The sequence below is a fragment of the Oryctolagus cuniculus genome, chromosome 1, assembly GCF_964237555.1.
Source record: "Oryctolagus cuniculus chromosome 1, mOryCun1.1, whole genome shotgun sequence".
Lineage (NCBI taxonomy): Eukaryota > Metazoa > Chordata > Mammalia > Lagomorpha > Leporidae > Oryctolagus > Oryctolagus cuniculus.
This window is the reverse complement of record NC_091432.1, coordinates 54,211,738-54,500,095: the sequence shown is the minus strand read 5'-3', so window position 1 is coordinate 54,500,095 and position 288,358 is coordinate 54,211,738. Positions and strand designations below refer to the sequence as shown.

Here is a 288,358-nt window from a genome sequence, read left to right as displayed (position 1 = left end):
CCAAACACTGATATTGGAATATGTTCAAGAATCAGGCTATCTTGGAATTCTGATGAGAAACCCAGAGGTTGCTTGGTGCACTGCTAGAGAGAGGCTCCATGTTCTGTCTAGCATCCGCACCTCCCCCAACCCAATTGATAAGGGTCTTAGGAAAGCTACTGAGTTCATTCCTTTGCTCCACTTCTGTTTGTTATTTATTTATTTTCATTCTATTTAAAAGAGAGACAGACATTTTCCATCCCCTAGTTCACCCCTTAATGCCCACAATAGCCAGGATTGGCCAAACTGAAGCCAGGAGCCAGGAACTCAATCCAGGTTTCCCATATGGGTGGCAGAGACCCAAGTACTTAAGTCATCATTGCAGGTGGATCAGAAGCAGAACTGGAATTAGAACCCAGGGATCACTATGTGGAATGTCGGGTCTCCCAAGTTGTGGTTTTCTTTCTTTTTTTTTTTTTTTAAGATTTATATAGTTATTTGAAAGGTAGAGTTGAGAGACAGAGAGAGAGAGAGAGAGCACACAAATTCCATCCACTGATTCACTCCCCAAAATGACTGCAATGGCCAGAATTGGGCCAATCTGAAGCCAGGAGCCAGGAGCTTCTTCCAGATCTCCCACATGGATGCAGAGGCCCACGTATTTGGGCCATCTTCTTCTGCTTTTCCAGGCACATTAGCAGAGAGCTGGATCAGAAGTGGAGCATCTGGGGCTCAGACCAGTGCCCATATGAGATGTCAGAGCTTCAGGTGGTAGCTTTACCTACTATGCCACAGCACCAGCCCCGTTTTTTTTGGTTTTGGTTTTTTTGTTTGTTTGTTTGTTTCTAAGATTTCCTCATCTATTTGAAAGGTACAGTTACAGAGAGAAGGAGAGAGAGAACAAGAGCTAAGTTGTGTCTTACCCACTGCACTAGACTCCTGCCCTGCCCTCCCTTCCAGACACTGTTGATGAGTCATTAGTGGCCACCTGACCCAAACAGGCTGCTAAGTCTGCTCCCCCAATGCTTGCTCTCCAACTGGAGAAAGGAGAGTGCTTCTCCAGTGGCAGGCGTTAGAAGCTGTAAACCTCTGCCTTCTCTACCATCTGGACAAAGTGTGTAGGAAGAGAAATGGGAGCCAGCACGTGGGGAAAGGTTAAGCCACATGCAAGTCCTGTTCCCCTAGTGTCCTGAGTCCAGCCTCATCTCTGGCTCCCTATCAGTGTGTGGTGTTCACCCTATCCTTGCGTTCCAGCATTTGACTGCAGAGTTTTCTTTTTCTTTAAAGTTTATACTTTTACGAGTTCAAGCTGGGTAATGTATATGCACAATAAGCCCATAGAGAAACAGGGAAAAGAGGGCTCTTTTGCACAGAGCCCATAGTCTTTGGCAGTTCCAGCAGGTGAGGTGGGCAGGAGGGCAGCTGGGTGAGGTGCTGACCTCACAGGATTTAGGCATCCTCCTGTCGTCTCAGTGGCCACTCCCTCCCCACTTGTCACAATCCCACACTTCCTGTCACAAGCTCCTGCCAAGTAAGAGATGTCCACACTCCCACAGTCACCCACACACAAGTACTAGGCTCTGGGCCCTGGGAAAGCCTCATTCTTGCACGCTCCTCAAACCCCATGTCTTAGAATCCCAGACCGGTGTGGCGCCCCTTGCTCCACGGTCCACTTCACCCGGGGCAACCGCCAACACCTGTTCTGTGGCTCCGTGCAGTCCTGGACAGGCAACAGGACACCGACTCTACTTTGCCAGGTAGCCTGGATGGCTGGGAACCACTCGCTTGACCTCAGATTTTTCAATTGCAACAAAAGGGACTTCTGATGAACACAGTTGCCCTCAGATAGGTGCCAAACGCCATAGTACAGCATAAAGGCTCTACCTGGCCTAGGATCTGTCTTCTGACCAGCTTCATCTCCTGTCATGCTCCTCCTGTGCCTGCAGCACCCCCTTCTCTCCTTCCTTGTATAAGTCCCTGTATTTTCTGCTCAGCTAAAAGCTCAGGGAGATGGTCAACACTATGGCAAAGCAGGTAAAGCCACCAACTGTGATGTCAGCATGCCATATGGATGCTGGCCTCTGATCCGACTGCTCCACTTCTGACCCAGTTCCCTGCTAATGCAGCTGGGAAGGCAGTGGAAGATGGTCTAGGTGACTTGGCCCCCGCCAACTACATGGGAGACCTGGAAGAACCTTCTGGCTCCTGGCTTCAGCTTGGCTCAGCACTGGTAGTTGTGACCACTGGGGGAGTGAACCAACAGATGGAAGATTCTCCTCTCTCTCTCTCTCTCTCTGTCTCTCTCTCTCCCTATCTCCCTCCCTCCTTTCCCCCATTTCTCTCTCTTTGCAATTCTTTCAAATAAATAAACAAATCTTTAAAAAATAATGATAACAAAATCCAAACTCAAAGAGGATCCAGAAACCAAGATGGCAGCCGAGGCAGAGGCTCCGGCAACCCCGACCCCACAGAGACGCCAATGTGAACAGCTGCAGGCACGCACTGAGTCACCTTTGCCAGAGCCACGGGAGCCAGGGGAGAGACCTCAGTGCCTGTCTTGGTCTAATCACAGGAAAAGTCTGAGGAAACCAACAAGGGAAGAGTCGCCCCCGTCACCCCGCCCCCAGCTCCCAGGAGCCCGGGGTGGAGCGGCTGAATCCCAGAGCCAGGCTCGCACGATTATTTGGAGCCTCCAGAATCAAGTGGCCTCTGCCACCCCTCCCCAGCCGCCGGCAGAAAGAGAAACCCCAGCAGCATGGAAGGCTGAAGAGGGAGCTAAGAGCCAGGCCTACACACCAGATAAAGCCCAAGCACCTTTAGCCCCAGGCCAGTGCTCAGCCAGCCTCCAGCTTGCTCAGCAGCAGACAACAGAGCTCTGAGCTCCGGGGGTTGGACTCACCTGGACACAGGTAATTGCCAGCCTCTAGTGGGCCTTGTGGACACCCAGGGACTCTATGGAATCTGTGACTGTGAGAACCAGGGGTGAGCAGCCTGAGGCTAACAAAGCAGCACTGAGCATATCCTAACAGTCCCTTTCCCGGGGCCATGACCAGCATCCCGAGGGCTGTCTTTGTCACTCTGCCCTAACCTTGGGCAGACAGTCAGGGCCACAGGACGGTGTCTTGGTGTGATGAGGAGCTGGATCCCAAGCTGGGTGTGTTCCAGGTTCTTCCCTTCACTCAAGGAAAGAATTCAAGGAGGAAGCATAAGGGATCCCGGAAGTAAGATTCATTTAAAGGTGTAGTGCACACAGACATGAGTGCAGGTGGCTGCTATTCATGAGGGACGAAGGCTGCTGTCCCCAGCAAGGTTGGGTTTGTCCTTTTATAGGGTAGGGGTGGGGCCCAGGGCAGGGCCTAACTGAAAATCCAAAGGAGGCAGAGTATGGGTGAGGCTTGAGTGCCCCTCACTTCCATATCCCTTTTGCAGGACTCTTGGAAGTGCCACAGCATCTCCACGTGGGGCTGCAACACACATGTGGTCAGCTCTAGGAAAGTATCATGGTGTCTCCCACATAATGGGACATGAGGCTCAAGTGCATGATGGGAAACGGGTGTGCTGAGCCTGCAGTCACATTGGATATTTCCTGCTAGGATAGATGCAGAAGGGGTACACAGGTACTACTGGCAGTCCTCAGATTCTCCTCATTCACTAGCTACCTACCTGTCCACGTCACTGGGACTCAGGGCTGGGCTGGTAAAGGCCAACACTAGGCAGATCTTGGTGGTCTCCATCCAGAGGCAAGTTCCTGTGGACAGTCTCTGGGCTTGCCCCAGTATCAGGCAGGGAGACCTGCTCCTGATGAGATAGAACAGTTTTCATGTGTATCACGACCAGCCCCTTGCACGCATGGTGTGCACCCCCAAGATTAAACAGGGCCTAGTGACTGTCAGACCCAGGTGAGACCCATTTACAGCTTACCTGAGTAGCTGAGAAGGGGTCTCTACCACCCCTACCTACAACCTTGAGAAGATAGCAAGAAATCACAGGAATGTTTTGGAACCCAGTGCTAAGCTGACAAAACACCAGCATTGAGCAGATCCTAACAGTCCCTTTCCCCAGGCCAGTGCCTGCAGCCAGAGCTTCTGGACCTGTCTCAGGGCCCAGTGGAGTTCTGCCATCCCAGAAGGGCAGCCTCATGCCCCAGCCAGCACCAGCAGGGGCTGATAATTATGGATGGGGCAGTGCATCCACCTCAGCAGCAGAGAGACCACAGTAGGGTGAGCTTTGGTCCGACCCCAGGCTGCACCGGTCTTGGTGGGCTGAAGGCTCGGGATATAATCTAGCAATGTGGCATTTATGGACACAGGTCAGGGAGTCTGAGCCTATCACGGGCCCAGGAAGAGGTTTGCAGGGATGGACTACCCCTTGATAGGCACTTCCTCAGTGCATTCTGAACAACATATCAACTGCAGATTTGGGACAAATTTGTATCTGGAGAGAATTTTAAGACCAAATCCATAAAAATTTGTCAACAGCAGATGTGGGGCAGACTGAAACTTAGGGTGCTATCTATTGCTGAAATAGCATTAAATATCCAATAGGCTCAGGAAAAAAATAAACAGACTGCTTAGAATTTCTAGAAAGACACTCACAGATGAAGCCAGATTATTGTAACTAATCCTTAAATAAGCAGGTGACATTGTACTCCAGCAAGCACCATGAATTTACAGGGAGCCATAATCTCACCTAAAAGGCAAAATAAGGTGCCAGAAACCAGCCATCCAGGAATTGAGATTTCAAATGCTTAAGTGAAGATTTCAAAATAACTGTTTTACGGAAACTCAATGAAATTCAAGAGAACACAAAGAAATGATTCAATATTTTAAAAGATTTGCTAGAGAGAGATAAGTAATTACACAAAATCAAGGAGAAATTCTTCAACTGAAACATACACTAAGTGAAATTTAAAACATAAGACACAAGTAGACTAGATCAAACAGGAAAAAAAATCAGTGAACTTGAAGACAGACTATTTGAAAATATACAATTTAAGGAGAAAAGGGAAAAAGGAAAGGAATGAAGAACACTTATGGGGGGCCGGTGCGTTGGCTCACTAGGCTAATCCTCCGCCTGCGGCACCAGCACCCCAGGGTTCTAGTCCCAGTTGAGGCACCAGGTACTAGTCCCAGTTGCTCCTCTTCCAGTCCAGCTCTCTGCTGTGGCCCGGGAGGGCAGCGGAGGATGGCCCAAGTGCTTGGGTCCCTGCACCCGCATGGGAGATCAGGAGGAAGTACCCAGCTCCTGGCTTCAGATTGGTGCAGTGCCGGCTGTAGCAGCCATTAGGGGAGTGAATCAACAGAAGGAAGACCTATCTCTCCGTCTCTCTCTCACTGTCTATAACTCTCTCTCTCTCTCTGTCTCTCTCTCTCACTGTCTAATTCTGCCTGGCAAAAAATAAAAAAAAAAGAACACTTATGGGAAATATGAGACATCATGCAAAGAGCAAATATTTGAGTTATTGGGATTTAAGAGGGACTTGACAATGCCAAAGGGGTAGAATGCATATTCAAAGAGATAATGGCAGAAAACTCTCCAAATCTAGAGAAATATGCAACATATCCTGTATCTGGATACAGATACAGGAAGGCAAGGGTCACCAGTCAGATTCAACCCACAAAGTGTACTCCAAGTTATGTTACAGTCACTATCTCCATGTTAAAAAATAAACAGAATACTCTCCAACCTACAAAGGAAAAGAAGCAAGTAAGACACAACAGGGACCCAGTTCACCTGACTGCAGACTTCTCAGAAGAAATCTTACCAGCCAGGAGGGAGTAGAATGAGACTTCTGTTGTACTGAATGAAAAAAAAAAAAATTGCCAGTTAGTATTAGCAGACACTAGTCTTGTTTATGTGATCCCTTTGACTCTTAAACCTATCATTATGATCAATTGTGAACTGAAACTTATCACTTTGACTAGTGAGATGGCATTGGTACATGCCACCTTGATGAGATTGAATTGGAATCCCCTGGCACGTTTCTAACTCTACCGTTTGGGGCAAGTCCAATTGAGCATGTCCCAAACTGTACATCTCCTCCCTCTCTTATTCCCACTCTTATATTTAACAGGGATCACTTTTCAGTTAAATTAAAACACCTAAGAATAATTGTGTGATAATTAAAGAGTTCAACCAATAGTATTAAGCAGATAAAAAAAATACTAAAAGGGATAAAGTATTAAGTTGTTCAAGATAGAATTAAAAACGAGAGAACAATCCAACATGGGAAGTGGGATACACAGCAGACTTACAGAATGGCAGATGTCCTAAACAGCACTCTGGCCTCAGAATCACCCCTTAAGGCATTCAGATCTGGATGAAGAGCCCATGAGAGTATTTTAGGCATGGAAAGCCAAGACACTCTGGGAAAAAAAAAAAAAAAAACCTAAATGAAAGATCTCTGCAAGTGAGATCCCAGTGGAAAGAACAGGCCATCAAAGAAGGAGATTTCTTTCTCTGAAGGGAGGAGAGAACTTCCACTTTGACTATGACCTTGTCTAAATAAGATCAAAGTCGGCGAACTCAAAAGGCTTCCATACCCTTGGCAACTCAGGACTAGAGCCTAGGGTGATTACTGATGCCATAAACAAGAGTGTCAAATTGTTAAGTTAACAACAGGAGTCACTGTACACTTGCTCCTCATGTAGGATCTTTGTCCTTAATATGCTGTACAATGTGAATTAATGCTATAACTAGTACTCAAACAGTACTTTACACTTTGTGTTTCTGTGTGGGTGTAAACTGTTGAAATCTTTACTTAATATATACTAAATTGATCTTCTGTATAGAAAGAGAATTGAAAATGAATCTTGATGTGAATGGAATGGGAGAGGGGGTGGGAGATGGGAGGGTTGTTATGGGGCGGGGGAGGAAGCCACTGTAATCCAAAAGCTATACTTTGGAAATTTATATTTATTAAATAAAAGTTAAAAAAAGAACAACGGAAAAAAAAAGAAAAAAATTGCCAGCAAAGATATCCTTCAGATATCAGAGAAGATAAAGACATTCCCAGACAAGAAAAACTAAATTTATCACCACAGATACGTGTTAGAAGAATTGCTAAAGGGAGTTCTTCATACTGAAAGAGATGCTGACCTATCAGAAAGTAGAAAACTTACTGCTAAGAATAACTTCACAAACAAATTCAGAGTGCTCTAGTAAATGAAAAAGGTGCATATATCATTTATATCTTTAATGTGTAGATTAAAAAAAGATTATAATCCCTACATTAAAATGTTGGGTAAGAAAACATGGTGTTGTCGCACAAAAGAGCAAGCCACCACCTGCAATGCTGGCATCCTCTATGGGCTCTGGTTTTAATCCTGGCTGCTCCACTTCCAATCCAGCTCCCCACTAATGCACCTGGGAAATCAGCAGAAGACCCACAGCCTTGGGCCCTTGCATGCATGTGGGAAACACAGATGAACCTCCTGGTTCCTGGCTTCGGCCTGGCCCAGGCCCTGCTGTGGCAGCTATTTGGAGGAATGAACCAGCATATGACAGATCTTTCTCTCTGTGTCTACCTCACTCTGTAACTCTGCCTTTCAAATAAATAAATAAATCTCAAAAAAAGAAGCATTTTTTAAAATTTATTTGACAGAGTTAGACAGTGAGAGAGACAGAGAGAAATGTCTTCCTTTTCCATTGGTTCACCCCCAAAATGGCTGCCACGGCCGGAGCTACATCAATCCAAAGCCAGGAGCCAGGTGCCTCTTCCTGGTCTCCCATGTGGGTGCAGAGGCCAAAGCACTTGGGCCATCCTCCACTGCCTTCCCAGGACACAGCAGAGAGCTGGACTTGAAGAGGAGCAACCAGGACTAGAACCCACCGCCCATATGGGATGCCGGCACCGCAGGCAGAGGATTAACCTGGTGAGCCATGGCGCCGGCCCCCAAGAAGCAATATTTAAAAAGCTCATATGTAAACTCAAAAATTCAAAATGTAGGGAGGAATGGAGTACAAACATAGAGTCCTTCATTGAGATTTTTATATGTGTTTTTTGTTTGTCTCTTTCCCTGTCTTTATAACAAACCTTAAGTTATTATCATTTTGAGATAGCTTTGTATAGCCAAAGGAAGTTTTTTTAAGGTTTATGGTACCACAAAGCAAGGACATATAACAGGCTTACCAAAAATACTAATTAAGAAATAAGACTACACCACTAGAAAAAAATAATTTATCCACTAATGAATATTATGAGAAAGAGAAAGAAAGGAGCTATTATAAAAATAAAAAACAAATATCAAAATGGCAATAGTAAGATCTTGCTTATCAATAATTACCTTAAATGTTGATGGACTAAAGTCTCTAATTAAAAGACATAGATTAAAAAGCAGAACTCAATTATATGTTGTGTATGAGAAACTCACTTCACCTCTAGGGATACACATAGACTGAAAGTAAAAGCATGAAATGAGATATTTAATGCAAATGGAAGCCAAAAGAAAGCAAGATTAGCCACATTTCTATCAGGTAAAATATATTTTAAATCAGAAGCAGTAAAAAGAGATCAGGAAAGTCATTATATAATGATAAAGAGCTCAATCCAGCAAGAGGAAATAAGACTTATAAATATATATGCATTTGATACTGGCACACCCAAATACATAGAGCAAATATTAATAGACCTAAAGGGAGAGATAGACTCTAATATAACCATAGTAGGGGACTTTAACACCCTACTTTCAGAAATGAACAGATCATCTAGACAGAAAATCAACAAAGAAGCAGAATCAAATTACACCCTCGATCAATTGGACCCAATAGACATCTATAGAACCTTCTATCTAACAAATGTAGAATGTACATTCTACTTAACAACACATGATATATGTTTCAGAATATATCATATGGTAGGTAACAAAATAAATCTTAACAAATATTAAAAGATAGAAATCATATAGAATATCTTCTCTGACCACAAGGCAATAAAACTAGAAATCAATAATAAGAAAAACTTTGGAAACCACACAAATGAAATTAAGCAACTTACTCCTGAACAATCAATGAATCTAGGAAGCAATCAAGGAGGAAATTTTAAAATTTCTTGAAATGAATAAAAAATAGAAAAAACATACCTTTGGGATACAGAAAAGCAGCAGAAACCAGATCTATGGGATACAGAAAAAGCAGCTCTAAGAGGGAAGTTTAAAGAAGTCAATGCCTCCATTAAAACAAAACAAAACAAAAAAACACTAAGTCAGCACTGTGGCATAGTGGGTAAAGTCACCACCTGCAGTGCTGAATCCCATATAGTCCCCGGTTCGAGTCCCGGCTGCTCCACCTCCAATACAGCTCTCTGCTATGGCTGAGAAAGCAGTAGAAGATGGCCCAAGTGCTTGGGCCCCTGCACCTGCATGGGAGACCTGGAAGAAGCTCCTGACTCCTAGCTTCGGATGGGCCCAGTCCGGCCATTGTGGCCATTTGGAGAGTGAACCAGAGGATGGAAGACCTCTCTCTCTCTGTCTCCATGTCTCTGCTTCTGCCTCTCTATAACTCTTTCTTTCAAATAAATCAATTAATTAAAAAAAACTCAAATAAACAACTTATCACTCTACCTCAAGGAACTAGAAAACAAGAAAAAATCAAATCTGAAATTGGTAAAAAGAAAGAAATAATAAAACTAAGAGAATAATAAATGATATCAAAACCAAAAGACAAAAATAAATCAATGAATTAATGACTTGGTTCTTTGAAAGGTAAGCAAAATTGGTAAATCTTTAGCTAGACTAACAAAGAAGAAAAGAGAGAAGATTCAACAATGTAGAATCAGAGATGAAAGTGGAGACATTACAACTATCATACAATTTAATAACCTAGAAGAAATGGACAAATTCTTGGACACAAACACTTTACCAAGCCTGAATCATGAGAAAGTGGAATACCTAAACAGACCAATAATGAATAATGAGATTAGATTAGTAACACAAAATCTTCCATCAAAGAAAAATCCTTGAGGGAGCCCCGTGGTACAGTGGGTTAATACTCTGCCTGTGGTGCCGGCATCTCATGTGGGCCCAGGTTCTAGTCCTGGCTGCTCCTTTTCTGATCCAGCTCTCTGCTATGGCCTGGGAAAGCAGTGGAGAATGGCCCAAGTCCTCTGGCCCCTGCACCTGCTTGGGAGACCGGGGAGAGGCACCTGGCTCCTGGCTTCAGATCAGCGTTGCTCCAACCTTTGCAGCCATCTGGGGAGTGAATCAATGGAAGGAAGACCTTTCTCTGTCTCTCCCTCTCACTGTCTGTAACTTTACCTCTCAAATAAATAAATAAAATCTTTTTAAAAAGAAGATGAAAAGAAAAACCCAAGACCAGATGGCTTTACTGCTGAATTCAACCAAACTTTCTAGAGAATTAACACCAAAAATTTTTGAAATAATTCAAATGTAGAAGAGGATGGAATTCTTCCAAATTCATTCTTTTAACCTAGCATTAGTTTATAGAAAAACCAGCCAAGGAGAGAAAGAGAGAGAGAGAGAGAGAGAGAGAGAGAGAGAGAGAGAGAGAGAAAGTAAAGCTTAGAGGCCAATATCCTTGATGAAGATGAATACAAAAATCCTCAAAAAAAATACTTAACAAATTGAATCCAACACCACATTAAAAATAGCATTCACCATGATCAGGTGGGATTCATCACAGAGACACAAAGATGGTTCAACACATTCAAATCAATAAATGTGGTACACCACAAAACTGAATTAAAAAACAAAATTCATATGGTCATCTCAATAGATGCAGAAAAGGAATTTGATAAAAGTCAACATCCCTTCATGCAAAAACTCTGACCAAATCAGGTATAGGAGGAATATACCTCAACATAATAAAGGGCATATATAACAAGCCAACAAGTAACATCATTTTGGATGGGGGAAAGCTGAAAATCTCTCCAAGATCTGATACAGAGTAAAACAGCTTCAACATAGTGCTGGAGGCCCCAGCTAGAGCAATTAGCAAAGAGAAAGAAATAAAGGATAATCAAATTGGAAAGGAGGAAGTCAGTTTGCCACTGTTTGCATGTGACATGATCTTATTTATAGAAAATCCCCAAGACTCCACAAAAATAATGCTGGAACTAATAAACAAATTCAGAAAGCTTCTGGATAAAAACTCAACATAGAAAAATCAGTAGCATTATTATACAATAGTGAATCATCTGAAAATGAAGTAAAAAAAAAATCCCATTTCCAATAGCTATAAAAAATACCTGGAAATAAATTTAACCAAAAGGCAAAATATCTCCACAATGAAAACTTATAAATCATTGATAAAAGAAATTGAAGAGAACACAAAGAAATAGAAAGATATCCCAATGTTCTTAGATTGAAAGAATCAATATCATTAAAATGTGCATAATACCCAAAGCAGTGTACAAATTCTATGCAATCTCTATCTCAAAATATCAATTATATTTCTAACGGAACTAAAAAAAATCTACTAACTTTTGTGTAGAACCATAAAAGACCCCCCAAATAGCCAAAGTAGCTTGAACAAAAAGTATAAAGTAGGAGGCATTACACTACATGACTTCAAAATATATAAAGCTATAGCAATTCAAATAACAAAGTATTGGCATAAAAACAGATCTATAGACCGATGGAATAGAAGTAAGCCCATTCATCTACAGTCCAACTAAGCTTTGATAAAGATGCTAAGAACATTACTAAATGATCTTCTGTAAAAATAAAAAAGAAAGAAAAGAAATTATCAGTTCCCAACTTGACTCTCACTGGGATTAAACATGACAATAGGTCTGATCTGATTTCATCATCATTTAAAAAAATCATCTATTATTTTTCACTTTATGTTTCTGTGTGGGAGCAAACTGTTGAAATCCTTACTTAATGTATACTAAGCTGATCTTCTGTATATTAAGATAATTGAAAATGAATCTTGATGTGAATGGAAGGGGAGAGGGAGTGGGAAAGGGGAGGGTTGTGGGTGGAGGGATGGTATGGGGGGAAGCCATTGTAATCCATAAGTCGTACTTTGGAAATTTATATTCAATAAATAAAAGTTAAAAAAAAAAGATGCTAAGAACATGCATTGGAAAAATGATAATTGTTAATAAATGGCTTTTGACAACTGGAAGTTTACATGCAGAAGAACAAAACTAACCCCCATCTCTCACTATGTACAAAAATTAGTTCATATGGATTGAAGAACTAAATGTCAGGCACGAAACTTTGAAACTATTAGAAGGAAATACAGGAAAAACACTTCAGGACACTGGAATGGGCCAGGCTTTTCTAGATTTGACCCCCAAAGTACAGAAAATAATAGCAAAAATAAACAAATGGGGCTTTATCAAATCAAAGAGCTTTTGGACAGTTAAAAAAATGATCAACAAGGTGAATTTACAACCTACATAATGGTATACATATTTTCAAGTATATATCTGATAAGGGGGGTTAATATGTAGAGTATGTGAGAAACTCAAACAACTCAATATCAAAAAATCACAAATAATCCAAACAAAATGAATAGCAATTCTAAACAAACAGTTCTCAAAGGAAGACATACAAAAGGCCAACAAGTATTTGAAAATATGTTCAATATCACTAATCATCAAAGACATGCAAGTCCAAACCACAGTGAGATATCATCTGCCTCCAGAAACATTGGCTATTATCAAACAGACAGAAAATAACAAGTGTTGGCAAGGCTGTGGAGAAAAGGGAACCCTTGCACACTGCTGGGGGAAGGTAAATTAGTACAGCCATCGTGGAAAACAGTATGGAGGTGCCTCAAAATATTTAAAAGTAGAACTACCATATGACCCAGCAGATCCACTCCTGGTTATATACCCAAGGGAAATGAAATACATCTGTGGAAGACATGTCTGCACTCCCATGCTTATTGCAGCACTATTCACAATGACCAAGACACTGGAAACAACCTAAGTGACTGTCCTTTGCTGAGTAAAGACAGTGTGGTACAAACACACAATGGGGTATTATTCAGCAATCAAAGGATGAAACTTTGTCACAACTGGAAATCATTATATAAAGTGAAGCAACGCAAGCACAAATGGAGTCTAAGAAAAGAGGTGATCTCGTAGAAGTTAACAAATTGGCAGTTACCAGAGGCTAGGGAGGGGGTATGGAGGGAAGCATGGGGAAAGGTTGATTAATGGGCACTAGATTATAGCTAGACAGGAGTATGAAGTTCTAGGTTTCTACTGAGTAGTAGGGTGACTATAGATAATATTGACGTACTGCATATTTCTCTATTAAAGAGATAAAGAAGATAAGATTTTGGAATGCTTTCACTATAAAGAAATGTTAAATGATTAAAAACATAATATATTTATCCTGAGATATAATAAATATAATATACTGATAGGATATTACACGATATACACACATGATGAAACACTACCTAGTTTCCTGTAAATATACATAATTTCTGTTTGTTACAACGAAACCTGGTCATTTGCAACAAGATGGAGGAATTTGGAAAACATCAAGCTGAGTGAATTGAGCCAGTCCCAAAGGGACAAATATCATATGTTCTCCCTGATCAGCGACTACTAACTGAGCCCCAAGGGGGAAACTTGTTGAAATGAAATGGACACTATGAGAAACAGTGACTTGATCAGCTCTTGTCCTGACTGTTGATATACAATGTAATATTTTATCCATTTTAGTATTTTTTTTTGTTCTAGTACCATTGGTTGAACTCTGTAATTAACACACAATTATTCTGAGGTGTTTAAATTTTAACTGAAAAGTGATCCCTGTTAAGAATTTGGAAAACATTATGCTGAGTGTAATAAGCCAATCCCAAAGGGACAAATACCACTTGTTCTCCTTGATAGGTGACAACGAACTGAGCACCAAAAAGGAAACCTGTTAAAGTGAAATGAACACTAGGAGAAATGGTGACTTGATCAGCCCTCACCCTGACTGTTGATGAGCAACTTGATATGTTATCCCTCTTAGTATTTTTTTTGTTTGTTCTACTTAATACTTTTGGTTGAATACTGTAATCAATAGACAATTCTTCTTAAGTGCTGAAACTTAACTGAAAAGTGATCACTGTTAAATGTAAGAGTGGGAATAAGAGAGGGAAGAGATGTGCAATTCGGGACATGCTCAAGCTGACTTACCTCAAACGGTAGAGTTAGAAACATACCAGGGGATTCCAATTCAATCCCATCAAGGTGGCATGTACCAATGCCATCTCACTAGTCCCAGTGATCAATTTCTTTTCACAATTGATCATAATGATAGGACTAAGAACCAAAGGGATCACATAAACAAGAATAGTGTCTGCAAATACTAGCTGATAGAATCAAAAAGGGAGAGAATGATCCAACATGGGAAGTGAGATACACAGCAGACCCATAGAATGGCAGATGTCCTAAACAGCACTCTGGCCTCATAATCAGCCCTTAAGGCATGTGGATCCGGCTGAAAAGCCCGTGAGAGTATTTCAGGCATGGAAAGCCAAGACACTCTGGGGGGAAAAAAAACCTAAATGAAAGATCTCTGCGAGTGAGATCCCAGTGGAAAGAAAGGGTCATCAAAGAAGGAGGTACCTTTCTCTGAAGGGAGGAGAGAACTTCTACTTTGACCATGGCCTTGTCTAAATATGATCAGAGTCAGTGAACTCAGGGGGCTTCCATAGCCTTGGCAGCTCATGACAAGAGCCTAGGGTGATTACTGATGCCATAAACAAGAGTGTCAAATTGTTAAGTCAACAACAGGAGTCACTGTGCACTTACTCCTCATGTAGGATCTTTGTCCTTAGTGTGCTGTACATTGAGATTTAATGCTATAACTAGTACTCAAACAGTATTTTTCACTTTATGTTTCTGTGTGGGAGCAAACTGTTGAAATCTTTACTTAATGTATGCTAAACTGATCTTCTGTATATAAAGAGAAATGAAAATGAATCTTGAAGTGAATGGAAGGGGAAAGGGAGTGGGAAAGGGGAGGGTTGCGGGTGGGAGGGACATTATGGGGGGGAAGCCATTGTAATCCATAAGCTGTACTTTGGAAATTTATATTCATTAAATAAAAGTTTGAAAGCAAAAAAAAATTTTTAAACAATAATAACATAAAGTTCAAAATGTTTCACAAAATTTTTTTTTAAAAAGATCAAGGAGGGGGGCTGGCACCGTGGCATAGTAGGTTAATCCTCCACCTGCGGTGCGGCATTCCATATGGGTTCCAGTTCTAGTCCTGGCTTTTCCTTTTCCTATCCAGCTCTCTGCTATGGCCTGGGAAAGCAGTAGAAGATGGCCCAAGTCCTTGGGCCCCTGCACGCACGTGGGAGACCCAGTAGACACTCCTGGCTCCTGGCTTTGGATCAGCACAGCTCCGGCCATTGCAGCCATTTGGGGAGTGAACCAACAGAAGGAAGACCTTTCTGTCTCTCTCTCATTGTCTGTAAGTCTACCTCTTAAATAAAAATTAAAAAAAAAAAGTTCAAGGAGGATAGTGCTGTGTGCATTTTTTTTTTAAGATTTATTTATTTATTTGAAAGGCAAAGTTACAGACAGGAAGAGGCAGAGAGAGAGAGATCTTCCATCCACTGGTTCACTCCCCAAATGGCCGTAATGGCCAGTGCTGGGCCCATCCAAAGCCAGGAGCCAGGAGCTTCTTCCAGGTCTCCCATTTGGGTGCAGAGGCCCAAGCACTTGGACCATCTTCTGCTTTCCAGGCCATAGCAGAGAGCTGGATCGGAAGAGGAACAGCCGGATCTCAAACTGGCACCCATAGGGGATGCCAGCACTGCAGGCGGAAGCTTGACTTACTATGCCACAGAGCCAGCCCTGGCTGTGTGCATTTTGTTCACTGCTATATTCCCAGTAACTACCAAGTGCCTAGCTTATTCTTGATGCCCAATAAATAGCTGTGGAATGAATTAATGAGTTGGTGCCACAGAGGAAGTTGCAGAGACCTGAAGACATCTCATCCAACCATTGGAGCCCGTGAGGTATCCTGGCCTTCAACAGAATCTTTGCTCTAGCTCAAGAAGGCTCTGCCTGATTTTCAGGCCCTGTTCCATGGACACCCAGACAAATCTGGCCCTGCTGATTGCCCTGTAAGTTCATTGCAGAGTATCCCTCTCCACTGGCAAGTCTCCCTTAGGCACAGTTCCATGGTTTAGGTTCAAGGCCAGCCAAGTAAATGCAAATAAAGATGTGAAAATCTCCAGGTCGACTGAGGCTTGATAGACTTGGGACTCCTAAACTCCGTTTTACTGACTGCCTTTTACTAACTGCCAATTTTATTAACTCTTGGACATTTCCAAAGAAAGCTGATCTCATTCTACAACATTCTCATTCTTCTTCATTTTGTTCATAGAAGGGAGTCTTGGCTTAAAGCTGTAGGGTTTCCGTGTCTCTTGTCATCATCAGAGTCTTCATCATTGGAAAGATGCGGATAGCAGCAACTGCAGCCTCGCGGTGGGGTGGGGGGGGGGGGCAGCACCAATAGCTTCCTTCCTCCACACCTGTGGCAGCAATTGTTAAGATGCCCACATCTAATGTCAGAGTGCCTGGCTTCAATTCCTGGCTCTTACTCCTAACTAATGCAGACCTTGGGAGGCAGCGGTAATGACTCAAATAATTGGGTTCCTGCCACCTGCTTGGGAGATCTGGATTGCTCCCAACTCCTCACTCTTGGCCCAGCCCAGCCCAGGCAGTTGGGGGTATTTAGGGAGGGAACCAGCTGATGGGAGCTCCCTCTCTCTGTCTCTCAAAGTAAATTTAAAACAAAATTTTTAACGATATGGAGAATAAAACTTCACGGTCATATTTTTCTCTTCATCACTTAAATCCATGCAGAACCCTTACATCAACTCCCTTCCTCTGTGTCCCATTCCCTGGCCTGTCTTCACTTTTCTGTGCTCTGGAGATCACCACTGGGATGGCTAATTGCATGTGTCAACTTGACTGGATGCCCAGATAGCTGGTTAAACATTATTTCTGGGTGTTTCTGCAAGGATAGTTCCTGAAGAGATTGACATTTGAGTTGATGGACTGAGTAAAGCAGATGGCTCTTCCCATGAGGGGGTGGGGGTGGGGGCCCATCCAGTCCGCTGAAGGCCTGGACAGAACACGAAGGCAAGAGGGAGGCTGAATCCACCCTCTGCCTGACTGCTTGGGTTGGGATGTTGCTCTCTTGCCCGCAGTGCTCCTGGCTCTCAGTCCTTTGAAGCGCACCACCAGCTTTCCTGGGTGTCCAGTTTACAGGCTGCGAGATGTGGGATGTGTCAGTCAATACTCTCTACAGATAGATGATGTGTGGGTGGGTAGATATGTAGGTAGGTAGGATGAAAAATAGATTTACTTGTGTGTATGTACACACTCTCCTATTGGCTCCCTCTGTACAGAAGCCTGATTAATGTAACTACTAACAGGCTATTGGAGGCTGCTGGGCATCAGAAGAGAGGAGGCAACCATCTAGAAGAGAAAAATCCAGAGGCCACAAAGGGAAAGTGCTTGAATCTCCCCTCCACCCCCTCACTCAAGTGCTATCTTTCCCAGTGGCCATCCCCCTCCCGAGCCCCCACAGCCTTCCTGAAGCAGCCCGAGGCCATCTCCAGGGCCAGCCTTAGTGGCAGATTGCTGGGCTTTGCAGTTCACAGTTTGCAGTCCTTGGCTGGCTGCCAGAGCACTTCATTTCTCATGACTTTTCTTGCTGCAATTCATTTCCCTGTGATTGGAGACAATTAGGATGCCAGCAAATGGCAGGCCCAGCCCTGCTTGGCAGTTACATCACCACAAACATGTGTATACTGCCCACTGGGAGCAAGTGCACTGCTAACGAGGAAGGTTAATTACAAAGTGAGGGTCACCCCAGCAGGGCCCCTCACCACATTCACCACATTTCAGCCACTCTTGGAGACAGGCCAGGCACTAAAGCCTTGGCTGGAAAGACCAAAATGATTTGTAGCAGCCCTTTTGGAGAGAGGGTCACTGAGCCCTGCTTAGGGGTGCAAAAGAGGTGGGATCCCAGCTCTCAAAAATATCCTGTCAGCAAGAATCTCAGAACTTCCTTCCCCAAAGGTAGCCTAGAAGAATCACGAGCTTTGGACTCCCTGGCATGCTTGCTGTACTCCTCATTCTCTGTCCCCCTGGTGACTCATGCCATTGAGTCCCTACTCTGCTTTTCTGCTTCAAGACACTTAAATACATCCTAAGCGAGTCTCAGCTCTCCCACACCAGAAAGGATCATGCCCTAAAAAACTATCAACCAGTCTTCCTTAATGTCCTGGGGAAAATGACATATGGGAAGTTCTGTCTAAACATGACCTATTGACTCAACAAGCAGTGCCTGTGCTAACCGACGATCCCCGCCTTTCACATGTTTCAGTAAAACCTAGTCAGGAGCAGCTTCTGTGATACCTTACGTTCTACCTCTTCAAGCTACCGCAGTTAGGTCAAGCATCACCTTTGACATCTTAACTGGAAGACAAGCCCCAGCATCACAGAAGTGGAAAGAATTGGAAGGAAACCTGTGTTCTGAGCACAAAATGAAATGGGCACTCGGCTCAGAGAGGGCTGTAAGGATGAGCCTATTGGAATCCACTTCATTATGGCAGAGAATTCTGATTGCTTGCAATAATCCCTCTGGCTTGCCCTTGAGGATTTTCTTGTGTCTTCAAAAGGTCTTTTTCTGCACTTTTTTAAGTCCATTTTCCCCTCATACATGGACAAAATGAAACTGATTCCTAGAAAACAATTTATATATTTCAGCTGTATTTGACCCAAACCCTTTTCTTGGTGAGGAGTTAAACCAATACGAAACATCTGTAAGGGATGAGGACCAGCAAGTGCACAGTGCAAGGAGGGAGTGGCAGAGCATCAGGCTCATGGGACAAACAGAAGCCAAATAACAAAAGCAAAAGAGTTCGTATCGTGTCTTGTGGATGAGTAACAATATTTAACAGTTTTTTTTCCAGAAGAATGTTATCATTCACATATACACTGCCAAAGGCATGTGCAGATTTACACACAATTCCTTCACTGCAAGCTATAAATCCCTCTTCCATCTCCCATCAAGAAGCACCTCACCATGCATGTGATTTAGGATAATGTTATTACAGGAACCAAGTGTATCCATCATTGTAGTCAAACGAATTATTCACAGTATGTAGGGCTTTAACTCTTGTGAATAACAAGTTTCTGACAACATGCTGAGAGTGTTGTCTGTTTTGCTTACTGACATGCCGCCAACCCCCGCAATGGTCATTGACACAGGGCAGGTGCTCAGTATCTATCTGTGGGATGGACGGATGGATGGATGGATGGATGTATCTGCCTTAGAATTGATGTGACAAACCAGCGTGTCATGACTCCAGCAGCTGGGAACCAGTGTGGCTGGAAAGCACATTGCCACTGAAAGCTTTTAAGCAAAGGCTTGACAGGGTCATGTTCATGTTTTTGAAAGATCACTCTGCCTGCTGCGTGAAGGATGGATAGGAGAAGAGCCCAGCAGCAGGGAGACCTGCTAGGAGGCTGGTGCAGTGATGCATGCAGGAAATGATAAGTTTCTGAACCATGACGTGGAGAGGATGGGGTAGATTCAAGAAATATTTAATAGAACTGAGCAGATCTTAATCAAAGAATCTCTTTCCCATCAAGTCACTAAATATGATCAATTACCAATATAGGCCAGAGCAAGGACCAGGAATGCTCATCAGCCTGAAATCACAGGGGCAAAGCCCATCTGACTTGAATATAAGCAGAACAGGAAGCCACCTTTATATTACAGTGTCAAGAGCACATGCAGGAGCCCAAATTCAAACAAACCTGTACCACTCACTGCTGAAATGATGCCACTGAGGCAGTGTTTCCTGGTTTTGAGCCTTGCCTCTCCAGGTGATTTACTTGAGAAGTGGGGAGAGTAATATTTGTTAAGTATAAAAGCCATTCTACACACATTTACTGAACGCTCACATTGACCTTGCAATTTTAATATTGCTAAGAGGAAACGGAAGCTTAGAGAAGATATACAAATAACAAGTGAGAAAGCTGTGATTTGAATTTAGGTCTCTGTGATTTCTTTTTCCTGGGTGAATCCTAACCAATGCCATCATCATTACAGTTACTATTGCTTTCTCTCTATTTTGTTCCTTTGACAAATACAAGAGTAGTGGGCCTGAGGAAGGAGGAATTGGTGGGGGTTCTTAGAGTTGTGCATGTTGCAGACAAGATAGGAAAAGTTTATATGTAATACACATGTTCAATTTTATACCTTGACAGTGAAGGCCTGCGCTAGGAAGTGGACAGCAACAATCGGGGCCAGACAGGCCAGTGAAACTGAGGCTTCTGAGCCCCTCATTGTCATGAGCCATGAGTTATTAGATACCTGCAGAAGCTCCCAGGTGAGGGACACTACGGTTTGAAATAATGGCTAAACCCAAACCAAGGATATGAAAGTGGAAACAAGGAAGAGAAGCTTTCTCCATATTTTCCCAGAATAATGGGAGGAACCCCACCCGCCCTGACCCTACGAGGAAAAGTTGCTGTTTCTTAGAAGTTTACTTTTAGTTTGAGGGGAGAGTGATCCAACATGGGAAGTGAGATACTCAGCAGACTCATAGAATGGCAGATGTCCTAAATAGCACTCTGGCCTCAGAATCAGCCCTGAAGGCATTCGGATCTGGCTGAAAAGCCCATGAGAGTATTTCAGGCATGGAAAGCCAAGACACTCTGGCAAAAGATCTCTGCGAGGGAGATCCCAGTGGAAAGAACAGGTCTTCAAAGAAGGAGGTACCTTTCTCTGAAGGGAGGAGAGAACCTCCACTTTGACTATGACCTTGTCTAAACAAGATAAGAATCGGAGAACTCAGAGGGCTTCCATAGCCTTGGCAACTCATGACTGGAGCATAGGGAGACTACTGATGCCATAGACAGGAGTGTCAATTGGTAAAGTCAACAACAGGAGTCACTGTGCACTTACTCCTCATGTGGGATCTCTGTCCTTAATGTGCTGTGCATTGAGATTTAATGCTATAACGAGTACTCAAACAATATATTTCACTTTGTGTTTCTATGGGGGTGCAAACTGTTGAAATCTTTACTTAATGTATACTAAACTGATCCTCTGTAAAAAAAAAAAAAAAAAGAAGAAAGAAAGAAATTAGCAACTCCCAACTTGACTCTCACTGGGATTAAACATGACAATAGGTCTGATCTGATTTCATCATCATTTAAAAAAATAATCTATTATTTTTCACTTTATGTTTCTGTGTGGGAGCAAACTGTTGAAATCCTTACTTAATGTATACTAAGCTGATCTTCTGTATATTAAGATAATCGAAAATGAATCTTGATGTGAATGGAAGGGGAGAGGGAGTGGGAAAGGGGAGGGTAGTGGGTGGGAGGGATGGTATGTGGGGGAAGCCATTGTAATCCATAAGTCGTACTTTGGAAATTTATATTCATTAAATAAAAGTTAAAAAAAAAAGAAGTTTACTTTTAGTTTGAAGATTTCTCATTTTATTAATTATATCTTGTTCCTCTCTTCCAGAACTTAGTACTTGTCCACACCTGAGGCATCGTTATGTCCTACTTTGCAGGTCCTGGAATTTTCTTTCCTTCTTGTTTTATTTCCTGGATATTTTATCACCTAATAGAATGGGGTTGTAATATCATCCTTCATGGAGATATCTTTCTCTGAAGGGAGGAGAGAACTTCCACTTTGACTATGACCTTGTCTAAATAAGATCAAAGTCGGCGAACTCAAAAGGCTTCCATAGCCTTGGCAACTCATGACTAGAGCCTAGGGTGCTTACTGACGCCATAAACAAGAGTGTCAAATTGTTAAGTCAACAACAGGAGTCACTGTGTACTTACTCCTCATGTAGGATCTCTGTCCTTAATGTGTTGTTCAATGTGAATTAATGCTATGACTAGTACTGAAACAGTATTTTACACTTTATGTTCTGTGTGGGTGCAAACTGATGAAATCTTTACTTAATATATACTAAATTGATCTTCTTTATATAAAGATAATTGAAAATGAATTTTTTTTTGACAGGCAGAGTGGATAGTGAGTGAGAGAAGACAGAGAGAAAGGTCTTCCTTTTGCCGTTGGTTCACCCTCCAGTGGCCGCCATGGCTGGTGCGCTGTGGCCTGTGCACTGCGTTAATCCGAAGCCAGGAGCCAGGTGCTTCTCCTGGTCTCCCATGGGGTGCAGGGCCCAAGCACTTGGGCCATCCTCCACTGCCTTCCCGGGCCATAGCAGAGAGCTGGCCTGGAAGAGGGGCAACCGGGACAGAATCCGGCGCCCCGACCAGGACTAGAACCCGGTGTGCCGGCACCGCTAGGTGGAGGATTAGCCTATTGAGCAGCGGCGCCGGCCGAAAATGAATCTTGATGTGAATGTAATGGGAGAGGGAGCGGGAGATGGGAGGGGTGTGGGTGGGAGGGAAGTTATGGGTGGGGGGAAGCCATTGTAATCCATAAACTGTACTTTGGAAATTTAAATTTACTAAATAAAAGTTTAAAAAAAAATCATCCTTCATGAGCAGGGTGTGTCAGCCAGATCTTAATAGTGCCAGAGCTAAAAATAAATTAATTTCAGTCTATTGGTATAAAGATGTGCCCTGGCTTAGTGATTCTAATTTTTTGTTGTTGTTACGTAAATTAACCCATTTATTATAGGCTACTGATGTCTCAAAATGGCACCTCTCCCGCTCTTTCATTTCTGTCTTCTGGTGGCAGACTTTACTGTGAAGGCAGAAGTGGTGTTGTACATCCAGGCACTACCAGCTACTGCTTATTTTCATGTGGGAACCGCATGCCAGATCCCCACAGCTCCTCTTCATCTTGCTTTTGCCACAGAAGGAGTAAATGTACTTGCATGCTGGCTGATTTTCCAGAGGAAGGCACCATCGCTGGTCCTGTATTACCCATGATCTCAATGTTCTTGGTGAGTTGAGCCATATTACAGCCACCTAGCGACAAGCCCAGAAAGGCTTACTGATTTTGAAAGTTTGAGACTTGTGCATTGAGTTTATTACATCAGGACAAACAATAAGGAAAAGGGAGATGGTAGAAGTTAAGCAAAACAAGCAACAAAGCAGATAGAGGGGCAGAAGTTTGATGTCATAATTAAGACACTGGTTATGATGCCCATAATCTATATCTGAGTGCCTGGGTTTGAGTCCTGGTTCCACTGCCATTTCTAACTTCCTGCTAATGTGCACCTTGGAAAGCAGCACTGTTGTGGGAGACCTAGATTGACTTCCTGGCTCTTGGCTCTGGCCCTAGATGCAGCTCCAGCCATTGTAGGCATTTAGAGAGTGAACCGGTAGATAGGAGATTCTCTCTCTCCCTCTCTGTCTCTCTCTCTTTGTGTGTGTGTGTGTGTGTGTGTGTGTGTGTGTTTCTCTCTCTCCTTTTTACCCCTCCTTCCCTCTCAAATACATAATTTTTAAAAATTAGATAGGACAAGAGTTGTACTCTACATGAGGGAGAGTACAGGGGCAGCTGGGTCAAAGCCAAACAATGGGTTGGTCACTAGCTAAGCACCAGTGAGGGCAAAGTACATCAGACCCTCTGATAATTAGCTTTGTTAGCTCTCTCAGAACTGAGTGGGGGGCAGGCCTCTAGTCTCATAGTTAAGCCACAGCTTGGAATGCCCTTCCCATATTGAAGTGCCTGCCTTAAGTCCCGGCTGTTCTACTTCCAGTCCAGCTTCCTGCTAATGTGCACTTTGTACGGTAGCAGATGATGACTCAGGAAGTTGGGTGTCTGTCACATACATGGAAGATCCAGACTGAGTTCCCAGCTCCCAGCCATTGTAGGCATTTGGGGAGTGAACCATGTATAGGAGCTCTTTGTCTTCATCTATGTGTCTCTCTGCCTTTCAAATAAAAAAAAATGAATTAAAAAAAGAGAATTTGTCAGGTTCAAGAGCTCTAATGAATGGTAGCCAAAGTCGAAAGGCACAGACTGATAAGCTAAATGCCAAGCCATTGACTGCTAGAAAAAAAGCGTTGAGTGCTAATTGGTCTGAAGCTCACACCCTCCCCCTGGATAACACTAAGAAATAAACTGACAGTATCCTGGCCTTTGGCTCTCAGTTTTCCTAGACCTTTTGAAATACTTCCCTCTGTGAGCAGTCAGTCAGTATAGGTGATGACATTAAAGCTCTTTCGAGCCTTCACATTCTAGGAAAACTTCCTGAAATTACCCTGAATTCCCTCGCAGTGGTTACATCCATCCATTTATCCCCTTCATTTAGTAAATACTTATTGATGCCTACTGTATTCCCAGCAATGTTCCAGCAGCTTGGGCTATAACTGGTAGGAGAGATGGGATCTCAATTTTTGTGAAACTTACATTAAAACAGGGAGACATCCTGCCTACAGGGAAGCAAACACAATTAACACAGGCAGAGCAGACCTTTAGCTTAGCACTTCAGACACCTGGATTCCACACAGAAGTATCTGGGTTCAACACCCAGCTCTGGCTCCTGACTCCAGCTGCCTGCCAATGCAGACCCTGGGAGGCAGCAGTAATGGCTCAAGAGGTTGGGTTCCTGCCACCCATGTGGGAGACCTGGCACCCAGATTCAGCCAGTCCAACTCTAGCCATTGTAAGAATTTGGGGAGTGAGCCAGGAGATGGGAGCCTCTCCGACCCTATTATTCTCTCAGTGTCTCTCTGCCTCTCAAATATATTTTTAAAAACTTTTTGGAAAATCACTACAGAGTGTGTGAAGGGTACGTGTGAGCACAGGACACTGTAAAACAGAATAGAGGGCCTCCTTAGATAGGGTGCGACTGTGTCATTTAACCAGCGAGCTGAAGAAACCAAGCTTTCACACAAAGGTGGGCCAGAGATCCAAGCAGAGGTAAGGCATCTGCCACCCCTTTGGGCTGGGAAAGAATTTGGCATGAAAGATGATCTGTGTTGCTGGCATACAATGAGCCGGGGGAGCACTGTGTGTGGTGAAGTTGGAGAAGAGTTGGAACAGGTCATGCAGAGCCTCGTGTACTATGATAAGGTGTTTGGATTTCATGTGATGAAGTGGAATGAGAGTTGTGGATGAATTGCAAGAACCCAAGTGATGGGATATGAGTTGTGTTTGTTAGAGGCCACCTGGCTGCTGTGTGGAGAGTGTATGTGGCTTGGGTGGCAGTAGTGTGGATTCTAGGAAGGAAGTAAATTGAGTAGAGAGACATTCAGAAAGAATTGAGACAAGCATTTGGCTCAGCAGTTAAGATGCCATGTGGGATGCCTGCATTGCACGTTGAGGGTGCTTAATGGAGTCCCAGCTACTCTGCTTCCAATCCAGTTTCCTGCTAACGCACATGCTGCAGGCAGCAGGTGATGGATCAAGCAGCTGGGTCCCTAACAACCACATGGCAGCCCTGCAGTGGGTTCCAGGCTTCTGGCTTTGGCCTGGACTAGCCCTGGCTGCTGCTGGCATTTGGAGAGTGAACCAGCAGATGGAAGATTTTGCTTTGCTTCTCTTCTCTTTTCTTCTTCTTCCTCTTCCTTTTCCTCCTCTTTCTCCTCTTTCTTCTCTTCTCTCTCTCTCTCTCTGTCTCCCCATTATAAGTAAAGTGAAAATAAGTAAGTCAAATTGAAAAATAAGAAGAATTTACAGACTACCTGAAAAAGGATTTCCAGTAGGATCATGTAGTAAGAGATTAAACAAAGCATCTTCTAGGAAATGTTCTTCTACCAAGGTCAATACTCTAGGTTTTCAAAATACTGGGTGCCAGCCTGTCTGTATTGTGTGAGGTGTTCTCCAAAAAGCCTCTGGACCTGTTCACAACCACTGAAAAAGTCAACCAAGCAGCTGGAGATCATGGTCCTCCTAAAGAAACATCAGTTCAAGTAAGAGTGTTAAGGGCCAACTCTCTCCCATCTTAACCTCCTTAGTATGAGTGAGCAACGCAGCACATTTTAATTTACAGTCTCAATTAAATCACAGTATTAAGGTCACACTTTAGACACTCAGACACAACATTATTAAATCCTATCCACTTATGATTATTACTGTTGCTGTTATTAAAACTTTATAGGTATCTCTAGAGATCTTTTGAATGAACAGCAAATTCAGAGGCAATTAAATCTGATTTTTTTAAAATAAATGTTGCTGTCCAAGAGTTAGAATTAGATAAATGAACCATCAAGAACAATTTTCTATCGATTTTTTAATTTAGCCATCATCTATTGATTATCCATTGTGTGCTAAGCCAAGCACTGCTAAATCTTTGCAATTGCTCCATGCAATGGGTGTTCTTGCTTGAAAACCAAAAATCTAGGCTCACAGAAGATGTAGCCAGGTCAGAGTCACGAGCAGTGATTGCCACTAGGGTCTGGGACACAAGTGTCAAGGTCTTTTTCACCATGCTCTTGTGAATGTGCTTTTGTTTTTTAATGACTTTCCTGGGTTTATTAGCACCCTCATGCACAAAGGACCTCTGAAATAGGCATCAAGAAAAAAACAGTGAAAACAATGGCAAACTCAGTGCCTCCTAGAGGCCAGCAGATGCCAGATATTGGTGAGCGGTCCTTACAGAAGGAATCTGGGGCAAAGAAACTGTGGGAAACCAAGGTGCACACTCCCCTTCTAAGGAGGGCAGCCTCTGCTCAGCCCCATCTGCTGCTGGCAACACGGTCATGTGACCAGATCCTCTGCTTTATCAAGAAAGCAAGAAATCCAGACACAGCCACATAAGCTCTCCAGAGTTTTAAAGTTTGCAACAAAACTCAAGTGCTCTTCTAAAAAGCATGTATGCCAACACCAAGCAAGTCTAGCAAAATGAGTGTGCAGGCAGAATGCAGCCTGCAGGATACTGAGCTCTGACTTCCCCTGTACAGATATTTAAAGCATTATTTATGATTTGGAAGAATTTATAAACAACTTTTAATGCGCAATGATGTGGCTTGGCTCAGATACCTGTCATGTAGCCATCTGACTGAATTTGCCAAGCCTTTAATAAGGGCAATATGAAGACCATGGAGCACACTAAAAAATTCTTAGGATACACAGCAGGGTGATGCGCTTCTGATAACACATTAAATTTAAAAAGCAAACTACAAAATGATACCCAAGCAAATGTTTTATGTCTTAGGCTGGAAGGTGGTTATGAGAGTGAAAACACGTGAGAAGTTACCAAACTGCACAGATTTGGCCACTGAACAGCATGGACGTCATACCTCATGCAAAAACATCAATGAGGCCTGCGTTATGATTACCATTCTTGACAGTTTTGAATGCATATCTACGAGAACTTCAAGGAAGTACAGGCAAAAAAAAAACCAATTTGATTGTGTTGGCTGTGGCATAATGGAAGATTCTCTTTTTCCCTTTCTTCATGTTGATTTCTATTACCGTTCTTGCAACATTTTGCGGGGATAGAAATTCCTCAGAACATATTATCTTCAAAAAGAGCAAGAATAGAATTTAAGCTCATTTTTTAAAGATTTATTTATTTATTTGAAAGTCAGAGTTACACAGAGAAAGAGAAGCAGAGAAGGAGAGAGGTCTTCCATCTGATGGTCACTCCCCAATTGGCAGCAATGGACAGAGCTGCGCCAATCTGAAGCCAAGAGCCAGGAGCTTATGTGGGTGCAGGGGCCCAAGGAATTGGGTCATCTTCCACAGCTTTCCAAGGCCATTAGCATTGCTGGATTGGAAGAGGAACAGCTGGGACATGTACCAGTGCCTATATGAGATACTGGCGCCACAGGCGGAGGCTTAACCTACTATGCCACAGCACCAGGCCCCCGCCTTTCAAATAAAATGAAAATAAATTAAAAATAGGACAGGAATGAGTAATATGACCATTTTGCAAATAATCCTCAGCAAATAGGATGATAAAATTACCATTGAAATAGGCAAGGAGGTAGCTAGCAAGGAGGAGCTTAGATCTTCAGTCCCTCGTTGCAGCCCTGCCTGCACCACCCAGCTTCCTTCCTTTCTCTGCAGTGGAAAACCATAGCTTCCTTGAAACCACTGCTTAGAACTGGCATTGACCTTGGGGTCAGTGTTGTGGCTTAGTGGGTAAAGCCATCATCCGTGATGCCAGCATCCCATATGGATGCCAGTTTGTGTCCCAGCTGCTCCACTTTTGATCCAGCTCCCTGCTAATGGCCTGGGAAAAGTAGCAGAAGATGGTCCAAGTGCCTGGGCTCCTGCACCATGTGGGATACCCAGAAGAAGCTTCTAGCTCCTGGCTTCAGCCTGGTGCAGCCCTGGCCATTGTGGCCATCTGGAGAATGAATCAGCAGAGGGAAGATTTCTCTCTCTTTCTCCCTCTCTCTCTATAGCTCTGCTTTCAAATATATAAATATGTCTTTAAAAGAAGAAGAACTGGAACTTGCACTAGCCAAAAATAACCAATGAAGCTGCTGGTTTTGTCCCTGTGATAACCTTTAGTTCATTATAATCTCATAATACAATTACCATGGCTGACACTTCTACTTCCATCATGCATCTGACACCATGATACTTCCAAGATTTCCAAAGAAGGGCAAGGAAATGGGTAATATTCAAGGCATGGCCCAAATTCAACCCTTTATAAATATTCAATAAATCCTGTCCCAGGTACCACGGCCTATGCCTCCAAATCATATAGAGAGGGCCCCAAACCTCAGTGAGTGTAACTCACTTTTGAGCATGCTCACACTCCCTCTTGAGTGTGTGCATAATCTTTGTATGCAAACAAATCTTGCTTCTCTGCTAACACTTACCTACATCTCATCCTCAATTTCTCTCTTGCATTAGAGGCAGGAACCCAAACCTAGCCATCAGAAGACTTAGCGACTGGGCCTCCATAAACAACTGAGACTAGTCATCTGGGTTGAGGCTAATGCGGGGTATCAACCCTAATATCCTTGACACCCCTTATCAATTTTAACTCCTAAAAATATCTTTTTTAAAAAGTATTTGCTTATTTGATTGTTTGTTTGAAAGGCAGAGTTACAGAGAGAGAGAGAGATAGAGACAGAAAAAGAGAGATCTTCCATCTGCCTGGTTCACTCCCCAGATGGCTTTAAAAGCTGGAGCTGACCCAGTCCAAAGCCAGGAGCCAGGAGCTTCTTCCAGGTCTCTCACTTGGGTGCAGGGCCCAAGCACTTGAGCCATCTTCTGCTGCCTTCCCAGGCACATTAGCAAGGAACTGGATTGGAAGTGGAGCAGCCAGCACTGCAACTGGCACCCATATGGGATGCCAGCACTGCAGGTACATTACCCCCTATGCTATGCACTGGCCCCCTAAAAAAAAATCTTAAAATGCACCCACCTCACTGGTTTCCAAGTTATCATAATGTCTTCCTGGACCACAGCAAGAGCCTCCTCACCAACCTACCTATAAGTTCCTGGTAGTTAGGGGCTGCCATTGTGCCACCAAGGAGCCAAAGAGGTTAGTCAATCTACCAAGTCAAAGTTGGGAAGAAGGGAGTCAGAGTAAAGAGGGAAAATGACTAGAAATGAAGAATGGAAGGGACCATTTCTTTTGCTTGTTGAACTCCTTTTTCGCATGTGTCACCACACCCAGACTACACCATGTGAGACCTGGGCTTACATACAGATTATAATGGTATTCCCAGAACTAATGTACTTAGTACCAAGTTTATCTTGGAAATGCAAATTTAAAATCTCAGACAGAATCACCTGCCGAGAATGAGACTCATTCAGCCAGTACACTTGGTAAGGACTTATTATATCCCTGGCAATGTGCTTGACACTGGGAAAGCAAAGGTAAATAAGGCTACATAGTGTCTGATCTCTCTGAGTCAACCATATAGCAGGAAACGTAGTTATTAAGCAACTAATTACAGACTAATTATTTAATTACAATTTGTGATAAATGCTGTTGATGGGGAAATAAAGGAGACTGAGACTAGATACTGGGGCAAGGTGAGAGGTGTGAAATCAGAAAATGCTTCCCCAAGGTAGTGACTTGTGAACTGAGTGGAGCTTCATCCAGAAAGAAAGCAAAGGGAAGTGTATTTCAGACATAAGATGACTCTGGAAGCACTAAGAGGAAGGCAGTGTGCCGCCCAGCATACAGGGACTAAGAGCAGAGCAGTACAAGGTGAACTGCAGGTGGGAACTGGAAACAGCAGCGGATCCATCAGGATCTTTTGCACTAAAGGGATTTAAGCAAGTGATATTGATCAGAAGCCAGAAGATGATACCACAAGCTACTGGGTAGAGATGGTCAGAAAGAGGATAAGTAAGCTGCTTCCAGAACTATCTGAGAAAGGGAGCACCCTTTCCAGTGAATGGAGCTCTGATTAATCTGGCTTGCTTGTGTTTCATTTATCCTTCTACCCCGTGTCACACTGCAGCCACCATAAAGCCACAGATCTCAGTGAACTATCTTTCCAGAGCCCATCGGGTGCTGTGTCCCTCCTGCAGGCTGGAGATGTACCTGAAACAAGGACCTGCCCCTTGCTCTGCCCCCACAGTCAGCTTCCTTGCTTTGCTTCCAGCAGGAGCCGTGCCTGTTCCTCCAGTCTGGGCTGTGCAGAGGGTGAATTTGTCTGTTAATTTTCCACATGAGCTCATATGCACAATGAAGCACAAATGAGGAGCAGGACGTCGACACTGTCCCCAGCCGAGATATCAATTCATGCTTTAAATTGCTCCGAGTGACCCTGCTCACTGCTGAGTTCCGATTGCCATCCATCCTGATTTGTACCGAGTGGTCCTCCTGGAGCAGACAGCCCCCCGGCCTTCCCTGGGAGGTTTCACGGCTGCACCCCAGTGGCACACTAATGGCCCAGCAAGGAGGAGCCCAGGACTGAAGGAGAGCTTCCCCAGGGTGCACAGCCAGCTCGCACCACACAGCACAGCACAGGGCCCTGTCCTGCTCCTTGTCAGCCTGCAGACGCAGACTCACACCTCCTGCTCTGAGGCCACTCCCCTCCACCCTCCACTTGATGGCTCAGCTGATTCACCGCCTGGATCATTCATCTATTTCACAGCACATATGTGAGTGAGTGTCAAACACTCTGCTCAGTTCAGAGGAGAGAAGGTGAAAAACGTACCATGTACCAGAACACTAGAGTGTTAAGAAAAATAAATAAATAAAGCCTGTGTTCAGTGGGTATATGAATGATCTCAGGCCACCTCTGTAACTCTCTGTGCTTTAAGTTCCTTGGTTGTGAAATGGGTACAATATCTGTTTCCCAAAGTAAACAAAAGAGTACCATGTGCATAAATAAAATTAAGTTTCATGTTTGTGCTTGTCACTGTACCACATAAAACAGGCTGGATAGGTCATCACCAGAAGTGGAGATCACTTTTGGGGTGGCCTCATAAAACACCAGACGTGTGAAAAGGCCACACATCACAGGATTCCACTCACAGGAAATGTCCAGAATTGGCAAATCCATAGAGGCAGAAACCAGATCAGTGGTTGCCAGGGATTGGGGGAGGGCAGAATGGGAAGAGACTGGAATACAGGGTTTCTTTTAGGGGGTGATGAAAATGTTCGGAACTAGTGATGATGGTTGCACAACTTTCTGAAGATACTAAAAAGCACTGGATTGTATGCTTCAGAGGGATGGCATTTAAGGTGTGTGAATGACATCTCAATAAAACAATTACTTTATGTGTATGTGTGTTTATATATATGCACAACAAAGTAAATATAAGATTCACTTTGGGGGTATCTCAGGAGAAGAGCCTTGCAATATGAATCAAGATGACTGAGTTGGACACAATGGAGTTCAGAGCAAGAACTTCAAGAACATGTGGTGAGACTTGCAGGTGTCACAAGGCAATCGTGACACCTGTCACATCATGATAACAGCCACGCGCGGCCAAGGGCTATCATCTCAAGCAACACAATTCTGGAAGACTGAAGACCAAAAAGGAATCAAGGAAGGAAAGGCACACCCACTCGTCACAAACCTCCTAGTAGCTGGCCTTGCCCTTCAATCTACCTACCACCCCTCCCCAAACTCAGCGAGGCAGAGGACGCTATCCCTGTTTTGACATTTGAGCAAACTGAGGCAATAAAGAGGTGAAACAAGGTCAAGGAAAAAAGGAGTGTTGTTCATGGGTTGAGGACGAAGACACCTGGGCAAGAAGAGCTTGGATATAAAAGAGGGAACAGATGCCAGGCAGACGAGGGTTCCAGAGGATGTATGTGCAAGGTCATTTAAGAAGGACAAAACCTCACAGGGTAAAAGACGTCTTTTGCACACCACAGCAGAAAGCATGGAGTTAGGTTTGCCCTATAGTATTGGATGCCACAACCATTAGGGTGTACAGGTTATGCTATTTTTCAGCTGGGTCACTTGAACATGAACATCAACAGGAAGGTGTCTCCATTCAGCAAAAGCTGAGGTTGCAGCGACAGGGGTTGGTGACAGTGACACAGAACAGCCTGTGCTGCTCACTCAGCACCTCCCAGGCTGCCTTCTCCCCCTGGCCTTACCCACGCAGCCTCGCCACTAATCCCAGAATATTTTCACCAGTCCAGAAGAATCCCTGTAACCCATTTCCTATACCCCAACATCCACAACAGCCCCAACAGCCCTGGCTTCTTTCTCTTCTCCCTCTTCCTCTCCAGTCTCTCTCTCTCTCTCTCTCTCCTTTCCTTGGCGTCACTGGGTTCCATTTCTCTACAGGTCTTTATTTGGAAGCTCTTTCCTCTCCACCTTTATAAATAATCCAGGAGAGGCTTGCTCGGTCGCTCCTCTTTCATGCTAGCAATTAAAGTGGGTCTCTCTGAGGTGAGTCTGCTCCCTAAATCATTCATCAGGTAAGGAAACAGAAGAGGTACAAACTGCTTTTTCTGTGGTGTTTTCCTACAGACCCAGAGCAAGCTGGGTGTCCCACCAATGTCAGAGCATGCCACTCAGGCACAGCTGAGTGTCCCAATGCCCAACGCAGCCAGGCTCCCTGGGTGCAGGGAGGAGCTGCCCTCCCAACTCCTCAAGGTGGATTTTGACAACCTGAGGATTAAGGATGGAATAAAACCCAGTGCAGGTTTAGCTTCCTGGTCATAATAAGTCCCAAATGGAGATGTCTGGCTGTTTGGTAAGGTAACAATTCCCCGGGCCCTTAGGTATTCAGACTTGGGATGAAGTCCTGGCTCTGCCATTTCCTAGCTGTGTGGCCTTGAGCGAGTTACTTAACACCTTATGGCCCCCAGCTCAGCAAAGCCCAGTTGCACCATGTTAGAAACTGAAAATGTTTTAAAGAATGAAGAGATAAAGAAAACCACCATGTCTGCTGCACAGAGGATCAAAAGGCACAGGTGCATAGAAGACTCAGCTCTTCCACGCCTCAGGCCTGAGCCTTTCCTTCATCCCACTCTGTAGCTATGGAACGTGTCAGGCCAACCCTGCAGGGCTGGCCATGTAGGCAGCAGTGTCAGGTTTGCAGGACTCAAGCACCCCATGCAACAGCCCATGCATGACCCATGGATGGAAATCTCACCAGCCTGTCCATGGGAATGGCCCAGATTAGCCAGGTGGTGCCAGCCTTCTCCCTGATCTTGCTTCTTCCCACCATGGGAACCAAAATAACATCAAAAGACCCAATCCTGATTGTACAAACAAGGTGGGCTCTGTGATTTCCTCTTTTAATGAAACCGAGGTTCATTTTGCAGCCTCAGCATTAAAATCTTGATTAGTCACACATGAGAATCCTCCCTGGTCACAGCTGTCAGGAAGGGGTCAGGGAACAGGAGATGGGGATGCATTGATTTTGTGGATCGGCTGACTCAGGAACTCAGTTCTTTCTAAGCTCAGTACCCGAAACTATGGACAGAACATAGCTGCCTCTCAAACAAAACAAAACAAAACAAAAATGAATAAATACATGGATAGCATTCCAGGCAAAAGAAATGGGATAGTCAAAAAAGAAGAGAGCAGGCGTTTATTTAGCCTATTAAGATACCCAGATCTTGCACCAGAGAACAACCAGGGTTCAATTCCTTGCTCCAGCTCTGGGAGGCAGTGGTGATGGCTCAAGTAATTGGGTTCCTGTTACCCACGTGGGAGACCTGAATTGGGTTCCTAGTTCCTGGCTCTGGCCCCAGTCCCAGCCCTGCTCTGGTTGTTGCAGGTATTTGGGGAGTAAATCAGCAAATGGGAAGTTGTGTGCATGCTCTGTGTGTCTGTGCCTCTCAAAATAAATAAATAACAGGAAGATGTGAAAGAATATAGATGCTCGGGGAATGAACTCCATACAACTTGGTTTTGCAGAAATGTAGCATGTAAGAGTGGGGAATGAGACAGCCAGCTCTGGTTATGAAGGGCCTTGAGTGCAAGAGAAATGCAGCAGGTTGAACCAGTACAGGGAGCGTGAGGCGACGGGGAGGGGCACATCCAGGATAACTCTCAGGCTAGTGGTAGTGAACATTGTGCACATGGTACCAAGAAATGGGTTTTAGAAGAGAATTTTTTTAGGCCCCAGAAAAGAATAAGACTATCATTGGCACCAAGAGAAGGAACAGGTTCAGAGAGCACATCTGCATATCCAATACCAAGAACATGTGAAAGCTTGACCACCAAGTGCCCTGATTTTCATAGTCTCCAAGGAATTCTTTATCTCTTGGTAATCCACTCTTTTTAGCAACAAAATTACATATGAAAATTAAATTTGATAGGCAAAAAATTTAAACAGCAACTTTGCAAAAAATAAAAAAGATACATAAGTGACCAATAGGCATATAAGAAATATATTTGATATGATTAGTCATCAGGAAGTACAAAAATTCAAACCATAATGAGATATACCTTATACCATCAGGAGAACTATGTTTTTAAAAGATACATAACACATCAGGGCTGTGGAGCAGCGGGTTAAGCCATTGGCTATGGTGCCAGCATTCTATACGGGCTCTGGTTCAAGTCCCAGATGCTCTACTTCTGATTCCTGCTAATAAGCCTGGGAAAGCAGAAGAAGATTCCTAGAGTCCCTGGGCCCTGCTACCCACATGGGAGACCCAGATGAAGCTCCTGGCTCTTGGTTTCAGCCTGGCCCAGCCCTGGCCATTGCAGCCATTTGGGGAGTGAACCAGTGGATGGAAGATCCCTCTGTCTCTCCTTCTCTATCTCTGTAACTCATCAGGCCCAACAAATAAATAAATCTGTTATAAAGTAAAAAAAAAAAAAAAAAAGAAAGAAAGAAAGAATAGGTAATAATGAGATAATAATAATAGAATGTGGAGAAATTACAATCTAAATACTGATGATGGGAAGGTGATGCCTAATTACATTTGAACGTATTATAATGAACAGAATTTAAAAGATTGACAAAGCAAGGGATAAAACTAAGTGTTGACAAGGGTGTGGACCAACTGGAACCCACATGTGGGCTAGCAGGAATGCAAAATGCTACAACCACTTGGAACACAGTTAGACATATCTAACAAAGTTAAACAAAGTCATACCAGGTTGAGTTCCTAGGAATTTACACGGGAGAAATGAAGATGTCGTCACAAGGTTTGTGCAGCTCTAGTAGTAATATGCACAGCCACAAGAATAAACAACAGGGGCCGGCGCCGTGGTGTACTAGGTTAATCCTCCACCTGTGGTGCCGGCATCCCATATGGGCACCAGGTTCTAGTCCTGGTTGCTCCTCTTCCAGTCCAGCTCTCTGCTGGGGCCTGGGAAGGCAGTGGAGGATGGCCCAAGTGCTTTGGCCCTGCACCCGCATGGGAGACCAGGAAGAGGCACCTGGCTCCTGGCTTCGGATCAGAGCAGTTCCAGCCATTGGGGCCATTTGGGGTATGAACCATCGGATGGAAGACTTTTCTCTCTGTTTCTCTCTCTCACTGTCTGTAACTCTACCTGTCAAATAAATAAATTAAAAATCTTAAAAAAAAAAAAAAAAAGAAGAAACAACAGGGATACTCCAAAAAGCCAACTGAAGCTCAGAAACATTAGTCTGAGCAACAGAAGCTAGAGGAAGATGAAATAATTCTTCAAAGTGCTGAAATAAAATAACTGCTGGCCTAGATTCTATAAACAACAGCTATCTTCTAAAGCTACAAGCAAAGTTATCGTAAGCTAAAAAAATGGATTGTCAGAAATCATAATGGAAAGTTTAAATACTTTGAACTGAATGATAATGAATCTTAGTTAACAAAACCAGTGGGATGAAATAAAACTATGGTTAGAGAACAATGACAGCCTTTGAATTGATATGTTAGAAAAGAAGAAATTTGAATAATCTAGGCACCTATTTCAGGATTTGGAAAAAAGAATTTAACATACCCAGGAAAGGGAGAGGAAAAGAATCATAAAGATGGCAAATGAATAGTTAAATAAGCAAACAAGCAGTAGAGATATCAACAAAACTGTTTCTTTCAAAAGACTAATAAAATCGATAACCCCCATCAAACTTATCAAAAAACGTAAGAAAGAAAACAGAAATCACCGCGAGTAGAAATAAGGAGGGGAACATGCCTATAGACCCTGTAGACATTAAAAACACACTCCCACAATACACACAATAGGGTATAGAGAACTTCAGGAGCCCCATAACTGACAAAGAAAATAAGGTTGTGACTTTAAGATGTCCTAAAAAGAAATCTCTAGGCCCAAGTAGTTTCCCTGGGGAATTCTACTGAACATTTTAAGAAAATTTAACACAATCTTTCTGAAAAACAGAAGAGGGAATACCTCTGAACTCTTTAAAAGACAGGTTTCTCTGGCCGGCGCCATGGCTCAATAGGCTAATCCTCTGCCTGCGGCGCCGGCACACAGGGTTCTAGTCCCAGTCGGGGTGCCGGATTCTGTCCTGGTTGCCCCTCTTCCAGGCCAGCTCTCTGCTATGGCCCGGGAAGGCAGTAGAGGATGGCCCAAGTGCTTGGGCCCTGCACCCCATGGGAGATCAGGAGAAGTACCTGGCTCCTGGCTTCAGATCAGTGCGATGCCCCAGCCACAGCGCGCCGGCCGCAGCAGCCATTGGAGGGTGAACCAACGGCAAAAGGAAGACCTTTCTCTCTCCCTCTCTCTCTCACTGTCCACTCTGCCTGTCAAAAAATAAATAAATAAATAAAAAATAAAAAGACAGGTTTCTCTGATACCAAAACTAGACAAAAACTACAGACAGGAAAAGTACAGACCCATATCCCTCATAAAACATAGATGAAAAACATTAACAAAATGTTAGTAGATAAATTCAATGATATAAGAAAAAAATTATATATCATAACTAAGTCCATTCTTACCATGTTTATTAGTGATGGAAGCCCTATCCCGCACAATAAGGCAAGAAAAAGATATTACATGAAAAAATAAATACAAGTATACAAATTAGAAAGGAGGAAATAAAAGTCTTCCTATTTTCAGATAACATGATAGAAAATCTGAAGGAATCCACAAAGAAAATCTTACAGTGGACAAGTGAGTTCAGCAAGGTCACTGGATACAATAACAATATATAAAAGTCAATTGTATATCTAAGTGTTAACTAAAATGTGGAAAACGAAATTTTAAATAAGGTGCTATTTACAATTACAAAACAAATTTTTAAATAATGTATAAAGCATACATAGAACTTATATGCTGAAGGCTACAAAATTCTGAAAAGAAAATCTAAATAAATATATACACTGTACTCATGAATTGGAAAACTCAACATAGAAAGGTGTCAGTTCTCTCCAGAACAAACATATCATGTGAATGTAGCTCCTATCAAAATTCTAGCAAGATTTTTTGAGACCACAAAGAAGTACATTGTAAAACTTAAAAGGAGGGGCCAGTGCCGTGGTTCACTTGGTTAATCCTCTACCTGTGGCGCTGCCATCCCATATGGGCACCAGGTTCTAGTCCCAGCTGCTCCTCTTCTAGTCCAGCTCTCTGCTGTGGCCCGGGAGGGCAGTAGAGGATGGCCCAAGTGCACCCACATGGAAGATCAGGAGGAAGCACCTGGCTCCTGGCTTGGGATCAGTGCAGCACCGGCCGTTGTGGCCATTAGGGGAGTGAACCAACGGAAAGAAGACCTTTCTCTCTGTCTCTCTCACTGTCTATAACTCTACCTGTCAAATTAAAAAAAAAAAAAAACTTATAAGGAAAGGCAAAGAAACTAAAATAGCAAAATGAATTTTATGTGGAAGACCAGGATGGAGTTCCTGTCTCCTGACTTTGGCCTGGCCCAGACTTGGCTGTTGTGGCCATTCGGAGTATGAATCAACAGATCCCTCTCTCTCTCTGTCTCTCTATGTCCCTCTCTCTGTGTCACTATGCCTTTCAAACAAATCATAACAAGTAGAAGGACAAATAAAGGAAAAGAAGGGCTCTACTCAATTTTAATACTTACTGCACATGTGACAATAATCAAAATTGTGAGATACTGCCAGCGCTGCTGCTCACTAGGCTAATCCTCCACCTGCAGCACCAGCACTCCAGGTTCTAGTACCGGTTGGGGCTCCGGATTCTGTCACGGTTGCTCCTCTTCCAGTCCAGCTCTCTGCTGTGGCCCTGGAAGGCAGTGGAGGATGGCCCAAGTGCTTGGGCCCTGCACCTGGTTCCTGGCTTCATATCAGCGCAGTGTGCCGGCCGTGGCGGCCATTTCAGGGGTGAACCAATGGAAAAGGAAGACCTTTCTCTCTGTCTCTCTGTCTCTCTCTCACTAACTCTGCCTGTCCAAAAAAAAAAAAAAATTTGTGATATTAACAAATCAATAGATACATAGATCAATGGAACAGAATCCAGAACTAGACCCACAAATATCCCAATTGATTTTTACAAAGAGTTGAACTCACCTCAATGAAGGAAGGTTGATATTTTTAACAAATCATGTTGGAACAACTGGATATCTATGGGAGTAGGGGGACCTCTCCATCGAAATCTTACATAAAATTTAACCCAAAATGAATCACAAACTTAAACATAAAATGTAAAACTAAAACTTTGGGAAATAAACAAAAGGGAAAATCTTCAGGGCCATGTTTTCCATGTTCTTCCTAAAACTTTAGAATTTTACATTTGATAGAATAACTGGGAAAATTGAACTTGAAGAAAACAGTCACTGCCTCCTATTTGGACTCAAGCATTTGTGAGTAACTATCCATTGTACTCCACCTCAACTGGAAGCAAACCAGCAAAGGCAATTCTGCGGAACTCGAGCTCAGCCTGGCCGAGTTAGCACATGACAGACAAACGTATTTGGACAAATTTATGCTGACCACTACCTCACACCATGCCCCTTAAAATCAATTCTGGATGGATTGTACATCTCACTGTAAAAGGTAAAACAGTATATCTTCCAGGAGAGAACAGAGAAATAACTTCACAATCTTAAGGTTGCCATAATTCCTACACACACACATACACACACACACACAATTTCCCACATTAATATCAGGAAATTCTCCACATGAAAATGACAAGACATGGGCTGATGCTGTGGCATAGCCATCTGCAGTGCCGGCATCCCATATGGGCACTGACTTGAATCCTGGCTGCTCCACTTCTGATCCAGCTCCCTGCTAATGTGCCTGGGAAAGAAGTGGAAGATAGCCCAAGTCTTTGGGCCCCTGCACCCACATGGGAGACCTGGAAGAAGCTCCAGGCTCCTGGCTTTAGATTGGCTTAGGTCCAGACGTTGCAGCAATTTGGGGAGTGAACCGGCATATGGAAGACCTCTCTCTCTCTCTCCTCTCTCTGCCTCTCTGTAACTCTGCCTTTCAAATAAATAAATAAATCTTTTTTAAAAAAAAAAAGAAAAAGATAAGACACAGACCAAGACACTTAAGGTATGAAGGCAAGTCCTAGGCTAATGGAATGTTCACATCATGTATATACAACCCACAGAGAACTGTAGAAAGAATATATAGAGAATGTCTAAAAAACACTAAGAAAGGGCAGAAAATCAGGTTTTCTCAATCACTAATAAACATACAAAAAGATGTTTTTCAAGGAAATGTCAACTCAACCACAATTAAATACCACCAGAAATGGCTAGGATGGAAAAGAAGAACAGTCTCAAATGTTGGCAAGGAGGGAAACAGCTGGAACTCTGAGATCCTGTTGCAGGGAGTATAAATCTGTTCAACCCCTGGTAAAGCCTATTTGATAATGTCTACTAAAGGTCACTGCACCTGTAACCCAGGAAACCCATGATCTCATCAGAAGATAAATATAATCTAAATGCCCATCAACAATAAAATGGATTTTTAAAATTACAGTCATTGCACAATAGGATATTACAATGAAAATGGGTTAACTATCGTTATATGCAGCATCATGGTTGACTATCACAACATAATATTGAATGAAAGAAGCAAGACACCAAAAAAAAAAAAAAACAACTTTGGGTTATTCTATTTATGCTTGTATTTATGCTTAAAACAGGTTAAAAATCTATGGTGTTGAATGCAAAGTTGTATTGACCTTTGAAAGGAGACTTGGGATAATGAGAGGGGGCTTGGCAGAATTCAGAGGTGTTGCTAATGTTCCATTTCTTGACCTGGTTAGTGGTGTGTTGGATGCATTCCCTTGATGAAAACAGATTGGATTCACTTATGACTGATGTTCTTTTCTATGTGAACGTTACTTTTCAATAAAAATCCCATTAAAAAGTTAAATTTGAGGGGTCAGTGCTGTGGCACAGAGGGTTAACACCCTGGCTTGAAGCACTGGTATCTCATATGGGTACTGGTTTGAGACCCGGCTGCTCCACTTCCGATCCAGCTCTCTGCTATGGCCTGGGAAAGCAGTGGAAGATCTCTGCACCTACATGAGAGATGGGAAGAAGCTCCTGGCTTCAGTTGGGCGCAGCTCTGGCCATTGCGGCCAATTGGGGAATGAACCATCGAATGGAAGACCTCCCTCTCTTTCTCTCTCTCTGCCTCTCTCCCTGTGTAACTCTGACTTTCAAATAAATAAATAAATCTTTAAAAAAAAGTTAGATTTGAAATGGAGATGATCAAAAAATACTATACACAAAAAGGACTGGTGTTTTTAGATTGCCTAAGAGAGGATATTGGGGAACCCAAGGGGGACCAGATGCCTGAACCTGAGGAACTTATGAGGATTGAGTGCCAGGAGACAAAGAGCAGGTGGAGCCAGGAAAGTAAGCTGAGATACCAGACACAGAAGATGAACTCAAAAGATCCATGAACACAGAGGCAGAAATATAATCTCAGATACCGAAATGCATTTTAAAATGGAGATAGTGGTACCCAGGTGTTCGAGGACAAGGGCGTCCAAGACAAGCACTGCAGAGCAAGTAGATGATCTTACGCAGCAGCTTGTTTTAACCATTTATCCCAGTTGTTTTTAGTCTTGCTGTGCAATACTTCTTGGTCCCCAACTGACACAGAGTCACCTTGTAATCTTAGACTTAGAAGATAACTCCAACAGTTCCCAAAGAGTTTCAGTGGAGAAGGTGGATGGGAGTTGTACTATGCTGTATTTTAAATATTTAAAACCTCTCTCCCGCCCCTTTGAGGAAAAACAAGAATGTTTATAATACTATAATGAAATAAAAATAAAGCCATTCATCAAGAACCCTGTATTTATTTTCTTTATGTCTGAAGGTTGTTAAATCCTAATTATCCTGAACTATTTTCATACTGCTGAGCAGCCTCCACTTATGAAGTCAGTAATTAATATTCAATTTGCCTAGGGCTTTCAGATTTGCATGTTAATTATTGATTTCTTAATCACCAGGATGGGTATTTGAGAGCTTTAGAGAACACTGACATTTTGGTGAATGTTACAACAGAGTGATCATCTTTGTAGATTGGGCTTTTTAAGAAAATATTTCTGCAATCTTTTATTTTCAGATTTCCTCTCCACCTGCAGCTCTGTGATTTTCTTGAGGCATCTCCCCAGGCTTTGCACTGCTGTTTCATGATGGGATACGGAGTTTGGATCTGGAAGGGGCAACATCACCCTTTACACTTGCTGGATATTCCTTTATCAGTGTCGTTCCTCTGGCAGGGGGAGTGGAGACAGCAGGAAGAACACTGGCTGCCCAAGCAGAGCGCAGGCAGAGGAACCTGGGCCTAGTGTGGCTGAGACACTGGCGCAGTGACCTGGCCGTGGTGATTGTCTAGTGGAGCTACCCGGATTTTCCAAAGCAGAGGGCTCAAAGGGATTCTTGGTTGGTAACTGAGGAAACTGACCGGAGACAATTCTGATGGTGGATGACACTTGCAATCCAGGCAGACAACAACATCAAAGTTGTGGCCAATCAGTTTATTCACAACCACACTCCAGCCAGTCACAGGAGGACACAGACTAGGGTCTGGCTGGTTCCCAGGGGAGAGAACAGACACAAATTGGACATGCTGCTATGAATTTAGGTGACTGGACGGATGCTTCATCAGGAGCCACAGATTGAGTTGGGAGCCTGAGTATCTTCTAATCATGACCCTTCCATGATTAGAGTCAGAGAAGTAGTACGCACATAAATGACCCCTACACACACACACACACACACACACACACACCTTGCCAAGGACTCATCCTCATGAGTCAGCTCACAGAGTATTTTATGTGGAACAGTTCTGGAATTAAAAAAAAAAAAAGTACAAGATGTCTGGTGCTTCCATCAGTCGAGAAGAAAGCAGCTGAGATCAGGAGTAGATGTGCTTGGCCGGCTATGGAAGAAATGGGGTGGAGAAAAGACACAGCAGTGAAGAACAGGACAGGCAGAGGTACAAGAGGTTTGGATATGGAGTGGAGCCTCTGAAAAATAATTTTGAAATTACAGCTGCTAAACCCTGTTATTTGCTGTTTGACACCATATGGCCCAGACCATGAACCAGGTCTCAAAGAGAAAGGCTCCCACTAGACATGTGTTGAAAGGGTTGGGGTGGGAAAGGCAGCAGCTGTGTTTGCCCCCAGAAACCCACTGTCCTGGAACAGCAGTTCTGCTGCAACAGGTTATCAGTGACCTCCATTCAGAGTGGGGCCAGTACAGCTAGGACACTTGCCTCCATCAGGACTGGCTGGGAAAGGAAGCGGCCTGTGCCCAGGAGTAGCAGCTAGAAAGAGATGCTCGGACCAGGTGAGAAGAGTGAGGCTTCGCAGAAGGCTGCTGTGGAATTCCAGGACTGTAATTTACGCTCACCATCTTATTGATTCTGCTTAATGAATTAGTCCAGAGAGGGGATTTCCCAGCAAGAAACAAAACCAACTGAATAGCGTCTAAATACCAATGACCTCCGTAACTTTAAGTACCTTAATGTGGCGTTCAGTAGATTGGCTAGATTGAGTAAACTTAATTATAGTTGAAATCTTTAGAATTACCCAGGATGGTAAACATGAATTCATTATTTAAACAATTTCATGTAACTGTTTCAAACTCGGGGCATCACACCCGTGGATGTCCCAAGATGTTAAGAAACTCAAGAGGAAGCCAGACATTTGGCCACTTCCTGTCCATCTCCTTCAGATTCTGACCCACCCTGTTTCTGAAACATTTCTGCTCTGTGCTGAGCTCTCAACCTGGTATCCACATGGTCCAGCGCCATCTTAATGTGGCTCACCCAATACCCAATCACAACCCTTTCCTCATTATTAATAACTCCAATTCCTCACCTTCTCTGGATCCATTCCCTTCCACTGTCACTGGGCTCTTCCTCTTATTAAAAAGGAAAAAAAAATTCCTGCACCAAACCCCACTCTGCCCACCTTGATTTTAGTCATGTGATTTGCTTTGGCAAAACGGATGTGAGTGGGCATGAGTGAATAAAGGTCTGAAAAGTGCTTTTTCTGGCAGTGTCTAAGAAGTACCTTCCAGATCTCTGACACCTTCTTAGCTAATTTCCACCTCCACCTTGGAACAAGAAAATTCAAGTGTTGTCCCATATTTCTCATGGCAGGATACTCAGTAGGATTGTTGAAGGTCCTTTCATGAATTGTTGTATTCATTCTTCTTACACCAATGCAATAAAAAAGATGGAAGCTGTAGTTGGCACTGTGGCATAGCGAGCTGAGCTGCCACCAGCAGTGCTGGCATACCATATTGGTACTGGTTTGATCCCTGGCTACTCCACTTCCAATATAGCTCCCTGCTGGCAGCTTGGGAAAGCAGTGGAGGATGGCCCAAGTCCTTGGGCCCCTGCACCTATGTGGGAAGCCCATTGTGCTTCCATTGTGGCCATTTGGGGAGTGAGAGAGCAGATGGGAGATTGCTCTCTCTCCCTCTCTCTATCTTTCTCTCTCTCTAACTCTGTCTTTCAAATAAACAAATCTTGAAAAATAAAGGGATGGAGGTAAGCCACAGCCAAATGCACAAAGTCCAGCATATTAAAGGATAAAATAAAATCTCCTTCTCTTTCCAAGTCGCCCTCCAATCAGTAGTTATAGTTGTTTCTTTTCTCTTCCCCCCAGTTTTATTCCTATATCCTTGTCTACTATTCCTAGCCTGGACCTGATGGCCACTCATCATACCCAGCCTGGGTCAGCTGCCCCTTCCCTATGCCCCATGATGCACCACACATTTTTTCTCTGACTGTAATTCCGATTATAATAAAGTTCCCTGTTTAGGAGCCATACTGGATTGGGAACTCCTACAAGGAACAACTACATCAGTTAGTTCCTTCCTTATCTCTTTCGTGTCTGTGTCACCAGGATCCACCTAGTACAGGACCTGGCATAGATTATATTTCAGTAAAGCTATCAGGGACCTTCAAAAAGTTCATGGAAAATGTGTATTATGAAAAAAGATGCATGGATTTGAAAAATATTGCATTACAACAAACTTAATTATCAGTTCCATTTCCCATGAACTTTTCTAAGCTCCCCTGCTTAGTGGTGGCCAAAGCACACTTGAAAGTAACTGAAACATCCCCAATCCAAGCCCAGGAGTCTAGAGCACGACTTTGGGGAGCTCCTTGGTACAGCCGCTAGAATCCTAGCAGGTTCCTGCTGTTGGCCTTTCACCATTGGTCTAACCCTGAAGTAAGCCCCCCGCACTCACTTGATTCTGGTATCTGTCTTGTCTCTGCTCAGCCTGGGATCTTAGAACCCTTGAAGAAATAGCTGGAGAAAAGAAAAAGGTACTTATCTGAGAAAGCACTGTCTGAACACCAGTCAGACAAGGTCTTTGGAAGTACAAACATTTTCCATCTTAAACATGATGTGCAAACATTGTGTGCTGCCTCAGCTGTGAGGCAGGTGCAGGGTGCCACCAGGTCAAGGCTGATCATTATTTCTGCCATCCGGACTGCTGGAGACAGGATCCATGACCCTGATGCCTCTTCTCTATCTTTGACATCTATTATTCTACGAATTTTTGATGTTTCAATCCATAGACTTGGGGGCGGGGGAAGGATAGCAGTGATTGTGAGAAAGCACTTTCTGTTCTCTCTGGGGCGTGTGATGAGTGCTGGTTCCTGAGCATGGCTGCAGTGGGGAGAAGCCAGCGAGGCATCATGCAAGCTGTGAGCGATCCTTCCATACACAGCCTGTGAAAGGCAGACTAAAGCCTTTCAAGATAGAAAGTGGTGGGTTTGCCACGTTCCCATTTCGGCAATTATCCTCAGGCTGCTCTGTTCTGTACAGTTATGGAGTGGTTATTTGGGATTAAAGGAGCAATTGAATCTGAATCAAAAATAAGTTTGAGATTCCTTGCCGCTTTGACAAACGTGTTATTACTGCCTTCGCAAAGGGGCATTTACCTGTCTGTCAGAAATAGACTTTGCTGTCCTATTGTGTGAAATCCATGGAACAGAATGAATGCTTGTGATAGGCATTTCCCAAGGGAGGCACGAGCCTTGCCACAGGGTGGGTCCCAGCCTCTCGGCAGCACCTGCAGCAATGAGCAGCGCCCTCGGACCTGCGTGCTGTAACAGCAGAATCCCACCCATCTCCTTCATTTCCAAGGCCTCTGCTGCTGCCTTCCTCATGTACAATTCGAGACCTTCCAAGTGTTCCAAACATTCTCTATTTTTTCCAGGGAAAAAATACTTCGCATTTAAAGAAGGGAAGTGTTTTCGTCCTGTGACTGCACAGTCCCTACCTAATTAGTCCACACAACTTGGGTTCCCTTCAGTTTCTGAAACGTGTTCAGTTCAGAGTTAGCATCCACCATCCTCTGAGGTGTTCAGGGCTCACACTGTCAACTTTTACACTGCATACAAAGCTTGCAAGTGTGTGGCCCAGAGCCAGCTCTGCTATGAGTGCTAATCCCTGAGTAAGTGCCTACTTGATTGATTCGTCAATGGGCCAGCAACCATAAACAGGAGGCTGTGGGGGGAGCAGGGCTCTGCAAAGGCAACAACAGCAGCACCACAGGCCACCTGGGGTCCATGGGAATGGAAAAGCAGCTGCTTTCTCCAGACAGTGCTGAGTTCTGCCAAGAGGCAGAGGCAGAACCAGCCACGGGGAGAGAAGGAATTGGGTGGTACAACAGGATGTGCAATGATCAAACCTGAAGCAGTATAACAAGAGCCCAGTCCTACGGGATTCTGATTCAAGCCACTGAGGCTTTCCAAGCCAGGCCAGCCGAGGGTGACAGGCCTCCCACTGACCTGCAGAGACTCCAATTAGTCACGCAGCTACGGCTACGGCCGCCCCTAGATCACCTCGAGGGTGCTCTCAAGTCTCAGTCACCTGCAGCAGAACGCAGTCTTCTCAGAACATGGCGGCTGGGAGCTTGTGTGAGGGGAACGCCGGCATCGCAGCACTGCAGAAGCTGAGCGGGAGCTGGCGGGGCAAGGTCATCCATTTCCTGTTGACGCTGTCCTGCTTGCCTGAGAGGTGCCCTGGGATGCCTGTGACTGTGGGTCTGCAGCAGACTGGTATCCCAGGGAACTTCTGGCTCTGCCCTGGGCACACCGGGATGCAGTGCGTTCTGAAAGGCAAAGGGGCACGTAGCACAGGGACAAGCTGGGGGCCCCATGCGGGGGCCGAGTAAGCAGCACCACCTGCGTGCAGCTGGTCCGTGGCTCTGTATAGACAAGCAGGTGAATCTGTGTGAACAGATTCCTGTTGTGGCTGGGAAGGCTCTGTATGGTGAAGAAACAGTGGCTGCCGATGTGGTGTCACACTAAGTGAAATTGGAACCACAATGGCCAGGAGGGGCCCCAGCGTGCCTAGGCTAGAGAAAGCAGGGGACCGATGTGTGTTCACAGAGCAGAGAGCTCTTCACTCATGGCTTGCAGCTTCAGGAAAACCAGCAATAGCTCAGAGTCTCAGACAAGCATCCTCTCTGCCTGAGCCGTCTCTCTGGGATAATCATTCCCTGTAAACCCTCTGAGATGTTGCATAGCTTCTCTCCATGTCCATTCTTGGTGATCTGCTGTGCCATCTGGAACTGTCTAGGGAAGCCAGGTCACAGACATAACTCAAAGAGGAGGCATAAACCTCTCTGACGGCATGTGGGGCTGTCTCTGGCACCAGAAGGCTGTCAGGGCTGGGCTTAGAGAGCACAGCGCAGATAGGGGAGGGAATGCTGACACTCTTGGTGCTGGAGGCAGTGGAGACACAGGGTGATGAGGCTGATGATGCCATGGCTATATGTTGGGAAGATAGACTTGAATCAGGAAAGCAACTTTTGGTGGCTTGAAGAAGTTCTGTAGGGGACCAGCAGCACTGGCATCCCGTATGGGCAGCAGTTCAAGTCTCAGCTGCTCCACTTCCAATCCAGCTCCCTGCTGATGGCCTGGGAAAGTAGTGGAAAATGGCCCGAGTCCTCGGGCTCCTGCAGCTGCGTGGGAGACCTGGAAGACTCTCTTGGATCCTGGCTTCATTCCAGCTCCAGCCATTACAGCCAACTGGGGAATGAACAAGTGGATGGAAGATGTCTTTTTCTGTCTCTCCCTCTCTCTGTAACTCTGCCTCTCAAACAAATAAACGTCTTTAAAAAAAAGAAAAGAAAGAAAAAAAAAAGAACAAGAAGTAACCTGTAGGCAACTGGGTAGTCGGGGGGAAAGGTCTGCTTGGCAAGGACCTCGTTCAGACCCTGGATGGAGGCAGCAAGGGGTGTCAATCATCACCAGCAGGAGTGTCCTTCTGCCAGTTCTTCTTCAGCCTTCCTGGGTCACCACCAAAGCAAGCTCCTCCCCTTTTGCTTCCAAATGCCCTCCTAGTCCCATCCGGCTCGCTCCTCAGGGGCCCTCCCAGAGGGCAGGGAAAGTGAACGCAAGCTCCACGCAGGTTTGCTGCAGGAACCGTGATGGTTGCAAGTCCTGACAGCAAGGGACCACCCCTCTCAGCTACCACAAAGGGGCCTACTGTAGTCAGCCCCAGAGGAAGCTTGAGGGCCTGTGGTGCCATTTTTAAAGACGAATTTCTAGTATGGCCAGTGATCTGTAAGATGTGGCATCTCCAATCCCAGCTGTCACACCTAGGGAATCAACCATCAAACTGTGCACGGCACAGAAAGAAAAAACTGCCACAAGAATTTTTCTTTCAAGATTTCTTCCTTCGTTCGGTAACCCAGTCTATAACATGAACAGAGAAAGTCTGTGGCAGACATTGTGCAAGATGCTGGGAACCGAGAGCAGAAAGGTAGAGATCATCACTCTTGCATTCAGCATGGTTAGTGGAGGATCTTCCTCCATCAGCACCCAGGCTGAACATGGATTGAGTGCAGTACACCAATGTCCAACATCACTACAGGGGGCTCACAACTCTCCTCCATGTCTCTGATGCAACAGAGCCCTAACACCATGCTCCTTTGTTAAGAAATCCATAGCATGGCCGGCACTGCAGCTCACTTGGCTAATCCTCCGGCTCACTTGGCTAATCCTCTGCCTCGGTGCTGGCACCCCAGGTTCTAGTCCCAGTCGGGGCACCGGATTCTGTCCTGGTTGCTCCTTTTCCAGTCCAGCTCTCTGCTGTGGCCCGGGAATGCAGTGGAAGATGGCCCAGGTCCTTGGGCTCTGCACCCACATGGGAGACCAGGAGGAGGCACCTGGCTCCTGGCTTCGGATTGGTGCAGCGCACTGGGTGCAATGCGCCCGCCGTAGCGGCCACTTGGGGGGTGAACCAACGGAAGGAAGGCCTTTCTCGCTGTCTTTCTCTCTCTCACTGTCTAACTCTGCCCTGTCAAAAAAGAAAAAAAAAAAAAAAAGAGCCATAGCAGGCCCATGCTCTACGCATCTAGGATTCTTGGTGATAAAAACATAAAGATCCTCTGCCCAAGAGTCTGTCTTTCCAGTATGGCATCCTAGCAGCCTGCCCTGAGCCAAACAGTTGAGTGTCACATCTAATGACAACCACAGTACAACCACATGTCACATTGACTCAAAGCAGTGACAGGCAGAGTCAGATACCTTCATGCCACCAGTTACTGACTCTGTGAACGTGGCCCTCACTCTGCCTTTGTCTCCCCTGATGAAAAATGGGGATAATAATCTCAGCCTCGGCCTCCCTGAGCGTCTAAGTACACCGAAAGGAGTCCTACAGAAAACCCTCACATGGGCTGGCACATGAGGCTCGCAGCAGGCTTCCGTGCCTCCTCCTCTCCCTTCTCCTAGCCCTATCCTAGCCCTCAGAGGGTCCTCCATGCCACACAGACCTCCTTCCTCTACCAGGACAGAACTTGTCTTATCAAAACTCTCATTTCTCCAGTTTCTGTCCTTAAATAACAATGAGGACCGAAAGTCTGCTTTGGACCACAGGTCTGTGAGTCCCCATCGCTCACCCTGTAGATCCCCCCCACACAGGGGGGAATCCCCCAGGGGAGGATTCTTGGAGGGGTAGAACTCTGACAAGAGAACGTTAAAAGACAAGAAGACACCAAAGGCCCCCTCAGAACTCTTCCCGCCACCCCTAGCCCACCAGAGTCACCTCTCCAACAAGCCCAACAAGACAGCCTTTACACTCGGATCTGGCTGAAAAGCCCATGAGAGTATTTCAGGCATGGAAAGCCAAGACACTCTGGCAAAAAGATCTCTGTGAGTGAGATCCCAGTGGAAAGAACAGGTCTTCAAAGAGGGAGGTGCCTTTCTCTGAAGGGAGGAGAGAACCTCCACTTTGACTATGACCTTGTCTAAACAAGATAAGAGTCGGAGAACTCAAGGGGCTTCCATAGCCTTGGAAACTCATGACTGGTGCATAGGGAGATTACTGATACCATAAACAGGAGTGTCAATTTGTAAAGTCAACAACAGGAGTCACTGTGCACTTACTCCTCATGTAGGATCTCTGTCCTTAATGTGCTGTACACTGAGGCTTAATGCTATAACGAGTACTCAAACAGTATATTTCACTTTGTGTTTCTATGGGGGTGCAAACTGTTGAAATCTTTACTTAATGTACACTAAACTGATCTTCTGTTAAAAAAAAAAAAAAAAAGAAAAGAAACTATCAATTCCCAACTTGACTCTCACTGGGATTAAACATGACAATAGGTCTGATCTGATTTCATCATCATTTAAAAAAAAATAATCTATTATTTTTCACTTTATGTTTCTGTGTGGGAACAAACTGTTGAAATCCTTACTTAAGGTATACTAAGCTGATCTTCTGTATACTAAGATAATCGAAAATGAATCTTGATGTGAATGGAAGGGGAGAGGGAGTGGGAAAGGGGAGGGTGGTGGGTGGGAGGGACGGTATGGGGGGGAAAGCCATTGTAACCCATGAGACGTACTTTGGAAATTTATATTCATTAAATAAAAGATAAAAAAAAAAAAAAAAAAAAAAAAAAAAAAAAAGACAGCCTTTAGCAGTGAAGCAACAACTCCAAATTCCTCCACTCACAGGGCAAAGTGATAAATTCTCCGTGAATTCCCTTCTCCCATCCTCCCCCTTCCAAGACAGCACTCGAGGGTGGATGAGTTGCTTGTTTGTATAGTACTGCCTCCTGATTTTATAGCAAATTAAACATGCACACATTATAAACAAACAATAGATGTCTCGAGAGCAAATATACAGCTTTCAGACCCCTCATAAATTCTTCAAGAGGAGCTCTTTGCAGTTTATAGCCTCAGTGCAATTTTGAGTGAGTTACAGCCCCGTGCGGGGTGTCTGGAAGAGCTTTCTCGTTTCAGGGGCTTCATAGCAAGACTCCATTCTCCCATTCTGCAGCAGGTTCACTTAGGATTGGGGTTTGGTGATGTTCTCGTCTCACGCTGGCTCACCTTCTCCTTCTCTCCAGGCTTTTGGATTTCTTATAACATTCTCTTTTTTTAAACAAACTCAATACTCAGGCCTCACCAAGTCACAGAATGCTGGGACAAGGGAGACTGTGCCCGCCCACTCACACTTTCTTCACTAATGTTGGATGTGCAGAGGTCAAGGCCCAGAGGTTGACTATAAGGTATGGGAAACTCAGACTGCTCTTCCTACTCCCACACACTGCTGAACCCCCAGCATAACAAAACATGTCTGTGGCCAGAAGGTGGATTATCCTCCCTACACACTGAACAGTTCTGCATCACACATCAGCCAGGTGTCCTCAAAGTCAACTCCATTCTGACGCTGTCTACCTGGAAACCGTGCCAGGCCCTACAGAGGCTCACTCCCTGAGACTTCCTCCACTGCGGACGCCACTCGCAAGTTCTGGACCATCATCTGTACTTCTGACCCACTGGCCCTACAGTGGGAGCTCCCGTGACCCCTTCCTAGGTTTGATTAATTGTCTCAGAGGGTTCCCAGAACTCAGGGAAACACATCGACTTACTGAATTGTGATGTTAACAAATAATCTGATAAAGGAGATGGATTAGCAATCAGATGAGGCAATGCATAGGGCTGGTAAGAGGAAGTGAGGAAAGGGCTCAGAAATCCTGCCTACTCCAGGTGCCAGACCAGTAAGTAGTTCAGGGGCCCTCAGAGAGGCTCCATCACATAGACAGCACCGATCATTATGTAAGTGGCCCAAAGTTCTAGCTTCTAATTGTGGTTGGTCTGTCTGGTGACCAGTGCCAGCCAGTAGCCCACCAAGAGTCATTGCGATAGAAAATGAGACAGCTCCCATCACCTGGGACAGTCCAAGGGATTAGGCACTTTGTGAAAGACACTGGAGTCAAAGACCAAACATTAGAACAAAAAGATACACTTAGTATCCCTCCTACTCAAGAAATCACAAGGGTTTCAAGAGCACTGTGGCATTAGCCAGGAACAGAGTCAAAAAGACATTCACTATATCACAGTTACCACATTGGGTACTTTGTCAGTGAATGCCGCAGCCGAGACTAGAACCCAGGTCTCCCGATGCCCAGCTCAGGGCTCTTCCTAGCATGTGGTGGGCCTCAGGAATCTGACTTACATGAAGGAGTTTGTCAGTGCTTGGAATGATCAACACTCTGGATATTCATGCACTCTAAAGGCCAGGAAAGCAGATAAGGAAGCTAACTGGAAGTTGTGGGACATGGAGTCAGAACACATCAGGACTCAGTGGAAGCAGAGGGAAGGGAGCAGTGTGTGGCCAGATTCCCATTCCTGAAGGACAGAGGAGACACACGGACAGGCAGGACAGGTCACAGCATGCAGATGGATGGGAAGCACGGGTATTTCCAGGCTGGATCTGGGAACTAGTTAGCCCTAAAACATTCCTCCCTTCTGGGGGCAGGTTAATCACCTCTTTAAAACATGCCCTTCACATCATTCTTTGTTCTGTGTTTTGGAGCAGGTCAGCAGGGCACTGTTCAGGCAGGCCCTGGGCTGGATAGTTTCTGTCTCAGGAGACACCAAGAGAACGTCCCACCACACACAGTAAATGTCAGCTTGGAGTTTCCCAGCAGGTTCCTGGTGGCCTTGGCGGGGCAGTCACTAACCTAAGTAGGTGCTTGGATTGTCACTCTAGCCCTGCAGTAGTTGCATGAGAAACTGAGGCTCAGGAAGGCTGGCTGACCCAAAATGGCACAGCTGTAGCCAGGGGACTCTAACTTCTTCAGCTCTGCCCTTCACACTGCCCCCTTTCAGTGCTGCTGAACCTACCAAGCTTTGCCCTAAACCACCTCCATGGCATTCCTGCCTTCCTAAACAACAGTACAACACGTGAGGATCTTTTAAAATTAAATTTTATTATTTGAGAATGTTGTCCTGATGATGTCATGATACCTCTTGAAATCTTTGTCGAAACTTGAAGAGCTTGTCAAACTTGGGGTTGAGAATCACTGTGACTTCAGATGGTTTGGCTTATGAAGCTTGATTAAATCCTTTCCAGAAAAAGGGGGGGGGGGACAAAATAGCAAATTTGTTTTTTCTGGATATTCACATGCAGAAGAATGAAACTGGACCTCTATCTGTCACCACTTATAAAAATCAACTCAAAATGGATTAAAGACTTAAATGTAATACCCAAAACTATGAAACACTTGGAACAAAACATAGGATAAATTGGTCTGGGCAAGGATTTTTTTGGATAAGACCTCAAAATCACAGGCAGCAAAGGCAAGAAATGGATAAATGGAGTTGTATGAAACTAAAATGCTTCTATAAATCTTTATTTTTATTTTATTTGGAAAGAAAAGAGACACATAGAGAGAAAAAGAGACAGAGACAAAGAGAGATCGTCCATCTGCTAGTTCAGTCCTCAAATGCCTGCAACTACCAGGGCAAAGCCAGGAGCCTGGACCTCAATCTGGGTCTCCCAGGTAGGTGAGAAAAACCCAAGCACTTGAGCCACCACCTACTGCCTCCTAGGGTTCCTGTTAGCAGGAGGCTGGAATCAGAAGTGGAGACTGGACTTGAATCAGGCACTCTAATATGGTGTTTTAGCTGCTGCACCAAATAGCCTGCTCCTCAGACTAAAAAGCATCTGCATAGCAAAAAAAATCAACAGAGGGAAGAAACAACGTAGGGGTTAGGAGAAACTGTTTACAAACCATGCATTTCTTACAAGGGATCTAACAACCAGACTATATAAGGGACTCAACTCAATATTAAAAACAACAACAACAAATAATCCAATTAAAAATGGACAAAAGATTCAGACATTTATTAAAAGATGACATACATGAAAAATTGTCCAACATCACTGATCATCAGAGAAATGCAAATCAAAACCACAGAGGTATCATCTCACCCCAGTAAGAACAACTTTTATAAAAAAACACAAAAATTAACAAAGGCTAGCAAGAATGTGGAGAAAGGAGACACCTCACACACTGTTGGTGGGAAAGTAAATTAGTAACCCATTTCTGGAAAACAGTGTGGAGGGTCCTCAAAAACTAAAAACAGAACCGCCATACGATCTCACCATCCCACTGCTGAGTACATAGCCAAGGGAAATGAAATCACCGTCAGAGCCATCTGCACTCTTGTGTACATTGTAACACTGTTCATCATAGCCAGAATAGACACCAACCTCTGTGCTCATCAATGAATGCATGGGTAAAGAAATTGCAGTATACTCCACAGGAATATGATTCGGCCTCTTAAAAAGAAGGAAACCCTGTAATTTGCAAAAGCATGGATCCACCTGGAGGACATAATATTAAGTGAAATAAGCCAGGTACAGAAAGACAAATACCATGTGACCTCACTCATCTGTGGAGTCTAAACACTTGAACTCAGCAGAGCACAGAGTAGCCTAGCTGTCACCAGGGACTGGAGAGTGGGGAGACTTGGATGTGGGTCAAAGGGTCCAAGTTTCAGCTAGGTGGAAGGAATAAGTTCTGGAGACCTATTGCGCAAGATGGTGACTAAAGTAAATAATAGCATCTTGTCTACTTGAAAATTGCTAAGAGAGTAGGCTTTAAGTGTCTCCTCACAACACATAATGTGAGGGGCCGGCACTGTGGCAGAGCGGGTGGAGCCACCATCTGCAGTGCCAGCATCCCATATGGGCGCAGTTTCAAGTCCTGGCTGCTCCACTTCTGATCCAGCTCTCTGCTGTGGCTGGGGAAAGCAGTAGAGGATGGTCCAAGTGCTTGGGCCCCTGCAGACATGCAGGAGACCCAGAGGAGGCTCTTGGCTCCTGGCTTTGGATTGGCGCAGCTCTGGCCATTTTGCAGCCAGTTGGGGAGTGAAGCAATGGATAGAAGTCCTCTCTCCCTCTCTCTCCCTCTCTCCCTCTCTCCCTCTCTCCCTCTCTCCCTCTCTCCCTCTCTCCCTCTCTCCCTCTCTCCCTCTCTCTCCCTCTCTCTCTCTCTCCCTCTCTCTCCCTCTCTCCCTCTCTCCCTCTCTCCCTCTCTCCCTCTCTCCCTCTCTCTCTCCTTCTCTCTCTGTGTAACTCTGACTTTCAAATAAATATATAAATCTTTTAAAAAAATATAATGTGAGGGCTGGCACTAAGCCACTGCCTACAGTGCTGGCATCCCATATGGGCACCTGTTCAAGTCCCGGCTGCTCCACTTCCTATCCAGCTCTCTGCAATGGTCTGGGAAAGCAATAGAAGATGGCCCAAGTCCTTGGGCCCGTGCACCCATGTGGGAGACCTGGAAGAAGCCCCTAGCTCCTGACTTCAGATCGGCACAGCTCTGGCCGTTGTGGCCATCAGGGGAGTGAACCAGCAGATGGAAGACCTCTCTCTCTCTCTCTGTCTCTGCCTCTCTAACTCTGACTTTCTGATAAATAAATACATCGTTAAAAAAATAATAATGTGAGGTGATGGATATGTTAATCACTTTGATTTAACTATTTCATAGAACACACATATCAAAATCACATTGTAATCATAAATACATATGATTGTTCACTTGTCAATTTTAAAAACTGTTTAACCTTTATGTAGATGGAATCATGCTGTTATTTAAACAAAAAAAAAAGTTGCAGGAAAGTACCCTTGGGATCAAGAACAGGCTGGGCTCTGCCTTGGGATGGATGGGACTCCAAGGACACTAAATGAAGATGGCAGCGCTAAAGGGAGCATCGGTCCTTCTGGTTCCTCAAGAGCTACTGGCTGGTCTGCATTAAGAAGCTGCTCTTATGAGAAGATGCCATGGGGCAGTTAGTTATCCACACCGTGCTCCTGCTGCCCTGTGAGAGCTTCCTGGCTCCAGGCCCTCCCAAGACAGAGCTGCACTTTCTTGGGGGATTCACTGTGTATAAATCCTCTGGAGGAGAAAGACTCCCAAGTTGTTTTCCAGACTCAAACACGTTCTCTTGATTAGAACCTAAATTCTTACATTACAAGGCATGTTCCTGCTGCCAAAAGCATTTGTTAATAAATGATGATGTCGCTCCCCGTCTTCGTGGAGGAACGACACAGGACCCTGCGCTGTTCTTTGGTCTGCTCGGCCCTTCCCGGGTTTGCTGCTGGTTCTTCCCAGGTTGGCTACTGTCCCTTCCACCTCCGTGGAAGGGCAGTTCCCCCTGGCCACATTCCCCACTTCCGCAGGGGAGCGGCACACCACCGGCCGGCTCTTCTCGGGGGCTGCACAGGTGTTCCCTTAGATGTTCCCCTTAGATGTTCCTGGTGAATGCCGTCTCTCTCCTCCTTTATAGTCCTCCTCAGCCAATCCCAACTCGGCTGCCCACACGCTGAGCACGCTGCTCTCCAATCAGGAGCAAGTCCTACAGTTTATTGGTTGAACTGGAGGCAGCTGCGTAGAAGCTGTTTTCTCCTCTCCCAGCGCCATATTGTGGGAGAGCAGATGCATAGAATAAGTCTTAATTCCAGTAACTCAGTCCAGTCCAGATTGCTCCCCACAGATGAGAGATCAGGCAGAATAACAATAGAACCCCAAGTGGAATCGAGTTGCTGTGAAATAACAGTATGCCCAAGACATTCTCTTAGCTCCTTAGCACTGATGCAGTTTACAAAATATCAGTCATTCTCCCAAAGTGATAGATCCCCTTGGACTAAGTAAATGGATTCCCTTTACCCAGGCCCTTAGCATCTGATCTGAGCAGACTCCAGCCCTTCAGCGTCTGGCCTGAGAATTGTATTGCTCATGGACACACAGTCCTGGGTCATCAGATAAATAGTGGTCCATGGGGAAGCCCCTCCCTGGGGCCTACAGTCCTTCAATATGAAAATGGTATTCAGAAGGAAGATGAAATCTGGGGATTTCTACCAACGAAGCACCTTGGCAACGCCTGTGGGGACCTAGGGAACCCAAAGTTACTGTTTGCAGGATATGTTGATGACATACTCTTAGTCTAAAATAACCATGAGTCCACGGAGCCTGGTCTTTTCTGGCATTGTTTAAGCTTGATGGTGACTTCACTTGTCCAAATTAGGATGCCTTCCTTCAGAGGTATCCAGGATACAAGTGCTGGCCATAGCAACACCTTGTCTTACGCTCATGTGGTAGCCCCTCCCGATGCATACTCCCCTACACGTTCACCCACTTCCAGGCCTGGTGGAGCAAACGTTTATCAAGAGTAGAATCTGTTTTATGGAGGGCTGGTTTTAATGAATACAGGGATATGTTAACCTCCAATTTATCCTTTGCCTTTCAGCAGCAAAATTTGGCTGCATGAGAAGATTTCATAGTTCTATAAAAAAAAGGCAGATTATAGCATGAAAAGCTTACAGCTATTCGGACTAAAAAGAAAAATTTAAGCCAGAGGTGGTTTAAAAAAATCTTTCCCACATACTTTACGAGAACAAACCATCCTATCCATACCCAGGATCTTTGAGATTTGTAGCAGAAAATCCTCCTAGTATTTGATGATTTCATTCCCACAGGGAATGGCGTGTTTCAGAAGCATTATAATTTTTTCTGAATTTCTTTTCAGTGTTGTCCTTATTATTTTCATCATTGTTAAGTTAGGTACTGGCTTTTGCAACAAATGATCAAAAACTCCTAACCCTTAAGGCTCTCCCTAAGTAATCAGCACATCTAGAATGGATCTTATATTACCATTGTTGCATTTTTGTTTCTATCAGACTATGACTCTCCTGATACTGGCAAACTCCCTCCACGTTTGTGAGCAGAAAAGCATTCCAAGTCTCTATGGATCCCACCACCCGCTACACACACACACACAGACACATACACACATGCACACACACACACACACACATGCACAGACTATCAGAAATATCATTTCCTGGAGATTTCCAACTCCAGTGTTGCTTTTGCTTGAACTAACAGGATCTCAGCCTTTCCTACCTTCAATTTTCTCTTGAGATAGCAGAAATTCTGCCAAGCTGGAATGAGGACTTCCGATGTGATGCATGGTGGTTTCTCAGTAATATGCACCAGCCCAGAGAAGCAGCATCATTCTGGGAATTACTGTGGGCTCCTAAAAGTAGGAACCAAGATTTACTTGACTTGTCATCCTCCAGCACACAGAAGAAGGTCATTGGCTGCTTGCTGAGTTTCAGCTGAGTCAACTGAAGAGGATGCTTCTAGCAAAAGCAACCAGATAGCCCAAGACTTGGGGTCTGGAAGGTATGGTTTGTTCTGCCCTGACTTAAGCAAAGCAAGGCCATTATTGGGATGTGGTGGGTTGGGGGAAAAGGGAAGGAGGTGATGGAGTACTGAAAACGGAAGACTGTGGGTGTTAGGGAAGACACACACCGGCAGGTGCTGGCCATTCTAGTGATCCCTCCAGTTGTAGCAGGACCTCGGCCAGTAACCCGGAAGGAGGGAGTCCAGATGGGAGATTTCAGCACTTCTCCACCATCATCCCCAACAGGAAAAGAAGAAACTGAGCTGAGTGTATGTCGCCAAAGACAAGATAGAGTTTAAGGTAGATCGCAGTCATGGAGAGAGATTATGATAACCAGGCAACTATCAGACAGAGATAGAGGCAAGTTCCCAGTCTACAAAAAAGCCTGCGACAGGAGGCAGCAGGAGTAGGAGGCCGCAAAGCAGAGATCATTCTTACTATTGCGAACATCAAGTCTGGAAGTGCAACTTTACTTCTATCCTTCCAGATCATGGGCGTCGGGCTACTATCATAAGCTGTGCCCTGGTCCGAAATGGCTGGGATGGGTATGAGATTCTGGATTTCAGGTCAAAGAGGCTGAGTTAGGCCAAGACAGGTGGTGAGGAGCCTCCTGTCTCTGCCTGACACGCTTCTCCAAAGGGTTCAGAAACATGGTCATTTAGGCACCAAATGAACTAAAACTATCTGGCAGAAGCATTATTAAAACAAGATCTTAGCTTGATTTCTTTTCTTTGTTATTATTTGCAGGAAAACAGAAGGTTGTAGCATGTCTTTTTGTAGGCAGCAAATTCAAGTTCTTGGCTCCTTAGCATCTGGCACAGGTTTGGGAAGGTAGGTGAGTGGTTGGTTTGGAGAATCTTGCCAGGCATCAGCCATGCTCCTTTGGTGTAACCTGGCAACTGGATGATTTTATCAAGACTGTAAAAGCAAGAAAGCTGGCTGAATTGCGTAAATCAGTGCTCTGGGAAAAGGTAAACTGGGGATTTCTGGAAGCTGGTGAGGAGAGGAAAAAGGAAATAAACTGCTCACAATGACCATGGCACAGGAAAAAAGAGAAAGAGGTAACAGGTGTCATAATTGGAAGAGGAAAAAAGACTCAGGGTGCCGGGGATTAATAAAGGTTGTTCCTCTCAAAATCTAAAGTAAAGGACACGTAAAATCTCTGCCCTTCCCTCCCCTTGCCATCACCCAGCTCTGAGTTTTTAGAAATTAAACTCTGTACCCCTGGCGTCATTCACTTTTCATCCCCCTCCATAAAGCCCTTCATATCCACTTACAGCTAAACCCAGTTCCCACTCCCAGCCCCGCCTACCACTAATCTCCTTTCTGCCTCTGAAAAATTTTCTTTTCTGGATGTTTCATAGAAATGGAATCATTCCAGTAATTTCAATTTAAGATAAACAGTATGATTTAAGTGAATCAGAGAGATGTGACAGAGCTAATGGGGGGAGGAGAAGGACCCAATTTTATTGAGACTGTGGGAGAAGAGCTTCCTGGGGAAAGCTGACAGTGGAGCTGAGATATATCTCTGCAGACACATGGGGGCATATATTGTGAAGAGCATGAGGTGGAGTTTGTTACGCAATATAAAATGCACTAAATGACACCAGTACACGAACTTGTGGCTCAGAGATGGTGTGAGGGTTACTTTCCTTTGCACCAATAATCACCTCATGGCAGCAGTCATGCCTCATGGACTTCTGGAAGAGCACAGTCTTGCGGAGAGAACTTGAGAAGAGAGTGGGAGACAGTGGAAAGGGATAAAGAGGTTTGTTTTCCCCCTAAAGGACACGGTCCTTAGGTTCTGAAGACAAACTAAGCCCAGTGCCTTCCAGGAATACTCAGACACAAGGAAAGATGGAGCCAAAGAGAGTGTCCACCTCAACTCCTCCCCCGCCCCAGAAGCTAAGCCAGGGTAGAGCAAACTTTCAGCCATCAAACAGAACTGGGCACACAAGGATTAAGACTTTGGTATCAGACTGGTTTTCAAATCCCAGTTCCTTCCCTGTCGCTCCCCCTCTTCGTGGAGGAACGACACAGGACCCTGCGCTGTTCTTTTGTCTGCTCGGCCCTCCCCGGGTTTGCTGCTGGTTCTTCCGGGGTTGGCTGCCGTCCCTTCCACCTCCGTGGAAGGGCGGTTCCCCCTGGCCACTTTCCCCACTTCCGCAGGGGAGCGGCACACCGCCAGCCGGCTCTCTCGGGGGCTGCACAGGTGTTCCCTCAGATAGATGTTCCCCTTAGATGTTCCTGGTGCATTGTTGTCTCTCTCCTCCTTTATAGTCCTCTTCCACCAATCCCAACTCTGCTACCCACACGCCGAGTACGCTGCTCTCCTCCAATCAGGAGCAGGTCCTACAGTTTATTGGTTGAACTGGAGGCAGCTGTGTAGAAGCTGTTTCTCCCTTCTCAGCGCCATATTGTGGGAGAGCAGATGCATAGAATAAGTCTTAATTCCAGTAACTTAGTCTAGTCTGGGTTGCTCCCCACACTTCCCTTCTTTGCTTCTTTGCTATGGGATCTGAGTAGCCATTTTCTCATTTGTAAAATGCAAATTAAGACTCTCAACTGGTAGAACTGATTTAAGGATTAAATGTGGAAATATATGGAAGCAATTGGTCTAGTGCCTAACAACAACAGAAGCCCTCAATAAATGATTCTATTTGTGACTTTGAAGTGATGAGCTGCTGGCTCAAGGTCCAGATAGATAAAAGGAAAGAGGTGGTTATATACTATCTGGTATAAATTTGAACTACTCCAATTTCCACATTTATGTAAAGATGATATCAGGGCTACCACCAGACAGAATTAAGTAAAATGGCCTGTCTTTAGGAAGAATCCAGGGGTAAAGGAGACGATGAAGAGATTATGCAAGTGCAGGAGCTTAGAGTATAAGGTGGCTATGAGATTGGAACCCCCTATCCAGGGAATGCACTAAACTACTGGGGGCCTCTTGGATATCTACTGAGATGGAATCGGATATGGAACCATGGTATCCAAACAGGCAAGAACCACAACAGATATCAGAATCAGGGGATTATCAGTATAAGTACTACTCCCCACTCCATCCCAATTTGACAGATGAGAAAAGTACTCATTAAGAGTTAGGCAGACAGGGGCTGGTGCTGTGGTGTAGTAGGTAAAACTACCACCTGCAGTGCCGCCATCCCATATGTTCGAATCCTGGCTGCTCCACTTTGGATCCAGCTCTCTGCTATGGCCTGGGAAAGCAGTAGAAGATGGCCCAAGTTCTTGGGCTCCTGCACCTGCGTGGGAGACCCAGAAGCTGCTCCTGGCTCCTGGCTTCAGATCAGACCAGCTCCTGCCATTGTAGCCATCTGGGGCATGAACCAGCAGATGGAAGACCTCCCTCCTCTCTCTCTCTGCCTCTCTCTCTCTCTCTGTAACTCTGCCTTTCATATAAATAAATAAATAAATCTTTAAAAAAAGAGTTAGCCAGACAAAGAGATTGAAGGTTCAAGAAACCATGTGCCTTTAAAAACTAAAAACATAAAATGGGGGATGGGGCAAAAACTTGGTGGTTCCATGACTAGGGGAGTCTGGGGCGAATTCACCACCAAATTCTTTCTAGGATTTTTTTTTAAATCACAGAGATAAAAACCCTAAGAGGATTGTCCTTAGCTAGTAAAGCCCATTAGCTGGATGAAAATAGTGCTGGCAGGATCTGTATATTCATTGCTTGCACAGAGTCTCATCTCAGAATTATGCCCAGTAAACCATTAAAATGAAATACAAGGACCCATCCATCACTTAGCCCTGGGATTTTTATAAGCTGGTATTAATTAGTACTGGCCCAAGAAAAGCCAGCAATCAACTATCTTCCCTTCCTATCTTCCAGGGGGAATGTTCACTTCTTCTCAAAATCTGGAATTTTTTTCAGAGGGCTGCCCTGTAAAGCCTACCCAACCGAGCCCAGCCCTAGAAGACAGCCCTGGCTTCTCTGAGCAGGAGACTGTCAGCAGAGTTTCCATCATCAGTAGACTCAGATGGGCAGTTAGCAACTTTCAAAAGCCAAGTCTCAGCAGTCCTCAGAAATGGGTTTAAATCTTGGCTCTGCCACTCCAGCAAGCGACTTAATCTCTCTGTGCCTCACTTTCCTTCCTTGTAAAATGGGACAAACCATAGCTCCTACATCATTGGGTTGTTATGAGCACTAAAAAAAGACCATTCATGCAAGGTACTTGGTAGAGCACCTATCATATTGTAAATACAATAAAAATTGGTTAAAATATTTTATTATTTTATTTATTATAAATAAAAGATTTTATTTACTTGAGAGGGAGAGTTACAGAGAGAGGGAGAGACAGAAAGGTCTTCCATCCACTGGTTCACTCCCTAAATGGCCACAATAGCCAGTGCTGGACCCATCCAAAGCCAGGAGCCAGAAGCTTCTTCCGCATCTCCCACGTGGGTGCAGGGGCCCTAGCACTTGGGCCATCCTCCACTGCTTTCCCAGGCCATAGCAGAGAGCTGGATAGGAAGTGAAGCAGCTGGGGCCAGCGCTGTGGCTCACTTGGTTAATCCTCCACCTGTGGCGCCAGCATCCCACATGGGTGCTGGGTTCTAGACCTGGTTGCTCCTCTTCCAGTCCAGCTCTCTGCTGTGGCCCAGGAGGGCAGTAGAGGATGGCCCAAGTGCTTGGGCTCCTGCACCCGCATGGGAGACCAGGAAGAAGCACCTGGCTCCTGGCTTTGGATGGGCACAGGGCCGGCCATAGTGGCCATTTGGGGAGTGAACCAACGGAAGGCAGAACTTTCTCTCTATCTCTCTCTCTCACTGTCTATAACTCTACCTGTCAAATAAAATAAAATACATATATGTATATATGTATGTATATATGTGTGTGTGTGTGTATATATATATATGTATATATATATATATAAAGGAAGTAGAGCAGCTGGGTCTCAAACCAGCACCCATATGGATGCAGGTACCACAGGCAGAGGCTTAGCCTATGGTGCCACAGTGCCAGCCCCAGGTTGCTCTTTTTAATATTTGAATATTCAAGCCTAATTGGTTGCCATGTACTATGCTGGAAGCTGGGGCATGGGCATACCTAGTGTGATGGAATGGAACTGGCTTTGGGGGAATGTACATCTGAATTTCAGTCCTGCTCTACTATTTATTAGTTGTTCAAACTTATTAAGTCCTGTAACCTCCTCAAGCTCCAGTCTCCTTACCTAAGAATAGTCTACAGTCTCCTTACCTAACAATAGTGTTGCCAGAAAAATATGAAAGTATTTTTTGAAAAGTGCTTTGACAACACAATTATGGAGTACTTGGGCATTTTGCTTCTCTCCTTTTCTTCATTTCTGCTGCTCTTTGGGGCCTCTTTTCTTAGTGGCACCAACCAGAAGTGACTGAATGGAAATCCCTCTGTCCATTTTATCAGTTTTTCTTTTAAGATTTATTTATTTATTTGAAAGGCAGAGTTAGAGAGAGAGAGAGAAGCAGAGAAAGAAATCTTCCATTACTGGTTCACTCCCCAGAGGGCCACAACAGCTGGAACTAGGCGAGTCCAAAGCCAGGAGCCAGGAGCTTCTTCCAGGTCTCCCACACGGGTCCAGGGACTGAAGCACTTTGGGCAATCTTCCACTGTTTTCCCAGGCCATAAGCAGAGAGCTGGTCAGATGTGGAGTAGCCAGGACTCAAATATGTGCCCGTATGGGATGCCGGTGCTGCAGGTGGTGGCTTAACCCACTACACCATAATGCCAGCCCCTATCGGGTTTTATTAACCCTATAATATTCTTGATGAGCAAAATATGTGAAGATTGATGAGTTTCCAGCACAGATCCTGGAGAGGAGGTATACTGTTTATATTTCTACTACCTGGGATAAATTTAGGCTACTATGAAGAGATCATATTTTCGAGTCAAATCTGTTTCAACTTTTATAAACTCCTACTTCCACCACCCCCTTTATACTTATGTGGGCATGGGTGACTTACATAAGCCTTACTTCTCTGAGTCTCAATGCCTTTATCTAAACAATGGGCATAAATATACCTGACACACAGGTAAAATATAGTATCTAGACCTATTTGCCATTTCATACGCACTACTTATTCTAAATGAAAATATTTGCTTCAAGTCTTTCAAGTGCTAAGATGATAATGAGTTTTTAGCACTACCAAGGTCTTTTTATGAAATTCAGTAAACTCCCAACCAGCAGACTCAAATGCGATTTCTTCATTATCCTCCTCTTCCCCTGAGACCCCACCTTGTAACTAATCCAATCACTAAATCACACAAAGCTCCGTGGGATCTCTCCCAAGCTCCTTTTTGAGAGCCAAGTACCGGGAGAGTAAATCACTCTCTAGAACCTATGTTCTACCAGTAGAAGTGTGCTGAGTGCGACCATGTGCAAATACTCTGTGAGGCCCCAGGGATAAAAGATAAATAAATATGAGTAAGTAAATTTCAGTCCCTGCCCCTCACAGTAGCAGTGCTGTGGGACCAGAGCTCTGATGGCACAGTGGCCCCAGCTCAGTGAGCATGCATACTGCTGCTGGGCCTTGCATGACAGATGAGAGCTCAACAGGTGGTCAACGGAGAGAAAAAGACTCTGAGCAGAAGGAAACATATGTGCAAAGGCACAGAGACCTGGGAACGATGAGAAATTTTGGCTGTAACATGGTAGTATGGAAAAATTTTGAAAGAATTTAGGAAAGCAGTATAGGAAGAGACGATAAATCTCAGAACCAGGGCAGAGGCGCTGGGGGTAACGATAAAAAAGAGGCTCTGAAAGGCAGCTCTGAGCTGCATCACCAGGTCTCAGCAGTCAAAAGACACTGGCGATGGGACAAAGAGGAGCATCAAAGGTGACTCTTCGGTGTGTAGCTAGGAGGCATGGGTGGTCGGTGGTCCCAGGGTGGACTCTATGTAGTTCTAGCAAGAAGAAGAGGTGTGGGTATAGATTTTGAGCTCTATCTGGCACGTGTTGCATGTGAGAAGCATGTGAGGACCTTCTCGATCATGTGGGTTCCCAGACAAGGCCATGTCCAGTGTGTTGGAGCTCTGGGGGCTGTGCTGACTGAAACAGCCTTCTCCCTGATAAGTGGTCGCGTCCACCTTGCTGGGCAGACATGCAGACGCATCTGGACTGGATATAGGTTTTAGTAGTCATCCTTACTAACAGGATTGCTAGAGTCATAGAGCTACAAGTTGTTCTTTTTGTATCCCATGGCTCCCAGAATGGGGTGGAGGTGTGGTAGAAGAATGAATCACAGCTAGGGACTTGATTCTCTTGATACAGCTCTCCCCTCTCTCTACCTCATCTTTTCTTTAGTGTTCCCATCTTTCTTCCTTTCATCTCCTCCTGCTTCTCCTTTGCAGCTCCTGGTGAATGCTTGAAGAATCCTGGCTTAGCAAACAGGCTAAACCCTCCACTTAGAAAGCAAGCCCTAGCTTTTATCTTCCTCTGTGGGTTTGGGTTCGCTAGAATCAAAGTAACATTAGCACAATTTGTTTGGATTAGCATGAAGACTTCTAATCCGCTCCTTTGCAATATTCCATATTTTAATAACTTGAATAATTACTGCTTCCCTTTTCTAATTAAGAGCTTAGAGACAGAGCCTTGGAGAGGGACCAAACAGTGGCATTTGGTATTGTGGCAATGTGAAGAAACCTTCGCAGAGCAGAATCAGTATTCAGAGCTGACTGCGAAGCTCTTGGATTTCAATTCTGCGAGCATTTATTGTGCCTGCTCTGTGAACAAGGCCCTGAATGCTAGCGATTATGCATGTGTAGGAGCTTCCTCCATTGTGCTTGGAATCCAACTAGGATGCTCCACGTTGCATTCCAACCATAGCAAAAATTCTCTAACAGTGTCTCCCTGGTTACGTGGCTGAAGTCCCTAGAGTTCAGGGCAAATTCCAGACCACCTTGACTCTACCTCACCATGCCAACCTCAGGGAGGGGCATTGGTGGTTGAGCAGAAGCTCCCATTGGGGAGTTGCCTTCAAACACAGAGCTGGGCCAAATTCCCAGATCCAGGAACAACTTTTCTGATCAGTAAGCTAAATGACGCTGTCAAGCCTTCCAGACCTTCTGTTTAACCTTTCGCCACTGCCCTGCACTGCCTGGGTGGGGGCCATAACAGAAGCAATCACTGGTCTCTGGGCAAGGTGAGCCCAGGGTGGCTGGTGCTGTAGCATGGAAGGTTAAGCCTCTGCCTGCAGTGCTGGCTTCCTGTACTGGCATGGGTTTTCAAGTCCTGGCTGCTCCACATCCAATCCAGCTCCCTGCTAATGCGCCTGGGAAAGCAGTGAAAGGTGGCCCAAGTGCTTGGGCCCCTGTATCAATGAGGGCAGGGGTGGAGAGTTTCTGAAGAGAGGAGAGGAGTTATCAGTTCTTCTTCAGGTAAATGAACTTTAAAACAGATCACTGCTTATCACGTGAAGGATGAGAAATTAACAACAAAAGAGCAAACAAACAAAACCCACCAGCTTCCAATGATTGCTGGCAGCCAGGAGGTTAGAGACAAAACCAGGGAAAGGGCAGTAGGGAGCAAAGGAAGAGATGGCACAGAGACCAACTGAAGGTTTCGGCGACTGAAACCAGTTGAGACGTCACTGTCTGACATGGGTTTGAGCCCTCTCACCCAAGGACAAGGCCCTTGAAAGCAGGGAAGCAGGGACTGTGTCTTACTCATCTTTGTGCCTCTGATGCTTTGCAGACCACCTGGCACACTGGTGGCTCTCATCATGGTAGAAAGCTTAGCATAGTGACTTTGGGTGGGCTTCAAGGAGAGCTAAAAATCCCCCAGTTATTTGCAGATTCTCATGTGCCTGGGAATATTGTGCATGTGCATCTTTGTGTTGGAGAGGGCCTATGACTTTATCAGACCCTCAAAGGGCTCTGGGATCCATAAAACCAGTTAAGAACAACTGCTCTAGGAATTTGTTGTCTTCATAAATGCTTCTAACTCTTGGTTTCTGTTTTTATTCCTTCTCTAAGCACAAACTTCCTATATAAATAAGAAAACTACAGGGTCAACAACATTAAATGGATACTTTGGGTGCTAATGCATTTTATTTGCCATAAAACCCCAACATGTAGCTTCAGCCATGAGTCTAAGTTATGCTGAAACACCGAGAGACATTTTCCCTGCCCTTGCCTGACCTTCTCTGGTAGCACCCCCAGTTCAGAACCCACTCAGTCACCGCTGATGTTTCTATGAGAAGGTGAATCACTTTGCATTTGGACTTGAGCTTCTGCAGCAAGTGCCTTTGAAAAAACACCTTCCTGAGAACAGCAACCTGCACCGTTCAATTAAGAGCAGGTAACTGGGACTGGAGGTCTATGTCTGTGAGGATGGGGGAAGGAGGGAGAGAGATGGCCCTTCTGACCACCGGCACCTTCACCAAACACTGTTATGGCCAGGCAGGAGAAGAAGCACTCCTGCGTGCCAGAGTAGTCAGGGTGATGTGGCTTAGTGGCCAAATGATGGATTTTCTGTGCTATTCCAATGGTTTGGGAGACTTTATAACACAGTATTTAAAAGCGGGACTGTCCTGGAAAATCTAGAACATACATTCCTTGGAAGAAAATAGCACCTGACCTCAGGAAAATATACAGTCTAATTGGGAAGATAAAGAACATATGCAGGAAAAATCGGCCTATTTGACAAAGGGACCCTGTGGCGTGTGCTCTGGGCAAGAGGGACCGTGTAGATAAGAGGAATTCAGAGAAAAGATATGCCACTGTGCAATTAGGTATTCATAGGAAAAGATGTATAAAAGAGAAAGCAAAGGCAAGGAATTAGCATACTCTGCACCTCATGCTCTCACATCTATTTTAATTCCTTTTCCTCTAACCTTAAGGGAGAACTGACTATGAGCCAGATACAAGATGCGGTGATTTCACATATATTATCTTTCATCCTCACAATACAAGTGTATGAGGTAGGGGATGCTCTCAGTTCATGAATGAGGGCTGAAGTTCAGAAAGAGTGAGTAACCTCCCCAGGACACTCAGCTGGTAACTGGCTGGGCCAGAACTGAAGCCGGGCTCTGTCTGACTCCAAAGATGACATTCTTTCCACAACACACAGTGTCCCTGAAGGGCTACTTAAAACATTAAGCTAAGAGAAAGGAGCCAAGCACAAAAGGTCACATATTGCATGATTCTATTTATATGAAATATCAGAATAGGTATATCCATGGAGACAGAAAGCAGACCAGTGGTTGCCAGAGGGGGAATTACTGTTTAAAGGGTACAGGAATTCCTTATGGGGTGATGAAAATGTGTTGGAACTAGATGGAGACGATGGTTGCACAACTAGTGAATGTACTACATATCACTTAATTGTTTGGTTTAAATGGTTAATCAGCAACTTTACGTGATGTAAATTTTACCTCCATTTCAAAAAAAAAAAAACTCTCAGGAAAGAAAACACAAGGAGACAAAAATCAAGAAGTGAAGCACCTCCAACACATTGGGGAGAAAATGAGGAGACTGAGCACAGCAGAGCAGCTTGATAAATCAACATTTTCTTCTAGAGCAAGTGAAGAATTTGGGAGTTGGAGTGAGAATTCCCAAGCATGGACACCTGCCTTCTTAATCACGGTCGAAGCAGCTGTCCTGGCTGGAGTAATGAGAGGTGAGTGCCACTGTGGGTTCCCCAGCTCAGAAGACGCCATGCTCTATTGGAGCATTCGCAAGTGACTCCACTGCTTCACCAACTGTGGCCACTTCTTGGTTGCTGAGTGGCAAATCTGAATCTCTGACTCTGATGATAACCTCTTAACCAGTGAGGGGGCCCCCTCAGCCATCCATCTTCCCACCTCAAAAGGGCTTCCTTCTTGGCATTGAGGGTACAGTGCCTCAAGAAAGTGTCAGGGTTCCCTTGAGAGAGTCAGTTTCCCTTTACTGCCTCTTATGTTGGATGTGACGGACACTAAGGCAACCCATGGAAATGCGGCGTTCGCAGGGCTGGGGTGCACCCCTGGGCAAGGATCTGCCCCCCAGGCAGTAGTGAACCCAGCCATGGACTTCTCTCAAGGCTTCATCCCTCTTCCAGCCTCACTGGAATGTTTGCTTTCACTTCATGCTACCTACTCTCAGAAGCATGCGAACTATTAACCGAGGCTTCTATTCATTTGGAGTTTCACGCAGCAAATGGATGCTTTCAAACCCTTGTGGCCTTTCTGGCCACATAAAAAGGTGGCAGATGCAAGCAGCAGATGTTCCTCTCCCTTTTCTTGGATTCTGGGGCCTGGCTGTCCTGGTGAGCCTGTAGCCCAGTTTTCTCCATCACACAGCCTCTGTTCCTGGAAGGTGTCCACTGAGTGGATCAGGGATGCAAGAACCACGTTCTTCAGATGGCTCTTCATGCATGGGATCATGGAAGTGCTCAGGAAGTCTGCTTTCTGGGGACCAGCTCGGAGTCTCACATGGTTGTCACATTCTATGTAGGAGACCAATAAGAGTTCTATCAGTGCCCAGAGCAGCAGCACACAGAGGATCCATCCAGGTCCCAATGCATTTCCCATTCACGTGCTGTAAGCCCAGTGAATTAAAATGTGCAGCAGCCTTGGGAATAGTCAGTGACATGACCTCAGCCGTCCCAAATGTCATACCAGGTCAAGAATTCTGTGCCATGCCCAGTAAGAAGCCCAACTCATTGTTCTTTTTTTTTTTTTAATTTTATTTCCTCTTTTACAAAATTTATTCATTTACTTGAAAGTCAAAGTTACACAAAAAGAGAAAGAGAGGCAGAGAGAGAGAGAAAGAGAGGTCTTCCATGCACTGGTTCACTCCCCAATTCGCCGCAACAGCCGGAGCTGTGCCAATCCAAAGCCAGGTGCCAGTAGCTTCCTCTGGGCCTCCCAGGCAAGTATAGGGGCCCAAGCACCTGAGCCATCCTCCACTGCCCTCCCAGGCCACAGCAGAGAGCTGGATGGGAAGTGGAGCAGCCAGGACTCGATCCAGTGCCCATACAGGATGCTGGCACTGCAGGCGATGGCCCTATCTGCTATGCCATAGAGCCAGCCCCCCATCTCAGAGTTAAGTGTAATTCCTACCACTCAGCATGTGCCCACTGAATGACCTTTAGACTTAGCAAGTGACACACCTAGGAGACTCTCTCCTCCACATAACCTGCTTTTTAGAGAGAACCAGAACTTCCCCTATGACCTCCTGATGAGCTTTAGCCCCACTTCCAGCCTCACCACAGGCTCCGGGAATCTTTAAAAACCTTTATAATATCATTTTATCAAAACCAGTAACTTGGTGCAAACTTGAAGACAGCCAGAAAATACAAAACTCCAATACCAATATAAACAAAGTTTATTTTATTTTGAAATTTCTTCTTTGTATTTCTGAAAATAGGATTCAATAAATATTCATTATGAAACAAAAAATACTAATAGTACAGACAGACATCTACTAAGCATAAAGCAAAATTCCCTATTCCTCTTCCTCTCCTTCTCATCTCCCATCAATTTCTCTTATAAGAATTAGCCACTGTTCAGCCTTTCAGGTATGTTCCATGCATTGCTCACACACTGGATTACATGCACATAATTCTTACTTTTTACACATGGCGAATAACACGGATGCAGTCTTCTAAAACATACCTTTCCATTTAATATAATCACATGTCCATGTGCATACATATGTTCTTCTTTCGTTTTATTATTCAACAGTACAGGGGGACTATTATTTATTAAGACATACTCTAGTGATAATAATTAAGTCATTTCTGCTTTTTTCTTCAGGATAAACACAGTAGAAATCTTTCCATTGCTTTGGGAAAAGCACCAATTGACTTCACTGTAAAAGATCCAGGAGACAGGAGGTTGCCAAAGTAAGTTATAGGTCTCTCCTATCTGTTCAGGATAGGAGTGCCTCCTCTCATTTGGTTCCTCTGTCTCGCAGCAGGTAAGCCTGGAATCCAGTCATTGGCATGTTCTCTAATTCTAGGTGTTGCCAACTACTCCCAGGCTGCCAGATGTGAAGACCTGCCCTCAGTGCCCATGGGATCAGGCTCCACCCACACAGAATCAAGCTTCACTCACATGTGAACATGCTTGGCTCACACGGGACCAGGCTTCACCCACATGGGACCAGGCTTCCCTCACATGTGAACATGCTTGGCTCACATGGGGCCAGGCTTCACCCACATGTGAACATGCTTGGCTCACACTGGACCAGGCTTCACTCACATGTGAACATGCTTGGCTCACACGGGATCAGGCTTCACTCACAAGTGAACATGCTTGGCTCACATGGGATCAGGCTTCACTCACAAGTGAACATGCTTGGCTCACATGGGATCAGGCTTCACTCACATGTGAACAAGCTTGGCTCACATGGATCAGGTTTCACCCACATGGGATCAGGCTTCACTCACATGTGAACATGCTTGGCTCACATGGGATCAGGTTTCACCCACATGGGACCAGGCTTCACTCACATGTGAACCTCCTTGGTTCACATGACAATCAGGCTCTGCAGTATTTCTGCTTCCACTGCCTCCATGCCTGACTCCAGGGATCCCTGGGTTTGGGGCTCCCTAAGTGAGCACAAAGTCACCAGTCAAACCCAGTTCCTAGAGACTATTCTTTCTGTCTGTCCCATAGGCTTCTGTGTTGGTCCTTGGATCTTCTGTTAGTTCCCCACTTGGAATGGATCCCAACTGGCCAGGCCTCTTCCCTCATCTTCCTGCTCCCTCCAGCCCTTCCTCCCCAGCCTACTTCTCTCTAGCTCGCCCACTTCAGGGCCAGCATCACCACTGATGGTGGTGGTGAGATTCTCATCACAGCTCCCTCACTTCCCTGTGTTCTGTGCTGACCTATGTCAGATTCACCTCGTGCTGACTACTCTTGCTTTTCTCAAAGTCACCCAGGAATCCCTCTGCCAGCTGGCACTCTCTTCTCTCTGGCTATCTCATGATCAGCCTCATCCCGCGTTTCATTCATCTATTCAACAAATATTGATCATCTGCCACTAGACGCCATCACATTTCCTTCCAAACTGCAGACTTCCTAGAATAGCTTACACGTCGGGCTCTGTATTTCTATTGTACTATGCGTGGCAAGTTACTGAAATTTCATAAATGTATGCTATAGAATGGATAGCATTCAGTGCTTTTTCTGGAAGTTACCATCATAGTGCCCTATTCCCATCCCATTGACACTGCATAACAACAGACAGCATTTACTAAGGACTTGACAGGGTTGGCCTAAGAAGCATGTATGTATTGATAATCCTCACCTCAGCAACCCTGGGAGACAAGTACTGCCATCTTCCACAGTTGAGAACTGGTGGTTCCCTAAGTCACACGAGTTCACCCAGTCTAGAATTAACACAGCCAGGAACCATATCCAGGCATCTGACACCCAGGCCCGCACCATTAATAACCATGGTATTCTGTCTCTCCTTGGCAGCTTTCCACATCAGTTCCTTGAGCAGAGGCCAAAAAAATTGATCAGTGATAGCTTTAGGGTAGTCTGACAGATGAAGGGGCCAGGACCTACAGTGAGAGAAACAACCCCAGGCTGTGGCCAAAGGGACATCTTAGCAGGTTCAGTGATCACCAGGCAGTGGATACCACTGTGCCCACTATGTGAGGCGGGAGGTACTCAGAGGCCAGTGTAGAGGGCATGGAGCCTCTGAGACAGCTCCATGCCGTCTGCCCCATCCTGTTGATAAGGGGTGGCCAGCCAGACTTCTTCAACCAACCCCGGTCATCTCCACACTTCTCTGCATTGGTGGTGAAGAGCTCATCATGAGAATTCAGGATACAGACTCTGGGGTCAGAATGGGGCCCATCCAAACCCTGGTTAACACACTTCCTAGATGTGCGACCTTGGGATAAGTTAGTAAAAGCAGCTGCTATGCCTCGATTTCCTCGTGTATAAAAAGGTGGAGATGATAGTATCAGACAGTTGTTGTGAACGCCTACACCATGGAATTTGTATAAAACACTTAAAGGATGGGATCGGTGCTGTGGCGTATTGGGTAAAGCTGCCCCTTACAGTGTCTGTACCCTATATGGGCGCTGGTTCAAGTCCTGGCTGTTCCACTTCTGATCTAGCTCTCTGCTGTGGCCTGGGAAAGCAGAAGATGGTCCAAGTCATTGAGCCCCTGCACCCACGTGGGAGACCTGGAGGAAGCTCCAGGCTCCTGGCTTCAGATTAGTCCAGCTCTGACCACTAAAGCCATTTGGGGAGTTAACCAGCAGATGGAAGACCATTCCTGGGAAGGTGTGCACCTCTAGGGCTCCCATGCACGGGTGAGGAGTTAGTACTGTGCTAGCCTGTCCCCCCTTCTGTCACAGGTGAGCAAGCAGATGCCTTGGCACACTGTGTTACTTGTTTCAGGTCACAGAAAAGTGGAGAAGAGCTCTGAATCTGCTTTCTACCCAACACTGCTCTGGCTGGGAGAAATTCTGAATGTTGCCAGTTGAGCTAATTCATTTGGCAAATTGTTTCAGACACTTTAGCCATTTATACAAAACTAAAGATGAATGACTTCTAATCAAATGCAAGATGACATGGTATGAAATCGCCAAGGGGCACGTCTGCTGCAGCCTTGAGTGCTCAATGGCTGGGACGACGGACGGACGGCTCCTCACTTTGACCACAAGAAGCATGACATTTGTTAGGTAACTTATTTTATATGCCAACGCTTCGAACAGTAAGAAATAAGTAGAAAGGCAATCTGTTCTTCTCTCAGGAATTGTTACATAAAAAAGGAGAAACACATCCCAACTGCACGTCCACTCTCCAGATGGCAAACACGGTGCTCCTGAGTAATGGCATCCATCTTCTTTCAATTACCAGACTGGGGCACAGCCACCTCATGAGCATCTGGGGCAAGTGTCCCTGCCATGCTGCTTTCTTGCCCCTGGAGTCCCTCAAGGACTCAGGCAAAATGCTAACAGATTTGACCAGCAGCAGGAGCACAGTGTGTATAGTAACGAGTGTGGTTCCTGGGAAGAGACCCAACGGCCTACTTACGGATGGAGCTCTGCCTCTCAGCAACTGCGCAGCCTCGACGCCCTGTCCTTCAGAGGGGGAGAACAGTTGCCCACGTTACAACCTGCGAGGATTAAACAAGACGAGGCTTGAGACAGTGTTGCTGTGGCTGACACATAACAGGGGCTTATATTTTTTTTTAATTGAAAAGCGTACAGCAAATTATTTTATTTTCTCTAAAGGTAATCTAAGGCAAGCTGTTCCTTTTCATATTCATATGCAAATAAGGACAGAGAGAAGGAAGAAATTGTGATTATGGGGCGCAATGTGGCCAATCACTGTTCTGATGCTGCCACCTGCTGGAGAGCCAGCATCCCACGCTGCTATTGAAAGGAATGCGCTGAAATAACACGGGGCAAAGCCCTTCCTGCCCGGTCCCATCCCCTCCCCTCCGTCCTTCAGATCTGGACCTAAAGCTTCCCTGACTCTTCTGATGCCGGGGTTGCTGGGATCAGCATATCTTCTTTAGAAAGACATTTCTCCAAGGCGGGGTAGGACATTTACCTAGTGAGTCACACTGCCCCGCATTGGGATCAAGAGGGCAGCTATGGGCTGTGCTGTACAAGAAGTCAAAATCTAGTATGTAGCCCATATACACCACATCATGTTGGCCCACATTGTTTTCTGATAAAGTTCAAATTATTCACCAGTGCTTCAAATGCCAGAGTTCACCTAAAACTGCTGGAGAATCTAAGGATATGGCAACACACAACTACACCCCTCTAGGACAGCAATGCGCCCTCCTGAGCAGCAAGCGTCCCAGAGCCTGAGGAGGCCCTCCTTAGTCCAACACAGCCCTGCTGCTCCCTCTCCCTCTCTCACTTGGCCCTTGACCCCAGCTCTACGAACGTTGTCATCCCCTGATTCCCTACAGCAAAATCTTACATAGAGCAGGATGGCTGAATAGAGCTAACTAGAGCTGGGTGCGTGAATACAGAAATGCTTTATGCCTTCAAGTAATAATAGTAATTAGTCATCTCCAAGCACTTAGCTTGTGCCAAGTGCAAGGAAAAACATTCTGACCCCAATTTTTTGACCTCGAAGACATTTTCACCCCATTGTCCATTCAGGTCTCACATCTTTGTTCTATTCATTAGCTTTGTTCTCTGCCATGAAATATGAAATCATTGACTCATCTAAATCATCATAAATATTACTTGCAGAAATATCTATACAACTGCTGTTGCTGTGGCTCACTAGGTTAATCCTCCGCCTGTGGCACCGGCACCCCATATGGGCGCCGGGTTCTAGTCCCAGCAGCCCCTTTTCCAGTTCAGCTCTCTGCTGTGGCCCGGGAGGGCAGTAGAGGATGGCCCAAGTACTTGGGCCCCTGAACCCGCATGGGAGACCAGGAAGAAGCACCTGGCTCCTGGCTTTGTATCAGCACAGCTCCGGCTGTGGCAGCCATTTGGGGAGTGAACCATCGGAAGGAAGACCTTTCTCTCTGTCTCTCTCTCTCACACTGTCTATAACTCTACCTGTCAAATAAAAAAAAAAATACCTATACAAACAAAATTAGCAGTGGCAAAAGCTTCAGGTTGGTAAAATCTGTTACTGACCAAAAAAAAAAAAAAAAAAAGAATAGCATCTTTTAGTTACTATTTGAATTTAAAAGAGAGTCTTGATCTAACAATTCAACTCAGATGAATTGTATTCACTAAAATTAATGATCAAAGGAAAACTGACAATAACAACAGTTATAATCAGTTAAGATTGGTTTAGGAGTACTTCAAAGTGTTCATTGAAAAAATGGAATTAAAAGATATACACTGAACCAACGGCAAAGGAAGACCTTTCTCTCTGTCTCTCTCTCTCACTGTCCACTCTGCCTGTCAAAAAAAAAAAAAAGATATACACGTCTTCATGAGCATTCTGAAATACTTTCATATGTTTAAAATGCTAATTAGGGGCCAGTGTTGTGGTGTAGTGGACTAAGCCTCCACCTGCACTGCCGGCATCCCACATGAGCATCAGTTCATGTCCCACACGCTCCTCTTCAGATCCAGCTCTCTGCTATGGCCTTGGAAAGCAGTAGAGGCGCAAGTACTTGATATATATACTTACTAAAATATATTTGCTAACATTTTATTTAGAAATTTTGTATTCATATTCACACACAATCATTGTCTATGACTTCGACAGGTTCATAAAACACTTAAATTACTTATTCTTCACAAATGCAATAAAACTCAATGTGGATCTGTCTAGCCCTATTGTCTTCCTCAATCATAGTACATAATCAGCTTTCTAACTTCTTATATGATAACTGGTACTCACATTTTTCACTTCGGCTTTTCCTTTTGATGATTTATAACTTTACTACAAAATGAACCATTTCATCTATTTTCAAATGCAATGCCAGAGAGGTGCATGTAATACTCCTTTCAATTGTTTAATCCCTCTCCTTTCTAATCCTACACAGTTTGCTCTCTTTCTCTTCTCTAACCATAGAATCAGAGTTTGAATTCTAGTCTCTGTTTCCAGCCCCAGTCCTCAGGCTGCTGCTACCTACCATACTCCGAGAGGACAATGGAAACTGCATCTATGAATGTGAATCAGGTTGACTGATTTGATGGAAAAATGTAGTCAATTGCCAAATTTTGACAAAGTTTACATTATTCCCATTTTTACTTAAAAATAACTATCCTAGCATTAATAGAGTGAGTGGTAATACTTGGCAAAATCTTGGGGAATTTCAGTTTTCTTCATTTAATAAACAGACTCATTTCCTTCACCCTCAACCCATATTTTGACCAGCACCAATCATTTCCATGGACGAAAGGAAAAATACTCTTTATCTGAGACTCTGGCTGTTATTTAATTCCTGAAAATGGTATTCAAACTAACATGAGATTTCATTCAGTTTAATAAAAAACTACTTAATTAGAAAGAAGCTTTACTACTATCTCTGGAGATATATTAATATCATTAAAAAGAACATATGCTTGAAAGTTGTATGTACATTTATAATTTTGTTCCCTTCTGAATATGAAAGTCTATTTAATTAAGGTTATTACCATCTTTACAGCTTTTTCTCAAAGGAAATGTTCTTCATTCTAAGCTACATAACTTCTTGGAAAAAATATTTTTAAAGAAATCGAAATTCTACAGGAACACATGCTTTAGTTATATTCCAAATACACCCCTCCTTGCTCCCTTATTATATTTCTATAGTGTACTATAGGCCCAGATGGCTCCCCTGTGCTTGCTTGATTTTTCTCGCTGTGACAATTATTTAACCTTTTTTTAATGAGAAACCTAGAAAAAAGAACCAATTCTCCATATAAGTCAAGCGAAAAGAAGGGAGGGAGGGAGGGGGGAGGGAAGGAGGGAGGGAGGGAGGGAGGGAGGGAGGAAGGAAGGAAGGAAGGAAGGAAGGAAGGAAGGAAGGAAGGAAGGAAGGAAGGAAGGAAGGAAGAAGGAAAATGGGGAGGAGGGAGGGAGAGAGAAGGGTGTAGGGCCTGGCAGGAGGGTTGGTGAAAAGTGCACCTGCAACACACTGGACAAGGATGTAGCTTACTGCTCATCTGTTCATTTCACTTTGTAAACATTTTTTTCTGTCCCCATGGTCAACATCCTTCTATTTGTCTTCTGTTCTATTTCCCTTGCAATTCAGAGTTCCATTCTCTCACTTCTCTTATCCTAAATATAATCTGACCTCTGCTAACACTGTTCTCCCAGAGACCACCTCCCCTGTTAGGGGCTGAATTGTGTCCCCACAATATCCACACATTGAAGTACTGATCCCCATTACTTAAGAATGTGACCTTGTTTGCAAATAGGGTGGTTGCAGGTGTAATTATTCAAGATGAGGTCATCTTGACTAATTAGGGTGTAGGGAGAGCCTCTAATCCAATATGACCTTATAAAAAGAGGCAATCTGAACACACAAGACACATGGGGAAAATGCCATGTGAGCCTGAAGGCCAAAATGGTGGTGATGCATCTATAATCCAAGAAACAGTAAAGATGCCAACAAACCACCAGAAGCTAGGTTGGGACATGGAACAGATCCATCCCTCACAGTCTTCAGAAGGAACTGACCTTGGTGACACCTTGATCTTGCACTATCAGCCTCCCAAACTGTGAGACGATAAATTTCTGCTGTTGTAGTGATAATGATTTTTTAAAAGACTCAGCTTTTATCAGGCATTTGTGTGCCAAGCAGCCTTCTAAATATGTAGGAACTTCAAAAAATTTGTGTGAAGAGCAGGCATTTGGTCTAGAGGTTAAGATGCTGCTTGGAACACCCACATCCCCTATTCAGTGTGACTGGGTTCAAGTTTCAGCTCCACGTCCAATTCCAGCTCCACTTCTGATTCCACCTTTCTGCTAATGCACACTCTGGGAGAAGGCAGATGATGGCTTAAATGGTTGGGTCTCTGCCATCCACCTCGGAGACCTGGGTTGAGTTCCAAGCTCCCAACTTCAACCTATCCCAGCCCCAGCTGTTGTGGGCATTTGGAGGGTCAATCATTAGATGGAAGCATACCCTCTCTGTCTCTCAAATAAATATTTTTAATTACTCCCTTTTTATTATAATAGGTTGCCAAGGTGTGCTAATTCTACTTACAATATCTATTTAGGTTGCCCTATCCTGCCTGGTGCACCTACCTGAACTATCCCAGTAAATGCCTTTCTCCACATTCCATCCTTCTCCTCCTCCCATCCACCCTACATCCCATCTCCAGCTCCTCCTAAAACACTCATATCTTCAGTCCATGCTCATTGCCTAAAGAATGATATCCAAAATTCTTACAGATGAGGATGCACCAGGATTTAGTCCCAGTCTACCCAATCTCCATGCACCAAACACACTCAGGTTTTCCTGACATGGTTCCACCTGGCATATCCTCTGCAGCTCTAATCCTTTAATCAGAATGCTTCTTGCTATAAAAATATATTCCAGACATTTCACCAGCTGTTGGATACCTCTCCCTCCTTTGAACCCACTTTATGCTCTTATCTACCTGTCTTGACTCATTATCATTCCATGCTCTGTACTTTTTGTTATTTGGCCATGTGTCTAATAATCCTGACCAGACTGAGTTCAGGCCAGGGGGCAGGAGCCATGATTCATCTTAGAATTTACCACAGCATGGCTGGCGCCGCGGCTCAATAGGCTAATCCTCCACCTTGCGGCACCGGCACACCGGGTTCTAGTCCCACTCGGGGCGCCGGATTCTGTCCCGGTTGCCCCTCTTCCAGGCCAGCTCTCTGCTGTGGCCAGGGAGTGCAGTGGAGGATGGCCCAAGTGCTTGGGCCCTGCACCCGCGTGGGAGACCAGGAGAAGCACCTGGCTCCCGGCTTCGGATCAGCGTGGTATGCTGGCCGCAGTGGCCATTGGAGGGTGAAACAACGGTAAAGGAAGACCTTTCTCCCTGTCTCTCTCACTGTCCACTCTGCCTGTCAAAAAAAAAAAAAAAAAAAAGAATTTACCACAGCACATAACATATAATCTAGCATGTGGAAGGCTTTACTGGCTTAATTTTTAAAGTCTCTGAGTAAAGTGTTGTATTAGCCAAACAGACTAATAGACTTCTTGACATTCACAGAGTTCAGAGCAACTGAACCTGGAAAATAGATTGAAAATCCCCAAACTCACTGGCGACCTGGCTCACCTGAGTGAGTACCATTCTGATCTGATCCAGGGTTGTCATTATGGACAGCAATCCTGCTTTTTGTTCCTGGAGAGCACTCCAGGCTAACAAGTCCCACTGGCACCAAAGTCCTTTTCTCATTCCCACCACACCCTGGATGGGAACAACATGTCATTATCCTCCTTCATAACAGTGTACAAGATGCTAGATGGAGGCCCAGCTCCCTTTGCAGTAATAATAAGATAACCCGTGCCAAGGGACTTTGAACTTGGCAAGTTCCATTCTCCCTGTTGCTGCTATGGTTATTCCTGTGCCCAGAGGCCATATCAGGAAACTCCAGCATTTACCTGAAGCTTGATTATTCAGAGTCCATGGGAAAAACTGGTGGAAACTCCAGTGTCTTGGTTTCCAATCCCAAGACATGGACTATTGGGCAATCTCAGCTGATCTTTCACTGGAAAGCACATGAAGGGAGGGTTCTGGAGCCCAGTGAGGAACAAGTACTTGTCTTTCTTCTACAGATTAGAGAGCCCAGGGATGAGAATTCCGTGAAGCACAAAGTTTCTAGGCAGGACAAGGAAGAAGCTAAATCAGAAGATCAAAGAATCAGAGCTGGTAGTTAGAATTTCTAACAAGATCTGGTTATTTTCCTCCCAAGGCAAGAAAGTCAAGAAACTATCAGAGGGGGCCAATGCTTTGGCACAGCAGGTTAAGCCACAGCCTGCAATGCCAGTATCCCATATTGGAGCTGGTTCTAGTCCAATCCAGCTCCCTGCTAGTGCACCTAGGAAAGCAGTAGAAAAAGACCTGAGTGCTTGGGGCCCTGCACTCACGTGGGCAACCTGGAAGAAGGTCCTGGCTCCTGGCTTTGGCCTAGCCCAGCCCTCGCTGTTGAAGCCATCTGAAGAATGAACCAGCAGATAGAAAATCTCTCTTTCTTCTGTCTCTTTCTCCTGTCATTCCTTCTTTCTATATATATATATATAACTCTGCCTTTTAAATAAATAAACAAATCTTTAAAAAAAATTACCAGAAATCCTTCACTGGTTCTGCTATATTATTTAGTGGTATTGTTGTTAACATCAACATAAAGCAGGAGGAAGAGTGTGGACAGAGAGGTTGTCCATCTGAGTCATCACCTTAGGCAAGCAACTTTATCTTGTAGATGACTGGGAGCCTTTGAAGAGTTTTAAACATGGGTGTGACACATTAGACTCCTGATTTAGAAACCATGGTAGCAAATGGATTGGAAGGGACAATACCAGAGGAGAGGAACTGTGGAAGCCGTCATGGAAGAAGGGGATGACAATTTCTGCCTTCTCCGTCTCCTTGATAATGGGAGGAAAGAGTTTGAATTGAGAAATACTGACAAATAAAATCAGCAAGTGCTGGTAAATACTGCATAAAATCCCAGCCAATGATGACTTTAACCTCTTTTGTGCCTCAGACTCAAATATACAATTGTCTTGTGGTAGCCCACAGGTTTATACTAAATTGCACAGAGAATACAGGAATGATTAAAAAAAAAAAAAAAAACAAAGCTTCTGATGACTTTATACTTGAGACAGACAATACCAACAAGAAAACTATCCAACAAAGACAAGTGTTATGCAGACAATTAAAATAAGGTTGGGGTGGGCATTTGGCACAAGGGTTAAGTTGCTGCTTGCAATGCCTGCATCTCCCATTAGAGTGCCTGGGTTTGGGTCTCAGTTCTGCTTCCAATCCCATCTTCCTGCTAACGTGCACCCTGGCAGGCAGCAAGTAACGGATCCTGTACTTAAGTAAGCCATTCTCGAGAAAGACCTGAATTGAGTTCTGAGCTCCTGGCTTCAACCTGGTCCAGCCCTGGCTGTTGCCAGCATTTGTGGAGTAAACCAATAGACAGAAGATCTGTGTGTGTGTGTATGCCTTTCAAATAAAAATAAATAATGAAATAAGGTAATGGGATAGGGCTTGGGCTCCTTTAGAATGAGTAGCCAGGGCAACTTCTCTGAGGAGGTGCTACTTAGGACTGCTAAGGCTATGTGAAAATCAGGGGAAAGTGGCTGATTGAATTGGAAGACACCAAAGCAGATCAGTGCAAATGGACTGGAATGGGCAAAGGAGAAAAAGGGAACAAAGAGACCATAGAGATAGGCAGGGCAGATCACGTACAACTTTGTAAGGTGGAGGAATCTAGATTTTATTTGAAGTATCAAGGGGAGCTGGTAGAAGATTTTAGTTAAGGGAGTGACTTTATCTCATTTAAATCGCTAAGTGATCACTCTTCCTTCTATATGGAAAATGTAACAAGGGAGGGAGACTCATAGTTGTAGCTAAGCAAGGAGACTTTTACAGTTGTCCCTTTGAGAAATGGTGGTGGCTTGAAAGAAAGGCAAGTGAATTCAGGATCTGTTTTGATGAAAGAAACAGAGAGGAAGAAAGAGAAGCATCAAGGATAGGGATGACTGAAAAAGAGCAGTTTGACACAGAAAAATTTTGTATGTTGAGTTTGAGATGCATATTAGAGATTCCAGGGAATGTGCCAACTAGGCAGGTGAAAATCCAAGTGCAGAATTCAGTTGAGAGGTTGAATGATTAGCCTATAGATGGTGTTTAAAGCCAGAGGATCACATGGATTTCTTAGAGAATAACAAAGAGCATGGACAAAGCCAAGACCTGAACTCTGAGATACTCAAACATTTAGAAGTCAGATAAAAGGGGAGGAACTGAGGAAGGAGCAGCCAGTAGAGGGAAAGTAGTCAAAGACAGTGTGGTGTCCCCACAACCAAGTAATAAGAAAAAAACTGCTCCTGAAAAGGCAAGGAACTATCTGTGTCAAATCTCAGTCCGAGGTAGAGGAGGACTGAGAACAGGATTTTACAAGACAGAAGCTCTTGATGCATTGAAGAGAGATCGCAGGAGAATGGTGGGGGAAAGACTTAATTAGAGTGAGAGAGAGCAAGGTAATGCAGAGTTCTGACAAGGAAGTGGTTCAGTCAACCGTGTGGATGCACAAGTGATGAGGTAAGAGAATGGCCTCAGTGCTCTTGGGAAGTAAAATTCTATGCCAAGGATAAGCGGTAGAGGAGAGTAGTGACAGCTAATGCTAGTAAAGAGCTCTTGAGGGCGAAGCTAACCAGGTCAAGGGCAGGAGAACACAAGCACAGACCCTGCTGAGCCTGGACACCAGGAGCTGGCGTGGCACATTTTGTGGAGTGCTGTGCAGAAGCAGTAGCCCAGAAGCAGGAGCTGAGAAAACAAAGTTCTCCTAGACCTAGAGTTAATGTTCTGAGGAATGAGTGCAGAAAAGGAGAAAGAGCAAGGTAATAGAGAGTTCTGACAAGGAAGTGGTTCAGTCAACCATGTGGATGCACAAGGAAAAGTGTCCTGGGCTGTGTTTATGAGCTGGGACAAGAAAAGAGGAACTGAGGAATGAAGGACCCTGGGTGGGAGAACAGGCAGGGAAGAGAGGTGATCAAAAGAGAGCTGGATAAGAAGCTGGTGAGAAGGTGGGAGTTAAGGAACTGTTGGTGAGAAGATCCTTAGCTAACCAGGACCTCAGTTGTTGACAGTGGCTCCATCTTTGGCAAAGATGAACTGGTACAAAGACCTATTCCCAGAGAAGTCCTATCCCAACCTTGGCACACTCGGATCCAGACAGTGCCAGGTGAGCTGAGTTAACTGAGCCTTGCACAGCGAGCCAGCCCTGGGCTAGTTCTGCAACAGCAAGTGGTCCCCATATGGGTGAGACCTACCCACTGAGCTGGAGGTGTTGTCTCCTGGCTTTTAGGAAAGCACCTTGTGGCATTCTTTCGAAGCAGTGCTATCTTGGTGTTTCCAGTGTTCCCAGAGACTCAAATTTGGGGTCTGCAAAAAATCCAAGAAAATCCTGGGTTCAGAATGTACCTTCCTTCCAATAGGTGATGGCCTGGTTCTGACCCAACTCTTCTTTGTTAGGTCCATTAGAACGCCTTCCCTCAGACCTTAGTGCAAATAGACAACCCCAGGCAGCCCCACCTCTGCACATGCCCAGACACACTTGGCCCCTAAGTGGGAGGAAGCTTCCTCTCAAGATGGGTCCCTGTTAATTGATATTTTCTTCCACTGTGTTGTAGGATTTGAGGAAAATGGGGATAATAGTAGAACATTAGTTCCTTGGCACAAATAAGCACTGAGTAAATATACTGGGGTAAGAGAATGAATGTACTTAAGAAAAAAAGGCAACGAGAAAGAGAAGGGAGTAAAGAGAGGCCTCAAAATTTTGGGGAAAAATTAAAACACAGTCGTCATTTGTATGTTCGCTGAAACTCCCTTTTTTGCAATCCATCAATGAACATTTTTTTTACTACTCACTGAATTATCTCCTACAAATAAATAGTCACACTGACGATTATTCTTAAAAATTTCTATAAAGGTGAAAAACTAATATTCTATTTTCTACTCTTACTAAAATAGACAACAGCTGACATTACCTTATCTATATTTGCTACTAACCCAAAGTCAACAACCCAAGAAATTGCTGCTACATATTATTCATAATAACTAAACTTGGAAACAAATTAAATGTATACCAACAGACAAATAAATAAAGAAAATATAGTAAAGAGATACACTGGAATAAAGAGATAGAAACCCTACTACTGACAGCAACACAGATGGACCTACAGGACTACGCTAAGTGAAATAAGCCAAACACAGAAAGACGAACACCATATGACTCTACTTACATGTGTAATCTAAAATAGTCAAACTCGCAGAAACTCAGACAAGATTGATGATTGCCAGGGTTAAAGGAAAAGGAGAAATGGAGAGCTGATGGTCAAATGGCACAAAGTATCAGGTACGCAAGATAAGTAAGTTCTAGACATCTTCCACACAGCATAGTGTTTACAGCTAACAACACTATTGTGTATCCTGAAATTTTCCGAATAGGTAGCTCTTGTTTTAATTCTTATTACCACATGAAGCAAAAATAAAATACAATAATAATAATAAAGGGGTGAGAGGAAACTGGGAGGTGATGATGGTGATACTTTCGCAGTTATATACTTACCCCAAACTCATCAAGTTGCATACGTTAAATGTGTACAGCTCGTTATAAGTCTATTATAACTCAATCAAGTGGTTTTTTAAAAAAAGAATTGCTCTTCTCCAATTTCCTCATCTATTTTATTTCATTTACTGCAAAAACTGTTAAGATTCATAATAGCATATGTATAAATATATGTGTATGCATGTGCATATAATTTTAAGATGTTTTGTTTTCTTAATTGCAAAATAACAGAAACATAAAAGCTGAAAACTGTTTTGAAATTTGGATTAGCTCATATCTCTGGGTAATTTCTATGACTAAGCACTTTCCTATCTTGGTTTTTATTTTCATTAAACACTCTAGGAATATTAGTATCACAGCCACTTCTTAAGAGAAAGAATGAAGTCAGTTTTGTGTGAATATATTTTATCTCATCTGGTTTCTTTGCAGTTTGATACAAACACATTTTCCCTCTAACTGTCACCACTAAAAACAGTAGTCAGGATACCGGAGTCTTCATTATTATCTTCCATAAGGCTCACACTCTCCAAAACATGCTTAGGAGTCATATTACCAGCAACCAGCATTACAAAATATGCTCTCAGCCCCTTTTAGCCTTGACCTACTTCATCCAGGCAAACCCTGAGGCTGTTCTTCCAAATCGGCTTTCTCTCTGAAGAACAAGGAAGTGCCACGGCTGAAGAAGGAAAGAAATCCTGTGTTTCTGGCCTCTTGGGTGCTAGCATGGCTTCTGATCCTCTGGGAGAAAAGTTGCTCTGAGGGAAACGGTTGTACTCCTGAATTCCTTCTCCACTGAAAGATCTCTGCCCCGCTTCCACAGAATCACTGAGATGGGGACTCCCTGCTCCACCTCCAAGCCCTGACGTTTTTCGGAGTTGCTAAGAACAAATAACTACAGTGACTGCTATGACTCGTGGGACAAGTCCTGACTTTCTTTTCGTTTTTGTTTTTTTCTGAACAAGGCTTTTGAATTAGAAAAAGCTCTTGAGTGTGACCAAACAGCTGCCTGTTTTTTCAGGGCTTACCGTTCCTGTTTGAGAACCCTCTTATCTTTCAGACTCTCCTCCCAAGATTTATCCTCTGAGTTACATGTTTTCAACTCAAGTACAGAAGGAGTGGATGACAACAGAGGCTCTGTGTTGTGAGGACAGCTGTTTATTTCAGGAATGGCAACTCCTAACCCAAGACTAACAATGATTTCCTTGTGTAAGTTTTCCTTTCTGCCTTTGGGATCTGCTGGGATCACCTCCTCAAAAAAGTATGCAATAGTTTTAAGATCTTCATGGTTATTATCTCTGGAAATACTGGCTATCTGGTGGTCATTGTTGTCAACTCCACAGACACACACATATAAACACACCGTTGTTCTGGCTTTATTTGGTCTTACTTTTCTTGCAAGAAATAGGGTTTCTCTTTTTTTAATATTTATTTTATTTATTTGAAATACAGAGTTAGATAGATAGATAGAGAGAGAGAGAGAGAGAAAAAGATTGATCTTTCCTCTGCCAGTTCACTCCCCTAATGGCCACAGTGGAGCTGGGCTGATTGGAAGCCAGGAGCTTCTTTAGGTCTCCCATGTGGGTGCAGGGGCCCAAGCACTTGGGCCCTTTCCTATTGTCTTCCCAGGCACATTAGCAGAAAGCTGGATTGGAAGCAGAGCAACCAGGACTTGAACTGGCACCCACTGGGGATACTGGCGCTGCAGGCGGTGGTTATACCCAGTATGCCACAGCGCTGGCCCCTGAGAGATGGGGTTTCTACAAAACCTTTTAGAAGTATGACAATGAGTTTTAACTAAGACTTTGTAAATGTGCTGTTTCTCCACTTATCAATAACAGACAAGAATGAAAATGAAATAGGAAACATTTGATTTTGATAAATGTCATCTTTGGTGGCTTTGGTCTTGCCTACATACTTTTGGTCATGTTTAAGGTATTTGTTTTTAAGAGTTTTAAGAGTTTTAAGAGTATTAGAAATGTTTGAGACATTTTTCAAATATTTGAAAATGTCAAATTCTGAATACAGTTATCATGTCTTCAATTTCCTTATACAAAATATGAGGCTTATTTTGGCAATCTGTGCAATTTTCCAGCTTTATCTGTTCATTAATAATTATTTGTTCTCAATATTCTCTTATAGACATCAGAATTTTCAAATTGGTTCTCATCTAGTTGCAACTGATACTTAAAATAAGACAGACAATAATGGGCCCAATTTATTTATATAATAAACATTTAGATGGTCACTGTATGCATAATCCTACACTAGATTGTATATACTGTCATATCTTAACAATATGGGGAGGGGTTCTTGAACAAATTAAGCAAGTATGTAATAGGTGGTCAGATGGAGATAGCTCCTCTAAAAGTAAATCTGTCATATTCTTTTAGTAATATTACATAGAGTACAATAATCTAATTGCAATTCAAGTGAGGTTGGATATGTCCAGCAACTTTGCATGTAAGATGATTCAGCTGTAACTTGATGTATTTTGGGTAGAAATGGTTACTTCTTAAGCATGTGCTCCCTAAAGAAGGTGCAGATGGTGATTTGATTTTTTTTATTTGACAGGTAGAGTTATAGACAGTGAGAGACAGAGAGAAAGGTCTTCCTTCCGATGGTTTACTCCCCAAATGGCCGCCACAGCCGGCGCTGCACCGATCCGAAGCCAGAAGCCAGATGCTTCTTCCTGCTCTCCCATGTGGGTGCAGGGGCCAAAGCACTTGGGCCATCCTCCACTGCCCTCCCAGGCCAAAGCAGAGAGCTGGACTGGAAGAGGAGCAACCAGGACTAGAACCCAGCGCCCATATGGGATGCCAGCGCAGCAGGTGGAGGATTAACCAAGTGAGCCATGGCGCCGGCCCCTGATTTTTTTTTTTTAAGCAGGAAAAAAAGTACTTTGGTTGCCAACTTAGTGAAGTTTACATGAGAGAATGTTTCCATTTGATGAAGCGTATCAAAGAGGCCATGTTTAGAGTAGGAAAGCCCATGAGGGAACTTCATCTGGGGACCATGTGTATGGGAGAAAAACCATCCCAACACACAGACACATCAAATCACCAAAATCTGAAGGTTCAGTTTACAGAAATAACTGTATCCATCTAATAATGTATTCTAAATCCAACAGAAACATGTCCTACTGGCAACTTACTAGCAAATCCCTCCCTACACTTCTAGGGACCCATGTTATCCATCATACAATTCACTTTTGTACAGTGCGTTTCTGCTCGCAAGATGCTCTCACATGCCATACCATGAAATGGAAAAGGATGCTACGCATGTGCCCGATGAGGTAAACTGGAAGGACAATATCCGCACCATTAGACAGGGGTTGCAGTTAGGAGAGCTGTGTCTTGGGCCCACTGCATTATGTGAAGCTAAATCTAACCAAATAAAGCTGACAAAACCAACAAAAGCACAAGGCCGAAGAAGTATACTGAGTACTTGAAACAATCCAACTTCTAACCATTGGACTATACCACAAAGGGAAGAAATTAAAAGAGAACACAAGTCTGGATTCCACTGGTTGATTTAAATTTGTTATCACTTGGTCTTTAAATCTGCCACTGAGACCCATCAGAGCTATTGCAGGCATTTGAGGAGTGAACCAGCAGATGGTAGATCTCTCTCTCTCTCTTACTCTGCCTTTCAAATAAATATAAGTAAATCAATCAATAAATAAAGGTTGGTAATAGAAGAGTGTTATTTACAGAAAGAACTAGTAGGAAGGAGAGATGCTATGTAGCAATATATTCACTACACCACACAGAACCACTCCAAGGTGAACAGAACCAATCCAGGGAAGCCATGGAGTGAAGTGGGTGAGGACAGTTTTCCCTAGCAGTCCCTCCTTTCATGGGCTCTTCTCATCTGTCTCTTTCCCTCCTATTTGCTCTAGACTTCCTCCCCAAGACCCAACGTTCATACTCTCCAATCCCGGTGACTTTGGAAAGACTGACTGTACCCTCCAGGGATCTGAGTTTAGTGACACCAACATTTCATCTCAGAGTCCAGCTTCCAGCTAGTGTGCCTTGAAAGGCAGCAGAGGATGGCCCAAGTGCTTGGGCCCCTGCCACTCATGTGGGAGACCTGGATGGGGTTCCTGGCTCTTGGCTCCTGGCTTTGGCCTGGCCTTGCCCTGAATGCTGCAGACTTTTGAGAAGTGAATCAGAGGGTGGAAGCACTCTCTGCCACACACCCCACTCTGCTTTCGTGTGTGTGTGTGTGTGTGTGTGAGAGAGAGAGAGAGAGAGAGAGAGAGAGAGAGAGAGAGAGAGAGACTCTGCCTTTCAAATAAATAACTCTTTAAAACAAAACAAAAAAAATAAAAAAGAAGAGGTCTTCAGTGTGAATTAGAAGAAGTCAGATACTCTTAACCAGAATTTAACGCCTAAAATTAGATGTCTGAATGTGACCTTTAGAAGTCTTCTTGTGGCTGGTATTGTAGCTTAGCGAGTGAGGCTGCTGCCTGCGACACTGGCACACCATATGGGCTGATTCGTGTTCCGGTTATTCCACTTCCCATTCAGCTCTCTGCTAATGGCCTGGGAAAAGTAGCAAAAGATGTCCTGGAGTGATTGGGCCCCTGCACCCATGTGGGAGACCTGGAAGAAGCTCCTGGCTTCTGTCTGGCCCTGCCCAGCCCAACCATTGTGGCCATTTGGGGAGTGAACAAGTGGATGTCCCTCTTTCTGTCTGTCTCTCCCTCTCTCTCTCTCTGTAACTCTGGATCTCAAATAAATAGATAAAGCTTAAAAAATTAGAAAAAGAACAAGAAGAAGAAGTCTTCTTGCCTATTATTCCACTCTTTGCCTCAATTCTCCCCAAATAATCCCCACACATGGAGTGCAGACTCTGGATAAACATCTCCCCTGATTGTAAATCAAGCCCCTTGGGGCAGACCCCTCCCACTGCTGGATTGTTCTCATCATTAAGAAGTTCTCAGTCACGCCAGCCAAAATTAGTCCCCTGCAGCTTCTCCTCACTTGAGAAATACAAAGCAAGCCCTTCTCCTGGCAGCCTCTCCCTTTGAAGCCAGCTGTCACATCCTCCCGAGGCCAGGCCCTGCAGTCTAAATGCACACAGCTACTCCTCTGGTGACATGGTTGATAGGCTACTGGCCGTCTTGGTCACCCTCTCTTGAACATGCTGCAGTTCAATAAAGTCCCTCTTCAAAAGCATCTCCATAAGGGAACATGGCATTCCAGGAATGGCCTACATATGGGAGGAAAGCTTTGTCCACTGAGAAGAACCGATGCTCCAGGGGCCACATGGGCGGGACAACGGGTTTCATTGTTATCAGAGGGCTCTGGGGAGGAGGCGGGTGGGAGAGATGTTCCATTCTGTTTTTCGTGCTGTGATTCTGGAATTAAATTTTTAAAACTACAGAAGAGAATCAGCTGTATGCAAGGCACTCTGCTAGGGCTTTGACGGATGAGTGAGGGAAGCCCAGAAGCCGGCGCCAGGGACCCTGGTGCCAGGGGTGGATGCCTGGGCCTCATGGCTCAGCACTCCCCTGCCACCTCCAGGACAGGAAAAAGAGTTTAAATCTGGGTATTGGCTGTGTATTTCAAGCCTCGTGGGACTGGATTGGGCTCTCTTTTCCACTTTGCATTTTAATAGACTGCCCACCACACTTAGTATAGAAGATACGCCCCGCCCCCCCCCCCCCCGCCCCCCTACACACACCTAGGCTGTGGCCCAGCAGGTTAAGTTACCACCTACCACACATCCCATATGGTCACCAGTTCAAGTCCGGGCTGCTCTACTCCAATCCAGCTCCCTGATAATGAGCCTGGGAAAGCAGTGGAAGATGGCTCAAGTGCTCGGGCCCCTGCACCCACAGGGGAAACCCAGTTGAAGCTTGTGGCTCCTGGTTTCCAACTGGCCCAGCCCTGGCCATTGTGGCCATCTGAGGAGTAAACTGGCAGATGGAAAATCTGTCTCCCTCCCTCTCTCTGTAACTCTTTCAAATAAATAAATAAATAAGAAGATATGTCTCTTATCTAAAACCAGGGAACAGAACACAGTCTCCTGCCTCATATTCTTCTGGCAGGGGGTGAGGACTCACAGGACAGAACTTGGTTTCTTGATCACCTGCTCATGGGGCCATGGAGGAACCAGCCCGCCAACTTTGGAACTGGAGAAGGGGCCAGAGGGCCAAGTCTGCCAGGAAACTGGTACCCTGGCAATAGGTGGCTCCTAGCTAAACACCCCACACCAGCCATGCCACACTCTCCACCAAAGCTCCGCCCCAGGCCCCACTCTCTCCCCCCTCCCCCGCCATGTCCACCCCCTGGCCAGCGCTCCCAGTGCCACACCCTTGTGACCTGCCCCTCCTCTGTCCTGCTCTTCCATTCTCTGACTCAACTCCTGCCCCTTCCCCTTCCTCCCAGGCTGCAGAACCCACCTCACTGTGCCGCCCTGCCCCCTCAGCCACGCTCCCTGTCCCAGCAGATGTCCAGTACCGCTGCACCCCTGCTCCAGCCGCCAGGTCCAGTGCACAAGCACAGAGAGCATCCTCATCGGTGTCTTGGGGAGACAAACTGGCAGACAAGAAGTCAAATTCTGCCCTAACGGTGCTTGAGTCGGGTTCTTATGGTCAGGCTTACACCTCCTAAGGGTGGGCAGTAAAACACCATGAGCTGACAGGGAGTGCCTACTAGTACCTCAGCCTTCAGAACTCTCACGTCAGTGTCGCCTCCACTATTGCACCGAGTTTACAAACTGAGAGATTAATGCACAGAGTGGTTAAAAAGTTTGAGACTATTGGGCAAAACAAATGTGGCATGTTGGTACAATGCAGTAATATTCAATAATAAAAAGGAACAAATTACAGACGCACGCACAGCACAGATGAAATCTCAAATCATGCTAAGTGACAGAAGCCAGACACAGATGAGAACATACTATGTAAGTCCGTTTCGGCCACGTTCTAGAAAAAGCCACGCAGTGTGGATGGGAAAACAGATCACATGTTGTCTGGGGCCAAGGAGGGGGCAGTGGGGAGTTCTGCAGCTGCCAGAAGCATTCCAAAGCTTGAGGGCAACAGTGACCGTACCGCACGTGCACATCCCCAGCTGCTTAAAGCTGTGCACTTAGAATGAGGTGAATTTTGAGGTATGGTAAGTAGCCCTCAGTGTTCTGCAAAAAATAAGAAAGAAGAGAGGGACAAAAGAGAATTTGGGTCGCACCAAGGATGGACACACAGGAAACGGGCTAGGAGGAGAGTGGTTTCAGAGACGTGAGTATGGAGGAAGGCGGCACAGAAGCGACTGAAGAGACTGGTGCCTGCCACACTTGTAGGTGCCAGGGAAAGTCTGGTTGAGAGAAAGGATGAGCAGGGCCCAGAGAGAGAACGGGGTCTACATGCCTCAGGGAAGACCCAGAGGAGAAGCGCTCTTTTTCCTGAGAAGATGCTCTAGTTTCTTAGCTTTGGGATCCTGAGACCTTCCAGGAAGAGGGATGGAGGAACATGGCGTGCAATCAACAGATAACCTGCCCCAGAGTTCCGATCATTGCAACAATTGTTAACAAGACAAACACAACAGAAAATGAAATATTGGGTTCATTAGTGATTTTCCTGTTTACAAAATCCACCGTGGCTTTCTGGCTATTAGAAAAGCTCACTTACTGGGGTTCATTTCTCTAAAAACACATTGAACTACCTTAATACTAACAGCTTCAAAGGGCAGTGGATGACCCTTCTGAAGCTTTGAGATCCAGGCTCCAGGCCCTAGAAGAAAGACAATCAGAGAAGCTATGTGCTCTGCAGTGTGGAGTCTCACACGCTGATTTACAACAGGGTGATTAACAGTGTGCTGCGGCATTCAGTGAAGCTGGCCTGCAGTATAGACATTCCAGACTGTGTGTTCTGGCCTGGAGGACCTGAGTCATGATGACTGATGGCAGAGGGTGTTGCCCATAAGTTAAAGGCCACGGGCTGATTAATGATCTCAGCATGAAGCTGTGGGTCGCTAACCCTGACAGATCATTAGTTCCCAGCAAATGTCCAGCCTCTGGAGGTCATGTCTTTTATTACAAACCAACACACACAGAGAAAACACAGAGCAGAGCAAGTGGCCTTCTCATGTGCTGGGGATATTTAAAAGCTGAACTGTGAATTTCCATGAATACAGAATATGTTTGTAGCATGAATCTTTCTTAGCTTTGACAAAACAAGAGCAAGGACTGTTAGCAGAACCATACTGCACCGTCAACGTTCCATTAAACTTTAACCACCGCAGTTATGGTTAAAGAGATATTTTCATTATAATCCTGTATTTCAGGAACTTGCAACTTAACTTATTCAACATTCTCTTTTGCATATTGGTCTCTTACTTAAGGAATATTAATGTTTTAAACTTGATAGAGTTTAATCTGTCTTTAAGATCATTTGTTTAAAAAGGTAAAATCCTCATGCACAGAATAATATTGGGAAAATATTAAGCCCCTAGGAAGGAAACATTAAGCCACTGTTTCTTGGTTATTAAATACAATAATTCCAGGAATTATATAAAATATCTGTAAAACTAGAGTGTGTTGAGTTTAAGGAAACCAGAAACTGCAGACTACTGGAATCATTGTCTTTTTCTTTGTGTTTTTAATCTCTACTTTATCTATAGGGAGAGGGTGACAAAAGAGATAAATGCAGTAATGGAGAAAGCAATTGAGGAAATGAATTTTCTAAACCTGTTAAAGTTTAATCACATACCATTCTTTGTGGCCGTTGGACTCTGTGGAATGCTAGTGACACTTTGTATGGACTGAATTTGCCCCAGCAAAACTCACTTAGTAAAGCCTTAACCCCCAGCATGATTACATCTAGAGATCGGACCTATAAGGTGGAAATCAGCTAAATGCAGGTGGGGCCCTAACCTTAAAGCACTGTGGTCTCCCTCTTTTTCTACCATGTACACACACAGCTAGAGGAAGCCATCTGCAATCCAGAAAGAGAATCCTCACTAGAATCCAGCCATCCTGGCAACCTGACCTCACACTTTCAGCCTCCAGAATTATGAGAAAATAAATTTCTACTGTTTAAGCCACTTGGTTTATGATATTTTGTTATGGCAAAACAATTCAATTTGTATAGAAAAATGAATACACACTTTCACCTATGTCATATATTCATGTCACCCTCGGGACACGGCAACACAGTGTACAATCACAGTGTACAGGAACAGCGTCTCTCTATTTCCTTCCATGGCTTATGGATGTTAAAGACAGCAGGATATAATTAGGTATTTTTACCTGTCCTACTAACTGAAAAATAATCAATAAGTAATAATAAGTAAATCTCCTCCTCAGGGCCGGCGCTGTAGCGTAGTGGGTAAAGCCGCCGCCTGCAGAGCCAGCATCCCATATGGGTGCTGGTTCAAGTCCTGGCTGCTCCACTTCCGATCCAGCTCTCTGCTATGGCCTGAGAAAGCAGTAGAAGATGGCCCAAGTCCTTGGGCCACTGCACCCACATGGGAGACCCGAAGGAAGCTCCTGGCTCCTGGCTTCGGATCGGCACAGCACCAGCCATTGCGGCCAATTAAGGAGTGAACCATCAGATGGGAGACCTCTCTCTCTCCCTGTTTCTCCTCTGTCTATGTAACTCTGACTTTCAAATAAATAAAAAAAAAAATCTTAAAAAAAAATCCTCCTCCTCAATGTCATCCAGTAACATCACAGATTTTGTTTAACAAATTATAATAGTAAATCTATTCATTTTACCTTGTTTTTAATAAGAACTAAAAAGGTAAGGCATCTACAGAAATGCACATGAATAGAAGGCAGAAAAATCATGGTGCTTTGACTACATAATTATAGATTTTTGCTTTAGAAAATTTTGAAAAATATGTGTGGTATAATATTATGTAGCAAATTAAAATTAAAAATATATACCCCTATTGTAATAATATAAACATTATAATATGGGCTGGCACTGTGGCACAGCAGGTTAAGCTGCCTCTTGCAATGCCATATAGTAGTTCCCTGTTCAAGTCCCAGATGTTCTGCTTCCGATTCAGCTTCCTGCTAATGTGCCTGGGAGGACAGCAAAAGATGATTCATATGGGAGACCCAGAAGGAGTTTCTGGCTTCTGGCTTCAGTCTGGCTCAGCCTTGGCAGTTGCAGGCATTTGGGAAGTGAACCAACAGATGGAAGATCTTACTCTCTCTCTCTCCCTCCCTGTCACTCTAGCTTTTAAATAAATTAAATAAATCTTTAAAAATTATAATAATGTAAAGTAACTGTAAAAGGTGATTGAAGTATGAATCACTGTTCCTACATTTTTATTTTCTGAACATTGTGAGATGTTCCTTTTTTACTCTTTACAATTTTTTAAACAAATCCAAAAGCACGTATGGGTAACTTCTATGGAGAACACTCTGCTATTATCAAATTGTGCCTTTTACTAGAAAAGATTTTAATTTTGACTAAGATTTCATTTGATTGATAGTACTGTCATTTTAAATACATAGAGTCAAAAATGACTAACTCAAGCCAGCCAAATGCTTCAATTTTGATGAGCTCTGAAGGCTCTAATTTAGCCAAATACCTTTTAAAAAGCTGTCGTGCAAGATGAACATGGTAATTAGATATATTCATTTCACTATAAATATCAATATTGTCTAGTGCTTCAAGACGAAAATGAGATGGTATTCCTGGAAAAAGGAAAGCATTCGCTCTGCACCAAAGCTGGATTCTGATCACAAGTCTAACTGGGTAACAAAGTCCTCTTACCACTTATTCATTCAGTTAGTCAATCGACATTCACTAATCAAGTACAGGGCAATGATTTAAGGCACAGGCTTCAGATCCAGATCGCCTGGTTTAAATCGCTACTCCATCACTCATTACAGTTCTGATCCTGTGTGTTGGTCAAGATGAGTTAGGTTTGCTATGGTAACACATTACACCCAAAATTCTACATTTCTATGGTGGAGGAAAGGGAGTGGTACACTCCATGATCACTCAGAGAGCCAAGGGGATAACGATGATGGCTAGCATCTTGTAGCTGTAGATGTACTCTTTTGAGCCTGGAGAGTCTTACAGCAGCAATTACATGCTCCAGTAGAGAAGTCACCCATGACACAGCAGCAACACTACTCATGGCTTACTGACCATTACTAGTCTACAAGGCCACCTCACTGCAAAGAGTCAAAAAGGGGTCTTCCCACGTGCCTGGAAAGAAAGGAGACCCAGGAAAAAACAAGCACCAAAAGCCTCCACGAGACCTCAGGTGAATTATCAGATCTCTTTGTGGCTCCATTTCTTCACTGTAGAATGAAGATAACAGTGATGTCTAGATGATGAGGTTTTGTGAGCATTGAGTTATCATGCACACAGCATTTGGTACTTTGCTAGCAGTGGGGACAAGAGGAGGAATTAGTTCTCTTCACTTTGGAAGCCTACACTTTCACAGAGGATATAAATATACAAGTAATGATATAAGCATGCATATAATAACTCGGTAGGAAATTTGAGTAATTTCACTTGGGAAAATGGTCTTAGCTCTGATTCCTCAGTAATGCAGAAAGGTGGAGCAGCATGGGAGTGTGGAAAACAGGCTGAGGACTTGTCAGTTCTTGATTTGGCTCTTGGCTCTGCCCCTTACTGACTGTGGCTTGAGCCTCAGTATCATTCTCTGTAAAACAGTGAAACCCAAAACTCTCACCTGCAGTTAGTTATAAGAACACAATGTGGGGCAGGCACTGTGGCACAGTGGGTTAAAGCCATGGCCTGAAGCTCTGGCATCCCATATGGGCGCCGGTTCTAGTCCCAGCTGCTCCTCTTCTGATCCAGCTCTTTACTATGGCCTGGGAAAGTAGTAGAGGATGGCCCAAGTCCTTGGGCTCTTGCACCCTTGTGGGAGACCCAGAAGAAGTCCTGGCTCCTGGCTTCAGATCTGCGCATCTCCGGCCTTTGTGGCTATTTGGGAGTGAACCAATGGATGGAAGACCTCTCTCTGTCTCCACCTCTCTCTGTAACTCTGTATTGCAAATAAATAAAAATAAATCTCTAAAAAAAAGAACACAGTATGAAGCAGGTAGCAATAATATGCAATATCTGGTTCAATTAATAGGGGCTATTATTTCAAATATATTCTTAAGAAGTATTCTACACAGAAACTCTTCCTGCTGCCCTATTGAAGTCAATGAACACCCACGGAGCACCTATGTGCCTACTCATATTTACTGAAGAATGTGAATGTACCTGTCCTATCTTTTTGAAGTCACACAATTTAAAACAGAATTAAAAACACACACACACACACACACACACACAACAAACAAAACCTCACACAGTCCAAGCAATACATTTCTTGATCTATCCCTCCCTCTCTTGCTGCTCCTCTCCAAAATGCAGCCCACCAAGATTCTCTCAGATGTTTTCCAAATTCCCAAAGGCATCTCATGGTTTCTCCAGAAACTAGTCCTCTTTTAGGATCCTTATATCATCCTGCTCTAAACCACTAGAAAGTTCTCTCAGATCCTAGTAGCTCTAAATTCCTGGAAGATACTGCTGCTGCCACTCACAGAAACCCGTAAGATGAGTCAGCTGATACAGACATCCTTTAATTAACTTTTAATTTGCAAGCAAGTTTGCCAGCCCTATAGAACATTCCTGTGAATACCTCTCTTGGTCAAGAATCTTGCTGTCATCACTCTTTTTATTTTATGTAGTAATGAGACGTTAGCGTAATCAGGGTGACTATTCCTATTCACCAAAAGTTGATTTATAAATCTACCCAACCAGTAGACCCTAACTCTGTTACAGGTTTGAAAAGAGTGATTTCAAGCATGATAAAAGCAGGCAATTGGAATTTTCCTTTAATGTAAATTCTTAATAAATAATTATTTAATATATTTTTGTACTGTGTAATCCCTAATATTTTGTAGGCAATCAGTAAATATATAGTGATAGCTTACAACATACCATAAATCAATGATTCATCCACCACACTAGGAGTAATACTATAGGTATCAGGAAGCCAAGAGCATAGGAGAAGCTTGTACCTACATTTCTCTTTCTCTAGTCTTTTTAGAGAAATACTAGGAGATCCTAAAGAGTGTTCGTACTTTCCTCTTGCTCTGTCCCTGGCACTGACAACCACCAGAAACTCCACAAGCCTGTGGACACGCCCTCCACAGTAGAACGCTGCTATGGGGAAGCATCTAAACCTTTGATTGAGATTCAGCAGCTTAAGACACACCCAGGGCCTGTGCAGGAACTTAGCCTCACACTTTCCACCTGGCCCAGCTCCAGGAGCCTAGGGTCCCTCCCTGCTTCTCTTGCCTCCAGCAAGTCTGTAGTCTCTTCCTCCTCTCTCCCTGGTGGGTGGCACGGAGGACTCCCCAGAGCAGACGACCCCCAGTGTCCCTGGCTGCACGAGGCTGCTTCACTTCGGCTGGCAGCCAGGTGCCTCAGTTGCCCTGGTCAGCTGACCTAAACATCCCCTGCTTCCTTCCTGCTGTAGCAACATTTCTCTCATGGCAGTTGCACCTTCTCCCTCCCCTCTATTTTTTTCTTTTTTTTGAGAGATACAGAATAAGACAAAGAGAGATATTTATTTTAGAGCAATGTCTGGTTTTGTTTCTCAGCATATGTTTATATTATGTTGAATTACTTTCATAATTGGATTTTCCCTTTTGTAACCTTTGTTTTAAAAATTAATTTTTTATTCAAATAGATAATTTGTTCCTGCCAATGCTGTGACAGTGAGGAATGAGGTGTTTCACCTACATGCTATTCGGGAAGACAAACATTGAACAACGAATAGCATAAATATTTAATTACTACTATATTAAGTGCAAAAAGGGAGGAGAATCAGTGGCTAAGAGGATGTGACAAGGCATCTGACTTCATCTAAAGAGGGAGACAGGTTTCCTTAAAGATGTGCTGATTGAGCTGAACTCTGAGACTAAGTAGAAAATAAGTGGGCCAACAAGGTGTGTGGGCTGGTAGAAAGGGCTGTAGTAGAGAGAGCAATCCAGGACGCTGACACAACATGTGCAAAAGTCCTGGGGAAGGGGAAAGCTGACTCTTCTCAGATATTGAAAGAGGACAGCTGAAATACAGATGTCAAGGAGGAGTGTAGCCAAGAGGAAGTTGGCAAGTAGGCAGGGGCCAGATCATGAGATTTGTTAAGCACATTGAAGACTGTGGCCTTTACATTATGAGCTCTAGAAACTCTTGAAAATTTTTAAGCCAAAAAGTTACATGATTCTTTTTGAAACAAGATGATTCTAACTACTCTATGGGAAAGTTATTGGAGGAAGGGAGTAGAGGTAAGAAGCTATTTTATTATCTTTTTTTAATTCATCTTAATAAGGGATGACAGTGGTCCGCCTCAATTGTGGCAGTGAAGATAGAAAGTAGGCAGTCTGGGGGCCGGCCGGTGCTGTGGCATATCAGGTAAAGCCGCCACCTGCAGTTCTGGCATTCCATATGGGCACCGAATCGAGTCCCGGCTGTTCCACTTCTGATCCAGCTCTCTGCTATGGCCTGGGACAGCAGTAGACGATGGCCCAAGTCCTTGGGCCCCTGCACCCGCATGGGAGACCTGGAGGAAGCTCCTGGATCCTGGCTTCACATTAGCCCAGCCCCGGCTACTGCGGCCATTTGGGGAGTTAACCAGCGGATGGAAGACCTCTCTCTCCCTCTCTCTCTCTCTCTCTCTCTCTCTTTCTCTCTCTATCTCTATCTCTATCTCTCTGCTTCTGCCTCTCTGTAATTCTCTAAATAAATAAATCTTTTTTAAAAAGTTAGAAAGTAGGGAGTTTTGAGATATATTTAGGAGGTAGAATTGCCAAACAACAAAGGCCTGAAAATGCAGATTATTAGATATAAATTTTAAGTTAAGAAGGGGAAACAAAGGTGGGCATTTAGCCTAACAGTTAAGATGCCACATCAGGGTCTGTGGATTCAAATCCTGGTTCTGGCTCCTGCTAATGTAGACTCTGAGAGGCAACATGTGATGACTCAAGTGATTGGGTCCCTGCAACCTATATGGGACACATGGATTGAACTACCAGCTCCTGCCTCCAGCCCAGCCCAGCCTCTGCAATTGTTGGCATTTGGAAAGTGACCAGCAGGTGGGAGTGCTCTGTCTGCCTCTCTCTCTCTTTCTCTCTCTCTCTCTGTCTCTCAAATTAAAAAAGGGAGGGGTTGTAGAGCAGCATAGTAAGATTCAGGGTGTTTCCTGTTAGAAGGGTGACAGAGATGTTTTCTTCAGAACAGTGACATTTATTCAAGAATGAAAGGGTAATATGGCAAGGTCAGATTTGTGTCTAAAATCTAAATCTAAAATTCTGGTTTGTTGGAGATATATACACACACACATTTATAAAATGTAATTCTATATAAAATAAGTTAATAGATTCACTTCAGATAAATTTATATAAAATGTGAATACATGTTCATAATATATTTATGAATATATGGATATTTAAATTGTGTCCTTAAGAACAATGTAGAGTCTGGTGTGGTGGCCAGCAAGTTAAGTCAGCCCCTGCAGTGCTGACATCCCATAATGGAGTGCCCATTTAAATCCCAACTGCTCTGCTCTTCTGATCCAGGTCCCTGCTAATGTGCCTGGGAATGCAGGGTGAGAATCCAAGTATTTGGGCTCCGGTCACCCACATGGAGTTCTGGATAGAGTTCCTGGCTCCTGGCTTCAGCCTATCTGTTGTAGCCATTTGAGGAGTGCACCAGCCAATGAAAGATCCATTCATTCTCTCTCTATCTCTCCCCCCCCCCACCTTCAAATAAATAAATCTTAGGGGAAAAAAAGAACAATGAAGAACTCTGAAGTATTTAATCTTATTCCTGTTGACCACTGAGCTACACAGATTGTACTACTCAGCCTGGTTGGTTTGCTTGGGAAATAATGGAAATAGAGAATGTGTATTTCATAGCCTAAATTGCACCTTTACATATACCACTATTTTCATTGTTATTCGTCATTTCTGAGACAAGGTTGCATGACATCTGAAACCATTGGTTCCAAGCAAAGCCAAACTGAACACAGCAGCTGGACGGGGAAATTACAGGCTGTCATCCTTTCCTTCAGCCTTCTGGAGTCAGATTCATTTCTGGCTCCTGAGGAGATCTGAATAGCACAGGACGAGTTGTGGCCATCTGGTACTGCTGGGGCGGTGCCACTGGATCACGAAGAAAGCCCTGGGCTAGCAGTTGGGAAACAGGACTTCAACGCCTGTTCTAGACCTGATTTCCTGCATTGCCTTGAGTTGAACACTTGGCCTTTGTGGGCCTTGGTTTTCCAGCTGTGGAATCTGGGCTAAATGACCTACAGTGTCCCCACAATGCTCTTTCTGGGATTCAAAGAGAAAATATAAAGCCTGTTACCTAACATTTCACATACATATCTCCTTAACATGTTAATTCTTTCACAACTGCACACAGAGCAGTGAACAAAAACAAATGTCTTCATGGATTTCCTGTGTTATTGTCTGGTGACTCCAGACAGATCTGATGTCATGAAGAATACATCTTTCATAAAAAGGATATATCTTTTTTAAGATTTATTTATTAATTTGAGAGGCAGAGTTACAGAGAGAGGGAGAGACACAGAAGAGGTCTTCCATCTGCAGGTTCACCCCCTAGACAGGCTGCAACAGCTGGAGCTGGGTTGATCTGAAGCCAGGAGCCTCCTCCAGGTCTTCAGCGTGGGTACAGGGGCCCAAGCCTCTGGACCATCTTTCATTGCTTTCCCAGGCCATAAGCAGGGAGCTGGACTGGAAGTGGAGCAGCCGGGACTTGAACTGGCATCCATATGGGTATCCTGCCGGCACTGCAGGTGGAGGCTCAACCCACTACACCACGGTGCCAGCCACAAGACATATAAGGAAAACTTATTTTGTGTTTTAATATTTAATGAAGGAATCAGTTGGATGTTGCAGTATTTCACTTCATTTTGTGTCTTTAAAATTTTTTGTTTATTTGAAAGGCAGAGAGAAAAAGAGAGATCTTTCAATACATCCACCGGTTCACAGCCCAGATCCCTGCAACAGCCAGGGCTGGGCTTCGAATACTTCTCCAGGCACCACTTCCTTCCTCCAGGAAACATTCTCTCTGAAGATTTCTGCATGTGACAGCACTTTCAGCTGTACTATTTATTCATAAGTTGTAAGTGCATTTACACGTTAGCCGATATAAAACAGCCATTCCCACTGAGATTATATGTTTCTGTGAGTCATCTCTATAATAAACTCTCTAAAAAAAAGTGACCACTTACCTTCAGTACTCTTAGCGCAGTACATATTTGCCAAATGGATCTGATCTGCTGGAATGTGCTGTCTCTGGAACCCTTAGGCCCGCTGGCTCGTGTAGGGAGAGCTCTGACACAGGGCTATGCGGACAGCTAATCTGCCGGCTGGGCCCTTGCCAGCATCCTCGGCTCTCCCTGCTCTTTCCTGCCCCTACATTTTCTCCCACTCAAGGCTCAGCCTTGCTCAGGTCCTGCTTCTACAGCCATGGCTCTCTGTGGCAAGCTGCAGATTCACTCTCAGTGGGTCCTCCAGCACGAGGACTTCCAGTGGAGGGCATGGGGTGTACATCACAGAGTATACTCCCAAAATCCACTGACGTATGAAAACATTAGAGGAAATACATTCTAAAATATGTACACATGCATGTGTATGTGCACACACATCTACCCTGTATATACTTACATGCATGCCTATGTCTGTATACATATATGCATGTGTGTATCGCACACATGAGGGGTCTTCAAAAAGTTTACAGGAAAAGTGAATTATGAAAAAGCTATGCAAGGATTTCAAAATTCTTTTTTTTTTTTTTTGACAGGCAGAGTGGAGAGAGAGAGAAAAAGAGAGAAAGGTCTTCCTTTTGCCGTTGGTTCCCCCTCCAATGGCCGCCGCGGCCGGCGCGCTGCGGCCGGCGCACCGCGCTGATCCGATGGCAGGAGCCAGGAGCCAGGTACTTCTCCTGGTCTCCCATGGGGTGCAGGGCCCAAGCACTTGAGCCATCCTCCACTGCCTTCCCGGGCCACAGCAGAGAGCTGGCCTGGAAGAGGGGCAACCGGGACAGAATCCAGCGCCCCGACCGGGACTAGAACCCGGTGTGCCAGCGCCACAGGCAGAGGATTAGCCTAGTGAGCCGTGGTGCCGGCAAGATTTCAAAATTCTTTATGCCAAAATAAGCTTACCTTTTAACTTCACTTTTTGCTTGTGTGTATATACACATTACACACATGGATGCACATGCATGTATGTATATACACATTCATATATTTGCATGTACACATGCACACGCATATATACAAACATATGGGGATGTGTGCGTACACATACATACACACACATGCATATACACTCATGCATACATACACATATACAAGCCTATGTAAAAATGTAGCTTCATTAACATTTCCTGCGTGGGGAGACACCAGCACCCCACTTGGCATGCATGTCTGCCAGCCTCTCGGTGTACTCCAGCCACCTGCCTGGAAGGGGGTAGGGAGCCTCCATGGCAAAGAGTTGGGCCCGTGGGAGTTCCGTGGGGTAAACTGACAGATTGCATTTCCTAGTTGCAGCTAATTGGCCCTCACAACGTGGAAAAGTGACTTTAAAAGACTCCTCCTGGAAACGCTCCAGTTGGAATGCAATGTCATCCCTATCACACCTTGGCATGGTGCTGCTTGCATGCCAGGCACTGTCCTAAGTGCTTTTTCTCTTACCTCAGTTATTCCCCAAAGCCCTGGGAGTGAGGCGTGAAGAAGCTGGGCGTAGCTGGTTGAAGCTGCTGGTCACAGGCAGAGCAGCACTCCTACCAGGCAGGTTCTCCACAGTCAGTGCCCTTAGCGAGCAAGCCACCCTGTGTGCAAGCACAGGGACACGGTTCTCCTCCTCTTGGCACAACTCCTCGGTCAGACATCTTAGAAAGGTCAGAGGCACGATGATGTTCTCTAGTCTGACAAATGCAACAGTGAAGCAAATTGCCAGGAGGCAATCCGTGTGGAAACAGAGGTTGGCATTCTCAATCTTGACTGATGAACTTCACCCTCAGTTGCTCTCTAAGTCTTGGGATGTTAGCCAATAATCACACGACAAGTATTAACTACAAAAATAAAGTAACCTGGGGCTGGCATTGTGGCACAGCGAGTAAAGCCACCACCTGCAATGCCCATATCCCATTTGAGTGCAGGTTCATGTCTCACCTGCTCCACTTCCACTTCTTTAGCTTCCTGCTAAAGGCCTGGGAAAGCAGCAGCTAATGGCTCAAGCGCTTGCGCCATTGCTATCAACATCATTGCAGCCATCTGGGGAGTGAACCAGCAGATGGAAGATCTCCCTCCCTCTCTCTCTGTAATTCTTTCAAAATAAGTAAATAAATCTTTTATATATATATTTTATTTAAGTTATACCAGTTTCCTATATTTCCTGTATACCATTTTAGGAACACAGTGGCACTTTTCCCCCCACCCTCACTCCCACCCACGATCCAACCCTTCCTCCCCCTCCATCTTGGATTCTCACTGTTAATATTTACACTCTCGGGTTCTCACTCTTAATTTTTACAGTGATCTATTTGCAGTACACTTAATGATCGTACAGTCAACCCTATCCTAAGTAAAAGAGTTCAACAAATAGTGTGAAGAGAAAACAAAACACTGTTCCTCAATGAAGGAGACAAGGGCTATAAAGCATCATTGATTTCACTCCAGTCATTAGAAAATAAGTAAATAAATCTTTAAAAAAGTAAATTAACCAGCATGTATTGATGCTTCATGCAATTAGCATTGGGTCAAAACAATTTGGAGACCACTGGCCTAGAAATTCAGAGATAACTACACAACATTCTATGCGGCTCCAGAATGTCGCTTACACTTAAAACGTTTGTGGCCATTACCTTCTAGGGAATAAGGTTGTTTGTGAGAAATCATTTTAACATAACCTTTTACTTATTTACTTATTTCTACTTATTACTTATTCTTATTTCTACTTAACACTTCTACTAATTTTTTTACTTATTTCTACTTATTATAGACTTAAATAATGTTGACATTTCTTAAGCTACTATGAAATATTTTGTAAGGAAAATGTACTTATTAAAGATTTATTTATTTATTTGAAGGGGAGAGTGACACAGACCAGGCCAATTTAAAGTAAAGGGGCCTGTGCTCTTCACTGTAAGACGTTCTGACAATCACCTGAAATCAAATGCTGCATCCAGACAGAAATCTGCTTCCCTATACTCAGAATCTTATCGACACATCTACTACATGTGTCCATCACAGGTGTTTAAGTATGGCTAGGGCTGCCACGTATGATTGTGCCGGTTGTGCACTGCTCACAGATACCTGGCTAACCTGGGATGCCTTGACAAATTTACACATTGTCCAGAGCTGCTCTAACCAGACTACACACTCCCTGAGAGTGGAGAGCATTCTCAGTGATCTACTTGACACTGTCCCCGGCGACTTGTTTGTCTCTCTAACTATCTGTTGAATTTCAGAGTACATTTTCAGACATAAAATTCCGGCATGCCCCATCATGTTTAATATTCTTCACTCAACTGTGCGGGAAGTCAGTCAGTGCACATTCTCTTAAGCACCCATCACAATGTCAAGCACCTTAGAGTATTTAATGGAGATTAATTTGTTACCATAAATGACCCTTTCTCATTTTCTCTTGTTTCCATCACATTTTCAGATCTATTTTTTATTATCTATCTTCTAAGTTTTATTCATTATATTCTATCTTCCAGGGAGCTTTGTAAGATTGCAGTGCTCACATGCATAGTAAATTTTGAAGTTTTTGTAGTTGAATCAAATGAGATATTGAGTATGGCTAGGAATTTATGATTTCCCATAAACACTAGTGCCATATAAACAGCAAGAATCCAACAAATGTTGATAATTGACAAAAATTATGTTGATAATTGGGATTAAAAGTGCACATTCTGCCTACAGATTAGAAGATGAAATAATATAGTTTCTGAAATATTTTTAAATTTTAAAAATGGAGGCCAGTGCTGTGGCTTAATGGGTAAAGCCACTGCCTGCAATGCCAACATCCCATACAGGCTCTGGCTCATGCCCCCGCTGCTCCACTTCTGATCCAGCTCCCTGCTTATGACCTGAAAAAAGCAATGGAAGATGGCCCTAGTGCTCAGACCCCTGAACTCACTTGGGAGAACAGGAAGAAGCTCCTGGTTCAGTGTTGGTCAATGCAGCCATCTGGAGAATGAACCAGCAGATGGAAGATCTCTTTCTCTCTCTCTGTCTCTCCCTCTTTCTGTAACTTTGACTTCCAAACAAATAAATAAACCTTTAAAAGTAAATTTTAAAAATGACCTGGTGGGGCCAGTGCTGTGGCTTAATGGGTAAAGCTGCCACCTGCAATGCTGGCATTCCACATGAGCCACCAGTTCGAGTTTCGGCTGCTCCACTTCTGATCCAGCTCCCTGTTAATAAGCCTGGGAAAGCAGTGGAAGATAGCCCCAGTGCTTGGGCCCCTGCACCCATGTGGGAGACCCAGAGGAAGCTCCTGGATCCTGGCTTTGGCCTGGCCCAGCCCCAGGCCACTGACGCAATGGGGAGTGAACCAGCAGATGGAAGATCTCTCTTTTCTCTTTCTGTAACTCTTTCAAATAAATAAATAAATAAATATTTTTTAAAAAATGACTTAGTTTTCTGTGCATGTAGAAAATTTTATTAATGTTTAGCATCTAAATGTTGGTTTTTGTCGCTCCCCCTCTTCGCGGAGGAACGACACAGGACCCTGCGCTGTTCTTTTGTCTGCTCGGCCCTCCCCAGGTTTGCTGCTGGTTCTTCCCGGGTTGGCTACCGTCCCTTCCACCTCCGTGGAAGGGCGGTTCCAACCCCTGCCACTTTCCCCACTTCCGCGGGGGAGCGGCACACCGCCGGCCGGCTCTCTCGGGGGCTGCTCAGGTGTTCCTTCAGATAGATGTTCCTGGTGCATGCCGTCTCTCTCCTCCTTTATAGTCCTCTTCCACCAATCCCAACTCTGCTACCCACACGCCGAGTACGCTGCTCTCCTCCAATCAGGAGCAGGATCAGCTCCTGCAGGTCATCACTCAAGTTGGCGAGAGGCAGCTGCGTAGAAGCTGTTTACTCCTCTCCCAGCGCCATATTGTGGGAGAGCAGATGTATAGAATAAGTCTTAATTCCAGTAACAGTCTAGTCCGAGTTGCTCCCCACAGGTTTTAATTTTTTTCTACCACAGAAGCCATGTAAACTGGGGAGAAGATACTCCTTTACTCACTCATATTGGTTTATGAGAGTTCTTAACCGACAAGTTTAGATGATGTTATGCAAAAAAAACTACCTGCTCTACAAGACCAGGAGGGAAAAAGAGAAAGAAGAGGAAAGGGATAACAAATGCTAGTTATCTTTTTTTTTTTAAGAAAAATGCTCCATTTTAGGGAGGGATTTTAATAGTATTCCCAAAAATTCAACTTCAAGAATCAAATAACTGTCTCTCAAAAGTGATCCAGATATGGGACTAATTAAAACCAGTAAATAATTCAAAGACAAGTCAGAACATTTAAAATGTAAAGAATCAAGGTGCAAAGCCCATTTGCTAAAATTGAAAAAGATTCAGAGACAGAATCATTCAACTCAAAGAGTAAAAGTGATTAATTGTTGCTTTCTTCCACTTGTCGCTAGACTACACTTAACCACATAACCATTCCGAAAGTTAAAAAAGAAATAGTATCTGTAGAAGCAACCATGGCTTTACTTTGGAAACAAGCTGCTTGAGTTTGGATACTGGTTCTACCATTTATTCACTGTGTGATGTGACCTTGAAAATTTTTACTTCTCTATCCCTTTTCCTTGTCTATAAAATGGAAGATAATAATGATACATAGTTCAGAATGTTGCTGCAGGGAGTAATGAGACAATGTGTAAAATACTTAGTCCAGAGTCTAGACCACAATAAATACTGACTAAAACTTTGTGACTGTTATTAGAGGTAAAGAACTTACAGACCAAAGCAGATATTAAAAGGCCATAGACGTTTTCAAATAGTGAGTATCTTCAATGTCAGTAAGCATGCTAGCCAATTTTTTTTAAAGATTTATTTATTTTACTTGAAAATCAGAGTTACACAGAGAGAGAGGAGAGGCAGAGAGAGAGAGAGAGAGAGAGAGAGAGGTCTTCCATCCGATGGTTCACTCCCCAATTGGCCGCAACAGCCAGAGCTGCGCCAATCTGAAGCCAGGAGCCAGGAGCCTCCTCCGGGTCTCCCACGTGGGTGCAGGAGCCCAAGGACTTGGGCTATCTTCTACTGCTTCCCCAGGCCACAGCAGAGAGCTGGACAGGAAGTGGAGCAGCTGAGTCTTGAACTGGCGCCCATATGGGGTGCCGGTACTTCAGGCCAGGGTGTTAACCCACTGCGCCACAGCGCCGGCCCGGATGCTAGCCAATTTTCATACTTTATTTTGTTGAATTAGTTGCTTTTAAATTATATAACAAACACATGTCCCCTAGTAAAAGAATTGAAAGAATACAGGATGACTTATTGTGAAAATGAAAAAGAGAATATCTCAACTAATCGCTTATTTCCAATGACAATGAAAACGTTCATTCCAGTAACTCAGAGATAACCTATAAAAGCTACTTAGGGGGAGGAACATACGCTGCTGGTTTCTATACCTACACCTCTCTACCTCTCTCTCTGTATATGTGTATATATATAGACCTCATCTGTTACTACACAAATGCTATATATACTACCTTGAATTTGGTTTTGACTTATCATAGCTTGGTCCTTTCCTATGTGACTACTTTTAAATGAACTTTTCATTTGGCATAATTTTTGATTTATGCAAAAGGTACTTATTAACATTTTATATAATAAAGGTACTTGTTAAAAACAAGAAGTTAACATTGGTACATTCATATTAACTAAACTCTGGACTTCATGTGGGTTTCACTACTTTTTCCACTAATGTCCTTTTTAGATATTGTTCCAGGATCCAAGCCAGCACATCATGCTGAATTTAATCCACATCAGTTTTCGTTTTTTCTATATCATTTTATTTTAATAACTGCCTAGCATTTTACAGGATGGATGTACCATAATTTTTATGATCCACTGATACATTTTCCTTCATTTCTAGTTTTTGATTATTACAAACAATGTTGTCATGAACATCTTAGTGCAATGTGCTGTGGCATAATCCTAGAAACAGAATTACAGTGTCAAAATATGTACTCTTGGAATTTGGATGTATATCACCATATTGCCTCCAAAATGGTTACACTAATTCATATTCCACAAGTTCAAATAAGAGTTTTTGTTTCTCTATAAGTCTTGCTCATTTGAGAGTGGTAATGGCATTTTGTTGTTTTTGTTTGCAGCTATTTAATGATGAGTAAAGCTGAGCATCTTTTCAGATGTTTGTTGGCAATTCATATTTCATTTCCTATAAAGTGCCAATTTGTCTTCTTTAAGTATTCTTCTGTTGGGTTGTTCATCTTTTCCTTATTGATTTATAAGAGGTCTTTTATATGTATGAAATCGCCATTTGTCATGTTTGTTGCAAATAGTTTTCCAGATGATATTTTTTCTTCTGATTGATGTTAATATTTTACTACATACAAGTTAACATTTTATTAAATTATATGTTTTCTTTATACTTTTGGGTTTTGTTTTTATTCCACACTAACATTTTTATAACATATTCACCTTTGTATACGTTATTTCTAATATCCATAATACCAAAAGTAATTATTATAAGTCATCCATGACATTCTAAGGAATACTGAGAATTTTTTCAATGCCAAATTCATAAATATGATTTTTTTGCAAAGATCTTATGAAATAATTTCACAAAGATTAACAGTACCAAGCCTCCAACTTTATTTTATTGATTTCCCCCTGTTCTTGCTCCTTGAAATTTGAGTGCTTACATAACCCTGGAGAAAGCTTGGCTGAACTGATTAATTTGTCTTTGGTTGCCTTATGCTCTAGTGTTAACTTCTCTTATTTGGATATGTTTCCCAAGGCATTTTCTACTGAAGCAGGGACCAAGCACTTGGAGCCATCACCAGGTGCCTTCAGGGTTGCACATTAGCAGGAAGATGAACTGGAAGCAGATCCAGGACTAAGCCCAGGCACTGTGATATGGGATGCAGGCATCTCAAGTGGCATCTTAACCACTGCACTAAATGCCCAACCATGATGACTTCTCAAAATGGAGTCACTCCCTGAAGTAATTTCTCAACTTGCTTTTCTGTTTCCTTATTGATGGTATCATTCCCATCATAAATACAAACCCTTGACTGATTTTGCATTTCATTTTTCAACTTAACCATAGGATCTATTTGGTGGCTAAGATCCAGTACCCTATTAATTTCTATCTCATTACTAATAATTGAATTTCTTTTCCATAAAGAGAATTTTAACCACGTCCATGGAAGCACTACCCAAGTGGAGAACAGAGGCAACAATGAAACTACCAGCACAGCTACTGAACAATTAACAAGACTGATTCATCAGCTAAGTGAGTGGTTTATCGACTCCACAAGTATTAAAAAGCACCAACTATATTCCAGGAGCTGGTAAGGTTGCGAATTCCCTCATGTAGTTCAGTCTAGGGCTGGGATAATTTTAACCAGCATATATTGATTGCTTAGTGTATACCAAGCAATGTACTGAGTGCTCTAAACATTTTATATTAATTTCCTCACTTGTAAGATGAAGATAATATTAGTACTTATACATAAAGTTGTTGAGAGAATTGAATAGAAAAATATGTGTTCGACCCCTAGAATAGAATCCAATATGCATATGCAACCAATATTAACAGTTGTAGTTATTATTTTCTTTACTACTTAATACAACATAATTATAAAGTGTGACCATTATTATCCCATTTTGCAGATAAAATGGAAGCTTAGTAAATTTAAGAGATCTAAGAAAGGCCACACGGCTTATAATAGCACAGGTAGAATTCAAATTCAAGAAATATTTTTTAGTTTGTTCTTTCTTTTTTTTTTTTTTTTTTTTTTAGTTTGTTCTTTCAACCACTTCTCTATATGGTGTTATACTTCAGCTAACATAAAAAATTCAAGTTGCCTCATTAGTACAATTATAGAGGGCTACATGACATGGACTTTTCTGATCAAAACTGCAAATGCTCATTTGTAGATATGAAAAGTCTACTTTATCACTCTCATTTTCTAGTTGAGAAACAGGGGCTGAGAGAGGTCTTATATGGGGAAAGTGATTCAGCTTGGACCTCAGAATAGGTCAGTTTGGCTGCAAAGCCAATCACACTGATGAGGAAGCTTTTCTTTCTAAAACATAACCATGGTGAAAGTTTATTTTCACTTTCATAAGATACATTTAACATCTTTATTAACATTAAAGTGGTGAATATTGTTGCTAGTTCATAAATGTAATATGACCTTGACTATATGCCTTTAAAAAGTTTAAAACATAGAAATATGCAATGAAGAAAATAAAAAAAAAGAAAGGAAAGAAATATCTTAAATATTTCAATGAACATTTTCAAATATACTTTCTATTTTGGAGTAATTTTAGATTTGCAGAAAAGTTTCAAAGATAGAACAATGAGTCTGGATATACCACTCCCAATTTTCTTCATTATTAATATCTTACGTTACTATGACACACTAGTAAAAAGTATAAAACACTAGCAATTAACAAGTGGAATTTAAAATTAGAAACATGTTACCATTTACATTAGTTCCCCAAAAAATGAAATATTTAGGTACAAATCTAACAAGACATGTACAAGATCTATCATGAGGGAAACTACAAAAAACTGATGAAAAACAAAGAAGAACTAATTGGAGTGATATTCAATATTTCTGGATGGGAAGACTCAGTATTGTCAATATGTCAGTTCTTTCCAATGTGATCTCTATATTCAATGCAATCCCAACCTAAGTCCCAGCAGATTATTTGTGGATGTTGACAAACTGATTCTAAAGTTTTGTCTTTCCAAGACCCAGAATATCAATTCAGTATTGAAGGACTGATATAACCTGACTTCAGACTCACTATAAAGTCACAGTATTCAAAACACTGTGATACTAGCAAATGAACAAATACAAGGAGACTTCAAAAAGTTCATAGAAAATGAAACTGATAGATAACTATTTTGATGCAAAAAAAATCTTGAAATTCATGCATTTTTTTCATAGTATGCATTTTCCAAGACCTTTTTGGAACCCTCATATGTTTGGATTTCAAATTTTTTTGCAACTAAAATAAACATTATTGAATTATGTTTTCCACAAACTTTTTAAAAAATCTATTTATTTTATTTGAAAGTCAGAGTTAGAGAGAGATCAGAGAGACTGAGATCTTCCATCAGCTGGTTCACTCCTGAGATGGCTGCAACAACCGGGGCTAGACAGGTGGAAGCCAGGAGCCAGGAGCTTTGTCTGGGTCTCTCACATGGGTGGCAAGGGCCCAAGCACTTGTGCCATCTTCCACTGCTATTTCCAGGCCATTAACAGGGAGCTGGATAAGAAGCGGAGCAACCAGCATATGAACCAGCGCCCATATGGGATGCCAGCATTGCAGGTGGCGGCTTTACCTGCTACGCCACAATGCAGGGCCCTCTACAGAATTTGAGTACGCTGTGGACCCACATATAGTCAACTGACCTTTGATAAACAAGCAAAGACAACACAATGGAGAAAAGACACTCTTCAACAAACTGATTATCCACATGCAAAGAAATTAAACAGACTATACACCCTTCACAAAAATGAACTTAAAATGGATCACAGACCTATATATCAAATATAAAATCATAAAATTCCTAGAGGAGGGGCCAGTGCTGTGGCACAGTGGGTTAAACCTCCGGCCTGCAGCCCCGGCATCCCCTATGGGCACCGGTTTGAGTCCCAGCTGCTCCACTTCTGATTCAGCTCTCTGCTATGGCCTGGGAACTCAGTAGAAAGTGGCCCAAGTCCTTGGACCTCTGCACCTACATGGGAGACCCAGAGGAAGCTCCTGGCTCCTGGCTTCAGATTGGCCCAGACCCAGCTGTTGTGGCCATTTGGGGAATGAACCAGCGGATAGAAGACCACCCCCCTCTGCCTCTTCTTCTCTGCAACTCTGCCTTTCAAACAAGAAAAGAAAGAAAGAATGAAAAAAAAAAAACCTGGAAGATAACAGGAGAATATTTAGATGGTCTTGTGTATGGTGATAACTATTTGGAAACAATACCCAGGGCATTCATGATCCATTAAATAAACAATTAAGATGCCGGACTTCATTAAAATTTAAAAAAATTTGATCTGTGAAAGATAATGTCAAGAGAATAAGATGATAAGACAAAAACTGGGGGAAAATATTTGCAAATGACACATTTGATAAAGGATTGCTATCCAAAATATACAAAGAATTCTCAAAACTCACCATAGAACATGAACAAGATTAAGAAATGAACAAAAGACCCAAATAGACACTTATCAAAGAAGATAAACTGATGGAAAGTAAGTATATTAAAAGGTCTTCAACATCATATGCCATTAGGGAACTTCAATTTAAAACAAGAATGACATATTATCACATACCCACTAGAATAGCTCAAAGTTAAAACATTGACAATACCAAAAGCTGGTGAGGATGGGGAGTAACAGGAACACTTATTCATTGAGGTAGGAGAAGAAATTGTATAGCTACTTTGGAAGACAGTTTTGCAGTTCATTATAAAACTACACATACCCAGAGCCGGTGCCGCGGCTCAACAGGGTAATCCTCCGCCTTGCGGCGCCAGCACACCGGGTTCTAGTCCCGGTTGGGGTGCTGGATTGTGTCCCGGTTGCCCCTCTTCCAGGCCAGCTCTTTGCTATGGCCTGGGAGTGCAGTGGAGGATGGCCCAAGTCCTTGGGCCCTGCACCCCATGGGAGACCAGGAGAAGCACCTGGCTTCTGGCTTCGGATCAGCGCGGTGCGCCGGCCACTGTGCGCCGGCCACTGTGCGCCGGCCGTGGCGGCCATTGGAGGGTGAACCAATGGCAAAAGGAAGACCTTTCTCTCTGTCTCTCTCTCTCACTGTCCACTCTGCCTGTCAAAAAACAAAAACAAAAACAAAAACAAACTACACATACCCTTACCGTATAATTCAGAAATCATAGTCCTTGGTGTTTACTGAAATGAATTAAAAAACTATGCCAATTACACAAGATGTTTATGGCAGCTTTATTCATAATTGCCAAAACTTAGAAGCCACCAGGATGTCTTCTGGAAGGTTAGTGAATAAATGAACCGTAGTATCAGTCCAGATGATGGACTATTCTTGTGTGCTAAGGAGAAATGAATTATTAAGCCATGAAACTATGTGGCAGAAACTTAGATGCATATTACTAAATGAAGGAAGCCAATCTGAAAAGGACACATATGTATTATTCCAATTATATAACATTTTGGAAGAGGCAAAATTATAGATCAGTGATAGGTGATCAGTGATCACAAGGAGTTAGGAGGGAGAGAGGGATAAACAGTCAAAACACAGAGAGCTTTTAGGGCAGAGAAACTATGCATTTGTCAACACATATAGGGTAGAAAATACCAAGAATAAATCCTAATGTGAATTATGGACTTTGGACGATAATGATGTTCCAGAGTAGGTTTATTCCTGAAACAAATGTACCACTATGGTGGGGGCTGTCAGTACTAGGGGAGGGTGTGTGTGGAGAGTGGACATAAAGAACCTACATATTTTCTGCTCAATTTTGCTGTGAACTTAAAGCTGCTCTTTTTTTTTTTTATTTGACAGGTAGAGTTATAGACAGTGAGAGATAGAGAGAAAGGTCTTCCTTCCAGTGGTTCACTCCCCTAATGGCTCCTATGGCCGGCGCTGCGCTGATACGAAGCCAGGAGCCAGATGCTTCCTCCCAGTCTCCCATGGGGTACAGGGCCCAAGCACTTGGGCCATCCTCCGCTGCCCTCCTGGGCCACAGCAGAGAGCTGGACTGGAAGAGGAGCAAATGGGACTAGTACCTGGTGCCCTAACTGGGACTAGAACCGGGGATGCCGGCGCCACAGGTGGAGGATTAGCCAAGTAAGCCACAGCTTCAGCCAAAACTGCTCTTAAAAAAAAGTTATTTTTTCCAAATTCAGTGTGACTATCATTTGTTGTTTATTTTTAAAGCTTTATTTATTTACTTGAAGGCAATTACAGAGAGTGAGAGTGACAGCAAGAGAGATTCTCTATCTGCTGGTTCACTCCCCAAATGGCCACAATGGCCATGTATGGGCCAGGCAGAAGCCAGGAGCCAGGAACTTCATCTGGGTCTCCCATGTGGGTGACAGGGGCCCAACCACTTGGGCCATCCTCTGCTGCTTTCCCAGACGCATTAGCAGGGAGCAGGATCAGAAGTGGAGCAGCTAGGACCTAAACTGGTGCCCATATGGGATGCTGGCATTGCAGGCTGCAGCTTTACCTGCTATGTCACAACACTGGCCCCCTCTTTTCCTTTTCTTTCTTTCTTTTTAAACAAGAGATATTTTGTTTATTTGAAAAGCAGAATTATGAAAGAGAACAAGAGAGACAGAGAGAGAGATCTTCCATCCATTGGTTCACTCCCCAAAGAGCCACAACAGCCAGAGCTGGGCTGGTCTGAAGCCAGGAGCCAGGAGCTTCTTCCGGGTTTCCTACATAGATAGCAGGGGTCCAAGCACTTGGGTCATCCTCTGCTGCTTTCCCAGGTACATTAGCAGGGAGCTGGATCGGAAATGGAGCAGCCAGGGCTTGAACTGGTACCCTCGTGGGATGCTGGCATTGCAGGTGTCAGTTTAACCCACTTTACCACAGCACCAGCCCAGTCTCAACAGTCTTGAAGAACACTGACCAAGTATCCTGTAGAATGTCCTCCAGTCTGGGTTCACGGGATTTTTTTTTTTTTTTACATTTTAATTGGGTTTATACTATAACATTTTAAAATGAAGATGAAAAGGAAGATATTCCCAGAGAATATAAGGAAAAGAAGGAGCCTTTGAATTATACCAGTCCTGGCATTTTTTTTTTTAGGTGACTCTGATTGGAAAAAAAAAAAAAAAACATTAATTCAACAAAAATTGAGCACCTACTATGTGTCATGCTCTGTTCTAGGCACTGAGACTCCATTAACAACAAAGTTTAGATTGAATAGTCATGAAAGGCCTCTTTGAGGAGGTAACCTTTGGGACCCCAAATAACAAGATGGGACTAGGCTAAGAGCAAGGACTTCAAGGGATAATGCCAGGCAAAGGGGGTCATTGATGCAAAGGCTTTGGAGGGCCAGACAAACTTTGTGTATTTAAAAAGCTCAGAACTGGCAGATTGGCTGGGTTGTTGGGGTCTAGGAGGAACGTGATAGCTATGTAGGGACAAAGCAGATGGGCTAGATTATATTGGGTTTTACAGGCCACGGCAAATAATGATGTGGATTTTATTTGGAGTGGGATGGGAAATCTTTGAAGGATTTAAGGATGAGATCTCTTATATTTTCAAAAGGTCACTCTAGATGGATTGTTGAGGGTAAGAGTAGAAACCAAGAGTCCAGTTAGGAGGCAAGTGGTCCATGCAAGAGAATGGAGGGATTGAAGTAGTGGTTAAAGAGAGAAGTGGATGGACTAGGAATATATTTCAGAGGTGGAAGCAACAGGGTATATGATACTAATGAACTGAATGTAAAATCAGTATTCTCAGGTATTTGGCTTGATAAACTGAATTGACGATGGTGTATGATTTATCACAGTGGGGGAGAACTGATGAAGGGTACATCATAGAAGGAAAGTAGAGGAGGGAAGTAGAGGGGGCTTGGAAATCAAATGCTCTGTTTAGGTCAAGTTTTAAGTTTCAGATATATTAAGCCTTCATAAAGGCAAATGGGTGAAGTGAATTCAGAGCCCATGGAGGGGTCAGGACTAGAGAGGGAAAATTCATATGCAAAATAAACACATGTACATGTACTCTCAGTAATAATCTACTAAGAATATTCAGTTATTTGTATTTGTCCATTTATTAGTCAATTCATACATTCATATACTTGCTCCATGAATATTTACCTAATACCAACCAACATACCAGGCTCTAGTATGATTGGGTCAATGGCCTCTAAAGAGAAGAGTATCCAACCAGAGAAGAAGGATTGTAAGGAGAAAATATGAGAACTCCCTTTCATATTTATTTTTATGTAAAAACATAACAAATTAAGCCTCAGTAGTATTTAACATTTAGATCAATAATGGCATCTCACTCCTCCTAAGTGAAAAGTGTGAGTTCTGTAATGTAGAGTCATTCAGAAAGTCTTTCATTTTATTGCCTCTTAGTATAATGTGATTTATTCTAGTTTTATGTGTGCCAAGTTACATAAACTTACTGATGACATGATTGCTTCATTAAATCAACTCTTATTAAAATTAAAGTAGCTAAAAAAGATTTCCATGAAGAAAACATGAATTGGAGACAATAATGCAAGCATAAGCCATGATAATGGAGGTGACACCTCTAACATGAGCTCTGCAGAAGCTACGTCCGAGTAATGAGGACGACATTTTGAAAACAGATATTTGGAACTATTTCCATTATGTGATTTTGATGCAAAAATATGTCTGTGTGCTACTCTAGGCTGGAACTCTGGACAGGCAAATGAGTCATTCACATCAGGTGTGAAATTTAAGTGAGTGCCCAAAAATTCAGTCATCAAAATAAATAATCTTTTTTTTTTTTTTTGACAGGCAGAGTGGACAGTGAGAGAGAGAGAGAGAGACAGAGAGAAAGGTCTTCCTTTTGCCGTTGGTTCACCCTCCAATCGCCGCCGTGGCCGGCGCACCGAGCTGATCCGATGGCAGGAGCCAGGCACTTATCCTGGTCTCCCATGGGGTGCAGGGCCCAAGGACTTGGGCCATCCTCCACTGCACTCCCTGGCCACAGCAGAGAGCTGGCCTGGAAGAGGGGCAACCAGGACAGAATCCAGCGCCCCGCCCGGGACTAGAACCCGGTGTGCCGGCGCCGCAAGGCGGAGGATTAGCCTAGTGAGCCACGGAGCCGGCCAAAATAAATAATCTTAAGATAATGTTTTGACAGGGCTGGCATGGTGTAGTGGGTAAAGCTAGGATCCCATATGGGCACCGGTTTGAATACTGGCTGCTCTACTTCCAATCCAACTCTCTGCTAATGTGCCTGGGAAAGCAGCAGAGGATGGCCCAAGTGCTTGGGCCTCTCCACCCACGTGGGAGACCGGGAAGAAGCTCTGGGCTCCTGGCTTCGGCTTGGCCCAGTCTTGGCCACTGCAGCCATCTGGGGAGTGGATTAGCAGATGAAAGATATCTCTCTCTCTCTCTCCCTCTCTCTCTGTAACTCTGTGTTTCAAATAAGTAAATAAATCTTTTATTTATTTTTAAATGTCACAACATGATATTTTATTTAAGATTTATTTTATTTATTTGAAAGTCAGAGTTACAGAGAGAGGGAGAGACAGAAAGAATTTTCCATCTGCTGGTTCACTTTCCAGATGGCCGCCAACTGTCAGGGTTGGGCCAGGCCAAAGCCAGGAGCCAGGAAGTTTTTCCAGGTCTCCCACATGTGTGCAGGGGCCCAAGCCCTTGGGCCAGCTTCCCCTGCTTTCCCAGGCACATCAGCAGGGAGCTGGATTGGAAGTGGAACAGCCAGGATTCAAACAGGATCTCACATGGAATGCCCTCCCTGCAGGTGGAAGTTTAACCTTCTATGTCACAGCATCAGCCCCTGATAAACCTTTTAAAAAGATAATATTTTGAAAAGTCAAAGTTACTTTTAAAAATCCTTAAGTAATATCACAATTTTAAATAAAGACTAGTGCTCCCAAAGAAACTTCAACATGGTACATGTACACTCAAACTTGAAGTCAGAATTATTCAACCTATTAAAAAAATCTTCCAAGAAATTTACTCTACAGCATTTTGAACCCACTTGCTAAAGGAATAAAAATGCCACATCTTCTGATTGTTATCAGGGAAGATGGAAACTTACTGGAATTTCAACAAAAACCTTTGCAGGGTTTGTGGCTGGAACTGATTTTTAAAAATGGGTGTTGGGTTGCTAAGAGCAGCTAAAGATGTACTTCTTCCATCAGTATCTACATCTTCGACAGTTACTTTTCTCAGCTAATGGCAGCCTGTGAACACCAAGTCCAGAAATAACCTGAACCGTGTGTGGAATCGAGTATTTTAATAACTGCTTTACAAAGTATTAAAAATTTTAAAAAACTAATCCAAACCAATCATACTTGGCTAAATATTCTTTAGCGGGAGCAACAGAAATGTTTATGCCCTTAATATAATAAACTCAGTTTTTTAAATGTTTGTTTCATCTTTACCTTACCCGTTTACATTTTACAAAGTGCTGCACACAGCAGGAGTGCACAGCTGAGGTCAACAGGTGGATACCTTTTTCTGCCTTTGTAACAGAGGCGAAGGTCTAAAAGAAGTCTGGAGATCCCAGGTGCAGGTGGCTGACGCTGTGGGTGTTGGGAATCCGGCAGGATTGCGTTCGCCCAGCGCGCTCTGACAATCCTGCATCCATCATTGCCTTCGTAATGGAAGCACTAACGTTTGGAAAAACGACTGTTGCGAAATCTGCTTAACCTAACACGTAGCACAACGCTCTCTGTAGCTACAGGAGATTAAAGTTCGCTCATTTTCAAAGCAGAACGTCCGTCCATCGCAGGAACCTGGCCCCGTTGGAGAAGGACGCTCCCTGGAAGGGGGCGGGGATGGAGCTGGGGGACGCGGCCGGGGATGCCGCCACTTCACTGGGGCGAGGAGTGTTGCCTCTCCCAGTGGAAGATGGGCCCCGAGGTCCCTCCCGGCGGGATCGTGAGGAAGGTGGGGAGGAGGGTAAATACTACGCTGGCCCTTCTGACTGGACGGGCCACAGCCCTGCCCGAGGGCGGAGGCCGGGCGGGATCCCACGGTGCTCTCTCCTCCAGCAAGAGGCTGGGGTGTTTGAAGAGGACAGGACGTTCGGAAGCTGGACTGACTGGAAAGAAGCGTATGGACGGCGGGGCCAGCCAAGGGCCTTTCTGCTGGCGCCGCTTCCTGATGCGCAGGCACTCGGGAGAGCGGGGCATGGAGACGCTGGGGCCTGGCCTTTTCCCTGCCGACAGAGGGAGCCTTGAGATGCAAGGTCCTTCTTTTCTCTAACGAAAGGCGTTTGCAGGGCTCCTCGACCATTCTGTACATCCCGGGGCAGAGTAGACACCCAGGTGATTAAAAGTGTGCGAGCGACAACCACCCGGACGCCCTAAGCGCCGGGCTCGGCGCTCGCAGCCCCACGGGCCGAATTCTCGCGAGAGCGGTCGCCGCCATTTTTCCATTGATTGCAGCGGGCTGGGGGAGGGGCCGACGACGAAGGCGGCGGCGGCGGCGGCGGCGGAGCCCTGGGTAGGTGTCTGCGCGCTGGTGTCTGAGGCCCAGGCTGAGGCCTCCGCGATCGCCGGAGCGCAGGCGGCGGAGACGATGACCGCCGCTGCCGTTCTCTCCTGAGACAGAGCCGCCGCCATCCTCCCCCCTCCCCCGGCAGGGCGGAGAGGAGCGGCCCGGAGTCTGAGCGATGGTGCCCGGCGAGGAGAACCAGTTGGTCCCGAAAGAGGTGAGGGGCCAGCGGAGGAGGCTAGGCCCGAGGCCTGCGGCCGCTCGAAGCAGCGCAGGCCCGGGCGCGGGGCCGGCTGGATGCGGGCCGGGCTGTGGGGAAGGAGGCGGTGTGCGGCGGCGGCGGTCGGGGGCGTGGGGTGGGGGCGGCGAGCAGTTGGGAGACCCGCGGGATGCAGGGGCCGGCAGCGGAGACCTCCCCCCACCACCACCCCGCCTCGGGTTTGCTGGGCTGAACAAATAAAGGAGCGAACGGGCAGGGGCCAGGTCCTGGTTTGGGGGGCCAGCGGGGCTTTAGCCCTTATCTAATGCGTGGAGCCGAGACGGAGAGGGATCATGTCAAAGAAACCCTGGAACAGTTGCGGGTGGCACTACAGGGTGACGGTGCTGCTTCTGGTTTTGACAGTGGCCGGGGATGGCTTTCAAGGCTGGTGAAAGCTACACCCTAGTTGAGATCTGTGGGAGGGCAGAGTTAACTGTTACGACTTTTCTCAACTCCTGTTACTTCGTAGTACTATGGGCCTGCCTAACCGGGGCCTACCAAAGGTCGGGGCAAAGTAGTCAGTGGCACTTTCCTTTGCTGGTAGGGGACAGCCGAGCGCTGCCATATGGGGAGCTGCACTGTGTGTTGGTGGCTGGGTTGTGTGTGCCGATTGGGGTGGCTTCTTAAATTCTTAAAAGCAAGCGACATGAGAAGCCTTGACTTCTTGGCTTGTCTTGAATAGTAGTAGGAGATTAAGAGTAGACTCCATCCAGCACTGGCCAGTGAGTTTCAATATATTAATAGTATCTCTCTTGGCTTTATAAATATCTTAAGCGCATTCAAATGTGTATTTTTAACAGGCTGATCATCAGGCTAATGCTTTGGATTTTTATTTCTCATATACCTTAAATAGGCAAGTGTTGGGTTGAAATTAGCTCTGGAGGGTCTTGATATATTTATGAGTGATCGTTACAATTCTTAAATGTTTTTGCCTTGTAAAAGTTGTTTTCTAACAACTTGTTGATACTTCAGCAAGCTCTGACACTCTGTAAAAGTGGTATCATTGGAGTTACCTACTCGAATGAAACAAATATGTTCCCAGCCTGACCAGGTGGACAGTGATAGCTGTTTTGCAAGGATGTCAGTATTTTTTTCTCCCAGCATCACCAACTCTGCAAAGCAGCTAAACAGATGAATTGATCAGAATTCTTGCCTTGGTAGTTTGCTGAGCTCAGAGAGGGAACACTGGAATTCTTTGCACTCTGATTAGGAGCTTGGTACATTATACTGCATAAGTAATTCTTATGCAAGGAAGTGATAGTTGTATAAGAAAAGTATAAACATTTTCCTCTTGGAGCTGTATATTGGTGTTTTTCATTCTTTAAAAACAGAGTTTAATACTTATTTTTTTTCCATTAGAAACTACAGTATAGGTGGGACTTCACTATAAGAAAACACACCATTAGATTTGTTTTCCTAATAATTTATTTTATTTATAATTTATAATTTATTCCCCTAGTAATTCATAGAAAATGTGATATAGATAAATAGCGTCCAGGAATATATCTGTTGTGCAAAACTGATATTTCAATGCTGCCATTATCTCTTGGAAGTTTAAAGATTGAATGTTTCTCTTTCATTTCCCTTCTTTGATGCTTCAAGCTCATCACAACTTTTTGTTTTCCTTTCTACTTTTGGTAGACCATATGCCTTTATTTTCTATTCCTTAGTCTCCGTTTCTTTCATAATTTCTAGACGCGTACACAGTACTGTCAAATCTTGAGGCCATTGCCTTTTTTAGCTGACTGGTTTTTCTTTCTTTTAATGGCCCTACTCATTCTTTGTCCAGCTGATTGCCTCCACTTCCATATTTGCTTCTGGAATCCTGAAAATATGTTCCTGAAGGTCACCAGTGATCTCTTAAATGACCAAATTCATTGTTTTTTTTTTTTCCTTCTCTTTCTTCAATTATTTTTGTAGAATATGATACTTAAAAAAAATCCTAGAGGTGTACATTTAGCCTGGTGGTTAAGATGCTCACATCCCATGTTGAAGTACTTGGTTTCCATAGGCATCTCTAGCTCCTGACTCTAGTTTCTTCTTAAGTCCAACTTCTCCAGACCCTGGGAGGCAGCAGTAATGGGATTAAGTAATTGGGTTCCTTACTCTCACAGGGGAAACCCAGTTTTGGCATGGCCAAATCCCATTCGTCCCAGGCATTGTGGGGTGAACCAGCTGATAGGAGCTCACGCTCTCTCCTCTCTCTCTTTCTCCCCCCCCCAAAAAAAAATAAATAAGCAAGCCGTTCCTGGATTTTGATAATACTGCATGTTTCTGCCCATTTTCCTACCTGCTTGGAGTGTATGCCTACCCTTGTTTAGTCAGAGCCTTTCTTTTCTGTGTGTATGTATTCTTAATTATCACTTTTGGTTGATCTTTGATGTTCCCTGACTGGTGCTTTTACGTAGTAGTGGAATCTTCCAGCGCTAAAGCTAATAGAGAGCATAGTGATCCGCTAGTAATTAAGCCTCTTAACTCTACATTTGAGGGGCTTTTGCTAGAGGATTGAAAGTGACTTGTTAGGGAACACATGAGGAGAAAAGGGCAGGGCTAAGACTAGAACTCCCATCCCTTGATCCTGTTCCTCAGTTCTACTGTGTTTTACAGATGCTTCCATGTAATGTAGAGGCGCTATAAGAATAGTTTTTAACTTCCTGGGTACATACAGTGTGTGAAATAAATTGCAGAATTAAAAATTTAAATTTAAAAATTTATTGCATCTGATTTAATTGCTTTTCATCAACAGTATTGAGGGGTGTTTTTTGCAGGGGGAGGTTCTTACGTCAATAACCTCTGACAGCTTACTACATTTAAATCTTGTTTAGGGGTGTGTATGTATGGATATGTATAGTTGTTGACTGAATAATACTGTGGTCCCTGAAGCTTAATGACAAATGTACCTTAAATGACTACTAAAGAAGGAAGCTTAGTATAGTTAGGTGGTTGACAGACCACAGCCCATGGTACACATCTAACATGCATCCTGTTTTGGTGTGGACCATTAAGTGTGATCCTTACATTTTCAAATTGTTGAAGAAAAAAAATCAAAAGAATAATATTGTGTCACACATGAAAATGCATGAAATTCAGAAGTCAGTATTGGAACCTTGCCATGCTATTTATTCACCATTTTCTGTGGTTACAGACACTTTCAGCGGAGTTGAGAGTTGCTCCAGAGACTTGTATGCAAGATAACTTTGAAACTACTTAGGTTGGTATTCAAGGCCCCAGTATAGTTGATTCTGGCCACAACCTGCCTTTCCAGCTTATCTCTTTCCCCATGAAACAAGTTTTTAATGTAGCCAAACAGGTTTCTCTCTCACTTGCTTTTCACTTTTATTTGTGCTGTACCCTCTTTCCTACTTCTCTGACCTACGTGTTCAGAACCTTCATACACATTGTTCAAATCGTACCTCATATCTTGCCTATTCTGAGAAGCCTTTTCTGAGTATTTTAACCGTAAGGATTTCTCAGTCAGCAGATCTTTATATGTGCATGGAATTCATTTGACAATTAATAACTAGTGCTTTGCAGCATCTATTGTGTTCTCAAACTGTAATGTACATTTTATATATTACTAGTGACGAATTCCTTGATTGAAGAAATCTTTGTGTCTCTCTTCTTTGTTTTATATTTTTGTGCATATTACAGGTCTAGGACAGCATCTTTCCTGAGCAGATGTTGAGAAAATACTTGTTGATGTGGTTATAGAGTTGTAAGGAAACTTAGATTTTACCCAAATTGTCTTCTGCTGGGAGGTTTTTCTCTCATCCCTGGCACGCTGCTTTCTGTGTTTGCTTGGAGGCCTTCGTAAATAATCTGTGATCCTATTTGTCTTAGAAGAGACCTGTTCGCTGCTTTGAGTTGCGAGAAGTCTAGCTCTCCATTCCTTCATCTTGATACTTGCCTCTGGAGGACACAGAAGCCTTTCAAGCGTTTTCCCTCGCAGAGGTTTTCTCATCACTGAAGATGGAGCAGGACTGCAAGAGGGCTAAAAACTTTCTCTGGTTTTTATTCTGAGCATTCTTAGTTCCTTAGTTGATCCTCAACTTCTCTCTTTTGGGCATAATGCAGCACTGTTAGTATTCCCCCTAAATTGTACTCAGAAAAGAGCAAAGAGGCCAGCGCCGTGGCTCACTTGGCTAATCCTCCACCTGTGGCGCCGGCACCCCAGGTTATATTCTCAGTTGGGGCGCCAGGTTCTAGTCCCGGTTGCTCCTCTTCCAGTCCAGCTCTCTGCTGTGGTCTGGGAAAGCAGTGGAGGATGGCCCAAATGCTTGGGTCCCTGCACCCGCATGGGAGAGCGGGAGGAAGTACCTGGCTCCTGGCTTCGGATTGTTGTAGCACCAGCTGTGGTGGCCATTAGGGAAGTGAACCAACAGAAGGAAGACCTTTCTCTCTGTCTCTCTCTCACTGTCTATAACTCTCTCTCTGTCTCTCTCTCACTAACTCTGCCCGGCAAAAAAAAAAAGAAAAGAGCAAAGAGAATGTGATCTGTTCATTGTGGTAGGCAACAAAGCACATCCCCTCAGTGTTTCACTCTGCTGTGTGTCTTTTTCCTTTTTTTTAAGATTTATTTATTTATTTGAAAGTCAGAGTTACACAGAGAGAGGAGAGGCAGAGAGAGAGGTCTTCCATCTGCTGGTTCACCACTCCAAATGGCTGCAATGGCCAGAGCTGCGCCAATTCGAAGCCAGGAGCCAGGAGTCTCCACGTGGATGCAGGGCCCCAAGGACTTGGGCCATCTTCTGCTGCTTTCCCAGGCCATAACAGAGAGCTGGATTGGAAGTGAAGCAGCTGGGTCTCAAACCTGCGCCCATATGGGATGCAGGTGCTTCAGGCCAGGGCCTTCACCCTCTGTGCCACAGTGCCCACCCCTGATCTGGGTCTTTAAACTGGTATGTTGATCATGGCTTTGAGAGCTTATCCTTTTATTGTTATCCCAATTGTAATTATTTTATTCTTTAGTTGTCTTATTCTTTTGTTTCCTTACAAGAATTTGTGACATTAACGTTTATTGAGGATCACTGTACATATTACTGTACTCCGTCATATTGGAAAAACAGAATAGAAAAAAATTCATTCTTGTCACAATTATCTTTTATAACTAAAGGTAAAGTAATATTGATTGATGGTTTAAAAATAATACTTTGCAATACTAACAATGGTGCCCATGGAGTATATAAATATAGAGTAGATGGGAAAAATGCGAGAAAAAGAATAGAGATGTAAACTCCATATCTCAGCAGATTTTCTCGTCCTTCTCCATGCAGTGACTACCTTTTCCATCTGGAACTGGTTTTTGGCATCTAAAGATGATAATTATAATCAGCATTTATTGAGCATTTATTTATATGCCAGATACTGTTGTGTGTGTTTTGTGTGTATTGACTCAATTCAGCTACACAGCAGCCTCATAGCTATATAAGGCGCATTGATACTAAGAGATTCCCAGACAATCAACAACTTGTTTTTTTATCTTCTAATTTCTCCTAAAATGTCTTCATCAGTGTCTGTTATAGAACACATCAAATGAGTTGTCTTTTGCTTTTGTTTCTTCGAATTAAATCACTTGAGGAAATGTGCTGAAATGGTCATTCTTGTTTTTGGTGATTCTTAAAAACAGAGCCTTTTTCTTAAATTTAGAATAGGATTCTTCTTTTCCAGTGAAAGGCAAGTATGCCATGTTATATACCTATCGGTGTTTTAAATAAATCAGAGTGTTTAATGAAAGTCAGTATTCAAGAAAACGTTCATTTATAAAACTGAAAAACTTAATGCAGAGTTGTAGGTGATCCCTGTTTTGTCATGGAAGGAACGGACAGTTTAGGGGTTTATGTATGGAAATAAGGAATACACTAAAGTATTAATAGTTGCTATTTCTAGATGTCTGGATTATTGGGCTGATTATAGTTTTTGTAGATCTGTAGCTTTCTTGGTAGTTATTTACACAATCATATCATTTTTTATGATCATGATTCTTATTTTTCCCATTTTCTTGCTCTGTACATTTGTTTTGTGTAATCTGATCCATTTGTGTAGTGTCAACCTCTGACTGTATTTAGACGTTTATATTTCTAGCCCTGACCTCTCTTCTAAGTTCAGATTTTTCCACCTGCATGTTGAATCTCTATATGATTGTACTCTGGAACCTACAAATTAAATATTGGAAATATACAGCTCATTTTTCTTCTCACCTTTTCACTTCTTCCTCCTACCTAATTCTTTGAGGTCTCCTTGTTTTAGTTAGTGTCATCACCATCTCTTTGTTTGTTAGGATTTTTTAAAACAAAGATTTATTTATTTGTTTGTTTACTTGTTTGACAGGCAGAATGACAGGGGAGAGAGGAGAGACAGATTTTTAAATCCATTGGTTCATTCCCCAAATGGTTGCCAGGACTGTTACAGGCTGAAGCCAGGAGCCAGGAACTTCAGGATCTCCTACATGGGTGGCAGAGGCTCAACATTTGGGCCATCTTCCACTGCTTTTCCAGACCATAAGAGGGAAACTGGATTGGAAACGGAGTAGCCAGTACTTGAACCAGTGCTACATTATGGGATGCTGGCATCACAAGTGGCAGCTTACCCTACTGCCAGGGATTGTTTTTTTTATTCCCTTTTTCTAACATGTAGTTCGTCACATAGAAAATGCCTCTTATAACCTTAACTTTACTCTCTGTGTTGCAAAAGTGGGACTGGGCTGGGCCAAAGCCAGACGCTTCTTCCAGGTCTCCCACGTGGGTGCAGGGGCCCAAGCACTTGGTCCATTTTTAGCTGTTTTCCCCAGGCCAGCAACAGGAAACTGGATTGCAAGTGCAGCATCCAGGACATGAACCAGCACCCATGTGACATGCCAGCGTTGCAGGTGGCGGCTTAACCTGATATGCCACAAGCGTGGCCCCTGAAATTACTTACTTTCTTATTTATTTGTTAGTAGCCCTTCTAAAATGGTTACTCTGCTTCCAACAACTCCTCACAACTGCTAGAGTTACTATCTAAACAGATGACTTACCTTCATTAATGTTTGTAACTATTCTGTGATTGCTAATTGAGTACCAGGTACTATTTTTTTTTTAAAGATTTATTTATTTATTTGAAAGTCAGAGTTACACAGAGAGGAGAGGTAGAGAGAGAGAGATGTCTTCCATCCGCTGGTTCACTCCCCAGATGGCTGCCACGGCCAGAGTTGCACTGATCTGGAGCCAGAAGCCAGGAGTTTCTTCCGAGTCTCCCATGCAAGTGCAGAGGCCCAAGGACTTGGTCCATCTTCCACTGCTTTCCCAGGCCACAGCAGAGAGCTGGATCAGAAGTGAAGCAGCCGGGTCTTGAACTGGCGCCCACATGGGATGCAGGTGCTTCAGGCCAGGGCTTTAACCCGATGCACCACAGCACGGGCCCCCCAGGTACTATTTGTAAACTATGTGCCACTCAGCCACGCTAAGCAGTTGACATGTATTATCTGAATGACTGTAGCAGTCCTTTAAGGCGGCTAATATTCTTCATTGTCCATTTTACAGATGAAGAAGCTAAGACTTAAGGAGGTTAAGTACCTGGCTCATGGCCTGGCGCTGTGATGTATTGGGTAAAGGCCACCAACTGCAGTGCCATCCCCATCTGTTCTGAGCATTTGAAGAGTGAACCAGTTGATGGGAGATCTCAGTCTCTTTTTGCCTTTCAAATAAAATAAAAATAAATTTAAGGGCCGACGCTGTTGCGCAGTAGGCTAGGCCTCTGCCTGCAGTGCTGGCATCCCATATGGGTGCAAGTTCTAGTCTCAGCTGCTCTACTTCAGATCCAGCTCTCTGCAATGCCCTGGGAAAGCTGTAGAAGGTGTCCCAAATCCTTGGGCCCCTGTATCTGTGTGGGAGACCTGGAAGAAACCCCTGGTTCCTGGCTTTGGTTCTGCTCAGGTCCAGCCATTGCGGCCATTTGGGGAGTGAACCAGCAGATGGAAGACACCTTTTCCTCCATCTATCTCTGTATCTCTCTGCCTCTGCCTCTCTGTAACTCTGCCTTTCAAATGAATCTTTAAAAAAAAAAGTACCCGGCTCAAAGTGAAAGGTGTTTGATTCTAAATCAAAGTGGTTTTAACCAGTAGGAAAGTCCATGATAGTCAGGCTACAAAAGATTTTTTGTCAGTTAACACATGTACATATTTATAAATGTTAAGTAGCTCTGTAGAACTTTTCACAAAAATAATAGTCCTCTGAAAATTCTCTCTGCTCCTCCTTTCAGGATCCCCAGAGGCAACCACTTTGAACATTTGTTTTGATACTTGTCTCCATACTTCAGACTTGGATTTTTATAGTACTCCTTTTTGACTTCAGTTTAAGCTGTTATCTGCTGTCTTACAGTTGTAGAAGAGGCTTTACCACTGTCCGTAGCCATACATGGATCACTTCTCAACTCTGCCCAGTGTTCCCAATATTGTCATAAGTTGTTGGATATATCAGTATTTCATAGTTTATACTACTGTGACTATAAACTGTTCACAGCTGAACTGTGTAGTTTATTATGATTATTTTCCTTTCCTGTACAACATTTTGTTTTCTCCAAGAAAACTTTTTTTTTTAACTTGCTTCTTTTTTTGTGTACATATTGCTTTAGCCAGATGGTTCTCAACTGGGGGCCATTTTTCCTTAGAGGAAGTGGTGGCAGAGTTGGAGGTGGGAGCAAAGGGTGTGCTGCTGACATCTGGTAGGTGGAAGTCAGGTATACTACCAAACATCCTACACTGCATAGGACAGCCTCCTACAACAAAGAATGCCAGTAGTGCCACTGTTGAGTAACAGTGATTTAGCTCAAACTGTCAAGTGTGTAAATATCCTTCTATGTTTAAACCTACAGTCTAATCATTGTAAGGAACTCTGGGCCGTCTGACCTGCTCCCGTCTGAACTTGTTAATAAAATTTGCACACAGCTCTTGTGTTAGATTTGCTTTACTAGCATCTCAGTGATTTCCCTCAGCTCTTGTATTGGAGCCCCTGTTTCTGTATACGATGTCATTGTCTTTGCTTTGCTGTCTTATTTTGTAGGACTGCTCTCAGTAGCTTTCTGCAGGGGATATAATCTTTTGAAGACCTTATATATCTGAAATTGTCTCACCTCTCGTTTAATTGATAGTTTAGCTGGACAGAGAATTCTTGGTTGGAAATAATTTTTTTCTCAGAATTTCAAAGGCTTTCCTCTGTTGTTTACAGTGTTATTCAGACATTGTATGCCTACAAGATTCTTTACTACTATTTTTTTTTTAAAGATTTATTTATTTATTTGAGAGACAGAGATCTTCCATCTGCTGGTTCACTCCCCAAATTACTGCAACAGCCAGGGCTGGGTCATGCCAAAGCCAGGAGCTAGGTGCCAGAAGCTTCTTCCAGATCTCCCACATAGGTTGCAGGGGCCAAACACTTGAGCCATCTTCTGCTGCATTTCTCAGGCTATAAGTGGGGAGCTAGAGTGGAAAGTGGAAGAGCCAGGACATGAACTGGTACCCATGTGGGAAGCCAGCATTGCAGTCAGCAGCTTTACCCCTACACCAAATAGCTGGCCCCCTTTTTTACTATTTGAGACTATTTTTGCCCTCTCTGGAATCTTGGAGAATCCTTGTCTCCAGAGTTCTGAAATTCTTATATTATGTAACTTGGTTATGATTCTGCTTTGATCCTTTCTGCTAGATTCAGAGTTGTCCTGTTCAGTTGGGATTTATCTCAGCAGTTCTGGAACATTTCCTTGAATAATTCCTTTGATTCTTTGTTTTCTCTGTTTTTTCACTCTAGTTGTTTAGATGTTGGGCTACTACCTAGTTTCTCTAATTTTCCTTTTGCTCTTTCTGTTTTCATTTATTTATTTCCTTTTTTTTCTTTTTTATGCTTTCTGGTAGATTTGTCCACTAATTCTTGTACTAAGATTTTTTTTTCTGCTGTAGCATATATAATTTTCTAGCATTCTTTTCTTCTGAAAAACATTTTAAATAATATATTGTATTTGTATTATGGAGGTAGTCTTATCTTTCTTGGGAAATACTGATATCTGATCCTTGGAAATCTGTGCTAATTACAATTTTAACTTTTTTTTTTTTTAAGATTTATTTTATTCATTTGAAAGAATTACAGAGAGAGGTAGAGACAGAGAGATTTTCAATTTGCTGGTTCACTCCCCAGATGGCTGCAACGGCTGGAGCTGTGCCAATCCGAAGCCAGGAGCTTCTTCCAGGTCTCCCACGTGGGTGCAGGGGCCCAAGGACTTGGGCCATCTTCTACTGCTATCCCAGGCCACAGCAGAGAGCTGGATCAGAAGAGTAGTGGGGACTAGAACTGGCGCCCATATGGGATGCCGATGCCTCAGGCCAGGGTGTTAACCCGCTGCGCCACAGCGCTGGCCCCTACTTTTTTTTTTTTTTTTTTAATATTTATTCATTTATTTGAGAGGTAGAGTTACAGAAAGAGGGAGAAACAGAGAGAAAAGTCTTCTATCCGCTGGTTCACTCCCCAAATGGCTCAGTGGCCAGAGCTGAGCCGATCTGAAGCCAGGCGCCAGGAGCTTCTTCCTGGTCTCCCACACGGGTGCAGGGGCCCAAGCACTTAGGCCATTTTCCACTGCTTTCCCAGGCCATAGCAGAGAGCTGGATTGGAAGAGAAGCAGCTAGGACTAGAATTGGTGCCCATATGGGATGCCGGCACCACAGGCAGAGGCCTTGCCAACTGCACCACATGCCAGCCCCTCAATTTATTTTTATTTTATTTGAAAAGCAGAAAGAGACTGAGATCTCCCATCAACTGGTTCACTCTTCAAATGCTCAGAACAGATGGGGATGATACAGACTGAAGCTGGGGGCCAAAGAATGGTGGTTGGCATTTGGCATAGTGGTTAGGACACCACTTGGAACATCTACATCCCATATTGGAGTTCCTGGGCTGAATCTTAGCTTCACTCCTGATTATGGCTTCCTGGTAGTACACATTGTGGGAGACAGCAGATAATGGCTCAGGTACGTGGGTCTCTGCCACTCACATGAGAGACCCGGAGTGAATTTCTGGCTTCTGGCTTCAACCTGGCCTAGTCCCAGGTGTTACAGACATTTGAAGAGTGAACATGAAATGGGAAATCTGGGTCTCTGCCTTTCAAATAAATTTTAAAATTGAGGGTTGGTGGCCGGCACCGCGGCTCACTAGGCTAATCCTCCGCCTGCGGCACCAGAACCCCAGGTTGCAGTCCCGGTCGGGGTGCCTGATTCTGTCCCGGTGGCTCCTGTTCCAATCCAGCTCTCTGCTGTGGCCCGGGAGTGCAGTGGAGGATGGCCCAGGTCCTTGGGCCCTGCACCCATATGTGAGGCCAGGAGAGGCACCTGGCTCCTGGCTTTGGACCGGTGCAGCGCGGCACTATAACGCACCGGCCATAGCAGCCACTTAGGGGGTGAACCAACTGAAAAAGAAAGACCTTTCTTTCTCTCTCTCTCATTGTCCACTCTGCCTGTCAAAAAAAAAAAAAAAAAGTTGAGGGTTGGCATTGTGGTGTAGTGGTCTAGGCTGCCGCCTGAGCACTGGTTTGAGTCCTGGCTGCTCCGCTTCCCATTCAGCTCTTCTGCTAATACACCTGGGAAAATGGCATAAGATGGCCCAAGTGCTTGGGCCCCTGGCACCTGAGTGGGAGACCCAGATGTGGTCATTTGGGGAATAAACCAGTGGGTGGAAGATCTCTGTCTCTCCCTCTGTCTCTCTAACTCTGCTGTTCAAATAAATAAGTAAATATTCTTAAAAAAAAAAAAAAAAAAAACATGCTGGATGGAACTCTGCCAATGGGTGATTATTATCTTCCCTGTCAGTTGATACGTCTGGTTAATTTCCTTGCAGACTTTCAGTGTCATAGTGGTTTGGGCTGTTTGCAGAGTATCCTGAACTAGGTAGCATATAAACCACATTTTTACTGATAGTTCTGGATGCTGGAAAGTCTAAGATCAAGGTTTGGTCAGATTTGGTATCTTCTGAGAGCTTGCTTTGTGATTCAAAGAGCAGTGCCTTCACACAGTGACCTCACCTGGTAGAAGCAAAGGACAGGGCAGCTCTTTAGGACCTGTTGCATAAGGGCACTAATCTGGTTTATGAGGGTTTACCCCTATGATCTAATCACCTTCAAAGGCCCCCCCCACTTCCTATCATCATATTGATTAGGCTTCAATGTGGGAATTTTGGGAGGGTCACAGACATTCAGACCATAACACCTAGTGACACATTTTCTCTGGTGCTGTGTTGATTTCCTGGAAAAGACTTCTGATCTTTTTGAGAGGAGAGCATGAACTTGGGTGTTGAGTAGAAGAGGATATTATGGGTCTCATCACTAAGAATATGGAAGTTTTCCACTTAATTCCCCAGTTTCAAATAGGGTACCCTTCAAAGTTAAGTGATCCTGATGCCCTCTAGTCCAGATATTCCGTTTTATGCTCTCTAGAAATTGCTTCGTGTTTTATCAGGAAGGGACTAAGAATAGAAGAGGAGATCAGGGGCTTCTAACTGCTGCTTAGACTTCAGTCCACTCTAGGTTGTTTTTTTTTTTTTTTTTTTTAAATAGGCAGAGTTAGACAGAGAGAGAGAAAGGTCTTTCCTTTCCGTTGGTTCACCCCCCAAATGGCCTCTACAGCTGGTATGCCGCAGCTGATCTGAAGCCAGGAGCCAGGTACTTCCTCCTGGTCTCCCGTGCGGGTACAGGGCCCAAGCATTTGGGCCATCCTCCACTGCCTTCCAGGGCCACAGCAGAGAGCTGGACTGGAAGAGGAGCAACTGGGACAGACTCCAGTGCCCTAACCAGGACTAGAACCCGGGGTACTGGTGCCGCAGGTGGAGGATTAGCCAAGTGAGCCGCGGCACCGGCCTTAGGGTTTTTTTTTTTTTTTTTTTTTTTTGAGATTTATTTATTTACTTGAAAGAGTTACACAGAAAGAGAAGGAGAGGCAGAGAGAGAGAGAGAGAGAGAGGTCTTCCATCTGCTAGCCCACTCCCCAGATGGCCACAGTGGCTGGAGCTACGCAGATCCGAAGCCAGGAGCCAGGATCTTCCGCCAGGTCTCCCACGCAGGTGCAGGGGCTTAAGGACGTGCACCATCTTCTACTGCTTTCCCAGACCACAGCAGAGAGCTGGATCAGAAGTGGAGCAGCGGGGACTAGAACCGTTAACCATATGGGATGCCGGTACTGTATGCGGCAGCTTTACTCGATACACCACAGTGTCAGCCCCAGTCCACTCTAGTTTCAAATCTACTCTTGTGCTCAGAGTATCTGAAACTTTCAGTTTGTGAAGTTCTTAGGTTTTCAAAATTTCTTCTTTTAAGATTTTTTTTTATTTGAAAGAATTACAGTGAACCATCTGTTGGTTCACTTCCCAAATGGCCGCAATGACCAGGACTGGACCAGGCCCAAGGCCAGGAGCCCACTCTGCCACAGTGCTAGCCCCTCAAAATTTCTTTATAGAAGAGTTTCAGAGTTCCCCTTTACCATTTACTTAGCTCTTCCTTATTTTAACATACTGTATGAGTATGGAGCAATGATCAGAAGTAAGAAATTAACCTCAGTTATCCCCAGTACAAACCTGTTAACTATATTACAGAATTTATTCAGGTTTTACCCATTTTTCCACTGATGTCTTTTTTTCCTCCCAGGATTCAAATTCAGAATCCCACATTGCATTTAGTTATCATGTCTCCTTAGACTTTTTATCTGTGATAATTTTTCAGTTTTTTTATGAGGTTAACACTTGAAGATGACCCATCAGGTACTCTGTGGAATGGCCCTCAGTTGGAATTTGTCTAATGCTTTCTCATGAATAAGGAGCCTGCCCTAGTCCTAGATGCTAGTCTAGTTTAATGGAAGAGATAGGTTTGTAACAAGACAAATGTATAGAATGAAAATAAAGTGGGGTGGTGGAAAAGGAGTGGCTGGCTTTGGGGGATTCTGTGAGGATGTAACATCTGTACTGGAGCACAAAGGAGGACTGCACTGCTGGAGAAGAAGGGAAGAGTTTTGAGTTAGAAGGAAACCATTTAAAACACGTAAGTATGTAAAGCATCTTAGAAGTGGCAAAAAAAAATTTAGTAAAGATGCATGAGTTGCCTGGCGTTCAGTAAGAGAAGATAGTTCTGGCAAGTTATGTCTGAAAGTTCCAAAGGCTTTATATGCCTCAAGAGTTAGATTTCTATTGTGTAGATATTAGGGGGCCAAATATATTTTTTCCCAGAAAAAAGTTAACAGATTTGTTTATAATTACTTTGAAGTTTAATTGCTAAGACTTGTGTCTCACATTAATATTAAAAATTGGCTCACAAGTGAAATTGTGAGGAAAACTTGGTGATACCTTACTCTCTCATCTGTTTTTTGCATTTTCAGTTGCTTAATTGGATACTGTATTGTTTTTTAAAACGGAAATGTTTTCCATCACAGTGTATCTTAGTGCATCTTCTACATATTCATTATTTTGGCTGGATTTCCTTTGGCATAACTGTTAAATATTTAAAATGAATAAACACACAGATTGTTGTCTGCAAGTAGCCTAACCAGAGAGGACTCATTTGCCTCCAGAATAGGGCCAGTAGCTGATTGTTGCTAGTGCACTCTGGGAGTGCAGGTCTGTTTTGAAGTCCTGAGCAATTTCTCACACCTTATGCTGTAAGGGAAGTTTGCAGGTCAGAAGTTGGGTGTACTTTGAAGTTTCGCTGAAAACCACAATTCAGGGGTTAGTAATGATGTGGTTTTTAACCTTTCACATACACGGCACATTTTTTTGAGTGACTTCTAGCCAGTTGCTTCCTGAGTTCTTTACCACTGGTCTGTGGGCATTTGACTTGGTAGGAGCCCTATTGATAGAGGACTCCCAATTTCCCCTGTTCTTTGTGGCTGAAGCTCTGCAGGTTGCTGAGGTGGCACCGTGCTGGAGAATAAGGACTGGTGGTGATAGTGGCAACCCAATGCCTGAGACACCAGGAGGGATGGTTTTAATTAGGACATTAATGCAATCTTCCCAAGGATATTCCCAATGCTTCAAATAAAGTTAAGTCTTACAATATTTAATCAAGAAGTGCTCTTGATTATAAGCCCAGTTTCGAGGCCCATTAAAAAGTATGTTTTTCTGGTATGACTCATCTCCTAAAAGATAAAGCATATTGCTTTAGTTTAAAAAAAAAAATCCATGCACAAACATAAATACATTTCATCCATTTTATTTATTTATTTTTTTTGAGATGTATTTATTTATTTGAAAGTCAGTTACACAGAGGCAGAGAGAGAGAGAGTCTTCCATATGCTGGTTCACTCCCTAATTGACTGCAGTGGCTGGAGCTGCACTGATCTGAAGCCAGGAGCCAGGAGCTTCTTCCAGGTTTCCCACACGGGGTCAGGGGCCCAAGGACTTGGGCCATCTTCCACTGCTTTCCTAGGCCACAGCAGAGAGCTAGAGCGGAAGTGGAGCACCAGGACTCAAACTGGCACTCATATGGGATGCTGGCATTGCAGATGGCGGCTTTACCTGCTACGCTGCAGTGCCGGCCCCCACTTCATCCATTTTCTAAATACAAATTCTACCCTTTATATGTGTAGGCAATTTAATTTTATTTGTTTTAAGTTTTCATAGGTTGTTTAAGTTATTACTTTATGTCTGTATCATATTTTGTGATAATAAAAGGGAATTCATAAAAAATTAGATAATAACTGAGCTTCTTATTAAAAGACTTAGAAATATTTTTGCTTTCATCTTGAAATATTAATTTACCATCATTATAACACAGATATAATTTTGAGAGTTCTAAGAATAGGCATTATAGAAGGTGCTTCTAGGAGCTGGTGCTGTGGTGTAGCAAGTAAAGCCGCCTCCTGCAGCACCAGCATCCCAAGAGGGTGCCGGTTTGAGTCCTGGCTGCTCCACTTCCAATCCGGCTCTCTGCTATAGCCTGGGAAAGCAGTTGAAGATGGCCCAACTGCTTGGGCCCCTGCACCTGCATGGGAGACCCAGAGGAAGCTCCTGGCTCCTGGCTTTAGATCAGCCCAGCTCTGGGCGTTGCAGCTGTTTGGATAGTGAACCAATGAATGGAAAACTTCTCTCTCTGCTTCTGCCTCTCTATAACTCTGCCTTCCAAATAAATAAATCTTTGTAAAACAATAAATAAATTAAAAAAAGGTGTTTCTATAACTGACTATGATTTTAACACTGGAAGGGAGGAAGTATCTAGGTATTTCAGTCCATTCATTTTCCAGGTGAGAAAAACTGTGATGGCCATAGAAGCTCAATAAGTTACTCAGGGTGGGGACCAGAATTGTGGCACAGTGGGTAAAGCTGCCAGCTGTGACCACATGCTGGTTACTGTCCCAGCTACTCCCCTTCTAATCCAGCTTCTCGCTTATGGCCTGGGAATGCAGTAGAAGATGGCCCAAGTCCTTGGGCCCCTGCCACCCATATGGGAGACCTATAAGAAGCTTCTGGCTTCAGCCTGGCCTAGCACTGTCTGTTGCAGCCATCTGGGGAGTGAACCAGCAGATGGCAGATTCTTTCTTCCTTTCTCCCTTTTTCCCTGTCTCCCCTTCTCTCTCTAACTCTGACTTTAAACATAAATAAATCTTAAAAAAAAAGTTTTTCAGAGTCTTGAGTAGTTGGGGAAAATGAATGAAATCTTTTTTTTTTTTGGTCAGATTTACTGAGATGTAATTTATATACAGTAAAATTTACCCTTTTAAGATACACAGAATTACATAATTGTGTATCCACTCTCACATTCAAGATATAATAGTTCCATCACCTTAAAAAGTTCCCTGATATCTCTTACCTCTTCTCCTACTGCCAGGCCCAGGCAACCATTCATTCATCATTTTGTCCTCCTATTTTATCTTTTCCAGAATGATGTATACGTGAAACCCTCCTCATATACAATGTAAAGTTTGAACCTGGTTTCTTTCTTCTACAAGAAAGTGTTTGAGATTCATCTGTGTTGTTGCAAATATCAGTAGTCTGGTTCCTTTTCATTGATGAATGCTACTTTTGTTTATCTATTCACTGGCTGGTGGACTTTGGGTTGTTTCCAATTTTTAATGATTCTAAATAAAGCTGTCATAAATATCTGTGTACATGTTTTGGTGGACGTGTGTCTTCGTATGGTAAGTGTATATTGACTTTCTAAGGCGCTGCCAAACTCTTATCTCAAAAGACTGTACCATTGTGTTCTTAGTAGAAATATATGCTGAGAATTCCATTTGCTCTGCATCCTTATTGGTGCTTGATAATGTCAATTTTTTTCAGTTTAGTTTTTTTGTTTGTTTGTTGTTTAACCATTTTAGTAAATTTGAAGTGGTACCTCTTTGTGGTTTTAATTTGCGTTTCCCTGGTGACTAATGGTGAATGTGCTTCAGACTTGGTTTCTTAGTAAGGCTACTCTAACATACTTTCTGCAAATGTGATGTTAAAGTTTTGCTAGTTGATAGGAGAGAGAGAAGTAAAATGAGTATCTACTCAAGGGGCTAATGATTTACATAGGGAAAAGAGGTTATTAGATTACTGGTTATGATTTTGGTAGGCTCTTTGAGAAAGAATTTGGCATTGAACCTGGTCTGGTGAAAAGAACAAGGGTTTGAGAATCAGAAAATTCAGTAGGTTGACTTTGCCTTAATTCCTTGATCTCTTGGTCTTTTGGTTTGTTTCTTTTATCTGTGAAGTGAGGGAGTATGACTACGTAAGTTTCCAAGTTTGTCTTTAATTATGTATCACCATAAGATATTTTTTCCCAATGCAGGTTTTTTATTTTTAATTTTTTAAAAAAGATTTATTTATTCTTTTGAAAGGCAGAGTTATAGAAAGGCAGAGGCAGAGAGAGGGGTCCTCCATCCATTGGTTTGCTCCCCAAATGTCCACAACAGCTGGAGCTGGGCCGATTTGAGGCCAGGAGCCAGGAGTTTCCTCTAGGTCTCCCACACAGGTTCAGGGGCCTAAGGACTTGGGCCATCTGCTGCTGCTTTCCTAGGCCTTAGCAGAGAGCTGGATTGGAAGTAGAGCAGCTTGGTCTCAAACCTGTGCCCATATGGGATGCCGGCACTGCAGGCAATGGCTTTACCTGCTATGCCACAGTACCAGCCCCCCCCTTTTATTATTATTATTTTTAAAAGACTTATTTTATTTATTTGAAATTCAAAGTTACAGAGAGACACAGAGACAGGGAGCAAGATCTCCTGTCTGCTGGTTCACTCCCCAAATGGCCACAGTAGCTGAGGCTGGGCCAGGCTGAAGCCAGCAACCAGGAGATTCATCCAGGTCTCCCATGTGGGTGCATGTGCCCAAGCATTTGAACCATCTTCCACTGCTTCCCCAGGGGCATTAGCTGGGAACTGGATCAGAACTGGAACAGCCAAGGCTTAAACTGGCACCCTTATGAGATGTCAGTATTTGCAGGTGGTGGCTTAACCTACTTCGCCACAGTGCTGTTTGCTGTTCCCTCACCACCAAGTAGGTTTTGTGAGAAAGCCATAAAGTCAGAAAACAAAATATATTCGCGAATTTTCCTCATCTGTGAAATTTCTCTTACTTGTTCCCACAAGATAATCTTTTTAAATTCTAAATGTTATAAATTTTATTATAAGCAAAGGTTTTTCAAATCTATTTTAAGGCTAGTAACTGCTAGTTCTATAATACTGTACTTTGGTATGGGATTATATTAAAATTTATAGAGTATTTTCAAGAAATTTTCTCTGGATATTCAGAGAAGCTAGGTATAGGATGTATTCACTTTGAGGACTTAAGAATCAGAGATAAATTAAGTGGTTTATACAGGATTTTATAGCTAAAAGAAAAGTAGTCACCTTAAACTGAGGATTTTAGCTTAAGAGTTTTCCAATCTGTAGAACATTGCTTTTGCACCAGAGACCACTCCAGTAGAAAATAAACAGTTGTTAAGTGGTTTTCTCAGTTGTGTAATTTCACGTTCAGAGTATTGGAAGAATATAATATTCTCACTTCTAGTCTCCATGCTTGTAAATGCATGGTAACAGATAATGTAAACACACTTCTTTGATTTAGTAATAATGTGGTAGAACATTTAAAGCCTGTAAACAAGTCCTATCAGAAGCTGAGCCACTGCTTGTCAGTAACAGCCTACCCCTCACAGAGGAAATCTTAGCTGTAATCCAAAATAAAGGTAACAGGAATGTAAAGGACTTACTATTTTGCCTCCTGAGAATCGGTCTAGTTTCTAAGTTTAGATACCTACACTGTATTATTAGTGGGTTACAAGTGACCAACACTAGAACTCTTACTAAAAGAGGTAAGGCAGAAGTGAGATGAGTATTAGAAGTTTGAGGAAAAACAATGCCGTTACAGTGTTAATGTGACAAACACATCAGCATTATAAACTCATGAGACAGCCTGTGTTACTTAGGAAACCTGTGTTCAAATGTGGCGTTGAGCAAGTCACTTCAGGTTTTTGAATTTTCTTTGTCAATATAATAAGGAATTTAATCTGATGTCCAGGGGTTCATCCAGCTTTAAATACAGTTTTGTGTCATGTGTGACAAGCTTGATTGGTTTTAGCTGAGGATGTGTGATCTGTTTGATTTGTTTCAGCTGTCAAATAAAAATGTTGATAACAAGCAAACTATATATATATATTCCAGATTTGACCAGTATGAGCCCTTTGAACTAGTTCATGTTTCTGTTTCTCTTCACACATGTTTACATATATAAATATGTGTGTGTATACTCAAGTTGTGTCAAATCCCTTCATAGTAAAGTTTAAAATGGCATGCTTCTACATGTATATATATGCATATCCATAATATAATGCAGAGCCATTGGAAACCCAGTTTGTGTATAGCCATGTTATTTTTGCAAATTTTATGGCAATGCTATGTAACTGTGATAAAATATAGAAAATATAAAATTTATTATCTTGACCATTTTTAAGTATAGAATTCAGTAGTATTTAGTACATTCACTTTTTTTTTAAAGATTTATTTATTTATTTGAAAGGCAGAGTTACACAGAGAGAGAAGGAGAAGCAGAGAGAGGTCTTTTATCCACTGGTTCACTTTCCAGTTGGCTGTAACAGCCAGAGCTGTGCCAATCTGAAGCCAGGAGCCAGGATTTTCTTCTGGGTCCCCTACATGGGTGCAGGGGCCCAAGGACTTGGGCCATTTTCTACTGCTTTCCCAGGCCATAGCAGAGAGCTGGATTGGAAGTGGAGCAGCCGGGACTCGAACCGGTGCCTATATGGGATGCCAGCACTGCAGGCGGTGGCCTAACTCATTATACCACAGCACCAGCCCCTCACAATTGTTGTATTACCACTACCATCATCCATACACAGAACTTTTCAGCTTGTAAAACAAACTGTAGCCATTTCTGTAACCAATTCTGCATTCCTTCTCCTGCATAGCCCCTGGCAACCATAGAGACTTTTCTGTCTCTATGAATTTGACTACTATAGATACCTCATATAGGTAGAGTCATGTAGTACCAATATTTATCTTTTTGTGATCGACTTTTTTTCATTTAGCATTATGTTCTGAAGGTTCATGAATGTTCTGTTGTGCAATAGGATTTCATCCCTTTTTGAGACTGAATGATATTCTGTTGTACATATAGAGACCACATTTTGTTTATCCATATGTTAGATAATGGACACTTGGGTTGCTTTCATCTTTTTTTGGCTATTTTGAATAAAGTTACTGTTAACATGGTGTAAATGCTTTCTGTTCTTATTGTACCAGATCTGTAGACAATTTAAAACTTATAGCAAGTTATACTTTTGGAAAACTTACTACTGTAGCCAGTAATGACAAATTGAATTTGACTTTCCAGCATAGGTGGTGGTCTAACAAGAGTTGATAGACTTGACAGAGAGCTCATGATTATTCTGGCTTTTTTTGGAAAAACCCACACTACATTGAGTTTGCTCTAAATTATTTTATATTATGGAGTTTTGCATAGTGTGTTAATCAGCAATACTCTAATCATATGCATAAAATTTATTTCTGTACTATTCTAGAATATAATCTTGTTTCATTTTCAATACAAAATGATTTCTTAGTGTTCTCTGTCTCTCAAGATTTATTTATTTATTTGAAAGTCAGAGAGAGAGGAAGAGACACAGAGAGAGAGATCTTTGATTTGCAGGCTCACTCTCCAGATGGCCGTAATGGCCAGAGCTGGGCCAGGCCAAAAGCCAGGATTCAGGACTTTCATCTGGGTCTTCCACATGGGTGGAAGTGTTTTAGAGTAGAATATTATGTGTGGCCATAAGGCTGTTAAATAACCATAATTATTTGATCATTTTCTAAGAGAATGCTGTTTTCTCTTAACAGTCTTCTACTTTTCTTTCTACTATTATATACTGTTTGAAATAAAGCAATCTTAGAAGTTGAAGTTTATTATCCTATGCCTTCTCTATTTTAGATATTTTAAGTTCTGTGAATTTTCTTATGTATATCCTACAAATTACCTGTAACCTATATATTAATGTCTGTCGATTTTACCTGGTCTTGAATTATGCTGGTTTTGTTTTGTTTTCTGCAGATACATCCTTTCTGTATGGACGCATATGGTGTAGTCCTGCAGATCTTCCTATATATTTTTGTCATGTCCTGCTCCTAGGCAAATTTTTTTTAAATATAACTAAAGAATATTTATTTTCCGCTAAGAGTGTGCCTTGGGGATGTAACTAAACTGAGCCACTCCCCCACCCCATCTCCAAGGGTTAGTACAGTGACTGTTATAAAGCAGATCTCAACAGTCTGAAGCTCTGGAACCAACATTAACTGACCAAAAAACTTCCGTCTAAATCCTCATAAAAATGTTTAAGTAAAAGAAAAAAAAGGGAGAAGAAGAAGAAAAAAGGGGCAGTGGGGCTTCAGATTGAACAAGATTCTCACACTCCATCTAATACATTCAGTCTGGCTAGAGTATAACAAATGGAAACAGGATTGCTATAATACAAAACTCCCACTACAGCATGCTGTACACACCTGTGTTCCGAGCCCACTTCCATCCCCCTAATACTTCCAACTCCATTATTTTCCTGCCTATTGGGCCTGCTGTGGAGGAGCACGTAGATCTCTTTGATCTGGTCTTTCTTATAAGGCTGGAGTGTCTGGGTATCAGCCTGGTGAACAAGGCAGCTGAGGTCTGCCAGATCATCGATAAAATCAGACAACTGACTGATCTCATATGTGGTAGATGGGCTATTGGTATTCATTCTTTTCAGATGTTCCTCATACATTTTACAAACACCTTCCATGCATTCATTCAGATTCTGCCTTCTGGCCTCTTGGTCGGCTACTTGCAGCCACTGCCGACACCCACCATAGCCACACAGGAGCTTAGCTGCAGGCCACCAACAGCCAGTCCCCCCAAGGCAAATTTATTTTATTTTCTCACTGTGCAGTTGTTTTATTTTGAGTCAGAGGATAGAAGTTGCGCTAATACTTTAAAAATTTTACTTAATATATGTTAATTTTGCTAAGTTCTTTCTTGTGATACACATTGTATCACAATATTGAAATTGTAGGAACAAATATGCAGTACCAAACAGTTGGACATCTCAGGAAAGCATTAATTAGTGGGTAAAAAAAAAGATCACTTCTAATTTTGTTCCATTCGTCAGACACTACTGTGAATATTTTCATGTAATTCTTTTTTTCTGTACGTTTTTCTCCCTCATCTCCATATAGACCTTTTTTTTTTATCTTATTTTTTTGACAGGCAGAGTGGACAGTGAGAGAGAGAGACAGAGAGAAAGGTCTTCCTTTTTCCATTGGTTCACCCCCCAAGTGGCCGCTACAGCCGGTGCATTGCGGTCCAATGTGCAGTCCAAAGCCAGGAGCGCACTGTGCCAATCCAAAGCCAGGAGCCAGGTGCTTCCTCCTGGTCTCTCATGCAGGTGCAGGGCCGAAGCACATGGGCCATCCTCCACTGCACTCCCGGGCCACAGCAGAGAGCTGGATTGGAAGAGGAGCAACCGGGACAGAATCCGGCGCCCCGACCGGGACTAGAACCTGGGTGCCGGCACCGCAGGCGGAGGATTAGTCAAGTGAGCCGCAGCGCCAGCCCTCCATATAGACTTTTTAAAAATGCTATTGTAGGCCGGCGCCGCAGCTCACTAGGCTAATCCTCCGCCTTGCGGCGCCGGCACACCGGGTTCTAGTCCCGATCGGGGCACCGGATTCTGTCCCGGTTGCCCCTCTTCCAGGCCAGCTCTCTGCTGTGACCCGGGAAGGCAGTGGAGGATGGCCCAAGTCCTTGGGCCCTGCACCCCATGGGAGACCAGGATAAGTACCTGGCTCCTGCCATCGGATCAGTGCAGGGCGCCAGGCGCAGCGTCCCAGCCGCGGCGGCCATTGGAGGGTGAACCAATGGCAAAGGAAGACCTTTCTCTCTGTTTCTCTCACTGTCCACTCTGCCTGTCAAAAAATAAAAAATAAAAAAAATAAAAAATTTAAAATGCTATTGTAGACATGTTTTAAAGCTAGTATTCTTTCTTTTTAAAGATTTATTTATTTATTTATTTATTTTGGAGGTAGAGTTACACACACAGAGAGGGAGAGACAGAGAGAAAGGTCTTCCACCTGCTGGTTCACTTCCCAAATGGCCACAACAGCTGGAGCTGGGCTGATCTAAAGCTAGGAGCCTCCTCCGGGTCACTCATGTGGATGCAGGGACCCAGGAACTTGGGCCCTCTTCACTGCCCTTCATAGCAGAGAGCTGGCTCAAAAATGGAGCAGCTGGGACACAAACTGGTGCCCTTATGGGATGCTAGTGCCAAGGCAGAGGCCCAGCCCACTATGCCACAGTGCCAGCCTTGAGCTAGCATTATTTCTTAGCACTATATATTGAACGTTTTCCCTTGTCAGAACATGTCCTAATATCATTGTGGGTTTTTTTGTTTTTGTTTTTGTTTTCTAAGATAATGATATCATTTTGATTACACATGATGGTGGTTCTTCCCATCAGTAGTTTTATCTAGTACCATTATTCAATTTAGATATATTGCAAAGGATGTATCAACAGTCATTTTTACAACCAAATAATCCTGTGATGTTGCTTGGGTGGCTGTTTTAATGGTGAACTTCAGAACCATCACAACAGTAACTGTCAGTACCTGAGGAGAGTGGCTTCTCCACCCAAACAATTTGTAAATAAATTCCTGGCATCACCTGATGAATTCTGATTGTATACTTTTGGGTAAGTTTGCCAAGATAGCTTCAGAATAAACTAACTACACAGCACATAAAGAAAGACACATTTATTCAGCATCATGATCAGACTTATGTACATTTAGCAATCTACAGCATGGGTATAAAAAAAGAAACTACATTAAAACCCTTTTTTGAAATGCTACACTTTCCACAGAGTAGAAGTTAAAATAATCTGTTATACGATTAGTCACAGATACAATCTTTGAGTGTTTTTGCCCATACACGTGAGTATTGTCTAAAACATGTCTTCTTTATAGCAGTTAAGCCCAGCCACCACTGTTTGAGTTCACAAATGTGTTGTAACTTGTAGCTCCCCTGTCACTTCTCTGGCTCTCCAGAGTCTCCTTATAAGCTTTGTTTCCTACCACTACCATAGCCACGGCTGTTGCTGCTAGAACCACCATAGCCATCTTGATTTCATGGTTTGGCAAATATTGGCCACCACCACCATTGGTACTAGAGATTTTGCCTCCAAAGTTTCCTCCATTCAAGGGTCACACATTAGAGGATTGATTGGTGTGATGATTGCCAAAATCATTGTAGCTTCCACTGCCTCCAAAATTGCTTCTACCATTACCAAATCCATGTAAACCATCCCTACTGCCACTGTAACTACCACCACCTCGACGGCCACCAAAGCCACCATGACCACTTAAGTTTCTTCCATGGCCAGAGTTCTTATTGCCACCAAAACCACCTCCAGTACCACCACCAACGTTTCCAGAACCACTTATGTGGGGAGCAAACCGGACTAGACTGAGTTACTGGAATTAAGACTTATTCTATGCATCTGCTCTCCCACAATATGGCGTTGGGAGAGAAGTAAACAGCTTCCGCACAGCTGCCTCCAGTTCAGCTAATAAACTGTAGGACTTGCTCCTGATTGGAGGAGAGCAGCGTACTCGGCGTGTGGGCAGCCGAGTTAGGATTGGCGGAGGAGGACTATAAAGGAGGAGAGAGACGGCATGCACCAGGAACATCTAAGGGGAACATCTAGCTGAAGGAACACCTGTGCAGCCCCCGAGACGAGCCGGCCGGCGGTGTGCCGCTCCCCTGCGGAAGTGGGGAATGTGGCCAGGGGGAACTGCCCTTCCACGGAGGTGGAAGGGATAGTAGCCAACCCGGGAAGAACCAGCAGCAAACCCGGGGAGGGCCGAGCAGACGAAAGAACAGCGCAGGGTCCTGTGTCGTTCCTCCACGAAGAGGGGGAGCGACATAATGGTGCCGTGACTCGGATATGAAGCCTAGGCAGCGTTTAGTGTCGTTCCTCCACGAAGAGGGGGAGCGACAACTTAGACCTCTTGGCGTGGATGAAGCACTGGCCATCTCCTGCCTCAGCAGGGTCTTCCTTACTTCACAGTTGTGACCATTCACAGTATGGTATTTCTGAATGATGATCTTACCCACAGAGTCATGGTCGTGAAAGGTCACAAAAGCAACGCCCCTCTTCTTGCCACTGCCTCCATCAGTCACTGTCAATCACTTTGATTTTCCCATACTGTTCAAAATCATCTTTGAGATAATGCTCTTCAGTGTCTTCTTTAAGGCCACCAACAGAGATCTTTTTCACAGTTAGATGGGTACCTAGTCTTTGAGAATCTTCTCTTGAGATTCTACAACTCTACCATCCACCTTGTGTGGCCTTGCCTTCATGGCTGCATCCACCACCTCCATGGTGGCATAGGTGACAAACCCAAAGCCCCTGGAGCACTTGGTGTCTGTGTCTCTCATTAGTGACACAGCCCATGAGCGTTCCCTGCTGCCCAGAATGGCTCTTGAGACTCTCCTTGGTGGTTTCAAAGCTCAGCCCTCCCAGTGAGGAGCGTCCTCAGCTGTTCAGGCTCTTTAGGAGACTCTGACTTCGACTTGACAGCTGTGAGAAGAGAGATTGTAACGATGCTTCCTTGGCGGTTTCTACGGGCAGAAAGCACAGCGTTATTTTTAAAGACTATCTGAATGTATTTATAAAATTTTGTATCAGAATTATTCTCTATTTTTGGAAATTAGACAGTTTCTGCTATGTTCTTATTACATATAATGTTCTGCTGAATCTATATATATTTAAAGATTTTATTTATTTATTTATTTGACAGGTAGAGTTACAGACAGCGAGAGAGACAGAGAGAAAGGTCTTCCTTCCGTTGGTTCACCCCGCAAATGGCCGCTATGGCCGGCGCTGCGCCAATCTGAAGCCAGGAGCCAGGTGCTTTTTCCCGGTCTCCCATGCGGGTGCAGGGCCCAAGCACTTGGGCCATCCTCCACTGCCCTCCCGGGCCACAGCAGAGAGCTGGACTGGAAGAGGAGCAGCCAGGACTAGAACCTGACGCCCATATGGGATGCTGGCGCCACAGGCAGAGGATTAACCAAATGAGCCACGGCGCCAGGCCCCGAATATATATTTTTTTAAGATTTATTTATTTGAAAGGTAGAGTTACAGAGAGGCAGAGAGAGAGGTCTTCATCCGCTGGTTCACTCCCCAGCTGGCCACAGTGGCTGGAACAGTGCCAATCCAAAGCCAGGAGCCTGGAGCTTCCTTCAGATCTCCCATGTGAGTGCCAAAGCCCAAGGACTTAGGCCATCTTCTGCTGCTTTCCCAGGCCATAGCAGAGAGCTGGATCGGAAGTGGAGCAGCCGGGACTCAAACCGGCACTGCAGGTGGTAGCTTTTACCTGTTACGCCACAGCATCAGCCCCCTGCTGAATATCTTTTTAACATCGTATTTTCCTAATTTTTTTTTTTTTTTTTTTGACAGGCAGAGTTAGGAAGAGAGAGAGAGAGAAAGAGAGAGAGAAAGGTCTTCCTTCCGTTGGTTCACCCCCCAACAGCCGCCACTGCCTGCGCAATGCACCGATCCAAAGCCAGGAGCCAGGTGCTTCCTCTGGTCTCCCATGCCAGTGCAGGGCTCAACCACTTGGACCATCCTCCATTGCCTTCCTGGGCCACAGCAGGGAGCTGGACTGGAAGAGGAGCAACCGGGACAGAACCTAGCGCCCTAACTGGGACTAGGCAGAGGATTAGCCAAGTGAGCTGCAGTGCTGGCCAACACCGTATTTTCACATTAAATTGACTGTCTGTTTGGTTAAATTTTTTGAAGATTTATTTATTGAAAGGCAAAGTTACAGAGAAAGAGAGATTGATCTTGTATCCACTGGTATGCTCCCCAAATGACTGCAATGGCCAGGGTTGAGACAGGCCAAAGCCAGGAGCTGGGATCTCCATCCACATCTCCTGTGTGGGTGGCAGGGACCCAAGAACTTGGGCTGTCTTTGGCTGCTTTCCCAGGCACATTACCAGGGAGCTGGATGGAAAGTGGATCAACTGGGACTCAAACTGGTGCTCATATGGGATGCAAACATTGCAGGCAATGGCTTAGCCCACTGTGTCACAACATCATACCCTTTGGATACTTTTTTTTTTTTAAAGATTTATTTCTTTGAAAGGCAGAGTAAGAGAGAGACAGAGAAAGAGACAGAAATAGATACCTTCCATTTGCTGGTTTACTCCCCAAAGGACCACAACAGCCAGGACTGGGCCAGGCCAAAGCCAGGAGCCTCATCTGGGTCTCCCATGTGGGTGCAGGGGCCCAAATATTTGGGCCACCCTCCACTGCTGTCCCAGGCACATTAGCACAGAACTGGGTGGGAAGTGAAGCAGCCAGGACTCAAAGCAGTGCCTACATGGGATGCCTGTGATGCAAGTGACAGCGTAATCCTCTGCACCACAGGTACACTTTTAAGGGTAGAATTGGATGGATTATCATTTCCAGTCTGTTTTTTTAACAAAATAATAGATTTTGTACCTGTTATTTTTAATACTGCTTGGCCTTGTCTATTGAGATAGGTTTGAAATTGATAGTTTATTGTATTAACTGTTCCTTAGATTGCCCATTAAATTTTATAATTCTTTTTCATGACTCCATGTAACTACTTAAAATGTTGACTAAATAAGGCCAAGGATCAATAAATTCTCTTACCCTAATTTTTCAGTTGTGATTTCAATCAAAAGTTAAAATTCTGTGGACACAATTGTGTTGTTCTATGCTTATCATTGTTACTGGTGATTTTTATCAGACCTGCTTTTCTAAAATCAGGATATTTTGTGTTTTTCATATTTGCCAATTCACTGCTCATAAATGTATGTGATATATACATTGTTGTTAATGAATTAAGATTGACTCAGCTATATCCCCATTTTTGCCATTATTCTAAATTTGTGTCCATCTTATCTTATTTCTACTACTTGCTATATCAGTAGATAAAATGTTATTTTTTAAAAAATGTTTTTGAGCTTTGTGTAAGTGAAATCAATAAAACTATTAATAGGCAAAAAAGACATTAAAAACCACACTTCAGAGGCAGGTGTTTAAACTAGCAGGTTTAAAGGTTTAAGACACAGGTGTTCGACATTAGACTTCCTGGTTTGGATTCCTGGCTCTGGCTCCTGACTCTAGTTTCCTGCTACTGCATGCTGGGAGGCAGTGGTGATAGCTCAAGTTAAATGAGTTACTGGGGCCAGCGCCATGGCTCACTTGGTTAATCCTCTGCCTGCGGGTTCTAGTCCCGGCTGCTCGTCTTCCAGTCCAGCTCTCTGCTGTGGCCCAGGAAGGCAGTGGAGGATGGCCCAAGTGCTTGGGTCCTGCACCCGCATGGGAGACCAGGAGGAAGCACCTGGCTTCTGGCTTCGGATCGGCACAGCGCGCCAGCCGTAGTGACCACTTGGGGGGTGAACCAACAGAAGACCTTTCTCTCTCTCTCACTAACTCTACCTGTATAATTAAAAAAAAAAGTGAGTTACTGCCAGCCACTTGAGAGACCTAGATTGAATTCCTAATTTCTGTCTTGCATCATTGGACGAGCCCTTGTGGACAGTTGGGAAAAACAGCACGTGGAAGCTGTCTGTCTGCTTACCTCCCATATAAATACATTTTAAAAATTGAGAAACAACAGCAACCATACTTCAGACTGATACAGCCCTTAAAGAGAAGTGTCTCTGCATCCTTGCCAGCATTTGGTGAAGTCATTTTTTATTTTAGAAATTCTGATGTGGTCACATCTCACTGTGGTGTTAATTTTCATTTCTCTAACAGTTTGTGATTCTATACCTCTTTTTGGGTGCTTATTTGCCATTTTTTTCTTTCACTGAAAATTCACTTCATGATTTTTGTTTATGTGCTAATTACATTGTGTGCCTTTTTAAAAAATTAGGTTTTCATGGGTTCTTTATATATTCTAGATAAAATTCTTTATTGAGGCTGTGGGCTGAATATTTTTTCCCAATCCACAACTTGTCTTTTACTCCTTAACAGAATCTTTACAAACTAGATATTTTTAATGTTACTGAAGTCCAGATTATCAGTTTTTCCTTTGAGGATCATGATTTTGATGTCAATTTTGAGAATTCTACTAGCCTTAGCTCTGAGATTTTTTTCCTGAGGTTTTTTCTAAGATTTTTATAATTTTGTTTTCCATTGATATTCTTGATTCACATTTAGTAAAATTTTCTGTGAGGTGAGGTACTTAGATTGCAGATTATTTATTTGCTTTTGGTTATCTCAGTGCTCCAGTACCATTTGTTGAAAAGACTTTTTTTCTCCAGTGAGTTGCTTTTATACTTAGTCAGAAATCAGTTATACATATTTGTGTATTTTTCTTTTGTGACTTTGTTCTGTGTTTTTGTCTGCCAATACTACACAATCTGGATTACTGTAGCTATATAATAAGCCTGAATTAGGGTAGATTGAGTGCTCCCACTTTCTTCTTCAAAATTCTTCCATATATTCTAGTTTCTTTGCTTTTCCATATAAATTTTAGAATAATCTTGTCTATGTCTTCAAAAAACTCTTGCTGGGATTTTGATAGGATTTATGTTAAAGGTCTCTATGTATTGGATGTTCCTTAGCTCCAAAACTCCTGTTGAAATTTAGTTGCCATTGTAACTTTTATGTCCCTATACCCTCTTTTTATGATATAATTGTGTTAAATATTTTTTCTGTATACATTTATAACCACATCAGATAGTGTTTTAAGTTTTAATTCAACTGTGAAAGATTTAACAAAAACTCAGGAGAAGGAAAGTATATTGTATTTAGTCATATTTTTGCTTGCTATGTTCTTCTTGATAGTCTAAGGTTCCTTTGATCATTTCTGTTTTGTTTAAAGAACTTCCTTTAGTCATTTCTTTAGGGTGTTCTGGAGAAAAATTCTTTTAGGTTTCTTTCAGCTGAGAATGTCTTAAATTTTGCTCAATTACTAAAGCAGTTTCTGGGTCATTCCTGAAGGACGTTTTTCCTGGTTATTGGGTCCTGGGTTAAGAGTTATTTTTTGTGTGTACCTGAAAAATACTCTGTCACCTTCTAGTCCCCATGATTTCTGGTAAGAAAGTTTTCCTGCTTTTTGTCTGTGTCCCCTCCATCCCCCAGTTTTTTCTTCCCTTTGTTTCAATTTTCTAGTGCTATGTCTTCAAGTTCATTAATCTTTTCTTCAGTGGTGTTTAAGCATTAATCCCATCCATTCTGTGTTTTACTTGAGATATTACACTTTTAATCTCTAGAAATTTGAATTTAATATTTTTATATTTTCCAAGTTTTACCACAACATATTCTCTTCTACCTTCTTGAAATATAGACTATATTTATAAGCTTTTTAATATGTCTGTATTCTACTTGATCTTTTGTATCAGTTCTGCATTAGGGTTCATTGCTTGATTTTTCTCCTCATCATGTATCATAGTTTAATATTTCTTTTCATGCCTTTTTTGACATGAATTTGATCTTTGTTCTTACATGCAATTAACTTATTTGTAAGCTGCTACCTTTTGAAGTTTTTTAAAGATTTGTAAGGTGGGACCATGCAGTTTTTAGATTAGGCTTAATTTGGTCCCACTACTGAGACAGTGTACTTTTGAGTTCTCTTACCTGATGCCTGTGTATGATGAGATCTGCCCCGCCCCACGCATGCACACTGACTGCTGGGAATCTAACTGAACCCCAAGGGTTCTTTTTTGTGTTTTTTTTCTCTCTTTCCTCAGGTAGTTTCCTCACACACTCTGGTGGTGGGTATTCCCTCAGCTGACTCCTTCAGGGGAGCAGCTCTGTAGATGAAGCATGTGTTCATGCTGCTGTCTTCTCCCATCAGTACACCTTACCTGTATTCACCCTCCCTGAATTACAGCCTGTAAGGTGGCTCAGCTCACTTTGTTTTGGCTTTCACAGGCATCATTGTTCTGTGTTGTCTGTAGCTCAGTGTCTGAATATCTGTTTCATCTAATTTTTTAGTTGTTTAAGGTAGGCAGAATAAATTCTGTTGGCTCAGAATAAAAGTTTTTTGGAGACCATAAACAGCAGATAGGTGGCTGTAAATACAAAGGAAGCGCAAGGAAGAGAGATGAAGAGTACCAAGAGGATTGTAATTTTAAATAAGATGTTGAGAGAAAGACATGAAATTGACTATTCCAGTTTAGATATTTATAACATTATTCACAGGTCATACAAAATTATCAACTTAAATATTAGCCTTCTATAGGTTTGTTGAATTTCTGTCCCAACCACTGTTGCCTTAGCAGGGCCAGAACAAAAGAATTTTGCTGGCCTTATGTAGCCTGTGGATCAGGCATTCACCACCTCTCCCTGTCTTCTGTCCTCCCTGGGTGTGAAATGGCTATTCCAGTTGTCTTTTGCTGTGTAACAATCTGCCCCCAAATCTAGTGACTTTTGTGTACAATCTGGACAAGGCTGTACTGGGATAGCTTGTTTCTGCTAGGCTGAGAATCAGCTAGGGCTGCTGAAAGGCTGGGGTAGGAACCATCTGAAGCTTTTCTTACTCGGTTATAATGGAGGTTGATGCTTTTGTCAGTTGGGATCTCATTTCGGCTGAATCTAGAACATCTACATATGGCCTCTCCATTTGGCTGTTTGGCTTCCGCACAGCCTGGGGGCTAAGGTCCAAGGGCAAGTCATCTGAGAGGAAGCCAGGAGCTCCATTGCCCTGTCTCACCCAGCCTTGGAAGTCATGTTGTATAGCACAGGGATACACCAAGGCTGGCCCATATTAAAGGAGACTGCAGTTAGTTAGCCTTGTACTTCTGCTGGGGGCATATCAGAGAATCTGTGGATATGTTTTAAAGCCATCACAGTGATATTTGAACATAGAAGGTAAGGATATCTGGGAGAAATGCATTCAAGTACACTGAAAGAAATGCAAAGACCCTGAGGATGGTAGATGCCTGATTTGTTTAGGTTTAGTTCCCTCTCTATAATGTCACTTCCTTGAGAATAAGAACTTTGCTCGAAGCTGTATTCTAGGCACCTACAACAGTTTTGACAAGTTGACTAGCACCACCTGTCAGAAATCTGAAAATTAGAACATAACCTTTGGTCTAACAATCTTTGTAAATTATCTTAAGAAAATTGCACAAGCAAGCAATGCTGTAGTGAACATTTGAAGGTGTTAACATGCTTACCACTAGCAAATTAAAGTATGGTTTGTCTATATAATGGAGTATTGCTGTTTTTAAGTGTTTTGGAACAGAATGATGAATTGTATTAAGAGAGCAGAAATCACGTGATAATTACTTAATGATCCTATTTAATTGAAAATAATCTATAATTTATATGCAGAGGATGGCAAAGGTTCTGGAAATACGTATATCAAATAGTTAAGTACAATAGGGATTATTTTAGAGTTGCATTTCTAAAAACTGTATTGCATAAAAGGTACACAAGTATGTGAAACCTAAGTAAAAATTGCCAGTTTAATTTGTGAATAAAATTTCTAGGGTATACTAATAATTTCATACATATTTTATTGCAAAAACATTTTTAGATGAATTGTTCTCATTTTACTGTCTTTCTCCCTTTGTTTTATAGAAATAATTCGCAATTCATTCTGTTCTTATATATCATAGGATGTGTTTTGGAGATGCAGACAAAATATCTTTGATGAAATGAAGAAGAAATTTTCACAGGTAGTCTGCTGATATAATTGCATTAGTGTGATAGTCAGCAGAGCAAGTAACAGCATGTTAGTATTTTTATTTAATAACAAGGCATGTCTTATATGCTTGCTTGGCTATTTTATTTCTACCTAGTATTAATAATTTTATTAAAAGTCACCTCAAATGAATTTATGTTTGCTTGTTCTTGTTTTTACCAAGTGTATGAGATGGGGTTAGGGTATTGATATAAAAACCATAGAACTGTTTGTTGTGACTTTAGGTATGGTAGTTGCCTTTTGTTTGGTTTTTGTTTTTGCTGATACATTTGTTTTTTCAATTATTAATAGTGTTGGGAATGAAATCATTCAGTAATTTACAAAATCAAAACCCCAAAATTGTATTTGAAGAATTACTTGCATCTTATCTTCCTGAGAGCCTGTGTGCAGTAAAATTCCCTGGAATGTAGCATTCCATTCTTTTTTTTTTTTTTTTTTTTTTTTTTTTTGACAGGCAGAGTGGACAGTGAGAGAGAGAGAGACAGAGAGAAAGGTCTTCCTTTGCCATTGGTTCACCCTCCAATGGCCGCCGAGGCCAGTGCGTTGAGGCCGGTGCGCCGCGGCCAGCACGCCAAGCTGATCCGATGGCAGGAGCCAGGTACTTAATCCTGGTCTGCCATGGGATGCAGGGCCCAAGTACTTGGGCCATCCTCCACTGCACTCCCTGGCCACAGCAGAGAGCTGGCCTGGAAGAGGGGCAACCAGGACAGAATCCTGTGTGCCGGTGCTGCAAGGCGGAGGATTAACCTAGTGAGCCAGGGCGCCGACCATAGCAATCCATTCTAATGTTAATAGAGTACTTCATTTTCTTTAGGTTCCTTTAGCTCTAAGTTTTTTGCTGCAAGGTTTTTCCAGTCAAGAGTGCGGAACCTTTTTTCTGCCAAGGGGCATTTGGATATTTATAACATGATTCATGGGTCACAGAAAATTTTCACCTTAAAAATTAGCCTCCTATAGATTCATTGAATTTCTATTACTTCCGCAGCTGCCTTGGCAGGGCCAGAACAAAAGATTTTGCTGTCCTTCTGTAGCCTGTTGATCAGGCATTCACCAACCCCCTTGTCTTCTATCCTCCCTAAGTGTGACAAGAAACCGCTTACAAAAAGATCATATTGGGAACATCAGGATTGGCTGGTGCTTTGGTACGGAGTGGAATCAGGATAATCTTTTTCTTTTCCGTGTAAGTTAGGACCTCCATCAGCAGCCCAAGAATTATAACTTGTTAAAATAAAAATCCATAGATCTGATCATGATTCATAGATCAGCTTCAAAGCTTATCAGTTTTATAAGTTTCAGAAAGTAAAAATATTAATCGATTCCCTTTTGTCTCTCTATGACAGTGTAGTCATTATTACCTGTGGGCATCCTGAAAGTGTAGGCCCAATTTCTTAGCTCATAGCAGCTCCAGTACCAAGTATAGAAAGTGACCTTACTGTGTGTGTTCTAAGTTTGCAACTATACTAATTTCTGTGATATAATTGAAAAAAAGAAAAGGTCTTGAGAGAGAATAGGTTGACCATTAAATTCAGAGGTAAAGAAGTCTCTTCATGTTTTAATTCCTTATTTAAATTTTTTCTCAGAGAAATCTGAATCTTCATAATTTTGAATTTTGTTTTATATTAACTTATTTTCTACATGTTAATGCCACTCTGAATATATTCCATAAGTTCTACACCTTAATTTGTGAAATTTTAAAAAATTATTTATTTTAAGGATGAAACCCAGACAGAGACAGAGAGAGGGAAAGAAACCTCTCTCCCATCCATTGGTTCATTCCCTGAATATGCGTAACAGTCGGGGCTGGGCCAGGTAGAAGCCAGAAGCTAGGCATTAAATCCAGATTTCTTGTAGGGAGTGGCACTGACCCAACAATCCAACAAGAAGCCAGAATTGGGAACATAGCTGGAACTCAGACCCAGGCAGTCTGATGTGGGTATCCCATGAGGTGTCTTAGCCACTAGGCCAAATACCTGCTGCAGTTGGTGTTTGCTTTTAAGAAACATCTAGGGGCCGGTGCCATGGCTCACTAGGCTAATCCTCCACCAGTGGCGCCAGCACCCCTGGGTTCTAGTCCCAGTAGGGGTGCCGGATTCTGTCCCTGTTGCTCCTCTTCCAGTCCAGCTCTTTGCTGTGGCCCAGGAGTGCAGTGGAGAATGGCCCAGGTCCTTGGGCCCTGCACCTGCATGGGAGACCAGGAGGAAGCAGCTGGCTCCTGGCTTCGGATTGGTGCAGCGCGCCGTACCACAACGCACTGGCCATAGCGGCCTCTTGGGGGGTGAACCAACGGAAAAAGGAAGACCTTTCTCTCTGTCTGTCTCTCTCTCACTGTCTAACTCTGCCTGTCAAAAAATTTAAAAAAAGAAACATCTAGGAAGGTTTTTTTTTTTCTTTTGGCAACAAAAATTATGTTATCAGAGAATTTAGATTTAAACTTAGAACCATTGTGATTATCAAGGAGATAAGATAACTTAAATATACCTTCAGGAGGCTCTGAGAAGAATTTTTTGTGTCAGCTGCTTCTAGATGTTCCTAGCAATGAGTCCATCTTTGTAAGAAAACTGTTTTCAGTGTCTTGTTCCAATACGTTTTACCTTTTGTAAACTATGCTATGTGTTTTAGTATTTAAGTTTTCTTTGTTCATTTTTAGCTAGCAAATCCAGCTTTATTTCTGCCATGAGCTTGGAAACAGAGCTTATTCAGTATATGTAATGTTAAATATAACTGCTGTTGACTTCCCCTTTTTGCTTACAAATGTAGTAGTACTGTGAATTATTCTTAAATAGTTTTAATTTTATGATTTATACCCTTTTTGTTCTTGGCTAGATTTTCTGTGTAGAAAACTTTGTACATTTCTGATTACTCATAAGTTATATTAAATATTTCCCAAATGGAACATGCTTTAGACTTTTCTAAAATTTTGCACCTATTTTTTTACTTTGAATGAATTGTAGAACTCCTTTGGCTAAAACTTCTTCTCATTTTCCTAAATCATGTGAATCCTCAGATGTCCTTCCTTAATGCTGAATGTATACTTAAGTGGACAACCCCCCAGTACCAATACCTATCACCATTGTCACATCCTTCCCAACTATAATTGTATGTGCTTACATGTATGTAGGGTATTTTCATCTACTGATATGTAACAGCATACTCAAAGGTAGTGGCTTAAATGAATACTTGTTTATTTGCCTCAGATCTGTGGGATGGTATTTGGGCAAGGACTCTGCTATTGTGTTCTGCTCCATGCAGCTTCATCTGGGCTTACTTAGCTCCTTTCAGCTGGTGGTTGGCTTTCCAAGGAATGTCTGAGAAGGCCTTTCCCATCTATCAAGGCACTTCAGTGCTCCGACTAAGTGCCTTCTCTCTCCATGTGTGGATAGTGAGGGTGACCTCATGCATGTTGATCCCAGGTTAATTGGATTTCTCACAAAGTGGCTGGTTTATAAGAGGGAACTTTCCAAGAGCTGCAAAAGCAGATGATGTTGGTTTCTTAAGGCCCTGCCTTCAGTTGGAAAGTATCACTTTTGTCACACTCTCTTGGTCCTAAATGGTCACATGATTCACAGATTCATAGAAAGAGGAAAAAGAGGCAAAAGTGTGGCAGAAAATTTTTAGTCATGTTTAACCCACTTTAAGATGATGCTTTATTTTTCCTTGGGCATAAGTATGATCAATCTGGGGTAACGCCCCAAAGAAGTGAAGAAGATATTTGCCTTATTTTCCCAACTCCTAGAAATACCTTTTAACATTTGAATGTTTTAGAAATATGCATGCTTATTTTGTATTGTAAATTTTTTTTTCTCTTGAAAAGCTGTTATAAAATTATTGGATGACGCTGGTGTTTTAGAGTAGCAGATTAAGCCACAATCTGCAACAGAGGCATCCCATATGGGTGCCACATTGAGTCCCAGCTGCTACACTTCCAATACAGCTCCCTACTAATGTGCCTGGGAAAGCAGTTGGAAGATGGCCCAGGACTTGTGCCCCTGCACCCATGTGGAAGACCTGAATGAATCTTCTGGCTCCTGGCTTCTTCTGCCTGGCCCAGCCCATTTGGAGAATATAAATCAGCAGATGAAAGATCCGTCTCTCTCCCTGTGTCTCTCCCTCCTCTCTCTCTCCAACTCTGGATTTCAAATAAATAATAAGTCTTTAAAAAAATTACTGGTTTACTTCAGTATGCTATCTTAAAATTAAGATGCTATCTTAAAATTAAAAAAAAAAAAACAGAATTGCCTTACTCTCAGATCCCAAATTGGAAGGGAATAAAGAGGTGAGAAATTTTACTTTAGTATGATTAGTGTTGGCAATAGTGGTTCCAAAATTTAAATAAAATCTTTGGATGATGGCCATGTATTAGATTAAATTGTAGGTGTGATGAAGAGTGGGCCAGAAAGTAAGGTATTAAGTACTGGAATTCTAAGTGGCTAGGTTATATATATATATATATTTTTTTTTTTTTTTAATGTATTAATTTGAAAGAGTTACGGAGAGAGAGAGGCAGAGAGAAAGAGCGAGAGAGAGAGAGAGAGGTCTTCCATCCAATGGTTCACTCCCCAATTGGCCACAATGGCCAGAGCTGCGCTGATCCAAGAGCCAAGAGCTTCTTCCAGGTCTCCCACATGGGTGCAGGAGCCCAAGGACTTGGGCCATCTTCCACTGCTTTCCCAGGCCATAGCAGAGAGCTGGATTGGAAGTGGAGCAGCTGGAACTCGAACTGCTGCCCATATGGGAAGCTGGCACTGCAGCCGGCAGCCTTACCAGCTACACCACAGTGCTGGCCCCAAGGTTAAATCTTTAAAGAAGTCAGAGCTTTTAGTTTGTTCAAATTATCCTATAATTGAATTCACTGGTAAAATGTGATTGACCCAGAAATTCTAGGTATAGGAATTTAAAGGAAACAAAAAGTGTATAAAGTTTATGTCATTGTCTTAATTCTGTATTCAGCAGAGTTATTTTTAAAGCTGTAATAAAATCTAGCTTAAGTAATAGTCTATAAAGTAGAATTGATTCAATAAATTATTATGAATTCTTATACTAAAAAAAACCTACTCACCTTTTAAAATAATAAGTTAGAGAACACTTGATGAGGGGGTTGGAATTGTGGTATATTTATTGGGCATCCTTATGGGCACTGGTTCAGGTCCCAGCTGCTCCACTTCCAATCCAGCTCACTGTTAATAGCCTGGGAACCCAGCAGAGGATGGCTCAAGTGCTTGGGCCCCTGTCCCCCATGTAGGAGACTGGAATGGAGCTCCTGGCTTTTGGCTGGCTTTTGACTTCTGCTATTGAGGCCATCTGGGGAGTTAGCCAGTAGATTGAAGATCTCTCTCTCTCTCTCTCTGTCTTTCCCCTCTCTTTCTTTAACTCTGACTTTCAGATAAATAATAAATCTTTACAAAGAAAAAGCTTGCCTGGGAAAGATTACATGATATAACTAAAGAAGTTACAAAACAGCATGTGTATTCTAATGTAGTGTTTATGTATAAGAAGTATGGATGTTTGTGTGTGTGTGTAAGAAAAATTTTTGGTAGGATATGCACCAAAATTTTAATAGTTGTCTCTGAGGTATAGGATTACAAATAATTTTTATTTTTTTCTTTTGATTCTTACAGTTTTTAAAACTGAGCAAAATTATATGTACAGAAAATAAAGTTATTGAAAAGTGTAAAAGGTGTACATGAGATTAACTTTGTTTACTATAGCACATTAATTTTCAAATGGGATTCCATTGGAGGATGGTTTTTCCATGTGTTTAAGTAGAAGGAGTGGGGTCTAGAGTGTTTTTGCTTGCATATTTAGAGAAAGAAGCAGGAACTCCTAATGTCAGAACATATGATGTTGCCACATCACCATTCCTATGTATATGTGCATGACACTTCCTTTTTGAATTCTTAGGTAGAGTCAACTTCCTTGGATCTTCAACTCCATTCTATCTGAAGTTTTAATTTGTCTCCTGTGGTATTTTATATCAGGAACATTTGAGTCATTTAGACCACCTGACTTCTGAAACTATTCAAGTTGTTTGAAAGGTGTTTTGTCATCTACTCTTGTATTGTTAATCAGATTTTTTTACACTCCATTCTATTTTATTTTAGGATTAAAATGTACAAAATAATTTATATGTGTTAATATAGCACCTTTACTTTTTTAAAAATATTAATCAAACATCTTCACTCACTTTTTTTAAAAAAATTATTTATTATTTGAAAGGCAGAGTTACAGAGAGGAAGAAGCAGAGAGAGAAGTCTTCCATCCAATGGTTCACTCCCTAAATGGCCTCTCTCTCTTTTTCTGCCTCTCGGTAGCTCCATCTTTCAAATAAATAATCTTCAAAAAAAAAAAAAAAAAAAAAGAAGAAGAAGAGATAGAGAGAGACAGAGATCTTCTATCCCCTGGTTTACTCCCTAAATAGCCACAATAACCCGGGCTAGGCCCGGCCAAAGCTAGGGTCGAGGAGCTTTATCCAGGTCTCCCATGTGGGTGCAGGAGCCCAAGGACTTGGGCCAATTTCTGCTCTTCTTCCCAGGTGCATTAGCAGAGAGATGGATTGAAAGTAGAGCAGCCAGGACATGAACCAGTGCCCATATGTGATGCTGGTGTCACAGACAGTGGCTTAACCTGTTATGCCACAGTGCCAGCCCCTTGATTAACTTTTTTTTAAAGATTTATTTATTTATTTGAAAGAGTTACACAGAGAGAGGAGAGACAGGGAGAGAGAGAGGTCTTCCATCGGCTCATTCACTCCCCAGTTGGCCGCAACGGCCAGAACTGTGGCGATCCGGAGCCAGGAGCTTCTTCCTGGTCTCCCATGTGGGTGCAGGGGCCCAAGGACTTGGGCCATCTTCTACTGCTTTCCCAGGCCACAGTAGAGAGCTGGATCCGAAGAGGAGCAGCTGGGACTAGAACAGGCACCCATATGGGATGCCGCGCTTCAGGCCAGTTGCGTTAATCTGCTGCGCCACAGCGCCGATTAACTTTTAAGTAACGTTTAGAAACCCAAAATTGTAAATCATAGAAACAAATTATAATTATTTCATCAAACAAAAATTTTGTAATTTTGTAATGCTGTTCTGTATTGAAGGGATGTAAGATTGGAAGAAGTTAAACTTGCTAGGAAGTATTGCAATAATTTTGATGTAATCTGATTATTGCAGGTAGGAATAAAGATGTATACATAAAATAGATAAATAAAGATAAAGATAGATAAATAAAGATAGAGAGTTAAGAGATATCCAGAAGGTCAACGTGATAGGAGTCAGTGATGGTGTGAAGTGATGAAGGTGGTAGAGACAAGGAGGTTGTGCAGCTCAGCTGTCTGATTTCAGCAGCTAGATGGAAGGTGGTGCTGTTTATTGAGGTGACTGTTATAGGAGAAGGAGGGCTAGAAATTTTTCCCACGAGGTTTCCTGATGCAGTCTGCTACCCTGTGGAAAGTGAAAAGAACAGCAATGTCTTTCAACAGCTTGAAAGAGAGCAGAGATTCTTTGAGAGTCTTCTTTTTAAAATGTTTGTCTTAATAATTGCTGAGTTATGGGACATTGTGGCATTGCTGGTTAAGCTGTCAGCTGTAACACCAGCATCCGATATGAGTGCCAGTTTGAGTCCCAGCTGCTCTATAGCCAATCTGGCTCCCTGCTGGTGACCTAGGAAAAGCATCAGAGGATGGCCCAAGTCCTTGGGCCCTGAACCCACATTGGAGACTAGAAGAAGCTGTTGTAGCCATTTAGGGAGTAAACCAGTAGACAGAAATCTCTCCTCTCTCTGTAACTCTGGCTTTCAAATAAATTAATTAATTTAAAAAAAATAATAATAATTACTGAATTATACAGTAACTGAAAAAGAAGGAAAGAGAATTTGTGACCCTGATTCCTCTGCATTTGGCAATTCAAAAAGTTTTTTTTCCTTGCCCCCCCCCCCCCTTTCCCACTTGGTTTTATATTTGGATGAGCTTGTCAGCTCCCAACACATTAATAAATGGGAATTTTTGAGCATCAGGCTGTGGGCATAGCAGCATAAAGGTCAGCAAACATGGTTGCCTAAATCCATTAGTCAATAGGTTTTGTGATTTTTAGATAATTCTTACTGCATTTCTGCACAGTTCCCTTTCTGTTTCTTCAGGAGATCCAGAAAATACTTCATTTGACTATTTTAAACTTAAAATTGCTTGGATACACTCTCTTCATGGCTGGCTTGATTTACAACCTTAAAAGTTGAAAGCAGTTGTCTACAAGAATGATGATTGATTCTGAAATATGGCCCAGCTTTCCCAAAATAAACATGTATGGTGCTTGTGTGCTTGATATAGCCTTAAGAGTATATTTCAGGCATAATAAGGTAATAACAGTAGCACAGAGAAGATAATGTGTTATGGCTTCTTTTACATTTAATCATAAAATTTTATGACTATAGTTGTTTTTGTTTTCTTATATAGATAAGTAATATTTAAAAATATATTTTTTTAAAATTTCAGATAGAAAATGCTGCTGAAGAACCTAGAGTCTTATGTATAATACAAGATACTACTAATTCAAAGACAGTGAATGAACGGATCACTTTAAATTTGCCAGCTTCTACTCCAGTCAGAAAGCTCTTCGAAGATGTGGCCAACAAAGTAGGCTACATAAATGGAACCTTTGATTTGGTGTGGGGAAATGGAATCAATACTGCTGATATGGTAAAAGCCTAGACTTAAAGCATCTTCTCTTAAGCTGCCAATGTCATTAAAGCCGTTGTTGTTGTTACTAATGATTGTGTAAATCCTGGAACTCTTTAGTATAGAAGCAAATTTAGGAAAACTGCAGTTAGAGGCTGTGTCCAGCTCAGTGATTAGGTCTCCTGTTTCCCTTTGCCTCCATCTGGATCCAGCATTCTTTGTTCCAAAGTTCGCATAATGTGGTTTCATCTGTTTTTCCTTCATCAAAGTTGACTACTGTGTAAAGAAAATTTTCAATATTATTGAATGAAATGATGTTCATCATATATTTTTCAATGAAAAAAGAATATTAAATCATGTATTTATGATCTGATTTTTACAAAAAAGGAAAAAATAAATTTAGAAATAGAAAGGAGTAGAAGGTGATACAGTCCAGTGTTAACAGAGATTAGGTGACTTTTTATTTGTGTTTCAATGTGTATTTCTGGGTAACTTTTTAATAGATATTTGTTTTTCTGTGTATAAACATGTGTGACTTTTGACTTAGCTCTCAAGCTTTAACACATTTTTAATGGCTACAGTCTTCTCAGATCTCTTTGAGGATATATTTTCTTATTTAAGCCTTCTATTAACTATTTTCTTTATTATTACATTTAGATTATCTCATAATTCCCTTAAATAGTGATTCTTATATTTTATTCTTCTTCATATTTGAGAACCTGTTAACTTCTCTGTATACTAACTAAATTTCCCATATTCAATCTTCAGTTGTTGTGGTAGTCATGAGACATGCTACTGCTCTTGGTGGTGTTTATAATTTGTCCTGGGAACAGCTAGTTTCTGATGGGGCAAGAGGCCCAGTGGCTGTACTTTACTCTGGCAGGGAATAGGAACTGTTGTCTGCCACTTAGCAGAAAGATGAAAAGGAGAGAGGCCAAACCAGTTAGAATGCCTTTTCCCACATGCTCACTGGAATGGTTCCCTGGCCTCTTACCTTTTGACCTTAGTCTAGAGCTCCTTACCACCCTCTCCTCAGCAGTCTTCCATTGGTGCTTTGAGCTGTGGTTTTCTCTAATTTTGTTTTTCCACAGATCTGATCTCATTGGCTTTCTGTTTTCTTAAATTCTTAAACTTTCTTGTTTGCAAATGATACTCTTTTTCTGGATTGTTGCATAGTTCATCTTAAAAATACCTTTTCTGGATATTTCATGGAATTTGGGAGGAGGATTATTGGAAAGCTTGTGCTTTAAGCTACGGTTTGTCCTAACCTTGCATTAGTTTTTGTTATGAAAAATAATTGCACTTAACTAAAGTGTTCTAGGAACCTTTGATAGAAACCTCCTCTGGGGGCCTCTTTTATAAAGGGAAATAATCCCATTCATATGGGCTTTAATCACCTCCTAAATACCCCATCTTTTAATATTGTTGCATTTGGGATTATGTTTCAGCAGATGAATTTGGGCTCCACGGCCACTTAAATCATAGCAGAGACATTGTATTTGCATGGTAGAATGGCAGAGGAGCCAGTTAAGTTGGATCTCATCTGCACTATCAGATTTGTATTTCTTTTTTTTTTTTTTTTTTTTTTTTTTGACAAGCAGAGTGGACAGTGAGAGAGACTGAGAGAAAGGTCTTCCTTTTGCTGTTGGTTCACCCTCCAATGGCTGCCACGGCCGGCGCGCTGCAGCCGGCGCACTGCGCTAATCCGATGGCAGGAGCCAGGTACTTATCCTGGTCTCCAACGGGGTGCAGGGCCCAAGCACTTGGGCCATCCTCCACTGCACTCCCTGGCCACAGCAGAGAGCTGGCCTGGAAGGGGGGCAACCAGGAAAGAATCTGGCGCCCCGACCGGGACTAGAACCTGGTGTGCCGGTGCCGCTAGGTGGAGGATTAGCCTATTGAGCTGCGGCGCTGGCCAGATTTGTATTCTAAATAGGCTTTTTAAAAGTTTCCCGCCTCTCAATCCGAAGTCACTATGCTTACTCTTGGGAGAATTCTGGTGTTTTAAATCACAGCATTCACATAACCTTCCAGTTCACGAACCTTCAATCACCGCTCAGTGCTCACTCACTAAAGACCAGATTCTCTAGGTTAGCCTTCAAGACAAGCTACAGATAATCCTTTCAGTCATTGTAATCTTAACTCTCAGATATTGGACTAATTTATTTTCTTAACATAAATTCCCTCTCCACTTTTGCTTGTATTATCACTGTCTGTCTGAGGCAGTTGCTACTCTAAGCTTTCCAGAAAAATAACTCCAGTGACAAATAAAATTGAATGCATTTATCCCTATGGCATTTGGAGGGCACAGTTTTAATTGGCTCCACAGAAGAATCAGAGATGTTTGATGTTTCCTGATTTGCCTTTTTTTTTTTTTTTAATTTTATTTATTTTATTTGACAGGTAGAGTTACAGACAGTGAGAGAGAGAGACAGACAGAAAGGTCTTCCTTCCGTTGGTTCACTCCCCAAATGGCACTGCACTGATCCGAAGCCAGGAGCCAGGTGCTTTTTCCTGGTCTTCCATGTGGATGCAGGCGCCCAAGCACTTGGGCCATCCTCTACTGCCCTCCTGGGCCACAGCAGAGAGCTGGACTGGAAGAGGAGCAGCCAGGACTAGAACCCGGCGCCCATATGGGATGCCGGCACCGAAGGCAGAGGATTAACCAAGTGAGCCACGGCACCGGGTCCCTGATTTGCCTTTAAAATCACAAAATTTGCTGCCTCATATATTTTTGTATTTTTAAGAAATACAATGTTTGGGGCTGGTGTTGTGGCATAGTTTGTGTAAACTGCCGCCTGTGGTACTGGCATGCCATATGACCACCTGTTCACGTCCTGGCTGCTCCACTTCAATCCAGCTCCCTGAAAATGGCCTAGGAAAACTAGCAGAGGCTGGCCCAAGGCTCCTGCCTCCCACATAGGAGATCCAGCAGCAACTCCAGGTTCTTGGCTTTGGCCTGGCCCAGTCCTGGCCATTGCGGCCATCTGCTGAGATAGAAGATCTCTGTCTCTGAGTTTCAAATGAATAAATATATCTTTAAAAATATAAAAAATACAGTGTTTTAAATAAATTACCCTTTTCCTTTGAAATTGACCAGTAAAGTTGATAGCCCTACAAGACATTGAAAAATAAGTAATATTTAATCTTTGACTTTTATTTTGTGATACATCACCATATAACTTCTACTGTTGCTTCTTTTTCCCTTTGTAGGATAGTTCTACATTGTCAAATGTGTCCTCTCAGGCCCTGTTTATCTTTTAGCTTTCAGAAGCCTTCATGTTTTCTCAAGCCTCCTTAAGTGGATTTCATCCTCTTTACCTCCTAGGTCCTCTAATTTCTTGCCATGCCACTTATATTCCCTTTTTTTATAGTCATTCATTTGTGTCTTTCTAGTTGGTAGAATATAATTACTTTGATGGCAAGTACCTCATAGTATTAGTTTCTGTCCTCCATGGAAACTCCTTCTAGGCCCTCAGAAGGCTTTGTTAAATTATCTTCTGCTGTAGCTTCTAGTAGCTCTTCAGGATTACCCTGTTTGCCTCTCCTCAGCTATGACTGTTCTCAAGTGCTTCGTTTCTGTTCTGTGCGTATGCCAGCTTTCACCTGCTGTTACCATACAATGGTAAACCAAGCCCACTTAGCCAACCACCACCTCATAACACACAGCTATATTTATTGTCTGTATGTTCCAGCTATATCAGCTGATCTTTTATGTCCTACCAGAGAATTTAAGAGGCCCAGGAATATCTTCCCTCCTCCTGTGTGGATTCTCTTAACTTCAGGCATCCTGTCCTGTTTTTCTCGTGTGTTTCTAGGTGTGAGCCATTTAAGAAGCAGATCACACATGTTTTCTGCTTTGCTTGCCTAACGCTTATTTTCCACTTCTGTCGTCTTAATATTGTTCTAAGCTCTATACAAATGCTTGTGTAACTTCATTCTTTAACTATCCTATGAGGTAGGTGCTATTATAGCCTCAGGCTGTAAGTAGGAAAACTAAGTCATGGGGCAGAGAAGTACCTTGCCCAAAGTCACACAGATAGTAAGTAGTAAAATCTCTTCAGCTAGTGTTGTTATCACTAATACCTGTACTTTTGTATAATTTTAATTTCCTAAGAAATAAAGACCTTTCTCTAAGCTGAGTCTTTGTAAGGAGGTATCAAACATGTTTTTGAAATGCTAAAAACATTTCTTAGTGTAACAAAATATCATATATATCCCTGCTCTCTCATTTGCTCAGCAGTGGTTGGGGTGGGGCTCGGCACATACGGAGTTGTATCTGTCACTCCCCAAGTAGAGTGTATCAGAATGATGACTAAGGTTGAAATTGCTCTACCCTATTAAAGAGTTAGGTGAAGACTATTGAATTTTATGTTTTACTTTCAAAGAAGTGATCAGTTACAGCCCCCTCTAGGATCTTTGGATCCTACCAATATAGTTGGAATACGTATCGTTTGCAAGGACAGGTTTTCCTTGAGGGATCTTTCTGAAGGTTATGTTAGTTATACATATATTACATAATCATTATGTAATTATTTTGATCGACTTGTTTAGTGTGTTGCTTATTTGGGGATTTTCATTATATTCATAATCAAAACATAATTTTATAGTTTTTAATTATACAAAATTACCTTTAAGTTTCATAAAAATATACTAGTTTTTATATTGCATACATTTTAGAGAATATCAAAAATATGTTTACAGAGTCTTGTATAGTGCTTAAGATTTCTTCTTAACCTTTTTCTTTTCCCTCATCAGTTTTTTAGGTGTTGAGGGATGTAGGCTTCTGGGACACCAGTCAGTATGTGTATTGTCATTGGGCTTAGCTGTCCCAATGTTTGAGTAGATGAGTTAATTCCAATCCTGCATGAATAGAGTTTTACCAGAGTCATTAATGAAAAATACTGTTTCAGTGTATAAATCTGTCGTTTATATATTCCTTGTTAGTTTTATTATTACAGCTAATGTTTCAGTTTTATTATTATAGCTAATGTTTCTCAATCTGAGATATTACATTTTATTCTCATAGGCTTCACTGGATCATACCAGTGACAAGTCTCTTCTTGATGCTAATTTTGAGCCAGGAAAGAAGAACTTTCTGCACTTGACAGATAAAGATGGTGAACAGCCTCAAATACTGCTGGTAAGCTATTTAGACAGCTCTATATCCATAATTTTTATGCATTGTCACTTAGTACTTAGAAATGCGATTTTCCAAAAGAAGGAGATCGAAGTTTTGTAATTTGTGTAACAAATTATTATTTTTCCATTTTTGTTATAAGTGTGTGATAACAATTAGGCTGGACATTGGTAGCACCGTTGTTTGTGTATATAGATTGTCAAGACTACTAGCACACTGTGGATAGGGCTGGGTTTAGAATAAAGTAAGATGCCACAGAGATCTCCTGTGTTTCAATGGCCTTTCCTTCAGTTAAACACTCGGTTGTTTGCTTTAAATCTTTAGCAGTTTTTGTCAGTTTTTCAGTATTTCTGTTCCCACTGCCTCTCACCAAACTCCACCCACTCCCCACCAGCCTTATTTGCAATGATTAGTTTGAAAATTAAATGCTTTTCTTTTTCTTTTAGTGTCTACCCAAGTCAATATGCTTTCCTATCTAGTCTGATGGCCTTAGAGATGATCTAATGTAGTAACTTTTGATTTAAGGGATATTCTCCAAGAAGATTTCTGACTTTTAAAAAGTTAGGCATTTATAAATTTTAAAAACTATGTTTTCAGATTTATTTTTTGTCTTCAAGTTGAAAACTATGGAAAGAAAACTTTCTGTCTGAAGGCTACAAATACGGTATCAAGATACATTGTATAGTGTGTGGGAGAAAACATGGTCTGATTTACCTCACCTTTTTATAGCTGGAGGAAACAGGCTCAGAGTTTGGATTCTTTTTTTCAAACCCTTCTCTTCAATGAAATTTTGCTTAGGAAAAATTGTTCTAGTTGATGCTTTTCAGTTATAATTTTGTTGTGATTAAGAATGCCTTCTGGACAGGAAACAATAATTAAACAGTACATTCCTCCTTAAGCAATTCCAGAACATACTTTATAACTTTACTTAATCCCATCATTTACTTTTATGACATCATGGGAATATTTTGATTAGTCTGGCATTGAAATTTAAATTTTCTATTAATTTGGGGAACTCTGAATGGACAATGTGGAGTTTCATGTTTTAAAATGTATCATAATTGTTCTTCAGCTCTGTTTTAATTACTGTGCTGTATTTAATGTCCCTACTCCTTTCCAATATGTTCTCATCATAAGAAGTTTACTGTTGAAGACAGTGAGAAACTGTCCATCTCATCTAGCAATTATTGAGTATATCTTCCCTGGCAGGCCTACTTGACAAGGGTGATACAGAAATGAATGACAGATTCTGTCATCAAGGAGTTCCAATGTACTTTTGATGTAGTAGTATCCCAAATTTCCTTTCCTCTTGGAAACATACATTTGAAAGAGAATTAAAGAAATTTTGGGAAGTAAGCACTTTGGAAGGGGACATGAGTACTTTAAAGTGTTTTCAATCAGCATCTTTTAAACCTTCCTACATATAGGATTGAGGGCACACAGTCCTTTGTATGTGTCCAATAGTAGTAATGCTACTACTTTTTTCATTGCCTCAGCAATTAGTATGTGTTTTTTTCATTGTTTTCACATCGTTTACTATTCAGTAAATATTGGTTCTGCTGCATTTTAGGAGGATTCTAATGCCGTGGATGACAGTGTTCATGACAGGTTTATAGGTCCTCTTCCAAGAGAAGGTTCTGTGGGCTCCACCAGTGATTATGTCAGCCAAAGCTACTCCTACTCATCTATTTTGAATAAATCAGAAACTGGTAAGATTTATTTTTGTTTTGTATTTTTACAAAATTGTAGTCATATAGACCCAGGGTAATCTTATTGATTTTAAGCCCAATTTATAGTTAAGAAAACTGAAACCCAGAGCAAAATCACTAGCTAGCAGCAACAACGTTAGAAACAGAATGTGGCTTCTCTTTTCCTCAACCCATTTTTTTTTTCTATGTTTGCACTTGTCATTGTTTAATAACATACAAATATTTGGATATGGTATGTTGAAAGAAGATTTCTTTTTGATAATTTTCTAGTTTGGCTATCATCTTACATTTTTTAAGTTGACTTGCTCTAGAAAGTAACCTGTTACCTTCTTTTGGGTAAGAATAGACTGTGGAGAATTCCATTCTGAAGCAGATAGTCATGCATATTTTATTGGGTTTGCTGTGTCACTCTCTTTGTTGGTTTTAAGCTTAATTTAATCATATGTTTGAAATGAGGGTGTTATTTCAGAATTTTTTTATAAATATTAAACTTAGATTTTGAATTTTTTGATTTATTGAGCTAGTGAAGTTACTTTATGCAGACTTAATTTGTGATTGATTTATTGACTAATTAACATTAGATCTTTTATGTATCATTTCATCATACAACACATCTTTGCACTACATAGTACTTTCCATCTTGGAAGCAGTGGAAATGAGGGTTCAGAGAAGCTAGGTAATGGTATAGTGGTAGGTGGGGCTTCAGGACCTTTACTCTTAGAACTTCATTTTGTTACAAATATTCAGTATGAAAAAAGCTATAGAGCTACAGATTTTGTTTTACTGTGATCTGTAATCTTGCACTTACTAGCTTTTGCCATTAGAACTTAGAATAATTTCCTCATAACTAATCATCGAGGCTTAATGATTTGTTTGCTCTGGAAATGACAGTAAAAGCTGGTCAGGTTTGGTAATAGAACTTTTTACAGCAAACCAATAAGAATAAAAGTCAGTGCAAAATTATCTTCCATTTCAGATAATAAGACATAATAAAGCTGCTTTCTAATAGACTGCTAGAGTAGAGATTCTCAAATTTTTATTTCTTTTAAAATCATTTGGGGATACTTGTTAAAAATACAGGTTCTAAGGTATTACTTCCCAAAATGCTGATTTGGCTGCTCTGCGGTAGGCTGGATGAAATGGCATCTCATTTTAAATAAGCACCCTAAATTATTCTGAGTTAGTTAACATTTTGAGAAAGGTCCAGATTAGGCATATCATGATTCTCGAAATATTTGCTGTGTATTCTGACAGATGATTGGGTTTTTTATGCAACAAGTATTTATAGAAGTCCTACTTTGTGCTGTGGCCTGTGTTCAACTTCCTATGGCTCTCAGATCTATAAATTACTTCAGACTAAGACATTTTTTAAAAATGTTCTTTCTTTAATTATACAAAGTGCTGTTTACATACTGTAACATGAAAAAGTGAAAATCACTGACAGTGCTCCTAGCAGAAGCCACTTTCAGTGATTTTGCTTATTTTAATCTTTTCTCCTTATGTTTAGTTTATCTGTAAGAAAATGAGAAATCGTGTTATGAGCACATTTTAAAAATAAATTTTCACTTACTACTGTATGAGGAGCATTTTCCAGTGGATTAAATAGTATTTTAATATTGTACATGGTTTTAAGTGACTAAAAATAGTATGTTGTATAGATTTAGATAAACTATCACAAATTGACTATATTATGGAAAGTTTTGTACCTAAGTTTTTATTTTTATCTCTGATTATTTCCTTAGGGTAAGTTTCTAGAAATTGAGTTACTAAGTTGAGGTTTATTTTAAAAAAAATTTAGAAGCCTTTGATATACATTGCTTTATAATTATAGTCTTCATTCCCAATTACTCTTCCTCACATGCCTCCACTCCCTTCCCTATCTGTACATTTTACTCAAGTTTTCTGGGGTCCTATCTTTTTAATTAAAATAGTCTATAAAAATCCAAAAGGGTTGTGGCTCAAAAATTATTTTATTAGTTGCTATAGATTTTGTGTTTTCCTTAATAAGTTATTGTAAATCATGGTACCACATATGAAATATTTTTATTGGAAAATGCTCTATAATTTCAATGTAAGGCTCTAAGAACACATTTCTCAATAACACAATGAGTTTAGAGACAACATATTCTCCCTGACTTTCTTGCCTACCAATTCCCTCTGGTAGTCAGCCACTGCTGATAGGAGACTGGGTTGTTGAATGCAGGAAGTTTTATCTACTCCGTGAATTGGCCTGTTTTGATTGTACTTCATTTAACCTTTTTGATTTTTTTCTTTCTTTACCTGTTGGTTCTGTTGAGGATTTCTTTATACATGGGCTATCTTCAGGATAGCATATGTTCTCATATTCTCCCTTACTGACTATACTAGATATATTGATTCATAACTATTTCAGATACAGAATGCACTTGATGATAGTGGTCATTTGAAGTTTATTATTTTGATCAATACATATTGACAAAAGACTTTATTAATTCATTAACACTTTCATCTTAGTTTCATTAAAATCTTTTTTTTTTTTTTTTTTTTTTTTTGACAGTCAGAGTTAGACAGTGAGAAAGGTCTTCCTTCCATTGGTTCACTCCCCAAATGGCTGCTGCAGTTGGCGCACTGCGTGGATCTGAAGCCAGGAACCAGGTGCCTCCCTTTGGTCTCCCATGCGGGTGCAGAGCCCAAGCACTTGGGCCATCCTCTACTGCCTTCCCGGGCAACAGCAAAGAGCTGGACTGGAAGAGGAGCAACCGGGACAGAATCCGGCACCCCAACCGGGACTAGAACCCGGGGTGTTGGTGCCGCAGGCGGAAGATTAGCCAAGTGAGCCACGGCGCCGGGCTAAAATCTTAATACCTTTGTAAAATAGTAGTACTTTTATATGAAAAATTGCTTGTTCTGTTTAAATATGATGCTAGGTCCAGTACAAAAGACCATTAGGTTCTATAGGATTATTTTTTTATTTCTAATGGCAAAATAAAGAGCAATGACAAAAATTTTTATTTTTTTTTCCTTCCCTCAAGCCCTTCCTTTGTCCACCCTGCTCCTCTTTTAAGCCAGGACAAGGAAACAAGGTCACAATAAATAATACGTGATTGATGTTTAGGCTCACAAAGGACAGTAGTAATATATACTTTTTAAGGCTCTTTATTAGCTGATTGTCCCTGATTGTTGAGGAATTGGGTAAGGAAGATGGAGAAATGTAGAAATCCCAGGCATAGTAGAGAAAAAGGTGCAGAACATCCTGATTTCTTGGGCATAGCACCTTTGTTTGTGGGGAAGAGTCTTCCATTTATATGAATTAAGAGTGAAAAATGCTTTTCACTGTTGGTAATCAGATCAGCTGCCACACAGACTGGTAAATCATATGTGCCGTCCCCTCAAGTACATCTGCTGGTGTGCTAAGTAGTAGGAGAGAGAAGGAAATCAGAATCAACAACTGTTTTCTCAGTGTAGTGGAGAAGACACATACATGAATAGGTAATTTCAGAATGGTGAGACAAAAGACACTAATTTGGATTAAGGACAGGATGCTTTGAGAACAACCCAAGTAGGAGTGGTCAAGAATAATTGAAGCAGTTTATAGTTCTGTAACCATGTAGAGTTAAATATTTAAACATATGCACTCTATGTTTTAAAATGAAGATGAAGGGTAAGAAATCAAACCTTGAACTTGAGTACAAAATACAAGTTAAGATGATTGGCTGGCGCCGTGGCTCACTTGGTTAATCCTCCACCTGCAGCACTGGCATCCCATATGGGTGCCGGGTTCTAGTCCTGGTTGCTCCTCTTCCAGTCCAGCTCTCTGCTGTGGCCTGGGAAGGCAGTGGAGGATGGCCCAAGTGTTTGGGCCCTGCACCCGCATGGGAGACCAGGAAGAAGCACCCGGCTCCTGGCTTCGGATCAGCGCAGTGCCAACTGTAGCGGCCGTTTGGGGAGTGAACCAATGGAAGGAAGACCTTTCTCTCTGTCTTTCTCATTGTCTATATGTCTATAATTCTACCTGTCAAATAAAGAAGAAGAAAAAAAAAGATGATGGGGAATCTATTTCACACTCTGCATAGCATGATGATCTATAGAATTTTGTACTTGATGGGTTTGTTGAAATAGAGGGAATCGCTCTTTGTTGAAGAGTCTCAGCTTTAGTGAATTTTCATATAATGAATTTATCTCATGTTATTAATTTTTGGTAGAAATTGGTTTATAGGGCTTGATGACAGATAATTCCTTTAGCACTTCTCACATCGGGTATATATATTTAAAGTTAGTGTGTTTATAACTTCCATTTTAATCTGTAACTTTTAGATGGGGGAGATGATTATAATAGTAGAAGTATACTAGTAAAATATTAAACATATTACTCTTTCAGTGTTATATAATATTCGTGTGTATTTCTGGACATATATTTAATAAAATAAGCTGGACTGAGAAACAAGGTTTATATGGTTTACACATTAGTAAAGGAATCTTTCTTAGGTGATGTTGAAAACATTGAAAGAATTCTCAACTGAGTAACTTTGATCTTTGAATCATTCCAGGGTATCAAATTCATATTTTTTTTATCTAAATGTTGATTTATGTCTGTCTGTTTTTTCTCTTTAAAGGATATGTAGGATTAGTAAACCAAGCAATGACATGCTATTTGAATAGCCTTTTGCAGACACTTTTTATGACTCCTGAATTTAGGAATGCACTATATAAGTGAGTATTGAAAAAAAAAATTCTGTAAATAAAATTGATTTAATAATTAAAATATAGTTCTTAAACATTAAAGTTTGATTTCACTTCATTAGCCACAACTTCTTGTGTTCTCTTGTGAGAACAGAGTTCTTGTGAGAGACTGGAATATGGAATGTTGGGAGAGAATCAGAGGTGCATGCACAGCCAAAGGATCAAATTGATAAGAGTTACACGAAGGATAAATTTACACTTGTCTAACTTGCAGCTTTAACATCTTAAAGAACAAGTACATATGCTACCTGCCTTTTAAAAAAGATTTATTTATTCAAAAGACTCAGAGTGTGAGCTTTCCACCTGCTGGTTTACTCCCCAAATGCTTACAGCAGCCAGGGCTGGGCCAGACCAAAACCAGGAGCCTGGAACTTCAGCTGGGTCTCCACTTGGGTGGCAGGGAACACTTGGGCTATCATCTGTTACCTTCTTAGGCTCATTAGCAAGGAAGTGGATTGGGAGTTGAGCAGCCAGATCTCAAACTGGCACTCCAGTGTGGAATGCAAGTGTCCTAAGCAGCAGCTTAACGCGCTATACTACAACGCCTGCCCCTGTTATCTGCTTTTGAGAGAAAGCAAATATGTAAACCTACACTCTCCTCTCCATTTAAGAATCCAAAGGTAGTTTATGTTTGTTTTGAAAATGCTCTATTTATGCCAGGCACTTTAAAATGCTATGTAGAAGAAGTCCATAAATAAACTCTAAACTCAGATATTTATTTTTAGGAGTAGCCTATTGTAATACATTAAAATATCCTTGCTTTTTTTATATTCTTTAAGGTAATAAATCTTTTTTAAAAAGACATTTTAGGCCGGCGCTGCGGCTCAATAGGCTAATCCTCCGCCTTGCAGCGCTGGCATACCAGGTTCTAGTCCTGGTCGGGGCTCCGGATTCTGTCCTGGTTGCCCCTCTTCCAGGCCAGCTCTCTGCTGTGGCCAGGGAAGGCAGTGGAGGATGGCCCAAGTGCTTGGGCCCTGCACCCCATGGGAGACCAGAAGAAGCACCTGGCTCCTGCCATCGGATCAGCACGGTGCGCCAGCCGCAGCACACCGGCCACAGCGGCCATTGGAGGGTGAACCAACGGCAAAAGGAAGACCTTTCTCTCTGTCTCTCTCTCTCGCTGTCCACTCTGCCTGTCAAAAAAAAAAAAAAAAAAAAAAAAAAAAAGACATTTTAAAATAGAAGTAACTGATTTTTTCCTTTTTTGTGTTGTTTTTTAGTAAAATCTTTGAAATTGCTATAATACTAATTGTTTTTGTAACTTCTAATACTGTTAGTTGTATTGCTCAAACAACATTATAATGCTATGATATTTGTCTCTAAGCTTGTCTTTTGAATTTACTTGTAAAAGGTGCTGTATTTTTCATCCAGTATATACTTGTTGTGCAGTAGTGTTTGAATGCTAGGTGCTTGGCATGCAGGGAGTTAAGAAATAAGATCTTTGGGTTTTTTGGCTTTGTTTTATTTTTGTTGCTTTAGATAATTTGTAGATCTCCTGACAATAGCAGTATATGTAGGTATGAGATAGTTTAAACAGCATTCAAAGCCAGCTAAATGCCATGACAGTGAAGAGAGAAGTAAGATAATGAAACTTAGATAAGTGGCTTAGAAAAGAAAGTTAAGTTTGAGAGAGTCATGAAGCTGGATTTAGTCGAAAGCAGTGGAGGATGCCCCAAGTTCTTGGGCCCCTGCACCCATGTGAGATATGGGAAGAAGCTCCTGTACCTGGCTCCTGGCTCCTGGCTCCTGGCTCCTGGCTCCTGGCACCTGGCTCCTGGCTCCGGATTGGCTCAGTTCCAGCCATTGTGGCCATTTGGGGAGTGAATCAGCAGATGGATGACCTCTCTGTCTCTACTTCTCTCTGTAACTCTATAAAATGTAGTGCAGTGTGTAGGATTGATTTGAAAGATAGGGCCCTTGAGGAATCTATGCTTAAATCAAGCATGGAAAGATGAGAATCAGAATAATGGTGGTGGCAGTAGTTAGGAAATTTCAGGGTGAAAACTGATGCAACTGTCACATTTTATTTAGGATTAAAGGTAAGGAAAATATCCAGTGTGGTGCCAAAGGTTCTAACTCAGGTGCTTGGAATAACAGCAAGTACCAGCAAGATTTAAAACCTTTTATAGTATGTGTACCAGGCCTAAAGGATAAGTGGGAATTCAGTTTAAGATTATAGTAATTCCTCCCACTAGTGAATTTCCCTTGCAAGAAATGTGAGGATTGTCTGTTTTAACTTCAGTGTTCCTTCACAGATACTGAGGGAATATTAGATCCCATAATATCAATTATAAAACCTTCTGTTGGAGGCCAGTGTTGTGATGCAGTGTTGTGCCTGCAATGCCAGCACCCCATATCGGGGCTCTGGTTCAAGTCCTGTCTGCTCCACTGACAATCCAGCTTACTACTAAGCTGAGAAAGCAACAGAAGATGGCCCAAGTGCTTGGGCCCCTGCCACCCAGGTAGAGTTCCTGGTTCTTGGCTTCAGCCCAAGCTCAGCCCCAGAGGTTGTGACCATTTGGAGATTGAACCAGCAGGTAGAAAATCTCTCTGTAATTCTCCCTTTCAAATAAATTTTAAAAATTTTTGTAAGCTAAATAAATACCTGCTGTTGAAGATAACCAGAAAAAAATGTTGGAGACTAAGGATAGAAGGGAGGATTAAGCACATATTAATCAAATAAAGGTGTTTGCATGGAAGAAAAAAAGTGAAATATATCCCATTGGCTTCTATGAGTTAGAAAGAAGTACCATTGTGTAAAAGGAGGGTCAGGATAACACAGCTGTGACTTTAAGTTCTAAAATAAGAAAACATATTGAACACATTAACAGAAAGCTGTGCCCAAAACTTAAAAAAAAAGGAAAAGCCCTTTAGTCTGTTTGCAAATTGCAGCAGAGAAAAATTAAGGCTCAAAAGTTCTTTTGAAACTAAAAAAAGAGAAAATAAATAGACTAATTTTAGATAGAGTAATTTTACTATGTTAATAAAGATATAGTTATTAAGATATAGGGTATCATTAACGTTATCCTAAATTAATAATTTATCCTTGATGTTTTATTTTATTGAATACAGAATTATCTTAAGAATTGTTGTGGGTGTATTAGCAACATTGTTCCCTCAGTCTACTTGTGCCATGAGAGCTTAAGTTCTTCAGTTGGGAATTTACCTGTTACTGAGACAGTCCCTAGCTGGGTCTAGATGACTGTTTATAATAAGTTTGTGTGAGTGAAAGTCTTGCCTGGTTTATTTTGTTATATGTATTCCCTTTAAAAAATTTTTTTATTGTGGAAAATTTTAAGCATTCAAAAATAGAGAAATAACATAATGAGTCCCTTTGTACCAGTTACCCAATGTTAGTAACTCATGCTCAGTCTTTTTCATTTATATCCCTACTCCAATTATTTGGAAGCCCATCTCCATTATATCATCTGTAAATTATATCTCTGGTTAGTGCTAAGACTTCCCTGGTTCTCTCATAATTTTCTTTTTCTTTTAAAAAGTTATTCAATTCAGGATCCAAGTAAGAATCATTTGTTGCTACTGATTTATAAGGTTTTTAATCGATTTTTACTTCCCTTCATATTTTCCTCCCTTGAAATTTATTCCCTGAAAATATTTTTATTGAAAGCTGATGTGATTTGACCTATAATTTTTTAGTTTGAGTTTTGATAGCTGAATGCCATGTTGTCATTTAATATTTTTTCTCTTCCCCATTATTTGTAAGTTATTAATTGGAAAAGGGTCTTGATCAGATTCAGTTTCAATGATTACTTTTGCATGAGTTTCGCCTCTCATTCTTGAAAACTATTGCCTTATGTTTTTTTCTGGAGTCCTAAAGTTCCTCTGAATTTATGAACTAGGAGAAAGATTAATGTTTTAGAAATTATTAGTTTATAGTTAGTATCCAAACTGCTTATAGCTCCCAGATTAAAACCAGGCATTATGATTTTGATATAAATTATGATTTTAAAGATTAAATTATTTTATAAGTAATTTTCAAATATTTCATTTTAATAGGTGGGAATTTGAAGAATCGGAAGAAGATCCAGTGACAAGTATCCCATACCAACTTCAAAGGCTTTTTGTTTTGTTGCAAACCAGCAAAAAGAGAGCAATTGAAACCACAGATGTTACAAGAAGCTTTGGATGGGATAGTAGTGAGGGTATTTACTCTCTTATAAAGATAAGAATTTCTAACAGTCAAAGGACTTCTGAGAGATAATATGAACATATTGCACATATTAATAACTGAACTATCTTTGCATTCAGCTTTTTCATTGCATTGTCCAGGGATTAACTTATTTATAAAAATTTAAGTTCTAAAGGATAAAGTTTTGATCAGTTAGAGTTTTCTTGTAAAGTAAGTTTAGTTATACATTATTTTTGTCTTATATTTTTCTAACACATTTCTTAACACTATGGTGAAAAATAACAAAAATAACAAATATTGTAGCACCAGAAAGCTTATACTATTTATAAAATGCTGAGATTTCTTGAATCTTTTTCTTGTTACTTACTGCCTTTGCTTAACTCTAATGTATATTTTTGTGTTCTTTTCAAACTTAAATAACAAATTAGTGTTTCATTACGCTAAGTTTATTGCTATTTTTAATTAGATTTTATCTTAAAATAGCTTGGCAGCAGCATGATGTACAAGAACTGTGCAGAGTCATGTTTGATGCTTTGGAACAGAAATGGAAGCAGACAGAACAGGTAATTTCCTATCTCCCAAGTCAAGGGAGTTTTTTTCTAATAAATCATTAATTTCCCTTAAAATGATTTATTCAATTTAATGTTTAAAAACTTGGGGATTAGTTCAGTGGTTAACGTCCTGAATGGGAAATTGAAAGTACTAGGTTCTCATTTGGCCACCAGCTGAGTCAAAAACATCCTCACAAAACTACCCTCAATCACAGTTTCCTCAAAATCTTTAAGATAAGGAAATTGGACAGATATGATTCAGAAGGTCTCTTTTAGAGTTAAAAAATTATATAATACATGCAGATGCATGCACACATACATATATAATTTTGGGGAGAGGAATGATTTTTTTGGACAGAATTTTCTGATACTTACCAAGTGTATATTTTACTATCTAACACATTATAATTATACACCCTAATTTTGACCAATGAAGTAGAACCATATGCTTTCAACATTTAGAATCCCCATTAATCTGACTCTGTTCTTATCCCAGGGGAGAAGGAAAAATGGGGAGCAGGAAAAATATTTGTTATATTATTAGGATTCAGAGTAGAGCTGAAATGGGACTCAGCATCTGTAGGTTGTGATCCATTTGTGGGTTATGAAATCAGTGTAGTGGGTCTGTACCACTACTTTTTTTTTTTTTTTTTTTTTTTTGACAGGCAGAGTGGACAGTGAGAGAGAGAGAGACAGAGAGAAAGGTCTTCCTTTGCCATTGGTTCACCCTCCAATGGCCGCCACGGCCGGCGCACTGCATCCGGCGCACCGCGCTGATCCGAAGGCAGGAGCCGGGTGCTTCTCCTGGTCTCCCATGAGGTGCAGGGCCCAAGCACTTGGGCCATCCTCCACTGCCTTCCCGGGCCACAGCAGAGAGCTGGCCTGGAAGAGGGGCAACCAGGACAGAATCCGGCGCCCTGACCGGGACTAGAACCCGGTGTGCCGGTGCTGCAAGGTGGAGGATTAGCCTAGTGAGCCGCGGTGCCGGCGTGTACCACTACTTTTTAAAAAATGGGATAGAAAGGTATGAGAATGCATCAGATAAGTAAGGGTATTTTTTTTTTTAAATAAAACTTGTTACAGCTGTATTACTGATTGCAATGTGTCTTACTTTCTTTTGATAGTTTGGTATCAAATGTTTAAAAAACACTGGTTTGAACCACTTTGCTCTCCTCAGAGCAGAATATAAAAGTCACAGATGACTGGGGCTACTCAGTGAAAAAGGGCTTCATCAAAGAGTTGTAGAGTAGAGAGTTTATAAAATCTAGACATTTTAAGCATTGTAAATTTCTGTAGGAGGTAAACTGTAGTGTGCTTTCTTTCATGCCTGTTCTTAAGACACAATGAAAAGCTTTTTAAATTCATTTAGGGACCTAGTTTCTCGACATAGCTCCATGGGACTGTATTTTAGTGTTTTTAATAGATGATATTGGGACAATTTCTTCTTAGTAAGCTGAGTTTACCCTTCCTCCTTGTTACTTCCTCTCAACACTTCAGTTAAAATCAAGTGAGGCATTTCTACTGAGTTCTTGTGTTTTGGTACAAGAATCTTGGGGCAAGACATTTACTTGGAGGGTACTTTTATAGGGAGTTACCTGCTTTCTTTGAGCCAGAAGAGCCTCGTTGGCTAAGTTTGGGAACTAGGTGAGAGATCCATCATTAGGTGAGGATATTTTTGAGAACAGATTTTAAGATGATTTTTGGATATGAATACAGTTTAAAAGTTGACCATTTCTCCTTTAAATCATTCTCTTATGTAAGAGGGAAACTTCAAGAAGTTCGTGGTGTGGCCGGCGCTGTGGCACAATAAATAGGTTAATCCTCTGCCTGCAGTGCCGGCATCCCATATGGGCATGGTTCTAGTCCTGGCTGCTCCTCTTCCTATCCAGCTCCCTGCTATGGCCTGGGAAAGCAATAGAAGGTGGCCCAAGAGCTCGGGCCCCTGCACCCTTGTGGGAGACCCGGAAGCAGCTCCTGGCTCCTGGCTTCAGATTGGCCCAACTCTGGGCATTGCATCCATTTGGGGAGTGAACCATTGGATGGAAGACCTCTCTCTCTGTCTCTTCTCAGTATCTGCAACTACCTCTCAAATAAATAAAATCTTAAAAAAAAAAAAAAAGGAAAGAAAAGAAAAGAAGTTATTGTAAAATGGAATTAAAAGATAAATTAATTTTTTTGCAAAAGATTTTCAAAATCTGTGAAGTTTTTCATTATACACATTTTCCATGAACTTTATGAGGACCCTTTGTATTACTGAAAGTTAAAATTTTTATTTGCCTCTTGAGCTACAGGATAGAATTTTATAAGTGAGACAGTAGTGCTATACTATACTAGTACATATAGAAATCTATAAAAACACAACCATTTATATAGTTATATAATTATTAACACGCTTAGAGTGATGTATTAGGGTGTATTCTCATCCCAATGAAAAGAGAAGATGAGGTTTAATAGTGTAATAAATTGGTAATTTCCATCAAAACCTATTTTTAGAAGTTGGATTTTTTAGTGGTATGAGCATTGAAATAGTTCATCTTTGCACCTTGACTCTTAAATTAGTGTTAATGTTACAGATTTGTAATATAAATTTTTACATAACATTTTCAATAAATCTTACATTCATGCTAAGACTTTAACTATAAAAATGAGTGTCCTTTTATAACCCATTCTAGAAAGTACGAATTACTGTTTTTTCATGTGTTTAAAATTACTTTTAAGAACACTTTCAAAATATTAATTTTCTTACTTTTAGGCTGATCTTATAAATGAACTATATCAAGGCAAACTGAAGGACTACGTGAGATGCCTGGAATGTGGTTATGAGGGCTGGAGAATCGACACCTATCTTGATATTCCACTGGTCATCCGACCTTACGGGTCCAGCCAAGCATTTGCTAGTGTGGTGTGTACCTTTCAACTGACTGCTTGTGTACCCTTACACACAATACATGATAACACAGTGGTAAAATTTATTATTAGTATCATCCTAGACACACCTTCTTGGGTTGTTAATTGTTCCTGCTTTTAAACTAGCAATATCTAGAAGATTTTTGACCCTTCAGTGAGTCCTAATAGTGCATGTGTAAAAGGAGGAGTGCAGATGTACTGCCTCATGGCTCATGTTTTATTTTTTATCTGATAGATGGTTAGGTGATTTCATCTTTGTGTTTTTATACCTTTAATAAACCTATTTTACAGTTTGCTATTTTTACTATTTTTGAGACCATTTTTTTCCATTAGAAAGTACTTTTTATTTTTGGAGGAACCACTTTTTCCATACACTTAAATTAACTTTTGGTTTTAATGATAGACAAAGACCATATTTTTTTTTAAATCCATACTCTATTTAATTAAAAAAATTGTGTAAGCACAGATAATCTGAGAATGAAGACTATCTATAATCATGTGAGTCACATGCAGAGTATCTGCTTGCAGAGCTCAGATTTGCTCGGACTCCTCTTGGCATTGAGTTCTAGGAACAGTAGAACCTCATCCTTTCTATCATCTGATCCGTCATGACTGTTAGCTATAATCAGTGATTTTAAACATTTCCCATACCTTGTCTTCAAAAATAGTATTATAGAGATGCGTAGTCCTCTGGTCTGTAGTCTGTAAATTGATTGATTCCTTTTACTTTTTTTCCTTAGTGTTTTATGACTGTTAGGAAATAATCAGCAAGAACTTATGGAATCAGTCAGTGGGAACCCAGAGCAAACATTTAAGCAAAATACCTTTTCTGGACAGCATAAGATCCAATCTCCTTTCTTCCACTGTATTTCACAGTCCACTTCTTGAAGATACTTGGAAGATTTAGTGAAATGCATAGTAGTACTCCCTCATAAATACTATCCTAGGGTATTAAATTGGCCTTGAATTGGGTAACTACTTTTGTTTTCTTTTATTCCTTAGTTTACTTGTATTGTAAACTATATGTTACTTTATTTTGGCAGTTTGAAGTAGAAATGATGTACTGAAAATTCCCTGAAAAATTTCAACATTTGTTTCTTAATAACTTATTTCTTAGCTAATTTTTAAATATTGGCATTTCTGTGGCAAAATATACTAGGGAAATACTTGGCAATCTCAAATGATGTTTTTTCTGCCTTGTCTCTTAAATTTGTTGCTTATGAAAGTTTTTCAGTGTACTTTTCAAAATATTGAATGTTGGAGAAGCTAGTTTTATTTGTGCTATTATTTGTAATCCTATATTTGAATATTCAGAAAATTAATAACTAAATCTTTGTCATTATTTACTCATCTGCTAATTTGCCACCTCTCTAGGATACTTTTGGAGAAGTGAATGATACCAATTCTGAATGAAATTTTCCCAAGTTAGTATCCCGCATTGATACATGGGAGGTGGGGTTTGGTGGAGATTGGAGGCTACAGCTGTGAAGCACAATGTGAGCATGTTTATAACACATGTGCATAATAGGGCTCGCAGAAGGAAACTGAAAGCTTCCTAGACTTTGCTGGAATCTCTTATGGGAAATTATAGCAGGCAAAGCTACCCAAGATAGGGGTTCTAAGGAGGATACTACCTTCAGAGAAATTTAGTTAGAGGTGAGGATTTATGAATATTTTCTGAATTCAAAATCTATACTTCTTAGTCCACAAGTATCACACACTGGATCTTAGCCAAAAGACCGAGAAGTGATAGCCCACAAGTATCATCATACAGTATCTAAAATTAGTTTCATCTCATTGCTTGCCATTGTGTATTTTGTTAATTCTATGTGTTTTTAAAAATTTATATAAATATGAATTGTAAAAATCCAGTTAAACAATTATAAAATCATTCAGACTATTAATACTTGGCCTTAATTTTAATTGGAGTCTTAGAATTTGTTTTTCTACCTTTATTATTAGAAACTGATATTTTTATCTTGCATAGAGAGACACCTGCATATACACACACAACCTTCATTTTATGTTCTGTTTATTATATATCCTGTTCAGTGAGCCACAGTTTTATGCATATGGGTGTAAAGTCAGGTTAATGTTGAATTTCAGGCAGATAAGTGTTAGGTTATTTCTGTTAAAAATTAAAGCTTTCATTTTTACTTTTTTTTTTTTTAAATTTATTTTGTTTATTTCAAAGAGTTACAGAGAGAGGAAGAGACAGAGAGGTCTTTCATCCGCTGGTTCACTCCCCAGGTGGCCACAATGGCTGCATCAATCCGAAGCCAGGAGCCAGGAGCTTCCTCCGGATCTCCCACATGGGTGCAGGGGCCCAAGGACCTGGGCCATCCTCTACTGCTATCCCAGGCTATAGCATAGAGCTGGATCGGAAGAGGAGCAGCCAAGGCTAGATCTGGCGCCCATATGGGATGCTGGCACTTCAGGCCAGGGCTTTAACCCGCTATGCCACAGCACTGGCCCCTCATTTTTACTTTCATCAGAAACATCTAGTTTCTGGAGTATTTTATCTCTGTGCTCAAATAAATTAAATTGACAGTAATGTTTAAGATAAGAATGAATGAAATTACCATTCACCTATTTTATCATTGTAATATGTATAATCAATTCTCGTGGTTTTCAGCCTGACTGATGGCAGATTATTTTTATAATGAGTACTAGGAGTCTCCTACAACTTTTTTTTACAAAAAAGCCTTTCATCACAATATTTTATTTATTATTTTTTAATGATTGTAATGTATGTTCATTAAATTTCTCAAGTTCATTTTACCTAAGTAAGGCATCAGTGTTTAAGGGTTCTTACATCATTCCAAATATCAGATTCAGTTTTGTTTAACGTTAATCTCTAGCAGGATTTAATAGATATTAGGAAGGCTTCTTTCATTAAATAAATTTGGGAAACTATGTGACTGTAATTCTTTTTGGGAAGATAACAGTACATATTTTATCTTAAGTACACTACAATTCCTATAGAACAGAAATTTGTTTAAATGTCTATATGGGACATCTGTTAATATCTCCAGGTACGTATTCTGAGGAACACATTGTAGAAAGTTGCATTAGATTAAGAAAATTTAAGAAATATCCCTATTTTGTTAACATTTATGTCCTTGGGGGAGTACTAAAATATGTGATATAATTTCCTGTTGTTTTGTAATTATTTTATTAATCCTGAAAAATTAATATCAGCTGAAGAATTACTTTTTAATCCTTAAAGAAAATGTTGTTCTTAATGAATTTTTAGATAAGTAGATCCCTCTGTGTTCAGTGCATTCAGTCTGTAGCAAATCAGTTTCTCTGAACTTCTTAAAGTAATATTGTCCACATTTTAGAATATATTAAAGGAGATGGTTCTGAGTACATTATACTAATACGTAGAGATGAGAAATATATTTTTGGTGATTAGTTATGAAAACATTTTTTATAAATATTTCATGTGAGGCATATAGCCTCATGACATTATCTGGGTAAGTGCTCTATTTAAAATTTTAGGCAGTATTTTTTGTCATATAACATATTTAATGTATGCTCTGTAGCAGACACTGTTCTAGGCTGTTTTCTTTAACTCTTATTCTATTATTATGTCCATATATTCAACTTTCTGTTACAACAGGATGCATTCAAAAGCCTGAAATTGGGTTTAGCCACATCTTCCCATGTAGTAGCATTGGAGAGATTAGGTTATATAAAAACCTATGTTCTCTAAGCAGATATGATGTAATGATTCTTTTAAGGTTTTGCATAGAGAGTTGTGAAATTAGTATTTATAAAGTCAAAAGCATTTCAACTGTTTAGGTTATACAAGTTGATATTATTAAGTCCTACTCTGATATAACAGTTGATTTGGACATTGTTATCTAGCTGACTCACCCATATAAGTCATTTGGATGAAGGAGTGACCCAGATTTGTCCAAATATGAAAGCATCACATAAAGAAAAATCTCTTCCACAGACTCTGCCCCTCATTTTTCTAGGAATTTGTGTGGTTGGAATAGTGGGAACCAGTTTAAAAAGTGGGGTCTTCTACTTTCAGGAAGATGGCATAGATGTATACATTGCCATATTCCTATTGCAAAAACAACGTAAACCTTGTACATTATATATAAAAAATAAACATAAGAAGACTGAAAGGTGGAGAGAAGGCATAAAGACTAGAGATCTCAGCACTCAAGGAATCACATGGTGGTGAGTTCCCGGGCCTTTTCTTTTCTCATATCCCAAACTTGAAGCTGAAGAAGTTGAACCTTCTTCAACTGATGAAGCAGTGGGCACAGACTTAAAAATGACTTTTGCTCACTATCCCAAGGACCTGGAAAGGGATTGCTTAGCAAGTCTGAAAAGTTTCAGACAATATCCATTCTGCTGTAGCTAAACACTACAGAAAAACTGTGGCCTCAAGGCCTAGTGGGAGCCTAGACTTCTATCTTCCTAACATTGTAACAAGACTCCTTGACTCCCTGTTGCCCACTGGAGTAGTTTTCAGAGGAGGCTGAATACAGAGCCAGGTGTTTCATTCTTGTTGCAAGAACCCAACCCATTACTGTTTGCCCATTGCCCTAGTTTATTGTCATTAGGAACCACTTGGGAAGCTGAGGTGGTCCTTTCCTTCCCCAGTTGTGTGATGTCAGATTTATTCTAGTAGAAAATTGGGACTTTAAGTACATTCCAGGGGTAATGTGACCTGTGGTGTTGGTAAAGGCCACAAGAGGAGCAAGTATGAGGCACTCCTGACCCTCCCAAAGTGCTATCAGTAGAGGCCTGCTGAACAGCCAGAATTCCTATCTCTGCCCCGCAGGATGCAAGAGCCCCTCCTAAGTGGAAACTGTGATTTCTAATCCCTGTGGCAATAACGAGGAAGGTCACGCTTCTCCAGCCGGAGCAGTGTCTAAGGAAGCCAGCTAAGATTTGAGTAGGGCATAGAATCATAATACCAAATGTTCAGGTTTCAATTAAAAATGTGCATACTAAGTACTGAAAAATCTCAGTTGGAGTTAAAGAAACTGAAGATAAAAACACTGAAATGAATTATGCCGCAATTACTTAGTAAATATTTTAAAGCACCCATCATAGAAATACTTCATTGCGCAATCCCAAGCCCACTGAGACAACTGAAGAAATAGAAAGTCTCAGGAAAGAAATAGCAGTTAAAAGCAGTGGAAATTTAGAAGTAAAACTGCAATAATTCAAGTTCTAGATAAGATCAACAGCAGAGGAAAGGGACAGTGGAAAGAATCATGCACTTGAATGAATTTTAAAGTATATTCAACAGCAGAGGACAGAATGAAGATAATAATATTTTTAAAAGGTCCTCTGGAACCTCTTGAAACTGACTGAAGATCTAATACTTGTGTCATCGGAGTCCTGGAAGCAGAAGTGAAAGAAAGCAGGGCTGAAAAAGTATCAAAGAAATAATGGCTTAAAACTTTCTTAATTTGGTAAAAGACACAATTCAGACTTTCTGAATTTGATATAAACTACAAATCCAAAAATCTGAGGAAATTGCAAACAGAACAAGACTATCTATGTCAAGTGCATCCGTAGCAAAACTTCTTGCAAGTAAAAGACAAAATATATTATAAGAAGTAAAACAGAAGATAACCTTTCTTACAAGAGGAAATAGTTCTGATTTCTCATTCTGAGCTGTGGAGACTGAAAAGAAGTGGCATAATTTTTCAAGTGTTGAAAGAACTTGTTGACTAGAGTCTTATAATACATGAAAATAGTCTTCAGGACTGAAAAAGAAATCAGGTCATTCTCAGATGAGAGAAAATAAGACCCCATCCTAAAAAGAGTGCTGAAGTTCTCTAACTAGGAAATAAGGGAAAGGCATCTTGGAGCATCAGGAAGGAAAAACAAGTTAAGCAAAAATATGGATAAAGAGTTATTCCTTCTTTTTTTCTTTTTTTAAAAAAAATTATTTAATTTATTTGAAAGACACAGTTACAGAGAGGGAGAGACAGAGAGAGAGGTCTTCCATCCACTGGTTCGCTCCCCAGGTGGCCACAACAGCTGGAGCTGAGCCGATCCGAAGCCAGGAGCCTCTTCTGAGTCTCCCACGCGGGTGCAGGGGCCCAAGTACTTGGGTCATTTTCCACTGCTTTCCCAGGCCATAGCTGAGAGCTGGATAGGAAGTGGAGCAGCCAGGACTACAACCGGTACCCAAATGGGATGCCGGCGCTTCAGACCAGGGCTTTAACTCACTGCGCCACAGTGCCGGCCCCCAGTTATTCCTTCTATGTGAATTTTCTAAATTATTTTTAGTGCTTGAATAAAATTACAACACTGATAAGTTTCTCTAAATCTATATGTGAGAGATATTTTAGACAATAATGACAAGGAGAAAGTATAAAAGAAGGTAAGGTTTCTCACTCAAAGTGATAAAAGAATGGTACCTGTAGATTAATTTTTATATATATATTGTGTACATATAGTAAGACCTGGAACAACCATTGCAACAGAGATGCATTCAACAAATACTATAAATTGTACCAAACTAGAATTTAAAAATATGTTTACCTAACCCACAGCAAGGCTATAGAAAGTAAGTAAAGGCATGAAAAGCAGAAAACCAAAAAGAAAAAAGCAAAAAATAATATGGCAGAGGTAGTTACATGTAAATGGTCTAAAGTTACTAACTAAAAGGCAGAGAGTAGTCTAGTAAGTTAAAAAAAAAAAATGACCAATACTATGTTATCTAAGGAAACAGGCTTTAAATGACCATATGCTGGTTTAGGGAGATTGAAAGCTAAAGGATAGAAAGTGAGTTACTGTATAAGCATTAATCAGAAAAAAAAAGCGAGAATATTATTAATACCAGATAAAAAAGACTATAAAGCAAAGAAAGAGATAGAGGAGTATTATATAATGGTAAAATGGTCAGTCCACCAAGAAGATAACAATTCTAAATGTGCATGCATCAAATAAAAAGCCCCAAAGTACAAGAAGCAAAAAATATCAGAACGTTAAAGAGAAACAGGTAAATCTCCAGTTATAATTGGACTCTTCAACCCTTCTCTCAGCTAGACAAATAAGAGAGCTAGGAAGAAATAGCCAAGATACAGAAGAATTCATCATTGTCAACCAACATTATCTAATTGACACTTATAAAATGCCCCATTGAACAACAGCAGATTATGCTTTTCAAGAGCCCATGATATATGTACCATGACAGGCCATACTGTGGGGCATAAAACAAACCCCAGTAAACTTAAAACCAGAGTGTGTGATTTCCAATCACAGTGGAAGCAGATGTTTAGTCTGATAGTTAAGGTTCCTGTGTTCCGCTTTGGAGTGTTCCGCTTTGGAGTGTTTGAGTTTGAGTCCAACCTCTAGCTTCTGACTTCACCTTACCACTAATGCAGATCCTGGGAGTCAGCAGCAGTGGCACCAATAATTGAGTTCCTGCCACTCAGTTGGGAGACTTGGATTGCATTCTCCCTTTCCAGCTTGGCCCAGCACCAGCCCTTGTAGGCATTTGGGAGTGAAGCAGGAGATGGTTTTCTCGTCTCTCATTCTCCATCTCTCTACCTTTCAAATAAACAAATAAATAAATAAAAGAAATTACAGAAAGAAAACAGGAAAGTCATCAAACACTTCAAAAGTAGCAATATAATTCTAAATAATCCATGGGTCAAAGAAGTGGTGTCAGGAAATTAAAAAAATTTTTTTGAACTGAATGAAAATGAAAATAAAACATGCCAAGTTTTCTTGAGGCACAATAAAGTGATGTTGAAAGGGAAACTTAAAGCATTAAATGGGTACATTAAAAAAGAGAAAGATTTAAAATCAGTAATCTAAGTTTATACTTCACCTGGAAAAAGAAGAACAAAAGAAATCTAAAGAAGGAGAACAAAGCAAAAATAAGTGATGTTGAAAAATGGAAAATGAGAAAAAAAAACAGTGAAACAGAGCTGATTCTTTTGAAAGACCAATAAAATTGGCAAGCTTATAATAAGACTGATAGTGACAATCATTATCATAAAATAAAATACAATGTGTTAACATTTATTTCTCCATTCAAATCAAAATACATGTTGAATGATGGAGAAATGTGTAATGTAGAGAATATAGGTTAACAGTAAAAATAGAAAAAATGTATTTACAAGCAGTATTATTTCTTGGACATATCATTTTTTTAAAGATTTATTTATTTATTTGAAAGGCAGAGTTACAGAGAGGCAGAGACAGAGAGAAGTCTTCCACCCACTGGTTCGCTCCCCAAATGGCCGCAGTGGCTTGAGCTGTGCAGATCTGATTGAAGCCAGGACCCAGGAGATTCTTCCATGTCTCCCACATGGGTACAGGGGCCCATGGAGTTGGGCCAACTTCCACTGCCTTTTCAGGCTATAGCAGAGAGCTGGATCAGAAGTGGAGCAGCTAGGACTTGAATTGGTGCCCTTATGGGATACCAGCCCTTCAGGTGGTGGCTTTACCCACTATGCCACGGCACCGGCCCCGGATATATCTTCTGATTGTTCTGTCTACAGTATTTGCATTAGTGCTGAATTTGTGATAACCAGTACAATTTCTTTGGAGAACTAAGAATGTAAGAATTCTCTGTGTTCCATTTGGAATTCTGAAAATTACAGTTCAAAAAGATGTACAAAACTTTCTTTTGCATAATATATGTGTGATAAGCTTAGAAAACAAAACATTTTCTTACCTCTTGGGAATGATTAAAAATAATCATTATCAACTCAAAGCTTGTTTAAAGATATGGATAGTGATTTCAAAAACAACAGAGTCATAGCAGCTCCTGATAAGATGTGTGTGTGTGTGTGTGTGTATGTTATAACAATTTGATGTTTTTAATATTTTTTCCCATTTTTATGGTCTATAACCTACTTCTTTGATATCTACAATATAGTTTGTCATGATTTTTGTTTAGTGTGGGTACCTAATTAAGTGCAGATAAATGTGTATAACCATATCACTTATATAATTTATTTGTTGAATGGTCAGATGAACTGAAACTTATTTTTTTTAAAGATTTATTTATTTATTTGAAAAGCAGAGTTAGGTGGAGAGAAAGAGAGATCTTCTGTCCAGTGGTTCACTCCCCAAATGGCCACAACAACCAGGACTGGGCCAGGCCAAAGCCAAGAGCTGGGAACTTCATCTTAGTCTCCCATGTGGATGCAGGGGCCCAAGTGTTTGGGCCATCCTCCACTGCTTTTCCATTCACATTAACAGGGAGCTGGATTGAAAGTGGAGTAGCTGGGACTCAAATTGTCACTCATGTGGGTTCCCATCATTGCAGGTGGTGGCTTAACCTGCTGTGCCACAATGTGGGCTCCTAAGCTTATTTTTATAACTGATCAATCTCGTGTTTAAGTATCTTAAATGAGAACTCATTAAAAGGCTAGAATAAAGAAGCTATAGAATATACAAATATAGATTTAAATGGTTTCTGGGTCTGAAGAATAATGACTGCTTGAATCTAAATGTCTTCACACATCCCCAAAAATCATAGAATAAAAGGAGTACAAATGAAGTGTAACTCATGCCTTTTGCATTTACTAAAAGAGAATACCATGAACTTCAGATTACCTGTAATTAACAAAACACCTAATTCCATCAGAGCTTTCACTGCTATCTCAAGGTCTGTGTATGTGAACAGTATCAAACTGGGAAGTTCAAAGTCTGTGAAGGGGCTGGCATTGTCGTACAGCCACCTCCTGTGATGCCTGAATCCCATATGGACACAGGTTCAAGATCAGCTGCTCCATTTCCAATCTAGCTCCTGCTAATGTGCCTGGGAAAGAAGCAGAAGATGGCCCAAGTCCTTGGGCTCCTGCAACCATGTGAGAGACCCAGAAGAAACTCCTGGCTTCAGCCTGGCCCACCCCCAGCTGTTGCAGCCATTTGGGGGAATGAACCAGCAGATAGAAGATCACTCTCTCTCTCTCTGTAATGCTGCATTTTAAATAAATAAATCTTTTGAAAAAATGAGCAGAGGGGGCTTTAGGTCTGAAACTAAACAGAGAATCCCCTGAGAAAGGACAACAACAAGTGCCAAAATACTGATTGTACACTGGAACTTGGATGACTTAAAGCATTAGCTATGTAGAGAACATTTTAGAGTCAGCAGGATTAGGAAAGGACATAAATGAAGAAGCAGGTGAGGCTGCTCAGAAGCATAGCAGTGAAGAGAAAACAAGAAATAAAAAAAGGTCCTGCAAAAATGAGAGAAGTCACCAGCCTCTCCTCCCCTTTTCACTCAAGAAACCACTCCTCACTAAACTGACAAAGTGCTCTCAAACCTAGAATGCTGTTCACAAAATGAGAAGGGAGAAAACCAGTCAATCCTCTCTGACACTGCTGTTAGAAGAAAGTGGAAAATCTGTATTAAAGCATTTTAGCTCTGGAACCCCCTCCTTCCAGAAACACACCAGAGGGGAACAATCACAAAGTACAGTACTGTAACTGTCCTCTAGACCATGTTAAATAGTTTCCAATAAGCACATCCTGGTATCCAAATATTTATGGAGAGGAATGGCTTAAAAAGAAGAAGAAGAAATCCGGAGTTCAAGATGAGGAAAGAAACTGAAGGAAAAGACAAGATTATATCTTAGAAAGGAATACATAACAATGCTGAAGTGAGAATAGAATGAAACTCTGGTGAGGAATATGAAATGCAAATGAATTGAAATAAAAAAGACCTCCAGAAAAGTGTTAAGTGGAAAATCCACAAAGGAGATCTGATATAATTGGAGTTTGTAAAGAAAAGGAGACAGTAGAACAAAGTTAATGATGAAACTATAAAGAAGAAAACTCCGGAGCTACGAGATTCATCAAGTCTGCCTTTTCATGGACCTATCATGTATCTGGAAAAAGTGACCTTGTCCCAGTGAACTCTAAGACATATATTTTAGTAAACGATTAGACTTTAAAAATAAGTTGGACTAGAATCAGACTTCTGAAGAGCAGCATGCAAATCGTGGCAGGAGAGAAGCCATTTGAAGTCCAAGGAAAGTAGCAACAAGGAGTTGAAATGCAGGCAAGTTCTTCAGTTACGATGGCTATGAAGAAGCAGTTCTGAAGATTCAGGAACTCACTGAACATTGTATTCTTGAGCCCTTGAAGTTTATAGAGGATGGAGCTTAATCCAACTGGGGAAGTGTCAGCAAAAAATTTGTAAGTATTTAGTATATTAAATTGTAGGTTTCAAGGACTAAATGAAACAAGGGTACATAGAATAGTGTGAAATGGTGAGAGCACAAAGAATGCCACCTTTAAAAAGGAGGAGAAGAAAAAGTCAACATGGAGTAAGATCCAGCTGTTTGGGATGCAAATAATACCACTTGAAATTGTCAGAGCAGATACCAGCAGCTTAACTTAAGAGATATGAGGGAGGATTAAAGGCACTCAGAAAAGTGGAAATGTGAAAGTAACTACTAGAACAAAATTACTGGCTAAGTACCAAAAGAAAATGTAAAAAAAAACTGAAGAAATCACATAGAGGAAGGAATGTAAATATGTAATACATACCATAATTATAACATAATAGTGACTCAGATAAAACCAAAAAATATCAATCTTATCAGACATGAATGGACTTAAATTGCCTGTTGAAAAGATTTTCAAATTGGGTTATAAAAGCAAATATTACATTAAAATTTGGTTTAGATAAGACTCCATTAGTAGATACTAAAGTCAAAGGTAGAAAGTTTGGGAAGGCCCAGAATTTTGGCATGATTTCCAAATGTCTCCTTAGTTTTTTCATATTAGAATTATAACTATGTAGTGGAGAAACTTAAAAACACTTTGACCAGGTAATTAAAGTTGATCATGACCTACAACTGTGATACCCTTGTACCCTTAGAGGGACACATCATTACTTAATGTAGTAGTCTTGGAAGGAATATATACATAAATCTGATAATGAGGGACATTTTTAAGCTTGGTAATTATATTTACATAACAATATCTTTTTTAACTCGCAAAATACTAAGAAGTAAAGCATGATGTGTGAGCCTTCTCAAATGGTTCAGATAAAATCACATGATATTATCAGGGTTGGGGGAATAAATAAAGCAAAGGTAGCAAGTTCATAGCAAATGCATGTTACATAAAAACTGCATGGATTTCAAAGTGTTTTGTCACTAAAATAGATTTATAATCCCATTTTTCATGTACTCTTTTAAGTTGATGAGTTTACATAGAATTTTCTATTCTCTAAACTTTTCTGTAAGTTTTAAATGTTAAAAAATCTCTGGCTATGAACTGTAAACCAGCTAACAATACACACACGCACGTGCACACACACACATGTGTACATATCCCTCTTAGTTCAGCAAAGCAGAATTTCTTCATTCTTTCCCTGCCCCTCCTTTTGAAAGATAATGAGTGGGTTTTGCCAGTTCGAATTGGCTCTACTTAGAAAGCCTGACAGTCTGTGTTAAGCTATAGGTGTGATTTCTATTAAAACTTCTTTATTATATTTTTACAGAATTTGCCAATTTTTTGTTCTTAAAATATGCTATAAAAAAAGAAATACTGTTTCCTAAATGTATCCTTTCCTATGACCTTAGTAAAATGCTCGGTCCTGTGGGAAAATTCAGCTCTTTTGTTCAATATAACTGCTTTCTTATGTTCTGAGGACAGAATAAGCGGTTGGATGAGTTTAGAAGCCTCTTCATGTCTTTTCCTAGTTTTATCATGTATCAAAAATGAGCTACTTCAAACAATACTTGGATAGTAGTTTTATAGGCTTTGCTGGCAAGGTTAAGTCCATTTTGCCAGATCTAGCTTCTTTGTTTTCCTTTTGGGGAACGACTTGCTCTGTATCCAAAGAAAAATATATGAAGATACTTTGTCTTAATAATTCTACAGCTTTTCTTTATATGTAATAAATATTACATTCTGTTTATATCACATGTGAAGAGACAGCAGATGAAATTTGAGGTTATACAACCAATCTTATGTGCTGTATTAACTTATTTTTTAATTGTGCAAAACCAGTGATTTTAAGTGAAAATTAATTTCATGCCCACTGATTCTTCAACAGACCACAGTCCAAAAAAAGATAAGGGAATTTTAATTTTATGTATACTGAGTCTTCAACAATATTTATGCCAAGTTTGTTGCTTCTGGCTTAAGACTGGGTAGGAAAAACCATGATTCTATACTGGGTGAATAATCTAGGACTCATCATATATTTTTATATAAAATACTGGCTTTTTTAAAAATTTATTTATTTATTTGAAAGACAGAGTTACAGAGAGGCAGAGGCAGAAAGAGAGGTCTTCTCCAAATGGCCACAACGGCTGGAATTCCGCTGATCCAGTCAGGAGCTTCTTCCAGGTCTCCCACGCGAGTGCAGGGGCCCAAGGACTTGGGCCATCTTCTACTGATTTCCCAGGCCATAGCAGAGAACTGGATCTAAAGTGGAGCAGCTGGGACTTGAACCAGTGCCCATATCGGGTGCTGGCACTGCAGGCAGCAGCTTAACCTGCTATGCCATAGTGCCGGCCCTTCATCATATATTTTCAAGTGAGCCAGTATCTCACCTACAATGAGAAGGTTGCCAAGTGTTCTTCAGCTTAAAGAACTAGTACAATATTCGATTGCTAATTTACTCTACCTATTCTGATTAAGGATGATTATGTAATTTTTTAAATGGATGCATAGTATATATTCTTCAAAGGTCAGTGTTACTTTGTAGCTTAGAAAATGGTATCTCCTGGGGCCAGTGCTGTGGCGAGGCAGGTGAAGCCACCGTCTGCAGTACTGGCATGCTATACAGGCATCAGTATGAGTCCTGGCCACTCCACTTCCGATCCAGCTCTCTGCTATGGCCTGAGAAAGCAGTAGAAGATGGTCCAAGTGCTTGAGCCCCTGCACCTGTGTGGGAGACCCAGAGGAAGCTCCTAGCTCCTGGCTTTGGATTGGCGCGGTTCTGGCCATTGCGGCCAACTGGGGAATGAACCAGTGGTTGGAAGACCTCTCCACTATTTGTGTAATTCTGACTTTCAAATAAATAAATAAATCTTAAAAAGGAAAAAGGTGTCTCCTAAAGAAAGATTGAAGTGATGCTTTCCACTGCTGTTTTAAGTATGCAACTTTTAATATAAAGACCAAGGATGATTTTAGGTTTAGTGAAACAGCACATTGTAAGGTCAGTAGCAATTAGGTAGAAATAACTAACTGTGCTTTGCAATACTAAGGAATGAAAATCTTGTGCAAAATGAAGTAAATTATTTTCTTGCTTTTATAGTGGTAACATTTTGCTGCTCATACGTTTTTTGCCATGATGAATTTTAGGTTCCTAATTTTCCAGCCATTCTACTTATAACTATTTTGGTCATTGCATTATTTTTGTATCCAGGTCTTTTTATTTAACATAATAAGTGATTAGAAAGCAATTTTTTCGTTCCAGGAAGAAGCATTGCATGCATTTATCCAGCCAGAGATCTTGGATGGCCCAAATCAGTATTTTTGTGAACGCTGTAAGAAGAAGTGTGATGCTCGAAAGGTAAGTGTCATGTAGGAATTCATAGTTAATTATCTGAGGTAATATTCAGTATTTAATATGGTGCCTTCCTTTTTGTCCTCCCCACCAGGGTCTTCGGTTTTTACATTTCCCTTATCTCCTGACCTTACAGTTGAAAAGATTTGATTTTGATTATACAACCATGCATAGAATTAAACTGAATGATCGAATGACATTTCCCGAGGAGCTAGATATGAGTACATTTATTGATGTTGAAGATGAGGTAAATATTTATTATATTTTCTTGTCAGGAAATATTTTTCACTAATACTTATGTTTTTGAAAGAGCTGTATGGGATAATTTAACATTGATGTTATTTAGACTTTCTTCATGAAAGCTTTTCATTTCTGATATTCTGATGCTGAGTTCTATAAAAAGAATTATATTTAAAAAATTTTTATTCGATCTGAGTAACTTATGGTACTCTTTGAAAAGATAATAAGGACGTCAATTCTGGAATTCTCTCTTGAATGTTAATCTTATGTTTCACCATTTCTTTATTATTGAAACTAATCTGTAGACATAATGCAGAATAAATATATGTGAATGGGTGAATGAACCATTTGTATTTGTCTCAGTATCTTTTTCAATGATTAAGGTGTCTGGGTTATTCACACTTAAGGTTTGCTACCTCTTAAATTGGCTAGGATAGAAAACTAGAAGATATTTTGTCTGTTTTCCTTTTTTAATTTTTTTTTCATTTGGAGCTTCATTTAAATAGTTTGAGCATGGGACTTCGAAGGACACTTGCAGTACACTTCATTTTCTTTCCACCCATTGCCCTCCCAGAATTCTCCGGTTCCACTATCCTTGTTCAGTGATCAATTCATGATGTCCCACTTTGGAAATTCTTCTGATTTCATTTTGTGGAGTATTTACAGTCACCTAGCGTAGTTGTAATAGAGGAAGAAGTCTTCGCTATTCTCAAAACTACCATGAAGCATATTTTACTGGTTAAAACTAATTATAATAGTTAGAAAAATGCCTTTGCACCATAGTAATAATTTTAAAAATACATTGTTTTCTTTAGTACTGTTAAGTACTAAGAGGCATAGAACAAGTTTTGGACCTAGCTGAGATGTGAGTTGAAATTCTTGTTCTGCTACTTGCTAACCTCTTGACCTTGGATAATTCATATAACCTTTCTGAGCCTCATTCTGCTTTTCTCTAAGATGGGATTTTATAGCTTTGTAAGAAGATATCTTAGATGAAACAGATGTTTATCGAATGATAACTGACCAGATAACTTTTTGAAAAGGTTTGATTTAAAATAAAATAATGAGGCATTTGTGCCTCACCTACAAGATCTACTGCTAAGTATTCCAAATTTTCAAAGGAGACATAGTCTTTATAGGATTCCTACTCAAATGGTGATCAATATTATACCAGTTTTCTGTATATACCTAATATATTCTTTATAAAGTGAAATGTTTTTCAAGGAGAAAACACCTAGGAATAAAGTTTGACAGAATCTTTTTAGGGAGTTCTGGTTTTAATTTTTGACTCGGAAGAGATGCTTTAGAAAACCAAGTTCTTGGCAAGAAAGTTTGTGTTTATATACTGCTTGTTTCATTCAAGAGCTTCTGTGCATTACCTCGCACCCACTAAGAGCATGCATCTTTGAGAATTCCAAAACCATTTAAATAAATAGTTTTTGGTATAAAAGGAAAAGAGAGAAAGAGTTGTTTGAGGATTTCAAGAAGTCAAATTACTCAAATTAAATTCATGTGAATGTGATTTTAAAACCATAAAACATAGAAAAGTTACATGTCTACCTCCTATAAACCACAGCATAAAGTTCTTGAGGATAGAGCCAATGTCTTATTTTCCTAATTATTTATAATATCTAACAGTATTAGACTTAATTGTTCTTTAAGATTTGAGAATAAAAGTCACTTGTTTGGGAGTTCAGGTTCTCTGCTTTTAAGGATTTGGCTGAAAAAAAATGGTAATTTACATTACTTTGCAATGATAAACAGAAATAGGGCTTAATAGAATTCTAATTCTATAGTTTATATTAGAATTTTAAGTCCATGGTAGAAATGCTTTTAAAATACATGTTTTCTTTGAATAAATTTATTTAAGTTTTCACTTTTAAGAGAATAAAATAAATAAATATTATTAACAAGTTGCCAAACTATGTGAAAAAGTTAGCAGTATACAAGTGAAAAGTTTTGCTGAATATATTTTCCCTGTATTTGGCTCAGAATTTTAAGATCATTATGTTTTATTAAGAAATCTCCTCAGACTGAGAGTTGCACTGACAGTGGAGCAGAAAATGAAGGTAGCTGTCATAGTGATCAGATGAGCAACGATTTCTCCAATGATGATGGTGTTGATGAAGGGATCTGCCTTGAAAACAATAGTGGAAATGAAAAGATTTCAAAACCTGGACTCGAAAAGGTACTTTAAGACATTTTTTCTTTAAATGTATTCATTTTAAAGGCAGAGGGGCAAAGAGATACAGAGGGAGCTCCCATCCCTTGGTTCACACCCCAGATGCCTGCAACTGCCAAGTCTCTGCTAGATCAAAGCCAAGAGACTGGTACACAATCCCTGGTCTCCCATTATGGTAGAGGAACCCAAATACTTGAGTCATCACTGCTGCCTGCTAGAGTGTGCATTAACAGGAAGCTTGTGTCAGGAGCCAGAGCAGGGTATTGAACCCAGATACTTTGATATGGGATGCAGACTTCCTAATCAGCATCTTAACAACTGTGCCAAATACCCTCTCTGAAAAGATATGTTTTACAGGTTTTTTTTTTTTTTAATTTTTTTAATTAAAAGAGAGAATTAAGTATTCCCTGAGCTGCTGTCTAATTTTATAGCTGGTATGACTGATGAAGTTTTCTTTAAAAGAAATTAATTTTTCAAAGCTAAAATCCCTTAAAAATACTTGTTTTTTAAAATGTATATGTTAGGCATGCCTAATTCAAAAAAATCTATTTTGAGCATTGGCATACAAAACATTTTGAATTTTGGAGAATTTCAGATTTCAGATTTTTGAATTAGGAATGCTCAGTCTATGCAAATATTCCAAAAAATAAAAAGCCTTAAGATCTGAAACACTTCTCATCCGAAGCATTTTTTATAGTAGAAAGGTACTTCTGAAAGTTTGTAGAAGATGCTTATTGTGAAAGACTGCATGAATTTCAAATTTTTATCTCTCTTAGCTTACTAATTCTGTTTTTAAAAGATTTTTTTAAATGTTTGCTCTAGAGTTTATAATGTACATTTTTAACTATTCTTAATTGACCTTAAAATAATACTGTGCTGCTTCATCTTAGTTTGTGGTACCTGGTATCAAAACATTCCCAGTGGCTGCATCCCATCTCTTATGACATTGCTGACAATCATTTCACTTACCCATATGCTGTCATCATCCTATAGATTTGTTACTATTCGTGCTTCAACCAGATTACCACCTTGTAAATCAGTTAGGTATAAGAAGTATCAGTATTTCATTTTACCTTCATTGATTCCTTCTCTGATGCTCTTTCTTTTTTTATGCGGATCCAGGTTACTAACGCATGTCATCTTCCTCCTTTTTACATTTTTTGCATGACAGATCAACTGTTCATGGTTTGAAAATCTAAGGAAATGTTTGTTTCTTCTTCACTTTTTTACATATTGGATCAAAAACAAAATTTACCATCTTAACTATTTTTAAGTGTACATTACAATATTGGGAATGATATGCACGTTGTTACACAATTCTTTTATCATTTAAAGCTCTTTTATCTTTCAAAACTGAAATTTATGTGCATTAAACAAGTCCCTGGATCATCCCTTACTCTCATCCCCTAGCACATATCCTCTAATTTCTATGAGTTTTACTATTTTAGATACCTCACATAAGAGGAATAATACAGTATTTGTCTCCTTTTTTAAAAGATGTATGTATTTATTTGAAAGGATAGGTGGCCAAGAGAGAAAGACAGAGCTCTTCCATTGCTGGTTCTCTCCCCAAATGGCCACAACAGCCAAGATTGAGCCAGACTAAAGCCAGAGCCAGACACTTCATCTGGATCTGTCACATGAGTGGCAGGAACTCAAGTACTTAAGCTATCATTCCCTGCTTCCCATGTGCATTAGCCGGAAGCTGGATGGGAAACAAAGGAGCTGGAGCCTGAACCAGACTCAGATATGGGAAGTGGACAACACAAGTGGTGGCTTAACCTGCTATGCCACAGTATGCTCACACCCCACCACACACATACACTCACCCTGGTATTTGTCTTCCTGTAACTAGCTTATTTCACTTAGCGTAATGCCTTTAAAGACCATTCATATTGTTAACATGTATCATAATTTCATTCCTTTTTAAAGCCTAGTAATACAAGGGCACTTTAAAAAGTTTCTGGAAAATAGAATTAAACAATGTTTATTTTGGTGCAAAAAAGTTTGAAATCCTTTCATATGGAGAAAATTTCAAAAGTTCATGAAAAATGCCTGTTTCGATAAAATTGCAGAGACTTCAAATTTTTTTCACCAAGACATTTTAATTCTATTTTTCCATGAATTTTTTGAAGTACCCTCATATTCCATTGTATATTAGTTGCTAGACATTTAGATTGCTTCCATTTTGTTGCTTTTAGAAATTGTGGCTGCTATGAACATGAATATGCAGATACGTGTTTGAAACTCTGTTTTCAGTTCTTTGTATCACAGAAGCAGTATGACTGAATTGTATGTTAATTTCACTTTCAACTTTGAGGAACTACCATAGTGTTTTCTTCTTTTTTTAAAGATTTATTTTATTTATTTGAAAGACAGAGTTACAGATAGAGGTAGAGACAGAAAGAGAGAGGTCTTCTATTCCAATTCTGCAAAAAAAAAAAAAAAAAAAGTGCCATTAGGATTTTTCTAGAAATCACATTAAATCTGTAGATCACTTTGTGTAGTGTAACACTTGGATAATATTATGTCTTCTAGTTTACAAACACAGGATATGTTTCCAATTATTTGTGTCTTTATTTTCTTTCCACAGTGTTTTGTAGGTTTTGCTGTACAAGTCTTCTGTCTCCTTGGTTAAGTTTATTCCTAAACATTTTATCCTTTCTGATGCTACTGTAAATGGGATTGTTTTCTTTCTTTTTAGATTGTCCATTGATGGTGTTTTGCATCACACCTGATATTTTTATGTGTTGATTTGTGTATCTTGCAACTTTGCTGAATTTATCAGTTTAAATCGATTTATTTTTTTGTAGAATCTTTAGAGTTTACTGCAAACAAGATTATGTCATCTGTGAACAGAGATCATTTTATTTCTTCCTATACTATTTGGATGTCTTTTGTTCTTGCTTGATTCCTCTGGTTAGGACTACAGTACTATATAGAATAGAAGTGGTAAGAGTGGGCGTCCTTGCCTTGGTGCTGATCTTCGAGGGAAAATTTTTAGTTTTTCATCATTGAATATGATGTAAGCTGTGACCTTTTCGTTTGTAGTCTTTATTATGTTAATTTCTCTCTAGTCTTTGTTTGTTTGGGTGTTTTTATAATGAAAGGGTATTGAGTTTTTCAGACTTTTTTTTCTGTATCACTTGAGAGGATCATGTGGTTTTTGAACTAGCGGATGGAAAATATCTCTCTCTCTCTCTCTCTGACTTTCAAATAAATAAATGAATCTTTTTTTAAAAAGAATATTGGTTTATACCTTTTTTCTTATAGTATCTTTGATATTGGTATTAAGTAATGCTTTTGTTTTCTGTTCTCTATTTCTGCTCTAATCTTTATTGCTTCCTTCCTTTTGCTTTGTTTGAGTTTAGTTTGTTCTCTAGTTCTTTCCTTGAAGTGTAGAGTTAGGTTGTTTAGTCAGGTCTTTTTTCTTTAATGTGTGCATTTACTGCTAGAAGTGTCCTTCTTAGTACTACTTTTGCTACATTGTATAAGTTTTTGGTGTGTTTCATTTTCATTTTAACTTGTTTCAGGATGTTTTCTAATTTCTGCTGTGATTGCCCCTGTGACCCATTGGCTGTTCACAGAGTGTGTTGTTTAATTTTTACATATTTGTGAATTTTCCACTTTTCCTTTTGCTGGTGACTTCTAGTTTCTGTTCTTTACATTTGAAGGATTATTCTACTGGATTGAAGATTCTTATACTTTTCTTGCTTTTGTGTTCTGTAATGAAAATGTGCTGTAATTTTTATCCTTGTTTCTCTTTAGATAGTTTAGATAGGTGCTTTCCCTCTCTGAATTTCTTGGATGTTGTTTGATTTATCTTTGGTTTTGTGCACTTTGTATATGAAATGCCAAAATGTAGCAGTATTTCTGGCTTTTTAAAAATAATTATACTGCTTGGTATTCTCTGAACTTCAGGGTGTGTTGCTTCATGCTACCTCTTTTTGAAAATAAGATTTATTGGAACATAACAACTCGAGTTATTTCCCTTGTTGTCTGAGGTCAGTTTGATGCTGTAATGGCTGAGGCTGAGTTGAGATCTGAGGTGACAGATCTGATGGCCTGCAAAGCCTACATTACTCAGTAGTTTTCCCATGCATTAGAGAGTCAGGTGATCTAGATTGTAGTTCTGACTTAGCTGCTAACAAGGTGTATCACTTTGGGCAAATCATTTAATCTGTGAGCCTTTCATTGGCTACATTTTGGAGGAGTTTGGACTAGATGCTTTCTCTTGTTCTACCCAGATGCAGAAATTTGTGATTCTGTTTGTCAGAACTGTGTTTGAAGATTTATACCCTTTTTATTTGAGTAATGTAGTGCTTTGATAAAAAGTATTAAAAGATAATAGAATGTTAGAATGTTTTTTAATTTACAATTACCATTCTAGGTTTGGATGAAGTAACCATTACTGCCCTTCCTACTTCTTATCATTGCCTTTGAGAACCCTTATACTTTCATATAGACAGTGTTATCTTTTGCTTATGATAAATACCATTCTCACTTGGAAGATGTTTCATGTCCTAGGAATCACCATCATTTTTGTCATATAGAAGTTACTACCATCATAATTTTCCAGGAAAGAAATTTTTTTTTTTTTTTTTTTTTGACAAGCAGAGTGGACAGTGAGAGAGAGAGACAGAGAGAAAGGTCTTCCTTTGCTGTTGGTTCACCCTCCAATGGCCACTGCCACCAGCGCGCTGTGGCCGGCGCACCGCGCTGATCCAATGGCAGGAGCCAGGTACTTCTCCTGGTCTCCCATGGGGTGCAGGGCCCAAGCACTTGGGCCATCCTCCACTGCACTCCCTGGCCACAGCAGAGAGCTGGCCTGGAAGAGGGGCAGCCGGGACAGAATCCGGTGCCCCGACCGGGACTAGAACCCAGTGTGCCGGCGCTGCAAGGCAGAGGATTAGCCTAGTGAGCCGCGGCGCCGGCTAGAAATTTTGTTTGACTATTATGATGAAACATAAAAAATGCATAGCACTTGATTGTTTGTTGTTACTAGGGGCCCTGGTTATCATATTATTCATAATATTCAGCTCTGTCGAGTTTTTTCTAGTGTTTGAAATTCTTTTTAGGATACTTAAGTTTGTTTCTTCACACTTGCAGAGGTTTTTTTTTTTTTTTTCTTAAAGATTTGATGTGTGGAAAACTTATGATAATGAACTGTATGCACTAACTACAATTATAGCACTTTACTAGCCTGGAGTTACCACATTTTATAAGTTGTCCAAGGCTTTAATACATTTAAATTCTGGATTAAAAGTAAATCTTGAATCCTTCTCCCTACCACCACTGTGATTAATTTTAGTTTTAGGAATATGAACCACAAAAGGAATTTGCAGTTTGTTGTAGGAATTCATTAAGCTGCAATATCTTGAGAGTTTAAGGAGGCTCAAATGTTTTTTAGGCTAAAGAAATAGAGAAGCTCTAATTCTTTACAGAAAAGGAAATGAAGAAAGACTTGCTACCAACGGGAGGATCATCTTTGATAAACAGACCTTTTTTTTTTTTAAGATTTATTTATTTATTTGAGAAACAGAGTTATAGACAAAGAGAGGCAGAGACCGAAGTCTTCAATCTTCTGGTTCACTCCACAACAACTGGAGCTGGGCTGAATCCAGGAGCCAGGAGTTTCTTCCAGGTCTCCCATGTGGGTGCAGGTGCCCAGGCACTTGGACCATCTTCCACTGCTTTCCCAGGCCACTAGCAAGGAGCTAAATCAGAAGAAGAGCAGCCAGGACACAAGCTGGCATCCACATGGGAGGCCGGCAGTGGAAACACAGGCAAAGGCTTAACCTATTACACCACAACGCCAGCCTCCAAATTGACTTTTTAACTCTCTTGCCTATTTCTGTCTTCCTCATTATACATTTTATGGTGGCATTTGATCTATAAGGTCTCATATTGCTTGTAGCTGTGGCGTACCTCAGCTCCTGAAAGAAAAGACAGTCCTAAATATAAAAACAAAGAATTTGTAAATCACTTATTTTATCAATTCCTTTTTCATTCTTTTTTTCTTTCACAAATACTTGAAATTTGCCTAAAATACTCTTTAGTTCTAAACAATGAATAATTATTTACAGAATAAGAAACTATTAAGAAATAATTTTAATTTATTATAGATATAATTTGGGATTCATTCTTAACGTTAAGTGGGAAATATTAATTCAGTAGGTCACTGTGTGGATGTCATATAAAACTATTTTATTTGAACATAAATAAATAAATTTTAACCTTATATTTAGAGTTACATATAGGTTCACAGGTTATGGAATAAATAAAACGAAGGAATATATTGAATGAAACTTGAGGAGTTTATTTTTGTATAAAATAATTTGGTGACTTGAAATTTTAATCATATTTTCAGGGAAAGTTGACTTATAATACATAGGACAACTATCATATTACAGCACTGACAAACTAAGAGTTTCATGTTTTTCTGTCCTCTGAGTTACTTATATGTTTTCCTCTTAGAATTCCTTGATCTATGAGCTCTTCTCTGTTATGGTTCATTCGGGGAGTGCTGCTGGTGGCCATTATTATGCTTGTATAAAGTCATTCAGTGATGAGCAGTGGTACAGCTTCAATGATCAACATGTGAGCAGGGTAAGGAGGTATCTTTTAATATTATTGTTCTGAAAGGAGTAGGAATATTTCTAGTCAACAGTTGGTCTTACTATAAATGGGAAAATCTGTCTAGAAATACATCTTAAGAGCCATGTCATGTCGCCTTCCATTTTTGCTTCATTAGATTTTCTGCTGTTGCTTATTGTTTTTTGTTAAGATTTGTTTATTTATTTGAAAGGCAGAATGTTACAGTGAGAGAGGGACAGACAGACAGAGAGGAGAGAGGTCTTCCATCTGCTGGTTCACTCCCCAAATGGCCACGGCAGCCATGGCTGGACCAGGACAAAGCCAGGATCGAGGAGCTTCTTCTGGGTCTCCTACATGGATGCAAGAGCCCAAGGACTTGGGCTATCCTCCGCTGCTTTCCCAGGCACATTATCAGGGAGCTACATTGGACGTGGAATAGCCAGGTCCCCAACTGCCACCTAAATGGGATGCTGGCGCCGCAGACTGTGGCTTGTGCCAGCCTTTCTTTGTCAGTTTGTTTGAGACTTGTTACATATTTCCCAAATTAGACTACCAGTTTTCCTCTTGCCTTGAAGCCTTCAAATGTGCTTCATGACTAAATATTATGAATTGGTATCTGAAGATCTTATGTAGCATCTAACTGTGATGTTAAAAGATTGGGTTACATATTGATCTTAATAGAATGTTGTTATAGATTTCATTTTAAAAAAGGAAATAATCTGACAACTCTCTAGATAACACAAGAGGACATTAAGAAAACGCATGGTGGATCTTCAGGAAGCAGAGGCTATTATTCTAGTGCTTTTGCAAGGTAAAAAGTCATTTCCCAAATTTTATTGTTTATAAGTTAGAATTAATATAGTGTCTCAGTGTTTCATAATCATTCAAGACTTAACCCAGAGATCAGGAAACTACAACCCATGAGCCAAATCCCATCCATTTCCATATTTGGAGAATAAAGTTTTATTGAACATGGACATAGTTACTTGTTTATATAGCATAAGTCTGTGCTTTCACTCTACAAAAAACATCTTTGAGTGGTTGTAGCACAGACCAGTGTGCCCTGTAGAACCCAAGATTTTTACTCTTTGGCCCCTCCAGAAAAAATTTGCTGACTCTGAACTTCACTGTTGCAGTCACTCCAGTATGGTTTTACTCTTCACTATCTTATCAAAAAGAGAGAGAAATCTTCTCATAAATCTGTAATTAAAAACAAAGTAGATTTTTCCGTTTTTTGGGATGTTTTAAATTTGGATGTGTCCCTGAACAGTAGCATGCATTTCTAATCATTTGAAAGAAACTTTACAATTTAAAATAATTATTTAATGATAGGAAGTGGAATCTTTACCATCTTCTTTTTTTGTCTCTTAATTTTTTTTATATTTCTGCCAGCTCTACAAATGCATATATGCTGATATATAGACTGAAAGATCCAGCAAGAAATGCAAGTATGTCAACCTATGGGTATTTGATTTTAGTCTGTAATATAAACTAATTTGGTTTGTATTCCAAGCTAATTTGTTTTATACATGATAGGAAATTAAGTTTTCTTGTACCTGATAGTATTAATTATAAAGATTGTTTAGAAATGACCATGCTATTAGTGAATCTGTTTTAAGCATTATAATGTATTCACATTTTTTAAACCTTTATTAGATTGATACAAGACTTAGACAAAACTGTATTCCAAGGTCTGTTACATAGTGTTCAAGAAATTATTGTGGAACTAATGAAAAAATTAAGGGAAATTATAACAGGAAGTCATTTCAGATCAGAGATTTAAAAGCAGAAGTAAACATTTTTATTGCATCATAAAGAAAGTATCCCAAAGATTAACTTGTCTCAGATCATAGCCACCTGAATGCAAGCTAAGATTGTGATTCATTGACCTGTGTGGATCCAGCCTTCCAGTAACTCTTCCTTTGATTTTGTGATGAAGCACCAGAGGGCGCTGTAGGAGTTGATATGGAATATTTAAAAATTAGAGCTCCTTTGTAAAAACAATTTTTACTTTCCAAAAAGGCATATTTTTGGTATGAATTGTTCTCCCTGTTTAATGTCAAATAATCATTAAATTCATTAAGTAGTTTCATAGTCTTATATTATTAACCTTTAATACTTTGAGTTAATATGAAGTTTTTATCATTTTTAAAAATTCGTAAAATAATTCACGTGTAGGTCAGTGATCACCACTCCTTGTATATACTGTTTTCCTTTAAATGGTTGTTTAAAAGTAACCTCAGAAACGGTGACCACTTTTCCTGTATTCATATGAATCTTACAGCACAAGGAGGGAAGACTGGAACAGATAAAGTTAGGAGTTTTGTGACTGCCTTCTTTGGGTAGGAAGCAGTTAAAAGAGTACTTTGAGGACAAAGTAGATAATAATATATGAGAATAATAACATAAATAGCATTGTTTTAGAACAGCAACTACATTTATTAAATATTATGTCCCAAGTAATTGTATAGGGTAGGTGTTATTAATTAGCTAAAGAAAACTAGGTCTAGAGAAATAAACTTGTTCAAGGTTACACAATTTGAAAATGGTGGCACAGTTTAAAGGCAGAAATTAGTTGTTTTTGAATTTTAGAGGGAGTTTCCCATCTTAAAATCTTACTCTGTATATACTCGAGTTGTTCTGGATCCAGGGGCTTTTATGGATAGATAATATAACTTTTTAAAATACAAGAACTGAGCATGTATCATTTTCATTACTCTTTACCTTTGTCTGGAAGAAGCTTATGTTCCAGATTGAGATAGGATAATTGAGATACATTTCCACGAATGGTATAATACCAGGTGTATAATATGGCAGCAGAGTAGAACCGAGTGAATAAAGCTTGATTTCAGTGACACTATCTTCTCCTGTTTTTATTAATAGAATTTTTAGAAGTGGATGAATATCCAGAACATATTAGAAACCTGGTGCAGAGAGAGAGAGAATTGGAAGAACAAGAAAAGAGGCAACGAGAAATTGAACGCAACACGTGCAAGGTTAGGTGTGCTTTTGATTGAAAAGTGCTAAGTTTGCTGAAATGCTTTTCTTAAAATTAACTCATTAGATTAAGTCTACAGACAGTTATGCCATCACGATCATGTAGCAGGAATGGAAAGCCTTTTTTCTGCCAAGGACCATTTGGATTTTTTTTTTTTTTTTTTTTTTGACAAGCAGAGCCAGATAGTGAGAGAGAAAGACAGAGAGAAAGGCCCCCCTCCGCCAGTTCACCCCCCAAATGGCCACCACAGCCAGTGCACTGTGCCGATCCGAAGCCAGGAGCCAGGCGCCTCCTCCTGGTCTCCCATGGGGTGCAGGGCCCAAGCACTTGGGCCATCCTCCACTGCACTCCCAGGCCACAGCAGAGCTGGCCTGGAAGAGGAGCAACCGGGACAGAATCCAGCGCCCCAACCGGGACCAGAACCCAGGGCGCTGGATATTTATAACATTATTCACAGCCATACAAAATTATGAACTTAAAAATTAGCCTGCTATAAATTTACCTAATTTTGAGTCCCAACTGCAGGTTTCCTTGGTGGGGTCAGACAAAATGATTTCGTGGGCCAGACATTCCCTACCCCTGAAAGCAACTTAGCTACAAAGGTAAAACTTGATTTGATTTGATGCATAAATACCTAATAATACAAGCGATAGTGTTTGGGGCTGGTGAAGTTATGTTGAGGTAGACATTCTCAACCTACCATGAGAAGAATAAATCATTAAAATCTTTCTGAGTAAAAACTGAGAAGCATTTATCAAGATCCTTAAGCGGATTCAGTATCTTTTATATACTTTCTCTTATGGAAATATTGCTAATGACATATTTTCCAAACCAAGAAAATATTGGAAACGTCTTGAGGGCTTATCAGTTGGAGAATGATTACATAAGTTATGACACATGCTTATAAAGAAATGAGTAGTTAAAATTATTGTTTTTGAATTTTTTGATAGGAGTCATAGTCAATCAAGTGAGAAATGTAGACACAAGAAATAATTATCTCAATTTTATTTTTTTTTTAGTTATTTCACAGTGTGTTTGATGCAGTGGTTAAGTTTCCATTTAGGACACCCACATCCAATATCAATATGCCTGGTTCAAGTCCTGGCTACTATGCTTCTGATTCAGCTTCCTGCTGATACACACTCTGGGAGGCAGTAGATGATGGCTGAGGTGGTTGGTTCTCTGCCATCCACATGGGAGACCTGAATGCATTTCTGGGCTCCTGGCTTTGGCATGGCCTAGCACCAGCTCTTGCAAGAATTTTAGATATCTCTCTGTTTCTGCTTGTCTCTTTCTCTCTACCTTTCAAATGAAAATAAATAAATAAATAAATAAATAAAAATTTTAAATCACAGTATTTTGACAATTAGGAAAAATGATGTATGCAAAAAGTTAACTTTGTTAATAAACTGGATTGATAATGGTGATACTTTACTTTTTCTAGATAAAATTATTCTGTTTGCATCCTGTGAAACAAGTAATGATGGAAAATAAATTGGAGGTTCATAAAGATAAGACCTTAAAGGAAGCAGTAGAAATGGCTTACAAGGTATGTTTAATTTCACTAAATTGATAGCTTATATAATATTGATTTCACAGGTTTTTATTATAATAATAGAAACATTTACAGTAACTTTGATAGCCTATTAATTCATACATTTCATACAGTTTATAACTGTTTCAGAACATAGACAGTTGATCTTGAGAATTTTCTTACTCTGAGGACCACTTCAGACTTTCTAGAACTCAGAATTGTATTAGAAACAAAATATGTGTTCTTTCTGTTCAGTTAACACATATTTATTGAGTTACTTATTGTATGAGGCCTGAGAGATACCCTAGTGAGCAAGACAGCATGATACACATGGATAAGACAGGAAAAAGACCATGGTCAGTGTCCTCAGGGAATTTATAATCTGCTGGGAAAAAAAATAAAAATTATCTAAACATCACAACCTGCAGTTATTTTATTGTTTAAATACTATAAATAATTTCAGTGTTGGGTAGCCTAAGTATATTGACATGGTTTATTCTGAGCCTTCAACTTTGAGAAGGGGACACTCTGAGGTGAGGAAGTGCTTGGCACATGCAAGAAACTCTGAAGAGCAGTAGTGTGTGCAGGCTGCCTTGAGGAATGCAGAGTAGCATAAAATGAAATTACAGATGTTGTAGGAGTAGAAGTTTGCATTTTTTCCTAAGAATAATGGAAAATTATTAGTGGGTTTTGAATAGTACCTAGAAAGGGAAGCACTCTTTGACCATTCTAAATAGCATTTGTGATACTGAGGGACAGATTCTTTTTTAATCCCCTCTGTATGTAATCATTACCAGAACTTGGCTGACATGAATAGTCAACACCTAGAGAAAAACATTGCATGCTAAATCCTTTCATATATAATTATATGTAGAGCCCACGAGAGAAGTAAAAACAGCACACAAGATAGGTGAAGTTTTTTCTCAAATTGTGATCCAGCTCAGCCTACACCAGAATCCTAGTCTTATTAAAAATGCTAATACCTGCAAGTGAATTAGAATTTTTTTGTTGGAGCCTGGCAATACAAATTTTAAACAAGTATCTTAGGTGATTCTTAAGCATACTAAAGCTTGAGAAGCACTTGTCAAATGTGTTATTTTAGTATCCTGTCCTCTAACAAGGGTAAAGACCACTCTGGTTTTGCTTACAGTTACGGTTTTGCTTGCAGTTTTAGTACTCTTGCCTGGTCTATAGGAGAATCAAAAAATTGGGTGGGTCTGTGAATGAGCAAACCAAATGAATGGCTGGCCCTGGAATTGCCTGATTATGCAACAGATCCTTTACACGTAGCATCATAAGCTGCAGCCCCACAAAACTGTAGTGAGACCAAAGTGGAGCAAATGACTTAGCAACAAAACTGTTTTCCATAGTAAGGTCAACCAGTGATAGCAACAAAGGTAGCTTATTAATATTCTGTAGTTTTTTAATGTGGGAAGGAAACATTGTCTTGAAAATAGGAAGTAAAAGTTCATAAATAAAAACTGTCAAACAGAAGAGAGAAATCAGTTTTATCTCAGAATGAGAGTGGAGGGTGAGTGGAGATCAGTGGGGACACCCCAAGGCTTGCAACGCTGTGTTTAGAGTCATAATCACAAGCTTTAAATGGACGTTGACTACTTCCATGCATGAATCCCTTCTAGGAAGCTTATTGTCCTCTCAAGACATACTGCTTCCAGGTTACATTAAATCCACCAGTGACATGTGCTAAAGGGCAATTTTTGGATAGAAATGCCCATGCTGGGAGCTATAGGTCCTGTGGAGGCCAATATTAAAGGGAATGTCTGTGGAGGAGTGGAGTGACCCTTGGAAGACATCAAAGCTGCAGCCTTTGTGGTAACCTAAGGAGATCTGCTGCGCTGCCATACTTAGGAAGATGTTACGAGATCCGCGTATTATCGCTTCTCCAGAGTGGATTGTGAAAACAAAAGATGCATATTCTAATTGGTTAGCTGCTTGTTTTCCTCTTAGGGTTCCAGCTTTGTGATTACAAAGCAATAAATAATCGTTGATTTTGAGTGCAACTAAAGTTTAGAATGTGCACAGTTTGTATCATTTGAGGGATGATGAAACATGGTAATTTTAAAATAAATTTAATTTCTTCCTTTAACTTAGATGCATATTATAAACGTGGCTTTTATTGTGCATTAGGACTTAATGTAGAATTATTACATAGCAGACTTAAACACTTTATATAGATATATTTTTTTTTCTTTTTGCTGTGGGGGTTGTTTTCTTTTAGATGATGGATTTAGAAGAGGTAATACCTCTGGATTGTTGTCGCCTTGTGAAGTATGATGAGTTTCATGATTATCTAGAACGATCATATGAAGGAGAAGAAGATACACCAATGGGACTTCTACTAGGTGGAGTCAAATCAACATATATGTTTGATCTGCTGTTGGAGACAAGAAAGCCTGATCAAGTTTTCCAGTCTTACAAACCTGGAGGTAAGCAGTTTTTTAGTGCTTTGAGTTACAGTGTACTTAAAGTTGTCATGAAAAGGTTTTTGTTTTCGAAAGTGAATGTAATTTAGAATTTTCAATATGTTCTTATAATGTAGAGTAATTTTGACACGTTTGGACTTTGAAATTAATTTCTGGGTTACTTGCCAACAGCAATACACATAATTAAAAAACTAACAGCAACAGAATTTCTTGAATATGTAGAACTGAATGATTTAGTATTGAATCATTCTAAAGATGCAGTAAATCCCTAAAGTTACCAGCTTGTCTCTTAGGACCATCTGTCTGTCTGTCTGTCCCTGACTCTGTTCTCCTATTCTTTTGCCTCCTATCCCCAAACCTTGGTTCAAAGAAGTGTATTCCCATAAAGTCTCAGAAATATAGTCGACCCTTGGACAAGGTGGAAGTCAGGGGCATTAATCTCCTAACTTCTAATAGCCTATTCTTGACTGGAAGCCTTACCCATGATATAAACAGTTGATGAACAGGTCTTTTGTATGTTATGTGTATTACATATGATGAAAAATACATAAGAACCACAAAAGATCACTTTTTGCTACAATGCATAATTTATTGGAGAGAGGAACTACTCATGCAGAGATGATTAGCATCGTACCACATTTTAAGTGGATACTCGCAACACTTGAGTGAGCTCACCACAGTAGTAACAGGAAGTGGCTTCAAGATTATTACCGTAGTGCAGTACATAATACAGATAATTTTTGTGCAGTTATAATGTAATGCTGCATCTTTATTTACATTTTTCTCAACTACAGATAACACCATATATGAGCTGTGTTTGTGTGCATAAGTTTTGAAAATGTTAACTTTTCATACTAAATTTTTATGTATTTTATCGTAATAAATAATAAAATAGACAATTATCTACATATTTTTATGCACTTGTGACATACTTTTCTTAATTTTTTAGATATTTCTAAGTTATGCAATAGGTCTGTGAGGTTTTTAAAATTATCACAGATCTTTCCCCCATGCCAAAAATAAAAAAAACCACATGTAAGTGGACCTGTGTAATTCAAACTATGTCATTCAAGGGTCTGCGTTTTCAGGATCTCTTTGGAAGGGTATTTTTGTAACCCCATCACTGTCAGTATTTAAGATGTTTCTGGGCCAGCGCCGCGGCTCACTAGGCTAATCCTCCGCCTTGCGGCGCTGGCACACCGGGTTCTAGTCCCAGTCGGGACTAGAATCTGTCCAGGTTGCCCCTCTTCCAGGTCAGCTCTCTGCTGTGGCCCGGGAGTGCAGTGGAGGATGGCCCAAGTGCTTGGGCCCTGCACCCCATGGGAGACCAGGATAAGTACCTGGCTCCTGCCATTGATCAGCGTGGTGCACCGGCTGCAACGCGCCGGCCGCGGCGGCCATTGGAGGGTGAACCAATGGCAAAGGAAGACCTTTCTCTCTGTCTCTCTCTCTCACTGTCCACTCTGCCTGTCAAAAAAAAAAAAAAAAAAAAAAATGTTTCTTTGTCTTCTCCTCTTCTTCTGGTTCCAGGAATTCAGCCTTGTCTTTCTTCATTAAATCTATTATATTCACTCAGTATTACTGTTTTCTTCCTTTGAGACCAATTGGAAAGCAAAATACAATGTTCCTAGTTTATCCAAAGCAGTCCCTAAAGATAGTTACCTTGTCTTTCTCATGTCCAGAATTTTCTAGTAATCACTGTATATAAATTATAATAAATAGGAGAAAGTCAAAATGTTTTAATTTATTTTACAGAGTTCTTTCTGTGTGTCTTGACTCTAGCTTTCTTGCTCAGTGGTTAATCAGATTTTGAAGTTAAATTCACTTTTATCCTTACAAATTGAATTTACCAAACTTTTTTTTCTTAAAGATTTATTTATTTATTTGAAAGGCGGAGTTACAGAGAGGCAGAGGCAGAGAGAGAGAGAGAGAGAGAGGTCTTCCATCCGCTGGTTCCCTCCCCAAATGCCCCCAATAGCTGGAGCTGGGCCGATCTGAAGCCAGGAGCCAGGAGCTTCTTCCAGTCTCCCACGCGAGTGCAGAGGCCCAAGGACTTGGGCCATGTTCTACTGTTTTCCCAGGCCATAGCAGAGAGCTGGATCAGAAGTGGAGCAGCTGGGACTTGAACTGGTGCCCATATGGGATGCCAGCGCTGCAGATGGCAGCTTTACCCGCTATGCCATAGCGCCGGCCCCAACAAAACCTTATTCTGACCTTTCAGATTATGTTCCTCAGTGGATATTATGAACCTCCTTATTATAAAAACCTGTCTTTCCAAAAGTAGGTCAAGTAGAGTTTTCCTTGAAGGAATCTGTTTAAGTGGGGAAATTTCATTTCTGAAAACCTGATAATACCTATTTCAGTCAAACTCTATCCTATCTGTAGAGTCCATTTTTTTAGATAGAAAAAAAGATAATGATTAAAATATAGCAGAAGTAAGCAAAAAAGCTATTTTGTTTAAAAAGGACCTCTAACTGTGAGTGTGAACTGTAAGATTCCTGTAATCTCCTTCATTTGTTAATATCAAGATTTTAGTCAGAATGCTGTGTCAGATTAGCAACATAGAGGAAAAAGTGAGGATTAACATATAATACCAGAAGTAAAAACAGAGTAACTGTCTGTTAAGTGTAGTGTTTGAAGATTATTCATTTATAAGAAACTAAAATTTGGGGCCAGTGCTGCAGCATAGTGGGTAAAGCTGCCGCCTGCAATACCAGCATCCCATATGGGTGCCGGTTCAAGTCCCAGCTGCTCCACTTTCGATCCAGCTCTCTGCTGTAGCCTGGGAAGGTTTGAGAGACCCAGAAGAAGCACCTGGCTCCTGTCTTCGAATCAGTGCAGCTCCAGCCATTGTGGCCATTTGGGGAGTGAACCAGTGGATGGAAGACTCTTCCTCTCACTCTCTCTCTGCCTCTCCTTTTCTCTCTGTGTAACTCTGCCTTTCAAATTAATAAATAAATCTTAAAAAAAAAAAAAAGAGAGAAGCTAAAAGTTTAGTTATCAGCATATCCTGAAAACAGAGAGGGGAAGATGGTATTCAGTTATAATATGAGGCATTTGAGTGAAAAAACAGACACATAACCAGTTTTTGTGCAGAATTCTCCGTAAGGCATGGAGAGTATTACTGTGAGGGAGGACGTTGATTATGAAGAAGGTCGTGAGTGGCATGATGCAGGGGTTTCATAAGCAGGTGTGCAGGGCTGTGTCCCCTCAGACCAGTTGCACTTTGTGGTTACTTATATTTACTTAGTATTGTGGTTTTGCCTGTTTTTGGAACTTTACATTTGTGTTTTTAATATGCTTGATAAATTTGACAGTGATTTTATATTTTACAAGGAAACAGAACACTTCTTTTTAAAAATCTTTTTTGACTTATATAGGAAATATAAAGGTAAAAAATAATACTTCCTAATGATGGCTACTATTTAACATTTTAAAAAGAGATGCGGGAGGACTTTTTTGTGAGCCTCATTTCCATTTCTTATATATATTTGCTAGTATTGTGTTAAATTGTAAAAGAGAAGTTCTGAAATGTATTTTACGTGTGTAACACACATCTACCATCTTGAAAATGATCTTTGCCAGCTGTTAGACACACATTAAAAATGTATTGCTCATGTGAAATGGATTAAAAAATAACCTCCAGTTATGTTTTTATGTCCTCAAATGTGACAGAAGTGATGGTGAAAGTTCACGTTGTTGATCTAAAGGCAGAATCTGTAGCTGTTCCCATAACTGTTCGTGCTTACTTAAATCAGACAGTTACAGAGTTCAAACAACTGATTTCAAAGGTAAGTTTTCAAATGGGCCAGTGATTATTTTGAGTGTTTGACATGTTTACAAAGCACAGTGTTAGAGGTAGGATATAGTTTCTACCTCAATAAGTCAAAATTTTATAGCCAGAAGACAACTGTACTTAGTAAAGAAGGACATTTCAAATAAAAGAAACAAATTGAGCAAAGAATGAGGCAAGTACACATAACAACAGTTTGTATGTTTGGCTGGGTCACTGTAAAAATAGGCTTGGGAGTGTGTATGTTCAGTTCATTTCATGGAAGATTTTATATAGTAAGTACAAAAGTTTGGGCTGTCTTTGGTGTGAGCAGTAGGAGGTAGATTTTTTGAGTGTAGCAGTGGTATGATTGATCAGATCTGTGCTGTAGAATTTTAAGTCTGGTGTCAACTAGACTAGTTCCAGATTGACTGAGAGTGAGTCAGGAATGGAGATGAGGCAGCTGGTGAAATAATTCAGGTGAAAGCATGTGACTGGAAATGAGAAAGGGCATATATTTTGAGAGAATTTTATACACACACACAAACATATATATGGCATTGCTAAATACTGGGATAAGGCAAGGACACAGATGACCAGAAGGGTTTCAAAGTTGGATCATCAGAAAGGTGGTGATGTGATTATTAAGAGAAACAGGAGTAAGGTGAGGGGACAGATTTGGCAGATAAGGTGATAAACATATGCCCCATTATGTGAATTAGTGATGATGAACATAGGCTCATTTAGAATTTCTGTTTGTTAAAGGTTTATTTATTTGAAAGACAGAGTTACAGAGAGGGGGAGAGAGAGAGAGAGAGAGAGATCTTCCATCTGCTGGTTGACTCCCCAAATGGCCACAGCAGCTGGAACTGGGCCAAGGCAGAAGCCAGGAGCCAGGAGCTCATCTGGTTCTCCACTCCCTAGTCCTTGGGCCATCATCTTCCGCTGCTTTCCCAGGTGTGGAGCAGCTAGGACTCAAACCACTGCTCATATAGGATTCCAGCCTTGCAGGTTTTGACTTAATCCTCCGTGCTACAATGTTGGCCCCATCTTTTGGAATTTTTGAGCTGGAAAAATATGAAAACATTCAGATTTCCTTGGCAAAAGGACCAGTCCACACCAGACCCTCAGGGGCCCTGTACTCTATAGAACCTTGAGCAAACAAATGTAAGCAAATTGTGCAGAGTTTCTGGACTCTGTGTTAAGAACCCTTGATATAGAATAGGTTGTTCAGTAATTATAAGTTAAGAAATTTAGCCTATTTTATAGTTATTCATCTTATGATAGTCTTATCTCATTATCTGGGGATCTTCATACCTGTGTAGCAGGGTTGTGAGCATTAATGGAAATATAAATGTATGTGCAGTTTGAAAAAATGCAAAGTGTCATATCAGAATGGTTGTTACTATTACTGTGTTAAAATACTTTAATACTTTTACTTTCTAAAAAAAAAGATTTATTTATTTATTTGAAAGGCAGAGTTACAGAGAGGCAGAGAGAGAGAGAAAGAGTGAGAGGTCTTCCATCTACTGGTTCACTCCCTGGATGGCAATGGCAAAAGCTGTGCCAATTCAAAGCCAAGAGCCAGGAGCTTCCTCCGGTTCTCCCATGTGGGTACAGGTGCCCAGGGACTTGGGCCATCCTCCACTGCCTTCCCGGGCCATAGCAGAGAGCTGGATCAGAAGTGGAGTAGCCAGGACTCAAACTGGCGCCCACATGGGATGCTGGCATTGCAGGTGGCGATTTCACCCACTACACCACAGAACCAGCCGCTAATACTTTTGCTCTTGACAAAGTAGTAATAGTCAAGAAACAGATCAAGTTGCAAACTTATGATTAAATTGCGTGTGTGTGTGTATGTATGCTGTGCCAGTTTAATTGCTCCATATTACATTTTTTTAAATGCTAGATGTAAAAAAAATGAGTGTCATCTAGCATATGAGCACTGAGGTAGAATATAAGAGTCATATGATAGTCCTTTCCCTGATGAAGTTCATAATCTTGTTGGGGAAAAATATATCTTGAGAATATAGACAGTTAGCCAAAGTGGTGTTTTGAGTATAACTAGATTGACTAAGAATTAGATATTCATAATTGATACCATGTTATACTGAAAACAAATTGTTTTTAATATAATTATTTTCATCTGTTCATTTCATGTAGAATTCATCAAAATGACCACAAAAATTAAAGATGTGGAATTTCAGAATGCCTTTAAATTTTACTTACCAATTTAATCTCATTTTACACAGAGTAAAATTGACCAGTAAAATTATTAACTACTATTCACAGAATACAGAATAGTTTATCAAAAACCAGGAAGTTAAAAGGATGTTAATTTGACATTGACTCTTAAAGAGTCAGTTACTCAGTTTCTTTGGAATCAAGTCACCTCATTTATTTTAAGACTTTGAAAAAATAGAATTTTTAGTGCGAAGTTCGTGATTGATAGTCTGACTAATAATTTTTCCTTGGGTTATCCAAAAATTTTAAAACTTCTACTAAAATTATTTTTCTCTCAATATTCTCTGCTACTTTTAAGAAGAGTTAATCAGAGTCTTACACTCCCATATTTCTGTGTGAAGCAGCATGACTGTGGACAGAGTACTTTTTGATGAAACTGCTTTAATTATAGGCCATCCATTTACCTGCCGAAACAATGAGAATAGTGCTGGAACGCTGCTATAATGACTTACGTCTTCTCAGTGTACCCAGCAAAACCCTGAAAGCTGAAGGTTTTTTCAGAAGTAACAAGGTATGTCTTTAATTTCTCATTACTGTTTTCTACTCAGGTAACAAGTGGAATTAAGTTCAGTTTTGTTCCTGGCCTCTCGGGCTGTCCAAGATCTGTCTTGAATTTCCATTTGAAATTCTCACATCCTCCCAGTAGTCACCTTCCTTTGTAGTCAGGTCAGGTCAGTCTTCTTTCTGTCCTCCAGATCAGTTTTGGTGGTCTCCTCCCCTTTGTTTTTGTTTGTGTGTGCCCCACCTGGAGTATTTTTCCTCTTCTACCTCCATTTGGTTTTCAAGCTTCCCATATTATCCTGCCTCTGATAAAGCCTTGTCTTGTTGCTGTAGCCTTCATAGCTATGTCTACCCACAATGCTGAAGTCCTCTAAGTTTTTTTCTTTCTTGAACTTCTCCCATAAAGCAGTACTTCATGGTGAGAGTTACAGGCCTGTCCCAAGAAAACTGAGCTCTTTGAATTCACTCCACATTATTTCCTTGCCCTCTGCATTTAGCCCAGTTGGAACGGAAATGGAGCAGGCTGGTCCTCTTTTGTTGTCTCTGGATATTGTTAGGTATTCCATCTGTTTGTTCTTAATGTCCTTGGTTCACCCTAGGTAAATTGCTTCCAAAGTTTTCCTTGTTTGACATTTTTTATTTATCATCTTTTCCAGTCTCATTCTTCTCAGCAAAATTTGATTTTTAGTATCTCTTAGCCTGTTTTTGTATTAGTTTATTATTGTGTAATTTTTATTCAACTGCATTTTCTTCTAGTGCTTTTTGGGGTGTATAAGCATGTAACATTAAAGTGTAATCTACCCTATTACTATCTGAGAGTGAGAGGTGCAGGAGGGATTTAATTTTCCCTAGGCAGTTAGCTGGTAATCCCAATTTGTAACATTTATTGAATAATAGGTTATCTTCTTATGTAAAACCCAACATGCTATTGATAATTGCCAACTTTATGTATATGCATTTAATTCTTAAAAAACCTTTTTACTATGAAAAATTTCAGATGTACACCTGAGTAAAGAGAATAGTGTGATGACACTCATATCCCCATCACCCAGCTCCTACACTTACTCTTGTTTCACCCACTTCCCCCAGATTAACTTCTCAGCGTTGTGTCATTTCATCTACAAGTAATATAAACATGCATCTCCTCAGGACTGGCATTCTTTAAAATTAAAAATGCCTCACTGGCAACCAGTATCCAGTCAGTGTTTAGATTTCTCTGATTATCTTATAAAACTTTTTTAAAGTAAGGATCCAAATCAAATCCATAATGTAGCTCTTGAGTCTCTTTTAAGGTATAGATCCCCATGTGTCCTTACAGTTTATTTGCTTATTAAGTTTTTCTGTAATCCAGATTTTGGCCTTGCATTGCTGAGGTATCTTTATTGATGTTCCTATGTATATTCTTAGATTAAACTTTGACTTTCTAAGGAGGAGGATGCATAATACAAAATATATCTGAAAATGGACAGACCAGTAACTAAGGGTGTGTCTGTGTATATGTGTCTGTCCACCTGTGTTAGTGTATTTTTATGACTAGTTACAAAGACACATGAGCCTAAATTTTATTTAGTCCCTAAAGCAAGACCTATCCTTCAGAAACTTTATCAAGACAAATTTTTTTAATTTACTGTGCAGTCTTGTATTGGTGTCCTATTATTCTTACAGAGAATGAAAATGATTTTAAAATTAACTTGTAATGTAACTTCTGACTTGTGATTTAGGTGTTTGTTGAGAGTTCTGAGACTTTGGATTACCAGATGGCCTTTACAGACTCCCATTTATGGAAACTCCTGGATCGGCATGCAAATACAATCAGATTATTTGTTTTGCTACCTGAACAATCTCCAGGATCTTATTCCAAAAGGACAGCATACCAGAAAGCTGGGGGTGATTCTGGTAATGTGGATGACGACTGTGAAAGACTCAAAGGACCTGTAGGCAGTCTGAAGTCTGTGGAAGCTATTCTAGAAGAAAGCACTGAAAAACTCAAAAGTTTGTCACTGCAGCAACAACAGGATGGAGATAATGGGGACAGCAGCAAAAGCACTGAGACAAGTGACTTTGAAAACATTGAATCACCTCTCAATGAGAGGGACTCTTCCGCATCAGTGGATAATAGAGAACTTGAACAGCATATTCAGACTTCTGATCCAGAAAATTTTCAGTCTGAAGAACGATCAGACTCAGATGTGAACAATGACAGGAGTACAAGTTCAGTGGACAGTGATATTCTCAGCTCCAGTCACAGCAGTGATACTTTGTGCAATGCAGATAATACCCAGATCCCTTTGGCTAATGGACTCGACTCCCATAGTATCACAAGTAGTAGAAGAACTAAAGCAAATGAAGGGAAAAAAGAGACATGGGATACAGCAGAAGAAGACTCCGGAACTGATAGTGAATATGATGAGAGTGGCAAGAGTAGGGGAGAAATGCAGTACATGTATTTCAAAGCAGAGCCCTATGCTGCAGATGAAGGTTCTGGGGAAGGACACAAATGTATGTACTTCCAAAGAAAAGGGCTCCTTGAAACAGCATCAGTTCTTAGTTTATTTAAATTTTTAGTTTAGGGATTTAGTTCTAAGACTGCCTGTAATTTCCTGGATTATGAAATTATTCTCTTTTGACCTTTCTTTCATTTTTGATGCAGTTACGGTGAACAGTGCTTAGCCCTATGCAGTGCCTTAGACAAGTAATTATATCACAACTGGTAAAATAAGCAGTTAAAACAGTATTTAATATTAAAACTATTAAGTAAAAAGCTAAGGAATAGTTTTTAAAAGTGAATAATATATCAAAAAAATTTAAAGCCCGGGCGCTTTAGAAAATTTGGTATTTGATGTCTAGAAAAATGTTTTCACCTATGCATACTCACCCTTCTCACCAACTCAGTGCAAACCACTCCCTTCTCTATACTCCCTAAAACATTGATCATTAATTTACTGAGAAAGTAAGACAAAAGGCATTTTGTTGCTCTGCTTTTTTTTTTTTTTTTTTTTTTTAATTTGTTACTTGGAAGTAACTCCAGGCAAAGCACAAAGTAGAAACTCCAAATTACATAAATCTCAAAAGGAGAAAAAATGGAAGAGATCTGTCAGTTTGGGCATTTGGGAAGAACAATAGCAAGTCAACATAGCATAAGACTCAAAAGAACTTTTATAGACCTCGGACTAATATGAGCCACAGAATTAAACCCACTTTATTTTTTTTTTTTTTTTTTTAATTTTTTTGACAGGCAGAGTGGACAGTGAGAGAGAGAGACAGAGAGAAAGGTCTTCCTTTGCCGTTGGTTCACCCTCCAATGGCCGCCGCGGGAGGCGCACTGCGGCCGGCGCACCGCGCTGATCCGATGGCAGGAGCCAGGAGCTTTTCCTGGTCTCCCATGGGGTGCAGGGCCCAAGCACCTGGGCCATCCTCCACTGCACTCCCTGGCCACAGCAGAGAGCTGGCCTGGAAGAGGGGCAACCGGGACAGAATCCGGCGCCCCAACCAGGACTAGAACCCAGTGTGCTGGCACCGCTAAGCGGAGGATTAGCCTAGTGAGCCGTGGCGCCGGCCTAAACCCACTTTAAGATACAGAATCATTTTTCAAGTATAAAAGGGGAATAGCTGAAAACTAAATACTTTGCATTAGTATTTAACAAAGGAAATATCAATATTATTCCTCACATTTTTATTTCATTTCTCCAAACTCTTATTTAAACTTTCTCTGAAGTTATTAAAGCAAACATGGATATCCTCATTTGACAAATATAGAGGATGAATAATTTGCCCAGAAGTACAGAGACAGCTAGTAAGTAGTGGGACCATTACTAGAGCTCAGACTTGAGATACAGTGCTCTTGCTTTCTGTGTGTGTGGAAGAGAGCCCCACTCCTCATCCATCCATCCAGCAGCTGATATTTCCTGTGTCCATTCTGGATATGGCCCCATGCAGCTATTGGATGTTGAGATGACCAAGGTGCAGTTTCAGCCTTCATCTGATAGGGAAAGTGCGCAGCTACCCACTACAAATGCCATCTCGCTGTGTGCCTGCAGCCTCAGCATTCTGTCTTTAAAAAGGAAGTGGTAGGTGTTATGAAATGTCATGAAAGCACAGAGTTGAGTTGTATTTTGCAAAGTTAGGGCTGTGTAAGACTGCAATCATTTGACACCCACACATGTATATTACAGAAACACAAGTGCAAATGTTGGTTGGTGTGCCAAAGCAGAGATAGAAAACGTATGTTACAGTGATGCTCTGGTCCTGTGGAACTTTTACCTCATAAGGCTTATAGCTTCCATTGTATCATTTAGTTCTCTTAGCAGCTGTGTGAAATTGGTAGTATTAGACAGTTTTCACTTATGAAGTAACCTGCTCAGACAGGTGGAGTAATTGGCCTGAGGTCACACAGGCTGGTAGGTTGCAGTGCTAGTATGGAACCCTGATATTCTGACCCAGCAGCCACCCTGTAGCTGCCAGCCTTGTTCCTACTCTTCACTCCATCATAGTAGAGAGAGGAGTCAGGTGCTACTCTGCTTTCTTAGCGCACTTCAACGCATCAGGCTCATTGGGAGAATTCCACCTAAGTCCTCTTTAAGTAAAGGGTGGGAACATCTTTAACTGGTCTGTGGTAGAATGCACTGGTAAAATTGTAACTGGGTGATACTGCCAACTTTAGGCAGAATTTAGTGAGAACATTTAGACTCCCAATTTGAAGGGTCTCATTTCTGTCTTAGAAGAGTGAAGAAGATCTTGAAAAGGAACATTGCTGGCCACCAGAAACTTCGACCAGGCTAATTTCCTAGTGGTTGTGGGAATAGTAAGTAGGTGGTGAAGAGAAATCATTTGCTACAATACATTTAAGCTTTCAGAAGTGATACAGAAGGTTTGTTTGAAACGAAAAAGTGAAAACTCTTTGGGAAACTGATTTAGAGGTAGGGGCGTAGGGAGGACAGCCAGCACCAGTTTTTGCAGGAGTCTCTGCTGCAGTGGTACATCACAGTTCCTTCAGGATCTCCAGGTACTGGAGTGATAAGAGGGGGCTTCTTCACAGTCATGAAATATGGTGGCATATAGCACACGGAACTGAAGTCAGAAAAGTGACTGATCTGCCCAGCATCGGCAGCTCCCTGAGATCACAGACTATAGTTAAGTGATCCAGAAAGAGTTTCAGGGAGTAATTACAGATTGTTCTTTGAAAATACTGTGCCAGGCTGACCTAGTTGTAGAATGTAGGAACTTGTGAATGACTAGGAAGGCCAAGGTAATAAAAGATAAAGTGCTGGCATTGAAATTGCTTTGTACAGTTTTGGTTATCACTTGTTAAATATTAAAAAAAAAAAAAAAAAAAAACCCTAACAATATTTTGAAGTGTGCTGTAAGGAATGACTGTTTAGTTTCAAGGGGTAGATGTAAGAAATGGCATGACGGTGGTCTCTAAAACTCCAGTAAATTCTGGCAACATTCTTTGCCAAGGCTGTTCTAAGCATTTAACATGCATTGACTCAGAAATGCACTATGAGGTATAAATACTATTGAATGTGTGTTACAGTAGAGGTAGTTGAAGTACAGAGAAGTTAAGAAGGCAAAGTCAGTCACAAATCTAATATATGAAGAAAAGTCAGGAGGTTCATTCAGGACAGGCCATCAACCCCCGGAATCCCTGGATCCTAATCACCATCCCGCACCGTGCCCACCAGTATTTGTGTCTCCCTGTGACATGCCACTGCTAGAGATTAAGAGAGGAACCAAAATGGCAGGAATGGCTTCTATTTTAGTAATGTTTTTGAATTTCCTGCTCTTGTCATAACAATCCCTGAGACTGCTATTGTGATCAGGTGGGGAAAGTGAGGCTTGGGAAGACTGGCAGACCTACCTACGGCCGGTTACCACATGAAATGACAACACTGATACCCCGTCATGGGCTTCTGGTTTCTAGTCAGGAAATTTCTCCATTAAACCCTTTTCTCAAGAAGTACCTTGCTGTACAACATAAATAGAGGCTTCTTTGCCAAACACTGATTATTAACATTTAAGGGTACCTCTTAAAGCCTAAAAATTGACATCTTGGGGTATGCTTTTAGCACAGTGGTTAAACTGCCTGCCACTTGGGATGCCTGCATCGGTATCAGTGTGCCGGGATTTCAGTCCCAGCTCTGCTCTCCATTCCGACTTCCTGCCGTTACATACTCTGAGAGACAGCAGGAAGTGATGCAAGTATTTGTGGTCCCACTATCCATATCAGAGATCCAGACTGAGTTCTTGGCTCCTGCCTTCAGCTTGGAACAGCCCTAGTTATTGTGGGCATTTCAAGGAAACCAGAATGTGGGACATCTCTCTGTGTGTTTTGGCCTTTGAAGTAAATGAAATAAATATTTGTTTTAAAAAATTGACATTTAAATTTATTTTATTTATTTGAAAGGCAGAGAAACAGGGATATATCTGCATCCACTAATTCGCTCAAATGCCCACAACAACCGGGGCTGGTCCAGGCCAAAACCAGAAATTGGAACTCAATTCAGGTCTCCATGTGGGTGGCAGAAACTCAAGTACTTGAGTCAGTACCACTGCCCCCTAAGAGCACACATTAGCAGGAAGCTAGAATCAGGAACAGAGCCAAGACTCGAACCTGTGCACTCTTATATGGGATGTGTGCATCCTGAGTGGTGCCCTAACCACCATACCAGATGCCCACCCCAGAATTGCTGCCTTGAATGTATGTAGTAAACAAAGTACATTACTTTCTTTATCTTTTCTTCTAATTTGTACTTGTCACATTTTCTATAATGAGTCTTTATAACTAGGAAAGCAGTGAACATTAGTTGAAAAATTTATCACTCAAGAATTGAGATGACCTGGGAGTGTGAGCCTAGGAGAGGTGTTTGAGGGGTTTCATCCTTCAGCTGTGAAAGAGATCATAGAGAAACCTGATCTACCACAGAGGGAGCCTTCGGGCTGCAGGTGGACCATAGGCCTGAGGCAGCATGGCTGCTCTTGTATTCCACACTGCCTGGTGACAACAGAGAGAAACAATTAAGTTTCTGCTTTTTGCTAGGAGATGGACCAGGATAAGTAGAAGCATTCCAGAAGTATCGTCATGAGTGGCATATAAAATGAGGGACCAAAATAAATTGAAATACTAAGTACTGGGGAAAAGAGTATAGCCTATCTCAGATAGTCCAATTACAGTGCAAAGAGCGCTTAAGTTTAGACCTGGTTGTTTCTGATCCATTTAGATATTTTCTCTTAACAGTCCAACCATGTGATAAAGCATCTTACTATACTAGCCTTTAAACATGTTTCTAGTCAAAATCCCAGAACTCAAATCCAGAGGCAATTACTATATATCTGGCACCATGCTGAAAGCATGATAAATGTTTTTGCTTCATTGAATTCACAGTGCGAGATAAATACTGTTATTATCTCCAATTTTCTAATAGAGAAACAGAGGTATGGAGGCTGGTGTCTTTCTCTGTGTCCTACCAATAAGTAAACACAGGAGGCAGGGTTGGATCCCAGCCAGAGCCTCCACTGTCACAGGTAGAGCTGTGACCTAAGTAAGTAAGCACCGACGTGTCTCAGAATGTTTAAAGGTATCAGATTATACCTCTCATATACTCAGTGCCCATGTATTTTGACCATTCAGTGTATACATTAGCTAAAGGGGGTACTTTTTCCTGATTATCTTATAATAAGAAGCATATGACCTGTTTTATTTATACTCAAAAGAGGTTTTCTTTTACATTTTTGTTCCTGTTTTGTTTTGGTTTTTTTGTGCTCAGGGTTGATGGTGCATGTTGATAAAAGAATTACTCTGGCAGCTTTCAAACAACACTTAGAGCCTTTTGTTGGAGTTTTGTCCTCTCACTTCAAGGTCTTTCGAGTATATGCCAGCAATCAAGAGTTTGAGAGCGTCCGACTGAATGAGACACTTTCATCATTTTCAGATGACAATAAGGTTGATTAAAATAATCCTTGAATAATTAGAATCTATTTTAAATGATAGATTTGAGAACATCTTGTACTACTTCCAAGTAAGGTGAAGTAGATACCCTAAAAGGGTCATTTGTCTTTGATATTTAGTGATTTTTGGGGGGTATTTTGGTGGTGGTTTTCTTCATCTAACAAACATTTCTGAGATGTTAACTGTGTGTTAGTTACTATTCTAGGTGCTGGGAACTGAGAGGTAAATATACCTGTTCTCAAACAGCCCATAATCTAGAGAATTTTGGAAAACAAAACTAAACTGTGGGGTGAAAATAGGTTGTTTAGTCTCCTAAGATGCTATTTCTAAAATCATGTTTTTAATTTATAGATTACAATTAGACTGGGGAGAGCACTTAAAAAAGGAGAATACAGAGTTAAAGTATACCAGCTTTTAGTCAATGAACAAGAGGTAAGTAATACAGCAATGTAAAGCCACTTTTTCGCATTACTGAAAGCATGATACAGAAACTATTACATGTTTCTTTTTACTATTGTAGTTTTACAGATTATTGTCTCTTGCGGCTACTATGTTCTGCCATCGCCAATTGGAAATGACTGTGTCCCAATAAAACTTTATTTACAAAAACACAGCAGTGAATTTGGTCCACAGGCCATTGTCATCCTCTTGCTTTAAAGTATTGCTGCAGTGCTGGAGTGAAGCAGAATGTTTCTGATTTTAAAAGGAATTTGTGTTTGCTTTCTGGGATGAGTCCTAACGCTATAGGTTAACCCGAAGAATCTACAGATACTTCTTAGGTCCCGAATCATTTTAGTATTTTTAACATATCTATATATTGTTTATTGTGTGCTCTAAGTGCTTGTAATACTAACTCATTTAATGCTCATTGGTTAACTCTGCAATATAAATATTCTATAGATGAAAAAACTAAGGAACAGAGAAGTATCTTGGTCAAGAGCACATAACTTGCAAATGGTAGATTAAGGATCTAAACAAGCTCTTAGAGATTAATCAGTAAAATATTTTAGTTCCTGTGCTGTATAGCACCTGTGTCGAATATCCAAAAGAATAATGCAGGGCCCGAGTTTCGGAGTCTGTGTCAAGTAAAATGTCTTGATAATCCTTATTGTGTCATAGTCTAATTGTTTATGTTTATATTCCTAGCCGTGCAAGTTTCTGCTAGATGCTGTGTTTGCTAAAGGAATGACTGTGCGGCAATCAAAAGAGGAGTTAGTTCCTCAACTCAGGGAGCAGTGTGGTTTAGAGCTCAGTATTGACAGGTAAAGTCAAATTACAGTGTCATCTGTGATTGGGAGAAACGATTGTATGTTCAGTCAATAGGGACTGGCGTGGTTTTCTCAAACTGGAAGAATTACAAACTTGGGTACTCGTCACAATGCTGGTACTGAAAATTAAGTTAATAGGCTTGACTGGATATTATAATTTTGTTTCCATTTCCTCTAGAGGATACTAAATTTGAAGTACTGGGAGCATTTCTTGACACATTTTTAATGAGTAACCATTTGACTTTGTATTTGAACATAGTTCATTTTTCCTTGGTGTCAGATTAATGTTGGTTTTTAAAGTGAGAATTTCAGATTATAGTACTTTAAAATGTCATCATGTTTATAGGTTTCGTCTACGGAAAAAAACATGGAAGAATCCTGGCACCGTGTTTTTGGATTATCATATTTATGAAGAAGATATTAATATTTCCAGCAACTGGGAGGTTTTCCTTGAAGTTCTTGATGGTATTATCAACATTATTGTGGGGAAATATCAATTGGCAATACTCTAGAACTAACAGAATCCATGGTTTTATTTAAGTAGTGAGTTACCAGAAGCCTAATATACAGTTTGGTGTTTTTGTGTTTCATGAAACATAAAGACATTGTTTTGTGGATTGATGTGATTCCTCCTACATCCCATTCCCAGGAGTTTTATTGTCTTCCACTGTAATACTTAAGTTATTGTTAAAAAAGCATCCAGTGTTTTTAGCTTTCTCCTGTTTTTCTTTGGGTACCATTTGCCTTTTAAGTATCTCTTATTTTCTCTAATTTTGAGACTCTTAACTCCCTCTTAAGGGGAAATTACATTCCTTATAACTTACTTTACATCGAGAATGTGATACTGATAATTTATCAAACACTTGAGAACAGTGACTATACATTAGTTTCATAAACTGCCATTACAAAGGATCGTAAGTAGTGGCTTAATCAGACCTTGATTGTCACATATCTGGAGTCTGGACGTCTTCGATCAAGGGTTGGTAGGAAGGGTTAGTTTCTTCCAGGGTCTGTAAGGGAGAGTCCGCACCCTGCTCGCTCCTAGCTTCTGGTGGGTTGTCTGGCGTTCCTTGGCTTGTAGATGCATCAACCCAGTCTTTGCTTTCATTTTCACTGTTTTCCCTGTGGGCTTGTCTGTGTCTGAAATTCCCCCTTTTTTAAAACATTAGTCGCGTTGGATTGGAACCCACCCAAATGATGCCATTTTTAACTTGATTACCTGTGTAAAGATCCCGTTCCCAAGTGAGGCTGCATCCTGAAGTTCCTGGGATCAGGACTTCAACATGTGTTGTCAGGAGCGGGGTGCACTCATAACACGCTTGCCCTGACACAGAGCTGGGAGAACACTTGTGTTTGTCAACGCCTCCAGGCTTTAGTTATAAACATTGGGATATTCAAAGATTGGTTTTTTGAAGGAGGTAGTAGAGGAATAGTTGGCTGTGGGGAGATGACATCAAGGTAAACAATTAGTTCTGGATTCTCTTACGACTTTGCTTTTGCTTAAGAAGATTTTAGTTTCCCCTTTTTTCCTATGGAAATTAACACCAGTTCTGGATGTTAGCCTTTTGAGGTTACAGTAATAGTACCACCTCACTATTTCAGGCTATTTCAGGGCTAATTTGATTTAAATGTAGATAGTTGCAATTCTGACTAATTGACAAGCTAACAGTGGAGGCAGTGAACCACCAGGACACGGCTCCTGTGGTGTGGAGGCGAGTGCTCCGCATCGCTCTCCTCCTCTGTGTGTCAGGGCCTTAGACAGTGATCACTGTCTGAGGAGCAGAGAAGAAATGACAAAGGACATGGACATCACCCTTGCAGGAAGCGTTGAGTAGGTATTAGCGGAGAACGATTAACTGGAAAATGGTACTAGATGATGGGTACCTGCATCAGAACCATTCCATTGTGTATTTTAGCATCAGAATAAGTGAATGAGAAATAAGTTGGTGGTTAAATCCAAGAAACATTTATTGACCTGTAATATGCTGGACCCTGTCAGTCCCTCATGCTACAAAATGAGTAAAAGCCAGTGATTGCCCTCTGTACACACAATGTGGGGAAAAACAGAACTACAAATCTGTTATTCTCAAAGATAGATACCAACAGACAAATCAGAAGTTGCTTTTATGTACATCAATTGAACTAGATTTTGAAGAATCATTAAATTTGGGAGGAAATGAAAAGGAAGGCTTGAGTGAAAAAAGATGAAGTACCGATGATTTGATTGTTCTTTTGACTGGGATAGCTGCCAAAGGAGAAGCAAAGATTGGAGATCCAGAGAAGAGTGGTCAGTAAAGCAGTGTCTAATAGGAGCAGTGGGGAGTGGAAGAGGGAGCACTTGCAAAAGAATTATCTTCTGAGGCTAAGGGAAGCGAGTAAATACTTCATTCTCAACACTCCTTGTATAATTCATTTGATTTGTGCCCACTTGGAGTAAATATTTTTGTTTACTCAGCACTGTGGGAAAAGTCAGATTTTGCACTGTTACAAAAAACAGAAAGTTGACATCATCTTGCATATTCTTAGGAGTGGAGAAGATGAAGTCCATGTCACAGCTTGCAGTTCTGTCACGCCGGTGGAGGCCCTCAGAGATGAAGCTGGATCCCTTTCAGGAGGTTGTATTGGAAAGCAGTAGTGTTGATGAACTGCGGGAGAAGGCAAGTTCATTATAAACACAATGAGACGATACCCATTTTTCACTCTGTTGCATGAGGTCAGCCTTGAAAATGAGGACCTAACACTGATGGCAGTAGTCATGCTTTCTTGATCTCTGTCACACATTTTGCTGCGCTCTTTTTATTTCTTACGGCTCTTGAGGCTTTGAGAAATCGGCTCTTCTTTTATTTTTTTTAAGATTTATTTATTTATTTGAAAGGCAGAGTTACAGAGAGGCAGAGGCACAGGGAGAAAGAAGTCTTCCATCCACTGGTTCACTCCCCAAATGGCCACAATGGCTGGAGCTGCACAGATCTGAAGCCAGGAGCCAGGAGCTTCTTCTGGGTCTCCCATGCAAGTGCAAGGGCCCAAGGAGCTGGGCCATCTTCCGCTGCCTTCCCAAGCCACAGCAGAGAGCTGGATCGGAAGTGGAGCAGCCGGGACTCGAATCAGCACCCACGTGGGATGCCAGCATTGCAGGTGGCTGCTTTACCTGCTATGCCACAGTGCTGACCCCAAAATTGGCTCTTGACCACCCAGAAGTGTGCCTTCTGTTGCAAGTGAAAGCAATCAACTTTGTCCTAAGTAGTAAGAAATTAGTATAGTAAGTTGTTATATGTCTATAAAACCAGATTACTTAAAACTGAGTAAAAAAATCCAGATGAAAATTTATTTTGCATTTTGTATTTTATGTTTTAAGGCAGGAACTCTAAAGATCTCTGGGGAAAGGATGAGTTGTTCAATCAGGGATTAAATCATGAAAAGGATGTATTTCTGTGTGTCAGGTGTTTTAAATGCATATAAAATAAAATGATAAGTCTACATTAAAGTAGTGGATATTAAAAATATTTTCATGATCCTAGAGAAAGATATTTGTAAGTATAATACCAAAAACCAGAAATTGAAAAAATCTGCCCCATGAAAGTGTAACTCTTCTACACAGCCCCCCCAAAGAAGTATTTAGCAAACAATCCATGAACATTTGGGAGAAAATTATTTGAAATATGATGTCCATAATATATAAGGTGCCACTACCTTAGTTTAGCATTAATATAGGCAGATGAATAAGCAGTTCATAGAAGAAAACAAATTAAAACAATGATACTTTTCACCTCTTAAATTGGTGAAGATTTAAAAAGTCAGAAAATACCAAGAGTCATCAAGACCTGAGGGAAACAGGCAATATTATTCGTCTTTGGCAAGGGTTAAATTTTAAATTGGTAGAATTTTTTCCATGATAGAGTTTGACATTTTTGTCAACCTTTCAAATGTGCAGTTCTATGTGCAAAAATTTGATCTATTTGTAGAAATATACAAGGATGTTCATGGAGGTAAATGGTATAGCATGGTAACCGGGAAAAATTGAAAATGACATACTGCTCAGCCTTGAAGAGAATGAAGCTACTCTACATTCTCCTGTTCTTCTGTATATGCTGTATAAAATCATATAGGGATTATTTTATTAATACAATTTTATGTATCATAGATATGTGAATATAGTATGCATGGGTATACGATAAAGTCTGAGAAGAATATACCAACTAAATTTCTGGGACGTAGTATTTGCAGAGTGGCCCAGAGAGAGAATTCTACTTTCTGCTTTTCCTTCTAGTTTTTTATTACAGACATAGGCTGTTTGTTTTGAGGGTTTTTTGGGGGGGGCTGCGGGTGGAGTGTTTTTAGAAAAGAGTCAAGCTGGGGCCCTGGCGCTGTGGTGTAGTGGGTAAAGCTTCTGCCTGCAGTTCCAGTATCCCATATGGCGCCAGGTTCGAGACCTGGCTACTCCACTTCCAATCCAGCTCTCTGCTATGGCCTGGGAAAGCAGTACAAGATGGCCCAAGTCCTTGGGCCTCTGCGTCTGCATGGGAGACCTGGAAGAAGCTCCTGGCTTCAGATCGGCACAGCTCCACCTGTTGCAGCCAATTGGGGAGTGATCCAGCATATGGAAGACCTCTCTCTTTGTCTGCCTCTCCTTCTCCCTGTGTAACTCTGACTTTCAAATAAATAAATAAAAATCTTTAAAAAAAAAAAAGTCAAGCTATTTCTGTTTGTGGAATAAAAGGAAAATAAACTTTTCTAAGCAAATTTATTTTTAAAATGAATTCATATGATTTTTTTTTCAGCTTAGTGAAATAAGTGGGATTCCTTTGGAAGATATTGAATTTGCGAAGGTAAAGTGCTAACAATGTTTGCACCAATGTGTTAATGCACAGTGACTGTGGCTCATGGAAGGATTTATTCATTCATTCTTCTCTCCTTAGGGTAGAGGAACTTTTCCCTGTGATATATCTGTCCTTGACATTCATCAGGATTTGGACTGGAATCCTAAAGTTTCTACCCTGAATGTCTGGCCTCTTTATATCTGTGATGATGGTGCAGTCATATTTTATAGGTAACATTCACAATGTTTTGTTGCTTTGATAAAACATTTTTGGTGTACATAAATACCTTGCCCTAAATATCTTTACTACTGTTTTGTTATAGAGCAACCCTAACCAGTAGAAATACAATGAGAACCACACATTATAATTTGAAGTTTTCTAGTAGCCACATTGAAAACAGTAAAAAGAAACAGGTGAAATTAATTTTAGTAAAGTATTTTTAATCCATTGCATCCAAAATATCGTCATTACATGTCATCAATATAGAAAGTCATTTACGAGATAGTTTATATTGTTTTTCTGGTACTAAGTCTTAAAAATATGCCATATATTTTATACTTCTAGCACATATTAATGTGGGCCAGGCATATTGCAAGTGCTCAGTAGTAGCCACACATGTCTAATGGCTACCATATTAGACAATATAGATACAGAGGAGAAAGACTAGTTATTAGAACCTGGCAGATGTGGGTTCAAGGCTGGCTTTGTTTTTTCCCTAGCTTCTCATCTGTAAAATGGCAATGATAATCGGCCTTGAAGATTTTATGAGAATTAGAGCTATGGCATTTAAAATATCTGGCATGGTGCCTGTTACACAAAAGATGTTCAATAATGACAGCTATTTATTACTACTAATAATAACATGGAAATTCTGTGCCATTTCTAAAAGTTAGCAATACATTAATTTGATAAACACATTAGGAATCTCAGATGCCCTAATATATGAGATTACATAACTTCACCAGTGACAGGCAGATTTCATTATCTTGCTGGGGAACATCATAGCATTCAAGCAGAAAATAATAGAGGCACTTAGCCACACTGATCTCAAATGTAATATTTTAAATATAGGGATAAAACGGAAGAAGTAATGGAGTTGACAGATGAACAAAGAAACGAACTGATGAAAAAAGAAAGTAGTCGACTTCAGAAGACTGGACATCGTGTAACATACTCCCCTCGTAAAGAGAAAGCACTAAAAATATATCTGGATGGAGCACCAAATAAAGATCTGACTCAAGACTGACTCTGCTAGTGTAGCATTTTCCCTGGGGGATTTTTGGTTTTAATTAGATGGTTCACTACTACTGTGTAGTGCCATTATGGCCGGACATGGTTGGGGTAACCCATGACACCAGCACTGATTGGACTGCCCTTCACCAATCAGAAGCTCAGTGCCCGATGGGCCACTGTTTTGACTTGGAATCATGTTGTGCACTATAGTCAAATGTACTGTAAAGTGAAAAGGGATGTGCAAAAATAAAAAATAACAAAAACAAAAAGCAAGACCTGCTACTAGAAAAGGGGGAAGGGGAATGAGCAAACTTCTTCTATTGCGGACAGATGTGCACATAGCCGCTAGTAAAACTAGCCTCCAGCAGGATGCTCATAGCTTCATAATAAAAGCTGTGCAAAGGCCATGAATGAATGGATTTTCTGTTTATTTCACTGATACACACATTACCTCATTGATAATTCAGAAGTTAATGCAACATGTGTTGACTCTTGGACAGCAGCAAAAATAAGAGTTGAAGAAAGAAATTCTTAGAACCAGCCGTAACCCAGAAAAGAATTGTGAAGTTGTGCTTTTATTTTGTTCCATTGTTTGCAGAGTATTAAGAACATTATTCTGGAACATCAGTTCATTTCCCTTAGACCGCTCTCAGCAGGTGGCAGCTACAGTTGCTGTGGTATTGTAATTATACCTGATTGTACTTACGTTATGGATGTAGAGAATATGTTTCACACGTTCATTTCGGCATGTAAATAAAATGATCCCATTGGGTTATCCTAGTTGCCGCTCACCTGTTTCCCATGGTTATTCTTTTCACGTATCATCCATTATGTACATTTGTGTACATTGAGAAGTAAAGCAGTCTATGTAAATGTCACCCTCAGTGAGGTTCCTCAGTGCTGGGTCCCGTAGCTTTGTATTTGCCCTTGTTAATAAGGCTTTTCTGTTCAACGCCTTCTGGTTTTCTTTGTACATTTATTTTTGAAGATTTACTTCTAGTCAAACTTCTAAAATGCTTGTAAGTCCCATTTTAATTTTTAAAGCCAATTTGTAGTTACATGTAGTTTAACTTTGGGGAAACGTCTTAACATCACATTGAATGAAGTTGCTAGTAAGATCAAGCTGTGGTACAAACTGATGCAGTCAACATGATTTCATTGCAAACTCATTAGAATCAGAAAGTTTTTTGCTTTGCTAAGTAAAAGTATTCAATGAACACAATTCTACATAAGTTTTGAAATGCCATCTAATTTATAAAAATCAATAAAAAGGTTTTGGTAAAACTTTTTCATGCCAGATGCTGTTTACCACATGAACACGCCAATAAAACATTTGTTCATTTTGTTGTGTTATTTTAGTCATTAAACTTTTGTGGATGAAGAACCTGGGTTGAGAACAGATGTGTCGTCTTTAAGTGGGACACTTTATAACGTGTGTTGAAACATCACATCATTTCCGTGATAAGCTGTGTTTACTGGGAAGTTCCTGTACGATGCAGAGATCCTAAATCTGATTTAGGAGAAGCCTGTCAATAGTTCAATAGCAGGTTGTTACCCATTTTTCCTTTTAAGAAAGGTGGAGTTAGAAAATAATATCAGCCAGTGTTGACACTGCAGTTGGAATAATTTAAATTCCGTAGTGTCTTAAGAGTCTCTCGAGGTCCACAGGGAGAAACCATTTTTCTGAGGTATTTTTCTGGCTGGTTTTTGTTCCGTGTAAACTGTAGCTGTTCAGCTACGTCTGGCTGAAGTCATGCTGCAAGTCTGCGTTCATGGAGTTGGTGATGTTCTCAGAGGGAAACGTCGGGCATGCGTGATGGCGCGTCCTTTGCGTCGCTTGGATTGCCTTATGTCAGAGGACAGCCGTCTGGTTCTGAATCAAGCCTGCTTACCTGGGATGTGCCCTCCTAAGAGTTAACAGATAAGTTTCTGCTTTCAAGGACTCACTTCCTGGCAAGCAGGGGGGCCTTGGGCAGACTGGGTCGCATTGGTGGCCTTAGTGTTGTGTAAGAGTAAGAGGTCAAGTTCTCATACCTGCTCCTCCATCTGTACCTTCCGCTCTGGTTTGTCGTTTTGTTCTGTGTTTAACTGCTGTTTCTGACTGCAAGCGTAGTATGCATACCAAGAGCAGAGAAGATTGTTTCATTATAGAAAAGAAGGAGCTTCTTGCTTTTCAGTGCCTGGTAGGGTGAAACAGGATACTGTAATTTCAGTAAAAAGGCAGAGTGAACTGATGAGATGGGAACAGTAGTTGAGTTGAAGGAGGTAAACATGTGAGCTGCCCTTGGCTGCAGGGCATCAGGTGAACATCTGTAGCCCAGGAGGCAGAAGGACGGCCACGGGCCACAGAGCCTGGCGCCTGCTTATCCACAACGCTAACACAGGCCACATGCCGTAGCTTGTGGCTGCGTCCCACAGGTCACTCAGAGCTTGGAGGGGCTGGGACAGACATTTGTGTCAACCACACACACCCTGTGAACAACCAAGTGCCCGCAGCAATGAGGCATGTCCTCAGGGTTCTGGTCCATTTTGGCCAAAGAAACAACAGCTGTGATTTGCAGAGCGTGCCATCCTGAGCTGGTCTGTACAGAGATTGGCTAGCTGAAGGAAGTGTATGTAAGGGCTGGTGGTCATGACAACAGCACAGTGCACGAGGAGCCCTCCACCGGTGTTTGGTCATCTCCTGTGTAGCAGACTGGAAGGCACTCATAATTCTGAGAAGACAGAGTGAACCTATGCCCCAACTAGGAAGTCGTCAGGTGGGCTAGCCATGGGTTGCCAGGTCACATTGTAAGCAGTGGTCTTGCTGTTCTCTGGAGGCCAAGAGCTGGGGACCGCTACACACATTCACCTTGCTCTTGGCTAAATGAGTGCACGGCTTCATCGCACATGTTACCGTGTTCTAACAAAATCTGGAAATGACCTGTGAATGTATGGAGTTCAATAAAATCCTTTGTTGTGGTTCCTGCTTGCCGACATCTCCTTTGCAGTGGATCTAGTGGTTTCCCTTCTGGTTTAGTCCCTTTGTTCAGCACCAAAGCCCTGGCCAACACTTTTGCACTTAGGACCTACAGATTGTAGTTGAGACTACATTTTGTGTAATGGAAGAGACTGAATGAGTAAGTGTTCTGTTTGCTAAATGAACCTGTTCTAAATAATCCTGTGTGGTTTTTGAGTAAGTCATTCTTTTGAGTAGCATTCAAAGCCTTATAAGAAAATCATAAAGGGGCAGCTTTTGGGCACATTGATTCAAACACTGCCTGGGACACCCATGTCCCATATTGGAGTGCCTTGGTTTGAGCCCCAGCCCCACTTCTGATTCTAGCGTCCTGCTGGGAGGCAGCAAGTGATGGCCCAAATGCTTGGGTTCCTGCCACCCACATGGAAGACTTGGATTGAGTTCCAGGCTCCTGGCTTTTGCAGATTTGGGGGCAGTGAACTAGCAGATGGAAATCAGTCTCCCTCTATCTGCCTTTAAAATAATAAATTTCAAACTGTTAAGGGCCATAAGTCATATAATCATTTATGTCTGATTTTCTAAAGCAAGTTTCAGAGGGATCATGGGCCAGAGGAAGCTGGTAGCCACCTAGGCTTGGTATACAAGTGGGGAGGAGAGGCCAGCAGTGTTCCTTTAAATGCAGTGTCCCCGTCCCCTGACCTCTGAATCATTTCACACTACTAAGACACTACTAATCTGATCGTGAGGTGCAGTCCTTTCACTCAAAGTCCTGCCACCCCCGTAGCACATGCACGGTCTGCCTGCTCACCCTGCACCCCTGCACTGATGAGGAGGGAGGTGACATGGAACAGCCTCCTGTGGGTAGTGAGGCCGCTGTCCTCTCCCTGGTCACAAGTAACTGTAAAATTGAAGGTAGGTGCCCTGCAGGTCCTCTAGCAGAGAGCGCGGCTGCAAGAAACACTGCTGGGCCTTTATGAAATGACTAAAGCTTTTGCCAGCCGCCTCCTAGCAAGAGACTGCTCTGAAGCGTATCCCGTGCTACACTGGTCCCCACCAACCTAACCCTTAGCTTCATCTCTCATCTTCCATGCCCCAGACCTTTGGAGATGTGCATGCCATCACAATCCGTCTTCTTGCCTCTCAGGAACCCGGGGGACTCAAAGGAGTGGTCTGTCCTGTCCCCTGCCTGTTCAGATGCTCCTCAGTGTGTCCTGCACAGCCATCCCCCTTCTGAGCGGGCTGTAGCTCCTGGACAGATCTTGTGAGTGTTCTCTAAGTTCCAACGTTGTGGTGTAGCTGGTGAAGCCACCTTCTGTGACGCTGGCATCCTGTTTGGGCCCTGGTTCAAGTCCCAGCCGCTCCAATTTGGCTCCAGCCCTCTGCTAATGCACCTGGGAAAGCAGCAGAGAATGGCCCATGTGCTTGGGCCCTTGCACCTCTGTAGGGGACCCAGATGGAATTCCAGGCTCCTGGCTTCAGCCTGGCCCAACCCCACCCAGCCATTGTGGCCATTTGGGGAGTGAACCAGCAGATAGAAGATCTCTGTGTGCCTGTCTCCCCCTCTCTCTAAGTCTGCCTTTTGGATAAATAAGCTCCAACGCTCATAGGCTTAAGCTGGGAATACCTCCTCTCTCCCTTGTGGGAAGTCGGGGAGAGAAGTAACCTATGCCCCCAACACTGCAGTCTCCCCGAAGGGGGTTTCACAGCCCCTCCAGCCTTCTTTACATGGGACAGTTATGCTGCCGCTGCTGGGGCGGCTCTCCCAAGTCCCACGGGCAGGTGCCTCGCTCCACAGCTCTTGGCCCACCTGGATTGAGAAACCCAGCCTTGCTACCGAACACTCATCTGAAATCATCTGGTTGAGTTTCTTGACTACCCAGAGGGGATGCTCAGCCCAGAGAAATCTAAAGGATAAAGATGCCCCCTTTTCTCACCTGCCCGCCTCCCTCCCTCCCTCCGCCGCCCGCCCCTCACTTGGCTGGCCCTTCGCCTCTTGCCTTCTGCCCTGTGTCCCTTTCTCCCCATGCTGAAAGCCCAGTGAGCCAGGCTCAGGGTGGCGGGGAGGGGTATGGCTATCCACTGTTGTTCATCATGCCAGTTGGTCCAGTGTGACTCAGGAATGCTTTTGGCTTCGGATAACAGAGAGGCTAACAGCAGCCATAGCCCTTGTGACGTTGGTGCTTTGCTTCCCGAGGTGAACAGTGATGGCTGAGATCAGGACTGGTTTCCTCAACCTCAAGGACTCAGACCCTTGTCCTTCTGTGGAAGGCAGACTAAGGCTCCCCCAAGATGTCCATGGCCTGAACCCTGCATCTGAATCTCAGTTTTATCCAACAGTTTGCCCACGTGATTAAGGCCTAAGACCTTGCCATGGAAAGATTAGAGAACCCTGACGGGCCCAACCCAATCACATGAGTCCCTCACAGTGGGGAACCTGAGAGGCGGCCCCTTGCGGACAGATCTGTCACTGCTGACTCTGAACATGAAGGGGGTCATGAGGCAAGGAAGGCGAGTGACTTACAAAGGCTAAGAGGGGCGAGGAAGTAGTCTCCAGAGCCAGGAGAGGAATGGGTCCCCCGATCATGTGCTCACCAGAGCCAAATGCCACGGCCTGACACCTGCCCTCCAAGTCCCAGGGAAGGGACGAGGGTGGAGGGCAGGGGCCCTCTTGCTTGCCATTTCCTTTTGCCAGTCAAGGGGAGAAGTCCCTGCGTCCAGAGAGCAGGCACTGAGTCAAGCCCACCCGCACACCCCCCGGCCTGTCCCAGGTTCCGTGTGCAGCCGGGAGAAGATGCCCCGGCTGCACTGAGTGCGGGTGTTTTGCAAAGCCCATCCTGTTCTATTTCAGTGGCTCCAGTGACAGAGGAGAGCAGGGTAACATGCCTGCCTATGAGCTCCAGGAGGGCGGACCCGATTCTGCCGCATTCTCTCTGGCCTCTGATAGGCTCCTGGCATCTTTGAGCGCCAGCTCCCACAACACTCTGTTCCCGTCTCCGCTCTTGCATACCGTGTGGCTTAGCTTTATCTCCCTCACTTGAGTCTCAGGGTAGGGACCTTAGCTGGGCCAACGTGGCACCCCCAGAGCATATCAGCACCTGCTTCTAGCAGGCTCTCAGCGCGTATCCGCTGAGTGAGAAGGATGGAGAGCAGTCCCAGTGACTGTTGACGTTGAATACAGACAGCTCCGTGTTTGGTCTTAAAATAATCGGCATCTCCCGGCCGTGCTGCAGCACGAGCTGTTTGGACTTCTAGCTCCACCACTTCGCCTTTCGGTGTTCCCATCTCTTCAGCTGTTAAATGAAGAGAGGACCATGGAATTCAGAGAGGGTTAAACAAGTTAGTGCAGAGGGACTGCCTAATCTGGCCTTAGCAGATCTGTTTTACCTCCCAGAACTGCACTGGCGGGAAGGCGGCCCCCAAGAAAAACATCAGAGATATTCCATTTGTTCGTTCAGAACACAGGATTCCTTTGTACTCTTAAGACCAATTCCAGTCCAAAAGCAGTTACGATGTCTAAGATGTTTTGAGGCTAAGAGGTGGGTTTTGATTGTCTGGAAAATTTGCTTCTATGGAAGGAATTGTTTTTAAACAAGACAGGTCACTGCTATTTTATATTTTCTGGCTGAAAGAGTTACATTTATTCAAAGTCAAAGGGGAGAAAGGAGCCAAAGGGTAATTGGAGTGATTTATGTGTGATTTCTAAATGCAACATGTGTTTATACAGGATTTAAATGTCAAAGGAGGCATGCTTTTACAGTCGTGTGCAACTTTAGAATTTAGTAATTCTGGATGAAGACACGATGGAAACAGTCCCTGGCACCTGACAAGCCCATCCGTGGAAGACATCCAGTTCGGCGGTCTGGGTTTGGATATTGCAATCGCACTGCACAGAGCCTGGCTGGCTCTCACTTGCTCCGTGTGGTCGGTAATGGTTTTCAGTTGCTGCTCAGGGATTTGGCAGAGGCTGTTTATAATCCTGGTTCTAGACCCATCTAAGAACCGTCTCTGCAGACACTGTGCTCGGCGCACCTCCCACGTGACCAGCGTGGTGCCCCGGGCGGCAGCGTCGCCCTAGGTCTCCACCAGAATGCTGGCCGCCCCACACCGGTGAGAACACGGCTGTTCTAACAGTAGAAGCTGCATCTCAGAGGGGCAGGGGGAGCAGTTTGCCTTTAATTCCAGATGCGCCTTGAAAGAGGAAAACCCCACTCACCCTCCTCCCGGGGAGGTGGGGGTTGGGGAAGGAGTCTCTCGATGGTACTGGGGAAGCGGCGTAGCATCCCACCAGGTGAACCCTGGGGTGGGGTGGGGGGAGCTGCATGCAGTCTCTGAGCCGCCAAGATCCCTGAGGACAAGGAGGACAATGCCTCCTCTCCGGGCCGTGGTGGCCATGAACGTGCTGTCCTGAGCAGGAGTTCGGCGCCGCGGATGGAGGATGCAGAGCGAGCGGACGTTGGTTGACCTGTAGCAGCGGAAGGCGCAGCTTGCCTGCGCTGGCGGGAAGAGCTGCATGGAAACACTTTTGCGGCAATGTCAGCAGGGTGATGTTTGCGAAGCTGGGCACTGCACGTCACCCCGCCCCATCCCGGGCACCCACAGCTGCCTCCCTCCCGGGAACTCGGGGTGTGAGCGCAGTGTGACACAGGGGACTCACACCTGTGCCGCAGTCCGTCAGGCCACAGGCAAAGGCTCCCGGGAAGGGGACGTGGGGGACAGCCTGGCCAGCCCACCCCTAAGGGACACACCTGGGAAAATAAATTAGCTCTCTCTGTTGCACATGGGCGTGCAGCGGGTCTGCACCTAAATCTCTCCTCCGCCCAGCAGCTCGGCCACGGGCTCCTGGAGCGCCATCTCCCGGGTCAGGCTCCTCTCCAGGTCCTCCAGCTCCTGCCGCACCCCCTCCATGAAGCCGTCGGCCTCGTCCTCATCGGGCACCGCCCTGGGCAGCTGGCTCTCCGCAGCGTGCTCCAGGCTCCTGCCAAAGGCCGGCTTGCACACGTACACCAGGCTGTGGCTGCAGAAAAATGGGCTGTGGCTCAACCAAGGGCCAGGACTCCCCGTGGGGACGCAGCAGAGCCCCTGCCTGCCTGCCTCCTGCTGCCTGCCTCCCACCCGACACACATGGCGGCATCAGGGGTCGCCCGGGGGGCGTCCTCCATCAGCTGTCCCCACCCCCAGCTGTGGCCATCTTCCTTCTAGGGTAGGCAGGCCTCGGGCAGCGTCAGCCTGACAGTGGGGCACAGCCCGCCCGCCGCGCACAGGGGAGCCCTGGGTCTCTGTGGGCCGGGAGGGGCCCTGGGCCACCCACTCAGGAAGCTTCTCCACGGCCACCCGGAGCACCTGGGAATAGCTCCAATTAAAGCTACATGGAACTAAGTCCACATCCCCCTCAGCAGGCCAAGCCTGCTCCTGCATCCCCTCTGTTGGCCCTCAGACAGGGAGGGCAGCGCAAACTCACCTGTGGGGCTGGCAGAGGAGGCCACTGGCACACGGGCACCGGTCCAAGGCTCCGTCAGGCTCCAGCTCCCACGTGATGAGGTCCAGCAGCCGGCTGGCAGGGTCGTGGCAGAGCTCGCCCTCTACGGGCAGAGGTGTGCACACGGGGAACAGCAGGCCTGGAACCACCCAGAGTCACCAAGGAGGACAGGGAAATGGGGTGCAGCCTCCCACGAAGAAGTGGAATGGAAAGAACTAGACTGGCAGCATGAGCTCAGGAGGGAATGAGCCAGGAGAACTGCCTAGAAGAGGCGGGCTTTGCTGAGATTGAGTGCCCAGAGCACTGCACCAGCTGAGGCCTGGGGTGGGACCCAGTGAGGAGAGTCGGGCCACTGAGAGGCAGAGGAGGAGTGGAGTGGAAGCAGGACCAATGCAGAGGCTGGGGGTGGGGGGAGCAAGAGCAGCTGACAGCCAGGACAAAGCACCAGGCCTGGAGCATCAGTGCCATGGGGAAGGGAGGAGCTGCTCTGGAGCCCACCCACCTCAGGGTGCTCCTTCCAGCCTGGGCTCATTCACCCTGGGGGCTCTAAACCCTTCCAGGCATCAGCAGGGTGAAACACAAACAGTCCTCTGTCCCAGGCAGAGGTGGTGGGGCTGGGACACCCAGCACGTGAGCACTTGGCAGCCCGTGCAGGAGGCAGGCCCCGAAAAGGTGTGCTTGGCACGGACCAGGGACAGGGCTTCCTCTGCGCCCAGAGAGGCCACCCACCTTTCTGGAAGGCACAGCACAGGCCCGGCTGGCAGTCCCTCTGGTTGTCGCAGATGGTGCCGTTGCTGCCTCTGTTGGCCATTTGGGCGCAGTGGCCCCAGACGCACAGCTGGTCTCCACAGCACTCGCTGTCCCGGGTGCAGAGCTGCACAGAGCAGGGGGGATCAGAGCCTGGCCACAGCCCCGCCTGGCTCCGCCCCAGGCCCCCCATGGTAGAGAGGAGGAGACCCAGGCCCCAATGGGTGGGGCTTTCAGTGGAAGCCCAGGGGGCAGGGGTGGGGGCAAGACAGGAGGGGACAGAGCACCGCCTCCCGCAGAGCCCAGACTGCCAAGGGAGCCAGGGGGTCTGTGGTTCCCCTGTGGACTTGGGCCTTCCCCTCTGTTCCTTAGGTGCCTACGTCAGGGAGGCAAGTGGCTCAAGGCAGCCACTGGAGACCCATGCAAGGATCACATCAAATCCAAGATGGGGATAGTGCCAGGGGGCTGGAGACCTGGAGCCACACCAGGGCTGGGATGAGAGACCTGAGTCCGGTCTCCACACCTTGCCAGGGACAGCCCTGTGCAGGGCAGGCTGGGAGGTGCAGTGGCTGCTGACCCCCCAAACAAGGCCAGGCAGGCGATGAGAGCCAATTTGTTTATTAGCATCTTGGATCACTGTCTCAATAAGGAAAAATGACAGCAGGAAGTCTGCGAGCCCACGTGGCTTTGTCCAAAACATGTTTTGAGAGGAGGGAGCGTCTCCTTTGGCCTGGCTTCGTGTTTCTCTATGATGCTTTCTTTGGGGATAGGCTGTGCCCCCTTCTGCCCCCTCCCCTGCCCTGTTATCAGGTGCATTGGGGAAGAGCTGGGCGGGGGTGGGGGGAGTGGGCTCCAAGCCCTGGAGGAGAAAGGCTGCCCTTGGCCTTGCTGGAGGAGCGGGGGATGGCTGTTTGTGTCCACTAGGATGGGTGGTCTCTAGGGAAGGGACAGAGTAGGGCCTCCTCGCACTCCCTCCCTCCCTCCCCTCCCTCCTGCCTTCCATAAGGCCGACAACATGACCAGGGCAGAGACGCCACAGTGGTAGCTGGCTTACCAGGCCGGTGGCTTCCTTGTCAGCCACACTGGGGTCCCCTCACCACTGAGCAGCTCTCCCAGGAAGCCTAGCTGAGAACTCCTGGAGCCCTGGCCCTCTCCCCGGTGTGCCCCCCACCCTGGTGCTGCAGCCCCCAAGGGTCCCCAGGGCACCCTCACCATCTGCTGGTCCCGGCACGGCTGGCAGGTGTACTGGAAGCTGGCGAACTGGCAGTACCTGGTGGGCCCGCAGTCCTCGTCAATGATGCACTCCTGGCAAGGGAAGGGCAACAGCTTCCTCAATGAAGGGCACAGCAGCAGAACCATGGTGCCAGGGGAGGGGGCTGAGCTCTGTTCCTCTCCCCTGGCTGCCACCCACCCCCTCCCCAGCTCAGGATGGCCAGGACAGGTCTGCAGACAGAAGAAGCCCCTCAGAGTCCCGCCCCGCCCACCACTCTCCACCACCTCCATCCTGGCCTCCCGCTATGAGCACCCTGGCTCCGCCCTCTGTGCTCGCCCAGGGCCTGCAAGGTCCCCGCCCGGATCCACACACTTGCTGTCTGTGCGCAGCCTCCGCCCGCACGCTCAGGGTAGGAGCAGAGACTCAGGCTGTTCTTTCGCAGGGAGCACAAGGAGTACACCAAACCAGCTAATGAGTTCCAGGCCCCTCGTGACTGCCCTGGAAGGGTCCGAGGCAGGCCAGCGGGGCCCTGCTGCTGTGAGAGGAGCAGCGGCCGGCCCCACCACCTGCTACGGCAGCCCTCGCAGGGGCAGGAAACCCTGGGCCCTTCTCCTGGAGGCTCCGCCAGGAGAGGAAGGAAAGAGCATCTTTCCAGCCCCGAGTCGGACGTGCTGTCGGCTCAGGCCTGAAGGGACTGCAAAGAACGTGGGGAGCAGAGGAGGGGACACTGTGGCCAGAGCCGCCACCCTCAGCCCCTTCCCAGTGGCGCCCAGAGCTGGGCTCACCATCCTGGATCTTGCTGGCGACCCTCCCAGCAGGCAGGAGGCAGGGACCGCCTCTGGGTTGCCAACTCGGAAATGGAGGCTCAGAGAGGCCAGGCGCCTCCCCCGTCAAGTGTGAGGCCAGTTCGGGGCAGAGGGACCCTCTAAGCCCAGCCCTGAGCCGAGAGGGGTTGGAGCTGCAGATGCAAACCTCCCCGCTGCTTGCCCCTGACCTTGGGCTCCTCCACCCTGAAAGCTGGAGTGAAGCCCAACCTGGAAAAGCTGCCGAGCAGGCCTGGACCTAAGAGGGTCCTGGGGCTGTGAGCAGGGTGTTCAAGGGCCCGGGGGCCCAGGGCATGTGTGTAGGCTCGGGGCAGGCAGAGGCCCTGGCCTGGCCTAGGGAGTGGAGCTGTCCCACTGGGAGGTAGCTGGTGCCCCTGGTCCAGGTCCAGGTGTGCCTGGCCAGCACCGCAGGCGCAGAGGGGACGGGGTTTGGTTCGTGGCCTCTGCACAGCATGGTTGCAAGCTCGGCCTCAGCGCCGACCAGCAGCCTGGCACAGCTCGGAGCGTGGGGCCTGCTCTGCTCTCCAAGCTCAGCTCACCAGCTAGGAAGACCATCAGCAGGCAGCGGGCACCACCTTCCCCCACCCCAGAAGGAAGGCGAGGATGAGGCCCACGGGATGCCGCCTGTGCTTCCTGGCACATACACATCACCACCATACACATGGGGGCTTTGAAAAAGACCAAGTCTTATTCCCAGGAGAACCAAAAAGCATGGCAGTCCTCACACTAATTTCCCAAAAATGTCAAGGCAGATCGCATTGCCCAACACCCTAACAATGACCCCAAGTTACTCCTCCACTCCTCTCCCAGGGTCCCAGGCTTCAGCCCCAGTCCGCCTCCTGTGGCTCTGCCCGCTGCTCTCCAACCCACACAGCAAGGTGCTGGCAGCTCAGCAAAGGTGGCGCTGGCTGCTTCCGTCCCTGGGACTCCTCAGTCCAGAATGCACCACCATGGCATTACAGATGAGAAAACCGATGCTCTGAGCAGGGTACAAGGGTGGCCAGGGTGAGGGGGCCGGGCTGGGACTGGACCCTCGGCCTGCTGGACCCCCGGGCTCTTAAGGGCCAGAGAAGTCCACAAGGCCGTGAAGTGCAGCCATCCCTCAGTAACATTGGGGACTGCTCTCAGGATGCCCACAGATGCCATGATCCGCGCATGCAGCTTGGCATGGTGTTTGCTTGTAATACCTAACGCTATATGAAAAGCTATGCAGCTGTTGTGCTGCACTGTTTGGGGAATGATGACAAAGGGGGAAAACGTCGGTACAAGCCCAGTACAGACGCAATTGTTCTTGGAATATTTTCCACCCACAGCTCCTTGGCTGCGCGGATGTGGACCCTGAGGGTACAGAGGGCCAGCTCCCAGGCTCAGCCCACCATGTGCTCCCAGACACACAGTGACTCAGCTGTTCAGCCCAAACAGAAGAGCAAGAGCGTGGAGTGGGAGGGGTGACCTTTGGGAGAGAGGAGGGACTGGAAGGCACGGAATCCCTTCTCTGAATCCCGTCCTAGTGCGGAGCACTGGGAACACAAAGGCAGACAGACAAAGTCTCTGCCCTTAGGACCTCACAACCTGCCTGGGGAAAAAGAGCAAAGAACAGCAACTGGCAACCGGGGGGCAGGGGGCAGCCTCAGGGCTCAGACGCTGGTCCCACGGCGGAGTGCCGGGGCGGGGCGCAAGTCCTGGCTCCTGGTTCCAGCTCCCTGCTGATGCCCACCCTAGGCGGCCACAGTGATGGCTCAGGCAGTTGGGTCCCTGCCACCCACAGGGGAGACCTGGATTGAGTTCCCATCTCCTGGCTTCAGCCTGGCCCTGTGCCAACTGCTGTGGGCTTTTCGGGGGTTGACCCAGCAGATAGGAGCTCACTCTCTCTCTCTCAAATAAACTTTATAAGGCAATCCAGTAGAAAGACAATTATCAATAACAGGAATTACTTTGCTTCTTCACATAGAAAAGGATGCTTATCAATAATCAAAAATATTCAGTTTCAAAGAGAAGAGTGCTGCATGTAAACTTTGAAAGGAAAAAGCTTACAAAAATGGCTATCATCTCCACAGTAGGTAAAAGAATGCCTCCCGCCCTCAAAGACATCCATGTCTGCTGCTTGGAGCCTGGAGGTCTGTTGTGTTCCACAGCAAAGGGAAGCTAAGGTTGCTAACCAGCCCACCTGGGGACAGAGATCATCCTGAACTGTGCAGCATAATCTATCAGGGAGACAGCAGAAAAGCCAGCAGTGGAGAGATGCCACTTGTGATGTTCCAAGGACGCCACTGGCCACTGCCGGCCATTAGGATGGAAGGGGTCCACAGGTCAAGGGCCCAGCGCCCCCTGGAAGGAATGCAGTGCCTCCCACACTTGGATTACAGCAGAGGGACCCGTGTCACGTGGACCCATGGGTTAGTGGTAACAAACAGCATCGGTAGGAAACGAATGCCAAGTTCAATGTTGGCTTAAGGAAATGAGCACTGCACATGATCTGGGAGTAATTAATGAAAATTCAACTACATATTTTTTTTGTAGGTTCCCTAGCATCTACCAAAAAATCAAATGCATATGTTCTTTGCCCCGGGAATGTCCCTCCCAGGTGACCACCCTCAGGAGCACTGCTCCATTTGTGCAAGTATCTGAGGACAAGGAGGTTTAGGGCTGCACTGTTATGTGAGGATATTTCACAAAGTTTGTGGGGAAAATAGAAATAAAAAGTCAGCTTTTTTTTTTTTTTTGCACAGAAAAATGTTGAGATCCATGCATAGTTTTCTCATATTATGCATTTTCCACACACTTTTTGAAGTCTCTTTATATTATTTGTAATCCAGGAATGTCCAAGAAGAGGGAACTGATTCCATGACTGCAGGGTCATTTCAGGGGAAATGTCTCAGGCAGAGAGGGAAGGGCAGGCAGCACCCTCGGCACCAGGCGAACCCGGAACATGGCGGCACAAGGAGCCTCAGCGTCCTCTACAGACCCTGCACATGCAAGGGACCCCCTCTGCTCTCAGTGCAACAATTCCAGGGAGACGTGAACAAGTAACAACAGAAAACGGTATCAGAACCAGGAAGGAGGAGTTGGATTTTGCACAGGAAGATCTGGGAGATGATGCTTAATGCAGTCTGCCCAAAGTCAGAACCAAAATGGAAAAAACCAGCTGGGTTTGGTGCCGGGGGGAGTGAGCGCTGCCGGTGAACCCTGATCCTTCCAGCAGGGGATGCTACTGACAAGACGTGGCCCTTGCAGAAAATCCAGGACTGGTGGGAAGATGGCTGTGGGCTGAGATGACACCAAGGGACCCTCCAGAACTAGAAGAGCTAATGGGTGACAACGCACAGGAGTGAAAACGGGGCCCCCCAGTGAGCCAGCATGAAATCACCGGATCCAGCACAGTTGGCTTACATGAGCAGTGAACAGAAGACGTAACACAGGCACTTTTAGCAATACTGACGGAGGAGGAAAATTCTTTCAACACTGCCACGGGAAGAAAATGCCCCTTAACTTTCTAATGATTGCAGATAAACACAACAGGCCAGGCTGGTGCGTTGTGGGCAGCAAGTGGGTCGAGCTGCCACTTGCAACACGGGCACCCCATGTGAGCTCCAGGTGGCTCTGCTTCCAATCCAGCTCCATGCTCTCATACCCAGGAAAGTGGCGGATGATGGCCCAAGTGCCTGGGCCCCTGCCTCCCATGTAGAAGACCTGGATGGAGTTCTAGGCTCCTGGTTTCAGCCTGGCCAGTCACAGCAGTTGGAGCCACTTGGAGAACTAACCACTGGATAGGAGATTGATTTCTGTCTCTACCTCTCTCTGTGTCATTCTGCTTTTCAAGTAAATAAAACAAACCTTAAAAAAAACAAAACATGCATTTTTTTTTTCACAATATCCTGTGATTTTTAGACTAGGCTCTAGGGTTCAGGATTCACGAAATGATCTAAGATAAAAACTAGTTACAGGGGCTGGCATTGTGGTATAGAGGGAAAGCCACTGCCTGCAATGCCGGCGTCCCATATGAGCATTGGTTCGAGTCCTGTCTGCTCCACTTCTGATCCAGCTCCCTGCTAATGGCCTGGGAAAACAGCAGAGGATGGCCCAAGTGTTGGGGTCCCTGCCATCCACGTGGGAGACCCGGCTGAAGTTCCTGACTCATGGTTCAGCCCTGGCCATTGTGGTCATCTGAGGAGTACACCAAGGATGGAAGTGCTCACTCGCTCGCTCTCTCTCTCTCTCTCTCTCTCCCCCCCACACACTCCCTCTCTGTAACTCAAGAAAATACATAAATCTTAAAGAAGAAACTAGTTAGAATAATCACATAATTCAAAGATAACATTTGCATCTTTAGCCTAATAGAATATTGAACACCATTCCTGGATTTGCACCAACACACCTAACAACATTTCTATGGAAATCACCGAGTGGAGAAGGTTCTAGTTCATGGTTCAGTGTCTGTGCAGTGAAGAACAGCACCATCTCAGTTATGCCAAACACTGCATCTTCTGGTGCTGTTTTCACACAGCGAAGCCATGACTTTGCAGCAAACTGAGAAACACAACATTCAGATTCTTCATCAAAAAGAAGTAACTCCTTGCACAGTGACTTGGGCAACACATCACTAAGTCAAAGCGGCAAGTGTTAGAATCACACAGTCCCGCTCTGGTACAGCAGAACGGCAGCACAGCCGGGTGCAGCCAGGTGGGCGCGTGCCTGTCGCTGCGCCTAGCCATCCGGGGCTCGTGACGGTCATGTACTGAATGGGTTAAACCATCTGGATGTTCCTGAGGCAAACAGGCTACCAGAATGCTGACCGTTAGCCAGGATTCAGACATCAAAGCAAAAAGGCTTTGAAAAGGTCCAGGAAAAATGAGATTTAAAAGATTAGCAGATTTCCATGAACTTTTGAAGCCCTCTCATATGTGCCATTCATTTGGCCTCTCATTTCCCAAAACTGTACATTTGGAATTTTCATTATCAATCACCTCTTCTAGATCATTCATTAGAGACTCAGAAGTGAAGACCCCTGTAGCGCTAGCCCCTGGGAGCCCCCGCTGATCACAGTTCTCCACCAGGAAAAGAGGGCGTTCGCCCCCCGGAAGAGATCACTTCTCCTGCGGGTGCATACGCATGGCAGCACACACCCTGCAAGGCCATGGTGAGCCGTGCATCTGCTCTTCCCGGCACGGAACCTCAGACAGATCTGGGTCCACTGCAGCCCCGGGGTTCCTTGGCTGACGTGTTCCTGTGCCTCCAAGACCTCGGCTAGGTCCATCCCTGGAGGAGACTCCACGGCGACATTACGCCACAACCCACCAGCCTGCCCTGGGTGCATGTGCCACATCACTCCCAGCAGACCCTGGAAATGTTTCCAAAGGCTCATGCTCGCCCTAGAAACCGGGGGACTCCCAGGCTGACCTCTGGTTTTGTCATTTCAGAGCTGTGTGACCTTGGGCTGCTGACTCAAACACAACTGAAGAGGAGGAGGAGGAGGGCAGAGCTCTTCGGCAGGGTCTGCGCTCTGTGAACAGTGGCCATGGCAACAGGCGGCTGAGCGCGCTCCTCCCCTGTTGACACCTGTCCCACCTCCAATGTACCCCAGCAAGGGCCAGCTTGTCAGCAGAGAGCAGATCTCAACCCACAGGGGCCTGGCATCCCTGCCGACAACTCGGGGACTGAACATGTAGCCCTGACTTTTTTTTTTTTTTTTTTTTTTTTTTTTTTGACAGGCAGAGTGGACAGTGAGAGAGAGAGACAGAGAGAGAAAGGTCTTCCTTTTTGCCGTTGGTTCACCCTCCAATGGCCGCCGCTGCAGCCGGCGCACCGCGCTGATCCTGGCAGGAGCCAGGAGCCAGGTGCTTTTCCTGGTCTCCCATGGGGTGCAGGGCCCAAGCACCTGGGCCATCCTCCACTGCACTCCCTGGCCATAGCAGAGAGCTGGCCTGGAAGAGGGGCAACCGGGACAGAATCCGGCGCCCCGACCGGGACTAGAACCCGGTGTGCCGGCGCCGCAAGGTGGAGGATTAGCCTATTGAGCCACGGCGCCGGCCTAGCCCTGACTTATTTATACCCCAAGGGTGTCACACAGGAGGGAGGTGGCCCGTGCACCCAAAGGTGGGCAGTCTGCAGACAGAGTGGCCTCCCGTCATAGGAGGGCCAGGCTTGGGTGTCTCCTGAGGCCCCCTTAGCAGCAGGGGCAGGCCCCACCTCGGCAGCCATTTCAGCCCCAGGCAGGTGGGAGGAGAGGACATGGCTGGAGCTGAGAGCCCGATGATCTTCACCTTCTCCATGACGTCCATGTCTCTCACCTGTGCTCCAGGGCTGTGTCCACACTTGGGCCAACGTGCTACAGGAACCCCAGTGTCCAGGTGAGCCCCAGAGGGCTGAGGAGTGAGGCCTGGGAAGGGAGCAGGAAGCTTGGGGTCGTTTCCTGAGGAGGGAGCACTGGCAGGGCCCTGGGACTGGAGGACAGACTCCATCCTGCTGCCAGCCACACACCAGGGCACAGCAGCAGGAGGGCAGAGACGCCGTGCCGAGCACTGGCTGGCGCCTGGGGCCTCCACACAGGAGGGCCACTAGTATCCTGGCCAGCATCAGTTCTCACTAATCCCCTCCACGTGTTTCTTCTTTCCCACTTCACAGACGTGGACCCTGGGTCACCCAGCTTGCCTGCACGGGAGTCAGAAGGCCCTAAGGAAAGTTCTTTCCACTTCCTCCTTGCAAACCATCATTTTCCTCTCCCTTCGGTGCCAGCCATTCTCCTCTCCTCCGTCAGCTCAGCAAGGCCCTGGCATAGGGCCCAGAGCCCCACACACGCCAGGAAGCAGAAGACGAGAACTCACAACCAAGGCCAAAGCCCCTGGGTGTCTGTGCCTAAATGCCACCGTCTGGAGAACAAAAGCCAGCCACACAGGCTGCAGGGCTCCGATCTGGTCCCGGCCACTCCCTGTCTGTCTCTGCACTGGCTCCCGGCTCCCGGCTCCCGTCCGGACCCGCAGCCGGGGAGCTGGCGTCCGACTGAGGCCATTCAGAGGACAGTCGGTTGGTTGCTCTGTCGTCCCCAGGAGGGAGCTATATTTAGACGGCTCAGAAGCCGGCGGGGAGGTGGGGTTGCTGGGATCGAGGCGTACATTTGGCAGGGATGCTGGGCCTGGAGACAGCCCAGGGCTTCAACACGATCACGGAACAGTGCAAATGGCAAAGAGGCTGTTCTAAGTCTTGATTTTCCAGTTCAGCGTTTATCGGAGGAGAGAGGCCCCAAGAAAGCAGCAGCCCATAGCTGGGGAGGGGGAGGGGTCAGCAAAGGACCCCCTGTGGGCTTTGAGGGTGGTGGGTGGGTGGCTCCCTGGGGATCTGCTGCCCCTGTCCTTTGTTCTCCACTGGCCAGAGCACTGGGTTGTTCCACGCTCCTTGGAAATCCCAGACATGTTTGTCGTCACACAGCTCAGGGAGGAGCCCACCCAGGGTGGACGTGGACCTCCCACGCTGTCCTCTCTGGCTCAGGGCAAGGAGCGGAGGTTCAGGGGACCTCCGTCTCCCCAGAGCCACTTGTCCCTGGAGCCTTGCATGCCGCAGCAGGTGCAGGAGTGGACCCGAGAGCACCGACTGCTGGTCTGCACCTGCTTCAAGCTGTAACGGGCTCTCCTGTGCATCAGCCAGGGTGCTGCTGTGACACCGTCCCTGAGACTGGGTAACTCACAGTGAACAGCAGGTTATTCGCTCGCAGTTCTGGAGGCTGGGAAGTTCAAGACAGAGAGGCCAGCAGCCGGCGAGGGCCCACTTGCTGCATCACCCCATGGCAGAAGGAGGAAGGGCGAGAGAGAGCGAGAGAAAAGGGGGCTGAATATACCGTTTTGTAATGCACCATACAAACGCAGTAACGGCATCGGTCCATTCACCAGGGCAGAGGCTTCAGGACCTGGCCACCTCTGAAAGGTCCCGCCTCCTGTTGCTATTACAGTAACAATGAAGTTGCTAGGAACTGGGAGCTCAGGAAGGAACAAATAATTCAAACCCTTAACAGGTACCAGCTCATATATACCCAGCGTGTGCTTGGCATTAGAAGGACAAGAGAAATCATGAACAGATGCACAGATGAACCACTGGTCACTCTCCCTTTTCCAGATGAGGAAACCAAGCCTCAGAGCCCTTTGTCATCTGAGGAAGAACAGGCAAGATTGAAGTGCAGGTGCAGCAGACCTCCAAGCGCCGGCTCTCCCAGCGCACTGTCGCTTCCAAGTGCCCGCTATGGGCTTGCAACCTCCACATTCATATGCTGACGTTCTTAACACCTAGGACCTCAGAAGGTAACCTCGTTTGGAGACAGCACCACCGAAAACACAATTAGTGAAGATGAGGTCCCTAGGGCTGGTCCTAATCCAATCTGACCACCCCAACCTTGTACAAAGTGGACATCTGGACACCAGCACGCAGAGAGGGAAGATGATGGGAAGAGATAAAGAGAAAGCCGGCTGGGTTAGTCATCTTTTAATCACCACAATAAAATGCCTGAGAAAACTCCCTTTGCAAATAATTTCTGTAGCTCACAGTTTAGGGAGGCTCAAGTTCAAGATCAGGAAGTCCCTTTGGGCATCTGGGGAGGGGGTGGAGCATGCGGAGGCAGGATCACATGGTGAGGCAGGAAACCAAGTACCCCACCTCAGAGGGTGCATGTGTGTGTCTATTTCTCCCCTGATACAGCCACCAGGACTGGGTCATGGGGGCTCCACCCTAACGGCCTCAACCGACTTGATCGCTGCCCCAAGACCCCACAATAAACACCATAACTGGATTACATTTTCACTCTCTTAGGAGCGTTAACTTAGGACACTGAGATTTAAGCATCTTCACCCAAGAGCCAGCCATGTCTTGTTCAAACCACAGCCGTGGCCACCTGCAAGCCGAGGCCAGAGCCCCTAAGCATCCTGCCCGCACAGTGCTCAGGAGGAACCCGCCCTGCCCACACCCAGAGTGCACTCCTCCAGACCCAGAACTGTGCGAGAATCAATGTTTTGAGCCATCCAACTCAGGGTACTGACCCCCAGCACCAGTGATACACCTCCCCCAACCCCCAACCAGCCAGAACCCCAAATCTCCACAGTCTGGGACCCTGTGCACACCCCTGCTCTGGGTGGCGGCAGAGGAAAACTGCCCAGAGGCCCTGCCACATTCTGATGAATGCTGAACCACAAGGACCACAATTGGACTTCCTGGCTGAGCCCAAGGGTGACCAGGAAGCCCTAGGCTCTGGTACTCAGTTCCCAACACATTCTGGTCGCTCAAGGTTTTGGTGGGACATACAGTCCACTAAAGCCACTTCCTCCTGGCCCTGGAAGGAGGACCTTCCATGCTCCCTGGATGACCAGATAGGGCCATCTGTGAGATAAGCCAATGCCCCAGACACCCTCCTGAGCCGAGAGAGCCCCACAGAGAAGCCTGTAGGGGTGGAGGGACCATGGTCCTGATTCCCCCAGGACCAAAGGCCTCCTGGCATGTGGGTTTGCAGGGCCAAGATCAGCAGAGGCTGCACAGAGCCCCCGGTTCCCCCTGGGACTCCTCCACTTGCATCCACAGGCTGCTGCTGCCCTCGACACACTTCTGGGTCACTCAAGACTGCATGGCACAAGTGTGCATGGAGGCACAGAGGGGAAAGAACCAAGCTGGGGAGCCCATGTCTGGGCTGGGGTACAGGCTCACGCACAAGCTGGGTGACCCTGGGTCTCCCTGTGCCTCGGCTTCCTTATCCACAAAACGGGGAACCTCATGAAGTTGTCGGACAGTCTGAAAGAGATCACATGTGCACTGGGCTCCATGGCCTCGCACCATCCACCCCCAGACCACCTCTCAAGCAACAGCCTCTGGAAGGTGCCAGCAACTTCCTGAGCCGTGGTCTGAGCTCTTGGATCTTGCGCTATTTATGAGCATCTTGTCTACTGAAGAGGCCCAGGCTCGAGCAGGCTCTCCCCACTCACACAGGACACCCTCCACTTCCTCCAGGGCCTCTGCTAAGTGGGGAGAAGAGGGGGAGGAGGACAGATGCACAGGACCACAGCGGGGCCTGGGACTGACCAAGTGACCAAGGACAAGTAGCCATGCAGGGCAAGGGAAAACACACCCAACACAATCGCCTCCTCCTCACTCCGCCTCATCCTCCAAAGTGAGCAAGAGAAGTCCCATTTACAGTCAATAAAACTGAGGCAGAGAGATGAAGTGGCTTGCTAAGGTCATGCCTAAGTGGTAGGGCTGCACGTGACCCCAACCCAGGGCTCCATGGAGATGAGGGCAGACCCTGAGGGAACAGACGAGCAGAGCTGGGGCCCAGGCAGGGGACTGGAGGTCACAGTGGGACGCGGCATGGAGCTCTGGCTCTCCCACGGAGGGGACGCGGCCGGCTCTGCCTGCTGCAGGATGACAGGGTCCACCAGGCTGGCCCTGGCCAAGGCGAGCGAAGCGTTAGGAGAGGAGCGTGCAGGGAGGGTGGCAGGCGGCTTCCCTCTTGTTCCAGGGACTTCCAGGTTAGACTCTGCCCATTCCTGGGAGTCTGTTTTGTTCTGAGGGCCGGGCAAGCGAAGACGCCTGCAGCAGGCACATTTGTCTGCAGCACAGCAGGCGCCTGCCGCCCTTCCTGGATGCTGCTTTGGAAACTCCAGACAGCTCAGGCCGGTGGGGGGCCCAGACCTCACCAGGGGCTCCGGCCTGCCCCAGCCGCAGACACTGCCCCATGGAAAAATCTAGGCAGCAGCCAGCAGCCAGTGCCAGCTATTATCACTCCACAGTGCCAGCGTCTGCAAAGCCTGCTCCCTGGGGCTGTGCCTGCCAATCTTTCTTCCCCAAGCCACATGGCCCAGTAAAGAGGAAAATGCACCCCCTCTCTGCACCAGGGTGTGGAGAATACCCTGTCCCCTCCCCAGGCTCCACTGCCTGGATCATTCAGGAATAGGCCTGGAGTGCGCCTCCTCCTCCTTGCAGCCTCGCCTGCATCCCCAGAGCAGGGGCTGCCCTGGGTGCCGCCCTCTCCGTCAGCTCCAGGGGAGATCAGACTTTGGGGATGGAGTGGGCATTCCAGAAGAAAGCCTCATGCCTCGCTCTTGTCCCACTGCCAGGCCGCAGCCAGCCCCACGCTCACACAGCCTCCAGCACATTCTTTCAGCCTGAGCGGCGTCTCCTCTGGAAAGTCTGAATCCGTATTTCATTCCAAAGGAAGCTTCCTCCTGCTCCCGAGTCGTCTCCGATCACAGGAGCGTCTGGGTTAGACAAAGTGTAGACGGCCCTCTCTCTCCTCCCTACACCTTTCCAGGGGCTTTGGGCCTGCTTTGGGCCTGCTCAGCTCCTAGGCCCCATTCCAAGAAGGCACGCAGTGGGGGAACCACTGGCCCTTACCTGACCTGTCCTTCCCCAAACACAGCTGGTACACAGGCGCTCTGCACGCAGATCGGGAGGCTGTTTGGAACACTGTGTCCAAAAGCATCAGTGACGTTACAGCAGCACTCCTGGGTTACCCCGTAAGAGGAAGGACTCAGGCATGCTCCTCCCCCACAGCAACTTGAGACCCCCTTAGCCTGGGGGCTTTCAAGGTGGATCATCACGTTTCACAAATAAGAACCGAGGTGCCGGTGCTGTGGTATAGTAGGCTAAGCCTCCACCTTCAGCCCTGGCATCCTATATGGGCACCAGTTCATGCCCCAGCTCTCTGCTGTGGCCTGGGAAAGCAGTAGACGATGACCCAAGTCCTTGGGCCCCTGCACCCACGTGGGAGACCTGGAAGAAGCTCCTGGCCATTTGGGGAGTGACCCAGTGATAGAAGCTCTTTCTCTCTCTCTCTCTCTCTCTCTCTCTCTGGCTGTAACTCTGCTTCTCAAATAAATAATTTTTTAAAAAATATTTATTTATTTAAAAAGGTTACAGACAGTGACAGAGAAAGAGAAGTCTTCTATGTACCATTCACTCCCCAAATGGCCGTAATGACCGGAGCTGAGCTGATCCAAAGCCAGAAGCAAGGAGCTTCTTCTGGGTCTCCCACGTGGGTGCAGGGAACCAAGGGCTTGGGCCATCCTCCGCTTCTTTCCTAGGCACATTAGCAGGGAGCTGGACCAGAAGTAGAACAGCCAGGACTGGAAACGGCACCTGTGTGGGATGCTGGTGCTGCAGGCCAGGGCTTTAACCCACTGTGCCATAGCGTTGACCCCAGTAAATAAAGTCATTAAAACAAAACAAAACAAAACCAAAAAGCAGAGGTGGACCACTGCAATCTGAATTTCAGATAAATGGGCAATATTTTAGTACAGTTTGGGCCAAATATTGCTCTTTCAACAAAAACCACCATCATATTATAGAGAGCTTCCTGTGTTTTATCTGCTGGCTCCATCAGCAGGGGACAATTTCACAGCCGTGTTTCCTGGAACAGAGAGAGTAGGGTTGGCCTTGGGCAGAAGACAAGGAGTATGGGCTGGTGGCCACAGGAGGCCTTGAAGACAACCAAGAAGGTGAGGCCGGCAAGGACATCAGGAGCCTGTTCCTGACCTTGGGCCCTCGGCTAGGAACAGAAGACATGAATCGTGAGGGAGGAGGCCATGAAATGCCAGCCCCCTGCCACCCACATCCTCGCCTGGACTTCAGGAGCTCTGTGGGCCAGACAGGGCCCCTGTTTGGGTAAGGCAGTAGTGACTGTAATGAAGCCAGCACTGCCATCATTTCCTACACACCCGCCACAGCTGCCCAGCATCCTAACCCTGAATTCACATAAACTTCAAATCCTCCCATTGACAGAGGTACTGCCATCATTCCTTCCTGTTTACAGCTGACGACACGGAGGCACGAAACGTGAAGGAACTTGGCTCTGCCAGTGGCAAGGTCACACAGCTAGCGAGAGGTGGGGCTGGGATGTGAGCCCAGGCTGGTGGCTCTCACACTAGGTCACACGGCAAATGGGGGCCAGGAAGTCTCCCCCAGGCAAGTGTTCAATGGCCATGCCCTTCCCAGCCACGCCTGTGCCCTCTGCCCATGAGCCTTGCCTTGTGGAGCAAAAAGAGAAGCAACAGAAGTTGGGGGAGAGGGTCAGAATCCCAGATGGAGAGAAACAAATCAGGACAGGCAGGCAGAGCCGCCAGACCCTCTCAGCTGCCCCAGCCTTCCCCAGGGATGTGGGGAAAGTCAGGTGCACCCCCTCGGCTGCTGCTAATTCCATTCAGGACCCATAGCCCCTTCCACTGCTGCAAACCTCAGGCTGCCAAGCCAGCAGGGCCACCGGCACATGCATCCCACCCAGCAGGGTCGCACCTAACCAGGGCACACAGCCAAGCCTCGCCAGGTTCCCAGGAACGGAATCCAGACCCGGATCCGGGGAGGGGAAGCTGAGTGCCAGAGAGAAACACAGGCAGCTTCGCTGCTTCTCTTGAGAGGCGCCCGTTCCTGCCCAGCACCTGCTGGGAACCAGAAGATGGGGAAGGGGCTCTGGACAGAAGACTGGGATTTCCTCCCAGACAGGCAGGGATTTGTGCCCACACAGATGGTCCCCTCCCTCCCCGAAGGGCGCACAATGTGGCCAGCTACAGCCTCTCTCCCCCTCCAGACTCCTCACTGCTGCCCGTCATTGTCCTAAAATGCAAACCTGATTATGCCCGTCCTGAGCATAAATGTTGTGAACATAGCTCCAAGCAGAAGGGCTCAGGGTTGGGCTAATTCAATCAACATGTAATCAGAGGAGACAGCCCGCTTCCCAGGCCTGAGGAGGCTGTACCGGTCATCCCGGCGTAATCAAATAACGTGACAAGGAGGGGACAACTCCAAAACCACATGTGTCCTCCAGTGCCCAGGCTGCAGTTCCATCACTGGGGAACTCTGCTCTGCCCAGCGAGTGCTTCCCAAGAGTCTCAGCCTCCCCCAGCTTTCATTATCACTGACCCACAACCTCAGCCAGCAGCCCTGCTCCCCTGGGACCCTGACTCCATCCTGATCGGGGCCCCAGTCCTTGCCACCGCACTGGGAAGAGGGCTCCTCATCCTGGCAAATGAAGAACCTACTTGGCTTTTTGGTTTCCATTCCAGTGAGGTCTGTGTTTAGCAGGCAAGAGGGCCCAGGTCCCAAAACTCACAAATTCTCCAAGGCTATGAGTCCCCATAGGGCTTTCTACCTCGCTGCCTCCCCTCCATCAGCCATGACCTGAAGTGCACACTGTACGTGGCACACAGAGCTCTTAAAGGGACTCGCTCTAGTCGAGTGACACTGCATGACCTCCAAGGCTGGGTCCCGGCCGGCGCTAAGCCTCCATTTGATTCTTTTTGTTTGTTTGTTTGTTTGTTTGTTTGACAGGCAGAATGGACAGTGAGAGAGAGAGAGAGAGAGAGACAAAGGTCTTCCTTTTGCTGTTGGTTCACCCTCCAATGGCCGCCGCGGCCAGTGCGCCGTGGCCGGCGCACTGCGCTGATCCAATGGCAGGTGCCAGGTGCTTCTCCTGGTCTCCCATGGGGTGCAGGGCCCAAGCACTTGGGCCATCCTCCACTGCACTCCCTGGCCACAGCAGAGAGCTGGCCTGGAAGAGGGGCAACTGGGACAGAATCCGGCGCCCTGACCAGGACTAGAACCTGGTGTGCCGGCGCCACAAGGCGGAGGATTAGTCTATTGAGCCGCGGCGCCGGCCCCATTTGATTCTTTGCTCCATCGGATGCCTGCCCTCCGAAACAAGCCGCCATGTTGTGGGGAAGCCCAGGCCACGCAGAGGCCAGCAGCAGCAGGCAAAGTCCTCGGCAGCACCAGAGCAGAAGGGAAAAGAGCTCCAGCTACTGGGTCTCCCCTGGCTTCAAGCCTGAGGCCCCACACACAGTGCAGCAGAGACAAACCAGTCCCCGGGTCCCCTCCTTGTCCACATTCCTAGAGCAGAGTCCAGGACCCGACGGGTGTTTTGCAGCACCAGGTCTGGGGCTGATAGAAAACAGGGACGCCACGGATCCCAACTTGTCCTCTGCCTCACCACTTTTCCTGTTCTGGACCTGCAGGTGCTGTCAGGATCCAGCAGGTGTCGCCAGAGCCCGGGGGTGGGGAGGTGGGGAGGCTCACTTCCCACGGGTAGACTAAGTAAAAGCAATTGCAGCTGCTTCCCAGAGACAAGGCTTGGTCACCTTGCAGCTCGGTGGCTGACACAGGAGCCTTTTCATCTCCACTTGACCTCTTCTGGCTTCCTTGGCATGGAACAGCCCCTGGCCGTGGCCTCTCTGGCCTTCTTGGCTGCTGCTCAGGCCAGGCTTGGGGGAGGCTGTTTTCCTTGGCTAGGCAGTGCCCTCTCTGTTCAAAGGTCCAGCAGAGCAAGCACTCCTGTGACTATGCTCATAAGACAGCGGTTGTTGTAGATGTCCGATCTCAGGGTGGGCTGCCTCTGGTTCTGGTTGGTTACTGAGGAAGAGACCCCTGCCCCACCTCCATGGTGCTGGAAGCCCACAGGGACTGTTTTTACGCTTTCTCTCTTTTAAAATTAATGTTCTGGGCATGAAGCATGGATCTCAGAAGCCACATGTGGGGAGCGACGTGGGCGCCCAGGATCATCAGGTGTCCAAGCAGTCACAGGTGCTCCTTGGCCACAAGATGTCAGGCCAGAGGGACAGGCCTCCCGGGAGGAGTCACAGGAAGAGACACAACACAGGAGGGAAGAGTCAAGGGTCACGAGGGCTCTCCTCGGAGCTGGCTCCAAGTCACAGCAGGAATGTTTCCGGTGAGCTTCCATGCAGCTCCAGTTCGACAGGCTGCACAGCTGTACCGTCTGTTGTCACCACACCGTCACCTGGGACAGGTCTCCAGCACCTGCCTCTTCCCACCATTTCAGCTCCCGTCTTCACCCACGGCCTGCACCACCCACCATGGGGCCTGCAGAACTGGAGGTCTCCAGGTGCTGGCATCTACTCCAGAGAGCCAGTGTGCAGTCTTGGAGGGCAGCAGTGTCCTGGGTCTTCGTGGTTCCAGGCCCTGGGCACAGGGCAGGATCAGGCTCCCATGCGGCCACCAGGGCCTCCTGGGGAAACCACTGCTTTTTGTCTCCGGCTTCATAAAACTCCTTTAGGAGGCCCCAGTGACATCCCCTTTCCTTCCAACACAGCATTTGAGGCAATAAATGCAGCTGCAACCACAAATTATGAGCGACTGGCGCACCCCGCAGGTGCTCCCATGACTGGGCGTGGACTTCTTCTTGCATGCAAGGGAGAAACGAGCAGGGTGGGAGGATGAGGGTAGGGACAGGTGGGCTCAGGGACAGGGGCGAGTGGCCGTGTCTGCTTTCCAGCAGGGACAGAGTGCGCAGGGGCTCCTGCCTTCCACTGGGGGAACACGGGAACTCCGCGTTCATTTGCTCAGTAGTTTCCCGTTGATTCTCCTCATGTGAGTCAGGGAGCCGGCCCAGTGTAGACCAGCTCCTTACAGGGGTTTCTCCCTGGCCGTGGGAGGCAAGCAGGACACGGGTCAGGCCCCCACGTCCTCTCAGCACTGGAGGCACTGCCTGCACACGCTCCATTTCTCAGAGTAGAGTGGTTCAGAGACTCAGTCCTCGCGGCCCTGGACTCGAGGAAACCGTGAGCTTGGCTGTGCGCCCTGGTTAGGTGCGACCCTGCTGGGTGGGATGCAGGAAGGCTGACTGCATCACCTATGTCACCCGTGTCACCTGCTCTGTGCACTTTGCCTCAGAGTGAAGCCTTCAGCTGTAGGACAGGCACGGTCTCCTCTGGGGAAGAGCAAGGTTCCAGGGGCTATGGCAGGGGGACCCCCAAAACCACCAACGTCTCGGGTCTGCACCCCAGGGTGGAGGAAGAAGAGAGCTGGGTGCATTTGACAAGGCAGTTCCAGCCAAAGGCCTTGTCCTTCTTGGAGAGACTGATGGTCACTGCCATCACGGGCAGCCGGAGCATGCAAGGTGCCCATCTGGGCTGACCCGAGAGGACCCAGGACTGCCTGGGTGAGGCTACTGTGTCCGGGATGGACTCCAACCCTGGTGTTTTCAAGTTCCAGATCTTCCCAAGGCCAAGAAACAGGATTCTTTTCAACTTCCATCTCCTGCCAGTCCTTAGAGTTCAAACCATCTGAACAGGAGGCTGGCATTCCTGGAGGTCCCTGAGGGTGAGTCTGATCCATAATCAGGAATTTCACTCCAGGGAAGGCAAAACACACCTGCACCCTTTAACACATCCCCTGGCCTGCACACCACATCCCCTGTGTGGACACTGGCCATCACCCTATCAAAACCAGTGGGCTTAACCCTTTCTGTGCCACAGACCCCTTTGGCAGCCCCCTGCTCAGAACACTGCATTTTGATGGATAAAGGAAAACACACAAAATTACAAAAGAAAATGATTGCCCTGAGACACAGCTATCACAATATTTTGAGATATAGTATTTTATGGGCTTCTATGCTAAGCCACTGGACAGGAAGATCTAGTCGCAGATCTGACAGTTACTGTAACTTCTAAGTAGTGGTAAGCAAAAAGACAGGCACAACAGGAAGAGAATGCAAACGTACTTGAGACTGCTCCTGGAGTAGAGGCATTGCAATAACACAGATCGGAGCAAGTGCTCAGTTTAATTGGAAAGTTTGTGAAAACAAGAATGTATTTCTTTCCCCAGGAGTTCTAGATGGGGCTGGCATAGCAAGTGAAGCCACCACCTGTAGCACCAGCATCCCATTTGGGTGCCTGTTCAAGTCCCAGCTGCTCCACTTCTGATCCAGCTCTCTGCTACGGCCTGGGAAAGCAGTAGAAGATGGCCCAAGTGCTTGGGCCCCTGCACCCATGTGGGAGACAGGAAGAAGCTCCTGGCTCCTGGCTTCAGATTGGCTCAGCTCCGGCCATTGCTGCCATCCGGGGAGTGAACCAGCAAATGGAAGACCTCTCTCCCTCTCCCCCCACCTCCTCACCTCTCTGCCTCTGGCTCTCCGTAACTCTGCCTTGCAAGTAAATAAAACTTAAAAAAAAAAAAAAAAAAAAAAAGGGAAACTCCACAGTGAATCCAAGCATAACAACCACTTCATTGGCCTCCAACCTAACCCCCCTTTAAAAACACATCTCAGGGAATTTGTTCAACTCCTTTTAAAAAACAGGAAATGAACATAAATAAATGAAAATCTGAAGAAAAGTCAAAGTAACACAAAACAGAAACAAGGCTACTGCACCTCTGCAGGAAAGAATAAGCACTTCTCGAGCAAGCGGCAGGGTCGCCGGCTGGGGGACAGTCAGGCGTCCACCCTGGGCCTTGGACCCCCAGCCCCAGCCTCGTTCTGCCCGCAGTCGTCACTCTTTCCCCGCCTCCAGCGCTACCCACAAAGTTCTTCCGCGGTAAGGACGAAAATGCAGCTTCTGGCATTTTTAAACTTTTTGTGTTGAACCCTTTATGTTGCTGAGTCTGTGAAAAACCTCAATAGGTTTCAGTTGTGGAAAAACAGGCACTCTGACTGCGGTTCGTTCATAAGTGGCCACGTTGTGTTCTGCTCCACCCTGTGGGAAGGGAACACGGAGAGCTCCCCCTCCAAGGAGAAGGTCAAATGCAGATGGGCTAGGGAAGGAGTCTGGGCACAGCCAGGCCTCCTACGCAGGCACCCTGCAGCCACCCACCCTCATAGCGGCCCCAGCAGGGCTGGTGGGCATCTATGAGGACTCGGCCGCTCACTGAGCCAGGAGCTGGCTCCAGGGCTATGGAAAGAAGCCATGCCCCCTGCGTGATGGGCTGCCCACATCTGCTCCCTTCCTCACTTCTCCCGTGCAAGCCTGAGCAAGTCATTCAGCTTCACTGGGCCACTTTGCTCATCTGCAAAGTGGGAATGACACACCGAACAAGTTACCATCTAGAAAGATTAAGGGTGATCAGCGGTTCCACACTGGGCAGGGGCCAGACACCCAAATGCTAAAGCAGTGGCTGTCCATGGACCCTTGGGTGGGGCAGTGGTGGACATCTGGACCTCAGCTAGTCACTGTGTGTCTGAGTGCCTTAGCTTCAGGCTGGGGCTGTCCTGACCCCTGTGTTAGGTGGCTCTGGAAAGCTGAAGAACAGGTGAGATGGAATGGCCATCCAGGGCTTGGCACAGAGCAGGTGTTCTTTCAACCCCCAAATCCCAGCACAGTGTGGGGAAGGGGAGCAGCTCTGCCCGGCTACAGGGAGCGTGTCGTCCACAGATACCCTCCAGAGAAACAGATCCTCAAGTGCAAGGCAAAAGGAAAAGGCTGTCAGACAGGGAAACGTGTGTGCGGGGGACTGGGCAGGAGTCAGGTCTCCGTCTGCTGCCACCTGCCACCTTGGCCACCCCAGGGGCCCCTTGGGCTGGGGAGCAGGCCCTCCTTCCCCCATAGGACTGGAAGTTCTTCCATCCCAGCCACTCTTCCCTCGGCCTTTTATTTGTGCTTCCTCTTCGAGGAGGCCCGGAATTATGAGACTATGGAAACTTCAGGCTGTTTTCCCTGTGGCTGTATTTTCCAGATCTCATCATTGCAATGTGTCACTGGCCAGCGTCAGCAGGCGCCCGTGCATGCCACCCACTTCAAACACTCCTGCTGTGGCTCACAGAGATGTTCCGCACACCCGGTCACGAGTGAGGACAGCAGAGAGTGGGTGACAGATGCCACAGTTCCCTCCCCAGCCTCCTCGATATTCTCTCCTGTGACCCGCAAGGCGCCACCATCCCAGGGAGGGGAAGACCCCATGTACACTGTCACACACGCGTCCTTTGGTGATGCTGGTCTTTCATTTTCAGTGTGTATGTCGGTGGCGGGGTTGGGGGTGGGGGGTGTCCCGGTGTGTTCAATGACTCTGGATATAACCAACACAAATCATAGCCAGGTGGTGGGCGGTCTGATAGTTTCCCAGTCACCCAAAATCAAGGTGGCAGACAGCACAAACTCCCCTATCAGTAACACACCTTCTGACTGACATGGTCAAGGTGTATGGGTTCAGAGCCCAATTTTACCACTTAGCCATTTACTATGACTTTTTAATTCCCTGACCTCTGATGTCCTCAACTGTAAAATTATATTTACTTCCCAGTAGTAAAAGGATCAGAAAATAAAACACGGAAAGACATCTGGCTCACGGCCCAGTGCACAGTGGGGGTTCAGTTATCCAGGAGAATGAATGAAGGCAGGAAAAATACGCAGAGGATTGTTTTTCCCAGCAAATAAAACTCGATTGCTGCAGTGCTTTGTGGCATCTCCATGACCTCTAAGTTTCTGTTTTACTTCCTCCTATTTACTCCTGGGCCACACAGCTTTCATGGCTAACCTCAGAGTGGCCACCCCACGCCAGACAAAGGGCCACACAGGTGAGCAGACGAGGTCCCTGCCTTCCGCTCACGGTCTTCTAGACAATTCTTTTGCTGTCAGTTCATGAGTTTCGGATTTTTCTCCCATTCCCCTCCAGTCTTCACCATCTGTCCCATCACTGACCCTCCAAGATATGACACAGACAGGGGCATCCAGACCCTGCTGGCCCACAGCATATTAAAACCTGAGCTCAGCAGGCTGGGAGGTTCCAGCTCTGACCACTGCACAACTGCAGAGTAACGATCTCCCTCCATCTCGGTCTTCCCATCTGCAAAACAGGAGGCTTGGTCTAGACCAGGGGTGGGAACGGTGTCCGCTGCAGTCCTTTTCCAGCCCATTGTCAGTGAGTGCCCCGGGTGCAGCAATGTCCCAAGAGCTGAGAGCCTCTTGGCTCATAAGGACATAACTCTGCAATTGATTAGCAATGTCTGCCCCAGGCATGGCGCTGGGGGGATGGCACTGTACATGCCATGTGTTTTCATTCCTGGTCTAAAGGGGCTCAAAAGACCCTGTGAATTCTGCCATTTGTCACTGTGTGACTCAGAGAAACACTGCTTTGCTTTATCTCTTGCACAAGGCCTGCCTTCACACACATCGTTTCCATCTGTTTGGCCTAACACCTTGGCCACCGTTGCCCTTCAGAAATGTGCTCAGTTCTCATGTTCAAAGCAACAGCAACCGCACAACAAAACACATGTCTTCGCTGACTCATCACACTTGTATCCACTAAGCTACTGCCTCCTGCCTGGAGGCACCAGGAAGTGAGGTCAGGAAGCAGAATCTGCACTTATTTAGCATCTACTGAGTGCCAGACACTCTCCGTGCATTGCCTCCGACTTCCCCAGTCACTCACTGCCTCTCCCTTTCCTAGAGCAGGCCCAGGGCTCAGAGCTGGGGCGGGGGGCGGGCGGTGGGGGCGGGGTTAGGAGCAGGGATCCCAACCCACGGCAGTTTCCAACCTAAGTTCCTCCACACCATGCGCCCCTAGAAAGGACCCAGGTGTCCTGTTTACTCTTTCTTTTCCAGGAGTGGAGGTAAAAATCAAGCCTGACAGGAGGTCTAGACAGAGCAATGGGAGCTGGGAAGACATGTGGGTGGCTCAGTCTCCATCCATCATTGACCAAGAGTAGGGACTTCCTGCCTGATTTGGAGCCCAGCTCAGCTTCTCAGAGTCGGAGCATGACTGTGAATCCTGAGAGCACTGAACATGGCCTTCTGCATGCCCGCCCATAGCCCATCCTGACCCAGCTCCGCGGCAGCTCACCCCGGGGTGCCAGGGCCCTTTAGCTCCAGCCGGGCCATGTATCCTCCAGTGCCTACAACCACAAAAACTGAAAGGTGAAAATCTGTTCTGCTGTGGGCACTGCTGGCGGGAATGTAAAGTGGTGCAGGTGCCATGGAAAAAGGTATGTGGGGGCCATTGGTTGGCACAGTGGTTACGCACCTGGCTGGAACATCACATCCCATACTGGAGTGCCTGAGTTTGAGTCTCAGCTCTGCTTCCAATTCCGGCTTCCTGTTCATGTGCACCCTGGGAGGCAGCAGGTGATGGCTCAAGTCTTGGGTCCCTGCCACCCATGTGGGAGACCCAGATTGAATTCAACACTCCTGGGTCCTACCTGGTCCAGCCCTGGCTGTTGCAGGCATTTAGGGGGTGAATCAGTGGATGGGAGATCTCTCTCTCTCTCAAAAACAATGTTCTATTAAGAACATGGGTATAGGAAGTTCAGGAATTAATTAAGACCTAGGTTTGTTTCATTTCTTTTTTTTTTCTTTTAATACTGGCTCTGGCATCTCCTAGCACTGCTGAACCATTTCTCTAAGGCTCAGTTACTCTCTGCAAAATGAGGTCAGCATCACGTGGCTGTCTCGGGGACTACGTGAGGGGCTGTCAGATCCCTAATACAGTGCCTGGCACTCAGCCCTGGGGTTCCTCAAATGGCTGTTTTGACCTTGACCTTGGCCATCACCTGTCACTCTTGCAGTCGCGATGAGCTCGAGTGATTACTGAGCTCTCAATCGCCACACAGCACAGGTGGGCAAGTCTGCACTGTAACTAGGCTCTATCCCGCACACGAGAAAGTGGCGGGTTTACAGAGAGTGGTTAATCTGGTCCCTCTCTGAATCACAGTGAATAAACAAGGGAACCCTGGAGAAAGGTGCAGCCTTTGATGTCATTTTAAAAGCAAAACTAAGCGTGTTTTCCAGAATGATGCAGAACGCATGGGAGGGCAGAGCCCACAAAGCTGATGACCAGGCTGCGAAGGCGCCGTGGTGAATGCCTTCCCCAGGGGTCTGGAAGAATCCCCAGGTCCCTACAGCCAAGGCCAACCACACACCAGCATGAAGGAGCAGCTCAGCCGACTTGTCCAGACGCCACAGAAGTCGGACTGCCCCGTCGCGGACACCATCCGCCAAATGAGACTTCAGGCCCAATCACTGTCACTTGCCTGGCCAGCCTGCTGGCAGCGCACAAAAGCAGAGACTCCCGTTCTAAGTGAAGCTTTCCAGACTTGAAGGCCTGAAGCCAGGCTTCTCGCAGGGCAAGGGCTCTGCCTCAGGCCCCAGCCTCGGCGGGAATAAGCAAAGCCCAACCCCACCACCGTCCCTGCCGTCCAAACCACGTCTTCCTGGCTCACAGCACAGGGAAAAGCACGGCAGAAGCCGGATGCGTTCCCCACTCAGCACGCATTCCCAGCCCCTTGGCGTGGCTCTCAAAGCCAATTCCTGCCCCTCCCCAGCCTCCTCTGCAGCTTGCCCAAGCCTGCCTCCAGCACTGACATTCTAAGCTCCCGAGTGTTCCTCAGACATGTTCCTACCTTTACACACCTTACTTCCCTCCGTCCCCACAACCGAGAATCCCACACACCACTCAAAATGCAGCTCAACTGCCACCCTTCTAGGAAGCTGGTCAAGAAGAGTGAACGGGGCCAGTGTGCTGATGCTGCAGGTGACGCCATCCCTTGCAACGCCGGCATCTCGTAGCAGAGTGTGGTCTGGGTCCACCTGCTCTGCTTCCAATCCAGCTTCCTGATCATGTACCAGGGAAGGCAGCAGACGATGGCCCGAGGAGTCTCAAGACCTCAGTGCACTCTGTTTATAACAGACCACAAGAAACCTGCCCTCTGCCAACGGAGCTGTCGGCTGGACAATGAGCATCCTTGAAAAGACAGACAGGGGCCGGCGCCGTGGCTCAATAGGCTAATCTTCCACCTTGCGGCGCCGGCACACCGGGTTCTAGTCCCGGTCGGGGCACCGGATTCTGTCCCGGTTGCCCCTCTTCCAGGCCAGCTCTCTGCTATGGCCAGGGAGTGCAGTGGAGGATGGCCCAGGTGCTTGGGCCCTGCACCCCATGGGAGACCAGGAAAAGCACCTGGATCCTGGCTCCTGCCATGGGATCAGCGCGGTGCGCCGGCTGCAGCGGCGGCCATTGGAGGGTGAACCAGCGGCAAGGGAAGACCTTTCTCTCTCTGTCTCTCTCTCACTGTCCACTCTGCCTGTCAAAAAAAAAAAAAAAAAAAAAAGACAAGACAGACAGGGACGAAGGGAAATAAGGTGGTGTAGAGGTAAGAACGTGTCTGAGGAGCACCCAGTAGCTTAGAATGCCAGTGCTGGAGGTAGGCGTGGGGGAGCAGCAGAGGAAGCTGGGGAGGGGAGGAGCTGGCTCCTGAGAGCCACGCCTAGGAGCTGGGAATGCGTGCTGAGTGGGGAACACATCGGCGTCTGCAGTGCTCTCCCCTGCGCTGAGCTGCCTACCGTGACGTAACTTGTGCCTCTGCTTACAAAGGGAGACCCATGAAGAACTCTCCCCGCGAAGTCTCCCTGGGTGCCTGATCTGACCCCGGCACCAGGCACCCTGTACACCCTCTGCCCAGAAAGAGCACATCCATATTGCAGTGATCTCTGTATGGTTCTGATCCACTGTTAGCCTGGGTGCTCCTCTACTTCAGAGACACCTTTGACATCTACCTGCCAGAAAACCCAGTGGGTGCTCAAAACAATGTACAAACCATTGAGTTCACACATTCTGGGCATTCCGAGAGTCATGGACTGGGGAAGCCAAATCATACTAACAAGTGGCTGACACCGACTGACTTCCAGCTCCTGTGTCCAGGAGCCACACTGCGTTTCTGACCTCGATCACTTTGTTGTGTCCTCCTGACAATACCACCCAGAAGGGAAGCTTACTAACATTTGGGGCAACTGAGGCTTAGAGGATTTAAGGATCTGAAGCAAAGTTTTGCAGCTGGTGAGTGAGGTGAGCAACAGAGCTGGCATCTGAACTGGCTGTCTGGGCCCAGAGCCTGACCTGCCCCTCTGAAGTGCTTCTCGGAGTCACTTGGACGTTGGTTGGGAGGTTTGTGGAGGGGTGGAGGGAGGAAGCAGGAAGGAGGGCACCCACTGTTTTGTACTAACAGGGTGGAGGCAGTGGCCAGCTGGTCACCCCACCTCCCGCCTGGTGTGGCACAGCCCATTGGCTCACACAGACACCAGGCCCTCCGCTGGTTCTGGCCAGGAATGTGGAATCATTGACAGCCCCTGCTGCAGGTGGGGGCTGGCAAAAAACAACCTTGGAAACTGCAGTGCGCAATGAAAGGCACATCACCTTTCGGTGGGAAAGCTGGCAGCCCCCCCCCCCCAATTTTAGATCTGCATATCCTTTAAAATTTTAAATTTTTTAAAAAATTTTTGAAAGGCAGAGAGAGACAGAGACAGAAAGATTTCCCATCTGCTGATTTGCTTCCCAAATGCCTACAATACCCCAGATGGAAACTAGGAGCCAGGCACACCATCTGGGTCTCCTATGTGGGTGGCCGGGCGCAAGTACTTGAGTCATCAATTGCTTCCTCCCAGGGTCTGCACACCCTGTGACTTAACAACTTAATTTCTAGGATTTATGGAGCGGAAACTCTCGCAAAATCATTCAGAAACATAGGTAGACATTTGTGACAACATTGTGAACAATTCACAAGATCTGTTAAAAAGATTCAAGAAACTGATCAGGAGAAGTCTCTGCAAGTTTGAATTCCTGCAGACACTTCTGTCCATGATTTGGTGACTGGTTTACCAACCTTTCTTATACACACTGTTTTTCTAAAATGGAGATATGTTTACATACCAGATACACACATATGTAGGTTTTACAGACTTTGTATATTGCATACACTGCTCTCCAATTGCCTTTGCTCACTCAGCATGTTATAGAAGGCCTCCCTTTCATGCCAACATACATGAAAGTCACCTGTTGACCCCACAGTATTTGCTTCGGGATGTGGAATCTTTTCTCTTAACAAACACCTTCTTGGAAGATACTTGAGTTGAAGTGAATACAATGCATTATCACGTGGTTCCAGCCAGGACACGGCTCAAGAGAAAAAGCCTGCCCTAGAAACTGCTCATCCTCATCAACTGTGTTTACCTGGGACTTCGTACCCATTTCTCAGAATCATGCAGAGTTCTCCAACTGTCCCTCTCCTCCTTTACTTTTCTACTGGACTAAGGCATGGAGACTTATACACAGCCAGAATCACAAAGTCAAGCCAAAGTTGGAATTTAGAGGCACAATGGGCTCAAACGTTGTGTTCCACAGGGCTGTGGAACAGCACATTCGCACAGACGATGTCCTCACCCTTAGGACAAAGCTGTTGTCCTTGACAGAAACCGAATACCCTCGCCAACCTGAGGCCACACCTGGAGCTTGTCAGCCCTGAGCACCACTATTCCCCTCACAGCTCATTCTCACCAGCACCCAATCAGACACACACGGCCACAGGACGAGGCAATCCATGGCAGGGGGAGGGCATGAGCAGGTGCAGCCGCCTGACACCATGCCCTGGCCTCAAAACACCAGGGGCTGGGGGCCGCAGGGAACATCCACATGCCCTCAGCTCCCGGTCTAATCCCAGGATCCCCGCAGCAGGTGGCTGGGAACCAGGGCGAAGCCAGCGAGGGCCCAGTGTTAATCCCCCCTCAACTGCAGCGCGCTCACACAGGCGGGTCCATAAGCCCTGCCACACCAGCGTCTCCTCAGCCTCGTCCAGCGGAGGCTCCTGGCCCCGCGGGAGCAGCCATGACACTGCATCACAGGGGAGCTGAGCCCTGTCTGCCACCTGCCCTGTTCAGGCGCCCTCACTCAGCGGCGGGGCTGACTTGGAGCCCCCAGCCCCCGGGCGCAGCAAGACTCCCCAGGAGGCAGACACTTTGGGAACTAATCAGACCTTCCCCTCCCACCTTCCGGTTTGCTCTCTGTACAGGCTGTGGCCACACTTTAACATCTCGCCCCTCCCCACTCCCCCCCGCCCCCACCCCACCGCACCTCCACACAAATCACAGGCCAGGAGTCTCCCAACACAGACGCCTCTGCTTTCACACTTGCAGGGAATTCCACAGTCACTGCCTTCCAGCCGGAAGGCCCTGGCGGTACTGGTCCCCTCCAGAACAAGGCAGTCACCGAGTTCCTCCTGTCTACCCTGTGGCCTGTGTGGGTGGCGGATCTGGCCCTCCCGTGGCCTCCTAGGCACTGACCAGTGTCTCAGGTGGCTGTACACGGCAGACCCCATTGCTTCAAACCAAGTGTGTTCCGCTGGGAAGACAGCCAGACCCACTCCCTCCTGTCCCAGACCAATGGGAGACCCACAGGAGAAAGGCAGGATGCGCTTTCCCAGGGCCTGCGAGCTGTATCTTCATTAGAGGCCAGAGTCTTTAAAAATAGCGACTAATTGGTTGGCTAACTGGGCCAGGCTCTCCCTAGGTGAGGACACAGCTCTAAATAAAAGCCTCCTATTTGTGCAAAAAGGCTCGTCCGCTCTCCAGTTTTCTCCCTCGCCGCGGCCCTCCCGGGCCCCCTGTCACTCAGCTCAGCTACCCGGTGGCACCAAAGCCGCCCCCCAGACACATCCAATCACATCACCCTGGGCTGACGCGAAATGACAAGCCACATGCCCTTCTCCCTCTCACACGTGAGTGCAAACCCAGAACAGCACCTGGTGCAGATGGGGTGGAATTTCTAGACAGGCACAGTGTTACCGTCTATAGCTACTGTCGGCAGTTCCCACGAGCCCGCCCGGGTTACCTGGCCTATTCGCTCACATGCCAGCACTTGAAGAAGGGAGGAAGAGGGGCTTCTGGGGGAGTCCCTTTCATTGCATTCAGCTGGGAAACTCAGAGTGTGCCTATTTAGCTCCTCTTTACAGGACATGGAGGCTGAACAGCACCCGATTTTGTCCCTGGAAACAGCCAATCTGCCTTGAGGAGAAAGTTCCCGCAGCACACAGGGCGGCTCAAGGCCGACTGCAGAAAGCGTCAGGTGGCACAACTGTGGGGCGGGACAGTGGTGACAGCGCTCCCCCCTCCACACTGCTTGGAAGGCAACCTGGTCTTTGCAGCTTCCTTCTCAGAAAAGGCAGCTCTGCGTGGCTGGGGAGGTGGCGCCTAAGCCCCAGCTCGAGTGGCTTAGGACCAGGGCGAGCCACTGGGAAGGGAAGATGGTAGAACAGAAGGACTCCAGGGTCCTGGGAACTGGCCTCGAGCCCCTGACTCTGGACAAGCTGCCCTGACAAGGAGCAAGACTCGCAGCGGGGAACACACCTTGGCATCACTGCCACATGACGTCCCTGGCACCAGCAGCTTGCAAAGTATCCAGTCTGTTCTCCAATGCCCCGCAGGATTGTGCAGTGAGCACCACGTGTCCCAGGTGCCCCTCTGAGCCAACCCACTGAGCTCAGATCCCAAGGGCCCGAGAAGACATCAAGACAGCTTTGATGAGTGCCTGCCTCTGGGTTCCTCAGATCGATCACATCCCTCCAATTTCCTGCATCCTTGGGACTGTCTTACACAGGGGTGTGGATTATGCCCTGCCCAAGGGTGCATGGAAGGCACTTCAGAAAGCTCATGGGAAAATGGAATTAAAAGTTAATGTTGGTGTCCGGGCCGGCGCCGCAGCTCACTGGGCTAATCCTCCGCCTTGCAGCGCCGGCACACCGGGTTCTAGTCCCGGTCAGGGCACCGGATTCTGTCCCGGTTGCCCCTCTTCCAGGCCAGCTCTCTGCTGTGGCCAGGGAGTGCAGTGGAGGATGGCCCAAGTGCTTGGGCCCTGCACCCCATGGGAGACCAGGAGAAGTACCTGGCTCCTGCCATCGGATCAGTGCGGTGCGCCGGCCGCAGTGCACTGGCCGCAGCGGCCATTGGAGGGTGAACCAACGGCAAAAGGAAGACCTTTCTCTCTGTCTCTCTCTCTCTCACTGTCCACTCTGCCTGTCAAAAAAAAATAAAATAAAAAAAAGTCAATGTTGGTGTCCAAAACTTTGAAATCCATGCATGGGAAGAGTCTTCAAAAAAAGTTATGGAATGTATTATTAAAAAATTACCCATGGAGGGGCCAGCACTGTGGCGTAGCGAGTAAAGCCACTGCCTGCAGCGCCAGTTCAAGTCCCGGCTGGTCCACTTCCGATCCTGCTCTCTGCTATGGCCTGTGAAAGCAGTAGAAGATGGCCCAAGTCCTTGGGCCTCTGCACCCACATGGGAGACCAGGAAGAAACTCCTGGATCCTGGCTTCAGATCAGCACAGGTCCCACCGTTGCTACCATCTGGGGAGTGAACCAGTGGATGGATGACATCCCCCCACCCCGCCTCTGCTTCTCTGTAACTCTGCCTTTCAAATAAAATAAGTCTTTAAAAAAATTACCCATAGATTTCAAAAATCTTTGCAACAAAATATACTTAGCTTTTAATTCCATTTCCCACAGACTTTTTGAAGTCCCTTTGGACACCCTTTATCACATCATGGGCACAAGACTGCATGGGCAGCACGGCGATTCTGGGCGCACAATTCCTGCACTCTTGGGAAAGCTGGCACCTGCTCACAGCACGACAGTGCAAGCAGCTGTCCCCTGTCCCATGTGCGCTCCTCGCATCTTTGAGGTCTGTTCTCGTACCTGCCCATCACCCTCAGGGTCTCCATTGCCCCCACACACAACCTGCCATGGCTGCCCCACACTCGGAAGGTGTGTGTTGCCGCTGCGTGTGCCCCTGGGCTCTCTGCCTGCACCCGTGTGCTCACAGGTGTGCTCACCCACAGGGTTCTGTGGAGCAAAGCTGCAGCAGGGTGCAATGACACTCACTTTTCTGTGGCTTGAGGACAAAGGCTTTTCCCCTAATTCTTGGCTCTGCCACTTGTTTCTCCTGCCCTTTCCACTCCAGAGCTTCTGTTCAGGCCTCTGTCCCTCATCAGGCCCCAGACACAGGCTCAGATCTGCAATGCTCTACAGCCACATCCTGTGGCCACCTGGTTTTTGTTCTGCTTCCCTCTCTTTATTCTCCCTTGGAAAGCTGGCCTCTCTCCCTTCCTGACCTCAGTGCAGCCTGCCCTTGCTTCGTAGGCTTCTGTACTTCCAGGGCTCAGAGGTGGGAAAACTGTTAGCTCAGGGAAAGATGAGGACACCAAAGCACCCCCAGCTCACTGGAAACAAACTCACCCCAGCAGCGCCCTTGGCCTGGCACTGCACAGCCCTCCCCGTCTCCTCCCAGGCCCTCTTGAATGCTGGCTGCAGGGAATGTCAGCCAGCTCCCAACACTGACAACTGAGCCACACACAAGCAAAGAGACCCATCAGCCGCCACCCAAGGCAGCGCCAGCTTCCTGCTATCAGCAGAGTCCTCTTCCAGCAATGGGGCCAAAGGAGGTGACGGGAGACCCTGATGCCCTTGGCAGGCCAGGGGTGCGGAGGGCATCTGGGAGGCTGGGTCCTGGCAGTCCCCATACAGGGGGCACAGGGTTCCTGCTGACCATGCCCTCATGTCTCTTTCAGAAGGGAAAGAGCAGCCGAGTTGCCTCTGACCAGTGATTCCAACAGGACCTTCCAGCCTGAGCTGCACCACGGTTTTCCTCCTGTGCAATCATCCTCCACAGTTAGGATTCTGTCATTGCATAAAATCCAGGCCACCTTTGTCCTAAGCAGCAGGCAAGTGACAGAAGCGTCACAGCAGGACCAGAGCCGGATGATACCTGGAAGGCACAGCCAGCCGTCCTTCCTGTAGGCCTGTGGGTCCCACTCACGGTGCTCTTGCTCTCAAGCTACATGGCCAGGGCTGGGATGATAAAACAGCCTCAGCCGCCCCAGAGGAACCGGGGATTTCCCTGTCTGGTATCCCCCAGTCAATACACTTGGGACTGGCTCATCCGCCTTTCAAGCTGAGCTGGGGGCACCCAATGACCATAGAGCTTAATGTCACCGCTGTTTCTGATGCTGAGCACGCAGGGGACAGAGCCTGTTACCCAACTGCACCTGTCGGGAAGACAGCGTGGGACCTGGGGAAAAGCGCGAGGCCAGGGGTGCAGAGTGAGGCACAGAAGAAGCAGGAGAATCCGCTCCCTTCTGCCCAGGGTCTGCAGTGTGGGCCCCTGGGCAGGCAGGGCACGAACACAGTGGAGCACTCACGTGGCTCCTCTTGCCTTCTTCGTCTCCCACAGACGTGATGACTGTCTCCGAGAAGACCGTCTGTCCCGTGTGGTTGTTGGTTACCTAGAGGGGAGAGGTACACTGAGAGTGAAACAGAGGGAGGGTGGGCAAATCCCACACACTGGTTAATTTTTAGTGTCCTCCGTCCGTCCCCCAATTCTGAAGCGAGCGCACAAGGTGAACAGTCAGACGCCCACTGCCCCCTTTCGGCCCGAGTCCTGCTATGCCCAGCAGCCCTGAGGTGCAGTGAAGGAGGTACTGGCAGAGTGTCTTGGAGCTGGGGGGGGGGGGGGGGCGGGGGCGGGGCTCGGCGCAGAACCTGCCCCCGGCACCTGCTGAGCGACCACAGCCACTGCTGTAATTCCAGGGGCACATCCCTCACCAGCGTTCTCCGTGACAAATGACAGGGCTGGGGCTGTGCACATCTTTCTTTTTTTTTTTTTTTTTTTTTTATTTTATTTTTATTTTTTTTGACAGGCAGAGTGGACAGTGAGAGAGAGAGACAGAGAGAAAGGTCTTCCTTTGCCGTTGGTTCACCCTCCAATGGCCGCCGCGGCCGGCGCGCTGCGGCCGGCGCACCGCGCTGATCCGATGGCAGGAGCCAGGAGCCAGGTGCTTTTCCTGGTCTCCCATGGGGTGCAGGGCCCAAGCACCTGGGCCATCCTCCACTGCACTCCCTGGCCACAGCAGAGGGCTGGCCTGGAAGAGGGGCAACCGGGACAGAATCCGGCGCCCCGACCGGGACTAGAACCCGGTGTGCCGGCGCCGCTAGGCGGAGGATTAGCCTAGTGAGCCGCGGCGCCGGCCTTGTGCACATCTTTCATAGAAGCCAGCAGGCCTCCCCGGCAGCAGCCCCACTCCTCACTCTCGTGGATGGTTTCCTGTCATCAAAAGTGCACGGATTGTCCCAGTATTTCTCCCTGACTCTGTAACCAGGTGCAGGGGCAGACACCTCGTGTGGAGCGCAGGTGATCCCTGTCCCGGCAAAGGGCTTGTCCACCACCTGGCTTGACCCAAGAGCTATGGCCTCTGTGTTCTTTGCAAGTGTTTCCTTCTCTGATTCATAATTTTATCATTTCTACATATTTTCCAAGTGCCAGCCAGCTCTCAAATCACAGGAGTCTGAAGCTGGAACAGAATGGAAAATTCAGCCTGGTCTGCAGAAGTGAATCAGGTCCCAGTCCTGAGGAGGTAGGGACTAAGCCTTCGTGACCATGGTTTTCTATCTTCACCTAAAAAATTCTTCTCCCCAGAAAATACAAGGTATCTCCTCCTCTCTCCCCGCTTTCCACAGGATACACCATTGTCAGAATTTGTAAAATTCTACAGTCTCGTAGGGATGGGTTGCATGACTTCTCGGGGCCTTAATTATATGCCTATATATGTGTAACCTCCAGGAGGATGACATATGGTTTCCGAATGTGTCACCACTGCAGAGCCTGTCTCTCATGAAGCACTGCACAGAAGCGGTGCCCGGGGGAACCCACCTGACAACTTCTGCTCTCTGCAGTAAGCCAGCGACAATAGGAAGAACATTTGCTTTTTTTTTTTTTAATTTTTTTTTATACTTGCTTTTGCCCAGCACTTGCTGGTCTACTAAAAGCTTTCATATGCTTGACGTTACATGATCCTTACCCCTCAGTAATGTAGCGGTCCATATCCTTCTTTCATAAATGCAGTTAGTAAGGGTCAGGACATTTAAATTGTTTTTTTCTTTTTTTCAAAATCATACTGGTTACTGGAGGACCTCACACTCAGATACTCTGACAACTACAAACAGCAATTTCAAGGAGCAGTTGAACTCATTGGCTAATTACTATCAGAAAGGATGACTTCATATTGGTTTTGACAACAATAACACAATCGCTTCAGGAACATTCTCCAGCCTTCAGATGAGCAATGCTCAGGGATTCTGTTGAGCTGGTGAACTCATCCCCTGGCCTGGGGCGGGGTGGGGGGGGGCGCACTTTGTGAAGCTGCCGCATTCTAGCTGGGCCCACCCCTCTGCCGCCACACAAAAGCCACTTTATGGTCAAGGCAATCGCCCGTAAGAATTGACCTCCTTACGCTTGATGGCACAGAAGCACTGCTGTTCCAACCAAGTAATTACCTGGGTACTCGAACAAATGCAAGGCTCCTTCCTGGGAGCCACTGCGGCCATGCACACGGGAGTTGAGAAGAGATGAGAGCTCCCTTCTATTCACAATAGAATGTCTACTCTGTGGCTCCAAACAAAGGCCATGAATGTGGCATGGCTGACTCTGCAGGAGAACACAGCACGGGGCGTGGTTTGCTTTCAAAGCCCCTGAGGCATCTCCCAGCAGGGCAGGCTAAGGCTCTGCTCCTCTAGTGCAAAGCTTTCTTAAAGCAGGCCAGAACAGGAATCAACACACTTGCTCCCCGTGCTGAACCAGCAGACGCTGAAAACAGGTACAAGATTGTGGCTGAACAGCCAGCACACCAGTGAGTGTTTACTCTCCTGGTAGCAGAGGGCTTCCCTTCTGAAGACGGGCTAGAACACACGTGGGATCCTCCCGAGGAACCCGCGGGGAACCATTCACCCACAGGACGGTCTCTATTGCAGCTCCCGACTGAGTCATACAGCAATCCCTAGGAGAAAAATTCCTCCAACTCAGTACCCAGACAGCAGCTCTGCAGACACTTGTTTGCTTCCTCTTTTTCAGATGATAGAAATCCCGGAACATTCCTTTGCAATTGGACTGGCAGGAAGCCCAGAGTTAAATTTGCTGCTTAGATGCAGAAGTAATTTAGGCTCCTGATCCAAATCTCTCTCAAACAGTACCCGCACTCCCTCTGGTTTTCAAATCTGCATTTGACCGGTCTCCGTGTTTCTGGCTTGTGTAGCAAATATGTAAACAAGACCTTGGTCCTCTGCTGGGGCGGGGGCTGAAGGACAGAAGTCTGGCTGGGGCCGCCCTTACCTTGTGAATTTCTCGGTGCACGTGGACAGTGTTATTTCCGACCTTGGTTTCCGTGTTGGTTTCATTGTGATAACTGGCGGGCAGATTCGCCAGGCTCACTTCCGGCGATGTCTTCGCGGCAGCTTCTTCTGCCTCCATCTGTTGAACCCATGAATTTAATTAGCAAAATTGTTTTCTCCTTTTTTCAAATGGGAGTCTAATTACAAAGAACGGTGACCAGGACAGGTGCCATTAATCGAGGATCCACAAGGGCAAGACAGACACTGTAATCAAGAGCCCTTAAAATCTCCAAATCTCCCTACGCGGTGGGTGTTAGTGGGGGAACTGAGGCTTGGGGAGAGGACATAAACCCCAGGGCCACCGCCGGTGAAGGGTGAAGTTTGGATTTGAACTTGTTTCCGTTAAGCAGCCATGGCCCCTGTGGGAATGGTGTGGGAGCCCTGCCCACCTCCTGGCAGCCTCCTCCAAGGTCACCTGCATCCATCCCTGTGCGTGCCAGCAGCTGGCCTGGTCTCGCTCTGAGGGCCCTCTCTGGCTACAGAAGCAGGCTCAGTATGCACAGGAACAGGCTATGGGGCACAGTCCCCCAGCGGCTTCTCCCCTCAGCAAGGCAGCGCCGAGGTGTGCAGCATCTGCAGTCTCTCTGAGCGCCCCTGGTGGGACTGACGCGAAGCACTCACAGCGGTGACCTGCTCATCAGCACAGCCTTCATTGCCTTTCATCCATTTCATTTGCCTGCTTCTGCTAGTATTTTCTAGGATCACCTCCCAGATAAATGTTTTGCTCCCAAACCCCTGCAGGGTCTGGTGGTGGTGATGGTGGCAGGGGCAGGGGGAGCCACAGTAAGGCAGATCCCTATCCCCTGCAGGTCGGGCCACAGCTAAGTCTCCCTCCCCACCGGACTACCTGGTCCCCTGGCAGGAGGGTGAGTTGATGATTCTCAGAGTCCACACCCCTTCTAGCTCTTCGTGGACATTTGTCCTGCTGCTGCCACGTTTCTGAGGCCACTGCCGTGCAGCCTCCGGTCTCCTTGCCTGCCCTGACATCTAGCCCAGACACATCAGTCAACTCCCATCTGCGCCCGACTTCCGCTTCCAGACGCACTGCCCCCTCCCTTAGCCCCCCAAAGAGCAGGCAGCCCACAGTGGGACTCCTTTTCAGTGTCTACACCCAAAAGGAGGCCACACCACGGACCAGCTGAGCCAATCAGATATCGTCTAGGAATTTAAAATGAGAGACACAAAGAGGAAGTTCCAGTTGGTGGTTGGCAGTTTTCCAATCCTGCTATCTTTGACTCTGGGCTGTATTTATTGTTAAATAAATCCTCAGAAGTATTTTCCTATTTTAAAAACATCTCTGCCCTCTGTCTCCTGAAGCACTAGGCAAACCCTTCTTTCCCGCCCCGCTGGGTGGATGCCAGAAAGGACCCCTGCCCCAGCACAGCACACACCCACTGGAGTGGAAGAAGTCTGGGAGGCACAGAGGCTCAAGGAATCACACAGGGCCTCGGTCAGTGCCTGCTGTGCACACGGTGCTGTGCTGGCTCCAAGCACTACGATGTTTACAACTTGATCACAGGTTTCGTGATCATCATCGTCATAGTAACAGCCCTCAGGTGTGCAGCACTGCCTATGTCTGAGCCCTTGCACCAGATACCTCAAACAGTCACGGCAACCCCATGAGGAAGGCGGTCTCGCCTTCAGTTCACAGATGAGCGAGATGAAGGCACTGCCTTACGTCATCACGTCACTGCAAGGGCAAAGCTTGGATCAGAACTTGGGTGCATCTGACTCCAAATTCTGTGCCTTTCCCAAAGCAGGACTGTACTCCCCCCACGCAGCCCATGCTTTCCCCGGAGGGGAGAGAGCCCCTGACCGCGCAGCCTGGAGATGACTATGAGGGCCTCTTGGGAGGTCTCCAGAAGCAAGTCAGGGTTTCGAAGAAGAGAGAAGAAGGGGTTCCAGGAAGAGGGGGAGAAAGGAGCCGAGGCCCTTTCTGCGCAAAGCATGCGCAGAATCTGGACAGAGAAGGGTGGAATTTGTGCAGAGAAAAATGTCGAAGACAGCACAGGCAGAGCCATGGCAGCCTGGACACGCATGGGGTGTGCTTTGGGCTAGAGAGGAGGCCCATGCTGGGCACAGAAGACAGTGGGGGTTCAGTAGAGAGAGGCTGGAAGGCAGACCCAATGGTAGCTCTGAAGCACAAGGTGTTGGCCTGGCTCTCAACCAGGTGCATACATCAGGGTCACACAAGTGACCTCCAGATTAGGCCACTGGGAAACAGGCAGGGTACTTTTAAATAGGTACCTGGCATCCTCCCCACACCTGCTGAATTGGAATTTCTGGAGATGGGGCCCCAGACATCCATGAACTTCTCAAGTGATTCTGAATGTTCCCCTCCCCCTGCTGCCAATCAAGGACCTCTGCTCTGGGCAATAGGAAGTCACACAAGTTCTAGAAAACCACATGGGAAATAATCTAGAGATGATAGAAGGAAGAGGGGGCATCAGGGAACAGGCTAGAACCAGGTGCAGGAGAATGGCACTACATCTTGGGGGACCTCCAGGCAGCAAAGATGCCAAATCAGTCCAGAAGGTGAAGCCACTGTGAGATGGCCCCTGGACAAGGCAAGTTGCTGCCTCTGGCATCATCAGAGGGTTGCACAGTGGGAAGTGCCAGGCTTCTGGATCATATAAGGGGGTCCAAGTCCTGGCTCTGCCCCCAGAGTAGCCACATGACCTTGGACAAAATACCGAATCCCTCTACACCTCTGCTTGCTCATTCATAAAATGAGGATGATACTACTTTGTTGAGTGGCTAGAAGAATTCAGGATCATGCAATCCAAGTGCTGGGTACAGCATCTGCCCCGGAGCCAATTCGTAATACTATTTCCCTTTAAGAAAGCTTCAGAAGAAGCTAGTTTTCCAGAAGTGGCAATGACAGGCAGTAGATAGCAGGCGTTTCAAGAGTTTTCCAACAAAGTGGAGAAGCAACAGAATGGAGCCAAGATAGGAGACAGATGGACTTTATTTTTTAAATCAGGAGATCCTGGCATGTTTCGTGATTGGAAAGATTCAGCTGGAAAAAATGAGGAAATTGATGATGCTAGAGAGGACAGAGCAGGAGGAGAGGGAATGTTCCCATGTTTTTAAAAGCCCCATTGGAATCTGAATTCTACAATCAGGCTTTCGAACAATTGACAAGTTACCAAATCTAGAGCTTGTCGTGGACTGAACAGATCATTCTTTTTTTGAAAAATCTCCCTCCTCTGAACCAGTGGTTATTTTAACAGAATGAGCTAACAGTTCTTTAAGGGCACTGTGGAATAAAGGAACAGTCTGCGATGGAAATTTCAACCACAACGATTACTGCCACCACTAAGAGAAACTTAAGCCTGCAGCAGTAGGAGTTGTCTCATAGAACAGGAATGTGGATGCTGGTACATGGCATTTATAGTCGGCTGACTGTGCATCTGCTAATGGGGCACAGTAGAAAACACCCATGAATAAATCCAGGGCTCCTGCTAGGAGGAGGTGAGGTGATAGGAACGTTCTACCATATACCAGTGACTGATGTGGTAATGGGGGTAGGAGAAACCAACTGGCTTTATCCACAAGAAGATTTATTAGGAGCACACAGGAAAACAGGAACTTTCCAGATTGAAGCCATCTGAAGATTTGCGTCTTCCAATAACAATGCTGCAAATAGAGCTACTCTGCCCTTCCCCTTAAGAGACATGGCCAGCTCGAGTCAGCTGGAGTGTATAAAATGTCAGGAAGTTACTTGAAAGTGGACTCATGATGCAACTATGTAAACAATTAATGCATCTGGCCGGGTTCATCCCTTGGACAACAACTAAATGACAACTATCTTGTGTTTCTACGATGTAAGGGGCTTTCTGGAAGCCTCTTTTATGATACTAACAACTACAAGGTAGTCTATTCTTTGAAGACACTTGTAAAAGATACTTTAGATCCTTTAAGGTAGATTTTAATATTTTAAGATAATTTACAAGAGAGCTAACTGAGAATCAACCGGACACTCATGGTACTTTGTTATTATTGAAACCACTACCATTAATACGATAATAACGATAACTATTATTTATTGAAGAACAACAGTCTCATGTGATCATTCCAACATCACAATGAAGCTACTTGTATTATAACTGTTACTCAACCCTGGTTTTAAAGCCATCTAGAAAGTTTCCTTTTTTTAATTCAAGAGACAGAGAGGCAGACACAGACAGAAATCCACTAGTTCACTCTCCCAATGCCCACAATGGCCAGGGCTGGAGCCAAGAGCCAGGAACCCCATCCAAATCCACCATGTGGGTTGCAAGGACCCAACTAGTTGAGCTGTCACCTGCTGCCCCCCCCCCCCCAGCATTCTGTGCTGGAATTGGGAGTAGAACTATGAAGTGAATCCAGACCCTGGAATGAAATCCAGCATAGGACACAAGTTCCTAATCAGCATCTTCATCAGTATGTTAACCACTAAGCCAAACCCAGCCCCTAACCTTACTGTAGATGGCTAAGCAGCTCTAACTCCCACCCTCTCATTGAATTCTCCCTCTATTCTAAGGGATGCACATTTGCATTTCAGATCCTGAATCCCACCACTTAATGAGTGACAGTGCCATGACTGGATGAAGGAAAGTTGATCCCTAGTGCCAGTTCTCCTAACATAAAGGTGCGCAAAAACTCCTCCTGTCCCCACACCAGCAAGGACATTCTCTGGGCAGTGACCACTGGATGAGGCCAAGGATGGCCAACCTGTCCGCTCACAGCACACTTCAGCTGGCCAACCTACAAACACAGGGCTACATCTGGATGGAGGAAGGCTGGGGTCCTGGGACAGCCCGGTGAGGGTAACTTGTCAGGGGAAGACACGACCACTTTGGTCTGCTGGGTCCCAAACTGCTCTAATCAGTGAGGAGACTGAAGAATCCCCTGCTGCTCCCTCATCTCCTTCCCCTGGAGCTGACGTCAAAGGACCCAGCCTCAAACTTTCCCAACAGTGGGACCGATTTTCCTCTGGAGGGGTACACGCAGGTGACCTGGCCAGTCTTATTAGGCATCCACGTGCAGGGGGGAAAGCAGGTGACCTGGGTTTGGACCTGAAGGGCAGATGAGGAGCTCTGTTGAATCTGGAGGCACAGAGTTCCAACTCCCGGGCCGAGCTGACTTCCCTTAGCCTTCCATATCTCAGGACGGATGGCTTTGCAACTGTGGGAAAGGAAAAGTCCAAGGGTCTTGTGATCTGGGCCTGTCCAGTGGATATTTAGGGACATTCACTCAGGCCACTGCTTCCCTATCCAGTGACCCTTTGCTGAAAACCCCAGCCAGCTGACTGTATCACGGACTGCAGGGCTGGGGGGAGCAAGCAGCTTTTCCCAGCAGACAAGAGCCAGCATTGAAGGCTTTGCTCAAGGGGGCCACCATGCTGGGGACAACAGGGATGTGTGGACGCTGACCAGGACAGCTGGTCTCTGCCTCTTTGCCAAGTGAGATGGCTTCTCCCCAAAGACAGGCTTGGTCAACAGTGACCAGACCTGCCCACCTCCTAGGCACCAGGGACAGCTCCCCACACCTGGATGGGGAGTCCAGGGCCAGCTGTGTCTCCTACCCAGGCAGCCTTCACCATGTCTGGGTGCCCACCAACAAGGACAGAACAGGAGGATGCCCTCCTGGGTGCTTGGCCCTGGGAGGTGAGGAATGGAAGCAGCCAGGCAAAGCTGCTCCACCATAGCTGGTTGTTTGATAATAGCAGTTGCTATATATCACCCACCTACTGTTAATCAAGTGCCCCCACTTGTAACAAGGCACTTAATTCTCAGGACAGAGGAGGAATGGAACCCAGGACTGATCCAGAGCACTCTGGAGGAAGGGTGCCCTTCACATATCAGCAACCACCCAGATCATTTACAGGGCTGGGATTTGGGGTTCCCATCTGCCTTCTGTGCCCCCCGTGGCTGCTCTCAGGAAAGGAACGGGGCCAGGATTGCCAGCGAAGCCCGGCTTTATTTCTTTGTCCCCACATGCATGCTAAGTGTACCTTTCCTCGGGGAGATGGCAGGCGCTCAACACTCACAGACAAGCTAGGACTTGGGGCTGCCTGGCGCTCCCGCGGCCTCTGTGACACACAGCGCCGGGACACGGGGCCTCGCAAGCAACCATCGCACACTACTGGGGCGGCCAGAGTCGCTAGGTGGCGAGCCCGGCTGCCCGGGCAGGGGCGGCCAGCTGGGGTCCCTCGGGTGATGGGCTCAGACCTGGACTCCCCCGGGCAGGAAAGCAGCACGAAGCGGGAGTCGGCCCTACCCGCCTCCGGCGGCGAGAGCCTAGGTCGGCGGCCGGCGCTCGCAGCTCTGCCCTGGGCGCCCCGCGCCGCCCTCGCAGGCACCCACCTCCTCCACGGCGCTGCGCAGTTTGTGCTGCGTGTCCTCCATCAGCTCCTCCACCTCGCGGAACATCTCATTGAGCGTGGCCTCCTCCTGCGGGTAGCTAAGGGCTGGGCCGGGCTCGCCCGGAGCCGAGGTGGCCGTGGGCGCGGGCGCGGGCACCGCGGGGGCCGCCGCCGCCAGCAGCAGGAACAGCACGGTGCTCCTCAGACGCCGCATCTCGGCTCTGCGCCGGCCGCCGCCGCCGCCTGTGAGTCGAAGAACGCTGTCTGAGGCGCGCAGACCACCCCTCGCCGGCCCCGCCCCGGCGCCCCTCGGCCTCGCACCAACCCCTCCTACCGCCAGGGGCGACGAAACCCGGTCCTCTCCGCGACAGAGGCGCCTCCAGCCGCTCCAGCGCCCACACCCCGCACCCGGACCCCCGCTGTACCCCTCACCCCGTCCTCGTGCCCAGGCTCAGCTCTGCTCCCCACCCCGGATCTCTGATGGCCCGCTCACCCAAGCAACCGAACCCGGGTCCCCTGCGCTAACAGCCCCCAGCTCTCGCTCCCCCGCGCTCACTCCAGCTCCGTCCCGGGTTCGAGCCCTGCCCGTTCCCCGACCAGATCACAGCGCGGCTCCAGCCTCCCAACCCCCACTGCCTCCCCATCTCGGGCGGGCACCGCAAGGGTCGCCCCCTCCCCTCGGGGACGCCGTGTCCGCAAGCGCTCCGCCCCGCCCCCACCTAGGGGAGACCCAGCCGAGCCGCCGCCGCCCCTCACCCCCCACGACTGGACCGAGCTGCACCTCCGGGTAGACCTGCCTGAGCCTGGCCGCAAGTCCGCCACCGAGCTGCGGGAGCTGGAGGGTTAGGTGGGCGGGCGGCGGGTGAGGAGCTCGGCGGGGATGCGGCGGCGCTGGTACCCGGGCGCGCCTGCAGCCCTCGCCCCGCCCCCCGGGGGGGGCTGCCGCCCAGCCATTGGCCGCCGAGGTGCCGGCGACCTCACCCACACGGCTGCCCCTGCTCTGGTCTCCGACGCGCACTGGGGCAGCCGTCTGCTTGCCCGCATCTCTGCACGGTGGTCTCCAGCCGGGGGCTTAGCGGCAGCCCTCCCAGTCCGACCTCGCGGTCTGCCGGGCGACTTCCGCCCAGCTGCACTCCCGGCCTTCACAGGCTGGCCTGAGTCTGTGTGCGGAGGGAGTCGCCGCGCTCCGGCCTGGGCAGCCCACTTGTGGCTCCCGCAGTGCGTCTTCTGGAGGTCAGCCAGCTCCTAGAGGCCGGCAGAGCAGAGCGGCTGGGACGAGACACTTGCAGCCAGCTCTGCTGCCTCCTGCCTGCCTGTCCCGAGCGCAAGCTACTGCCCATCAAGGGAGCTGCACTTTGTCTTCCACACAGCACTCGGGTATAGTTTTAAGTAAACGAGAGCTTGTCAAACCTCCCGGGCTGCCTGGATTCCTCTTTCTGTCTGGACACGCCTGCCTGCGCTCCTGGCCTGCATGATTCCTCCTCTGTCCTCCAGGTCGCCGCGGCTGTTGACAGACCCATCCTGAGGGCTCCTGGTGTGCCAGGCGCAGGGACTGACAGTCCTCTGAGGCTGCTGCTGCTGCTTTTGATCCTATCCAGCAAATTAGGGCGCTCTCCTAAGGGCACACAGTTCTAAGTAGCTGAACCGGGATTTGAACCCAGGAATCCGGTTCCAGAGCCTTCCCCCTTAGCTACCACGGTCCTCTGCCATTAACCTACCTAGGGTGTATTTAAACTGACTGGGGAGTATAAGATGAGCAATTTCCACAGGTGACCCCTGTGGGACCATGGCCACGTGTTGTGTCCCTGCACCTGACTCCACAGCACAGTGCCAGCACAGAAGAAGGCATGTTTGGGGCTTTTCTGGCACTGGGCCCTGCGCTCACCACAGCTCTGTAAGACAGGTGCCATTAACCTTTTCCATAAGTGAAGGGGCAGAGAGAGGGAAGTTCAAGGTCAGCGTGGGGCTGACAGTGGACCGGTGCACAGCTGGCTGGAAAGCTGGTGCCCTTCAGCTCTCATCCCCACCACTGCCTCTCCAAGACTGGCTTCCTGCCACTTTCTCCTTAATTTCTGGGTGTCCTGAACTCCAAGACAAGCCCCCCTCCCACAGCATCCTCTGCTCTGTCTCCTGAGTGTTAGGTAACCATGGCTCAGCCATTATTAGTTTTCTGAGGGTGGCTGGGCCCATGCAAGGAAGCTGGAGCTGAGTCTCCAGATGCCCCACTGTGTCTGTTCAGGCACAGGGTGCAGGACGAAGAAACAGAAGCTGCACGGAGGGTAGGGCCGGGGTGCTGGGGGCCAGGCTGGGAACCGCAGTGTGCAGATTCTGCTCCTGCTGCTGACGGAGAGGATGGGCGGTTTCCCCAGATAAGACCCGGCTTCTGACTTTGATCTTTCAGCATGAGGTTCAGAGGTTTTGCTTTCAGACTGATTCCACTTGGGATGCCTGCATCCTGTGTCAGAGTGCCTGCTTTGAGTCCCCGCTCTCCTGCTTCTGATCCAGCTTCCTGCTAAAGCACACCCTAGGAGACAGCAGGTGAGGGCTTAAGTACTTGGGTTCCTTCCATCCCCATGGGAGACCCAGATGGGGTTCCTGGCTCCTGGCTTCAAGCCTGGCTCAGCCTCAGCTGTTGGGGGCATTTGGGGAGCAAATCAGCAGATGGCATCTCTCTCTCTCATTCCTGTCAAATAAAATAAAAATAAAAAATAATTTTAAAATCTTTTGAGCTGCCTTCTTAAATAGAATCTGATTTTGTCTACTCAAATGTATTAATAGTTTCATTCCATTAAGTGAAACTACTACTAGAAGAAAAAAAAAAAGAGGAAAGAAAGAGGAAAAAACAAAAAGTCAGCAAGTCTGCCGGCCTCCAGTATAAGGGCGCTTTCTGCCCAGCTCAGCACCAATGCTGCCACGAGCCCAACACATCCACAGGCTGAAAGGAAAGCCAGCAGCAGAGACGGGGCCCACAGACAGGCATGGGCTTGGCTCCTGAGAACTTGGGGTGCAGGCAGGAGAAGGCCAGAGTGTCTGGGGACCAGTTAGGGAACGGTTCACAGTCTGCATGGCCCTGTGAGGTGGGGGGCCCAGGGGCACAGAGCAGGAAGGCGACAGAGCTGGCCCAGCCACTTCCGGCTGTTGGAAACATCCAGTTTCCATCTTATTCCCGGCTCAGCTCTAGGTCCACTAAGGCATCTCTCTCTCTCCCTCTCTCTCTCTCTCTCTGGAAGCACTTTCTGGAATTACGATGTAAAAATGCTAAATTGTCGCATTTTCTCTGTGAGGCATCCACTGAGTCACAGCTGGGGTCTCACTTCCCGGGTGAGAGTGGCAGCAGAGGGCTTGTCAGTTGTCAGTGGCCGCTCAGCAGCTTCGTGGCCAGCCGTCCGCCCTCCAGGAACTCGAGAGCGTGTGCTGAAGAA

The 288,358-nt window shown here is 44.0% G+C and overlaps 2 protein-coding genes and 2 long non-coding RNA genes across 12 annotated transcripts; 2 read left to right on the top strand and 2 right to left on the bottom strand.

Annotated features, from left to right (window-relative positions):
- Positions 1-52,801: 52,801 nt before the first annotated feature.
- Positions 52,802-119,634, bottom strand: LOC127484385 (uncharacterized). The gene is made up of 5 exons (XR_007911305.2): positions 119,065-119,634; positions 103,440-103,672; positions 74,071-74,152; positions 57,801-57,933; positions 52,802-52,952 (listed from the first exon to the last, which is right to left on the bottom strand). It is a non-coding gene; the product is annotated as an uncharacterized lncRNA (long non-coding RNA).
- USP47 (ubiquitin specific peptidase 47) lies at positions 119,610-235,040 on the top strand. Of its 8 annotated transcripts, none has more exons than XM_070073259.1 (30): positions 120,086-120,333; positions 153,482-153,541; positions 161,689-161,904; positions 162,041-162,244; positions 167,253-167,366; positions 168,934-169,072; positions 173,665-173,761; positions 177,809-177,954; positions 178,425-178,504; positions 181,245-181,394; positions 195,792-195,887; positions 195,976-196,128; positions 198,142-198,309; positions 204,781-204,912; positions 205,635-205,711; positions 206,293-206,348; positions 207,784-207,896; positions 209,343-209,447; positions 211,672-211,879; positions 215,555-215,667; positions 218,284-218,403; positions 220,115-220,892; positions 226,157-226,332; positions 226,690-226,770; positions 227,485-227,600; positions 227,953-228,071; positions 230,133-230,263; positions 232,385-232,432; positions 232,523-232,653; positions 233,495-235,040. In XM_070073259.1, exons 3-30 carry the CDS (start codon positions 161,803-161,805, stop codon positions 233,667-233,669), a joined length of 4,128 nt encoding a protein of 1,375 aa, XP_069929360.1. In that variant the 5' UTR covers positions 120,086-120,333; positions 153,482-153,541; positions 161,689-161,802; the 3' UTR covers positions 233,670-235,040. The 8 variants fall into 8 exon arrangements, with proteins under 8 accessions (XP_069929361.1, XP_008264469.2, XP_051680760.1 ...); XM_070073258.1 differs by having other exon boundaries at positions 215,552-215,667; XM_051824800.2 differs by lacking the exon at positions 161,689-161,904 and having other exon boundaries at positions 119,628-120,333.
- Positions 185,445-187,279, top strand: LOC138849549 (uncharacterized). Its single transcript, XR_011388411.1, has 2 exons — positions 185,445-185,596; positions 186,207-187,279. It is a non-coding gene; the product is annotated as an uncharacterized lncRNA (long non-coding RNA).
- Positions 235,041-240,222: 5,182 nt separating the features above from the next.
- Positions 240,223-285,846, bottom strand: DKK3 (dickkopf WNT signaling pathway inhibitor 3). Of its 2 annotated transcripts, none has more exons than XM_070073264.1 (8): positions 285,700-285,846; positions 284,938-285,179; positions 278,529-278,666; positions 275,566-275,649; positions 244,051-244,143; positions 242,821-242,965; positions 242,074-242,230; positions 240,223-241,629 (listed from the first exon to the last, which is right to left on the bottom strand). In XM_070073264.1, exons 2-8 carry the CDS (start codon positions 285,148-285,150, stop codon positions 241,416-241,418), a joined length of 1,044 nt encoding a protein of 347 aa, XP_069929365.1. In that variant the 5' UTR covers positions 285,151-285,179; positions 285,700-285,846; the 3' UTR covers positions 240,223-241,415. The 2 variants fall into 2 exon arrangements, with proteins under 2 accessions (XP_069929365.1, XP_069929364.1); XM_070073263.1 differs by having other exon boundaries at positions 284,938-285,177; positions 285,735-285,844.
- Positions 285,847-288,358: the final 2,512 nt, after the last annotated feature.

What these genes read in the sequence shown, in the direction of transcription:
- USP47 (XM_070073258.1), top strand. Translation starts at nt 161,803, where the DNA reads ATGATGATTGATTCTGAAATATGGCCCAGCTTTCCCAAAATAAACATG. An exon ending in TTTGAATAAATCAGAAACTG is followed by an intron (nt 169,073 to 173,664) that starts GTAAGATTTATT and finishes TTCTCTTTAAAG; the next exon opens with GATATGTAGGATTAGTAAAC. An exon ending in TGGATGGGATAGTAGTGAGG is followed by an intron (nt 177,955 to 178,424) that starts GTATTTACTCTC and finishes ATCTTAAAATAG; the next exon opens with CTTGGCAGCAGCATGATGTA.
- DKK3 (XM_070073264.1), bottom strand. Translation starts at nt 285,150, where the DNA reads ATGCGGCGTCTGAGGAGCACCGTGCTGTTCCTGCTGCTGGCGGCGGCG. An exon ending in TGCACCGAGAAATTCACAAG is followed by an intron (nt 275,650 to 278,528) that starts GTAAGGGCGGCC and finishes TCTCCCCTCTAG; the next exon opens with GTAACCAACAACCACACGGG. An exon ending in CGTGCCGGGACCAGCAGATG is followed by an intron (nt 242,966 to 244,050) that starts GTGAGGGTGCCC and finishes TGCTCTGTGCAG; the next exon opens with CTCTGCACCCGGGACAGCGA.